The sequence below is a fragment of the Ambystoma mexicanum genome, chromosome 7q (genome assembly GCF_040938575.1).
Source record: "Ambystoma mexicanum isolate Mex_15411 chromosome 7q, UKY_AmexF1_1, whole genome shotgun sequence".
NCBI classification, from domain to species: domain Eukaryota; kingdom Metazoa; phylum Chordata; class Amphibia; order Caudata; family Ambystomatidae; genus Ambystoma; species Ambystoma mexicanum.
This window is the reverse complement of record NC_090941.1, coordinates 1,062,950,666-1,063,239,023: the sequence shown is the minus strand read 5'-3', so window position 1 is coordinate 1,063,239,023 and position 288,358 is coordinate 1,062,950,666. Positions and strand designations below refer to the sequence as shown.

The window sequence follows — 288,358 nt, the reverse complement described above, 5'->3', positions numbered from 1 at the left end:
TCCCCTTTCCTCCCTTTGCCCCTTCAGATAATCCAGAATAGGGCTGCAAGACTTCTCCTTGGTCTCAAGCCCAGGGACCGTATTACTCCAGCCCTAAGATCTCTCCACTGGCTCCCAGTGTCCACAAGGATCAAATCCAAGACCCTCTGCATCATCCACAAGGCTTGCTGGACCCTGGGATCTCCAATGTCCTCTGTCTAAATTCTCCCCTGCTAGAGCCCTGTGCTCCTCCAACTCTAACTCTCTGATGGGCAAACACTTCTCCAAGCAGAGAGCGGGGGGCAGTTCTCTCTCCTCAGCTGGTGCCTCTCTTTGGAACAGCCTCCCTGCCCCTCTCAGACTTGAACCGGAACTCCTTAAGTTTCCGGAAAGTCCTCAAAACTCTGCCTTTGTCTGCCTCTTTCCCCCTTTCCCTTCCCTGCGAACCCCCCCCCCCACTGCCACTGAGACTGGCAGTCTGGACCTTTATGAATCTTAACGTTTACCAGGACCCCACCCAGTCGACAACAGTCGACACCAGCATCCTCTTCCCCCAGTACTGCCCTTGTGGGCCCCTACCTGGCAGCTTACATCCCACCCTTGGGATTTCGCCGCCCTAGCACTCAGCCAGTGTCCTCCTTCCCTGGCGTCCCTCTGCACTTCCCTCCCAGGCTCTCACCAGCACTTGCCCATACCTTGCTCCCTCCCACCCCCACTCCCATCCCTACCTCTTGCACTTCTCTTCACTGCACTTGCACGTCCGAATGTCACAAGGCCTAGTAGGACCACGATTGTATATTTACTGTTTTTTGCCACCCCACTTTGTCTTGTGACGCCTGGAAACACCATTTTGTTGTATAGGCATCTAACAAATGATCAATAAATAAATAAATATGAGGAAATATCACCATATATAGTCATGGCCTGGGCCTACCTGGGAATGTGAGGGCTGCAGTTCATTTCGAGTGCATCTATGGTGCGAGTCATAGCATGCTTATATTTTACTCTTTCCACTACCAGGCACGTGCCTGTCTAGCACATGTAGCTTCATGCCATGAAACAGGTGGCAGAGTTTGGCATAGCAGTATTTTATACGATTTTGTATACAGGAGGCAGCGCTTTACAAACCAGTCATCTCTGACATACTCACACAAGAGATGGGATGTACATAACAGTATTTGATATGAATCTTGAGGCAGGACAATGGATTGATAAGCCATCACTCTATGGGAGGCTCCACGCAGAGGATGCAATGTATAGGGGTTGTCCAAGTCCAGGCCTCGAGGGCCAGAAGCATGTCCGATTTCCAGGATGTTCCCTGATTAATATTCATGAGGTAAATGTGCATACACTGATTCATATATAAATGTATGCAAATGTGTTCTCATGAATACCCATGAGGCATATCCGGAAAAGCCACCAGGGTTCTGGCTCTCGAGGCCTGGCGGTGGACCTAGAACATAGTGAGTCTAGAGCAATACCCAGGCAGATATCCAGGCAGCCTCCTCCCTCAGGGAAAATGGAGGCCCTGATCTTCAAAGCACGCTTCCCTAGCATCTTTTACCCAGGCTATACACCCTTCTCTTGCACCCCTCTGCATTGTTACTACCTTCCCCTCTATTGTACAGTGCTCAGCTGGGTTCACACCATAGAAAATCCCATGCATACATTCAGGAGATTGCATGTTTATAACAAGATTATTTGTGATTTTATGCACAGGTGGTGTGATGTCACATACTAGCATTCTATAGGATTCCCCATACTAAAGTTGGGATTTGTATACCACTACTCTATGGAATTCCCCACCTATGAAATGGTATTTATTTTAGTTTTCTATGGCATTCTCGCTGCAGGAGTTAGATATATGTGTGTTACCGTTTTCTAGAGGGGGTTTCCTTAAAGGAGATGGTATGTGTGTGCAAGTGCACTATGAGATTCTCCATACAGGACATAGTAGATTTATTCACCAGTCATTTGTGAGACTCCCCACACAGGAAATGGGATTTTTGCACCAGTTTTCGAGGGAATTCCCATAAAGGAGATGTGGTTTATGTACCAGTCCCTAATGGGGTTTTCCATACAGACATGGGAAATATATGCACCAGTTTACCATGGCATTCTCAAAAGAGGAGACTGCATTTATTTGCCACAATTCTATGGGGTTCTTCATGGGGGACATGGGGTTTGTATTCATGTATAGTATTCTATATGGGTCTTCATGGAGGGATGGTATTTGTCTTCCAGTATTCTATAGGGGTCTTCAGGATGGAGATGGGGTTTGTGTTCCAGTGTTCTATAGGGGTCTTCATGGGGGAGATGACATTTGTGTTCGTGTTCTATAGGGGTCTTCATGAGGGTGATGGCTTTGGAGATGCAGTATTCTATAGGGGTCTTCACCTAGGAGTTGGGGGTTGTCTTCCAGTATTCCATATGGGTCTTCATGGCAAGGATGGGGGTTGTGTTCTAGTGTTCTTTGGGGGTCTTCATGGGAGAGATTATATTTGTGTATGAGTATAGAGTTCTAAAGGGGTTGCAGCATCTGGGAGTTGGGGTGCCTTCCAGTATTCTATATGGGACTTCATGTGGAGATGGGATGTGTGTTCCAGTATAGTATTCTATATGGGTCTTCATAGAGAGATGGGATTTGTCTTCGAGTATTCTACAGGGAGTCTTCATGCGGGAGTTGGGGTTTGTCTTGCAGTATTCTATAGGGGGCAGTCTTCATGGGGAGATATGGTTTGTGTTGCAGTGTTCTTTAGGGGTCTTCATGGGAGATATTATATTTGTGTTCCAGTATAGAGTTCTAAAGGGGTCTTCATGAGGGTGATTGGATTTGAGTTGCAGTTTTTTGAAGGGGTCTTCATCTGGGAGTTGGGGCTTCTCTTCCAGTATTCTTTATGCGTCTTCATGGGGTAGATGGCATTTGTCTTCCAGTATTCTATATGGGGCTTCATGTGGAGATGGCATGTGTGTTCCAGTATAGTATTCTGTATGGGTCTTCGTGGAGAGATGGGATTTGTCTTCCAGTATTCTATAGGGAGTATTCATGGGGCAGTTGGGGTTTGACTTCCAGTATTCTATAGAGGGGTCTTCCTGGGGAGATATGGTTTTTGTTGCAGTGTTCTTTAGGGGTCTTCATGGGAGGGATTCTATTTGTGTTCCAGTATAGAGTTCTAGAGGAGTCTTCATGGGGGTGATGGGATTTGTGTTGCAGTATTCTAAAGGGGTCTTCATCTGGGAGCTAGGGTTTGTGTTCCACTATTCTATAGAGTTCTTCAATGGGGAGATAGGATATGTGCTCTGGCATGCTATAGGGCTCTTCATGGGAGAGGTGGGATTTATGCCAGTTTCATGTCAGCTTGTGTTTGGTTGCGATATATATCCATATAATACTGTTAAATAAAAGGAGGGACCAATACTAGTTTCCTTTGGGATTCTCCATATATAAGATTCTCCCTATGAGATTCTTAATAAAGTTGGTTCGATTTATGTACCAGCATTCTATGGGATTCCCCATATTTATTTATTTATTTGTTATTTGTAATGCACACTATACAGCACAAAATGTGTTTCAATGCACATCGAGCCAAAAAGGGGTGGGGAGGTAAAACGATATAAAACAAAAACAATATGTTCTTAACAAGGTCTTGAAACCTTCGGAACGTGCAAGTGCTATAGCTTGAGAGCAGAGGAGAGGAGAGGAGGAGAGGAAGAGATAGAGAGAGAGAGAGAGAGAGAGAGAGACAGACAGACAGACAGACAGACAGAGAGACCTCCAGGAGGAGATGGGACGTATGCACTGGTATTCTATAGGGTTCTCTATAGGGGAGATGGGATTTGTGTACCAGTATTGTGTAGTTTAGTATAGAGGAGATTGAGTTTGTGCACCATTTTCTGTAGGGTTCCCTATAGAGGAGATGGCATTTGTGTACCAGTATTGTGTAGTTTAGTATAGAGGAGATGGGGTTTCTGCACCATATTATACAGGGTTCTCTATAGAAGAGATGGCATTTGTGAACCAGTATTGTGTAGTTTAGTATAGAGGAGATGGGGTTTGTGCACCGTATTCTATAGGGTTCTCTATAGAGAAGATGGCATTTGTGTACCAGTATTGTGTAGTTTAGTCTAGAGGAGATCAAATTTGTGCACCATTTTCTGTAGGGTTCTCTATAGAGGAGATGGCATTTATGTATGAATATTGCGTAGTTTAGTAGAGAGGATATGGGGTTTGTGTACTGTATTATACAGGGTTCTCTATGGAAGAGATGGCATTTGTGAAACAGTATTGTGTAGTTTAGTATAGAGGAGATGGAGTTTGTGCACCATTTTCTGTAGGGTTCTCTATAGAGGAGATGGCATTTGTGTACCAATATTGTGTAGTTTAGTAGAGAGGAGATGGGGTTTGTTCACCATATTCTATAGGGTTCTCTATAGAGGAGATGTCATTTGTGTACCAGTATTGTGTAGTTTAGTAGAGAGGAGATGAGGTTTGTGCACCGTATTCTATAGGATTCTCTATAGGGGAGATGGCATTTGTGTACCAGTATTATGTAGTTTAGTATAGAGGAGATGTGGTTTGTGCACCATATTCTATAGGGCTCTCTATGGGGGAGATGGCACCTGTGTACCAGTATTGTGTAGTTTACTATAGAGGAGATGGGGTTTGTGCACCGTATTCTATAGGGTTATCTATAGGGTAGATAGCATTTGTGTACCAGTATTGTGTACTTTACTATAGAGGAGATGGGGTTTGTGCACTGTATTATACAGGGTTCTCTATAGAAGAGATGGCATTTTTGTACCAGTATTGTGTAGTTTAGTATAGAGGAGATAGAGTTTGTGCACCATTTTCTGTAGGTTTCCCTATAGAGGAGATGGCATTTGTGTAGCAGTATTGTGTAGTTTAGTATAGAGGAGATGGAGTTTGTGCACCATTTTCTGTAGGGTTTCTATAGAGGAGATGGCATGTGTGTACCAGTATTGTGTAGTGTAGTATAGAGGAGGTGGGGTTTGTGCACCGTATTATACAGGGTTCTCTATAGAAGAGATGGCATTTGTGAACCAGTATTGTAGATCGAGTTTGTGCACCATTTTCTGTAGGGTTCTCTATAGGGGCGATGGCATTTGTTTACCAGTATTGTGTAGTTTAGTATAGAGGAAATGTAGTTTGTGCACCAGTTTCTGTAGGGTTCTCTATAGAGGAGATGGCATTTGTGTACCAGTATTGTGTAGTTTAGTATAGAGGAGATAGAGTTTGTGCACCATTTTCTGTAGGTTTCTCTATGGAGGATATGGCATTTGTGTAGCAGTATTGTGTAGTTTAGTATAGAGGAGATGGAGTTTGTGCACCATTTTCTGTAGGGTTCTCTATAGAGGAGATGGCATGTGTGTACCAGTATTGTGTAGTGTAGTATAGAGGAGGTGGGGTTTGTGCACCGTATTATACAGGGTTCTCTATAGAGGATATGGCATTTCTGAACCAGTATTGTAGATAGAGTTTGTGCACCATTTTCTGTAGGGTTCTCTATAGAGGCGATGACATTTGTTTACCAATATTGTGTAGTTTAGTATAGAGGAAATGTAGTTTGTGCACCAGTTTCTGTAGGGTTCTCTATAGAGGAGATGGCATTTGTGTACCAGTATTGTGTAGTTTAGTAGAGAGGAGATGGGGTTTGTGCACCATATTCTATAGGGCTCTGTATGGGGGAGATGGCATGTGTGTACCAGTATTGTGTAGTTTAGTATAGAGGAGATGGGGTTTGTGCACCATATCCTATAGGGTTCTCTATAGGGGAGATAGCATTTGTGTACCAGTATTGTGTAGTTTAGTATAGAGGAAATGGGGTTTGTGTACCATATTATAAAGGGTTCTCTATAGAAGAGATGGCATTTGTGAACCAGTATTGTGTAGTTTAGTATAGAGGAGATGGAGTTTGTGCACCATTTTCTGTATGGTTCTCTATAGAGAAGATGGCATTTGTGTACCCGTATTGTGTAGTTTAGTATAGAGGAGATGGGGTTTGCGCACGGTATTATACAGGGTTCTCTATAGAAGAGATGGCATTTGTGAACCAGTATTGTGTAATTTAGTATAGAGGAGATGGAGTTTGTGCACCATTTTCTGTATGGTTGTAATACATTCAAGACTAACCTGTTTTGTGCAACAATTAACGAGGCACTTGGGGAGTCCCCTGAGGACCCTGACACCTCTCCTCCCCTTAAAAAGGAAAGAAGGGGTGATGTGAGGGATCCCAGGGAAGCCCTCCTGGGGAATAAAACCCTGCAGGAATGGATGTGTAGCTGGATGGATCATTTCTTCCCTTGTATGCCGTTCATCAATACGGGAAGGAACTCCCAGGTTCTAGTCGCGGGATCCCGAAAACGTCAGTACTCTAAATAAACAAACAGGATATGAGCCGAGGGACAGACAAGTAGGTAGATCTGAAGAAAACAAGAGGTGGAGAAGTACCCTGTGAGTCGGAAGGAAGAGCCTAACAAAGGTTCTTGAAGAGTCTTGGATGACGGCCGTAAATGGCAGGATAAAGGCACAAGGCTGAGGGAAGGAATAGAAGGAAATGGTTATTAGAAGCAAGGATGTAGGTAACATGCACCCTAGCTGCGAACTCACGTAGCGTCTGGGGAGAGAAGCGACGCGCTGAGCTTTGGATCTGCTGGGCCATATCCGGAATCCCCGGAACAACGTGATGACGTTGGAGGACGTCTGACTTCCAAACACGGAAACGCTGCACTGCTACCCCGAGTAAGAGGAGCCATGTTGGAAGAAGGAGAAATAGATAATGCTCGCAACCTGCAGCGTTGACACAGAGAGCGGCGGCGCCAACAAGCCATGACAATGGTTCTCTATAGAGAAGATGGCATTTGTGTAGCCGTATTGCGTAGTTTAGTAGAGAGGAGATGGGGTTTGTGCACTGTATTCTATAGGGTTCTCTATAGAGGAGATGGCATTTGTTTACCAGTATTGTGTAGTTTAGTATAGAGGAGATGGGGTTTGTGCACGGTATTATACAGGGTTCTCTATAGAAGAGATGGCATTTGTGAACCAGTATTGTGTAGTTTAGTATAGAGGAGATGGAGTTTGTGTACCATTTTCTGTAGGGTTCTCTATAGAGGAAATGGCATTTATGTACCAGTATTGTGTAGTTTAGTATAGAGGAGATGGAGACTGTGCACCATTTTTTGTAGGGTTCTCTATAGAGGAGACGGCATTTGTGTACCAATATTGTGTAGTTTAGTATAGAGGAGATGGAGTTTGTGCACCATTTTCTGTAGGGTTCTCTATAGAGAAGATGGCATTTGTGTACCCGTATTGTGTAGTTTAGTATAGAGGAGATGGGGTTTGTGCACTGTATTATACAGGGTTCTCTATAGAGGAGATGGCATTTGTGTACCAGTATTGTGTAGTTTAGTATAGAGGAGATGGGGTTTGTGTACCGTATTATACAGGGTTCACTATAGAGGAGATGGCATGTGTGTACCAGTATTGTGTAGTTTAGTATAGAGGAGATGGAGTTTGTGCACCATTTTCTGTAGGGTTCTCTATAGAGAAAATGGCATTTGTGTACCCATCTTGTGTAGTTTAGTAGAGAGGAGATGGGGGTTTGTGCACCATATTCTAAATGGTTCTCTATAGAGAAGATGGCATTTGTGTACCAGTATTGTGTAGTTTAGTATAGAGGAGATGGAGTTTGTGCACCATTTTCTGTAGGGTTCTCTATAGAGGAGATGGCATTTGTGTACCAATATTGTGTAGTTTAGTAGAGAGAAGATGGGGTTTGTGTACCATATTATACAGGGTTCTCTATAAAAGAGATGGCATTTGTGAACCAGTATTGTGGATTTTAGTATGGAGGAGATGGGGTTTGTGCACCGTTTTATACAGGATTTCTCTATAGAGGAGATGTTATTAATGTACCAGTATTGTGTAGTTTAGTATAGAGGAGATGGAGTTTGTGCACCATTTTCTGTAGGGTTCTCTATAGAGAAAATGGCATTTGTGTACCCATCTTGTGTAGTTTAGTAGAGAGGAGATGGGGGTTTGTGCACCATATTCTATAGGGTTCTCTATAGAGAAGATGGCATTTGTGTACCAGTATTGTGTAGTTTAGTATAGAGGAGATGGAGTTTGTGCACCATTTTCTGTAGGGTTATCTATAGAGAAGATGGCATTTGTGTACCCGTATTGTGTAGTTTAGTATAGAGGAGATGGGGTTTGTGCACTGCATTATACAGGGTTCTCTATAGAGGAGATGGCATTTGTGTACCAGTATTGTGTAGTTTAGTATAGAGGAGATGGGGTTTGTGCACCATATTATACATGGTTCTTTATAGAAGAGATGGCATTTGTGTACCAATATTGTGTAGTTTAGTAGAGAGGAGATGGGGTGTGTGCACCATATTCTATAGGGGTCTCTATAGAGGAGATGTCATTTGTGTACCAGTATTGTGTAGTTTAGTAGAGAGGAGATGGAGTTTGTGCACCATTTTCTGTAGGGTTCTCTATAGAGGAGATGGCATTTGTGTACCAATATTGTGTAGTTTAGTAGAGAGGAGATGGGGTTTGTGCACCATATTCTATAGGGGTCTCTATAGAGGAGATGTCATTTGTGTACCAGTATTGTGTAGTTTAGTAGAGAGGAGATGAGGTTTGTGCACCATTTTCTGTAGGGTTCTCTATAGAGAAAATGGCATTTGTGTACCCATCTTGTGTAGTTTAGTAGAGAGGAGATGGGGGTTTGTGCACCATATTCTATAGGGTTCTCTATAGAGAAGATGGCATTTGTGTACCAGTATTGTGTAGTTTAGTATAGAGGAGATGGGGTTTGTGTACCGTATTATACAGGGTTCACTATAGAGGAGATGGCATTTGTGTACCAGTATTGTGTAGTTTAGTATAGAGGAGATGGAGTTTGTGCACCATTTTCTGTAGGGTTCTCTATAGAGAAAATGGCATTTGTGTACCCATCTTGTGTAGTTTAGTAGAGAGGAGATGGGGGTTTGTGCACCATATTCTATAGGGTTCTCTATAGAGAAGTAGGCATTTGTGTACCAGTATTGTGTAGTTTAGTATAGAGGAGATGGAGTTTGTGCACCATTTTCTGTAGGGCTCTCTATAGAGGAGATGGCATTTGTGTACCAATATTGTGTAGTTTAGTAGAGAGGAGATGGGGTTTGTGTACCATATTATACAGGGTTCTCTATAAAAGAGATGGCATTTGTGAACCAGTATTGTGGAGTTTAGTATGGAGGAGATGGGGTTTGTGCACCGTATTATACAGGGTTCTCTATAGAGGAGATGGCATTTGTGTACCAGTATTGTGTAGTTTAGTATAGAGGAGATGGGGTTTGTGTAGCGTATTATACAGGGTTCTCTATAGAGGAGATGGCATTTGTGTACCATTATTGTGTAGTTTAGTATAGAGGAGATGGGGTTTGTGCACCGTATTATACAAGGTTCTCTTTAGAGGAGATGGCATTTGTGTACCAGTATTGTGTAGTTTAGGATAGAAGAGATGGAGTTTGTGTACTGTATTATACAGGGTTCTCTATAGGGGAGATGCCATTTGTGTACCAGTATTGTGTAGTTTAGTATAGAGGAGATGGGGTTTGTGCACTGTATTATACAGGGTTCTCTACAGAGGAGATGGCATTTATGTAGCAGTATTGTGTAGTTTAGTATAGAGTAGAAGGAGTTTGTGCACCATTTTCTCTTGGATTCGCTATAGAAGAGATGGCATTTGTGTACCAGTATTGTGTAGTTTAGACTAGAGGAGATCGAATTTGTGCACCATTTTCTGTAGGGTTCTCTATAGAGGAGATGGCATTTGTGTACCAATATTGTGTAGTTTAGTAGAGAGGAGATGGGGGTTGTGTACCGTATTATACAGGGTTCTCTATGGAAGAGATGGCATTTGTGAAACAGTATTGTGTAGTTTAGTATAGAGGAGATGGAGTTTGTGCACCATTTTCTGTAGGGTTCTCTAGAGGAAATGGCATTTGTGTACTAGTAATGTGTAGTTTAGTATAGAGGGGATGGAGTGTGTGCACCATTTTCTGTAGTGTTCTCTATAGAGAAGATGGCATTTGTGTACCCGTATTGTGTAGTTTAGTAGAGAGGAGATGGGGTTTGTGCACCATATTATACAGGGTTATCTATAGAAGAGATGGCATTTGTGTACCAGTATTTTGTAGTTTAGTATAGAGGAGATGGAGTTTGTGCACCATTTTCTGTAGGGTTCTCTATAGAGGAGATGGCATTTGTGTACCAATATTGTGTAGTTTAGTAGAGAGGAGATGGGGTGTGTGCACCATATTCTATAGGGGTCTCTATAGAGAAGATGTCATTTGTGTACCAGTATTGTGTAGTTTAGTAGAGAGGAGATGGAGTTTGTGCACCATTTTCTGTAGGGTTCTCTATAGAGGAGATGGCATTTGTGTACCAATATTGTGTAGTTTAGTAGAGAGGAGATGGGGTTTGTGCACCATATTCTATAGGGGTCTCTATAGAGGAGATGTCATTTGTGTACCAGTATTGTGTAGTTTAGTAGAGAGGAGATGAGGTTTGTGCACCCTGTTCTATAGGATTCTCTATAGGGGAGATGGCATTTGTGTACCAGTATTATGTAGTTTAGTATAGAGGAGATGTGGTTTGTGCACCGTATTCTATAGGGCTCTCTATGGGGGGGATGGCACGTGTGTACCAGTATTGTGTAGTTTAGTATAGAGGAGATGGGGTTTGTGCACCATATTATATAGGGTTATCTATAGGGGAGATAGCATTTGTGTACCAGTATTGTGTAGTTTAGTATAGAGGAGATGGGGTTTGTGCACCGAATTATACAGGGTTCTCTATAGAAGAGATGGCATTTGTGTACCAGTATTGTGTAGTTTAGCATAGAGGAGATGGAGTTTGTGCACCATTTTCTGTAGGTTTCTCTATAGAGGAGATGGCATTTGTGTACCAGTATTGTGTAGTTTAGTATAGAGGAGATGGAGTTTGTGCACCATTTTCTGTAGGGTTCTCTATAGAGGAGATGGCATTTGTGTACCAGTATTGTGTAGTTAAGTATAGAGGAGGTGGGGTTTGTGCACCGTATTATACAGGGTTCTCTATAGAAGAGATGGCATTTGTGAACGAGTATTGTAGATAGAGTTTGTGCACCATTTTCTGTAGGGTTCTCTATAGAGGAGGTGGCATTTGTGTACCAGTATTGTGTAGTTTAGTAGAGAGGAGATGGGGTTTGTGCACCGTATTCTATAGGATTCACTATAGGGGATAAAGGATTTGTGTACCAGTATTGTGTAGTTTAGTATAGAGGAGATGGGGTTTCTGCACCGTATCCTATATGATTATCTATAGGGGAGATAGCATTTGTGTACCAGTATTATGTAGTTTATTATAGAGGAGATGGGGTTAGTGCACCATTTTCTGTAGGGTTCTCTATAGAGAAGAAGGCATTTGTGTACCCGTATTGTGTAGTTTAGTAGAGAGGAGATGGGGTTTGTGCACCATATTCTATAGGGTTCTCTATAGATTAGATGGAATTTGTGTACCAGTATTGTGTAGTTTAGTATAGAGGAGATGGAGTTGTGCATCATTTCTGTAGGGTTCTCCATAGAGAAGATGGCATTTGTGTACCAGTATTGTGTAGTTTAGTAGAGAGGAGATGGGGTTTGTGCACCCTATTCTATAGGATTCTCTATAGGGGAGATGGGATTTGTGTACCAGTATTGTGTAGTTTGGTATAGAGGAGATGGGGTTTGTGCACCATGTTCTATAGGGCTCTCTATAGGGGAGATGGCACGTGTGTACCAGTATTGTGTAGTTTAGTGTAGAGGAGATGGGGGTTGTGCACCGTTTTCTAGGGTTATCTATAGGGGAGATGGCATTTGTGTACCAGTATTGTGTAGTTTAGTATAGAGGAGATGGAGTTTGTGCATCATTTTGTGTATGGTTCTCTATAGAGGAGATGGCATTTATGGACCAGTATTGTTTAGTTTAGGATAGAGGAGATGGGGTTTGTGCACCTTATTATACAGGGTTCTCTACAGAAGAGATGGCATTTGTGAACCAGTATTGTGTAGTTTAGTATAGAGGAGATGTAGTTGAGTACCATTTTCTGTAGGGTTCTCTATAGAGGAGATGGCATTTGTGTACCAGTATTGTGTAGTTTAGTAGAGCGGAGATGGGGTTTGTGCACCGTATTATATAGGGTTCTCTATAGAGGAGATGGCAGTTGTGTACCAGTGTTGTGTAGTTTAGTACAGAGAAGATGGGGTTTGTGCACTGTATTATATAGGGCTCTCTAAGGGAGAGATGGCACGTGTGTACCAGTATTGTGTAGTTTAGTATAGAGGAGATGGGGTTTTTGCACCATGTTCTATAGGGTTCTCTATAGGGGTGATGGCATTTGTGAACCAGTATTGTGTCGTTTAGTATAGAGGAGATGGGTTTTGTGCACTGTAGTCTATAGGGTTCTCTATAGGGATGATGGCATTTGTGAAACAGTATTGTGTTGTTTAGTATAGAGGAGATGGGCTTTGTGTACCATATTCTATAGGGCTGTCTATGGGGGAGATGGCACTTGTGTACCAGTATTGTGTAGTTTAGTATAGAGGAGATGGAGTTTGTGCACCATTTTCTGTAGGGTTCTCTATGGAGGAGATGGCATTTGTGTACAAGTATTGTGTAGTTTAGTATAGAGGAGATGGGCCCTCATTACGACCCTGGCGCTAAGTGAAAAACGATGGCGGTAAATGGTTACCGCCATCGTTTTCCGCTAGGTCCAATCATGACCCGTGACCGTTAACTACGATGCCATTAGCAGCATCGTAGTTAACGCTGCCGCTAACTGCGCCAATGGCGCGCGCACGCGACCTCCCACACCGTACTTAGCGCCATGGCGTAAAGGTACGCGAATGCCGACCCAAGCGGACATGCACCTAACGCCATCACCCAGCCCGTTAAGTACCTTACCGCCATGGTGCTAATTACGCCATCGCGAACCAACCGTAAAGGGCCTTGTGCAGTGAATCCAGCTGCCACAGGCGCACAGAATCAGCACAGGTGGAGGCAATACAGAGTCAGGAAGTACAAAAAGAGCACACCCAACCCCTTCCCAGACCCAGTCACACTCCACAATGATTCCAATAGGACTAGCAATGTTGGGGCTGGAGGACCCGATAGCAATGCAAGTGCTACAACTTCAACTACAACAACAACAACAATAGGCTGCACAGAGGAGACGCAGGAGGAGAAGGAGGGCAAGGCAGGGCCAGCAAGCCCCACCAGCACAGCCAGTGGCACCACGCAGGCAGCCCACAATCCCACGCTACAGAGCCAGTCCATTCAACCTCACCGCTGAGCAGATCCACACCCTGTACCGTTTGGACCGGGACACCATCAACACCATCGTATACATGATACACAAACAGCATGATAGAAACACCAACCGCCATCCCACCCCTACTGAATACCCCACCTGGCTGTGAGTAGCAGAGACAACGGAGCCAGATCATACCCTAAAGCAGCACAAACCTCAGCTGACACCACTAAACCTAATGCCCGATGTATGCAGCCCCACCACGTGAATGAAGGTGTGCCCCAACATTGACACAACCATCTGCAAGTGCATTGTACCAATTCACACCACATTGACCTCAACGAAATGCACCTACATGCACGTCACCAGACACCATCCACTGAAAGGCCTGTCCCCATAACTGCGCACGAATGAGGCACATGACGGACAGAAACATCAACACACCATCACACAGACAGCAAGGCCCACAAAATGTCCCTATCAACATCAGTATTGCTCACTGGGGTCATGATGATGCTGACAGCAATGTTGCAATGATGTGAGCGTTGACCTCACAGGACACGTGCCAGGCCACCAAAACAAACGGCATGAACGAACACAGTGGATGGACACTCACAAGGCACTTGACCCCCCTGCATACATTGGTTGATGGCATGCACCACATTCCATAGGAGCCATGAGCATATACTGGTCGCATAGTGTGAATCAATTAGTGCATTCAAAAGAGATCCGAAGTAACAGTTGGATGCAAGCCATGGTGGCACGTCATGTTTTGAAATAGACGTCATGACTGACACATACATTCTCGCCCACATACAGGTGATGCAGGCTATCCCCTGAAGAGGTGGCTCCTTACACCAGTCCGGAACCCACAGAACCAGCACGAGGAGGACTCCAACCGTGCACATACACGTACCCGTGTGGTGATTGAGCAGGCTTTTGGCCTATTGAAGGCACGGTTTCGCTGCCTCAGCAGGTCTGGTGGGGCACTCCTGTACCGCCATGAGAAGATGGCAAAGATCGTCATGGCATGTGTCATGCTACACAATATGTGCGGCAGACGCAATGTGCCCCTGCCCCCTGATGCTGAACTGCAACCACCTGTCGATGAGGATGATGAAGGTGGGGATTCGGCAGCACCTCATGGAGGCGGCGATGCACAGGAGGGGCGTGAAATGCGTAGTACTCTGATCAACCAATTATTCTAGCACACACGAATGGGGGGTGTCACCTGGAGATGACGATTGTGGCACTGTGTGCGTCTGTTATATGGACACTGGGGACTGTTTACCAATAAATCACACATACGCAATGAGCAATGTCCACACATCTGATTTGTGCAAATATGAAAAGTGTATTGTGAAAGTGATTTTGTTGAACACACCCACTCCCCCCTCCCCCCTGAACTCCCCAACACGCCCACTCCCCCCTCCCCCCTGAACTCCCCAACACACCCACTCCCCCCTCCCCCCTGAACTCCCCAACACACCCACTCCCCCCTCCCCCCTGAACTCCCCAACACACCCACTCCCCCCTCCACCCTCCCCCCTGGAATCCCTACAAAGGTGTGAGTAAGTCTGTGCAGCAGTGTCTGATGTAGGATTTCTCCACTGTCCGGCCACTATTGGCAGCCCCCTCCCCTGGCCCCCAGGGCACCCCTGCCTGTGCTGCGCAGGTTCCTCCCCGATCGGCGGATGGGGCTGCTTGGTGTCGAGCTGGCAGCCAAGGAGGTTCCTGCCTGCTCATTTGGACGCATGTCCCGAATTCTCTGCACAAGTTCAGTGATGACGTGCCGCACAGCGGCGAGTTCTGCGCAGATGTCCTTTGTGGAGGACTCTATAGCAGCCTTCACTGTCTCCGCACATTTCTCCATTGCTGCCGTTGACCCCCCACATTCTGCAACATGCTCATTGAGGAGCGAGGATAGTTGCTGCTGCCGGGTGACGATCTCCTCCAGGCTTAGTTGTTCTTTCTGGCCCATAGCTAATGGCAGTGGTATTCCCATTGGGCTGCTCACCTCCTGCAGCGGGGATGGAGAGCCTGGCCAATCGTCATCCTCTGACTGCCCCTGTGTAGCACCCGCATGCGGGCTGCTTAGGGACAGGTAGGGGGAATGAGGGTGGGCAGTGGGGCTTCCGACATCAAACTCCTCAATGATCCCTGCTTCGCTATCGGAGGAGGCTGCGATGGCAGCAGTTTCCCCAATAGTGCTGCTTGCAGCAGAGCCTGTCCCTTCTGTGGGCACGATTTGGGTAATGTCTGCTGCTGCTGCTGCTTCTGTGCTGCCTGCTGGGGTGGCTGTCAGTGCCCTGTCCTGTTTTCCTGGCATGGATTTTGGCTGCTGTGGGGTTTTCCTCGGGACGGCAGAGGTGGAGGGTTGTGGTGTTGGCACAGTTGTCCTGGCCCTCTTGGTGGGTGTGGAGGCAGTGGTGTCCTCATCCTCAAGGTCGGAATTTGAGCCTGTGGTGGAGCAAAGGAGGGAAAGTGTTATTGATGGGTCTGTGGACATTGGGCGGGCATTGTGACGACTGACATCTTATCAGTTAGTACATGCGGCACATTTGAGGCGGGGGAAAACAGGTTGTCTCCCTTTTGTGTGGAAGTAGCATGGAGGTATGTGGGTGCCTGCAGTTAGGGTGTGCATACTGCATGTGTACAGGGTGGAGATCGGATGTATCTGTGGGCAGTCTCCTGCTGATGTGTTGCATTTACACTATGGGGCAACATTGTACTTCACATGAATGGACTTTGGTGAATTTTGCATGGCTTGATTTGAGCCACCTACCTGCATCGCCTGATGTCGGGGCTCCTCTCTCCATTCCTCCTACTCCTTCTATGCTCTCCATTCCGATGGTGGAGGCACAGATTTCCTCCCATGGCTGCAATTTGATAGGGGACTCCGATCCTCCCCCAGTTGCCGTGGCCAGGTTTCTGTTTGCCGATAGTATGCTCCTGACTCTGAGCCGGAGATCGTCCCACCGCTTGCGGCACTGTCTCACATTGCGGGGTGTTGTTCCCACGGCACTAACCCGCTGAGCTACCAGTGCCCATATGGCCTTCTTCTTGGCTATGGCCGGTCTGGTCATTTGGTTGGAGAATACCACTGCGGCGTTCTCCTGGAGGGTCTCCGCAAGCATGGTGAGCTCCTCTCTGGTGAAGCGGTCTTGCCGCTGGCGGTCACAGGCTTTCTTAACCACTTTAGGCATTTTCTTGCAGGAAGAAGGTTGATGATGGTATTTGCCGGGTCCCAGGCTCGGATGTCCAGTGGTTGCGGAGGATGGCAATGGATTGTGTTTTTAAAGATGGCCGCCGTGCTCTTTCCCGTTCCGCCGCGGTGACGCTACTTCCGGTTCCGCTTATCTACGGTCACCGCAATTTACGGTCACCGCTAATTGCGGTGACCGCTAACTACGGTCACCGCTATGAACGGTGGTCGGGGTGGCAGTGGTGCACCTTGCGCGGCATACGATGCCGGTAGGTGCCGTTTTGGGGGCATTAACGCCATGGCGCAGTTTACATTACCGCCATGGCATAATACTCGTGCGCGATGGGTCGTAATATGGCGCTCTTATCGCCATCGGACCATGGCGTTAACGCTCATTACGCCATGGCGGTAATTTCGATTACTTACCGCCTGGGTCGTAATGAGGGCCATGGAGTTTGTGCACCATTTTCTGTAGGGTTCTCCATAGAGGAGATGGCATTTGTGTACAAGTATTGTGTAGTTTAGTATAGAGGAGATGGGGTTTGTGCACCATATTATAAAGGGTTCTCTATAGAGGAGATGGCATGTGTGTACCAGTTTTGTGTAGTTTAGTATAGAGGAGATGGAGAGTGTGCACCGTATTATACAGGCTTCTCTATAGAAGAGATGGTATTTGTTAACCAGTATTGTGTAGTTTATTATAGAGGAGATGGAGTTTGTGCACCATTTTCTGTAGGGGTCTCTATAGAGGAAATGGCATTTGTGTACCAGTATTGTGTAGTTTAGTATAGAGGGGGTGGAGAGTGTGCACCATTTTCTGTAGGGTTCTCTATAGAGGAGATGGCATTTGTCTACCAATATTGTGTAGTTTAGTATAGAGGAGATGGAGTTTGTGCACCATTTTATGTAGGGTTCTCTAGAGAGAAGATGGCATTTGTGTACCCTTATTGTGTAGTTTAGAATAGAGGAGATGGGGTTTGTGCACTGTATTATACAGGGTTCTCTATAGAGGAGATGGCATTTGTGTACCAGTATTGTCTAGTTTAGTATAGAGGAGATGGGGTTTGTGTACCGTATTATACAGGGTTCACTATAGAGGAGATGGCATTTGTGTACCAGTATTGTGTAGTTTAGTATAGAGGAGATGGAGTTTGTGGACCATTTTCTGTAGGGTTCTCTATAGAGGAGATGGCATTTGTGTACCAATATTGTGGAGTTTAGTATGGAGGAGATGGGGTTTGTGCACCGTATTATACAGGGTTCTCTATAGAGGAGATGTTATTAATGTACCAGTATTGTGTAGTTTAGTATAGAGGAGATGGGGTTTGTGTACCGTATTATACAGGGTTCTCTATAGAGGAGATGGCATTTGTGTACCGGTATTGTGTAGTTTAGTATAGAGGAGATGGGGTTTGTGCACCGTATTATACAGGGTTCTCTATAGAGGAGATGGCATTTGTGTACCAGTATTGTGTATTTTAGTATAGAAGAGATGGAGTTTGTGTACCGTATTATACAGGGTTCTCTATAGAGGAGATGGCATTTGTGTACCAGTATTGTGTAGTTTAGTATAGAGGAGATGGGGTTTGTGCACTGTATTATACAGGGTTCTCTATAGAGAAGATGGCATTTGTGTACCCGTGCTGTGTAGTTTAGTAGAGAGGAGATGGGGTTTGTGCACCATATTATACAGGGTTCTCTATAGAGGAGATGGAATTTGTGTACAAGTATTGTGTACTTTAGTATAGAGGAGATGGGGTTTGTGTACCATATTATACAGGGTTCTCTATAAAAGAGATGGCATTTGTGAACCAGTATTGTGGAGTTTAGTATGGAGGATTTGGGGTTTGTGCACCGTATTATACGGGGTTCTCTATAGAGGAGATGGCATTTGTGTACAAGTATTGTGTAGTTTAGTATAGAGGAGATGGGGTTTGTGTACCGTATTATACGGGGTTCTCTATAGAGGAGATGGCATTTGTGTACCAGTTTTGTGTAGTTTAGTATAGAGGAGATGGAGAGTGTGCACCGTATTATACAGGCTTCTCTATAGAAGAGATGGTATTTGTTAACCAGTATTGTGTAGTTTATTATAGAGGAGATGGAGTTTGTGCACCATTTTCTGTAGGGGTCTCTATAGAGGAAATGGCATTTGTGTACCAGTATTGTGTAGTTTAGTATAGAGGGGATGGAGAGTGTGCACCATTTTATGTAGGGTTCTCTATAGAGAAGATGGCATTTGTGTACCCTTATTGTGTAGTTTAGAATAGAGGAGATGGGGTTTGTGCACTGTATTATACAGGGTTCTCTATAGAGGAGATGGCATTTGTGTACCAGTATTGTCTAGTTTAGTATAGAGGAGATGGGGTTTGTGTACCGTATTATACAGGGTTCACTATAGAGGAGATGGCATTTGTGTACCAGTATTGTGTAGTTTAGTATAGAGGAGATGGAGTTTGTGGACCATTTTCTGTAGGGTTCTCTATAGAGGAGATGGCATTTGTGTACCAATATTGTGGAGTTTAGTATGGAGGAGATGGGGTTTGTGCACCGTATTATACAGGGTTCTCTATAGAGGAGATGTTATTAATGTACCAGTATTGTGTAGTTTAGTATAGAGGAGATGGGGTCTGTGTACCGTATTATACAGGGTTCTCTATAGAGGAGATGGCATTTGTGTACCGGTATTGTGTAGTTTAGTATAGAGGAGATGGGGTTTGTGCACCGTATTATACAGGGTTCTCTATAGAGGAGATGGCAATTGTGTACCAGTATTGTGTATTTTAGTATGGAAGAGATGGAGTTTGTGTACCGTATTATACAGGGTTCTCTATAGAGGAGATGGCATTTGTGTACCAGTATTGTGTAGTTTAGTATAGAGGAGATGGGGTGTGTGCACTGTATTATACAGGGTTCTCTATAGAGAAGATGGCATTTGTGTACCCGTGCTGTGTAGTTTAGTAGAGAGGAGATGGGGTTTGTGCACCATATTATACAGGGTTCTCTATAGAGGAGATGGCATTTGTGTACAAGTATTGTGTACTTTAGTATAGAGGAGATGGGGTTTGTGTACCATATTATACAGGGTTCTCTATAAAAGAGATGGCATTTGTGAACCAGTATTGTGGAGTTTAGTATGGAGGAGATGGGGTTTGTGCACCGTATTATACGGGGTTCTCTATAGAGGAGATGGCATTTGTGTACAAGTATTGTGTAGTTTAGTATAGAGGAGATGGGGTTTGTGTACCGTATTATACAGGGTTCTCTATAGAGGAGATGGCATTTGTGTACCAGTATGGTGTAGTTTAGTATAGAGGAGATGGGGTTTGTGCACCGTATTATACAGGGTTCTCTATAGAGGAGATGGCATTTGTGTACCAGTATTGTGTAGTTTAATATAGAGGAGATGGGGTTTGTGCACTGTATTATACAGGGTTCTCTACAGAGGAGATGACATTTGTGTAGCAGTATTGTGTAGTTTAGTATAGAGGAGAAGGAGTGTGTGCACGATTTTCTGGAGGGTTCTCTATAGAGGAGATGGCATTTGTGTACCCGTATTGTGTAGTTTAGTATAGAGGATATGGGGTTTGTGCACCGTATTATACAGGGTTCTCTATAGAAGAGATGCAGTTGTGTACCAGTATTGTGTAGTTTAGTCTAGAGGAGATCGAATTTGTGCACCATTTTCTGTAGGGTTCTCTATAGATGAGATGGCATTTGTGTACCAATATTGTGTAGTTTAGTAGAGAGGATATGGGGGTTGTGTACCATTTTCTGTAGGGTTCTCTATAGAGGAGATGGCATTTGTGTACAAGTATTGTGTACTTTAGTATAGAGGAGATGGAGTTTGTGCACCATTTTCTGTAGGGTTCTATATAGAGGAGATGGCATTTGTGTACCAGTGTTGTGTAGTTTAGTATAGAGGGGATGGAGTGTGTGCACCATTTTCTGTAGCGTTCTCTATAGAGAAGATGGCATTTGTGTACCCGTATTGTGTAGTTTAGTAGAGGAGATGGGGTTTGTGCACCATATTATATAGGGTTCGCTATAGAGGAGATGGCATTTGTGTACAAGTATTGTGTACTTTAGTATAGAGGAGATGGAGTTTGTGCACCATTTTCTGTAGGGTTCTATATAGAGGAGATGGCATTTGTGTACCAGTATTGTGTAGTTTAGTATAGAGGAGATGGGGTTTGTGCACCATATTATACAGGGTTCTCTATAGAAGAGATGGCATTTGTTTACCAGTATTGTATAGTTTAGTATAGAGGAGATGGAGTTATTGCTCCATTTTCTGTAGGGTTCTCTATAGAGGAGATGGCATTTGTGTACCAATATTGTGTAGTTTAGTATAGAGGAGATGGGGCTTGTGCACCATTTTCTGTAGCGTTCTCTATAGAGAAGATGGCATTTGTGTACCCGTGCTTTGTAGTTTAGTAGAGAGGAGATGGGGTTTGTGCACCATATTATACAGGGTTCTCTATAGATGAGATGGCATTTGTGTACAAGTATTGTGTACTTTAGTATAGAGGAGATGGAGTTTGTGCACCATTTTCTGTAGGGTTCTATATAGAGGAGATCGCATTTGTGTACCAGTGTTGTGTAATTTAGTATAGAGGAGATGGAGTTTGTGCACCATTTTCTGTAGGGTTCTCTATAGAGGAGATGGCATTTGTGTACCAGTGTTGTGTAGTTTAGTATAGAGGAGATTGGGTTTGTGCACCATATTATACAGGGTTCTCTATAGAAGAGATGGCATTTGTGTACCAGTATTGTGTAGTTTAGCATAGAGGAGATGGAGTTTGTGCACCATTTTCTGTAGGTTTCTCTATAGAGGAGATGACATTTGTGTACCAGTATTGTGTAGTTTAGTATAGAGGAGATGGAGTTTGTGCACCATTTTCTGTAGAGTTCTCTATAGAGGAGATGGCATTTGTGTACCAGTATTGTGTAGTTTAGTATAGAGGAGGTGGGGGTTGTGCACCGTATTATACAGGGTTCTCTATAGAAGAGATGGCATTTGTGAACCAGTATTGTAGGTAGAGTTTGTGCACCATTTTCTGTAGGGTTCTCTATAGAGGAGGTGGCATTTGTGTACCAGTATTGTGTAGTTTAGTATAGAGGAGATGGGGTTTGTGTACCGTATTATACAGGGTTCTCTATAGAGGAGATGGCATTTGTGTACCGGTATTGTGTAGTTTAGTATAGAGGAGATGGGGTTTGTGCAGCGTATTATACAGGGTTCTCTATAGAGGAGATGGCATTTGTGTACCAGTATTGTGTATTTTAGTATAGAAGAGATGGAGTTTGTGTACCGTATTATACAGGGTTCTCTATAGAGGAGATGGCATTTGTGTACCAGTATTGTGTAGTTTAGTATAGAGGAGATGGGGTTTGTGCACTGTATTATACAGGGTTCTCTATAGAGGAGATGGCATTTGTGTACAAGTATTGTGTACTTTAGTATAGAGGAGATGGGGTTTGTGTACCATATTATACAGGGTTCTCTATAAAAGAGATGGCATTTGTGAACCAGTATTGTGGAGTTTAGTATGGAGGAGATGGGGTTTGTGCACCGTATTATACGGGGTTCTCTATAGAGGAGATGGCATTTGTGTACGTACAAGTATTGTGTAGTTTAGTATAGAGGAGATGGGGTTTGTGTACCGTATTATACAGGGTTCTCTATAGAGGAGATGGCATTTGTGTACCAGTATGGTGTAGTTTAGTATAGAGGAGATGGGGTTTGTGCACCGTATTATGCAGGGTTCTCTATAGAGGAGATGGCTTTTGTGTACCAGTATTGTGTAGTTTAGTATAGAGGAGATGGGGTTTGTGCACTGTATTATACAGGGTTCTCTACAGAGGAGATGACATTTGTGTAGCAGTATTGTGTAGTTTAGTATAGAGGAGAAGGAGTTTGTGCACCATTTTCTGGAGGGTTCTCTATAGAGGAGATGGCATTTGTGTACCCGTATTGTGTAGTTTAGTATAGAGGATATGGGGTTTGTGCACCGTATTATACAGGGTTCTCTATAGAAGAGATGGCAGTTGTGTACAAGTATTGTGTACTTTAGTATAGAGGGGATGGAGTGTGTGCACCATTTTCTGTAGCGTTCTCTATAGAGAAGATGGCATTTGTGTACCCGTATTGTGTAGTTTAGTAGAGAGGAGATGGGGTTTGTGCACCATATTATATAGGGTTCGCTATAGAGGAGATGGCATTTGTGTACAAGTATTGTGTACTTTAGTATAGAGGAGATGGAGTTTGTGCACCATTTTCTGTATGGTTCTATATAGAGGAGATGGCATTTGTGTACCACTGTTGTGTAGTTTAGTATAGAGGAGATGGAGTTTTTGCTCCATTTTCTGTAGGGTTCTCTATAGAGGAGATGGCATTTGTGTACCAATATTGTGTAGTTTAGTATAGAGGAGATTGGGTTTGTGCACCATTTTCTGTAGCGTTCTCTATAGAGAAGATGGCATTTGTGTACCCGTGCTTTGTAGTTTAGTAGAGAGGAGATGGGGTTTGTGCACCATATTATACAGGGTTCTCTATAGATGAGATGGCATTTGTGTACAAGTATTGTGTACTTTAGTATAGAGGAGATGGAGTTTGTGCACCATTTTCTGTAGGGTTCTATATAGAGGAGATCGCATTTGTGTACCAGTGTTGTGTAATTTAGTATAGAGGAGATGGAGTTTGTGCACCATTTTCTGTAGGGTTCTCTATAGAGGAGATGGCATTTGTGTACCAGTGTTGTGTAGTTTAGTATAGAGGAGATGGGGTTTGTGCACCATATTATACAGGGTTCTCTATAGAAGAGATGGCATTTGTGTACCAGTATTGTGTAGTTTAGCATAGAGGAGATGGAGTTTGTGCACCATTTTCTGTAGGTTTCTCTATAGAGGAGATGACATTTGTGTACCAGTATTGTGTAGTTTAGTATAGAGGAGATGGAGTTTGTGCACCATTTTCTGTAGGGTTCTCTATAGAGGAGATGGCATTTGTGTACCAGTATTGTGTAGTTTAGTATAGAGGAGGTGGGGGTTGTGCACCGTATTATACAGGGTTCTCTATAGAAGAGATGGCATTTGTGAACCAGTATTGTAGATAGAGTTTGTGCACCATTTTCTGTAGGGTTCTCTATAGAGGAGGTGGCATTTGTGTACCAGTATTGTGTAGTTTAGTATAGAGGAGATGGAGTTTGTGCACCATTTTCTGTAGGGTTCTCTATAGAGGAGATGGCATTTGTGTACCAGTGTTGTGTAGTTTAGTATAGAGGAGATGGGGTTTGTGCACCATATTATACAGGGTTCTCTATAGAAGAGATGGCATTTGTGTACCAGTATTGTGTAGTTTAGCATAGAGGAGATGGAGTTTGTGCACCATTTTCTGTAGGTTTCTCTATAGAGGAGATGACATTTGTGTACCAGTATTGTGTAGTTTAGTATAGAGGAGGTGGGGGTTGTGCACCGTATTATACAGGGTTCTCTATTGAAGAGATGGCATTTGTGAACCAGTATTGTAGGTAGAGTTTGTGCACCATTTTCTGTAGGGTTCTCTATAGAGGAGGTGGCATTTGTGTACCAGTATTGTGTAGTTTAGTATAGAGGAGATGGGGTTTGTGTACCGTATTATACAGGGTTCTCTATAGAGGAGATGGCATTGGTGTACCGGTATTGTGTAGTTTAGTATAGAGGAGATGGGGTTTGTGCAGCGTATTATACAGGGTTCTCTATAGAGGAGATGGCATTTGTGTACCAGTATTGTGTATTTTAGTATAGAAGAGATGGAGTTTGTGTACCGTATTATACAGGGTTCTCTATAGAGGAGATGGCATTTGTGTACCAGTATTGTGTAGTTTAGTATAGAGGAGATGGGGTTTGTGCACTGTATTATACAGGGTTCTCTATAGAGGAGATGGCATTTGTGTACAAGTATTGTGTACTTTAGTATAGAGGAGATGGGGTTTGTGTACCATATTATACAGGGTTCTCTATAAAAGAGATGGCATTTGTGAACCAGTATTGTGGAGTTTAGTATGGAGGAGATGGGGTTTGTGCACCGTATTATACGGGGTTCTCTATAGAGGAGATGGCATTTGTGTACGTACAAGTATTGTGTAGTTTAGTATAGAGGAGATGGGGTTTGTGTACCGTATTATACAGGGTTCTCTATAGAGGAGATGGCATTTGTGTACCAGTATGGTGTAGTTTAGTATAGAGGAGATGGGGTTTGTGCACCGTATTATGCAGGGTTCTCTATAGAGGAGATGGCTTTTGTGTACCAGTATTGTGTAGTTTAGTATAGAGGAGATGGGGTTTGTGCACTGTATTATACAGGGTTCTCTACAGAGGAGATGACATTTGTGTAGCAGTATTGTGTAGTTTAGTATAGAGGAGAAGGAGTTTGTGCACCATTTTCTGGAGGGTTCTCTATAGAGGAGATGGCATTTGTGTACCCGTATTGTGTAGTTTAGTATAGAGGATATGGGGTTTGTGCACCGTATTATACAGGGTTCTCTATAGAAGAGATGGCAGTTGTGTACAAGTATTGTGTACTTTAGTATAGAGGGGATGGAGTGTGTGCACCATTTTCTGTAGCGTTCTCTATAGAGAAGATGGCATTTGTGTACCCGTATTGTGTAGTTTAGTAGAGAGGAGATGGGGTTTGTGCACCATATTATATAGGGTTCGCTATAGAGGAGATGGCATTTGTGTACAAGTATTGTGTACTTTAGTATAGAGGAGATGGAGTTTGTGCACCATTTTCTGGAGGGTTCTATATAGAGGAGATGGCATTTGTGTACCACTGTTGTGTAGTTTAGTATAGAGGAGATGGAGTTTTTGCTCCATTTTCTGTAGGGTTCTCTATAGAGGAGATGGCATTTGTGTACCAATATTGTGTAGTTTAGTATAGAGGAGATTGGGTTTGTGCACCATTTTCTGTAGCGTTCTCTATAGAGAAGATGGCATTTGTGTACCCGTGCTTTGTAGTTTAGTAGAGAGGAGATGGGGTTTGTGCACCATATTATACAGGGTTCTCTATAGATGAGATGGCATTTGTGTACAAGTATTGTGTACTTTAGTATAGAGGAGATGGAGTTTGTGCACCATTTTCTGTAGGGTTCTATATAGAGGAGATCGCATTTGTGTACCAGTGTTGTGTAATTTAGTATAGAGGAGATGGAGTTTGTGCACCATTTTCTGTAGGGTTCTCTATAGAGGAGATGGCATTTGTGTACCAGTGTTGTGTAGTTTAGTATAGAGGAGATGGGGTTTGTGCACCATATTATACAGGGTTCTCTATAGAAGAGATGGCATTTGTGTACCAGTATTGTGTAGTTTAGCATAGAGGAGATGGAGTTTGTGCACCATTTTCTGTAGGTTTCTCTATAGAGGAGATGACATTTGTGTACCAGTATTGTGTAGTTTAGTATAGAGGAGATGGAGTTTGTGCACCATTTTCTGTAGGGTTCTCTATAAAGGAGATGGCATTTGTGTACCAGTATTGTGTAGTTTAGTATAGAGGAGGTGGGGGTTGTGCACCGTATTATACAGGGTTCTCTATAGAAGAGATGGCATTTGTGAACCAGTATTGTAGATAGAGTTTGTGCACCATTTTCTGTAGGGTTCTCTATAGAGGAGGTGGCATTTGTGTACCAGTATTGTGTAGTTTAGTATAGAGGAGATGGAGTTTGTGCACCATTTTCTGTAGGGTTCTCTATAGAGGAGATGGCATTTGTGTACCAGTGTTGTGTAGTTTAGTATAGAGGAGATGGGGTTTGTGCACCATATTATACAGGGTTCTCTATAGAAGAGATGGCATTTGTGTACCAGTATTGTGTAGTTTAGCATAGAGGAGATGGAGTTTGTGCACCATTTTCTGTAGGTTTCTCTATAGAGGAGATGACATTTGTGTACCAGTATTGTGTAGTTTAGTATAGAGGAGGTGGGGGTTGTGCACCGTATTATACAGGGTTCTCTATTGAAGAGATGGCATTTGTGAACCAGTATTGTAGGTAGAGTTTGTGCACCATTTTCTGTAGGGTTCTCTATAGAGGAGGTGGCATTTGTGTACCAGTATTGTGTAGTTTAGTATAGAGGAGATGGGGTTTGTGTACCGTATTATACAGGGTTCTCTATAGAGGAGATGGCATTGGTGTACCGGTATTGTGTAGTTTAGTATAGAGGAGATGGGGTTTGTGCAGCGTATTATACAGGGTTCTCTATAGAGGAGATGGCATTTGTGTACCAGTATTGTGTATTTTAGTATAGAAGAGATGGAGTTTGTGTACCGTATTATACAGGGTTCTCTATAGAGGAGATGGCATTTGTGTACCAGTATTGTGTAGTTTAGTATAGAGGAGATGGGGTTTGTGCACTGTATTATACAGGGTTCTCTATAGAGGAGATGGCATTTGTGTACAAGTATTGTGTACTTTAGTATAGAGGAGATGGGGTTTGTGTACCATATTATACAGGGTTCTCTATAAAAGAGATGGCATTTGTGAACCAGTATTGTGGAGTTTAGTATGGAGGAGATGGGGTTTGTGCACCGTATTATACGGGGTTCTCTATAGAGGAGATGGCATTTGTGTACGTACAAGTATTGTGTAGTTTAGTATAGAGGAGATGGGGTTTGTGTACCGTATTATACAGGGTTCTCTATAGAGGAGATGGCATTTGTGTACCAGTATGGTGTAGTTTAGTATAGAGGAGATGGGGTTTGTGCACCGTATTATGCAGGGTTCTCTATAGAGGAGATGGCTTTTGTGTACCAGTATTGTGTAGTTTAGTATAGAGGAGATGGGGTTTGTGCACTGTATTATACAGGGTTCTCTACAGAGGAGATGACATTTGTGTAGCAGTATTGTGTAGTTTAGTATAGAGGAGAAGGAGTTTGTGCACCATTTTCTGGAGGGTTCTCTATAGAGGAGATGGCATTTGTGTACCCGTATTGTGTAGTTTAGTATAGAGGATATGGGGTTTGTGCACCGTATTATACAGGGTTCTCTATAGAAGAGATGGCAGTTGTGTACAAGTATTGTGTACTTTAGTATAGAGGGGATGGAGTGTGTGCACCATTTTCTGTAGCGTTCTCTATAGAGAAGATGGCATTTGTGTACCCGTATTGTGTAGTTTAGTAGAGAGGAGATGGGGTTTGTGCACCATATTATATAGGGTTCGCTATAGAGGAGATGGCATTTGTGTACAAGTATTGTGTACTTTAGTATAGAGGAGATGGAGTTTGTGCACCATTTTCTTTAGGGTTCTATATAGAGGAGATGGCATTTGTGTACCACTGTTGTGTAGTTTAGTATAGAGGAGATGGAGTTTTTGCTCCATTTTCTGTAGGGTTCTCTATAGAGGAGATGGCATTTGTGTACCAATATTGTGTAGTTTAGTATAGAGGAGATTGGGTTTGTGCACCATTTTCTGTAGCGTTCTCTATAGAGAAGATGGCATTTGTGTACCCGTGCTTTGTAGTTTAGTAGAGAGGAGATGGGGTTTGTGCACCATATTATACAGGGTTCTCTATAGATGAGATGGCATTTGTGTACAAGTATTGTGTACTTTAGTATAGAGGAGATGGAGTTTGTGCACCATTTTCTGTAGGGTTCTATATAGAGGAGATCGCATTTGTGTACCAGTGTTGTGTAATTTAGTATAGAGGAGATGGAGTTTGTGCACCATTTTCTGTAGGGTTCTCTATAGAGGAGATGGCATTTGTGTACCAGTGTTGTGTAGTTTAGTATAGAGGAGATGGGGTTTGTGCACCATATTATACAGGGTTCTCTATAGAAGAGATGGCATTTGTGTACCAGTATTGTGTAGTTTAGCATAGAGGAGATGGAGTTTGTGCACCATTTTCTGTAGGTTTCTCTATAGAGGAGATGACATTTGTGTACCAGTATTGTGTAGTTTAGTATAGAGGAGATGGAGTTTGTGCACCATTTTCTGTAGGGTTCTCTATAGAGGAGATGGCATTTGTGTACCAGTATTGTGTAGTTTAGTATAGAGGAGGTGGGGGTTGTGCACCGTATTATACAGGGTTCTCTATAGAAGAGATGGCATTTGTGAACCAGTATTGTAGATAGAGTTTGTGCACCATTTTCTGTAGGGTTCTCTATAGAGGAGGTGGCATTTGTGTACCAGTATTGTGTAGTTTAGTATAGAGGAGATGGAGTTTGTGCACCATTTTCTGTAGGGTTCTCTATAGAGGAGATGGCATTTGTGTACCAGTGTTGTGTAGTTTAGTATAGAGGAGATGGGGTTTGTGCACCATATTATACAGGGTTCTCTATAGAAGAGATGGCATTTGTGTACCAGTATTGTGTAGTTTAGCATAGAGGAGATGGAGTTTGTGCACCATTTTCTGTAGGTTTCTCTATAGAGGAGATGACATTTGTGTAGCAGTATTGTGTAGTTTAGTATAGAGGAGAAGGAGTTTGTGCACCATTTTCTGGAGGGTTCTCTATAGAGGAGATGGCATTTGTGTACCCGTATTGTGTAGTTTAGTATAGAGGATATGGGGTTTGTGCACTGTATTATACAGGGTTCTCTATAGAAGAGATGGCAGTTGTGTACCAGTATTGTGTAGTTTAGTCTAGAGGAGATCGAATTTGTGCACCATTTTCTGTAGGGTTCTCTATAGATGAGATGGCATTTGTGTACCAAAATTGTGTAGTTTAGTAGAGAGGAGATGGGGGTTGTGTACCATATTATATAGGGTTCGCTATAGAGGAGATGGCATTTGTGTACAAGTATTGTGTACTTTAGTATAGAGGGGATGGAGTGTGTGCACCATTTTCTGTAGCGTTCTCTATAGAGAAGATGGCATTTGTGTACCCGTATTGTGTAGTTTAGTAGAGAGGAGATGGGGTTAGTGCACCATATTATATAGGGTTCGCTGTAGAGGAGATGGCATGTGTGTACAAGTATTGTGTACTTTAGTATAGAGGAGATGGAGTTTGTGCACCATTTTCTGTAGGGTTCTATATAGAGGAGATGGCATTTGTGTACCAGTGTTGTGTAGTTTAGTATAGAGGAGATGGTGTTTTTGCTCCATTTTCTGTAGGGTTCTCTATAGAGGAGATGGCATTTGTGTACCAATATTGTGTAGTTTAGTATAGAGGAGATGGGGTTTGTGCACCATTTTCTGTAGCGTTCTCTATAGAGAAGATGGCATTTGTGTACCCGTGCTTTGTAGTTTAGTAGAGAGGAGATGGGGTTTGTGCACCATATTATACAGGGTTCTCTATAGATGAGATGGCATTTGTGTACAAGTATTGTGTACTTTAGTATAGAGGAGATGGAGTTTGTGCACCATTTTCTGTAGGGTTCTATATAGAGGAGATCGCATTTGTGTACCAGTGTTGTGTAATTTAGTATAGAGGAGATGGAGTTTGTGCACCATTTTCTGTAGGGTTCTCTATAGAGGAGATGGCATTTGTGTACCAGTGTTGTGTAGTTTAGTTTAGAGGAGATGGAGTTTGTGCACCGTATCATACAGGCTTCTCTATAGAAGAGATGGTATTTGTTAACCAGTATTGTGTAGTTTAGTATAGAGGAAATGGAGTTTGTGCACCATTTTCTGTAGGGTTCTCTATAGAGAAGGTGGCATTTGTGTACCCGTATTGTGTAGTTTATTAGAGAGGAGATGGGGTTTGTGCACCATATTGTATAGGGTTCTCTATAGATAAGATGGAATTTGTGTACCAGTATTGTGTAGTTTAGTATAGAGGAGATGGAGTTGTGCACCATTTTCTGTAGGGTTCTCTATAGAGAAGATGGCATTTGTGTACCAGTATTGTGTAGTTTAGTAGAGAGGAGATGGGGTTTGTGCACCCTATTCTATAGGATTCTCTATAGGGGAGATGGGATTTGTGTACCAGTATTGTGTAGTTTAGTATAAAGGAGATGGAGTTTGTGCATCATTTTGTGTATGGCTCTCTATAGAGGAGATGGCATTTGTGGACTAGTATTGTTTAGTGTAGTATAGAGGAAATGGGGTTTGTGCACCTTATTATACAGGGTTCTCTACAGAAGAGATGGCATTTGTGAACCAGTATTGTGTAGTTTAGTATAGAGGAGATGTAGTTGTGCACCATATTCTGTAGGGTGCTCTATAGAAGAGATGGCATTTGTGTACCAGTATTTTGTAGTTTAGTATAGAGACGATGGGGTTTGTGCACTGTATTATATAGGGCTTTCTATGGGATAGATGGCACGTGTTTACCAGTATTGTGTAGTTTAGTATAGAGGAGATGGGTTTTTGCACCATGTTCTATAGGGTTCTCTATAGGGGTGATGGCAGTTGTGAACCAGTATTGTGTTGTTTAGTATAGAGGAGATGGGGTTTGTGCACTGTATTCTATAGGGTTTTCTATAGGGATGATGGCATTTGTGAACCAGTATTGTGTTGTTTAGTATAGAGGAGATGGGCTTTGTGTACCATATTCTATAGGGCTGTCTATGGGGGTGATGGCACTTGTGTACCAGTATTGTGTAGTTTAGTATAGAGGAGATGGAGTTTGTGCACCATTTTCTGTAGGGTTCTCTATGGAGGAGATGGCATTTGTGTACAAGTATTGTGTAGTTTAGTATAGAGGAGATGGAGTTTGTGCACCATTTTCTGTAGGGTTCTCTATAGATGAGATGGCATTTGTGTACAAGTATTGTGTAGTTTAGTATAGAGGAGATGGGGTTTGTGCACCGTATTATGCAGGGTTCTCTATAGAGGAGATGGCATGTGTGTACCAGTTTTGTGTAGTTTAGTATAGAGGAGATGGAGTTTGTGCACCGTATCATACAGGCTTCTCTATAGAAGAGATGGTATTTGTTAACCAGTATTGTGTAGTTTATTATAGAGGAGATGGGGGTTGTGTACCATATTATATAGGGTTCGCTATAGAGGAGATGGCATTTGTGTACAAGTATTGTGTACTTTAGTATAGAGGGGATGGAGTGTGTGCACCATTTTCTGTAGCGTTCTCTATAGAGAAGATGGCATTTGTGTACCCGTATTGTGTAGTTTAGTAGAGAGGAGATGGGGTTAGTGCACCATATTATATAGGGTTCGCTGTAGAGGAGATGGCATGTGTGTACAAGTATTGTGTACTTTAGTATAGAGGAGATGGAGTTTGTGCACCATTTTCTGTAGGGTTCTATATAGAGGAGATGGCATTTGTGTACCAGTGTTGTGTAGTTTAGTATAGAGGAGATGGTGTTTTTGCTCCATTTTCTGTAGGGTTCTCTATAGAGGAGATGGCATTTGTGTACCAATATTGTGTAGTTTAGTATAGAGGAGATGGGGTTTGTGCACCATTTTCTGTAGCGTTCTCTATAGAGAAGATGGCATTTGTGTACCCGTGCTTTGTAGTTTAGTAGAGAGGAGATGGGGTTTGTGCACCATATTATACAGGGTTCTCTATAGATGAGATGGCATTTGTGTACAAGTATTGTGTACTTTAGTATAGAGGAGATGGAGTTTGTGCACCATTTTCTGTAGGGTTCTATATAGAGGAGATCGCATTTGTGTACCAGTGTTGTGTAATTTAGTATAGAGGAGATGGAGTTTGTGCACCATTTTCTGTAGGGTTCTCTATAGAGGAGATGGCATTTGTGTACCAGTGTTGTGTAGTTTAGTTTAGAGGAGATGGAGTTTGTGCACCGTATCATACAGGCTTCTCTATAGAAGAGATGGTATTTGTTAACCAGTATTGTGTAGTTTAGTATAGAGGAAATGGAGTTTGTGCACCATTTTCTGTAGGGTTCTCTATAGAGAAGGTGGCATTTGTGTACCCGTATTGTGTAGTTTATTAGAGAGGAGATGGGGTTTGTGCACCATATTGTATAGGGTTCTCTATAGATAAGATGGAATTTGTGTACCAGTATTGTGTAGTTTAGTATAGAGGAGATGGAGTTGTGCACCATTTTCTGTAGGGTTCTCTATAGAGAAGATGGCATTTGTGTACCAGTATTGTGTAGTTTAGTAGAGAGGAGATGGGGTTTGTGCACCCTATTCTATAGGATTCTCTATAGGGGAGATGGGATTTGTGTACCAGTATTGTGTAGTTTAGTATAAAGGAGATGGAGTTTGTGCATCATTTTGTGTATGGCTCTCTATAGAGGAGATGGCATTTGTGGACTAGTATTGTTTAGTGTAGTATAGAGGAAATGGGGTTTGTGCACCTTATTATACAGGGTTCTCTACAGAAGAGATGGCATTTGTGAACCAGTATTGTGTAGTTTAGTATAGAGGAGATGTAGTTGTGCACCATATTCTGTAGGGTGCTCTATAGAAGAGATGGCATTTGTGTACCAGTATTTTGTAGTTTAGTATAGAGACGATGGGGTTTGTGCACTGTATTATATAGGGCTTTCTATGGGATAGATGGCACGTGTTTACCAGTATTGTGTAGTTTAGTATAGAGGAGATGGGTTTTTGCACCATGTTCTATAGGGTTCTCTATAGGGGTGATGGCAGTTGTGAACCAGTATTGTGTTGTTTAGTATAGAGGAGATGGGGTTTGTGCACTGTATTCTATAGGGTTTTCTATAGGGATGATGGCATTTGTGAACCAGTATTGTGTTGTTTAGTATAGAGGAGATGGGCTTTGTGTACCATATTCTATAGGGCTGTCTATGGGGGTGATGGCACTTGTGTACCAGTATTGTGTAGTTTAGTATAGAGGAGATGGAGTTTGTGCACCATTTTCTGTAGGGTTCTCTATGGAGGAGATGGCATTTGTGTACAAGTATTGTGTAGTTTAGTATAGAGGAGATGGAGTTTGTGCACCATTTTCTGTAGGGTTCTCTATAGATGAGATGGCATTTGTGTACAAGTATTGTGTAGTTTAGTATAGAGGAGATGGGGTTTGTGCACCGTATTATGCAGGGTTCTCTATAGAGGAGATGGCATGTGTGTACCAGTTTTGTGTAGTTTAGTATAGAGGAGATGGAGTTTGTGCACCGTATCATACAGGCTTCTCTATAGAAGAGATGGTATTTGTTAACCAGTATTGTGTAGTTTATTATAGAGGAGATGGAGTTTGTGCACCATTTTCTGCAGGGTTCTCTATAGAGGAAATGGCATTTGTCTACCAGTATTGTGTAGTTTAGTATAGAGGAGATGGAGAGTGTGCACCATTTTCTGTAGGGTTCTCTATAGAGGAGATTTCATTTGTGTACCAATATTGTGTAGTTTAGTATAGAGGAGATGGAGTTTGTGCACTGTATTATACAGGGTTCTCTATAGAGGAGATGGCATTTGTGTACCAGTATTGTGTAGTTTAGTATAGAGGAGATGGGGTTTGTGTACCGTATTATACAGGGTTCACTATAGAGGAGATGGCATTTGTGTACCAGTATTGTGTAGTTTAGTATAGAGGAGATGGAGTTTGTGCACCATTTTCTGTAGGGTTCTCTATAGAGGAGATGGCATTTGTGTACCAATATTGTGTAGTTTAGTAGAGAGGAGATGGGGTTTGTGTACCATATTATACAGGGTTCTCTATAAAAGAGATGGCATTTGTGAACCAGTATTGTGGAGTTTAGTATGGAGGAGATGGGGTTTGTGCACCTTATTATACAGGGTTCTCTATAGAGGAGATGTTATTAATGTACCAGTATTGTGTAGTTTAGTATAGAGGAGATGGGGTTTGTGTACCGTATTATACAGGGTTCTCTATAGAGGAGATGGCATTTGTGTACCAGTATTGTGTAGTTTAGTATAGAGGAGATGGGGTTTGTGCACCGTATTATACAGGGTTCTCTATAGAGGAGATGGCATTTGTGTACAAGTATTGTGTACTTTAGTATAGAGGAGATGGGGTTTGTGTACTATATTATACAGGGTTCTCTATAGAGGAGATGGCATTTGTGAACCAGTATTGTGGAGTTTAGTATAGAGGAGATTGGGTTTGTGTACCGTATTGTACAGGGTTCTCTTTAGAGGAGATGGCATTTGTGTACCAGTATTGTGTAGTTAAGTCTAGAGGAGATTGAATTTGTGAACCATTTTCTGTAGGGTTCTCTATAGAGGAGATGGCATTTGTGTACCAATATTGTGTAGTTTAGTACAGAGGAGATGGGGGTTGTGTACCGTATTATACAGGGTTCTCTATGGAAGAGATAGAATTTGTGAACCAGTATTGTGTAGTTTAGTATAGAGGAGATTGAGTTTGTGCACCATTTTCTGTAGGGTTCTCTATAGAGAAGATGGCATTTGTGTACCCGTATTGTGTAGTTTAGTAGAGAGGAGATGGGGTTTGTGCACCATTTTCTGTAGGGTTCTCTATAGAGGAGATGGTATTTGTGTACCAATATTGTGTAGTTTAGTATAGAGGAGATGGGGTTTGTGCACCATTTTCTGTAGCGTTCGCTATAGAGAAGATGGCATTTGTGTACCCGTGCTTTGTAGTTTAGTAGAGAGGAGATGGGGCTTGTGCACCATATTATACAGGGTTCTCTATAGAGGAGATGGCATTTGTGTACAAGTATTGTGTACTTTAGTATAGAGGAGATGGAGTTTGTGCACCATTTTCTGTAGGGTTCTATATAGAGGAGATGGCATTTGTGTACCAGTGTTGTGTAGTTTAGTATAGAGGAGATGGGGTTTGTGCACCATATTATACAGGGTTCTCTATAGAAGAGATGGCATTTTTGTACCAGTATTGCGTAGTTTAGTATAGAGGAGATGGAGTTTGTGCACCATTTTCTGTAGGGTTCTCTATAGAGGAGATGACATTTGTGTACCAATATTGTGTAGTTTAGTAGAGAGGAGATGGGGTTTGTGCACCATATTCTATAGGGTTCCCTATAGAGGAGATGTCATTTGTGTACCAGTATTGTGTAGTTTAGTAGAGAGGAGATGAGGTTTGTGCAGCGTATTCTATAGGATTCTCTATAGAAGAGATGGCATTTGTGTACCAGTATTGTGTAGTTTAGTATAGAGGAGATGGAGTTTGTGCACCATTTTCTGTAGGGTTCTCTATAGAGGAGATGGCATTTGTGTACCAGTATTGTGTAGTTTAGTATAGAGGAGGTGGGGTTTGTGCACCGTATTATACAGGGTTCTCTATAGAAGAGATGGCATTTGTGATCCAGTATTGTAGATAGAGTTTGTGCACCATTTTCTGTAGGGTTCTCTATAGAGGAGGTGGCATTTGTGTACCAGTATTGCGTAGTTTAGTAGAGAGGAGATGGGGTTTGTGCACCGTATTCTATAGGATTCACTATAGGGGATAAGAGATTTGTGTACCAGTATTGTGTCATTTAGTATCGAGGAGATGGGGTTTGTGCACTGTTTTCTATAGGGTTCTCTATAGGTATGATGGCATTTGTGAACTAGTATTGTGTCGTTTAGTATAGAGGAGATGGGCTTTGTGTACCGTATTCTATAGGGCTGTCTATGGGGGAGATGGCACTTGTGTACCAGTATTGTGTAGTTTAGTATAGAGGAGATGGGGTTTGTGCACCGTATTCTATAGGGTTATCTATAGAAGAGATGGCATTTGTGAACCAGTATTGTGTAGTTTAGTATAGAGGAGATGGAGTTTGTGCACCATTTTCTGTAGGGTTCTCTATAGAGATGGCAAGTATTGTGTAGTTTACTATAGAGGAGATGGGGTTTGTGCACCGTATTATACAGGGTTCTCTATAGAGGAGATGGCATGTGTGTACCAGTTTTGTGTAGTTTAGTATAGAGGAGATGGAGTTTGTGCACCGTATTATACAGGGTTCTCTATAGAAGAGATGGTATTATGTTAACCAGTATTGTGTAGTTTAGTATAGAGGAGATGGAGTTTGTGCACCATTTTCTGTAGGGTTCTCTATAGAGAAGATGGCATTTGTGTACCCATATTGTGTAGTTTATTAGAGAGGAGATGGGGTTTGTGCACCATATTCTATAGGGTCTCTATAGATAAGATGGAATTTGTGTACCAGTATTGTGTAGTTTAGTATAGAGGAGATGGAGTTGTGCACCATTTTCTGTAGGGTTCTCTGTAGAGAAGATGGCATTTGTGTACCAGTATTGTGTAGTTTAGTAGAGAGGAGATGGGGTTTGTGCACCATATTCTATAGGATTCTCTATAGGGGAGATGGGATTTGTGTACCAGTATTGTGTAGTTTAGTATAGAGGAGATGGGGTTTGTGCACCATGTTCTATAGGGCTCTCTATGGGGGAGATGGCACGTGTGTACCTGTATTGTGTAGTTTAGTATAGAGGAGATGGGGGTTGTGCACCGTTCTATAGGGTTATCTAAAGGGGAGATGGCATTTGTGTACCAGTATTGTGTAGTTTAGTATAGAGGAGATGGAGTTTGTGCATCATTTTGTGTATGGTTCTCTATAGAGGAGATGGCATTTGTGGACCAGTATTGTTTAGTTTAGTATAGAGGAGATGGGGTTTGTGCACCTTATTATACAGGGTTCTCTAAAGAAGAGATGGCATTTGTGAACCAGTATTGTGTAGTTTAGTATAGAGGAGATGTAGTTGTGCACCATTTTCTGTAGGGTTCTCTATAGAGGAGATGGCATTTGTGTACCAGTATTGTGTAGTTTAGTAGAGAGGAGATAGGGTTTGTGCACCGTATTCTATAGGGTTCTCTATAGAGGAGATGGCAGTTGTGTACCAGTGTTGTGTAGTTTAGTATAGAGGAGATGGGGTTTGTGCACTGTGTTATATAGGGCTCTCTATGGGGGAGATGGCACATGTGTACCAGTATTGTGTAGTTTAGTATAGAGCAGATGGGGTTTTTGCACCATGTTCTATAGGGTTCTCTATAGGGGTGATGGCATTTGTGAACCAGTAGTGTGTCGTTTAGTATAGAGGAGATGGGGTTTGTGCAATGTATTCTATAGGGTTCTCTATAGGGATGATGGCATTTTTGAACCACTATTGTGTCGTTTAGTATAGAGGAGATGGGCATTGTGTACCGTATTCTATAGGGCTTTCTATGGGGTAAATGGCACTTCTGTACCAGTATTGTGTGGTTTAGTATAGAGGAGATGGGGTTTGTGCACCGTATTCTTTAGGGTTCTCTATAGAGGAGATGGCATGTGTGCACCAGTTTTGTGTAGTTTAGTATAGAGGAGATGGAGTTGTGCACCATTTTCTGTAGGGTTCTCTATAGAGAAGATGGCATTTGTGCACCCGTATTGTGTAGTTTAGTAGAGAGGAGATGGGGTTTGTGCACCGTATTCTATAGGGTTCTCTATAGGGGAGATGGTATTTGTGTACAAGTATTGTGTAGTTTAGTATAGAGGAGATGGGGTTTGTGCACCGTATTATACAGGGTTCTCTATAGAAGATATGGCATTTGGGAACCAGTATTGTGTAGTTTAGTATAGAGGAGATGGAGTTTGTGCACCATTTTCTGTAGGGTTCTCTATAGAGAAGATGGCATTTGTGTATCCGTATTGTGTAGTTTAGTAGAGAGGAGATGGGGTTTGTGCACCGTATTCTATAGTTTTCTCTTTAGAGAAGATGGCATTTGTGTACCAGTATTTTGTAGTTTAGTATAGAGGAGATGGAGTTTGTGCACCATTTTCTGTAGGGTTCTCTATAGGGGAGATGGCATTTGTGTACCAGTATTGTGTAGTTTGGTTTAGAGCAGCTGGGGTTTGTGTACTCTATTCTATACGGTTCTCTATAGGGGAGATGGCATTTGTGTACCAGTAGTGTAGGAAGTTCCTCATCCAGGAGACAGGGTATTAGATACACATATTCTTGTCCTGCAAACTACAATGATTTTCTATACATAGGTTTTGCGAGTTTCATTTTCCACTCTGCGGATTCACAAACTGCATTCCACAGAGCTGATAATGGGCACCCTACCGGCAGGGTGTGTGCCCCCATCAACGAGGTAGCAGCACCCAAGGTTCCATTCTTATGCCCAACAGGTGTACTGCAGGATTTAAGTAAAAGGGAAATGTCTTGAAATCTCCGGATCTATGGCACTTAATGGGAGCATTGACTGCACCTTCAGGTAACCAGAGCAGGGCATTGTCCGAGTACACTGGATTTGACTTTTGCTTCACAGCCACCCAGCAGAAGATACCCATTTGAGGCATGACTGGATTGGAATCAGATCACCCAATTTACATATCTGATCAGAACAGGGGAAATGTCGCCTTCTGTGTGTACATTCCCACACAATCCCGAGGCGGGCGGCACAGCAGTGTCAATAATTCACTTCCCCTCCATACCATGAGCAAATACCAGGCGTAAATACATGACTTCAACTCTAGCCTTCTCATAGTCACCAGGAATAACCGGTAGAGCCGGGTGACGCGCCGGTGCCAAAGGGCTTGGCGACTCGGTCCAACTCACCACAGACTGGCAACTTTCCAGTGTGTGTGGGAAGAGCATGTGCGCCAGTCAAGCATAAGGCACACTGTTTTAGAATTTTTGTTCTTTATGGGTTTTTTAGATGGAGAAATTCTGTCTCCAAGGTGCTTTACAATACTTGGCCAGTGGAAGGCACATGAAATACAATGCAAATTGATGAAGGCGAAAGTGGCCAGATTAGGGAGCAATACACACTAACAGATTATATACAATGTACATTAGGGCACTAACAGTGCGAGTGTATATAGTAGTCATTAACGTACAGGGAGGTTGCTCATCAGGGCCATGCCACTGTAGGTCTCCGGTGCTCCTGCGGGAGACAGTGGGCGATTCTTTTGGCAGATCTTAAAGCTCGAAGCAGTGGTTACGTTTTTAGGGTCTGGTGGCAGCGCGTCCAGTGGCACGGAGCCATGAGGGATAAGGAGCGTAAGAGGGTAGAAGCGAGGGCTGGTGAGGAACGGAGGTGTAGCGGGTAATAGAGCTTCTAGGTGGGGCTGAGAGCAACCCAGGGATAGAAGTCTAGACTAGTAGAAGGACATTAGGGATGGAATGGCGTTGCACTGACACTCGGCCAATCGGGAGGCCACAAGTGGAGGTGGGGGGGAGCAAGGGAGGTTGCAATGTGTGCAGGTGGAAAAGTTGGGTACTTGTCTCAGAAGGATAGTTCTGGGGCAACGTGCACGGCTTGGAAGCAAGACAATAGAAACTAACACGGGTTCGATCCACGGGTCTGCGCTTAGAAACCTCTGGGTATTAAGCGCATTATAAATAAGCAATTACAATGACTTTGTAACAAGTGGTAAATGCGGAGTTCCCCAAGGAGGCTGGAACAGTCGTCAAACCTGCTATGGACCAGAGAAAAAATCAAGAACTTACCAGAGTGAAAGGTGAGGAAGCGAAGAATTCTGTGGATGTTAGTAGGTTTACTTAAGTGCCAAGGACGAGTATGCTCATCCTTTAGGCATAGACTTGAATAATAGCCTGGCACTTAAGGGGTTAATCTCACTGCCTTGCTGGCCAACTGGAGTTTAAGGACGCCATCAAAGAAACCAAGGGTTGCAAGCCATAGTTGAAGATCAGCAGGTGGAAATGAAAGAGGAACCCACATGCTGCAGACATGGCAGTAGCAGGGGAGGATGGAATCAGGGTTATTTCGCAGGGTTATTAATGGCAGCAGTTGTTTTTTTCATGGCGCATAGGATGGCAGCCACCTTGAAGCGGGCTCGGAATGTCCCAGAGGCTAACAAACATTTGACAAATGTGGACAATTAAAGTGCAGGTTTTCTGGGCTAGGGCCTTTATGATCTGTGCAAATGCTGCCGATTCTGCCAGAAAATGTGGGGGCAGCACGGTGGGAGTGACGAAATAAGGTTGGTTTAGTAGTAGAATTTACTGGGATGAGATTCTAGTCAAGCAATAAGGTTGGTCAAGTAATATGTTGATAGTCGAGCAAAGATAAGGTCTGTCTATTAATACTATTTACTGGGATGAGAGTCTAGCGAAGCGATAAGGTGGCGGTAGTAATATGTTGTACCAGGATGAGAATCAAGTGAACAGATAAGGTTTGTATAATAACATGATTTACTGGTATGAGAGTCTAGCAAAGCGATAAGGTGGCGGTAGTAATATGTTGTACCAGGATGAGAATCAAGTGAACAGATAGGGTTTGTATAATAACATGATTTACTGGGATGAGAGTCTAGCGAAGTGATAAGGTTGCTGTAGTAATTTGCTTCAATGGGATGAGAGTCAAGTGAAAAGATAAGGTTGGTGTAGTAGTACAATTCGGTGGAGTCCTGAGCTATCACAAGAACATGAAGAGATGTCTTACGGGTGACAAAGACAGTGGCACAGCGATATATCTGCCAGCGACGGAACTGAAGGAGCATGACTATCCTCAGCTGTCAGATGAGTGGGCAAATCCAAGTTTGGGAGGTGATTCTAGGGGGAGTGAGGTAGTGTGCAGGATAGTGGTGTACAAAGGGAGCGGCAAGTGCCGAAATACCTTTTGCAAAGACCCCTTTGATGAGATGCAATGGAACGCTTAGAAAAGATACTCTGTACATAAGCACGTATGGATGGGCATTCCAAATACAGGCGGCCTTATATTAGTACAATGTACCAGGGGCTGATACAATAACCGGATATAGTGAGGGGGCAATGGAAATGGGAGGGAACAGCACAGAAATGGCACAATAACAATATACAGTGAGCAGAATTAAGAAGATGTATTACATACATATAGTAAATATTACGGCGCCTGGTGGGGTGCTGATATACCCAGGTGGGTGCACATATAAATATCAAAAAATCAGGATGAGAGATCCTACAAGCAGCTGCGTGGTTCTGGACATATACATTTATTTCAAAAACACAGAATTTTTGGATGAATTCTCCATTATTTTACAGTACTTTCGATAAACCTGAAAGTAAGTGACAACGGACAAGTGTGATTATACACAGTGGAAATACAAGGTAAGTATCCACCTCTATAATGTAGAGGTAAAGACTCCACATAAGGGCACAGTCACATATGATATGAGGAGAGACATACAGTTGAACACGGTGCATTCATCCAAAAATTCTGTGTTTTTGAAATAAATGTATATGTTCAGAACCACGCAGCTGCTTGTAGGATCTCTCATCTTCATTTTTTGATATTTATATTATATACATATAGTACAGGATTACTTGCCCAGTTTCTCTTTCTTCTGACAGCTCCTAAATCTCTATGTGCACAGTCTCCTTTTCACTCCTTTGCCGTACTGGCTTCCAAGTATTGGAATTCTCTACCTCTTGCTATCAATTCATTTCCTCCCATTTCCAGTTTCCGCTCTACCTTAAAAACGTATATGCTCTCTTCCGGTGTCCAGTCATATTTTCGAATACAATATTTTCGAAAGTCAAAATGTCGAAAATATTTATTCGAAAATAAAAATGGCGAATTACAAAAATGTCGATTTTTTTTCGATTTTTTTTCGAATTAATGTTTAAATAAATAATTAATTAATAATAGTTTATTAAACATAATTTTTTTAAATAATTAAAGGTATATCCATGGTGGGTGGGGGGATGGGGAGGAGGGGGGGGTTGGGGTAGGGGTTTGGGATGGGTTTTTTTAATAATTAATTATTTAATTAATGTTTTATTAAATATTTTTTTAAAAAAATTAAAGGTATATCCATGGGGGGTGTTGGGGGGGATGGGGAGGAGGGGGGGGTTGGTGTAGGGGTTTGGGATGGGGGGTTGGGGGGGACCCCCCCATAAAAAAACATTAGTATTTGTGACATTTTACTTTTTTTTTTCGACATTTTATTTTCGAATTAATGACTTTTTCTATTATATGTATGTGTTTGACATTTTTGAATTCGACATTTTTTTTTCGAGATTTTTGTAATTCGAAATTATGTTTTCGAAATTATGACTATAAACCCTCTCTTCCTAAGTCCTTTTCTTTTTTGGTGATTCATTTTTCATCCTTATTGATTGTGCCACATTATTTAGTCCAGCGCTTTGGCTGAAGCTCTCTAGAAATTCAATAAAATACAAATAAATTGTCATATGTCATGTTACGTTAGGTACATTTCTATAGTGCACGGTCACCTGAAGGTGTCATGGCGCTGAAGAGGGAGACCACATTCAGCCAAATAGTCAAGATCTCATGAAGTATACCTAGAAGAGCAGGCCTATAGTGTAGGCAGAGGCATTATGAAAAATACTTGTGCACATGTATGGTGGCATGGCATTCATTTAATTTTTTCAGGTATTTACCCGAAAGAAACAATTGTAAATTGCATTGATTTTGACACAATATTTCTCAAAAAGTGTGCGCAAAATGCACCATTAAAACCCATCATTTCAAAAAATATTCTTAGGGGAAATTCATACCCAAGCAACCTTGCATTGTTTAGTGCTTGGTTGCATGCACAAATCCGGGGCAAATATGAATGAAACCCCACTGAAACGAATCACTAACCGCTAATGATGTTTAGCCCTTTACAAGTATTCACCCCAAACTACCTGGAACCAAAAACTGCCTTTGCTACTGCCTCGCTTGGCGGGATCTGCTGCAAGATCCTGTGTCTCGCATACACATTTCTGGGCAAAGCAGCCCCCGCTTACTTCGAAGAAAAACATCAAACCACACTGCCCAGAAAGATTCCTATGCTGACATAACACCAACAGATGGCTCATCCCCCAAACCGGAAGTAAAAGCCATGGGGACAGTCGTTTCACAACCATTGCACCACGCCGCCTCCCTGATTAGCAGAAACACACAGTTGCTTACTATTTAGTGCCCGGCTAAAAAGCACGCCAATGAAATCTGGATATAGGTGGCACCTAAACACACTTCTGGAGCACTGAGAAGCAATTGTGGATGCCATATAAATCCAGCAAACATAAACCTATTGTTCTAGATATAGAAGATGTACCATGCAACAGAGCGTTCACACTAAAGCACTGGGGCCATGCGGCAGCTGGGGGAACACGGGGATGCTGCACCCCTCGCTTATCACGGTGCTCCTTCAGTAATGCAGGACGCCTCCTTGCTCAAGCTGCATAGGACCATGGAGGAGGCCTGCCCTCCGAAGCGCTTTCTGTTCAACAATGCCAACCCTTACCAATAAAGTGCTGTATTTCTGGATTCTTTCCAGAATAAAAGCATCAATTTAATTTTATTGGATGTAAAGAGGGATTTGCTTCTAGCTGTATTTGAAGTATCCTATTTGAAGCTTCTATTTGAATTTGTACTTGCATTTGAAAAGCCCTTCTAGTGCCAAGGGCAACTTGTTGCTGTTACATGCGATAATTTAATGGAAGTGTCAAGGATGTCCACTTACAGCTTTTGTCCTTCTGCAGTTCACACCACCATTTGATGGCACCTCGTAAATGGGTACAATAAATGACTCTACCAAACTATTTGGGACACACTACAGTGAGAACCAGCATCTTGCTGATTTTCTTTTCTAGCTTTTAGCCTGTTTATCCGATTGTTGGTCACCACTGGCCTATTACTTACATGTTAACACCCCTTGATGTGGCACCAAAGTCCAATGGGAAGATGTGTCTTTGCCTGGATTTTAGATGGCTCAGTTGAAGTGTTATTGCAGCTCATCTACCATTACCCAAGTTAGGTGGGTTGTTATCACTTGCAGGCTACAGTGGTTTTTGCTAAAGTGCCTTAAATCCATTAATCATCAAAGCAAACATTAACCCAAATGTCTATGTAATTGACTGCATTCACATCAGTCGTACAGTTCAAAATTAAAAGAATGCCATTGGTACTAGTGTCCACTTTATATGTTTTTTCCAGAATTAAATATTGTGTTATGTTATCAAGACAGTATGATAATATGTGGCAAATGTATAACTAAGCATAATTTAAGCCTTAATAAAAAGTTGAGTTAACTGTAATGTAAATTTGGCTTCATTAAGGAAGGCATTTTGGGATATGAATTGTCATGTTAAGGGGTAAAGCCAAAGGATGATCAAATCAATTGAGACACTGAAGAGACCCCGGAACAGAGAATGTAGGCCTTATAGAACTGTATTCAAAGTGTGTTTTTTTGAGAAGACAAGAATGATGAGGAGACTAAACAGAAGAGTCATCAATTTTGATTGGTACATTAACTTAAAATAAGAATGTGAGGAGATCAAGAAAGAATTGGTGAATTTTCCAGTCTTGTTGAGATTTTGCAAACGATGTGAAAGTTTGTTTACACTGAGTTTGGATTAGGAGCTATCTTCGTCCAGGTACAGGATGGTGAGGAAAGAACAGTAGCTTTTGCTTTCAGGACCTGAAGGGGGGGTTGATGAGCTGTATTTCATCAAGGAAATTGTTGGGATGTGTGTTGGATATTACATTCTTTTAAATGATTCCTTCGGTCCTAGAGTTACTTTGAGGACAGATCATAAACCCCTACTGGTTTTTTAATGTGCTGCAAATCTCCAGTGACTGAATTTTCATTTGGAACATGTTTTTGGAAACAAACACTGCTGTAGGAAATGCTGTTTCTAGGAAAACCGCGTGTGATAGGGAATGGTGGAATAGGGATTCCTGAGATGCTGCACAGTTGTTTGAAATTTCGATGAGTGTGAAGAGGGATGGGTGGGAAAGTAAAATGAAGAAGGATGCTGACTGTAAGATGGTAAGCAACTGTGTGACAAGACACTGGGAAATATTAAAATAGAGGGAGTTAAGGAGAGCACTACGTATAAATAAGAGACTCATTGGGCAAGAGGGAAAAAGCCTAAAACTTAAATATGGGCAATGGTTGAGGGTCCATAAATATGGGATGCTATCAAAAGATGCTAGCAATATGTTAGCCCTCTTTGAAACATGAGATGTGACTTTATTTGGCCAGTGGTCAATAATACTACTTCCCCGCCCTCTTATTCCCACATCAACCCTATTGGAGAACAAGGTTCGGTTGATCACTTCGGTACAGTCTACAAGGAGGTTATTAGCAAGGACAAACAGCCTTGAAAGCCACAAATTACATCACCTCAACATATGCCCGAGTCTTAGGCAGAATCTATTGTGGTCCCCATTCACAAAAAGGGACCAAGACTGATTCCAGCTAACGATAAACCCATTGCTCTAATAGATATCCCAGCCAAGATGTTTGCCTCTCTAGTTTTGATCGCTCTGACTTGTTGGGCTAAGAGTGGGGGTAGGCTAGATCCATTACAGACTGGGTTTTGAAATGTGTGGGATTGATGAAGAAGGAGGCCACGGAGAGGTCAAGAACAGTATGTACAGCATTTATTGACTTTTTCAGGCCTTCGATAGGGTGGATAGCCACCTTTATGGAATAAGCTATAGTGGTGTGGCTGTCCGGAAGATAATTGTGGCCATCCACTCAAGTAGATTGATTCGGGTGAGACTCAACCGTCAGGGCAGGCTATCAAGTGCAATTAAGACCTCGCAGGGCCTTAAGCAAGGCTTCGTTTTGGCCCCTTTAGTTTTGAGTTTGTTCGTATCAGATATCAGTGAAATTTTGGGGAACACTGGAGCTTCTCCACATGCCTTACAAATTCTCGGTTAGACTATGTTTTGTACGCTGATGATTTAGCCTTGTTTGACTACACACCTAAAGGGCTATAACATAAACTGGATAGACGGGAATAAATTAACAATTAACACGTTCAAATCCAAGATTCTTCTTTTAAGGCTGGGAATGAAGCAGAAATACAAAAACTTCCACTGGTTTCTGAATGGTACAGCCTTGGAGATAGTACCTAGTTTTGTGTACTTGGGAATTCGCTTGTTTGAGCTCCATAAGAATATTGAGTTGCAGAGCCAATATCGATCTACGGTGATAATGCTGGCCGCTCATGCGTCTGCAGCAAACTGTAGGTTTGGTCACTTCTCTGTGATACCACTGCTCAATTTCTATAAAGCAAAGGTGCTGCCAATGATAACTTATGGGGGAGAAAATTTGGGACTGTCACTTCATCTGGACTGGGATGCCCTGGAGGGGCTGTTCTGGAGAAAGGTGTTCAAATTACCCAATGGAGTGCCCGGGCAGTAATTTGCTATGAATTGGGCCTGTCCTTCATCACATTTTACATACTTTGGAAAAATCTCTCCCTACTGAGGAGTCTTTGGTGTGCTGAGGAGGGATTAATCTGGTGGGAATTGAAGCTTTTACTGGAAAAGAAATCTTGGGCCTCCTTAAACAAATGGGTGAACCAATGTGATACCATTTGTAAAGATGTTTGTATCTCCAGAGAGTTGATAAGGTAGCACCTTGTTAAAGTGAAAACAAATCACTGAGAAATTGACTGGATTTACACCATCAAGAAAGTGAGAACTTACCGTTCATATTTAGACCTGTTAATTGATGCTAGGCCAGCGGGTGTTTATCTCATTTATGTGAACAGGTCCCTGAGTGGCTTTTGGCGTGCCCAGGTAATGAGGCTGGGGTTGAACTCATTGCATATTGATTAAATATTGGGTGCCAGGGTTAAGACACCCAGGGAACAGAGATCAATCAGGTTCTGCCTCATGCCTGGGGAGGTGGAAACCTTACGCCACCTTATATTACACTGTCAGGCCTTGAAGGGCAACCGTCTTCATTACTTTGGTCACTTGTTGGAACAGTATCCGTCAACTTCTGTTGAAGGTGTGGCAATTTATTATAATTTCCTATGGTCAGAATCACTGGATGACCGCTTCAATACACTTTTTGCGAGATATTTTAGTCTTATGACAATTATGACTTCATCATGAATAGATGTTTTCATGAGCTTATGTCATCCTGTCTAAAGGCTGAATTTGAATGCTTTTAATCTTTTTCTCTTTATGATTTTTGAAAATATAATTGATTGCTGAATTGTGTTAAAGGTTGTTTTAACCAAAGAACAATAAATACAAATAAAAAAAACATATTAATCAACAAGTGCCTCGGTGAAAGTCCGAGAGGATTCAAAAGAGTCAAGGATTGTGGAATGCAAATTCTGCAGGGGAAAGTCGATTGGCGCCACGTGTGTGCGGAGCTGTGAGAAGATTGTATATTTGGCACATGGAGGGCACTTCGGGATGTCAAAGGCGAAATGAACAGTGGGATAAGGTTACTGGTGCTCATGGAAGGATGGGATGATTTAGAACATACATGATAAAGGATTGTTTAGAGGGACGGAGGTGTTGAATATGAGGACAAGCCCCCAAATGAATTATCCATTGCTAAGATTACCATTGTAGACATTGCTCTTGATATATTGGGGCTTTCTAAATATGTCAGGTGCTCAATTGTCTGTAAATCAAGGTGGCCTGAAGCTAAGGTCCTCAGAGACATATCGACGAGAGCTGTTGAGACATTTTTGGCAGAACTGTTTTGGAGGGTGGTGTTTCCCGCCAAGATTGTGACAGATACTGAAGTATGTATGCAGACGTGTGGGAGCTCCTCTACCAAGAATGAACTCGGCCAAATAACTTGTTCTATGGGTAGGTTGCCACTCGGGAGGGTCTACAACCACGTTTTAGCCCACAGTACCTTTCACAGTGGAGAAATATCCATTTGCATATCAGTTGGTCCCATCCACTTGGGCAGTCCAGCACCAAAATGCTATGGCAATTCCCCTCTGAACAAGACTACCAACAGCAACCCCAGACATGTTTTCTGGCCTTGTTGGGCCTCCTCATTGCGGTGAAGCTGTGCCTCTCTAAGCACAGTGAGCCAGGGGTCCACATCTGGATTACCCCGGATAACCTAAGGTGAAAAGTCTTTAAACATTTATACAAATGTAAGTGTGACAATTACACCATGCACCTCTCCCTCTTGAATTAAACACTATTAGGAGTTGACATGTGTTGATTCAGAGGAGCCTAATAAGACCAGACCAGTTAACCTTAATACACTCCAAGGTTCGAATAGACACATTCCCATGTTCCTCTCACATGGAGAATAACACAAAGTGATAATCGTAAGTCTGACCCTCAGTCAATACATCTCATGAGAACACATTGGTAATAGCCTTGCACCTTGAGGTGTTGCTTATACACCTGTGGAGTTGTCCCCGTGCCAACACGTGTTTCAACCTCTGTTGCGACCTTCCTGATGGCTGGGCTTTTTCAATGACTTCAAACTATTAAAGAATTAGCTGTTGCCAATATTGGTTGTGTAGATTCATCTTCAAAACATAATGATCTGAAATGCTAGCAGAGAAAATGCACTGATAAGCAACACAAAATGGGATTCATACAGGAAAAGGCTATGTACAATATCATCAGTGAAGTGTCAAATCAAGTAATACAATTGTTTCAAGTAGATCCTATATCCATGCTAATTAAATGACTGGTTCTGCTTAGTCAGTCAAATAATGTGTAGCCATCACCATTATTAAGAGATGAGAACTGCCACTCCATGATGTTAGTTAATATTTGGTAGTCTGTCTAGTTTCTAATCTAAAGAATTGCCCCATTTTTGTGTTATTAGTTTTGATGGAAAAAGAAAATAAACATAGAACCCGGGTGGTATTCCAATTTTATGATAAACTCACTTAATTCCAAATTTGTTTCCCATGTATTCTCTTAGCTAGTTTAAAACAGCATTCAAATAAGGGTCTTTGGTTCTACAAATAAGGACACATATTCAACTAATTGGTCTGCTAGAGTGAAATAGCATACCTTTAAAATGAATACACTATTAAACAGTCAACCCCTCACCTGTTTAGGGCAGAGGTGTAATGCCTTTGATTCAATCTGTCCTCATTGTATTGGTAGAAATGTCAGCACATATGATTCGATGCAGTCTATCTCATTAGGTGTGTAGGGTTTTCCACAGATAAGAGTCAAACTCCTCTTTATATGGATTTGCTGTAGATAAAAATGTGTATGTGTCAATATATATAACCCCCAGTTAAGGTGGGAATAATGATTATGTATCCCAAAATATGGTAATGATAATACATTGTGCTTACCCTTACTGGAAGGTCAGAGGTATATTGTCTTCAATTCAGTCTGTCCTCATTGGATATGTGGACATTTCAGCAGGTAGCCTGGCTCAAGTCTATCTTCATTTGGTTAGGAGTATCAACAGTTGGGATAAAAACTCCTCTTTATGAGGTTATAAAGAATGTCTGGGAGCCCCCCTACCAAGAATGAGCATGGCCAAATAAACTGTTCTATGGAGAGGTACAACTATGGGGGGTGGGTCTACAACTGCATTCTGAAGTATTGTTGTCCTCCAACAAAATGTAACTTTGTTACTGAACAATGGGATAACATGTTGCAGAACAGTTCTTTACCATCCAGATTCTTCGTATGTTTTGAAACATTCGATTGGGCTATTATGGATAGTACTGGGATGTCTGTTAGTGTGGAAAGAAATTGGGAAGAGCAACTGTAAAGTGATCAATGGCTTATAGATTAGCCACAAACATGGTTACTAAAATGAGCCAATTGAAAATGATGGGAAGGCGGAAGCTAAATACTAAACTGGATTCCGGTTGGCTGAAACGACTATGCTAAATTGAATGGAACGAAGGGGCAATTTCAGTGTAGGATGTAAGAGATAAATTACAGTGATAAGTGTAAAGGGATTTAGATAGTAAATGTATCCCACTTACCTTATATTTGACAGTAGATTGTTATATACGAAACAATAGAAATGTTATTGACATAAAAAACATGTACAAAGTGACGGATCAATTCCTGTAATAGATAAACGGTTTACATGACCCCTGCAAGGGTTACCTAGAAATTGTCAAAAATGTGACACTAGTTGGCATGTGAATTGTGGACTATAACTGGGGTAAACGCACAGTTGTGTGATTATAACTGTTGCAGAAATTAAAATAAGCTTAATAAACAATACCTAAAAATTGGCAGTGGAGACCTGGGAATAAAATTGCATATAATAACATTTGAAGCTCGCCTCGGATAATACTAGTTTAAGAAGAAAGACAAGCAATTAAGATATTGGAACAAACCATTGTAAGATGGTAAGCAAATTTTGCTTTTAAACAATGAAAAATAGTTTTCTTACTTTAACCTTGAGACAGCAATAGTCCGGACCCATCTTTTAGTTGCATAAAAGACAAGTCGGAACAAGACGTTCAAATAAGTCGAAACATATACAACTAAGACAACAGAGAGTAAAAGAAAACCTATTTTACATCTCACTAGTTCAAAACTAAGTATATTACATGTACTATCTAATTTGCATATTACTTACAGATTCAGGCAGATTGCAGTGGCCAGATGTACAGCAGCCTAGAAAATAAGTACCAGGAAGGATATTCAAAAAAAGTACAATAGGAGTGAAACTAAATGAGTAAGTACAGATCAGTATTCATTGCTTCTAAGGTGATGCAGTGCCGCTGTGCACAAATATATAGGACGATGCATATTTATAATTCATTAGGGATGGAAGAAGTACCCTGAAGAAATATAAAGTACACATACATTTTGACATTTACAAATGAGCTGAAGCAAATAGAATGAGTTAATTGAATATTACCCTCGCAAAGACATTTGATCACATAAATACATATGATTACTGCAACACAACTTTACCATCCTTACTATATATTCTTTTAATGTTACAGATTTTAATATTGTTTAAAATAGACTAGAGAGCTGTACTTCAGAGCTGTGACCAATAAGGAAAAAGAGATTGTAAAATAGGACAGCATCCTGAAAAATGTTCAATTCTTAAAGGAAAGACAAGAAACATGTTGATGATATACTGGTGCAACAACGAAGCACAGCTTGAGAACTGTTACAGTATCATAATAAAAACAGTGTCATAGGAAGTAGAGGAATCATTAATTCAATGTTTGATGGGCATACAGATAATGAAGCCCTAAAATATGATCAGAATAACATGTTTGGAAAAATGAAGTATATTGACGCACCCACCTTCACAGGAATGCTTTTCTGTAAATCACGTTGGAGCTCATCTTCGAGTCTCCCGTAATTTGGCTGCAGGGACCTGTTGTAGGTAAATTTTCACATACAAAGGTTCCCCCACCAAATTATCCTTATTTGCATGCAGAGTGCAAGGGGGATGGGGTAAAAGGCGGCGTACATGTTTATATGTCACCCCTTTTGCACTTTGCCTTGCAAATTGAGTAAACGCTGCCTACCATGTACGCACGGTAGGCAGCGTTTACAATGGATCCCTATGGGGTCTGCTTGCTTTTTGCTGGTAAAAAAAACATTGCTCGCCATAGAAATCCCCTGCATTTGTGCCAGCATGAAAATATATGCAGTGCAAATTCTAGAGTATCTGAATGATGGAGAGGAAGGAGGCAGTGGAAACATAACTTACTGTCCGCCCCTCCTCTCCGCCATACAAATCAAAGACATTTAGCCGTAATGAAAATGACATGCAGCTTTTACGCATGTCATTTCCGTTACGGCATGCACAAAATGAGCTCCTATGTGTTGATAGGCTATCCTTGTCAGTGATATATTATATGGGAACCAGCAAGAAGCAGAAAATATCTTTATATTTGTATTAATATATTCCTTAAATAGAAGGATAGTTTGAGTCTGATGTCAAATCAATTATTTCACAACAGACAAAAGTAGAGAAGCCCCTCAACGCTCAGTCCAGAGAAAATGCAACCCACTAGGGGAAAAGGGCCAGGACACCTCTTGCAAGGAGAACAAGGTTTATTAACATAAGTACGTGATAGCAAAGAACTCTGCTGCCACCGAGCGCTCTGACAAAATCAACATGGGCAATAGCTTATAAAGGAAAACAGCGTCACAACTAATGTACATCACATAGGTTACAAATCCACATAGCTGGTTGGTGCCGCCCTACACATGGGCGGCCTGCTGCATAGGGGATACCAGGTCATTGGTCCCAGCTTCTCCTGTCTGTCCTCTTCCATGTGGGGTTCTTCTTAGCATGTCATCGGGTGCACAGATCTTAAATGGCAATTAAAAGTACAAATCATAGCTTGGCCTAAAGGGCACCTGGTACTGCAGACATGGGCTCAGAGGCTGCTTTTCGAGGTCAAACTATCTTACAAACTCCAGCTCAATCCCAGACGCATCAGCACCGTTCCAGTTCTTACCACCCCGGCTTAAATTTGTCACTTTCCCTCCTTGGCGCCTCGCAGCCCAAATCACAGGGGCCTAGGGTATTTTGCTATGATCTCGTTGATAGATTGCTGATCTAACAGCTTTATGGTCGGGTGGTCTGGGACTGACCTGCTCTCTGGAATGTTGGGGTCTTGGGACAGGGGCATCTGGACACTATAGCTTGGGGTTTTGGCTGAGGGAGGTCAGAGGCTTTTTCCCTCCTTCTCGTGAGATAGCTGCTTGAAGGGAGCATTCTTTCTGAGTTACACGTGCTGTTAGTATGAGACAATGAGGGGTTTATTAAAGTCTTTGGTTTTGGCCTTCCCCAATGCTGCCCAAGCTGCAACCAGCTCCTGCATTCACACACATATTTCTGTGTTTCGCACCTGGGCCTACTGCCCTGGCTGCAGCGCAGCGCCAGGCCTTGATTTCAAGATGGCTGCTGTGTTCTAAAATGGCATTTCATTTTCTAGTGCAATCTACACCCAGTCACATTATAATCTACCTACAATGCAGCTTCTATTGTCACCTGTGTACTCCCTACAGCCTTCCCTAGCACCTACAACACACTATTAGGCCTCTGCTGCAGTTGTTCGGAACCTCTTGGGGGCCTGGGACGATCACCCCCGCTTCCCAACACAAAGAAGGATATTAATTATAGTCTCAGTTGCTAAGGAACAATAATCAGCAAGGAACATTGTCATATTTACTGGTTCAGAAAAACTATTTCGTGAGAGTAACATTTTGAGCACTTTACTTAAATTTAGGTGGATAGAATTAAGAATTAAATCATGTTCGGGGTAGTTCCATAACTCAGTTAATTCAGATAAGTCTTGTGCTGCTGTATTGCTTCTTAAGCAATGGAGTAGGGATGAGTATATGCACTGGCTGAGCGGAGGGTCTTTGCGTAAAATAATCCAGGAGGTATTTAGCGGCCTTGTCTCCGTAGTCTCCACGGGCGATGACAATGGTCTTAAAATTAACTCTTAGTGGTCATGAAAAGCAGTGAAGGTTTCTTTCAGGCTTTACATGTGTTGTTGAATTTGCCCCAGGAACAGGATCAGACCGACAGCTCTCTTCGGGCTCTTGCAGTTTTTGGTAGACCCTTATGCATTCTATTACACTAATCCAGTTAGGTTGTAGTAGTGATTGGGTTGTTTTGAGCTTGCGTCGGTTGTCTAAAAATGGTTAGAACCTTTTCAAGTGCATATCATTAATGTCGCTTGCTGGTCAATGAAGTGATATGGGTGCTGAAGGAGAGGTCTGATTAAAATATTACTCAAATATGTTTCCATTTATTCATGTGAGCTGGTGGTGGGCCAAGGGAGACAGGACAGCTGCGCAGTAGTTGGGAAAGATGGAGCATGCCGCAAAGAAGGATCTCTGTTTGGGTGCCATCCGCCCAGATGCTGCTGCCAATCACTCACTTGTGAGTGGTTTCTAGGCACACTGATAAATTATGTTTTTTGTGAATAACTTATCCAACTTTGTCTGTAGTTGAGAATCCTCTGCATACAGTTGACAATCCTGGTTGAAGGAATAAAGCAGGGTAGGCACAGGTCTTATAAAGCCATTGGACAGCTATGGGGATAAAGGCGAGCCTTGGGTGACACAACGTGGTCGTGGCAAGAAGCCTTCCCCCCAGAAATGATGATATCCAATTCAGGCCAGTACCCTGAATGCCCACGTCTCATTGAAGGTGGGTCGATAGGATGGCATGGTCCATTGGTTCATAGCCCGCTGAAAAGTCTACTAACGTATATCGTGTCAGGCTGTTGGCATTCTACAATTTTTTTCCCGATGTCCAAAAGGTTAGATGTTGTCCTTAATGGTTGGAAAACAGACTGCCCCGCAAGAGGAAGCGGCCTTCACTATGATTACGTACTCGTAATGTGACTATGCATTCTTTGGTCTTGGCGTCAAAATGGAGGCTGGCATTTGGTCAGTTGACGACAAGTCAGCGATGTCTGCATTATTTTAATGGGGTGCCATGAGGGACCATTTGAGGACTGGAGAGAGGAAGCCTCATCTGAAGGAAGATTTGCATAAGGAGGGGCCGCCGAGGGGAGTGTCGAGGTGTGCTCTTTCATTAGGTTAGAAGGGATGATCAGTCTGAGTTTAGGAGGAATTCATGCTAAGTACTAATGTATTGGGAGAGGGTTCTGGTGTAGGAGGTGAGCAGTTTTGCCTTGCCTTTTGAGCTCAGGCAATTTGACATTTGCAATAAGCGACAAGCTGGACATTCCCAATGAATTAGACATTCCTAGTGAGCATTGCATTACCAGTAGGTTACAGTGTGATATTTCCATCATGTGTCTAACTTGACACTCTCAGTGAGCCTTCAGTTTGATGTTGCCAGTAAGCTTTGTGTTCCCAGTAAATTCTAGTCTGTCATTCTCAGTCCATTCCTGTTTGACATTCCCAGTAAATCCAAAGTGTGATATTCCCACTAAGATTTATTAATCCCAGTATGCAGCCAGGTTTACATTCCCAGTGAGCTTCCAGTTTGACGTAAGCGTGGTGTACCCAATAACTTCTTGTCTGGCATTCCCAGTAAACTCCCACTTTTACATTCGTAGTAAGCTAGGCATTCTCTGCCCATTCCTGTTTGACATTCCCAGTAAGTCCAAAGTTTGGCATTCCCAGTAAATGTTATTAGCCCCAGTATGGACCCAGGTTGACATTCCCAGTGAGTTCCCGGTTTGATGTTCCCAGTAAGCTTTGTCTTCCCAGTAAATTCTAGTCTGTCATTCTCAGTCCATTCCTGTTTGACATTCCCAGTAAATCTAAAGTGTGACATTCCCACTAAGTGCTATTAATCCCAGTATGCACCCAGGTTGACATTCCCAGTGAGCTCCCAGTTTAACGTAAGCTTGGTGTACCCAATAACTTATTGTCTGGCATTCCCAGTAAACTCCCACTTTTACATTCCCAGTAAGCTAGGCATTCTCTGGCCATTACTGTTTGACATTCAAAGTAAGTCCAAATTTGACTTTCCCAGTAAACGTTATTAACCCCAGTATGGACCCAGGTTGACATTCCCAGTGAGCTCCCAGTTTGATGTTCCCAGTAAGCTTGGTGTTCCCAGTAAATTCTAGTCTGACATTCCCATGAAACTCCCAGTTTTACATGCCCAGTAAACTAGGCAGTCTCAGTCCCTTCCTGTTTGACATACCCAGTATGTCCAAAGTTTGACATTCCCATAAATCCCAGTATGCGCCCCGGTTGATATTCCCAGAGAGATCCCAAATTACCCATTCCCAGTATCCTTTGCCGGAAAAGCCCACGTCAGTTGCAGATATCACGGTGAAGAAGCTGCTGCTGTTGGAGATTGCGCGGCTATAACTCAAATGACACGCCCTTCATATTGCGCGGGGCCTGATTCACAGACGCGTTTAGAATGGCACAATCCCATAGGAAAACGTCCTGTGAATCAGACACGGTGCAATCAGTGCCTGGGGCTCCTCACAGCTGCAGAGCCAGGGCTGATTGCGTAACCACGACCCTTCAAAGTGGCAACAGATTGTTGTTGGTGTCTAAAACATGCAAGACTGCGTCTCGAAGTACTGCATAAGCACAGGCATGTTCTCTGTTTATGTGGCCGACAGAAGACGTGTGAGGCCCCATTTCAAAAGGATGTTTGGGGGCCTCCTTGTCTATATAGGTGGGAAGGAAAACCTGTCTGCTAATGTGAACAACAAAAGTGCATTGGTTTGGTGTGGGTGAAGAGTTTCAAATGCATAAGGGCAGTGGAGAAAGGATCACTTCATTTTTGGAGCACACACACTTTCTGGTGCCCAGGGCTCATGTCTGTTTACACTATATATCATAAGGAATGGGAAGAGTGAATGTGCAACATTGTAAAAGCGCATCCTTTGGGGGGAGTCAGCTGAGGGGTGCGTAGATTGTAATGAAGAATTGTGTTTCCTAGAGCAAACTGCAACAGGTGATTGCCCTGGTGTTATCATTCATATTATGTAACACCCATTGGAGAGAGCTAGGGTGTGATTGGCAGCAGTATATGCTCCAAACCAGGGACAAGAGAGGTTCATAGGGGAAGCGCTGGATAGAATACAGGAGCGGGAGGCGGATCTAAACATCATCGGAGGAGACCTCAACACCTGGGCACATGAAACCTGGGATAGGAAGACAAGGGAGGGAAACACAGAGAAGGGGGCGGTTAAATGGGGACACCCGGGCCGGGAAATGGATCGGCAAAGTTTATTGGATGTATGGAAGCTAAAGCACCCGAGAGAGGAGGTTGGGGAATACCTAAGGGGGATGCACATGACTAAATTCACACTCCCAGAGATAGAACAGCTAGATGGCCCAATCACAGCTGAAGAGGTCCAGGATGCAATATCATGCCTCCCGAACGGGAAGGCCCCAGGGAAAGATGGCTACACTATAGGGTTTTAAAAGAAACAAGCGGGAGTCCTGACACAACACATGGTGAAGTTATTCAATCACATCCTGGACACGGGGAAAGCCCCTGCAATATTTAGCAAGGCCTTCATTTCGGTCATTCCAAAAGAGGTGGGAGACCCGTCCCACTGTTCCTCGTACCGGCCAATCTCACTCCTAAACGTAGATGAGACAATATTCACGCAAATCCTGGTGACGAGACTTGAAGAGAAGTTGCCCCATATAATACATCTGGACCAAATGGGGTTTATAGTCAGCAGACAAGGACCAGACGCAATTAGGAAGACACTTGAACTAATGAAACATATTGGGGAGCGTCCTGGGGAACAAGCGCAGCTAATTTTAGATGCCCAAAAAGCATTTGACAGGGTGGAGTGGGGCTTCCTCTTTGCAGTGTTGCGCAAAATATGTGTAGGAGTCAGAATGTGCAGGTCAATCAGGGCGATCTACTCGGAGACGACAGCCAGAGTCGTGGTCAACGGGACTAAATCGCGTGAGTTCTATCTGACAAGAGGGACTAGGCAGGGGAGTCCCCTCTCGCTTGTATTGTTCGCTTTGGCAATGGAGCACTTGGGGAAAGGATAAGGGAGGATGACCGGATAAACCTCTCGGACACGGGGGAGTCATTGCAGAGGGCACTCAGGGTCATAAGGGAATGCGAGAAAGTGTCAGGTTTTGAGGTAAATTTTGATAAGTAAATCCTCCTCCCTCTAGGAGAAGGTACTGAAGAACAGCTATGGGGATGGTCTGACCTGGGGATACCGGTGGAAAGAGACAGCATACAGTACCTAGGGGTGCGAATACCGAGGGAACTATGTAAACTATACGAATGCAACTTCTCCCGACTCCTGCACAAGCTATCGGAAGATCCAGAGACATGGTCGAAACTGACGATCTCCTGGCTGGGGCTGTTAAATGCACTGAAAATGGTATTTCTCCCCAGAGTGTTATATTTATACTAGGCACTTCCAATAGAAATCCCAGAGGTACACTTCGCAGAATTAAAAAAGAAAATACTAAAATTCCTGTGGCAGGGGAAAAGGCAAAGGGTAGCCTACATGCTACTGATCCAACCCAAAGAGAAGGGAGGGGTGGGATTGCCAGAGATGAGAACATATTTTAGGGCAGCTCAATTGAGAGCTCTGGTTTCCCATTTGCGCATGGATAAGGATAAGAGGACTTTCTTTTCCGTCCGGTCACACTAGGGGATATAGTATGATATGATAGGTGATTCATAATGCGCTTAATACCCAGAGGTTTCTAAGCGTGGACCCGGTGATCGAACCTGTGGTTCTCCGTGTCGTCTTGCTTCCAAGGCAAGCACGTTGCCCCCTGAGCTATCCTCCCAGGGGAAAGGCTCTGGGTTCCGGTTAAAGCAATACCAGGTAGGGTCCACTCACATAAGATTCTGGGCCCACTATGGAGATTGTGGAAGGTCAGAAAGGAGATGCAAGGGGTTACAACGTGGCCTCCGCCACTGAGCCATATATGCGCCCCCCCCCTTATATGGGAAAACATACCAGACCATGGTAGGTTGCAGGACTGGTTTGATGCGGGGTTGGAGAGAGTGGGACAGGTCCTAAAGAAGGACACATTCATAGAAATTGCAGACCTTGAAGTGGCCGTCGGGATAGGGAACCTCTCAGTCTTTAAGTATTTGCAACTGAGGGGAGTATTAATGTCCGAAGCATGGAAGATGGAACTCCAGAGGGATTTGACACACACAGAGAGAGTATTGGACACAGCGAGAGGCACTAGGAATGTACCAAGCGTTGCTGGAAGCTAGAGGGGAGGACGTGACCTCACTCAAGATAAGATGGGATAGGGACCTTGGGGAGGGAGATGGACACAGAACATTGGAAAAAGCTATGTCTAAACACCCATCGTACATCAGTGGCTTGTCAATATAAACTGCACGGGCTAAAGCTGTTGTATAGATGGCAGTGGGACCCGGCAAGATTAGGGAAAATGTTCCTGGGGGCGGACCCCCACTGCTGGAGAAAATGCAAACAAATAGCCGACTATTGGCATATGTGGTGGAACTGTGAGGAGGTGCAACAATTCTGGAAGGAGGTGGATAAAGGGCTTGGAAGGAGTGGAAAGAAGTAGGGATCCATTGCTGGTTCTATTTGGGATGGAAACATCTGAAGATGAGTGAGTGAGACTCCTGCACATGCTGCACTATCTTTTACTAGCAGCTAGGGCATGCCTGGCAGGGGGATGGAAAAGGGAGAGGCTCCCAAGTGAGAAACAATGGGCATCTGAGGCATTGGACCTGTACAGGATGGAGGAACTAACCAAGGAAATACACAACCAAGCTCCGACAAGAGCCATAGAATGGGCAACTTTCTTGGCAAAATATGATCCGGAAAACCCACAGGAGGTTGAAGTGGGGGAAGAGGCAGAGGAGGTGATGGGCTAAGGGGAGGAGGGAGCAACTGGCCTACCTCCCCCACAGACGAAAGAAAGAGGGTATCACAGGAGAGACAAAGGTGGATAAGGGGGAGATAACGCCAACTAAGATCGTAGTGTCACCCCAAGATCCAAAGACTGCAGGATGCACCCAAAAAGGACAGGACCTAATGATCTGGGGAGGATCAAGGGTGCGATTGCCCTGGAGCCACCAGAGAACAGTTGGGGTTAGGGAGGGTAAAGGGGGGTTTAAACGGTTTGTTGGATGGGGGGAATGCTGAAAACATGTTTGGTATCTTATAATGTGGTAATGCCCACAGGAAATCTGTGTTGGATTGTAATTGCATACACACCAATAAAAGTGAATTTGGAAAAAAAAGGAAAATGGTGATAGGCCCCCACGCTGGACCTAGATGGGCTGCTCTTATGTGTGCGTATGTCTTTTTGGGTTGGTGTGTACTTTGAGCTCCCCAGCTACCAATGACACTTGGATCACTGGCAAGGCCATGGTTAAGGTAAATAAAAGAGGTCATTTATGGATACCCGCTGATACTCCTGGCAATCTGTTTGATACCCCTGGCACTGCCTCTGTGACCTCTTCCCTACTGGCCCTCTCACTTAGATGCAATACACTGTTGGTCTAAAATAAGTATGGTTCCATTCAACTTTTCAAATTGATGACTGCGTGTACAGCGGGAGCCACCGCCACATGGATTGCCTGAAGGAGTGTATGCTTTGTCTATTTGCACAAGGAAACTAAACATTTTCCACACAGCGGGAGCCACCGCCACATGGATTGCCTGAAGGAGTGTATGCTTTGTCTATTTGCACAAGGAAACTAAACATTTTCCACAGCGGCACTTGCCATGTGGCATTTCCACGATTATCATTATTTAAGGAGCTGTATTCCTATGTGTACAGAGTGTGTGCATATGTGTATGTGTGCGTGCGCGTGTGTATGTGTGTGTGTGTGCGCGCATACGTGTGTGTGCGTGTGACATTTATGCAGTCTAAAGTGTGGTATGTCTTATGTCTGGACATAACGGTTACTGCTAAATGTGACGCGCAGCGTGCGCGTTACTATCATCATTAACCAATGTATTTGCTGGTTGTGTGTCAGCATAGGATTAGAATGCCAGATAAGGCAAGCTCAAAAAGAAATTCTGTATGATAAAAATACAGAGGAGTGCGCAGGATACCTTTTGAGCTACCCATCTTTTATGTATACAAATGTCTTACACGTGACACTTTCTCAGTAATCACTTAGGAATTTAGCTTCTATATGCAGTATGTAGAAAGGGGTGGGATTAGCTCAGTGTGTTGGGTTTTACTCAAGCACCCCATCCAAATAAATCATACTGGATTCTGTACCCATTAGGTCACGACAAAGATTTAATTTACATATTCAGATTGATTTAGTGTTTGGTGCTATGCATATCCCCTTTATTAAAAACAAAAGACTGCTTCTGTACATGAAAGAATCATTGTCCCAGCAATTATTTCCCTTATTGATTCTGCACAACAAAAATATCTATACACTACAAAAAAAAACTTTGTTGAGGGGACTTTATGCTTAAGTTGCACTACGAAAAACCTGTGCACTTCACTAAAAACATTTTTTCGCCCTCCCCATTATGGTTCAAATTAAAACCGAAAACCCCCTGAAATTCGCCAGCTATGACAGACTGAGCCCCCATACTTGCCATCACCACTGTGCATTGATAACACTAACACCCAGAACATGAAAGATGTAATCTCAAATGTCACTGACGACATCCCTGACGACATCACATGTTAAGCCCCTTTGTTTTCGTTTCCTGCCATGTATATATATATGTACATTCAGTAAAAAAACTTTGTTAAAGGGATGTTATACTTCACAGTGAAACCATAAAACACTGCACATTCCCCCATTACGGAAATCTAGACACACGCGAACGGCTCTAAACATATATACTTTTCTCTTTTACTTTTTGTTTCCGTTCGTTGTTTTACTGCATTAATGCAGTGTAACTGAAGCAGATAACAAGTCGCCAAATTGAAATACTTGATTCAGAACACTTCTGTCGTCTGGATTAACACACTCCACAGCGAGCAATACATTATGAATGACGGACTAAATTTGTTCCCATAACACTATACTGCCAAATAGCAGTTTAAACTACATAAAACCGAGCAGCTGCATGAACACTGCCTAAAACTTTTTTGGTGAAACATCAGTATATTTGAATGAAACAAATTCAATTGATGTTTTGACTGTTCACCATTGGTTACATTATTGTCAGTCATACTGGACTAATTTCAGTTATATCTGTTTACGCCCTGAAGCCGGCCCAGATAGGGTTGAAACACGTGTTGGCGGGGCGTTTTTTATGGAACATTAAAAATTACTGTTGTAAAGCAAACATTTGTTAATTCGGACTACTTTTTAGGTTGGAATCTAGTGAACTTCACTTATGCGCAATTAATTTTCTAATCAGCCTCAGTTAAACACCAGTTGGAAGCGCAAATAGTGAGGTGATTCTTAAATGTCCTATTATAAAGGAGTGTTGGCGGCCCTCTATTGAGTGGGCCATATACCCTGTTCTATGGAATTTCTTCCACTCAGGAGGGCCTGCAACCATGTTTTAGCTCACTGCCCCTTGCTCACTATGTCTTAGAGAGGCACACCTTACTGATGAGACCCGACTAGGCCGAAACACGTATCTGGGGTTGCTGTTGGTGCTCTTGTTCAGAGTAGAATTGCCATAGCATTTCGGGGCAGGACTGTCCTTGTGGGTGGGACAAAGAATGATATGAAAATGGATATTTCTCCTCTATGAATTGTACAGTGAGCTAAAAGCTGGTTGTAGACCCTCCTGAGTAAGCACCTTCCCATAGAACAGGATATTTGGACGTATTTGTTCTCAGTAGAGGGGCTACCAGAACATTTTCTGCATTTTCAAGAACTTTGGGTTTCACTCCAAGTTACCCAGGTTAATCCACACGTGGACCCCTTGCTCACTGTGCTTAGAGAGGCACAGCTTCACCTCACTGATGAGGACTGACTAGGCCAAAACACATGTCTGGGGTGGCTGTTGATGCTCTTGTTCAGAGTAGAATTGCCATAGCATTTCGGGGCAGGACTGTCCTTGTGGGTGGGACAAAGAGTGATATGCAAATGGATATTTCTCCTCTATGAATTGTACAGTGAGCTAAAAGCTGGTTGTAGACCCTCCCGAGTGAGCACCTTCCCATAGAACAGGATATTTGGACGTGTTTGTTCTCAGTAGAGGGGCTACCACAACATTTTCTGCATTTTCAGGAACTTTGGGTTTCACTCTAAGTTACCCAGGGTAATCCACACGTGGACCCCTTGCTCACTGTGCTTAGAGAGGCACAGCTTCACCTCACTGATGAGGACTGACTAGGCCAAAACACATGTCTGGGGTTGCTGATTGTACTCTTGTTCAGAGGAGATTTGCCTGGCATTTCGGTGCTGGACTGCTCCTGTGGGTGGGACCAGACTGATATGCAAATGGGTATTTCTCCTCTGTGAAAGGTACAGTGAGCTAAATCCTCATTGTAGACCCTCTCGAGTGGGCACCTTCCCATGGAACAGGTTATTTGTCCGTGTTTGTTCTCAGCAGAGTGGCTTCCAGACCTTTTTCTGAGTATTCAATACTATGTACATTTTAAACAATTACATTTTTTCAGATGTATTCTGAGGTTTCACGTTGGTGGTTTTGTACACATTAACAGGGTAATTCATAGAATTTCGGAGAAAAGTGTTGCAAGCGGCTGGCGCAGAGTGTCCGCGTGCGATTGTCTGCGCCAGGCACGTGCGCTAAAACCGATTTCCGCGCACAGCGTATTCATGGATTTCAGGCTCCCAAACCAGCCGTGGCGCAGAGTATCGCAGCGACCCTGCAGCAGCGCCAGTAACGCCCCCAAGAACGCCCTCGCGCAAGGAAAAGCCATCAAAATCGCTAAATCATCGCAAAGGACTGCGCTAACCATGGACCAGTTTACAGGGCTGCCAAACAAGGAACGCAAAGCGGGTAACGTGCATATCAGGGGTACGCGTGAAGTTATACACGCGATTAGCCAGGGTGCCAGGGTACGTGTATTTCAGGGGTGCGCGGGAAGTTCAACACGCGATAGTCCAGGGAACGTGTATTACAGGGGTACGCGGGAAGTTCAACACGCGATAGTCCAGGGAACGTGTATTACAGGGGTACGCGGGAAGTTCAACACGCGATAGTCCAGGGAACGTGAATTACAGGGGTACGCGGGAAGTTCAACACGCGATTGTCCAGGGAACGTGTATCACAGGGGTACGCGGGAAGTTCAACACGCGATTGTCCAGGGAACGTGTATTACAGGGGTACGCGGGAAGTCTTACATGCGATTAGCCAGGGCACGTGTAATACAGGGGTACGCGGGAATTATCACACGCGATTTGGCAGGGTACGTGAATTACAGGGGTGCGTGGGAATTATCACATGCCAATTTGCTGGGTACGTGTATTACAGGGGTGCGTGGGAATTATCACACGCGATTAGGCTGGGTGGGTCCTCACAGGTGTTCCCTGTACACCCTCCACGGCCCCTGCAGGCAGCCCACAAAACAGGGGACTACCCTGCACACCTGCTCATGTCCCCCTGCACCCCCACCCCCCAGCCACCAGGGGCACCCACCACCAGGCCCCCACCCATGTCTCCTACCACCCCCACCCCCCAGCAGTGCAGGGGCAGCCTCCACCAGGCCCCCACTCATGCCCGACTCATGTCTCCCACCACCCCCACCCCCCAGCACTGTGGGGCACCTGCCAGCAGGCCCCAACCCATGTCACCCACCACCCCCACCCCCCAGCAGTGCAGGGGCATCCTCCACCAGGCCCACACTCATGTCCCCTATCACCCCCACCCCCCCCCGCCACCAGGGGCACCCTCCACCAGGCCCCCACTCATGTCTCCCAGCGTGCTACGTGTATTTCAGGGGTGCGCGGGAAGTCCCACTCGCGAATAGCCTGGGCGCGTGTATTTCAGGGGTGCGCGGGAAGTTCCACACGCGAATAGCCTGGGCGCATGTATTTCAGGGGTGCGCGGGAAGTTTTACACGCGACTTCAGCAGGGTACGTGTATTTCAGGGGTGCGTGGGAATTCTCACACGCGATTTGGCTTGGTACGTGTATTACAGGGGTGCGTGGGAAGTTACACACGCGATTAGGCTGGGTGGGTCCTCACAGGTGTTCCCTGTACACCCTCCACGGCCCCTGCAGGCAGCCCACAAAACAGGGGACTACCCTGCACACCTGCTCATGTCACCCACCAGCCCCACCCCCCACCATCCAGGGGCACCCTCCACCAGGCCCCCACCCATGTCTCCCACCACCCCCACCCCCCCAGTCACCAGGGGCAGCCTCCACCAGGCCCCCACTCATGTCTCCCACCACCCCCACCCCCCCAGTCACCAGGGGCAGCCCCCACCAGGCCCCCACTCATGTCTCCCACCACCCCCACCCCCCAGCCACCAGGGGCACCCACCACCAGGCCCGCACCCATGTCTCCCACCACCCCACCCCCCAGCAGTGCAGGGGCAGCCTCCACCAGGCCCCCACCCATGTCTCCCACCACCCCCACCCCCCAGCAGTGCAGGGGCACCCACCACCAGGCCCCCACTCATGTCCCCTATCACCCCCACCCCCCCAGTCACCAGGGGCAGCCCCCACCAGGCCCCCACTCATTTCTCCCACCACCCCCACCCCCCAGCCACCAGGGGCACCCACCACCAGGCCCGCACCCATGTCTCCCACCACCCCACCCCCCAGCAGTGCAGGGGCAGCCTCCACCAGGCCCCCACCCATGTCTCCCACCACCCCCACCCCCCAGCAGTGCAGGGGCACCCACCACCAGGCCCCCACTCATGTCCCCTATCACCCCCACCCCCCAGCAGTGCAGGGGCAGCCTCCACCAGGCCCCCACTCATGTCCCCTATCACCCCCACCCCCCCAGTCACCAGGGGCAGCCCCCACCAGGCCCCCACTCATTTCTCCCACCACCCCCACCCCCCAGCCACCCGGGGCACCCTCCACCAGGCCCCCACCCATGTCTCCCACCACCCCCACCCCGAGGCAGTGCAGGGGCACCCACCACCAGGCCCGCACCCATGTCTCCCACCACCCCACCCCCCAGCAGTGCAGGGGCAGCCTCCACCAGGCCCGCACCCATGTCTCCCACCACCCCCACCCCCCAGCAGTGCAGGGGCACCCACCACCAGGCCCGCACCCATGTCTCCCACCACCCCATCCCCCAGCAGTGCAGGGGCAGCCTCCACCAGGCCCCCACCCATGTCTCCCACCACCCCCACCCCCCAGCAGTGCAGGGGCACCCACCACCATACACCCCACCAACCTGGATGACTCCGTGCCATCTTCCCTCGTTGGGCCCTGTGGGGTCCCAGCTGCCTCTTCTGCTGCTGAGGAGTCCAACTCCGACCTCCGCCTCTTGGACCTCCCCTTGCCAGCTGCGGCCTGGGACGCGGCACCAGACTCCTCACTCCCCGACGAGATCACAGGGAGGGGATCTGGCCCTTGCGTCTCCGGCTGGTGGTGCGACCCCTGCCGCTGTGCTCCACAGCACCTGCTCCGTCCTTTTCATCAGTTGACGATGCAGGCAGGGAGAAAGAAAACACAGGCATCAGGGCACTGTAAAATGGACTCATACACACATGACAGTTATACATGAGTGGCATAGGTAAACCTCAGACATGGCATCACAATCCCCAACACACATGTAATTTCAACTTGCACACATGAGCCATACCACAGCCATGATGCAACAGCCAGCACCATCCATTCACATACAACAGCATGTGCAGCCAAAGGTCATCCACACATCACATGCAACATAGGGAGTACACTACACATGCACACACAACACCAAACCTGCATGCATGTGTACACCTCCGCCAACTGTCGCAGTGTCTCCATCGACATCCATATCACACCTGACAATCATTCCTCCACATCCTGTGCCATGCAAGCCCACACACACAAGCACCATCCATGTGTCACACATGAGACCCCTCGCATGTGTCACCCTCACAGCCCTGTACACCCCCCCTACTTGGCCACATAAAAATACATGTTCAACCTGCACACTCCTGGCACACCACCACACGCACAACTTACTATCAGTATGCATGTACACTTACCGCTCGACTCCAGACGGGTCTGCTTCTCAAGGACATGGATGTGGAGCGCAGGGGATATGCGTTCCAGGACCCTCATCTGATCTTCCGACAAGTGGCCCCGCCCGCCCCTTAGCATCTGCTGCCATCATGAGGCGCCGGGCCTTGTTGAGGGTGCTGGACCTGAAGTCCTCCCAGCGCTTCCTGACACATTAGTAGTCGCGGACTGCCACCTCCTCCGCGTTGATGGCAGTCACGACGTCCATCGGCGCGCAACCTTCCGAAGAGGGCTTCATACTGCCCCACGACATGCTCCACCAGGACAACAACTTCCCTGGCACTGAAGCTGGTGCCCCTCTGCCTCCTTGGCCGGGGGTTGCCACTGGTGCCAGATGTCGTAGTGCCCGACATGGCAACCCCAGAGGCAGGAGTGTGTGGGCAACTGGGTCCTGGTGCTGGCCTGTGGGGTGACAGTCGGGAGCCTTTGGTTCCAGCAGGGGTGGTCACAGCAACAGCACCCCTGGCTGATGTGCAGGCAGCAAATGGCAGGGCACGTGGCCAGCAGGCAGTCAGGCAGCAGCAGATGGCAGGTGGGAGCGTGCTCAGGGCTCTGGGGGGACGTAGAGCCACATGGGTGCAGTCGATGGCACCTAGCACTTTGGGGAATCGTGCCACGCCGTAAAAATCCTGGCCCGCAGCATGCCTTTCTGCAGGTGTTCTGGGCAGGTATATGTGCCTGCGGACTGATGGGCGTGCAGTGATGATGTCCAAGACCTGGTGTAGGCAGCGTGACTGGGTGGCCTGTGACACCCCACCCACTATGGCACTTGTCCGCTGAAATGATCCAGTGGCTAAGAAGTGCAGTACATTGAGGACCTTCTCCAGGGGGCTGAGTGCTTGGGAGCACAGGGTGGGTGATGTGAGGTCATCCTCCCACTCACTCACCAGGTCCAGTATAATGTGTGGTGGAAACCTGTACCTTCCATACACCTGGTCATCAGGCATCCCGAACAGGCTGGTTCTGGGTGTGAATATTCTGGCCCTGACTCTCCTCCTCCTCCTCCTTTGGTAGCCCACTGCCACTGCTGCTAGGAACGGTATGTTCATCCTGGCATCTGGCTTGTCATTTGATAAGTGCGCAAATTAATGCTTTGCGCGTGACCCGCACACCCCTGGAATCTCGTTCCCAGTCCAATAGCGTGTGGAAATTCACACGCACCACGGGATACAGGTGCGCTGACGTACTTGCGTGTGTAAGTGCCCGCGCACCCCTGAAATACACGTACATAGGCCAATCGCGTGTAAGCGCACTTTTGTCCAATTACACGCGATGACACTCGGACGTGCAGTATTTTCACGTGTGCTCCGTCATCACGTGCTGAGTGGGGAACACCCGTGCGGGTCACGTCACAGACGCGCTTACGCGCTGAGGGACTCTGGTCCAATAGAATCGCGTATGCGTGCTGACGCGCTTACGCGCTAAGGGCCTTTCCTCGGATTTCACGCTGACGTGCAGGATTTTCACGTGCCAAATCACTCCGTATCAAGCTGGCCACCCGAAAACACACGGAAGACCACGCTCCTGCCCAGAAGGCCGAGTTACTGCCCCCCAGTGCCCCGAGCAGCCTCCCACGTGCCATCTGCTGCTGCCTGCCTGCCTGCCTGCCTGCTGCCACCGTGCCCTGCCATTTGGTGCCTGCACATCAGCCATCTGCAGGGGTCCAGTTGCTGTGTCCACCCCTGCTGGAACTGAAGACTCCCAACTGGGATTACATCGCTCCACAGCCCAGCCCCAGGACCCAGTTGCCCACCCACACCTGCCTCTGGGGTTGCCATGTCGGGCACTTCCACATCTGGCACCAGTGGCAACCCCAGGCCAGAGGGGCAGAGGGGCACCAGCTTCACTGCCACCGAAGTTGGTGTCCTGGTGGAGCATGTCTTGGGGCAGTATGATGCCCTCTTTGGATCGTCCCGCGCCAGCAAGGAAGGACGGGAGAGGATCTGGGCCGACTGTGTGGTTGCCATCAACGCGGAGGGGGTGGCAACCCGCAACGTCCAGAAGATCAAGAAGCGCTGGGAGGACTTGAGGTCCAGGACCCTTGTGAAGGCCCGGCGCCTCGTGGAGGGGGGCCGGGGCCACATGAGTTCCATCCAGAAGAGGGTCCTGGAACGCGTACGCCCAGCGCTCCACGCCCAGATCCTTGAGAGGGAGGCCCGTCTGGAGTTGAGCGGTAAGTGTCCAAGCATTACTGTGTGAGACAGGGCATGTTGTGGTGTGCTGGTTCTATGATACTTGCCTGTATGTGTGCCATAGGCCATGTATGCATGTATGTGTGCAGGGACATCATGGTAATGCATGTGCGACCAGTGATGTGTGACCCACGTGGTTGTTGCATGTGTCCAAATGCGGCATGGGGAGCCCTATGCAGATTTTGAACATGAGAGCATGCCAGTCTCTGTACCTGGACATGGGTGGGGGTGAGGGATGGGTGCTGATGCCAGGTACATATATGGTAGCCATGTCTGTGTGCCTGACCTGCGTGTCTGTGACTTGTGCATGCCATGGATGCATGACACATGTGTGTGACAATGCACAGATTCAGTGAAGCAGCCAACTTACCCTTGTTTTGGCTGTGTTTGGTGTGTTTGGGGCCAGATGGATGTGACTGAGGTGAAGTGTGTGCATGTGATATGCATGAGCCATGATGCATGTGAGTTGCATATCATTGAATGTTTCAAGAGTCCATTGGACATGCATGGAAATATCCATGGCATGCAGCATGCCTGTTACTGTGTGTGTTTTGCCTGGACTGACCCATGTGTTGTGGAGGGACATGATGGAAGTGTACTTTGACAGTGGTGCTCATCTGCTATTGCTTCCTGTCTAGGGGACCATTGTGCAGTACCCTGATGCTTGTGTTCTTTGTCTCCCTCTACGCAGCGGCTAGTGAAGAAGAGGGCGGAGACGGCGCTGTGGAGCAAGGCGGCGGGGATGCACCCACGGCTGCAGCGGAAGGGGTGGGTGAGCCCCCACAGGGGCCTGCTACGGCGGGAGACGGTGAGGAGCCATCCAGGTTGGTGGTTTGCACAGAGGAGGAGGAGGCCGCCACTGGGGCACACATGGGGCCTGGTGGGGGCATCCCTGCTGGTGCAAGTGGTGCAGTCCAGGGCCAGGGGCAGGAGGCAACACAGGTCACCGTGGAGGGGCCTGTGCATGTCGCTGTCCCTGACCCTGTGAGTGCACCACCATGCACCAGCAGGGATGCCCCGTCCCAGGCCCGTCCGCAGGTAGTGGGGATGTCCATGTCACCTGACTCCCCTCCACCTGCGGACGTGGGAACCCCTGGCTGTGTGGAGAAGGTCCTGATTGGGGTCGCGATGCGCACGGCTGTGATTCGTGATGCCGTGCGTGCTTCCCGGGAGGAGCACGCACGTCATCACGAAGTGCACCGTGCCGACGTGGCCCAATTGGGATCGGCCATGTTCGGGGGTTTCCTGCATGTGTTGGCCAATGTGGCGGCCCTCTCCTCCTCTGTGCAGGCTATCCACCAGTCGTTCTCCTTGCCGTCTTCCGGGCCAGATGCCACCAGGGCCCCCTGTGGACCTGCCCCGACCAATGCAGCCAGCTCGGTGGGGATCCCATCCCTGCCACAGTTGGGAGTCGGAGGTCCAGCAGGGGTGGACAACACTGCAACTGGACCCCAGCAGATGGAAGATGTGACAGCATCATCAGGCAGGGCACGTGCACGACGGCGTCAGTGGTTTCCATCAGCCTGGATGCCGTCGTGCTGGCAGAGGCAGTGGCGTCGGAGGCAGCAGCGGGCTCGACGTGGGAGGCATAATGGCTCGGGGCCATCAAGATCAGAGGGGCAGCCATCGGCCGGAGGGCAGGGCAACCCTGGGATGGTGGTGTCTTCCGTGTGGGAGGAGTTGGTCCAGCGGATAGGTGCGGAGCGGCAGCGGGCGGAAGAGGAGCGGCTCGCCATGGTCAGGGCGGAGTTCTCCATGCGTCGGGCATTGAGGCGGGCTGAGTGCCTCGAGGAAGCTCGCAGGGAGTTTGAGCTGAACATGGGGTTATCCCTGCGAGACCTCGGGGCCAGGACAGAGTCCCGCCTCCAGGACATCGACATGGAGTTCGATGATGCCCTGGCCAGCAACATCAACAAGTGAGCCGCAGGACTTGCCCGCTGCCTTTGTATATAGGTATTTAGTTAGTTAGTGTTAGGTTTCCTTTATTATGTTTTATTATTTTGGACCGCTCGGACAATGGCCACTTTTTTGTATATATTTTTTAGATTAGGTAGTAGTAGGTTTCATTTATGGTGTTGGGCTCATGGACCCTGGAACATTCCTGTATATAGTTTGCTTTTTGTAGATACTTCTTTTTCATTTCTTATTGTGTTCACCATGAGGAAATGGTTTTTCCTTTTTTTTCATACTACATGATATTGCTTTGGACGACATTTATTTTTTTTATTCCTTTGTTTTTTTGATTATGACTTTTGTTCTCGGACATGGACCATTAATTTGCTTATCCACATAGTTGTATGTTTGATTTGTTTACTTATTTTGAATCTATAATACATTTTTTATTTTTACTTTCACTTGTGTTATTTTCTCATTGGTTTCATACATGTCATGATATGTGTTTTGACATTCACTTGCACCCATTGTGTATGTGTGTGTGTCGGGCATGTGTCCATTTACATTGTTGCCATTGGGGTTGTATCATGTAATTGCATTCACTATGTGGGTGGATGCTATCCTTGCCTGGGTGTTTGTGCTGGGTATGCTGCCCATTACTGCCATGATTGTGTATCGTCAGGACCTGGGGCCAGGGGGACATGTGTGGGTGCCTGGTGGAGGTTGCCCCTGCACTGCTGGGGGGTGGGGGTGGTGGGTGACATGAGTGTGGGCCTGGTGGAGGGTGCCCCTGGTTGCTGGGGGGTGGGGGTGATAGGGGACATGAGTGGGGGCCTGGTGGAGGCTGCCCCTGCACTGCTGGGGTGTGGGGGTGGTGGGAGACATGAGTGGGGGCCTGGTGGAGGGTGCCCCTGCACTGCTGGGGTGTGGGGGTGGTGGGAGACATGAGTGGGGCCCTGGTGGAGGGTGACCCTGGTGGCTGGGGGGTGGGGGTGGTGGGTGACATGAGTGGGGGCCTGGTGGAGGGTGACCCTGGTGGCTGGGGGGTGGGGGTGGTGGGTGACATGAGTGGGGGCCTGGTGGAGGGTGCCCCTGGTGGCTGGGGGTGTGGGGGTGGTGGGTGACATGAGTGGGGGCCTGGTGGAGGGTGCCCCTGGTGGCTGGGGGTGTGGGGGTGGTGGTAGACATGAGTGGGGCCTGGTGGAGGGTGCCCCTGCACTGCTGGGGTGTGGGGGTGGTGGGAGACATGAGTGGGGGCCTGGTGGAGGGTGCCCCTGCACTGCTGGGGTGTGGGGGTGGTGGGAGACATGAGTGGGGCCCTGGTGGAGGGTGACCCTGGTGGCTGGGGGTGTGGGGGTGGTGGGTGACATGAGTGGGGGCCTGGTGGAGGGTGCCCCTGTTGGCTGGGGGTGTGGGGGTGGTGGTAGACATGAGTGGGGCCTGGTGGAGGGTGCCCCTGCACTGCTGGGGTGTGGGGGTGGTGGGAGACATGAGTGGGGGCCTGGTGGAGGCTGCCCCTGCACTGCTGGGGTGTGGGGGTGGTGGGAGACATGAGTGGGGCCTGGTGGAGGGTGCCCCTGCACTGCTGGGGTGTGGGGGTGGTGGGAGACATGAGTGGGGCCCTGGTGGAGGGTGACCCTGGTGGCTGGGGGGTGGGGGTGGTGGTAGACATGAGTGGGGCCTAGTGGAGGGTGCCCCTGCACTGCTGGGGTGTGGGGGTGGTGGGAGACATGAGTGGGGCCCTGGTGGAGGGTGACCCTGGTGGCTGGGGGGTGGGGGTGGTGGGTGACATGAGTGGGGGCCTGGTGGAGGGTGCCCCTGCACTGCTGGGGTGTGGGGGTGGTGGGAGACATGAGTGGGGGCCTGGTGGAGGGTGCCCCTGCACTGCTGGGGTGTGGGGGTGGTGGGAGACATGAGTGGGGCCCTGGTGGAGGGTGACCCTGGTGGCTGGGGGTGTGGGGGTGGTGGGTGACATGAGTGGGGGCCTGGTGGAGGGTGCCCCTGTTGGCTGGGGGTGTGGGGGTGGTGGTAGACATGAGTGGGGCCTGGTGGAGGGTGCCCCTGCACTGCTGGGGTGTGGGGGTGGTGGGAGACATGAGTGGGGGCCTGGTGGAGGCTGCCCCTGCACTGCTGGGGTGTGGGGGTGGTGGGAGACATGAGTGGGGGCCTGGTGGAGGGTGCCCCTGCACCGCTGGGGTGTGGGGGTGGTGGGAGACATGAGTGGGGGCCTGGTGGAGGGTGCCCCTGCACCGCTGGGGTGTGGGGGTGGTGGGAGACATGAGTGGGGGCCTGGTGGAGGGTGCCCCTGCACTGCTGGGGTGTGGGGGTGGTGGGAGACATGAGTGGGGCCCTGGTGGAGGGTGACCCTGGTGGCTGGGGGGTGGGGGTGGTGGGTGACATGAGTGGGGGCCTGGTGGAGGGTGCCCCTGGTGGCTGGGGGATGGGGGTGATAGGGGACATGGGTGGGGGCCTGGTGGAGGGTGACCCTGGTGGCTGGGGGGTGGGGGTGGTGGGAGACATGAGTTGGACATGGGTGGGGGCCTACTGGCAGGTGCCCCACAGTGCTGGGGGGTGGGGGTGTTGGGAGACATGAGTTGGACATGGGTGGGGGCCTGCTGGCAGGTGCCCCACAGTGCTGGGGGGTGGGGGTGGTGGGGGACATGAGTTGGACATGGGTGGGGGCCTGCTGGCAGGTGCCCCACAGTGCTGGGGGGTGGGGGTGCAAGGGGACATGTGTTGGTGTTCATTAGTTCAAGGAGACATGTGCCTTTGCTGGGGGCATGCCCATGTTGGGTGGGCTGCCTGCGGGACATGACCAGGGATGCAGGGTAGTCCCCTGTGGTGTGGGCTGCCTGCAGGGGCCGTGGAGGGTGTACAGGGTACACCTGGGAGGACCCACACTGTCAAATCACATGTGGGACTCCCCGGCACCCCTGAAATACACGTACCGTGCAGAAATCGCGTGTAAAACTTCCCGCGCACCCCTGAAATACACGCGCCCAGGCTATTCGCGTGTAAAACTTCCCGCGCACCCCTGAAATACACGCGCCCAGGCTATTCGCGTGTGGAACTTCCCGCGCACCCCTGAAATACACGCGCCCAGGCTATTCGCGTGTAAAACTTCCCGCGCACCCCTGAAATACACGCGCCCAGGCTATTCGCGTGTGGAACTTCCCGCGCACCCCTGAAATACACGCGCCCAGGCTATTCGCGTGTGGAACTCCCCGCGCACCCCTGAAATACACGCGCCCAGGCTATTCGCGTGTGGAACTTCCCGCGCACCCCTGAAATACACGCGCCCAGGCTATTCGCGTGTGGAACTTCCCGCGCACCCCTCAAATTCACGCGCCCAGGCTATTTGCGTGTGGAACTTCCCGCGCACCCCTGAAATACACGCGCCCAGGCTATTCGCGTGTGGAACTCCCCGCGCACCCCTGAAATACACGCGCCCAGGCTATTCGCGTGTGGAACTTCCCGCGCACCCCTCAAATTCACGCGCCCAGGCTATTCGCGTGTGGAACTTCCCGCGCACCCCTGAAATACACGCGCCCAGGCTATTCGCGTGTGGAACTTCCCGCGCACCCCTGAAATACACGCGCCCAGGCTATTCGCGTGTGGAACTTCCCGCGCACCCCTCAAATTCACGCGCCCAGGCTATTCGCGTGTGGAACTTCCCGCGAACCCCTGTAATACACGTAGCCCGCTCCCCCAGGCCCGATCACGTGTGAAACTTCACGCGAACCCCTGAAATACACGTAGCACGCTCCCCCAGGCCCGATCGCGTGAGGAACTTCACGCGAACCCCTGTAATACACGTAGCCCGCTCCCCCAGGCCCGATCGCGTGTGGAACTTCACGCGAACCCCTGAAATACACGTAGCCCGCTCCCCCATGCCCGATCGCGTGAGGAACTTCACGCGAACCCCTGTAATACACGTAGCCCGCTCCCCCAGGCCCGATCGCGTGAGGAACTTCACGCGAACCCCTGTAATACACGTAGCCCGCTCCCCCAGGCCCGATCGCGTGAGGAACTTCACGCGAACCCCTGTAATACACGTAGCCCGCTCCCCCAGGCCCGATCGCGTGAATAACTTCACGCGAACCCCTGTGATGCAAGTACCCTGCAAATCGCGTGTGACACTTCCCGCGCACCCCGGTATACATGCACACGTATTTTTTGTCAGCGGGTGTCCGTGTTTGTGGGTACCCCTTTGCACGTCATTTTTCCTGGAGGGCCACAGTATGGGACATTCATCATGGCAGTATATAGGTGCTATTTGTTGGCGCACCTTTTGGCGCACATTTCTTACAGCCGCAGAGACGCTAACGCCTCCTTTCTTGTGGCGGTCGTGTTTGTGCCTGTGCGCTGGTTTGAGCGTGCGCTTTTTTCCCCTATTCTATTCCATGAATACGTGTTGTAGGCGAGCGTGTGGGCGTTCCGCGCACTTGTGCCCTGTACTTCCCCCGTGACGCCCACGTTTTGGCAAGTTGTTCCCCATTCCGAGTGTTACGCCCGTGTTCCGCCTACTTTTATTGCATGCGCCGCGCTATGTGCGAATTTCGCTGTGGCCTGTGCGATTTTCGCTGTGACCTGGCGCACGCTGTTAGATGGCCTGTGCGCCAACGTGCGCCAACGTGCGCCGCGCACTTTTTTATCGCACATCCGCTGGTTTTCTCGCGCACGGCCTTCCATGAATCGACGTGCGCTGCTTTTCGTGCGATTTTCGCACTTGCACTGCGATTTTCGCTATTCCACTGCGATTCGCACGTTTTTGCCCACTTGCGCCGCGCTAATTATTCCATGAATCGGCCTCTTAGTATCAAATGACATTTTAGTTATTGAGGCAACCCTCTTTTTATTCATGAAGGAAGGCAATGCAGAAATCTTAGAATATTGATATGAAATTTAAGATAGGACACCGATATGGTTCACTGGGCAATTTGAAAACAGTGAAACAAGCACAAAGCCTGGCTTCGCAAATTGACCAACATGTGCGATCCTGAGCAGATGACTGCCTCACAGAAGTTACGTTCCTTTCAAACTGAGATCACCAAAAGTAATTCAGTTTAGTTTGCCCTACAAAAAAACAACCTGAATGATGTATCTAGCATCCTGGGGACCAATTCCATTGGTGACGGTGTGCGGTACAAATACCATTAACATTAACATCTTAGGCTTTACATGGCATACAATGACGATACTTGGGCGATTCAGACTGCATCTTCCACATGCCAACTATAAATGTCGTATGAGGCTTGACCTGGTATAGGATGGCACTATTAGGATTTATGGGGTTGCATTTTACAGCAGTGTCCGATATGTAAGGTTATATTTAGCACATTATTGCTAAACATGTAAAATAGCAATGCTGGCCTAAGAAAACACTACTCGTGGCTTTTGATGGTTCTTCTGGGTGTGGTGCCGGCATATCAGAAATGCACCCATGACATATTGAAAAACAAAGCTTGATGGCTGGAAGGTTTAGAATGAATTTCAACCTCTGGCACAGCTCTGGGCACTCTCCAACCCTTTGTTCTTCAGCCCACCAAGCCATTACAGAAGGGGGAAAGACCATGTGCAAATCAGGCTTGATTCCACCCTACGATGCTTGTGGTCTCGTGCAGAAGGGATGTGACCAAGCAGTTCGTGCTGGACTGCCCCTTTTGGGGTAGGACCAAGCCTGATTTGCATATGGTCTTTACCCTTCTGTAATGGCTTGGCAGGCGAAGAACGATGGTCTGGACGGTGCCCAGAGCAATGCCATTGGTTAAGATTAATTCTAAATCTTTCAGCCATCACCTCTTTTGTTTTGCTTAGCCACCCAGAGTGGGACGGGTATGCCCAGAGGTGCCCAGATGTGAGTCCCATGCCTGCCAGACCTAGAGACCTAAGTTACTCCTCGCTATTCCTCGAAATTACCTATTGAAGGTCAGAAATAGACAATTTGCGAGAATCATCACTGCAGTGGTTTAACACACTACCTTGTCATGAATATGTTGACGCATGGTTAGGGATACCAATGGAGGAAAGATTGTGTAGACATTGTCGTAGGGAAGTTGAAACTTCGAGACATCTGTTAACCGAGTGTCAAGATCTACAAAAGTATTATAACAAAGGATATAAGGACCTCGTGTGTGACTTAGCTATGAATATGTCTGACCAATTCTGGTCACAGATTTATGCAACAGACCCATTGGTGTATATTGGAGCAGCATTTTATATTTGGAAGAGAGTTATGGACAAATCATTTAGCATGTCATAGAGGGATATATGTATGATTTTATGTAATAAGGTTAAATGAAATGTAATCACTAGGCCATTTGTAAGTTGTTATGACTTGATTTGAATTTAATTGTTTTTTAACTGCGTTGAAGAACTATTGTGATAATTATAATAATTTGTTTTTAGTGTATAAGGTTTTCATTGACCAAATTGCACTTTAAATTTAATTTAAAAAATATCTTAAAAGACTCCTCACTGATGAGGCCCAACGAGGCCGAAACATGTCCAGGGATGCTTTTAGTCTTGTGCAGAAGGGATGTGACCAAGTAGTTCAGGCTTGACTGCCCCTTTTGGGGTGGGACCAAGCCGAATTTGCATATGGTCTTTCCCCTTCCAAAATAGCTTGGCAGGTGAAGAACGATGGTCTGGAGCATGGGTGCACAACATACGGCCCGCGGGCCAGTTGCGGCCCGCCATGCCCTTTTGACTGGCCCGCGAGGCACAAAGACTTTCCGAATGGAGGGCGGCCGCCCTCCATTAGGAAAGTCTTTGTTGTCTTCCGGGCCGGTGAAAACACTGGCCCTCATTGGCTCAGCACACACACACGCATCACGTCGCTCCTGCGAGCCACGTAATGCGTGTGTGCTGCACCAATGGAGGGCCAGCACTACGGCTGGCCCTCCGGAAGGCATTTCAGCCTTGGACCACGCCAGCCGTAGTACGAGTCCAGCGTTCCTGCTTACCTGCCTGCCTTCCAGCACGTCTCCGGTAAGTGGTCTGTTTGTGTTTGTGTGTCGGGTTTGTTTTGCTTTATGTTTGTGTGTATGAATGTTTGTGTTTGAATGTATTTTGAGTGTATGTTGAGATGCGGGGGTGGGGGGTGTGTCGGATGTGTATGAATGTTTGTGTTTGAATGTATTTTGAGTGTATGTTGAGATGCGGGGGTGGGGGGTGTGTCGGATGTGTATGAATGTTTGTGTTTGAATGTATTTTGAGTGTATGTTGAGATGCGGGGGTGGGGGGGGTGTCGGATGTGTATAAACTTTTGTGTTTGAATGTATTTTGAGTGTATGTTGAGATATGGGGGGGTGTCGGATGTGTATGAATGTTTGTGTTTGAATGTATTTTGAGTGTTTGTTGAGATGCGGGGGTGGGGGGGTGTGTCGGATGTGTATGAATTTTTGTGTTTGAATGTATTTTGAGTGTATGTTGAGATGCGGGGGTGGGGGGGTGTCGGATGTGTATGAATGTTTGTGTTTGAATGTATTTTGAGTGCATGTTGAGATGCGGGGTGTGGGGGTGTGTCGGATGTGTATGAATGTTTGTGTTTGAATGTATTTTGAGTGTATGTTGAGATGCGGGGGTGGGGGGTGTGTCGGATGTGTATGAATGTTTGTATTTGAATGTATTTTGAGTGTATGTTGAGATGCGGGGGTGGTGGGGTGTGTCGGATGTGTATGAATGTTTGTGTTTGAATGTATTTTGAGTGTATGTTGAGATGCGGGGGTGGGGGGTGTTTCGGATGTGTATGAATGTTTGTGTTTGAATGTATTTTGAGTGTATGATGCTGCGGGGGTGGGGGTGTGTGTCGGATGTGTATGAATGTTTGTGTTTGAATGTATTTTGTGTGTATGTTGAGATGCGGGGGTCGGGGGGGGTCGGATGTGTATGAATGTTTTGATTTGAATGTTTTTTGTGTGTTGAGTTGGGGGGTGGGGGTTCGGGTCTGTATGGGTGCTTGTTTGAGAGTTTGCTGAGTTGGGGCGGGTGGGGGGTTCGGGTCTGTATGGGTGCATGCTTGAGTGTGTGTGTGCTGAGTTGGGGTTGGGGGTTTGGAGGGGGGGTGGGGGGTTCGGGTCTGTATGGGTGCATGTTTGTGTGTGTGCTGAGTTGGGGGGTGGGGGTTCGGGTCTGTATGGGTGCATGTTTGTGTGTGTGCTGAGTTGGGGGGGTGGGGGGTTCGGGTCTGTATGGGTGCATGCTTGAATGTGTGTGTGTGTGTGCTGAGTTGGGGGTGGGGGGTTGGGGTCTGTATGGGTGCATGTTTGTGTGTGTGTTGATTTGGGGGGTGGGGGGTTCAGGTCTGTATGGGTGCATGCTTGAGTGTGTTTGGGGCATAGTGTTTGGTTGGGGGGTAGGGGGGTGAGGGGGCCATGGGGCATAGTGTTTGGTTGGGGGTGAGGGGGCCATGGGGCATAGTGTTTGGTTGGCGGTGAGGGACAGGGGGCATAGTGTTTGGTTGGGGGTGAGGGACAGGGGGCATAGTGTTTGGTTGGAGGTGGGAGCCATGGGGCATAGTGTTTGGTTGGGGGTTAGGGGGGTGAGGGGGCCATGGGGCATAGTGTTTGTTTGGGGTTGGGAGCCATGGGGCATAGTGTTTGGTTGGCAGTGAGGGACAGGGGGCATAGTGTTTGGTTGGGGGTGAGGGGCCATGGGGCATAGTGTTTGGTTGGCAGTGAGGGATGGCAGTGAGGGACAGGGGGCATAGTGTTTGGTTGGGGGTTAGGGAGCCATGGGGCATAGTGGCTGGTTGGGGGTGAGGGGGCCATGGGGCATAGTGTTTGGTTGGGGGTAGGGGGCCATGGGGCATAGTGTTTGGTTGGGCGTGAGGGGCCCATGGGGCATAGTGTTTGGTTGGGGGTGAGGGGCCCATGGGGCATAGTGTTTGGTTGGGGGTGAGGGGGCCATGGGGCATAGTGTTTGGTTGGGGATGGGAGCCATGGGGCACAGTGTTTGGTTGGGTGTGAGGGGACCATGGGGCATAGTGTTTGGTTGGGGATGGGAGCCATGGGGCATAGTGTTGCACTCCAAGAGTGAACTCAATAATAAAGCTAAAACAGGCACAGTTAGGAGATGTACATCCTTTGCTTTTTTGAGGAAACCTGACTCAACGAAGGCCATACTCCTCTTGGGTAACCCAAACAGCAAACTATAGCAGTCCAAAATAACGGAATGTCCAATCAAGGGTCAATAAAATATATATAATTTAATTAAACAGACGATATACAATAACTAAATCGAAATAAATGATAGCAATGGAAAATGTGTAGTACAAAATGTAAGTTTGAAATGCAATAAAAATCGTTACCCCTTAAAAACATATCTTTTTCCATGTGTTTAATACAAATTGGGGGTTGAAAAAGCCTCCTGACATGTCCCGCCTACCGCACCGCCCACTTTTACTTTTCGGCCCACTATAGCCCTCATGTAAGGTACTTTCGGCCCTCTGTCAAAATCAGTTGTGCACCCCTGGTCTGGAGGGTTGCCCAGAGCAATGTCAGAGGTTAAGATGAATTATAAACCTTCCAGCCATCACCTCTTTTGTTTTCCCATGACATATTGAGGTAGAACCATAGTCAACATATGGTTGGAAACTAAAATATCCACCTGTGTGTTTTAGAACTAGTTTTAGCATTCGCTTTTATCAAAATTCTTTTTAGGTTTGTGATGTCAATTCCTGGGATGTCATTCGAGAGAAAAGTCATGCGTCATCACATCTTGTAATGTTCTGCGGTCAAAGGTTAATTGATGTCACTGGGTATGTGATGTCACCTTCGCCACATCTGGCATTTTGGTAAACGGCTGTCACTGGTCAAGGTGCAATAGGAAGACGGCAAGCAGCAGCACGTGGCAGGGAACGAGGGGATTTGCTGTCTGCAGCCAGCATGCCAGTGCCATGGACACCAGTCGCCCATGGATGCAGACGCTGTCGCGGGCTGTGGGGGAGTCTTCCCCCCATCGCCTGGAAGCAACGTTGCCTCCGCCTGTCTCTCCCCATCCATCCCCGCCTCCACCCACACCGCCATGCTGCCCAGAACCAGGTGGAAGGAAGTTGCTTGCTCTGCACGCCTTATGTTGGTCAAGTGACAGGCAGCACTGCAGTGCTGCCACACAATCCAACATGAAATTAAGAGAGACCCTGAGCTGGGGTGCCACCCTGGTGGAATGCAGGGGTGGGGGAGGGGGGCGTGCACTTGGAGAGCGAGCCTGGGCGTGGGTGTGTACACCTGGCAGAGGAAGCTTGCTGGTTGTCTGTAGTAACCACGGGGAGGCAACATCCTGGACGAGACAGGCACAGGTGTAAACAGAAACCGTGGCACTGTCCCTCGCGGTGCTCCTGTGTGGAGGGGAAGAGGGCAGGAGCTGGTAGACTCAGAGTGGCCGAGAGGTGGAGGGGGTGGCGCAAGGGCATCGCCCCCGCTCACCCGGGCTGAGGAGCAGCTGGCAGGTGCATTCACCACGCCGCTATGCGCCAAACCCTGCAGACTGCTGCCCTTGATGCGAACAGGTAAGGAGGTCCTTTCCTAGTTAGCGAGTAGTCGAAATATGCAGCACCTTCCCTTAAGCTGAATGCCCCCCTCGGCTCTCCCTGGTTCAACCGAGCGCCCCCCTTTTAGGATAGCTCTTCATACCGTCGCTCAGCCGGTTTCTAAGCACACCCAGTGGTATATTGGCGAAGGAACTGGTGGCACAGGGATACACGGCGATTCACCCAAGATCACGCGATTTGTGGGGAAGCCAGGATTACAAGGTGTCCTTCCCAGCAAATTAGCCACTGGGGCGTAACTCCTGCAGAGAATTGGGTGTGCCAGGCAGCAAGCAACCCACTACTGCCTCGTAGAGATAGGAGTCAGTGCCCGTCGCCATGGAGGTACCGAGCGTGCATTCTTAATGATAACAAGCGGGTATGCAGCTCTCGCGGGTATGCTGCGTTGTACTGTTGTAAAAAAACAAATAAAAAAAAATACAGGTGTTGCTGATACTCCGGGGGTGTTACTCACCTGGTGGAACTACTCCGACGAGACCTGGAAAGCGTAGTCATACATTACACGGGATATCAGCAGCAGGTGCAATAACCCACTGAGCTATGCTACTGGCAGAAGAGCAGGTCTTGCATAACCTGGTCTCCATGGCTGAGGAGGTAATCCAGATGTTTGAGGCGGAGGAGTGGTTGGAGTAATGGCAAGGCCCTTTTAGACGCAGCTGCAGATGTGAGTTTCCAAAGGGGCAGACGCTTCCTGTCAGGACATGTGAAAGGAAGTGTTGACATGTCGTGACAGAGGATTCTCATTTTTGCGCACCTCTTCTCTGGAATGATATCTCACTGTATTATCAGTGTAAAAGTCACCAGCAATGTCAATACCGGCTCTATTATTCCTTTCTGTCAATATTTGGATAACTGCCTGCCGAATGCACGCCTCCGGGAGACGTGGCCCCGACTTAAGGGCGCACAGGAATGTTTGCAAACGTGTCCTGCAAAAAACACCAGACTGGTGCTTGACAATACATTCGGACGTCTGGTCCGCCTGGACTGATTTGACTGATAACTTATAGTGTGGCAGCCATCTAGGCTTCCAAAATTCGGACACTAGTTCACAATCTCCAAGCGCCAGAAAACCTTTAACGGAGTGCACGCCAGCTCCCAACCACACACGGGCATAACATCACTCTCGGGTAGTGGTCTTCAAACTGTGGGGCTGGCACGGATGTCCGGGGGAGGGGAGCAGAGGATATGCCTTTGGGGTAAATGGACTGCCCTCCTGAACATTTTTAAGAGAACATAAGAGTGAGGTTTGGCCAGCAGTGCCCCTAGCCAACGGGCCAATGCTGAGCCAATGTTTCAAACTTAGTTGGTGCCTATGGGGTTCAGAAGAGTTTTACTATACTGGTGAACAACACTACCCCTACCGCTGCCACCCTCCCCCATCGCAGCTCGAAGCACCCGCAAAATATCCAAAACCTGATTACTGCCTCTTCTAGACAAACCAGCACCTTCTCTAAGACCATCTATAAGACCATCGCCAAGACCATCTCTAAAACCATCTCTAAGACCATCTCTAAGACCCTCTCTAAGACCCTCTCTAAGACCCAGACTCCCTCTGAGACCTTTACAACCAACCCCTGTTGCAGGCGATTGGCACGGTTGCTCCTCTCACCCTGCGCAAGGCCAAACCAGCTTCGCACTGTAACACCTGGTTCTCCTCCCAACTGAAAGCCCTCCGACTACTGAAGCGTGAGGCTGAAACCAAATGGGTGAGTGGCCCATTAGAAGTCAACAAAGCTGGCTTCTCAGCCACAGTTAGAGCCTACAAAAAAGAGATACTGCTCGAATAAAGCTCCAGCTACAATAACAGCCTTACAAATGCTAAATCCAGCGCCCGTGAGCGCTTCGCAATCTTGCGCGAGCTTGAATCTCCCACATCGCCCCCAATAACGTGCACCAAGGATAGCACCTGGCTTTCCAACATTCAAAATGCCTTACTAGGGAAAATAACTTTGCTCCAAAAAAGATCCTGACTAAAGTAAACTCCCTGAAAGCGGCCAGCCTAGTCTCAGCGGATCGTGAGCCCAGGACTGCGAGCCTAACTTCGCGCCTCTTTCATTTCAAACCAGTTTCAGAAACAAAGGTCCCATAAAGGATCAAAGGCCTCAAACCTTCCCGCTACCAAGGGGACACTTGCCCAGCTACAGTCATTAAAGACTGCACTGAGTCCCTCACACCCTTCATCACCACACTCATTAAAGCCTCCTTTTCTGCCTGCTCACTGCCCTCCAGCCTGAAGGATGCCTGGGTCCTTCCGCTGCTAAAGAAAACAACGCTAGACCCGTATATCCTCCACACTACAGACCCATCACCACTGTCTCCTTCGTCCTCAAGATCCTGGACGGTGCAGCATACCTACAGATCCAGGCGTTCTTGGAATCTAACAACCTGTTAGGGCTGCGCCAATCTGGCTTCCGACCCGGCCACGGCATGGAAACTGTCTTACTAGATCTAAAAAACGAAATGGATACAATCGAAGACTCTGGTAAGGTAGCCCTTCTCCTCCTGCTTGACCTGTTGGCCGCCTTTGATTTGGTGGATCACAAAATCCTCTGCCAACATCTTACCTCACCAGCTTACTTCTACCCTGAATCCATTTATTGGATTTCCTCCTTCATGTCGGACAGAACCACCATGAGGGTTTTCTCAGACACAGCAGCATCAGCTGCCCCCCGCTTCCCTGTCACCTGTGGCGTCCAACAAGGTTCATGCGTCTCCCCCACGCTTTATAATTTCTTCACTAAGCCCCTATTTGATTTGCTGGACGCATCAAGCATATCTTATACAAACTACGCTGACAACAGACAGATCCTTCTCTCTCTTACTGCAACCTACTCCTCTGACTTAATCCTCCTACAAACAATCTCCCAAAACACTCAAGCCTGGATGGCTTCCCACCTTCTTTGCTTAAACGATGATAAGACAGATATCCTTCTGGTTGGTGCATACAACTCACTCAGCAAACTAGACCCAACTTACAAATCATTCTGTATCGAAGGCAATACCATCCCAGTCTCCAAATCTGTTAATCCCAGGGCTTTGCCTGGACTCCACCTCGTCACTTACTAGGTAGGTCAATGCTATTGCATCGTCAGCAGCACACACCTCCAAGCTGAGTAATGCCTGCAGACCATTTCTCTCTACCGACAGCTGTATGACCCGAACCCGCTCACTTATCAGCTCCAGATTGGACTATTGTAACGCCTTATTTGCAGGATCCCCTTCACAGATCATTAAGAAACTACAGATCATCCAAAACAATCAACAGGAGCTGCATGAAACATCTCAAGTGTGATCACACTGCCATTGCCAAAAAGAGTGTGCACTGGCTACCAATTTGAGAAGAAATTATCTTCAAAACCCTGGCCATTACGCTCAAATGTCTGTTGAACATCGCCCCCCGATACCTGTCCCAAAAACAAAAAAAGCTAAATCAGCTAGACTTACCTGCTCCTTCTACTCCCACCAATTCATCATCCCAAGCTTTAGCCGGAAGAGATCCGGAGGTCTGAGCTTCCCGGTTATCGCCCCCAAGAATTGGAACTCTACCTCTAGCCCCAAGGTCAGATCTTTCCTACTTGTCGTTCAGGAAACATTGCAAGACTCTTCTTTTTCCCCCCAGAGGGCGACTTGACTAAGTACACTGCCAGACGGCCATGGAATAAATTTGTAATGCTGGACTTCATGATGGACTGAAATGTGATTATGCTTAATTAGGTTGTAATCAGCGCTTAATGAATGCAAAAATAAAATAAATAAATAAAACACAGGGGCACCAACTGTCAACCATTGGTCCCTGCCGTGTTAGCAAATGCTACCAGTAATAACCCCAGGGGCAGGAATTGGCAAGTGGCCGCTGCAGAGAGTGCAGCAAGAATCCCACAGCTTGGTGCATCCTCCAGGTGCCACACACACATGGCATGGAATCAGGCCATCGGCTGTGGGTACTGTGTGCAGGAGCGGTGTACATGGAGCAAAGCCCAAGGTCATAGGCGCAAGACTTGCTGCCCGTGGTGGAAGGACAGAGCCCGTGGGTTTTGTGATGAGAGGAAGTCTTTCACCGTGCCTGGCCATTGGCATTGAGCAGCACCCAGAGGGAGCTGCTTTTACCGGGCTAATGCACTCAGTTCATGCCGAGTAGATTGCTCTCATAGGGCGTAGTCCCGGCCAATGGCAAAACCCTCTGGGTACGGGGCAATGGGGGCAGCCTTATTGATTGGGTCATTAGTGACGCCACAAGTGATGTCATGAGCATTGCATGGTAGGGGCAAGATATGGTTATGTTGGTAAGAGGTAAAGTTTTGGTTAAGATGCTCAACCCGTAGGAAGAGCCCTTTTTGGGAAGTTTATAACTTTGGCGCCGTTTGACGAATCCTCACTAAACTTTGCAAAAAACGTACATGGCCACCATCACATGATTATGTAAAGTTTTGCAATCCTTATAGATATAACGGAAAGATTAAGCAAAACCTGCATGGGGAGCATCAGCAAGGACCTGAAAGCATACGTTTGAAAATCTGTCCCGTGTTTTACTTTTACGAAAGTGTCAAAATGTAAGTACAAAAAATAGTAATATGACTTTGGTGCCAGGGTTGTGGGCCTGGACTTCGGCAAGGACAAGTATCTGCTGTGATTTGCTTATTGGGGCGTGCAGCATGTCCCATGGACTTCGGAGACTGGCCATGGCGGCAAGCCATGAGCACTAGCCATTGGTCACATTATGAGGGTGTAGTCAACACTGAACTAGGATGCAGGGTAGGTGCAGTTGATAACAGGGTGGTTTGGTAGGGCTGAGGTCATGGTCGAGTATCCCCAGCATGCGCTGCTGATAACCACACTCATCAGTATGCGTTGCAAAAAACATCTTTGTTAAATGAGGTTTATAGTTTTTTCATATATGTTAAAAGAGGAATTATTAATAACGTGTGTATAGTGATGTAACATCATGAAACATTTTCACTAATAAAAACTATGAAATTCACTGAAAAAACCTTGTTTAAGGGACCTTATTGTTAAGTTGCACTAATAAAAACCTATCAAATTCAGTGAAAAAACTTTGTTATATGGGCATTATGGTTACGTTGCAGTAGCAAAAACCTATGAAACTCAGTGAAACACTTTGTTAAAGGGATGTTTGGTTATTAGTAAAATCAGAAAACCGAAGAAATTAGCCTGTTGTAGTAAACTATGGCCATCATTATAACACCAGCGCTAAACCATGGCGCTATTTGCACCATGGTTGGTGCCGGTGTTGTAACGGGTCCGCCATGGTTCAATGGGGAATTACCACCCCATTCCAAGGTTGGCGGGGCGGTAATTCCCCATTGAACCATGGCCCTTCCCTATTCCCATTTTCGCCCCATAGGGCTCTATGGGAATGGGGAAGGCGCTAAGTACGGTACTGCAAATTGCGGTACCGTACTTAGCACCAAGGTCCCTTTGCAGGTCCCTACTTTAACGGCTGGTATAGACCAGCCGTTAAGGTCGGGTCCCGCAAAGGGATCTTGTAGTAAGGCGCTAAGTGTTTAAAGGCGTCGCAGCCTTTTACGGCGCCGTTAAACACTTAGCGCCAGGGTCCTAATGAGGCCCATTGAAACCATAACTCGTGCCACTGACATGCACTGCTAAGACTACCAACCAGGACATCAAAGATGATATCACAAATGACATCATCGATGGCATCACTGATTGCATCACATATGATATAACTACTGTGTAACAATGCAAAGGAAACGTCTGTATAAGGGGTACCACTTACACTGGCATTTACAACATATCAAAGGTGATTAGTCGCCTTGTAATAAAACTACTCCATGTCACATAAAAGGTGCTTATTGGAAAATAAACTTTGTACTGAAGTTTGTTTGTGAATACAGCAATCAATTAATACATAAAGAGTAACAATGAATGCAGTATGGATCACAGAACTAAAGTATTCTTAAGATGGTATGTTTAGGTAGCACAATGATAAGTCGAATCATATCAGATTCGTGAGAAATGTATTGTCTGCATGGGACTTGCTTCTTGTTCTATGTATGTGCATTATGACCTATTGGTAAACCACAGAGAAAAGAACTTCAGAATATAGCACACGGTCAACTGTACATGCACAGTACCTTTACAGTATGTGTATCATGGTTTCAATGTAATATAACCACATGAAGCCCTCAGCTTAAAATTAATACTGCCACTGAATAAAAACAACCACCCCAAATATGTGATGTCATCAATGTCATTTGTGAAGTCATCTTTGATGTCCTGGGTGTTAGTGTTAGCAGGGCATGGCGGTAGTGTGAGTTATGGTCAGGAAAGAGTACCAAAGGAAACCTAAAAAATTATTTGCTAATAATGTTTGAGTCAGACAATGGGCCTCATTACGACCCAGGCGCTAATGGGTTAACGGCGCCGTAAAAGGCTGCGGCGCCGTTGACCTATTAGCGCCTAATTACGAGGTCCCTTTGCAGGACCCGACCTTAACAGCTGGTTTTACCAGCCGTTAAAGTAGGGACCCGCAAAGGCACCTTGGTGCTAAGTACGGTGCCGCAATTTGCGCCACCGTACTTAGCGCCTTCCCCATTCCCATTGAGCCCTATGGGGCAAAAATGGGAATGGGGAAGGGCCATGGCGGCATGGGGAATTACCGCCCCGCCAACCTCGGAATGGGGTGGTAATTCCCCATTCCGCCATGGCGGACACCGGGATGGACCATGGTGCTAACAGCACCATGGTCCTCCGCCTGGGTCGTAATGAGGCCCATTGGATTTGGCAGAAATTTTGCAAAAAAAGTTTGCCACCTCTCCCCCAGCCCCCCCAGACTGGACTGTTTGGGAAAGATTTGTTAGAAAATTCAAAGGTTATTAAGAAAACAATAAAAAAGCACTTTCAGCCTAGTCCCCATTCATTTCCCCATAGACAGAAAGGTCAATTTCTGTCAGTCCAAACTGCGAAAACCACTGAACGGATTTGGACCAGGTCCGAAACAACTTGGGCACAAAGCATTGACTTGCGATCCTTTTGTGGTTTGAGGCTATTCTGACCAGATATTTTTTAAATATTTGACAGAGAAGAGAGTGCCCCCCTTTTTCCTGAAAGAATACAGATATCTTCCATGGTGCCTCGCAGCAGAGAGGCTTTCAGAAATGAAAAAGCTGTCATCTTTTGTATTGCCAATGCAAGAGATAGCCGCAGCTTACCGACGAATATCAGAAAACGAAAAGCAGAAACATGGCATTTGGAGGCGGAAAAACTGTGAAATGGCATCAGTCTAGGAGGGGAGGGGAACCATGTGAAAGTAAAGTTCTGCTTATTCTTTAGCTTTTTTTCCCCGAATGTCAACAAGTTCATTATAATCTTCAATATACCTTCTTGTGAACTTGGAGTAATAAAGTTCCATACTTTTATACAGGTCAGGATACCCTTCCACAAGTGCCACATAGTTCCAGGGCAGCACGTCTCAGGGTGCACTTCTCCAAGTTCAATATTAAAGGATGACACAAAAAGAAGTATCTTGAAGCTTTGTTCTTTAGACTGTGTTTCAACAATTCTTTACAGTTCAGGGTTCTCGTCACCAAACCTGGTATGCACCAATGATAGTTTTACTTTTTAACACAACAGCAAACTCCCTTGTTGGCATATAGGGTTCTCTGGTCTTGGCATAGTTGTTAGACCACATGATCCACCCATTACAGTTCATGCAGCCAAGAACTTCCAATTCTCCTTGAGTACTTCAATATTCAACCAAACAAGTGGTTTCTCAACTATGACTCCAACTTTGCACTCAGAGGGTCTCATTACGACCTCAGGGGTGAACGTCGCCGTAAAAGGTGTCGGCGCTGTTAAACCCTTAACGCCTGATTACGAGGTCCCTTTGCGGGTTGCACTTTAAAGCCTGCTTTTAGCAGGCGTTAAAAAACCAACCCGCAAAGGGACCTAGGAGCTAATTACGGCACCGTAATTTACGGTGCCGTAATTAGCGCCTTCCCCATTCCCATTGAGCCCTATGGGGCAAAAATGGGAATGGGGAAGGGCCATGGTGGCATGGGGAATTACCGCCCCGCCAACCTCGGAATGGGGTGGTAATTCCCCATTCCGCCATGGCGGACACCGGCATGGACCATGGTGCTAATAGCACCAGGGTCCTCCGCCTGGGTCGTAATGAGGCCCAGAGTCTTTTATTCAATGTAGTTTACCATTTGCTTTCAGTTCATTGTTTAATATTAGTAGTTGTGCTGTTTCAGATAACTCAAAACCAATAGTCTTTGTCTTTCCTTTCACTTTGATATTCAATAGGTGCAAGATTTGCTAATTTCATTCAGTTTGGTATTCAATAAGTGAAACTTTGCCAGTTTCATTCAATTTGGTATTCAATAAGGGCAACTTTGCATGTTTCATTCAGTTCAGTTTTTAGTAAGACTAATGTGAAGGAACTTTTGGGTCGATATCACTTTATGCCTCCACGACCTGGTTAATTGAAAAAATGTGCGCTGTCGCATTGGTGTGTCATAGAACGGAGACTTTGAGTTCCTCGACTCCGTATTTTAAACTAAAAAAACAAGCTGCTGTGACTGCACATTATTACTGCGCCAGAAGAAAATAAGGCTGAATCCAGGTAGGGTTATGTGATAGGAAGGTTTAATTAAATTGATTTGAGAAAGGCACCTTGCCGAAACACATGTAACCTATAGAGCAATTTAATTAAACCTTCCTATCACATAACCCTACCTGGATTCAGCATTATTTTCCTCTGGCGCAGTAATATGGTGCAGTCACAGCAGCTTGTTTTTTCAGTTTTCAATAAGGGCAACTTTGCCTGTTTCATTTAATTCGGTATTCAATAAGGGCACCTTTGCTGGTTTTGTTCAATTCAGTATTCAATAATGGCAACTTTGCCGGTTTTGTTCAATTCGGTATTCGATAAGGGCAACTTTGCTGGTTTCATTTAATTCAGTATTCAATAAGGTCAACTTTGCTGGTTTTCAGGGACCACTATTCTATTCACGGTCCCTAGGAGCGATCAGGGGATTCTTATGTCTCCGACACTTACCCGGCAGCTCCTCTTTGTGTGGCTTTTCCCCAGGCGGGAAAGAGTGTTCGATGGGTGCTTCGTCCAGCACACAACGGCTCTCGTGCGCATTTCTGCCTCTGCTTCCCGACAGCATCTGCTGCCTGCCTTCCCCTCCGAGGGATCTCCTTCCTGCAGAGTCCCACCAGCAGGACTCCCAGAATCTTGATAGGCGTCCCAGCGTCTTGGCTTCTCGCACAGCTCCTTCCTCTGTGTCTTCCTGTTGCCATTTCTCTTTGTGCCTCTGCAATCCACCTCTTATACACATGTGGTCCTTTAATGAGCTGCAGGTGTCTTTCATTAATTAAGGCTGCCTGGCTCTGATTATAAGGACATGTCTGACCTTCATTCATCTTCTTCGTCCCAGTACCAGAGTGGTGAGAGTAAGTGGTGTCTATTACTCTCAGTTGATTCTTCTTTGTCTTAGTGCTAGAGTGAGGATGGTATGTAACATTCATAGCCTCCAGTTGTTTCTTCCTCCGTCCAGTTATGGAGTGAGGAAAGTGCGTAATGTTCCCAACACTTATTTGTTCCTTCCTCATCTCAATATCGGCAGATACCCCAAGAGGGTAATAAGGGGGAACTGCCTTATAATGAACCAAAAAGGTCAGGAAAATGTTAGGCGGGTTGTCACGAGGATAAGGGGGTACTGTGTTTTGTCCCAAGATAGCTCATTTCTAATTATTCTTCTCTTTCTAATATGTTGGGGTGTATAATATCTCCTGCTCTTCTCATGGACAAGGGAGCATGGGGAACAATATCCCATAACTACCTCTGGGATAGAGGTTCCTTCCTGAAAGGACAATGTGGAAAACTGCATCCTCCCTCGCTTGTCCACTCCCAGGGTTGGGATCCAAAAACGATGGCCCTTTTTCTTGCCACCTGCAAAGAAGATTCAAGGGGAGTAGATATGAGGATGCGCTCAGGTTTCTCATAGAGGCCCAAAAGCAAAGCGAAGAAAAAGATAAAGTGAAAAGTGAACCGTAAATAGAGCGGGACTAGAGAAGTACGGAAGGGCCAAGGAAAGGAAGACAAAAGGCACTAGCGTCTTACCCTGTGAACACTGAGGGTTGCAACCCGCCAAGCTGCGTATAGACAGAAACCATAAATGACGCACTGTGCTGTGTTTGAGAAAACTAGACCTGTACACCTAGTTCGCTGATGCAACGTAATGGCATACAAGCACGGATCCTTCTCCACTCCCACCATAACAACCATTTTCCCTGAGAAGAAGCACGTACTTTTCGGCAACAAGGACTACTGGTTACTTACCTGCTGCATCCCGAACGCTTCTTGAGAGCGAACCCGCATCGGACCGCTCTTCGCTTCCTGGAGGAGGCGGAGCTACGGACGATCACGTGATCTCTCACGTGACCTTGCCAACTCCATTTACAGCCGGCAGAAACGGCCGAGCGGTGCGAGTGCTTCCCTGAGAAGAAGCACGTACTTTTCGGCAACAAGGACTACTGGTTACTTACCTGCTGCATCCCGAACGCTTCTTGAGAGCGAACCCGCATCGGACCGCTCTTCGCTTCCTGGAGGAGGCGGAGCTACGGACGATCACGTGATCTCTCACGTGACCTTGCCAACTCCATTTACAGCCGGCAGAACCACCCTTGCGGCGTAAGCCCTGGTGGCAGAAGGGCTGGTGCTGTTAGGCTGTTCGGCGTGGACGGCTGTCTGCTGAACGAAATATTGTGCTCTCATCCTAATTTACTTTTCTGCTTCCACTCCGCTCACCGATAAAAAGGTCTTGCCGGCGTGGTTTTCGGCGACGAATCCAGCTTGCATTAGTTCGCAACCGGGAGCCCTCGAGCTACTGCTACGTAATCCTAGCATCGATGACGTTAACACCAGAAGGGCCCCAGACTCGGAAGAAAACGCTTCAACACCGACGAATGCTCAACCCTTGGACTGCGATGAAAGCAGCACCCGGAACAAAGGTAAGCAAACCTGCTGCACGAGCTTTGCTCGCATCGCTCACCTTACCTACAGCCTTACCGATAGCCCTATCAAATGATCACTCCGATCACTCAGAGCAGCCCCTCATCCATCATCATCCTAATTTACGTTCTGAAGCCCTGAGCCATGATCATCCAATCGAAGCACCTACACTTTTCCGCTTCAGTTCTAATGATTACATACCGCCTACAACGTCAGCGACAGCTTTGGTCGCACACTCACTTGTAGATCAAAATCACCAGGAAAATCTTGGGGGATCTGTACCACTTTTGAGCAGGGAATTGCTAGACACCTCCAATGACGACGCTCCTGAACCTCAAGCGATCACAGTCCCTCTCTCTATCTCTGTCAATCCTTCGATGACTTTCAAATTATGTAATAATGCTGAAGAAGTCCCAGTAGCGCAGACTGCCAGCTCGCTTGCTGCTGCGTCAACGGGCCTCCTGTTGAGAGCTACTACGGCAGCTGCTTCTCTGGACATAACACATGATATCACGATCCACCCGGGCCCTTCAGTGCCTGATGATCAGGCTACCCAACCTAGACCACCAGTCCAATCTTTGTGCCATATTAACCACGTTGCCTCTTCCCTGGTGATAAGCGACGACGAACTGTTAAATCTGCCAAATGATGAGGAATTGGAGTGTGCTTTTAACTGTGCACAAATAGTACCATCTCCACAGCTGAAATCAACTTCAAAGGTTCCTCAAAAAATTTTATTACCAAACCTACATCCTTTAGGACCTACGTCCTGTCACATATCCTCTACTCTTCCGCCTGTCCTGGCAGCAATGACCGCGGAACGGCCACCAGAATACAATCATGTAGGCCCTCAAAGCGAACGAACCACCGAAAAAATTCACGGTCCATCAATGTGCCTAAGAGGACGACCAGTAATAGAGTGTGCCAACAATCCCGTCCCAAACTACACACCTGAGCACTCGGACAACGGCAACCGCAGCAGCTATGCGTGTCAAGCACCAGAGGAAACAGCAGCTACAAGAGCCCTGAGCCGTCACTCCTCAAAATTGCCCGAGACATCAGCTCTAAATAAGCAATCCGATCTGGATTCCAGTTCTTTTGCAAGGGCTAGACGCTTACAAAGAATAGCAGAGCTAAAGTGAAATCTTCAAAATGTCCCAAAAGCTCAAGACCACCAATTGGCCCAAGAAAGCTCCCCGTTTTCTTTAAACAAGTCCCCTCATGGTGAATTTCCGCCGTCCAATCTACCACGAACCCTGTCGCCTATCAAATCCAAGTTTCATTTGGACTGCTCAATCCCATCTTCAAATGAACAAGACGTAATATCTGCTAATTTTTTCCAGGCAAATGTTTCAACCGAAGTTATCACGCAAATTCATAATAATGTTCTCGCGACATCTGCAGTCGCTTTGGCACCCTTTACTAAACTTTACGAAGCTCTACAAACTCAAATATCTGATCAAGGAGCAATAATGCTGACTCTGGCTCAGAAAATAGACAAAATTGATCTCTTCACAGATTTTCTGCAAAAACAAATTGAAAAAATGCTGACCAGGCAACTAGATGGCAAGAACGTTTAGGCGATTTGGCCGCAAGACACCACTGTCAAAACGATACACTAACAGAAGGTCTGCTAGACGCCGTAAAATGGATGAGGAAAAATGCTAATCCTAATACTCAAAAATATGCGGCGCCATCAATCACAAAAAGTAATTCAGCAGCTCCAACCAGAAACGAGCAAGTGCCAAACGAGACATATCTTGCAGCATTCAATGTCCGGTCCTCTGCAAACCCTGATACTAGCGTTCCAGCTCCTATCCATGTGATCCAATCTGATTCTGAGATCCCATGCGACTCTTTAAGACACACGGACACTGCTGTTCCTTTAGAAAAGGGTGCCCTCCTTTTGTCTGAGAAATCTGCGGAAGCACTTGGTCAAACAAGTATGCAACCAACCACTTTTAATATATTTAGTGGCCCAGTCAAAACTTTTGCAATATCTAAAATGACCAAGAAGGGTCCTAACATTGTCCAAAAGAAACTTTCCGACACCTGCCACAATGCATTGCCACAAAAAAGCATACGTCAGAAAGTAAAAAAATTCATAAGAATCCTAACTACCCCAAAGAAAACTGGTCTGTTTGAGAGAACATTGGAACAATCAAAAGCGAGCTTATTACAAACTCAAAGGTCTCCCCAACCGAAAGGCCAGAATAAAGGTATGTCTAAACAATCGGCAAAACGTCGACGCATAGACTCTGACATCCAAAATCTGTCTAGCTCGGCGGAAGTAGGCTCTGTTGACCTATGTAATCTATCCACATACTCAATTGGAAGCGAAACACACAATGCGTCTTCCCTTGAAGCCACCCCAATGAACGTGTTTGATAAACTTGCAGAAAAGTCAATCCCGCTGAATGAAAATCTCCCCAAACGACGCTCTTGCGAAGCTTCAACAATCAAAAACACAACCATCGCAAAGGTCTCACTCTCACCTGTCAACTCAAAACTAAACCCTAAGCTAACTCTGAATCAGAAGAAAACTGAAGTCCATCTTCGCACTAGAGCACATGGCGATACTATCTCAGAACTTGAAACAACTTCATGGAAACTACGACTTCAGAACATACATGCAGATGAACACGATTTAAATTTAAACAGATCAAATGTTCTAAAATTATTCGCCTGTGTCCCTCAACTTCGGACAATTACGACCGACGACATAAAAATCGTTGAGTATGCAACAGAAAAATCTACAGACCAAGTGCTGCTACATATAACTTCACGTGCTGTGAAAAACATTTTATTACAAGCAGTCGAAGAGCTGCTCGTCTTCGGCTTTGATATCACCTTAGAACCTGATTTGTCAAACCAAAAAGGAATTATGACCAGGAAGATAAATACAAATAATTCCGAAGGCACGAATTGCCGGACGTCCTTACGGAAATCTTTAGTATACCCACAAAAATCACGAAACGACTTGGACCGCTTAGTCGGAAGAGATGGAGGCAGACCCGCAGCGAACAGAAGAACCGACCAACACCATTAACAATGAGTGACTAGGAAGAACCTTACTTTGATGTCCTGGAACACCCGTGGCTTCATGCATCTGTTTGACAATTTCACAGAACCTTGCGATGATGTCTTCATAATCTGCCTCCAAGAAACATGGCTTCGTGAAGTGCCCACCCGAGATGGATACAGTATCTTCCTAAATCCGGCCAAAAAAAAACACAAAGGTCGTCCCTATTCAGGTTTACTAACCATGGTGAAAATTTATAACTGGATGACCCCCATTGTTGTAGTCAACCCGAATCCATTTGTGCAGTGCACGATTATCCGAATTGACATGACGAACCTCAAGACACACAGTCACCTACTTGTAATTAATTGTTACTGGAATCCAGCAATGATCCACACCCTCGATTTCATCGATAAGGTAACAACTTTAATTGATGACGCCTTCATCAAGTATACCAACTTAGCAGTGATTGTTTGTGGCGATCTGAACTGCAGTTGGTTTCGATTCAATCCTCAGACAATGGAAAACAAGCAGATCCCGGAGTCTGAGGTCCCTCAACGAGGCCAATCTTGGTCTCGAGCCCTTGCATCACGTAATTGTCAGATGGTAAATGGCAATACTAAAGGTGACCAACCCTGCAAGACAACCTGGAAGCGACTACAATGCAGAAATACCTTAGACTATATCTGGACCTCTCGAAATTTGTTTGAAAGGGTCGTGTCACTAGAGGTCGTTCAGAAGGCCGAAAGTGATCATGACATGCTATGCCTATCACTAGATCACGAAATCCATCCGCAGCCTGAGACTTACGACATACCGCTATCAATAAATGCTGCTGGAAATAGGCTTAAAACCAATGGCCCGCAAATCCTGAAACTAGCATTAAATCTTGCTGACTCAAATGATGTTGAATACGTTCCTTTGCTCGCGGCATTCTTGCCAAAATATGTAAATTCAAGAATATATGGCCATAGCCCAAAACATCTATTCAGCAATGAAATCGCTGCAGCAAAAAAAGAACTGAGGAAAGATTTACGCTTGATAAGAAAATCCCAACATGATCAAAAAACCATACAAAAAGACTTAAAAGATCGACGTCGGGCATACAGAAACTGGCTCAAATCTCACTCGATGAAAATTGAACAAGACCGAGCTGAAACAATGCTCAAGTTAATAATCACCAAAAACACGCGTGAAATATGGGCTCTATTAAATAGAGGAATTTCAAAAACAATCCCAAACATCTCAAACGAAATTTCGAGCGCGAATTGGGTCGAATACTTTACAAAGGCATATGAACAGCAGTGCCAAGACCCACAAGCTCCTTCGTTCATTTCCTCTGGAGCTTGGGATATAACTCCGTCCCAAGAAGATTTAGTACTGGCAATTCAAAAACTCAAGAATTCAAGAGCAGCCGGTCCAGACCAAATCTCGAATATCACGTTAAAAAAACACAAGCATCATTGGGCCAAATTTATGGAAAATCTGTTTTTTCAAATTTCGACGTCAAGACAAATACCTGCTTCATGGTCCAAAGCTATAGTGGTACCAATCTATAAGAAGGGTAGTCGAGACGATCCTTCTAACTATCGGCCAATTGCCTTGCTGGACACGATGGGAAAAATATTTGGATCATTTCTCCGACTAAAGCTGACAGCATGGGCGGCCAAGAAAAATCAAACAGACTGCCGACAAACAGGTTTTGTCGAACAAGTAGGTGTTTACGCAAACCTAACTCTACTAACTATTCTAAAATTAGAAGCCCTAAAAGCAAAGAATAAAATCTTTTTCGCATTTGTCGATCTTAGACAAGCATTCGATGCAATAAATCGAGACAAACTCTGGTCTAAATTACGAGCGTGGAACTGTCCAATGTCAATTTTGGAGCCCCTTATAGCTCTGCATACTAACACCACAATACAAGTGAAAGTGAATTCACAAGGAGAACTGACGGAGCCAATCCCAACGTATAAAGGCGTAAAGCAAGGATGTTCACTTGCTGCTGAATTATTCAAACTATTCATTTCGGATTTACCGAATTGGCTGGATTCTGCGCACTGCTTCCCCCCAAAGATAAATGGAACTCCGATCAAATACCTTGTATATGCCGATGATATCGTGCTAATTGATCAAACGCAAATTGGACTGCAACACCTATTGATCTCCTTAAACGAATATCTAATAGCTAACGACTTACAACTAAATACAGGAAAAACGAAGATCATGTGTATTGGAAAAAGCGCATCAAGAAAAGACCAAAATTTCAAATGGGCTATTGGAAAAGAAATTCTAAGCAGCGTAACTGCAATCCGATACCTGGGCATCATGGTTAACAACTCTCTCTGCGAAGCTGCATGGTCATTTGACCTGTTGGAAAAAGCAACGAAATTAGGTCTACAAGGAGCGAAAATCAATAAAGACTTTGGAAAATTTTCAATAACGCCTTTAATTTCATTTTATCCCCAGAAGTTCATCCCCACCATAACTTTTGGTGGAGCGACTGGGTGGAATCTTGACCACTCCCTGTGGCAGAAACTTGAAGGGAGGTTTTGGAGACGAGCATTAGGACTTCCCAAATATATCTCAATGGCGGCTCTGAGATATGAACTGACCCAGAACTCAATTTATATGACAGTACTATGGCAATCCCTATCGCTGCTGAGGAAAATGATGCTTGGATCACAAATCCCAGCATATGAAATTTTCGTAAATGAAAAAGAAAACTCACAGTCGAGCTTACTCCAAACATGGAAGTCCAAAATAAAAACCATTATGGATGCCGCCAATATATCTACCAACGAGTTGATTGATCGTCCACAGTACGCAAAAAAAAAACTTGAGTCCTGGGATTGGATAACATCATACGAACGCCGAGCAATGCTTAAATCCACTTTCTCAGACTCGACGAGTATGCTGAAACTACACTCCTTACCGAAATATCTCACAACTTGCCCCTCACGCCACCACAGGACCCAATTCCTGAAATTCAGATTGAATGCCCTGAATACTAGAGAATCATTATGGCAACGTCGATCCAAAACCATTTCTTCAAACAAATGCAGATTTTGCAACTCAGGAGAAGTGGAGACACTAAAACACTTAATAACAGCTTGCCCTCAGCTTATCATTCCCAGAGAGCTACACTTGCTCTCTTATAAACCCATCCTATATGATGCGGATGAATGGTGGGATACAATCTTGGCTGGGAGAAATATTAAGCTCACCTGCAATATAATCAACTTCTTAGATGCGATACTGCGCACAGACCAAACTTGAAGAAGCGAACCAAGACTTGATTCATGTGCGAGGATCGATAGATAATACATAAAGATCTAGCTCGGAAGAGAACACTCTAACTAACTGTTTGAGTTTGCGCCATGTAACAAAAGTTTGATATTTATATTGAACTGCAGTCTTACAATAAAATAATAAAAAAAAAAAAATAACAACCATTTGTGGGTCATGACAGTTATATCCAGACATTCATTATATTTACATTGGCCATCTTCCACTAGGCTCTGGGACTACACCATTATATAATGCAATTTAGGATTAAGCCTGTCCACACCTAAAGGTAGATCTTAGCTGATGGAGCTGTGATACTCCATCAGTCCGCTGGCAGGAATGCACGCGTCACATTGCACTGCCATGTTGCAAAACTACAAGGCAACTGCTGGGGGTCATCAGTAGACAGGCCCGGCTGAGTTGCATGCTTGCACTATTTTATCTATACCCTGGAGCATTATGAAAAGTGGGTGCTTAACAGACCTCTCTTTCAGAGGCAGATGTACCTTTATCATTGTATTGATACAAATCAAAATAACTTAAGGCTTTTCCATCCTCATAGATGGCATTTTGTCACACTTGGCGTTTAGTAGCTCTCGAGCCTCCAGAGACGGTCCGCCTATTCGCCAAATAAAAAGGAGAACCGAAAACAATTGCCTTATACGCTAAAGAGCGAAGGTTAAACTAGATCTGCTAGTATACACCATATTTAATAGAACTGTCCATCTTCATTTTGCAATTGATATTCATTTGTCCTTTATTTTGCTTAAGCATTTTATGACAATCTTTCTGGGATAGAGTCATTGAGACCCTCGTCACGTGTGATTTTTTTTTAAAACGTATTTTATTGGCATTTATTTAAGTACATAATAACCATCAAACGGTAGCATAACAAACGAACAACAACTAATTAACTACCACAGTCTTCATAGCTCAACATATTGTTCTTAATTGTGATGAGGGGGAGGGGGACCGGTGGTCGGTGTACCCAAGGTCACGGGGGTTGAGTTTCCGGGTTGTCCATTCTTGGGGGTAAACCCCAGGCAAGACTCTGGTAGGGGTGAGAACTCAGGGGAGTTTGTGATCCGAAGCATATTGGATGTCGCGCAACAGGGCCCTCCATGATTCTAGGGTGTCATTGGAGTTATCGTCGCTTGAGTTGATTCCATCTTGCCAGGCTCTGGTCTCTGCCTCTGTCCACTTTTCCAGGTCCTTAAGCCAATGTCCATGCCTCGGGCCCCCTGGTGATTTCCATGCCATAGCTATGGACCTTTTTGCGAGGATGCAGGCTAGGTCCATTAGTTTGACCAGGTGTTTGTATTTGCTGAGTCTGGGATGGGCTCCCGGGAAGCATTGCTTTGGGTTCCATTCATATCTTGTGAGTCCCGCTTTGGTGCAGGTGCTTTCTACCATGGACCAGAATTTCGCCGTTTTGGTGCAGGTCCAGAACATGTGGATCATGTCCGCATTGTCATTTCCGCACCAGGGACAGTTCGGAGATGCTTGCTTGTCAATGGTAGCAACTCTTAGTGGGGTCATGTATGTTCTGTATAGCACATTTAGTTGAACTTGTTTGAATCTAATGTTCCTCGACACCTCTTTGGGGTATAGTAATATTCGCTCCCATTCGCTTTCAGATAGTGTGATCCCCAATTCGGTTTCCCATTTTTGTCTCAGGGATGCGCTTTTTGGATTGGATCTATCATTCAGTTTGATGTATAAGCGGGAGACCGGCTTCCAACCATCTGCTATGTCGTACATTTCCTGGAGGTGGGGGTTCCTCTGGCCAGACAGGCCATTGTGCCCTAGCTGTCCTCTTGAGGAGGTGGTACCACAGGAATTGGGTGTTCGAGATGCCTTCATTAGCTTGTAGCGATTCAAATTCTCTGAACATGCCGTCTTCAAACAGGTCTCCCCATGTGTAGATTCCGACTATCTCCCATTTCCTGGCTGTCGCTAGGTCCGCCTGAGTTTTGCATACATCCGCCAGAATGGGGGTGTTGGGATTGTGGGGATGTTTTAATTGTCGAAGGAAGCCAGTTCTGGCCCATATCTGCCTGCCCAGGGTGACAATCATGGGAACTTCAGATGTTTGTTTCGTCGGACTCCAAAGCATTTCTTTGGGGAATAGCTTGGAGGTCGCATGTCGCAGGAGCCCCACTTCAGCTGACGGGTCATCGAAGAGCCATTTCATCATGTGGCTGAGCTGTGCAGCTAGATAGTACCTTTGCAGATCGGGTAGTTGTATCCCTCCTTCATTGTACGGGAGCATAAGTGTAGGTAAAGAGAGCTTGTGTCTGGATGACCCCCATATGAAGTCCTTGATTAGAGAGTCCAGTTTTTTGAAAAAGGGAGGTCTGATGTAGAAGCAGACGTTTGTGAAGTGAAATAAAAAACGGGGGAGAACTATCATCTTGACTATTGCTGCTCTGCCCATCACTGCCAGTGGTAGCTTCGACCAAAAGTTCATGGATTTGCGGAGGGCACCCACTGCTTTTTCAGTGTTGTGTTCATGCGTGAGTGCAGGGGTATGACACACATCGACTCCTAGGTACTTAAACTTCTCTAATTGCCATTGTATCCCGACGTCTGGTAGATCGGACTTATCCAGACCCCTGAGTCTGGCCAGTGGAAAAGCACACGACTTTAGCTTGCTAAATGTTATCCCAGAGTATCGGGCATAGTTGTCTAGGATGTCCAACGCGACTTGTGCATTGAGCTGAGGGTTATTTAAATACAGGAGGACATCGTCCGCGTACATGGATATTATGGAATGGTCACTGCCCAGCTCAATGCCCATGTCAAAGTGTTGTTTCCTGAAATAGGCGGCCACTGGCTCCAGGCCCAGTATGTATAACATCGGGGACAGCGGGCATCCTTGCCTCGTGCCCCGCTGTATTGCCCAGGCCTTGGACACCGTCCCTCCAGTCTTCACTCTCGCTGCTGGTGAATTATACAGTACCTTGACCCATTTTACAAAGCCCTCGCCAAAGCCGACTTCCCTTAGTACTTCGATCAGCCACTCCCAATAGATGGAATCGAAGGCTTTTATGGCGTCTAGCGATAGCACCGCTAGGTCTTCCTCTCGGTCATAGGTCTCTGCCATGATGTGCTGGAGCCTCCTCAGGTTTGCGGTAGTATTGCGTCCTGGGACAAAACCATTCTGGTCCTCGTGAATCAGGGTTCCTACCACCCTCGCTTGCCTCTTAGCCAGTATTGTGGTCAGGATCTTGCAGTCATAGTTCAGCATGGCGATTGGGCGGTATGATTCACAGTTGTCGACAGGTTTGTTGGGTTTAAGTATAGGGATGATGATTGTTTCTTTCATGGAGTTGGGTAGGATTCCGTTTTCGTATGCCTCCATATACACCTTGTGGAGTATCGGGATGAGGGTCGCTTCATACGCTTTATAGAATTCTGGCGGAAGCCCATCACTCCCGGGGGTCTTGCAGGTGGCTAGCGATCTAATCGCCTTGGTCACGTCTTCTGGAGTGATTTCCGCGTCCAGTAGCTCACTTTGGGCCTCCGTCAGTCTTGGGAGCTCAATCTCTGCCAGTGTAGCCCTTATGTCCTCCACTGGTATTTTGGTGTCGTGGGCATACAGTTTGGAGTAGAAGGCCGCAAACGCAGAGTTAATATCTTGTTGCGTCCTGTGGGTTGTCCCCCTTTTATCTGTTATTTCGGTTGGGAGGTGTCTTGGGAACTCGTGTTTACACAGCCAGGCCAACATTCTACCAGGTTTATCTGCTTCTTTGTGCGTCCTGGCTATGTAGGTCGTGTAGTCAAATTTAGACAGTCTATTCCAGGCCAAAAGGCATTCCTCCCAGGTGCCCTTCAGTTCTGTTTCAGCATCCGGCGTGATGTCGATTTCGGATTCCAGGTGTGTAATCTTAATCTCCAGATCCTCCAGTTCCGACTTCAGATGCCTGTGGATGCCACCAGCTCCAGATATGACTTCTCCCCGTGTCACAACCTTCATGGCCTCCCATAGTGTGCTCCAACTTGACACTGAGCCTGTGTTAATGTCTAGGTATTCCTCGAGTTTAGCACCAAGTTCCTCCTTAAATGCTTGGTCTGTGAGTGCTGCCGGTGGCATTCTCCATAGCGGGATTGGCGGTCTGGGTCCTCTAGGAGCCCATTGCATAATCAGCGGAGAGTGATCGGATATGGTTCTGCCTAGATACATTGTGGAGTCTACTTGTTGAGCCAGCTCACGATCTATGAACAAATAGTCTATCCTCGTATGGACCTTGTGCGGGGCTAAGTAATAAGAATAGCTCCTCTTGGTGCGATGTTGTTCCCTCCGGATGTCCACTAGGTCGAGTTGCTCTATTGTGGTGTTTAGCACGTTAGATGCAGGGCTATTTAAAAGACGGAGGGGCTCTGATCTGTCCATAGCTCCGTTCCTGATGCAATTGAAGTCACCACCCCATATGAACGCACTCTCTCTGCGAAGAATCATTTTAGCACTAAGCATTTCGAGGTGTGAGGGTATTCCATGTTGTGGTAAGTATGAGTTCATCAGGCAGACTGGCGTGGATTCGATAGTTCCCCATAGTATTAGATATCTGCCCTCTTTGTCGGCTTCATAGTCCAGTAGCTGGAAGGGCACTGTCGGGTTCACCCACGTGAACACTCCTCTAGCAAATTTGGAGTATGGCGCCCCTCGTCCGATCCCACCCCATCTTTCGGATAATTTGGCTGTGGATTCTTCCATGAGATGGGTCTCTTGAAGCATCACTATCGATACGTTTTTCCTGCGCAGGTATGAGTGGATCCCATTCCTTCTCAGGTACGTGCCCATACCCCTCACATTCCACGTCATCACCTTAAGTTGGAGTGCCATTGAGTTGGTGTCTTGGTTTCATCTTTCCGGTCGCCTCAGATTTCATGGGGCGGCCCCTTCTCCGGGTGATGAGGCTCTCCTCCTGGGTTCCAGTGTTTTCTCATCCTCGGCCCCCAAGGACCACTGGTCTCTTGCTTCCCCTTTCTTGATATTTCGAGGACTGTGGTGTGAACAAAATGATTAACAAAACTGGAACTGGTGCGCCCAGCAATGACAAGTTCCTGCTGGTGCTCAGGCGCTCTCATACCGTCAGGACCCATCCGGGTGTCAGGCACGAGGGAGGTCGGTCAGGCAACTAGCCTGTCCTGAACTGTTCGTGGGGGTAGGGCTCTGTGCCTGGCGTGGGCCGAGCGAGGGCCGCATCTATGTAGCTGACTGTTGGGTGATTTTACATTCTCTTTGGTCATTTGCCTTGCGTCTGAGTTAGCTTTATGAGTCATGGATCCATCCATGTCTCAGGCGCAGGGGATTCTTCAGTTTTCCGTGGGTTGAGGATCCTTATCTGCAGCTAGATTGTTGTCTTCCAGCCACATGTTGGCAGCTGCTGGGGATTCCAGGAAAATCGCCCTCCCCTTGTGGATCACTTTCAGTCTGGAGGGGTATGATAGCATGTACTTCAGGTTCAGTTGCCTGAGCCGGGCTTTAATCGGCACAAATGAGTTCCTCTCTCGTTGGACCTTCGGGGTGTAATCGGGGTAGATCGTTATCCTGGAGCTCCCACGTTCAATGGGGCCCTCTTCTCTCGAGTGCCGGAGGATGGTCTCTCTATCCTGGAAGTTGAGTACTTTAGCGATTATAGGGCGAGGATGTTAGCCCGGTGGGGGTCTCTTCTGAAGTGATCTATGCGCCCTTTCAATCGAGAATCCTTGCGTTAGTCTTCCAGCACCCACCTCCTGTTGTATCAGGGATTCTATATAGGTTGTCGGATTCGAGCCCTCGCTTCCTTCCGGGACCCCAAGTATTCTGATGTTGGCGTGTCTGGCCTGGCCCTCAGCCTCCTCAGCTCTGGCCTCAAGTATGAACACCTTTCGTTCCAGGTCCATCACCTTAGCTTTCAGCTCCGCTGTGTCGTCTGACGTTGCTTTTATGGTTGTTTCGGCAGTGGTCACTCTTTCTGTTAAGTTGCGGGCATCCTGGAGCATGAGTTGTAGCTCAGATTTGAACTCCCCGATTCTGGAATCTATAAATGTGCGCAGTGATGCAATTGCCTCCAGTACCTTGGCTTGATTCTCGGGGGAGTCCGCCGGTTTTGCTTGGGGAGGTTCGGGGGTGGAAGTGCGTGGCTGTGGAGGAGTTTTCGCTTTAGCAGATACATACGTGTCCATGGTGCTTGTTTTCGTCTTATTCCTGGCCGCCATGATGAGGGACGTTCAGAGACGCCACTCGGTTATGTGTGGGTAGATAATAGTGGACGTTGCCTCTTCAGCAATGCTCTCACCGGCCCGTTGATTTTAGTGTGCGGGCTGGGGGAGCTTATGGTTCCGGGGGTGGGGTGGTCAGCTTGCAGCGTGTGGGGACTGTTTTTCGCGGGTCTCCGGGGATCAACAGGGAGGCAGCGGGTGGGGGCCCCTCTGTAAAGGCTGCATCGGCCTGTTGGGGGTCAGTGTTCAAATTCTCTGCGGGGCATACAACAGCACGCCGATGGTGCGGTGTTGTGGTCCCCTATGCTGGGGGTGTTCGATTGGTTTATGCCCTCACCCAGTGCTCTCCTCACCTCCACCTTCTTTTGCTGTCGATGGTGGGCTCCCCGCACCAGGGGGTCAGCGTGTCCACTCACGGTGTCTCTCCGGTTCTCACTCCTCGGCCGCTACGGATGGCGGAGCCCAGGGCCCAGGCCCAGTCCCCCCGGGCGGGAGCGCCCGCTTGTCTCCCCGGTCTGCCGCTGCAGCAACAGTAGATCGGACCCGGGTGGAGGGGTGGGCTCCTCCTTCTTTTTTCAGTCGTGGCAGCAGCTTGTGGGTCGGTTTCGCTGCGAAGGCGGTTAGCGTTTTCCTCCGGCGCCGGCTTCAGAAGATGGCCGCCATCTTGGGTCCCGCCAGCAGTGGACCTTTGCAGGGGAAAATCTGTGGGGGGACCTTTGCAGGGGAAAACCTGTGGGTCTGGAGGTCCAAACCCAGGAGAAAACCACAGGATCGTGTCCGGGGCCGGTTCTCCTTCCCTCGGAACCGGTTCTTTCTGTCTCAGATGTAATTTCCAGCAGGTAAAAGGATCGAGATACGGCGTCTCGGCCGGAGCACGGCGACTCAGCTTCCACTCGCCATGAGCTCCAGGCCACGCCCCCCTCGTCACGTGTGATGACCCATTCCTGCATAGCACGCCTCTGGTACAATACGTTCTCTCCTGTACAGTGTGCATGCATGATCCGCGTGTACACAACCAATCCCTCCCCGCCTCCACTGATTCAGAGTGGACGCACTTACCTCTCAGCATCTCTCCTCGTAGGCAACCTTGATAGTCATCTGCTGGACTGTCTCCAGTCTACCTTGCCCACTCTTGAGTGTAGCCTCCAGAGCAACCTGCACTGCAATGGGTGAGCCTATGCATCGCTGCACACTGTGCTTTTCCAGTTGGATTAGTCCAAGGCTAGCCCTCTTGCACCTCCATCCCCACACATGTTTCAAAGTATGCATTGAATGCCGTTTCAATTCAATGTATTTTGGATTATTAGCCTGGAAACAACAAGTGGATTTCTCTCGAGGATTGGACTTGGAGATCCCTGGTTTAATCTCTTCCTAGCATCGCAAACATTCCTGGCTTCGCTGCTTTGCCTAGTCACGCGTTTAGGAATCTTTGAAGGCATTACTATAGTTCAGGCATCCTTAGATCCTATTAAGTGTCCTACAAGCCCGCCATCTTGTACTGCTTCCATGGGCTCTCCATACTAAAGATGGCGTCCAGCCAGACTTCCCACCTCCTTGACTACACTGTGGGTCAGATTCTGATAATGGTCGTTCAACTCTCATTGCAAATTGTGTGGTACTGTATGATTGCCCCGTGGCACAAAGAAAGGCAACCCGCAGTCTTTCCAGAAGATGGACAGATGTGTGAAGACGATACTACTGCAGTACATATTATTACAAACGACAACAACGTCAACTTCCAATACTATTCATACTATCCTGGTGTCTGAATTCCCACACACCAGCAAAGACATCCCAAGTTGCATCGATCTCATCACTTTAATGACATGTTTAAGTTAAGAACACAATTCAAACAAGTCCTGTGTACAGTACAAAAATGAAGGAAAAAGACAAGTTAATCTTCATGGATGAAAATGTGTGTCATTAGATAAAACGCGTATCTACTACAACAGCCAATCGGAGGGGCTGGAAACCCCCACCTTGATGATTGCGTCAGCGAGGAAACGAAAGCCCATTCATAATGTCCTCATGCCAGGTGGTGATTTGATTCCTTGATCCTTGTTGCGATGGCACGAGATCTCTCTGAGCAGAGAATAAACACTGTAAGTAATTCAAGTAATAGTTGCCAGCATGGTCCATCCAATCTGGAGGTGCTTATCAATTCTTTTTTGTGTGTTTGCATCCTGGGACTCAGAGTTTTGTAATGGGAAGCTGCACTACAAATCCCAGAATGCACCTAGCACCTAGAGTTTGGAATGGATCACGCCGGCGATTAGGTATTTCCACACAGGTTTGTGGGAAGGGTACTTTCCTGTAGTTTGTTTTAGCAGGAGATTGAACCATTTTAAAGATTGCAAGGAATTCCTGTCCTTTGAATCTGTGGTGTAGACTTCCTTTCCACAAACCTCTTGCACCGGTGTTGATGGCACATGCCTGTACCCTACCAACTTCCTGTGCCGCCCTTGTTTACTCCCAGGCGTTGCAATGCACCTGGACAATGGCTCTATAGGCATCTTTTATAAGGAATTTGCACTACCATTGTGGTCTCGGGAGGATAGCTCACGGGTAACGTGCTCGCCTTGGAAGCAAGATGACACAGAGCAACACAGGTTCTAGCCCCGGGTCCGTGCTTAGAAACCTGTGGGCATTAAGCGAATTATAAATAACATATCATATCATATCATAAAAAAAGGTGAAATTTATGAGTGCACCTTTTACGATACACAGCATCTCCAGTATTTGCAGTAGTGCTATTTATGGCCAGAGCGAGCAGATTAAGAGGGTCTCTGGTGGCGGAAAAGAGAAGTAGGATTCAATGCTCCGATCCGTGTCAGGCGAGATGTTCTTTGAAGAGTCGGGTCCTCAAGAGCTTCTTGAAGTGGAGAAGATGCGGGAGGAAAAAAGGACACTGTGAGCATCCTGTAGCGGAACCTAAATGCAGAGCTCTCCCAGACTTAAACCCGATAAGAGCACAGTGCTGTGTGTGGATCAACTAAAACATGGGCTCGAATATTTCAGAAGGAAGCACTGCCATATAATGAGTTCCGAATCAAGTAGGCTCTTCTATGATATGATAATGCGCCTGTACGCAAGTGTTTCTTTGCGCGACAAGTCAAGGAAGGGTAAGACAGACGGAGGACAAAACAACGATCTTACTAGGCCTTGTGTCATTCAGATCACGCAAGGGTGAGGGATAGGGGGAGAAGTGCCATGGGTGGGGGGGTGCAAAGGAACCTGTACGTGATGCCAGGGATGTGGTTTATAAGTGCAGAGAGCCTGGGGACTGTAGGGGTGCAGATACAGTCCCTAAGTGGTTGGGAGGCCCGGAGGCAGTGCAAGAGCAACTGGTCACGCAGGACGCTGGTGGCCAGGTAACCAGTATACGCAGCAGACAGGGACATCAGCAAGGAAGAGAGAAAGCGGAAGTGAAAAAGAAGGTCTTGACTTGCTACGGGAACCTTAGGCGGTCCCGCTCAAGTTTGAGAGAGGCAGGGAGGCTGTTCCAGAGGGAGGCCCCAGGTGAGGACAGAGATCTACCCCCACCCTCTGCCTGGAGAAGCGGCTGACCCTCAGAGAGTTGGAACGGGATGAGCAGAGGGCTTGAGAAGGAAGATGCTTAGGAAGAGAAAGTTGGATGTAGTGTGGTGCCCGTGCCGCAGAAAGCCTTGTGGATGATGCAGAGGGTCTTGAACTTGGTCCTTGCAGCCACAGGGAGCCAGTGGAAAGATTTCAGGGCTGCAGAGATACGATCCGTGGGCTTGATGCCAAGGACAAGTTTTGCAGTCCTGTTCTGGATTAGTTGTAAAGGGCGAAGAGTAGAGGCAGGCTGATTTAGAAAGAGGCTGTTACAATAGTCCAGCCTAGAGAGGACCAGGGCTCTGGACACGCTGAGCCTCTGGGGAAAGTGAGGAAAGGAAGAATTCCTCTGAGAAGGTGCAGCTGGTAGTGTGATTTCTTACAGACGTCAAAGATGTGAGGAGAGAAGGGGAGGGAGGAATCGAAGATGACACCAAGGTTCTTAGCCTCACAGGAAGGTGCGGGTAGAGAGCCCAGGGTGTGCGGCCAGAGTGAGAGAGGGAAGGCAGGAGCAGGTGTCTCAATGAGGAGGATCTCAGTCTTACGGGCATTAAGGCAGAGATTTCTGGAGGCACACCATTCCTGAATTGCGGACAAACAGTCGGATATGAGAGAAGTAGCAGAAGAGGCTGAGGGGAGCCGGAAAGAGAGCTGGGTGTTATCCACCTAGCACTGAAAGTTAGAACAGAAGGTAGAGACGTGGCGGGCCAGATGCGCCAGGTAGTGGTTAAAGAGCCAGTGAGAGAGGTTAGACCCCTGGGGAACACCACATGCAGAGAAAGAGATAGAACAGAGGAAAGACCCAAGTTGGACCTGGGAGGGTCGATCTGATAGAAAGGAGGTCAACCAGATGAGGGCCTGACCAGAGATCCCCAGGTTGTCATGGAGACGATTGAGCATGATGACGTTGTTGACTGTGTCAAAAGCAGAGAATAGATCAAGGAGAATGTGGACAGAAGGAAGGTTAGAGTCTAGATTAGAGGGCAAGTCTTCACAGGTGTTCAGGAGAGCAGTTTCCGTGCTTCTGGCTGCTCTGAAGCCAGACTGGTGGTCATGGAGCCAACCAACAGATTCAGTATGTAGATTAAGCTGGGAGATAGCCAGCTTTTCCAGGAGTTTGCTTAGAAAAGTAGTGATGGAGATCAGGTGATTATTTGTCAGAGAGGAAGGATTGGCAGAGGGCCTCTTAAGGAGGGGGTGCACAAGGTAGTGCTTAAGTGGGAGGGGAAGGTTCCAGTGGCAAAAGAGTGATTGCAGAAATCGGCCAAGGCTGGGGCAAGGGTGTGGAGCTGGTCCTTAATGGTTCTGGAGAAGCAGGAAAGCACCTGCTTTGACGAGACTTTCATAGATCGGACTTGTCTAGAAACATCGTCGGGATTGAACAGGAAGAAGGAGGAGAAAGGAAGAGGAGATACGGCCAGAGAGGGGCCTGGAATGGTATAGGCAGAGGAAGATGAGGTAGAGGAAGAGGAGAGAGTAGACAGGATGTCCTGAGTTTAAGTGGTGAAATGAGATGCCAGAGCCGTGAAAAGGGTCTGGGAGGGAACAGGAGTGGTGGAGACTGCAGCAGGATTGGACATCTCCTTGCAGATTTGGAAAAGTTCGGCTGAGTTGTTAGAGGCCGCCGAGACGCGGGATTGTATGTAGGCTCTCTTCTTAGAAAGGACAGAGAGTCTGTATTGGCTTTGGAGCAGGCGGTTATATGGCTCAAAACTGTTGCATTATAGATTGATAACTAGACGAATAGCCCCACAGTGATAACCTGGAATAAATGAGGCCGTCTTCATTCTCCGTCCACTGAATTACAATGGGCCTGGAGAAGGCAGGGTACAGAATATTATGCAGACCTCTGCAGCCGAAACCTGGTTGGCAGTATAACAAATTGTCTCAGTATAACCAGCCACCAACCAACTGTGTCCATGACTACTCTAATAAGACTTGTTCTTATAAAAATGGATTTAAAATTAAGAACAATAAATATATATATATGTGTGTGAGCGCACACACACACACACACACACACACACACACTACATTTATGTTCATTATATTATATTCTCTACAAAATAGGTACTTTATTTTGTTTGTGGTAATGTGATTGTATAATACATTTTTGTTTATTGTCACAGCATGTTTAATTTAGATAAGGGGGCTAGTTGTCATGCCACTTTTGGGGAGACCGGGGTCCGTTGCACCCGCTCCCTCTCCCACCTCCTGGCGGATCTACCCGCGCTTTCGCGCATGGGCGTTCGCCGGGGGGAGAGGTGCTGGGGCCGGTGCTAGAGGGCTGCGGCGCATGCGCGGGAAACCACTGTCTCGGTTCCGCGCATGCGCTGTAGATTGGGCCTCCGCGCTGGGAAGGGCTTGCCTTCCAAGCCTCGTTCTGGGTCCGCCGGCGCTCGGAGACAAAACGGCTTGCGTTTCAGGCCTCGCGAGTGCCGGCGGCCCATAAGAGTAACCACGAGCAGTAGCAATTTGCGTCTCAACGCGGTTGCTATGGTCGTGTTGCTCGCTCCTGCTTCTTGTGGTTCCTGTTCCCTGTGCCTGGTCTTGCTTCAGCTCCAGCCTTCTCTTTGGTTCCCCTGCCTTGCTGGTCCCCAGCCTGCCTGGTTCCCAGTCTCCTGTTACCTGCTTGGGTTCTCCTTGGCCCCTGTCTGCTCTATGAGCCTCCCTGGGGTCCAGTTCCCTGTCCCCTTCTTTTCCCTGGGGATCCCTGCTCCTTGTCCTGGGTTCTCCCTGGGTCTTTCTGGGCTTAGCCTCTCCTCCAGCTTTCCTGGGGCCCTCGTTCACTGTCCTTGGATTTACCTTAGGGATCCCAACTCTTGGTGGACTCCCCTCCCAATCTGGTTTCCTCTTCCTGTCTGGACCTGCCTGGTGCCTCATCCTTTGGACCTACTGTACCTCGAGCAGATCAGTCATCCCAGACCAGTTACGTGAAGCTGCTTGAACTTGTCTCCCTGTGGACTGGGTGCCTTACCTGGTATTCATCTGAGAGGTTCCTGGACTATCTTGCTTCATCACCGGATCACGTACCTTTGGAATAGACTCTTTTGGACTTCACCCGTATCCAGTAACTTTCCATCAGACTGTGGCCTCTCCTGCCTGTGCTTGCACAGTCCCTTCGTCACGTTAATCAGGAGAGTGCCTTCCATGACGCTGGGAGTTGGTCCATTCACCACCCTGTGTCATTAGGGTGGTGGAGAGGCTGGTTCCCCGAGTCACATGCTCGTCATTTCACTGGAAGCAGCCTGGCGGTCCCAACTAGATACACTGTCAAGAAAACAGGTAGACAGTTCTCACGCACTTCTCTGCTTGACAGATTGAGACGCCTGCCTTCAGACCCAGAGATGGAGGATTCGCAAGAGATGCGGAACGAATTACAAGCACTCAGGGCGGAGATGACCGCCTTACGCCAGGAAAATCAGACGCTACGCCAAATGATGACCCAAGGGGCTATGAGTACCTCGCAGGTTGAAGGATCCTTGGCACATACAACACCAATCAAGTTCGATGGAGATCCACGTCGAGTGGCTGAATTTTGTAACCACTGTCGAATCCATTTCCTTTTCAGGTCGACACATTTCAACAACGATAAAGCCAAGATTGGCTACATCTTGGGGAATTTAACCGGGAATGCTCTGGCCTGGGCGACTCCGTTTGTAGTAACAAACAGTCCGATTCTGAATGACTTTGCAGCCTTTGAAAAAGCATTCCTCGAGGTTTTCCAGACGCCAAACCTGGCCTCAGCTGCACAGAATCAACTGATGGATTTAAAACAGGGGAGTGCCGACATGATAACATACATCAGTCGCTTCCGCCTATTGGCAACCGATTCCCAATGGCCTGAAATCACACAAAAAACTCTGTTTCGTCGTGGGCTGAGAGAGGAGTACAAGGATGAGCTACTCCACATTCCTGAACCAGAGTCTCTTCAACATCTAATCGATCAGGTGCTCCGAATTGATCAGAGACTGGCAGAACGAAAGGCCGAGAGACGTCGGCTTGAGAGAAGTTCTCCCAGAACGACCAGTTTACCTGCCGGATCGTTTGGTTCTACCGAGTCTGGGCCAGAGCCAATGCAATTGGGTGCCATGAGGGGTCCGTTATCTGAGGAAGAGAGAAGACGGAGAAGAACGTTTCGGTTATGTCTCTATTGTGGAGCTGCCGGGCATTATCTGGGTACGTGCCCCTTACGACCTCAGAAGAAGAAAGCGGGAAACTAGAGGACCTGTCGCGTATTGGGAAGGCAGCGACAGGTCCCATTTCCTCCTCAGACCTTTCCCCGTTTTGCTCAGAACTTAACCCCATGAAACCCGCAGTGTTACAGACTTTGAAGATTCAGATCAAGTTGCCTGACAGAACCCTGGAAGTATTTGGCCTGTTGGATAGCGGGGCTTCCGGCAATTACATTGATGAGACTTTTGCTTCTGTAAACCGGATTCCACTCCTGCCCAGACCCACTGCTCTGCCCGTGGAAGTCATCGACGGAACCCCTTTGTCTTCCGGACCCGTCCGTCAATGTACAGTGGGCCTACTTCTTCAGATTGCCAACCATTTTGAAAATCTCGCTTTGGATGTCATCAAGTCCCCTACCTACAAGGTGGTTTTGGGGTTACCCTGGCTGCAACATCATAATCCGGCAATTGATTGGAGAACGCACACTTTGACCTTCTCCTCCGCAGTTTGTGCCCAGAAGTGCGGTTTGTCCGCTCCGATCCGAGCTTCTTCGACCCCCTTGGAATCTATTGGCAAAGGGGTCAGTGTGTGTTCCACCTCTCAAGTTCCACTGGTATATGCTGATTTTGGACAAGTGTTTTCTGAACCAGGCGATATACCTCTACCACCACATCGCTTGTTTGATTGTTCAATCGAGTTGTTACCGGACTGTGTGATTCCTCATGGGAAACTGTAAGCTTTGACACGGGACGAGAGACAAGTGCTTCAAGACTACTTGTCGGATTGTTTACAGAAAGGATACATAGTTCCGTCCAAGTCGCCCGCAGGGTTTCCCCTGTTTTTTGTGAAGAAGAAAGAGGGCACTTTGAGACCTTGTGTGGACTATCGACAACTAAACGACATAACTATCAAAGACCGGTACCCACTTCCATTGATTCGCAGTATCCTGGAAACACTACACACAGCCCGGATCTTTACCAAACTAGACTTACGTGGAGCCTATCATCTTGTGCGCATCAAGAGTGGAAATGAATTGAAAACGGCATTTAAGACACCTTTTGGGCATTTCGAGTATAGAGTCATGCCATTCGGTCTGTGTAACGCCCCAGCCATCTTTCAACGGTTCATGGACAACATCTTTGGTGATCTTATTGGCTTGTCAGTCTGGGTATACCTGGACGATATCCTGTTTTTTTCCAGAACCATCGAAGAACATGTGGGACATGTACGTGAGGTCCTTCGCCGTCTGTCTCTCAATCATTTATTTGCAAAGGAGGAGAAATGCTGCTTTCACCAGCCCAGTATAGAATTCTTGGGGTTTGTGATCAATCAGGAAGGGCTACCCGGCTTGTGATCGTACTTGGGAACCACGTCGGCATGTGCATGCTCCCCGCTTGGTTCGCGAGTTCTATGATAGATTTCCTTGGAAGTCTGGGGTCCCGGGCCTTTCTGGGAGGGGGCATAGTGTCACGCCACTTTTGGGGAGACCGGGGTCCGTTGCACCCGCTCCCTCTCCCACCTCCTGGTGGATCTACCCGCGTTTTCGCGCTTGGGCGTTCGCCGGGGGGAGATGTGCTGGGGCCGGTGCTAGAGGGCTGCGGCGCATGCGCGGGAAACCACTGTCTCGGTTCCGCGCATGTGCCGTAGATTGGGCCTCTGCGCTGGGAAGGGCTTGCCTTCCAAGCCTCGTTCTGGGTCCGCCGGCGCTCGGAGACGAAACGGCTTGCGTTTCAGGCCTCGCGAGTGCCGGCGGCCCATAAGAGGAACCACGAGCAGTACCAATTCGCGTCTCAACGCGGTTGCTGCGGTCGTGTTGCTCGCTCCTGCTTCTTGTGGTTCCTGTTCCCTGTGCCTGGTCTTGCTTCAGCTCCAGCCTTCTCTTTGGTTCCCCTGCCTTGCTGGTCCCCAGCCTGCCTGGTTCCCAGTCTCCTGTTGCCTGCTTGGGTTCTCCTTGGCCCCTGTTTGCTCTATGAGCCTCCCTGGGGTCCAGTTCCCTGTCCCCTTCTTTTCCCTGGGGATCCCTGCTCCTTGTCCTGGGTTCTCCCTGGGTCTTTCTGGGCTTAGCCTCTCCTCCAGCTTTCCTGGGGCCCTCGTTCACTGTCCTTGGATTTACCTTAGGGATCCCAACTCTTGGTGGACTCCCCTCCCAATCTGGTTCCCTCTTCCTGTCTGGACCTGCCTGGTGCCTCATCCTTTGGACCTACTGTACCTCGAGCAGATCAGTCACCCCAGACCAGTTACGTGAAGCTGTTTGAACCTGTCTCTCTGTGGACTGGGGCCCTTTCCTAGTATTCATCTGAGAGGTTCCTGGACTATCTTGCTTCATCACCGGATCACGTACCTTTTGAATAGACTCTTTTGGACTTCACCCGTATCCAGTAACTTTCCATCAGACTGTGGCCTCTCCTGCCTGTGCTTGCACAGTCCCTTCGTCACGTTAATCAGGAGAGTGCCTTCCGTGACGCTGGGAGTTGGTCCATTCACCACCCTGTGTCATTAGGGTGGTGGAGAGGCTGGTTCCCCGAGTCACATGCTCGTCATTTCACTGGAAGCAGCCTGGCGGTCCCAACTAGATCCACTGTCAGGAAAACAGGTACACAGTTCTCACGCACTTCTCTGCTTGACACTAGTGGTGAATTTCTGTATGTTTAATCGTCGATTTCTTTGAAAAGTTTCAATTTGATAAATCAACTACAAAGACTTTTAATTCTAGTCTACAAAAAATGAATGCTGAGAATGTCTGAATTAATGCAACATTTTCAATTAATATGATTAAATCGATATAAGGCATTGAAATGTATAGCGCCACCTTGGGAACATTCTATGCATAGTGCAGGGGTGAGTGGGCCAGTCTGATCTGCATTGGTAACTTGTTCTAGAGGCAGCCATTTTCGGACTGGCCTATAGGGCAATATGGCAATGCCCGAACCAAAAACACAAAATGCTAGTGTGGGCCAGTTTTTTGGGTCAAACTGGGAATCTTTTTTGGTTTGATAGTTCCTTCACCATGCGGCTAGTAGTTTTGACCAGTGTGCATCACATTTTCTCAAAAACCATCCCCTTGGGTACTACTCAAACAGTCTGTCACAAAAGGAATGAATTGCTATTTACAACTGTGGGCCAATTTTTCATTGGTGCATGAGACAATTTTATGCCCCAGTCCGACCCTGGAGGCAGCACACACAGCAAGAAAAAGTGGTTTCCTAGTTTACCCCTATCTTGTTTTCTTTCTTGACAGTGCATTCTAAGGAGACATGTGATGCACAGGGAATGTATGTTGGTGGTTCCTGAAGTTCTATTTCCCATGCAAATTCCCATAAACATTGTTTTTGCTCTCAACTAAAGAAACAAGCATTGACAATGCCAGCAGTTTGGGCTTTTGGTGGAAGCAGGTGCAAAATGGTGGGAGTCCCTGGGTATCTAATATCAGTGCCTGGAAAAAAACCTCTGCACAAGCCAGAAATGTTGGCTTTGCCAATGCTTGTTTTAAACTGAACTTCAGTGGCTTTGCCAATGCTTATTTTTAACAGGTCTTCGGTGAAGGACACGCAGAGTGCTTATAGATCGAGTGGCTGAAGGCAAACCTGCTAAGACATTTCTATTACCCCAGTAGTATGTTTACAACTCCAATTAATTCATTAACTCTCAGAAAACTGCTTTGAACAAGCACTTTGAATGCAGAGCATGATGGTAAGGCTTGATTAAAGCGAGCTCAAAGAGTTCCCATGAGGAGGTGTTTTAGGCGAGCAGAGACAGGAATGGGCGGGAGTGACCATAGGGATTAGCATGGCCATGGGCAGGCAATGGGTGGGCAAATAACCAAACAAAACCTACAGTGTCCCTCCTCATATGCCATTCCTCCACATCTGTACTCCAATGCAATAGTTTCGGCTCACAACCAATAGCCTAAACTAAAAATGGCTAAACGCATTTATAAGAGAAACGCATGAGAAGCAGGACGCTTTTATGTAAATACTTCATGATGGGTTCATGGTCCCGGACCGTAGGGGCAGCTCTGGACTACATTTTTGCAACCCATGAGAAGAGTAGTAATATTGAAACATTGAAAAAGGTCAATTTTAGGAGGCTAAGAAATTTAGTACCTGTGGATGGAATTGCATACGTCTGACCAGAATACATAAAGAGCCCATTTTAAATATTTGGGGGGACGTTTCATGAGGGGGGGTGTCCTAAAAAATCCTTTTAAAATGTGCATGCCATGGCCGGAACTGCAAACAACGTTCCGAACAACAAGGTAGGCCACTCTAATCTTTGTGCAGTGGTTTTGTGGCCTTCCGTCCGAGGGAAGAGGTTAAGTTATAGAGAAAGTCAATATAAGCATTTTCCATTGGGAAGTCCTGTGGAATCATAGTGCAGATAGATTTCAAACGAGGATAAGAGGGCAGGTAGGTTCCCGGCGCCCAGATTATGACAGAAGGGCATTCCGCAGGCACTGGGGCAGGGCTGGTGCAAGGAATTTTGCCACCCCAGGCAAACTGAGCCCCCCACTCCAGATACCAGATACTAACCGTTCTTAACCAACCATCCTAATTTTGTTGCTGATTGTCGCAAACCCATTACCCCCACCTAACACATGCTCACGTCTTCTGCTGTGGATGGATCCCATTGCACTTTCCTCCCCCTCATGTCCACTCACAGTGTTAGGTTTCAGAAGTGAAATCAAAGACTCTGGGCCTCATTAAAAGTCTGGCGGTAACCGTGCCAGTAAAACTGGCAGGTTGCCGACGGACTTGCACATTTTACTGGTGCCTGGCTTGCCAGACACACTGGGAGATTACAACCCCGGCGTTGCGGGAAGTCAGGCGCTGGTAATTGTTAAACCCCATTCCCATAGGACTCAATGGGAATGGGGACCACGGAAGCACTGGCAACGTTAATAACAGTGTTGGTGCTTGCGTGTAACTCTGCGGGTGGGTGCCGTCCCGCCCGCCAGGTCTGACCCTGGAGGGCAGGATGGCACCCTCCCGCAGACTCGCAGTGTGCCGGTCCGATAACAACAGTGCCGGCAGGTTTACCAGCACCGTTACTACCAAACCAAAAGACTTGCAATGAGGCCCTCTGTGTTTCATAAATACAGGTTTATTAAACAAGTCAATAATACTATAACAGCAATATCCACCACCAAACATAACAAAACATTTGGTTGGATTTTCTGGGAAACAATATACAATATAGAAGGTTATGGAAACAACTTTAGAGGAGAAATGACCACAGGAAGGTATACATCTACAAATGTTAAAATAGGTTGTTCAAAACATTAAGAATGCATCTGTGTAACTCTACCAAGTACCGTGTCAAAAACGAGGAAGGACACATGCTGACAATTAAGATTTGAGAAGTAGACAAAACTTAATGAAACAAAACTTACTTCCACTTTTCAAAAACAATGACCTCTCAATTTTTATTTTAAAAAGTCATGTAAAAGCATGCTCCCAGGTTAAAGGGCTGAAGACAGCTGTTGGAACTTGCCAGCTTCACTCTCATTGAACTTCACTCCTCCCACCAACCACACCACCCACATCTTTGTGTTCACGAGGTGAGAACTTCCCCAGAGGAAGGGCTGACCTCTAGGCCAGAATGCAAAATAAAAATCAACAAACGAATGTGGGGCAGCTCAAAACAGCTCGAAACAGCAGCTCCAGGTGCCCTGCCTGATTTGGCATCACACCACCAAAACAAAAGAAACAAGCATTGGCAATGCCAACAGTTTGGGCCTTTTTGTAAGCATGGGATAGGCATTTGCCAGGCACTGACATCGTGGTATTAACTGTCCATTGATGGTAGTAGGTGCAAAATGGTGCGAGTACCTGGGCATATAACTGCAGTGCCTGGGAAATGCATGCCTAATACCTATACACAAGTCAAAACTGTTGGCTTTGCCAGGGGTTGTTTTTAACAGGACTTCAGTGTAGGACAGCATAGTGCTAATAAATCGAGACGCTGTAGGCAGGCCTGGCAAGACATTTGTATTGTATAGGTAGCGCATGTACAGCTCAAATTAAGTGAATAACTCTCAGAACACTGCTTTAAAAAAATATTGGCAGGAACTACAAGTGCAAAGTTGTATGGTAAGGATTGAGTAAAGCAAGCTCAAAGACATCCCAGGAGTGGATGCGTTTTGGTCAAATAGTGTGTGGGAATGGTCATAGTGTCAAGGATTAGCATGGCCTTGTGTAGTCAGTGGGTGGGCCAATAAGCAAACAACATCGATAAACTGTGTGTCCCTCCTCATACTCCCCACTCAGATTATAAATGGTGCTTTCCAGAACAAAAAATAAATGCTCTCATGATTCATCACTTGACCTGCGTGAAGTCCAGGACTGGCATCAATACCATCACACAGGACTGCCTCCTTTATCTGTGGATTCAATTATAATTGTGTCACCACCCACGTCACAATTCAAAGCTATTACTGACCAAATGCGCAGCAGATCTTGATTCCAACCTTGAGAGTCATTTTGCCCAAGGCCTTTTTGTTTAGTAGAACGTGGCTCAACTCAGTTACATTTATTTACAAAAAAAGGAGACGTTCTGCTTGACAAAAATGAAATGGGGATAGGGCGGAATTATTTATTGCCCTCAGTTCATAAAGTGGTGAGCGACCTGCGGAGCCACGGACACCCATTTCAAATGTGACGATAGGGACAAGGGTATGACACGCAGCTGGGGGCAAGGGGCGGGTTGTCTGTCTCACCTGATTAATCTGCTTTCTCCATGTTCAGCATCTACACTGGCGCTTTCTCCACGACGTGGTCCCGTCCCTTTGAATATTGTTGGATGCCTGGTACTTACTTCTGAGGCAGACGAGACCGGCGGTCCATCCCTGACTAACGACGCACAGAAGGCAGAGCAAGAGCGGCACGTGCGGTGCTTGCTCTGTAAGGCGCAGTTGCCAGCGCCGCCACAGCCATGATGCCACTCACGAGCATGACCCAGGCCTGACCCCAACCTTCACGGTGCCTCCTGGTCTCTCTGCTTCTGCTGCTGCCACCAGCACCAGCCTGCAGACAAAGTACAGGGGACCGGGCCCGTGCTATCACAGGCAAGGTAAGGCAGTATACCTGAAACGTAGTGTGTGGAGTTAAAGCAGCATTTTGCCGCTCTAACATTTTGCACATATAGGCAAGCGCACATCCTTGCCTAGTGATAGCACCGGCTCTGCACTGGGGGTGTGGTTGCTCTCTCAGGGCACGGCCGCAGGCAATTGTAAAGGTTCAGTGGCCATCTCCATTAGGCAATGCAGACATGTTCACTATGACCAGGACTTCGGGCACTGCAAAAATACACTTGGCACAGTTCCATGAATCACGGGTTGTGTCGGCCGTGCAAAGTCACTTTTCACCAGTGCAAAGTCACTTTCAACCGTGCAAAAAGTGTAATGAATTGGCCCCTTAGCCTTATCACAGTCTACAGCACTTCGTTTCAGCACTAGCTTTCAATAGTAACAAACCTACATCAATGCTGGAGTTAATGGCCTTCAGGAAAGCACTGAAAACAAGTATCTTTCAATAAGCAATCGACTAGGTTTTGAGTGAGCAATCTGATGTCCCGTCTAAATTTGTATGTCTCTGTCTAAATGTACGCGCCCTGATGCGCTTGGGCTTCAGCGCAATATAAATAAATAAATAAATAAAATAAAATAAATAAATAGTTGTGCCGTGGGGCAACAAGCTTTAATTTGTAGTGCGATCGACTTTTTTTTATGTTAGGGAAAGATTTCCTTCGGCATTCCCAACGCTTGTAGATTTTCTTTTCCTACGTTTGCAGTGAGTGCTTGTATCACAGCGTGGACTTCACCATTGGCAAGCAACTAAACTGGTCCTATCCGAACAGTCATGTCACATTTAGTGAAGATTCATGACCTCACACATGTGGGAAAAGGTAGTTGGAAAAGGGTGGTTTTGGCGTAGGGCTTTCCATATAGTCACGCAAAAAAATAAGCATTGCAACAGTTTGGGCTTTTGTGTAGGCATGGGAACAGGCACTGCCGTACTGCCATTAACTGTCCGATAATGGTAGCAGGTGCAAAATGGTGCGAGTGCCTGAGTATCTAACAGCTGTGTCTGGCAAATGCCTAATACATATACACAAGCCAAAAATGTGCCAATGCTTGTTTCAAAAAGGCCTTCATTGAAGGGCATGCATCGTGCTTATAAATTGAGTGGCAGAAGGCAGACCTGGTTTAGCCATTTTTATTACACCAGTTGCGCGTTCACAGCTACAATTAAGACATTAACTCAGAAGATTGCTTCGAAAAACACTGGCAGGCACTTCAAGGGCAAAGGTCGATGGTAAGATTCGATTAAAGCGAGCTGAAAGAGTTCCCATGAGGAGGAGGTTTGGGTTCTGAGGGGCAGGTACTGGATGGCAATGATCATAGGGATTAGCTTGGCCATTGGCAGTCAATGGGTGGGCACATAACCAAACAACACCTACAAACTGTGTGTCCCTCCTCATATGCTATTTCTCCCTATCTGTACTGTAATGCAATAGTTTCAGCGTATAGGTGGCACTGCAGGGCGAGCAAGAACTGTTGATGAGTGGAGTAATGTAGATGTTAAAGAGTAACGGTGAAAGCGATGAGCCCTGTGGGACTCCACATGTTGTTTTCTGAGGTGCTGATTTGAATGGCTCAAGCCAGATTGTTTCTGTTCTTTCTGTCAGGAAGGATTTTAACCGGAGGAGAGCAGTATTGCTGATCCCAATATTTTCTAGTCTTTTGATGAGAATATCATGCTTGATTGCGTCGGAGGTTGCTGAGAGATCGAGTCGTATTATTACAGAGTTAGTGCACTTTCCATTCTTCTCATGGGTCTGAAGCCTACTTGTGCCTGATCCAGAAGCTGGACGTTTTCCACGTATTCCAAGATTTTCTCATAGACATAGCTTTCTAGTAGCTTTGCCGGGTATGATATGTTTGAGATTGGTTGGTACTTGGTAAGGCCTTCCACGTTTCCCGAGGTATCTTTAATGAGTGCTTTGATGTAGGCCAATTTGAAGGCTTGTGGCACTGATTCTGTTGCTAGTGAGAGGTTGAGGTAGTATTCTGCCGGTGTTCGCTGGGCGAGGATGGCTTTGTAGACATATGGTGTGCAGGGATCTGCTGGGGAATCAGCGCTGTTGCTTCTGCTCACCAGGTTGCTGAATGCATCTGTTGAGATAGGCAGGAAGAGGGTTAGTCTGGTCATTGGCTCCAGTGTTGGCTGGTTGAGGTGGTCTGTGGGACTTTTTGGCTTGCTTTGTATGATTAGCTGAATGCTAGTGATTCTGTTCTTACAGTGGTCGGCGAGGTCGTCGCATAGTTTCTGTGTAGGGATCAGTGTGTTGTTGCAGATAAATGGTTTCTCATCTCGTTTATGATCTTGAACATTTCTTTATGGGTGTTGCCTGCTTTTGAGATCCGTTCTTTGTAGTATGTCTTTTTGGCTTTGAGCAGTGGGCTTTGTATAGTCGAATCTGTCTTTGGTATGCAGTTTTGTTGTGTTGGTCGTAGTTTTTTCTCCATTCTTTTTCTAGTTGAAGTTTTTTTGTTTTCAGTGCTTTGAGATAGGTCGTAAGCCATCTTGCCATTGTCTTCTTTTGTGATGGGTAGAAAGGTTTTTCCAGTGCAATGTCATCGATTGTTTTTGTGATCCATTTCAGGATTTCATCTGTCCTTTCTTCTATGCTGGTTGCGTTTAGGTCAGTAAGTAATGGTTTCAAGGCTCCCAGTTTCATATTTAGGTCTACACTGTTGATGGTTCTCCAATTTCATTTCCGGGTTGGTGGGTTGTTAGGGAGGCTGTCAGGCATCCTTGATGGTGGTTGGATCATGAAGGGTATAATGAGGTGGTCGCTCAACAGGATTTGTATTGGGGGAGCAGTTGTGACCAGGTTTTTGTTGCCGAAGATTTCATCTAGTGTGTGGCCTGCTGTGTGGGCTGCTCCTTTCACCATTTGTCTTAGATGCATTGTTGCTAGTGGGTTGGTTAGTGTACTGGGTGAGTTGATATTCTTTTCTTTTAACCAGATGTTGAAGTCTCCAAAAATGATCAGGTGGTCGTGCCTGATGGCCAAGTTGGTGACGGCTTCTACAAAGGTGTCTACGAATGTAGGGTCATAGGTTGGTGGCCTGTAGACGAGTACAAGCGTTATATTGGTGCGAGGGTCTGAGGTTTGTGTATAATTAGTGATTCACAGTTTCTGATGTTTAATGGTTGGCCTGTTGATATTATTAGGTAGTCCTTCTATGCTATGGCGAGTCCTCCTCCTCTTTTTCCTTGTCTGTTGGCTTGCTTGAGATTGAAGTTGTTGGGTATACAGTCATGCACTATTACCTTATAGTTTTGGGCTACCAGGATTTGGTGATGAATTGGATGTCTAGCCCTCCATCACACAGCAGATTGTAGATGTCTGCAGTGTGTTTGGACATGGATCTGGCATTGGCTAGGTTGCAGTGTATATTTCTGATTTATGTGGTCTGTTTGGTATTGGGCTGCGTATTGTAGTGGCCATGTTGGTGTTGTTCATTATTACTGGTTGATGGCATGTTTGGGTCTGTGGGGGCTGATTCTTCATTGAGTAGTTCAGACAGATTCCATTTTGGGTCGATGTCTTCTTCGTCTTCGTCTCTCTGTCGATGATGATGGTGTCTTTGGTCGTGCCAGTTTCTGGTGATGTCATGATCTCTGCTTCCAAAGGGTCAGGACTTACCCAACTCCCTTGGAAGCAGACCCATAACCCCGGTTCCGGGTGCCGGCCAGTCCCAATTGGGACCTTTTGGACCCTGTCCTGGCGCCAGTGGCACCAGGCTCATAAATATGCCCAGTCCCAGCGCTGGAAGCGCCGGGCTCATAATGCTTGGGTGGACTTACCTGCAGCAGACCATGCTGCTTACTTACCTGCCAGTTGAGCCCCTGATCCTCTTCTGTTTGGGACTACTTTTCCTGTTGGGTGGGGCAGGAGCCACTCCCTAGGTTCAGAACACTGGAACTCTTCTGGAAAGCAGGAACTATTTTCTTACCTAGGCGAGGCCGTGGAAGGAGACACCTAAGCACTACAGGAGGCTATTTAAACCACACCCGATGGATGAATCTTGCTTTGCGTTATTCTACATTCTCTGCAGCAGAACGCTCACCGTGTCTTCTGATCCTGTGCCTAAGGGAACAAAGGCTTTCCATCCTGGAATCCAGTCTTCAGCAGCACCTATAAAGACAAAGAAAGAACAGGTTAGCACTACAGTCTTCAGTGGCAGCGCATCTCTTACCTGGTCCAGCGGCTGTCACCAACGCCTCGCGCTGCATTCCGGCATCTGAAAGACAAAAGCTTACCGGCTCTTCGCACGCTCCGGAGGCCTTCAACGCTGCATCCCGCATCTGAAAGACAAAAGAAGGTGCGTTTAGAGACATTGGGCAACTTTACTACTCACGTGCCATCACTCCTTCCCACGCCGAAATCAGCAGGTACCCCAGCACCCTTCAGCTTCTCTAAAGCTCCGAACTTGTACCTGCAAGGTAAAAGAGACAGTTAGTGCGCATCGTAAAGCAGGCAACAAGCGCTCACTTACGTGCTTCCAAGCGCTTCTATTCCTCACGCGGGTTCGATCCTCAACTCTCTTCGGCCCACCATCCGCCATCGCCGGAACCCTGCAAAACAAGAGGTATCATTACAAAAGAACTTTACATAAGTCAAAAGCCATACTCACGTGCTCCTCGGCACCGCTCCACAGCAGCCACGCCTTACGCACTTAAAGACTTTTAAGACATTTGAAGTGCCCAGAACTTACCGTTCGTGCAGTAAACGACGGACAGCAGTCCTCTGAGGTCAAGAGGCCTGCACCCTTATCCAGTGAAGAAACTGGTTACAGCACCCTGCCCCCGAGGCAGATGGAGAGCTCGGCGTTCACCTACCTAAGGTGAGATCGTTAACCTTTGGGGTCCTACAGAAGAAGAGAAAGGGAAGAGGAGAGAGGCACCCAATAACCCCAGTTCATTAATCCCATATTTTCTATCTGCAGACATCTTACTCTCCGAGTCAGACACACAGTGCACAGAGGTCCAGCCCGAGGAACCAACCGTGTTTTACACATCACCTTTGAAGACACGGCATTCACCCAGTCAAGACCGGTCCTCTGCGGGAATCAGGTGAGCGTTACAGGTGATGAATGGCATGGTGGTGTTGCTTCTTTCTTGTTGGTTACTCTATGTTTCATGTCTTTCTCCTTTGTGTTCTTTTATACTGTTAATGTGCTTGGGGTTCTTTGGCATCATTGGCTGGCTAAGTAGTTGGTGGGTTAAGTGTTAGGTGGAGTGATTTTGGTCTTGTTTCAGCTAATGGGCTTATTTCTGTTGGGCGAGCTGCTTGATCCCTAGGTGTGTGTCTATTTTCAGATGTGGGATAGTTCCATTTAGTTTGCTCTCTTTTGATTGTTCCTTGTTCATATGTCTTTCCTGGTGCGTGGCATATTGTACTGGGTTCTGGTTTGATAAGTCTATTATTCTAGGCAGGGGGCTTGTCACAGGTTGGACAATTATGCACACCAGGCTATCCTTTGGGTTGTAAAACCACCAGTATGGGGCTCCCCATCACGAAGGTCTTCCTGCGGTGATCTGTTGTGGCCTGTGGTTATATCTTCCCTTGTGGGGTGTCTACCTTTGTGGATTCTGACAGTTTTGTAGTTGGATTTGTATAGGATTCACAGTTGCAACCGCCTCCCCGTGGTGCCCTTTTGTTTGATCATCCCTTGTGGCGACCTGTATTTTTGTAGTTATTGTTGTGTCAGGTTCACAGTGGGGAAAGCCTCGCTGTGGTTTGATTTCCCCTTGTGGGTTCCTGTGTGGTTCTATCCCTTTGCAGGCTTATGTATTAGTATTGGGTTCAGCAGTAGCAAATGCCTCTATGTGGTGTCCTGTTGTTAGCTCTTACTTTGTGGGGTCCTGTGTGGCTGTCTCTCCTTGTGGGGTCCCGCAGTTTTTGTTGTGTCCAGTTCACAGAGGTGGTGGCCTTCCTGTGGTGATCTGTGGTTTTGTAGTTGTGGTTGTATCGGTTTCACAAAGGTGAGGCCCTTCCTTCCTTTTGGTGACCTGTGGTGTCCTGTTGATTGGATCTTCCCTTTTGAGGTTCTGTGTGGTTGCCTCTTTTAACAGGGTTCTTACAGGTTTGCCCTTGTATCGGGTTCCACCGTGGTGAAAGCATCCATGTAGTAACCTGTGGTTATGTCTTCCCTTGTAGGTCCTGTGTGCCTGTCTCTCCTTATGGGGTCACGCAGATTTTAGTTGTGTTCGGTTCACAGTGGTGGTGGCCTTCCGTGGTGTCCCGGTTCTTGATAGTGACTAGGTGTTACCAATCTGACATCCATGTTGTTCTGTTGGAGGAGACGCTGCAGGACGAAATACACTTCAGTGCGATGTAGCCCACTGCTACTAGAGTCAGCGGTATCTTACCATAGACAGCTTTAAGGGGTTGGTCTGAAGTTCACGTGGGTTCACCAGTGGCTATACTCTAGTGGTTCTCTTGGCTTCACCTAAGGATGTATTATAATAGTCTAGCTACTGTGGGGGCTGTAATGTGAATACACATGGGTTCTCCAGTGCCTATACTCCAATAGTTCTCATAGCTTCAGCAGTAGCTATTTGGTAAAGTTCAGATGAGTTCTACAGTGGTTGAACTCTAGCAGTTCTCATAGGTTCATCCATGGCTATACTCTAGTAATTCTCCTAGATTAAACAGTGGCTACACTATAATAATGTATCTAGGTTCAACAGTGGCTATTTTGTAACTCACATGGATTCACTGGCAGCTATATTTTGGGAATTCACCTGGATTCAACCAATAATGCCAATAATCCACCTAGATTCACCAGTGCTTATGTTGTAAAGGTTCACCTAGATTCAGCAAACTCCAATATTCACCCAGATTCAACCGCGGAAACGTTTTAGACATTTGCATGGGTTCAGACAGTGGTTATAGTGTGACATTCACTTGGAGTCACCAGTGATAATATTCCAATATTTCACCTTGCTTCAATAGTGGCTATATTGTAAGAGTTCACCTAGATTTAACAGTTGCCGTATTGTAAAGTTCACATGCTCAACAGGGGCTATATTGGAATTCAACAGAGGTTTGACGTGGCTACGCTCTGATGTTTCAGCAGTGGGTATATTGTATGATTCACATGAGTTTACCAGTGTATGTGTTGTGCAAATTGATCTAGATTCGGCACCGGCTTTGTTCAAATAATTCCCCTAGACTCAACAGTGTTGGCCACTTCAGACCACAGTGGTATTCAACACATTGGCCAAATGGCCAACAGCACAGTTCAACACAGTGGCATCCTTAGTGCAAAGTGGGGTGTAACATAGTGGCTAACCAAAGAGCTCAACACAATGGCCAATCAAAGAGTGCAGCAAAGTACAACACAACACAACACAATGGCAACCACAGTGCAAAGCGGGGGTTCAGCACAGTGGCCAACTAGAGAACGCAGCACAGCTCAACACGATGGCCAATCAAAGAGCGCAGCAGAGTACAACACAATGGCAACCACAGTGCAAATCGGAGTTCAGCACAGTGGCCAACTAGAGCACGCAGCACAGTTTAATACGATGGCCAGCCAAAGAGCGCAGTCCAGTTCAACACAATGGCTAACTAATGAGCGCAGCACAGTTTAATACAATTACCAACAGTAGAGCGCAGCACAGTTGTAAACAATGGCTAACTATAGAGCACAGGACAGTTCAGTTCAATACAATTGCCAATCAAGAGCTCAGGACAGTTCTACACAATGGCTAACTATAGAGCACAGCACAGTTCCATACAATTGCCAACCAGAGAGCGCAGCACAGTTCTACACAATGGGCCTCATTCCGAGTGTGGCGGTCCGGAAACAAGGGTGCTGGTAAGCTCACTGGCACCCTTGTTTCCAAACCACCACACTACGAGTCTGCCTGCAGGGGCCGTTGCGCCCGCAGCGTCAGACCTACCATGCGCAACTACCCTTGCAGGCAGACTTTTCACGGAACCACTGGCACCGTTAGCAACGGTGCTGGTGCTTCCAAGTTACTATGGGACTCCACGGGAATGGGTCTTACCGAATCCCCCCCCTGACTTCCCGCTACGCTAGGACTTGTAATGTCCTGGTGGTACTGGGAAGTCAGGCAGCAGATTCAGTGTTTTGAGATTGGCGGCAACCCGCAGGTAGCACCGGTGGGTTACTGCCAACCTCGTAATGAGGGCCAATGGCTAACTATAGAGTGCAGCACAGTTCAATACAATTGAAACAACCGCATAGTCTAATAAACCATGAGTAAGGCCTTTTTATAAACAGTGTATACACTGTGAACTGAATCACACCTAGGGACTCCCAATGTTGACCGATAAGGTACAACGAGATGAAATAACTTGACCAGGATAGCACACTTTGGTTTAAGGCAATTTAGGTCACCTCTAGGTGGCAAACTGTTAAATGTTGGTTTTCAGCCGCTTATACAAAGTAAATATATATGTATGTATTTAAAAAAAAACACATAATACACCACCCGACCCTATATAAATGCTCACAGCAACACCTTAAGCAAGAAAAGGTTGAACCTTTATTTTCCTAATTCTGCATGGAAGAAGGAAAGTTCCAGCATGCAAAATAATTTCACCCTAGAAAATCTCCTCGAGCTTTTTCCACTTTACTTTTGAGACAAAATAAATTGTATGGCTGCATCACCTGCAACTTCCAACTTGTTTTTGTGCTGAATGTGAAAAAACTTACATTTGAATTTCCACAAAAAAACAACCCACCTTTTGCATTCCTAAATAGCAGACCTCATTTACACCAAGTGAGACCTTGGACAAGATGGCCGCCTTTTTTGTTACTTGGTTGAGTTTACCATTCTTGGAAGAAGGCACAGGTTGTGTAGGTATGTATGGGAGCTCAGTTGGAAATGTGACCATCGCAGTCCCAAACACCTAAATCTGCCTAATGTCCTTGACAGCAGATGGAACGCCTTCGTTGGACATGCTTCATTCGGCTGCCGACTAAGGCATTTCTGCCAAAGGTTCTGCAGTAATGGTTAGCGGGTCACAGGGAATTGGGCAGACTATTGGTCAGTACCATGGGCGTAATTTTAGAGGGGACAGGGGTGATTGTCCCCCCCAACTTTCATGGCACACCATTTAGTCCCCATTCGTTTGACAGGGGCACCTTTTCTTCAGATGCCATGTCCCCCCCAACATTTTCAGCAAAGTTACTCCACTGGTCAGTACCATTTCTTCTCACGTGTCTCTCTCTCTCTCTCAAGAATCCATGTTGGGGGGTGAGGCGGGAGCTGATTGATGTGGGGGCAGTTAGGACCAGGGGGTCTCACATATGTGCAGATCTGTACCCATGTCCCACAGTGAAGAGTTAAACCCAACTCTGGAACTCACTACCCCTGGCACTACCATTGGAAATTAATCTACCCGCCTAGTCGTAAAAAAATGTAAATATCTATGCTATTCGAATAGACCATCCCCACCTGCACACCCTAGGTTGTCCTGTGCTTTATGTTTTATCTTGTGTCTCTTTGTCGCGTCCTGACGCCTGTCGGATTTCCGACGCGTAACAAATACATAAATACAATTATATAAATAACAGCCATTTGGTTCAATGAAAGTGAGGAGTGCAAAGAACGGTGTCTGCATGCCTGGGTTTCATCTGGCCACCCTAGTAATATCCAGAATGGTTTACCCGGTGGTCAGTCATAATTTCGACAGTAAAAATGTCGACAGTCAAAATTTCGAAAAATAAATGTCGAAAAAAATAATGTCGACAAACAATAATGTCGACATTTTTTCAATATTTTTTCGAAATTTTCTATTTATTGTATAAATAAATAAATAAATATATAACTAAAATGTGTTGAGTATGAGGGGTGAGAGGGTGGTGGGGGGTGTGGGGGGGTGGCAAGGGGTGTTGGGTGAGGGGAGTTGGGGGGACACCCCCATAGTAAATGATACTCTTTTTATTTATTTAATTATTGAATAAATAAATAAATATATAATTACTATGTGTTGAGAATGAGGGGTGAGAGGGTGGTGGGGGAGGGTGTGGGGGGTGGCAGGGGGGTGTTGGGTGAGGTGTTGATAGTTCTAATTGACATTATTGTTTTCTACATTTTTTTTTCGACATTTTTGTTTGTCAACATTTTTTTTCGACATTATGACTATAAACCGGTTTACCCAACAAGATCCGCTTACAACTTATCATCCCTGAGACTGTGAGGGCCTGCTTCAACCACCCTCTTTCACTTTGGTGGCCCCGGAGATTCCATGGTGAGGCGCATGGCCTTGCCCATGTAGGGTTTCCAGGCGAGTCCATGTCATCTGAACATCACATTTCCGGTTGTGAATCTGACGTTTAAAATGCATTGGTGTTAGCTGCTTCAGTCCAGTTTTCTCACTTGAAGTTAACAGACGGATACTCCCAGAATGCATCTCTTTGTAGAAGGCAAGGGTCACACTTCATCTGGACCTGTGATATTCAAACACTTTTATGCTGAAACCCCTCTTGAGTAAAAATATTGTTGCCAGACCCCAGATGCCATATTTTCTTATATTTTCTATTAAAAGCAGTCACCGTATTTTCTTTTTTTAAGAGCCTCGCGCCCCTTCTGCCTTCCCCCCTCGGACTACCTTCGGTCCCACCTGTGGTGTATCCATAATGGGCCCAGTCACTTGGACGAGGGGAAACGTCACGTGATGTGGGCACGCAATAAAGTTACCCAGGAACTACGGCAGTCCGAGGCTGGAAGCCAGACGAGTTGGTCGCTGTCACTTATTGGGCGAGCTGTATGCTTGAGGCCTGTGCGGGCCTACGAATGCAACGTGTGCCTTGCCCCCGATCCAGGCACACTCATTGAGACAGCACACTGGCGACAAAGACGATCGATCCGCGTGTGCTTGACAGAGAAAATAAATATACACTGCTTCATAATTTGCTGCCCATTTCCAACGGCAAATTTACAAAGATTTTAAGTGATAACGGAAAGCTCAGCCCACAAATCTCTCAGCACTGGGCACCCCATACAGCATGAACACAGTTGCCTTAACCACAGTACTGAACATGGCTCAAAACAGACAGCAAGCATGTCAAGCCCAAAGGCCAGCCCATCCAGAGCGGGGGGGGGGGGTACTGCAGATAGGAGGAGTAACATATTCCATCTAGATAACCAGGAGACTTCACAGACAACCCTTATGCACCCGTTAGACCCCTACACCACAGGTGCAGCACGCCGGTGGGGCGTATGGCTGCAGCAATTTGAATTACATCTAGAAGCAAGTGACGTTATTGAAGATAAGTGAAGACACACACACTTCCTACTGAATATTGGTGCTGCAACACTGCGTTTGTTCAATACCCTTCCCAACAACGGAGCAGCAGAGGACCATAACGCAGCCAAAGTGGTGCTCACTAACAAGTTTAAGCCAGAACTCAACCCCGACTACAAAAGGTTCCACTTCTGTGTGACCCGCCAAAGGGAACAGGAGACAATCAATGATTTCCATGCAAGGCTGAGGGAGCTAGCAGTGGGGTGTGAATTTCCAGACGAGGAATTTGCAATCCGCCTGCAAATCATAAATGGCCTCTCGTCCAAAAAGCTGCAGAGAGCCATTTTATCAGAGAAAATGTTTCCACTGACCCGCAGTGTGGAACAACATGAAGCAGAAACAGAAGAGCACGTATGTTACGTTGTCGCATGCGCACGGCCACGAGCACTCACGCTACAGGAGACAGCGGACGAAACGAAGGTGGATGCATGCATGCTGAGAACCATCCAAGCGGTCCAAAGAGGAGACTGGAAGAATTACCTGGCGACAGTGGCCCAGCGCACACCAACTGCCCAGGAAAAACTACAAGCCCTGTTTGGGATTCGCCACAAACTCACACTGTTGGGGGAAGGCTTGCTGCTGAAGGGTCACAGGATCATCCTACCAAGCACACTGGAAGGAAGAGCATTGAAGCTAGTGCATGGAGGCCACCAGGGCATTGTGAACACTCAGTCTTACCTAAAATCCAGAATGGGGATGCCGCAAATGCACCAACATGTGATAGAGCTAATCGAATCATGTGCAGCATGCCAGTCGGCAAAAAGGCTGGGCCCACCTGAACCCATCATCAGCACTCCGCAAAGTCACACCAGGTGAGAGGCAGTAAGCATGGACTTGTGCACCATTGCTGGAGAGGGGTATCTCCTAGTTGATGAATTCAGCCGCTACCCAGAGGTAGAACATCTGGTGTCTACAAGCGCAGAGTCGGTGATGACTGCACTCAAAAACATATTTGCAGTGCATGGAATACCCACCAAACTGAAGAGTGACAACGGCCCACCGTTCACGAGTCAAGACCTAAAATCAATTCCTCCAAGACCTCAGCATCAAACACAAGAAGATCACCCCATACTGGCCGCAGGCCAATGGCGACGCAGAACGGTTCATGGGGTCTCTGAACAAGGTCATACGGATTGCCAAAGTACAACACCAACCTTGGCTCACAGCGGTGTACCAATTCCTGCGACCCATCGGCAAACACCCCACGTGTCAACAGGAGTGAGCCCAGCAGCTCTCATGTTCAGAGTGCCGATCCAAACAGAACTCCCTGTGCACCCGAGCTGGGTGAGCCCTGATCCCGACATGCCCTTAATCGAAGAAAGACGAGTAAGGAGCAATGATCAAGAGAGCCAAGCACGCCATGCTTGACACAGGGAACTTCAACTGGGAGAAACAGTGCTGGTGAAGAACAGAGCACCCCAAAAGAAAATTACAATGAACTATGAGTCACACTCGTTGATAGTACAAGGCACAAACCACAGTATGATAACCGCAACACGAGGAACTGAAGTGGTGACACGGAACGTGTCTCATTTCCAGAAAGTCCCAGAAACGATGTGGAGGGAACAACCGGAACACCAACCAAGTAACGCAAGCTCTCCACCATGGCAAGAAACACCAGAACAGACAGAGGACGATTCTGCACCATACATAGCGAATGAACAATTCCCCCAGCAAGATACAACACCTCCAAGCCCCCACAGGGCGTCAGAGCCACAAAGGGCCCACCCGCGATACCAACTGAGGGAAATACAAAAGCCATCATCCTGTCTCTATGGATACGTGCTACAGGGGGTGTACCACCGGAGAAGGGAAGCGGAAGACCAGCCGTAACAGACTATCCGTTACCTGAAAGTTATACGTAAGATATAGCGTTTAGCATTCTAAGTTTGGGAGGAGTGTGGTGTATCCATAAGGGGCCCAGTCACGTGGACGAGGGGAAACCCGAGGCACGTGACGTGCGCGGGTAATAAAGTTATCCAGGAACTACGGCACTCCGAGGCTGGAAGCCAGACGAGTTGGTCGCTGTCACTTATTGTGCATGCTGTATGCTTGAGGCCTGTGCAGGCCTACGTATGTAACGTGTGCCTTGCCCCCAATCTGGGGCCCACTCATTGAGACAGAACACCACCAATGGGAGCCAGCCCCACAGTTTGAAGACCACTGCCTAGACTGTCCTGAATTCTAAATATGTTCTAGGAGAGGAAGTCATATAATTCAGAGCTAAAAATATGCACGTCAGTTCGAGTTTTTGGAAGCCAACATACTCCCATGCTTAAAATGTTGGGACTAAAGGAGTCAATTGTAAGATCAAAAAGATAGCTACAATTATTCTACATTAATGTCAATCCTGAGAAGAAGAGGAAGTCAATGAAAATTAACCATACCATCAGAACCCTCAAGCTTCCCCAGTTCCATGCGTGAGAAAGTCATGCAGTGATATTTTTCTCTTGGAAATCTAGGACTCTATATATGGAAGCGTTTTACTTCTTGGCTCCTGTTTTCTGAAACCAGTGTGGCTTTTTCTGGACTTAAACATTGTCAAAAGGCTTAAAGCATAAAGCATGCCTGATTTCACCCCCACCCACCCTCCTCTCCACCCAAGTGTTTATCCTCGCCATCAGAAGCACGTGTGGTGTTTGATCTCGGATGAAAAGCCTGTTTGGCCGCCACACCCGCTTAATTAAGGCCTGGATGTGCATGGGCACAATTCCCCACGGTAGCTGCCAAGGGTAGTGACGCTTCCGAGTATCAGCTTCGGGGACCGCTTACATCCGCTGGGAGCAGGCACCGCGGCCTGTGTGTCACAGGAACGTCCCGTGTCATTGTGTCAGTCCATTAAATCATGAACATATTCCAAACTGAATATTGTTTACAATTTTAATAAGTCGATTTTTTTTGTAAAAGAGTATTCCTGTCAATCCAAGAGGTCTCATATTTCCAGTGGCCGTACGTGGGAAGGCCAACCAGCTTTTTTTTTTGCTTGGAATTTTGGAAATTGTAGTTTTCCTAAATTAAGAATGGGGAGGGAAAAAACTACAAGTCCCAGAATACAAAGTTAAAACAGGCCTCAAAGGCTTGAAACATGCTCAAGTTTCCTGAGGCCTTTTGTGGGGCAGGCAGTGGTCACACAGCCGCCCTCGCCAGTGCTGGGGGGGGGGGAGGGGCAGCACCCTTGTGAATTGCTGGGATCACCGAGACTTACTGTTGCTTAAGAGCAGGACCCTGGTGGCCGCGAGGACACAGGCTTGGGTGCCGGGGTCACCGTGGATGCCGGGAGCAGGCGGGTGGCCTGGGTGGACTCAGGGCACCAGGCTGATCCGGGGACCCAGACCAGCAGGACCGTGTTCACACGGTGTGGGTCCACCGGCCAGGGCTGCAAGACCGTGATTACACGTGTGGGCATGGCGGCCCGGAAATGAGAGCCAGACACATGACTTGCCTGATGAGAAGCAAAGTACCAGTGATCTATTTGCAAGCTGTGGAAGGACTGGATTTGGGAACATCCTCTGTGGAGGCAGGACAGCCTCAAATCCAAGACCGAACGTTGTCTGAATGCGGGCATATGCTTCAAGGTTTGCAGAAATGTTTCTGTGAGGGTGAGTGTCGTGACAAGTGAAATGAGCGCCACGCCTCGTGTGCATTACCTGCTCAGGAAGGTTTCAGCATAAGTCACCACCACAGCCATATTTGCCAAATACGGAAATCTGTGCTCATGCTTACACTCCCAAAATGCTCTTTGATTTTAAGCAACGTTGGTGATAGTTGTCCTCTTCCACTTTGTAACAGGTGATTTATTTATAGAATTAGGGTGGTTTGCTCACTGGGGCGCATTTTAAAAGCCACTGGTAGGTAAAATAAGTTTAGAAACGGTGTGTAAAAGGTTTACACTAATCTTTACATTTGTTTTACCACTCTAGGGTTTTTTAGAAATCTTTTGCAGGGCGATTATTTATTTATTTGCATTTTTTAAAGCGCTCACACAGCCCGGGGCATCAAGGCGCTGGACCCAGGGATCGAACCTGTGTTGCTTCCTGTTGTCTTGTTTCCAAGGCGAGCACGTTGCTGCTGAGGCATCCTCCCGGGACGGGATGAGGAGAAATAGGTTTCTTCCTTCCTTATTGCCGCTCTGCACGCAAAACCAAGTAACCTTGTGACTACATGAGATTTTCATGCATGTGTAAAACTAACAAATTCATGTGGAATTCCAACTCCATTTAGCACCTACTCAAAGCAGTCCATTTTAAATCTGTCTTCAAAACAAAATGTTCAGGTGTTTTCCCATTTTTTACAAAAAAAAAGACTAAAATGAAGGCCTGAAGGTGTTTGTGTGTGCATTTACTCTTTCCTTTCGCACTCGTTTTGTGAATGTGGAAAAGTGCATGCAGGGGTCTCACCAGCACGCAACGCCAACTCGCGGTGAGCTTAGGAGGTGCGGCCACACAAGGGCAGAAAATAAAGGGCGCCTTGCCTCCAGTTTACATGAGTCTGAGCTTGAGGCTCCAGCTCAGTGTCATGTAAACTTAATTTTCAGTCTTGCCCAGCGCCTATTAAAGAATCATGCAGCACCAGGCGCGGCCCATACACCGAACAACAGAACTGAGCCCCCTGCTGTTCTGCATTTGTGGTGGGTTGGAGCTGCATCCCAGGCAGCCAGCAGCCACAGCCCCTCGACTCAGGCCACCCCTGATTAGTGCTGTCAGAATGTTGGGGAGGAGGCGCACCCACACATCTTGCACAGGCCGCTGGCAGACCTGGGGCCGGCGCTGCCAGCATGTAACTGCTAATGTTGATGGTCTCCAGCAAGCAATTAGCACCATTAACAAAACGAGCATGACTGATTGAATTGTTTATATACTGAGCGAGAGGGTGTTCTATTTACAGACAGTGATTAAGTCACAACTGACCCAGAGAGATGTATTTACAATGTGCAGATTGTATCCAAACCAGTCCACCCAAGACCATGGGCCTCATTACGACCCTGGCGGTAAGGGGTTTACGCCAGCGTTAGCTGCGCCGACCCCTTACCGCCAATTACGAGGTCCCTTAGCGCCATGGCGCTTTTAACACCTGCTTTTAGCAGGTGTTAAAAACCATGGCGCTAAGTGACCATGGAGTTAATTACGCCACCGTAATTTACGGTGGCGTAATTAACGCCTTCCCCACTCCCATTATGCCCTATGGGGCAAAAATGGGAATGGGGATTGGGGACTTACCGCCCCCGCCAACCTCGGAATGGGGCGGTAAGTCCGCCAACCACCATGGCGTAAACGTAGTTTACGCCATGGTGGTAAAGTCACGGCCCAGGCGGTAACTTACCGCCTGGGTCGTAATGAGGCCCCATGTCTCTCTTAGAGCGGATAACTCCCTCCAGGGAAGCCCTTCAAGGTTGTAACAAGTAACCAACGCGTTTCGGATCAAAGATCCATCTTCAGGGTAGGGGCTTCTCTGCTCCTATACACGGTGAGCTACGAAAAGTAGCAATTTCCTTAATTCTGATCCTGTGGGAATTCAAACGAACATTCATTGTAATAAGTGTTTAAATAGAGAGAGGCTAATAGTAGGGTAAGGGCAGGCTAATGGTACTAACCTATCCCAGCAGGCTGGTAAGGTCCAGAAAATGACCTATCAATGGAACAAGAGAGAGGAAAAAATAGCCAAGGTAAGCGTTTTTAGTAATAAAAAAACGACTCACTCAGAAGTAGCAAAATGTAATGGGAAGTGACATCCCTGCACTCACCCAGTCTTCTGGTGAAGATCACTGGAGACTGGGATGCGGCCTTGCACAGTACGGCAGAAACCCTAAAGTAAATACGTGATGCTCATATTTAGGGACATGAGGCAACCTCATGAAGAATCACAAAACATTAAACATTAATCTCCATTCAATCTAATGCATTTAAAATCGGGCGGCGGACAGTAGTCCATAGAATGCTCGATCGTGAAATCTAGAGCCTCACAAGCAACGTATATCTCTAATAAGGGCGGTGCACATGGAGAAAGCGCGTGCACAGCCCCATCAGTCTTGATTCCCAAAGGGGACTGAACAAGGACTCACCGAGTTGTGGAGTTTCTCCTCCCGTGCCGACTGCTAGACTGAAAGCAGCGCGGCTACGGGTAGCGTCCTAAGTTGACCTGGCAACCCCGCGCATGCGCACTGGGGCGGCCGGGCGGAAGCCATCTTGGTGTGGGCCTGCGGCCGTAACATAGGTTGTCATGGGGATTAAGAATGTGTGGGAACATCCAATCTGTTAACAATCTCGATGAGCTCAACTAGTGGAGATAATGACCTAGTATACTGTGTGTATATTAATAGAAGGAATGCAAAGTGACAGATGCGCGTGGGGGCACAACGGCAGTTCAAGGGAATCCGCGGGGTGCCCTCCGATCCAAGATCAACCTCTGATCCAAGAAACACCCACTTACGTGAAAGACACAATGCACTTACTGCAGAAATTAAACAGCGTGCAGTTTGTACAAGAAAGAGATCTACTGTTCACTATGGATGTCACGTCGCTATATACGAACATAGCCCACGAAGCCGGCTTGGAAGCAATAGAATGGCTCATATTGAGATAAAACAAATGCCAAGGAGACAGACTCTTTGTCCTCACTTTATTGAAGGTCGTACTAAGAAACAACTTCTTCAAATTTCAGGACCGATTTTTTTTTTTGTCCAAATCTCTGGCACAAGTTTGGGGGAGGCCATGGCCCCTTGCTATGCAAATGCATTTATGTACTATTTAGAGCATGAACATGTGCTTACCTCACCAAGATGGACGAAACACCTGTCACCATACGTCAGATATGTAGAGGACATGTTTGGCATTTGGACAGGCCCACACAACGAACTAGAGAACTTCTTTCGGATGATGAATGAGATGAGTCCCCGAATCAAATTCACTACTGAGACAAGCAGTACGATAATCCACTTCTTGGATGTGGAAGTTTATGCAGCTGGGGCTAAACTTGAAACTAGGATCTATACCAAACAGATGGATACAAATAGCCTGCTATTAGCAATGAGCTTCCACCCAAAACAAACAGTCGATAGTGTACCACTCAGTCAATTTCTAAGGTACAGAAGAAACATCTCAGAGATCACTGAATATGAACGCCAGTCGTCCCTATAGGAGACTAAATTTGCAGCAAGGGGTTATGATCCAACCTTGATTACCAACGTAGCAGGAAAAGTCAGAAACATAAATCGAGAGACCCTGCTTGTACCTAAACCACCGAAGTCTGGGGAACAACTAGTGTATGTTACCACATACTCAGTACAAAGTATGAGAATCAAGAGGGCAATAAAAAAACATTGGCCAATGCTACAGTTGGACCCACAATTACAACACTTGTTCCCTGATCTTCCGACGTTTGCATACAGAAACAGCAAATCTCTATGTAAGAGCCTAGTGAAGGCCGAGATTCCATCCCCAGTGACATTAACTCAATTTAAGGGCACGCTCCCGTACCACAACTGCCAACATTGCAGTAATATCATTGGGGCAACTTCATCTCGCATCCCCATTCAGGGAAACCTGTACTACTAAAACACTCTTGTACCTGTGATGCCCAGAATGTAATATACGCTTTGAAATGCCCATGTGGACTTTACTAAGTTGGCATGAAAACTAGGAAGGCGAAAACGAGATGGACTGAGCACAAGTCCAATATTCGGACAAAAAATCAGGAATCACCGGTTGCAGTCCACTTTGTAGAAGCACGGCACACCGTTGCACAGTTAAAATGTGTCATCTTAGATCAGGTAACGGCAGGAAGCAGAGGGGGCGATGTACAATGTAAATTGTCACAGCGGGAGATCCTATGGATCGAACTTTTGGACTCATTAAGCCCTCGAGGCATGAACACTGAGTTTGACCTAATGTGTTTTGTGTGACTTTGGAATATATACCACATGATTCAAATTATGCTTCTGACTGCACCAATGTTAATCATAACCGTGTGAACTGTTGCTCCGTGAATTTGAGAATCTGAGGGTTCGAATTTCGACTTGACCTTGCTCAATGCCTGATTAATGTTACACTGTGCTTAAGATATGGCCTTGTCTAGTTATGTTACTTGGCAAGACGCCAGGTCACTAGCCAGGTGGAATCAATGCAGGGTAAAATAATTCGTCATGTATGTACCTTGTGATCTGTAATTGATTGTATACCAATGAAGTGACACATGCAACCAATATAGCAGCACTGCACATCTTTGTGATATGGCCTGTGCGCAACCCTCCAGAAGCCCTTATGAGTGAATACATAATTGATGCGTCGTGGGGGCACCCCGCAGATTCCCTTGAACCGCGGTTGTGCCCCCACGCGCATCTGTCACTTTCCATTCCTTCTATTAATATACACACAGTATACTAGGTCATTATCCCCACTAGTTGAGCTCATCGAGATTGTTAACAGATTGAATGTTCCCACGCATTCTTAATCCCCATGACAACCTATGTTACGGCCGTAGGCCCACACCAAGATGGCTTCCGCCCGGCTGCCCCAGTGCGCATGCGCGGGGTTGCCAGGTCAACTTAGGACACTACCCGTAGCCGCGCTGCTTTCAGTCTAGCAGTCGGTGCGGGAGGAGAAACTCCACAACTCAGTGAGTCCTTGTTCAGTCCCCTTTGGGAATCAAGACTGATGGGGCTGTGCACGCGCTTTCTCCATGTGCGCCGCCCTTATGAGAGATATACGTTGCTTGTGAGGCTCTAGATTTCACAATCGAGCGTTCTATGAACTACTGTCCGCCGCCCGATTTTAAATGCATTAGATTGAATGGAGATTAATGTTTAATGTTTTGTGATTCTTCATGAGGTTGCCTCATGTCCCTAAATATGAGTATCACGTATTTACTTTAGGGTTTCTGCCGTACTGTGCGTGGCCGCATCCCAGTCTCCAGTGATCTTCACCAGAAGACTGGGTGAGTGCAGGGATGTCACTTCCCATTACATTTTGCTACTTCTGAGTGAGTAGTTTTTTACATTACTAAAAACACTTACCTTGGCTATTTTTTCCTCTCTTGTTCCATTGATAGGTCATTTTCTGGACCTTACCAGCCTGCTGGGATAGGTTAGTACCATTAGCCTCCCCTTACCCTACTATTAGCCTCTCTCTATTTAAACACTTATTACAATGAATGTTCGTTTGAATTCCCACAGGATCAGAATTAAGGAAATTGCTACTTTTCGTAGCTCACCGTGTATAGGAGCAGAGAAGCCCCTACCCTGAAGATGGATCTTTGATCCGAAACGCGTTGGTTACTTGTTACAACCTTGAAGGGTTTCCCTGGAGGGAGTTATCCGCTCTAAGAGACAATTGTATTCCTATGTTCACTTCTTGTTTGATGTTTTGATATTTTGTTACAAAAAGAAGAATCATGTTGATATCTGCTATCTGTTGTTTATTATATTAATCTTGTTTAAAATTAGAGAATTAAAGGGAAGAGATTCTCCAACATTTGTGTTGGGGACTGGTTCTATTGAATGAGATACACTGTTCAGTAAAGCTTATAAAATAACCTTTGATATTCAGCAAGAATTTGAATGAATGTACAAATACAAATTTAAGCCTTTATAGGCTAAAGCCTTATTCAAACATTCACGAATCAACATTGGGTCCTGTACCCAATCAGGAGTGCATTTGGGCCTACTGGGTAGTAATACACAGTTCTGTTTCTTGACAATTTTTCGTCCCAAGTGGCCTTGTGACTTCAGCCCGCCTGCACCTGAAACAACAACTAGAGATTCATTTAATTTCAAGAGACTGATATCTGGAAATTTGTTATATATTGTAGATAAATTAATAACTGGCTGTGCACCCCTGCACCCCTATGTTAGGACTGTCCTGTTGTTGTCAACTCCTGGCAGTGCTGCCCTTTTTCACAGTAGCTGAGCTGCACCAATGTCATGCAGACTGAGTGGAGCAGTGTGAGGGCATGGCCCAGCACAAGCACCCAGCATTGCCACCTTATAATTCATTGTTATTCATGAAAATGGATACATACCACTGTCCTGCCTGCCAGAGTCATCAGGTTCATTAATGACAGTGCCAGTCCAGGGTGCATAGACACTGGCCACACTGTTGTTGCTTGTTCTGTAATTAACGGACAGCTAAAATGATACATTTGCCAAAATAAACACATCATAATACCTTATGAGCTCAACTCGCGAAGAAGACTAATCTTGACCCAGAAGATTGTGCTACCGACCATCAATACCCGGCACAGAGAATCCACAGAATATACTGCATGTGGGTTGGCTCGTTTCCGGGTCTTACGTGCATTCAGTGCTGGGTACACTTTTTCTCTTTTTTTTCCAAGGCGACCTTGGAAAGGGAGATGGGACCACGCGTAGCCCCTGCTCCCTTTTCCAAGGTTGCCTTTTTTATTTTTATTTTTCTCCCATTCATTAGTACGGAGCAAGTTGGCCCAAAATGGCGCCCTGTTGCTCTGTATTAATGAAGCGGTATGCGCATTCTAGTGTTCCTAGAACTAACACATACTGCGACAAAACCTTTTCAAACAGCAAAAGAAATGCTGCTTGAAAGGATTTCGTCAGCCATTAGTGTTCCGGAGCTGCAAACTCGGGAAAACTAGATTCCAGAGCCTGCAGATGCCGGAATATTAATGGCAATAAGCCCTTTGAGGGTGGGCCAATACCGCCCACGGTAATTCCCCCGAGCTCTTCGTAAACTATGTTCCCCGGGGGCATTAACTTGGGCAGTATTGGCCCGCCGTCTCTGGGCTTATTGCCACAATAACAAACGATCCCTGTCTGTTATAAACTTTGGATCGGGTGGTAACCTCCCATCTTCAAACATATCTTGACCATTTTTCTCTTTGAGGAGACTGTCCCCCTTGTTTCTACGCTAGGTCAAAGATGTAAGATTTGATTAAAGACCTACATCTGTCACCTAGTCCAGTGCGTGGCACTCACCACAGCAGCTTGACCATCATATGCATTGACATGCATGATGGCCCAGACTGGCGTGGGAGTCTGTGACACAGCATCTACTTCTTTAAGGAGCTAGTGTGGGTCTCATTGTGGGGCTCCATCATTTTATGTTATGCCATTGACCCACTCCCCCCCAGATCTTGGGAAAATATCGACCCCCAAGTGCATTCCCCCGTTTGGAGCCATCTAGATCCCAAATGCGGTTGAGTCCCCAATAATCAAGTCTTGCGTATATGTCCCCAAAAACATAACAGCAACGAATACCCAACACTAGATGTATTCTGACATTTCTTCCGATTGGATGTCTATGAAAGATAGACCGAATACACCCAAAATGCCCTTCCTCCCATGAATGAGAGTGATCTCGATTCACGACAACTTCACAGGAATAGTCTTTTATTGAGTGTCCCTTTCAGTGATAACGCAAACACAACTATAGTTGTATTAGGCATCTTCTCATCTTCAGAGAGAGGTCCTCATAATGAACCAACCTGCATCGGTTCTTCAGCACCCAAGGTCACTGTAGTCTTGAACAAATGCACAACATGTGTCAGTCCTTGTGTTCATCTCAGAGGAAATCTGTTATTGGTAGAAATGGTCAAGAGATGATGGCTCCACTGCCTGGATTAGCAGATAAAGGAGAGACCTGAGGACTTTCCAGGTCTAATAAATGTTGCAGTCGAGTATATTCCAGTGAGTGGATGTCAGACCACCAGGTGTTAGACTGCATAGCTTGAAACCACGTTCGAGAGGTTCCATGTAATAATGTCCCCGCAAAAATGTCTCCTGACCAAAATGTCGCTGTTATTTGCGGAGACATTATTACATTGAACATGCAGGGTACACCCCCGCAACCCCTGAATTAAATTTTTTACAAGGGGAGCAGGGGACATCCCCGCAACACGTCCCCATACATAATGTCACCATATATAATGTCGCCAATGGCTTTTCCCAGCCATTGTTCCCTGATACCGTTTGAGAAGGAGCAGATACTAGATCCGGAATGCAGCAGAATTCTGAAGCAGTTTTAGGGGCTTTAAAGTGCCAGAGTCCGAGCAGGGTACCACGGTGTTACCTTATTCCAACCGAGACTGAATAAGTAATAAACTGCGGAAATGCGAGCTGGCGGGATGAGGTAGGGGGTGAATTGTCTTAGGAGACACAAGTAAAAATGGCAGAAAGAGGGGACCTGATTCATATGCGGAACTAGAGTAAGATGGGCATCAAAGTGGTAGCCCCTGTTTTTGACAACAGCTGGAGTTTGCGTCATAATTGAGCCTAAGAGATGTCAGCCACATCCAGGCAGAAGTGGCAGAGAGCCAATTTTGAAAATGTGCAGGCGTAAAACTCAGGTAGATGTGGAATGGGTGTCATCAGCAGTGTAGAAAGAGGCAACACTGGTTGAGAACAGAGAAAGGGGTTTGTGGATACAAAGATTATAAAGAAGAAGGTAAAGGGAAAGACGTTATGAAATAACACAGGCAAGGGGACGAGAATAAGACAAAATGGGGGGATTGGGGTAAAGAGCATGATGCAAGAGGTGAACACAAAGGCACCCTTGTTTGAAGCGCACTCAGCTGTGGATTCAAAGCCCTGAATGGCTTATGTCATGAGAAGGAGGGTAAGATGGAGACTGAGGAACATTATGAAGGTCATGGACTAGTTTCGGGTATCCCACTGTAGGCGGAGGCGGTATCATTACTCGTGATAAGTGCCCTTTGGACGTACGTAATCTACAACTCTGATTTCGGCATTGAATATTTATTTATCATGAGCTTTTCTTAAGGCCTAAAGAAAAATATGATCTGGCCATTAATGGCTATTGAATGCGGCGTAGGGCGTGTTATCTGGATGTACGTCAAAAGAACATCCCAAAAGATCGAATTACAAAATTACGGAGCCCATTTGCCTGCCTTTTTTAATTCGATCTTTGGGGATTTTGCCAGTTTGTCCCCCGCACTGCCTTTAATGTATGCAGGGGTCACCCCCGCAACCCATAATACCGAACTGGGGAAGCTGCGGACACCCCCGCAACCCCTGCTCAGTATTATGGGCTTCGATCTAATCTATGCTGAGTGTACACTAAACATGCATTCGTCATTTTAGATTCAATCTTTTCGTCCATTTCCGTGTTATCTCAGAATGATACTCTGTCGCCTTGTAATGTTCACCTAAAGCAGCAGCCGTACTATTGTCTCTCACAACTGTATTACTGTCGGCGTGCACTGTCGGTACCGAGAAGGGAGAGCTGTACGGTTACAAAGTGGGTTCTGCCTGCGCTCCTCAGCACCTGGATTTCTATTCCTGATCAGCCCCAAGTTCCAGGGCTCAAGTCGAGGGTACACGCGGGTGGACAGTGTCCAACCACTTTTTTATGAGGGCGGACGTCATGCTCCTCAGATTTTTAGAGGCTGTGTGTAAAATTTAAAATGTTGACTGTCTTTTTTGAACTTAGGGATTTTTGTCATCCTCGGGACTTCGGTTGACCGGTTTGCAGGTCTGCCAGTACACCAAAGGAGAACTGGCAAGCAACTAAAGATGAAATATCACATTTAGAGACTGTACATTCCAGAGAAAACATTGTTCTTGATTCTTCGAGTTTAACACATGCACACCTCTTAGCATTTTACAAACACTATGAGAAGAAAATAGCTTCTATTGTTTTTTTGTGTGTTGATTTTATGAAAGGCAAATGCCATTCGTCCTTTACAATTTTTATGATTATGCAAAGCCAATTGAATTTTTTGTATTTGTATTTTATTAGGTTTTATACAGCGCTTTACACCAAAGCTGTTTACAAGGACAAAAAGAATACATTACAGTTTCATATTTCACCTTGACATGCTAACTTCGGGTGACATCACATCTCATTGCATATGTTAACGAGTGCCCCCACTTTTTTTTTAGGACTTGACCTCTGGCTCCAAAAGGGATTACCTAAACTGGCTCATTAGCCAAAGTTTAGGTTGCAAAAGTGAAACGACCCGAAAGGAGACTGCAAAGTGCTGACCTTCCCATGGCCGCCTCTATATGTTTCCTAAGGTCGACTTACAAAAGCTCACCCTTCTGAACGTCGACCTTTTGTAAATATTCTTGGTACTGATTACATTTGGTTTTCTAACGGGGGATATACCCCTTCATTATATCTTCCTAACTGCCCCTCCTTTACCCACCTTTTCTCTCTTGGGTAACTTTGTTTTTTTTAATGTGTGCCCTCTTCATGACTGTTTATCTTACCCCTTTGCCTTCTACTTACCCCTTTACATTTTAAGTCGACCTTTGAACCTTAACCTTAGTCTTGCCAAGTCGACCATTGGGCTGCTCATTTCAGACTGTCTGCCTTTGAGATGGTGACCTTTGAACTTGATAGCCCCAAGTTCCTTGGCCACATTGTCCACCAAAGGTGGCAGGGAAGTCATTTGGGGTTCGACAAGGGTTGCAGCTGTGGCCCCTGATACCCCGAATTTAAAAAAGTATTTTTTTTTCTTAATGGAAGCTCCTGAGCTGTGGCCAGCGCCATGTGGCTCTTTGTTTCTGACGTGGCTGGCTTTTTGGTCAAGCCTCTTAAAGAAACAGTGGGATCCACAAGTGTAACACTTGGAGCAGTGACCCTAAATAAGAAAGAGTAGGAATAACACATAATTTGTCTTTCCAGAATTCTACACAATAATTGCTAGACTCAATAAAGGTTTATTTCAGGCACACTTCAGGGGGTGAGTCACTGATTTAGTTTGTTCTTTAACACCTCAAATTCACAATGCAGCCCAAAAATTCAAAAAGTCATTTAGAGTAGAATAAGCATCCATTTCGGACTATGTATTTTGCCTTTCACAAGTTGGAGTAACAGCATGTTTGTTCTGCCGTTGTCTCTGTTACGATCATCACAAGACATTCTCGGTCACTTGACAAAATCCTTGTGCCTAAAAGCTTGTGTACAGTGTAGAATTGTTTGACCATAGCACATCAAGTGGCCCTTGATTTCATTTTGCCACACCTAATGTGTCTATCTTTCCTATCTCCATGGCATGCTGATCAGGATGTCAGTTTGCATGTATGAGGTAATGAGTGCCCAGAGTATGGGGTGCCATGTGAGTGCACTGCTGTTCCTGGGCTACTCTAAATTCTTTAATACACAATTATGAACCCTCCCAATGATATGTATTTTGCCAAACTCTGAAGCCTGAAAATTAGATCCATGCGGGCTTCACATGTGGCCAACCTTGCACCAGACCTGCAGATGAACTGGCCTGCTGTTAAATCTCAGTTAGCAGTTTAATGGTATCCACTACAGAGTGTAATTTGCTGTCTGACTTTGAGAACATTCAGACATGTAATTGCTCATTTTAGTATGGACAGTGAGATTGTTATAGCTGGTAAGTTAGCTCAGTGGGATGAGCGCTCAGATCCCGGCAATGCCAACTCAGCCTTTCATCCTTCTGCAGTTGATAAATGAGTACCAACACGGGTTCGGTGATATTGTATGTATACGGGTTGATAAATGAGTAGCAACACGGGTTGGGTGATATTGTATGTATATGTGTTCTATATAAAGCGCTTAAGCATAATTGCTATATAATAACACATAATTATACTTTGGCCTTGGCCGTCTGCTTGCATTCACAGTAATCTGGTGATATGGTCCTATACACACTGATATTAACGATACATATGGTGACCCATTCTTATATGAAATGCATATCACATTACAGTGATATTGTACCCATATGTTTCGTAGTGTACTGAGAAACAATGCTATTTGGTGCCACTTCATGTTTTTTCTCATGTGGTGAAAGGTCGTGTTGCATGGCTTCCCGTGATGTCACTTTGGGGTGAGGTCAAAGGACATCACTTCCTGCGAGTCATCAGAGGTCAAGGGTTGTGTGATGTCACTTCCGCTACCTCTCGTATTTTGGTGAAATAACATCCCTGACAGCTGGTGAGATGGAGTGGGATTTAATGTTAAGCCATGTTAAAAGTTTATTTTACTGCACCAATATAAACCTTCCTGTTTGCATAAACTCTCTCCTTAGGCGCACTTCCTCCAGACTTGAAACAGCGCTTAGATGCCTTGGCCGTTAGCACTACACAAGCAACCATAGGCATAGAGATAGACCAATCATCACAGCAGTGGTATAACACGCTGAAGCTTGTGCCCCCAACAGGTGTAGCCAGACCACCAGAGGTAGCCACACACTAGTCTGCGGACGAATGTTAAGATAGTGACTCCTGTCTGCTCTAATCATTCTCGAGATCTGAGAACAAGAGATAGGTCTATTACATTTCCCTGTGGTCAGCTTTCCACTTCTATCAATGCAGTGTCAGCATCATATGGCGGGGCACTATCAAGGGTGTTTGGAAGGCCCAACCGGCATGACCTGCTCCTGGCGATCGTTGCAGCAGCGGGGGACGCAAGGATATGCAGGGTCATTGTTGGGGCTAAAGGAAGGCCGGGTCCTGTGAGGTCGTGGGTGCTGGGGAAGGGATCAGCGGCATGACCTGTTCCTGGCTCGTGGCCTCAAGGATAGGAAGGGTCATTGTTGGAGGCTGCGGGGAGACCGTACCCTGTGATTTAATGGGTGCTGGGGAAGGGATCAGCGGCATGACATGCTCCTGGCTCGTGGGCTCAAGGATATGCAGGGTCATTGTTGGGGCTAAAGGAAGGCCGGGTCCTGTGAGGTCGTGGGTGCTGGGGAAGGGATCAGCGGCATGACCTGCTCCTGGCTCGTGGCTTCAAGGATAGGAAGGGTCATTGTTGGAGGCTGCGGGGAGACCGTACCCTGTGATTTAAAGGTATCAGGTAATATTATCCCCTTAGGCGCACTCCCTCCAGACTTGAAACAGCGCTTAGATGCCTTGGCCGTTAGCACTACACAAGCAACCATAGGCATAGAGATAGACCAATCATCACAGCAGTGGTATAACACGCTGAAGCTTGTGCCCCCAACAGGTGTAGCCAGACCACCAGAGGTAGCCACACACTAGTCTGCGGAGGAATGGTAAGACAGTGACCCCTGTCTGCTCTAATCATTCTCGAGATCTGAGAACAAGAGATAGGTCTATTACATTTCCCTGTGGTCAGCTTGCCACTTCTATCAGTGCGGTGTCAGCATCATATGGCGGGGCACTAGCAAGGGTGTTTGGAAGGCCCAACCGGCATGACCTGCTCCTGGCTCGTGGCCTCAAGGATAGGCAGGGACATTGTTGGGGGCTGCGGGGAGGCCGTACCCTATGATTTAACGGGTGCTGGGGAAGGGCACAGCGGCATGACGTGCTACTGGCTCGTGGCCTCAAGGATAGGCAGGGTCATTGTTGGGGGCTCCAGGGAGGCTGCACCCTCTGATTTAAAGGGTGCTGGGGATGGGCCCAGTGGCATGACCTTCTCCTGACGCGTGGCCTCAAGGATACGCAGGGTTATTCTTGGGGCTTTGTAAAAGCCACTGTGGCAGCGGCCCTTTCCGCACCATTCTTCTTCCCCAGGCAGGAGTTCACTATATACTGAAGCAGCAGCGGTCTTCACAGCGCCACTCCTCTCTCCCGCCGGAGGCAGGAGCTGTTCAGAAGGCACTGTTGGGAGTCCCTGGTGACTCCCACTCATAATGCGCGTAAGCGCCCAGCACCCACAGACTCACACGGACACGTCTGCTCTGCTTGGGCTTCCCGGTCGCACTGCCGCGGCCGGGAACGCCCCCTTTATTTATGATGCACGCGGCAGCGTGCCACGTCACGCCGCCGCATGCGCGTATCTTAAAGGGGCAGCGCCACACTCCTCCTTTTCCATGAGGACAAACAACAACACTTTACTAATCAACATCACAAATCACAACAACATCTCAACCTAAACTTCAAAATCCCCCAAACACCCCTTTATTCACAACCTCCCTGGATCCCCTTAATTAACACTATAGGCCCACGGGCCAATCATGAAACATGTCCCAAAACGTAACCGCTGAGGTAAGCAGGTTTCCCTCGCCCAGCTGTGGAGGCATGGGGGGTAGTGCGATACACCCACAGGAATTGGTAAAGGGCCCTCTGCAGGCACTGTCCCTGGCCCTGGGCTATCCCGAAGGTCTTGTTTAGTGTCCTCATCAGCCTCACAGCCTCGCCATTTGCCCTCGGCCAGAGGGGGGATCTTCCTGTGCTGTACCCCATACCCCTCCATCAGTTCCAAGAACCACTCGCTTTGGAACGGCGCCCCGTTGTCAGAGCACAGGGTATGTGGGAATCCGTGGGCCGCAAACACCTTCTCAATGGCCACCACCACATGCTCAAAGGCCACCGAGTCCACAAACTCTACCTCTGGGTAACGCGAGTATTCATCCACGACTATCAGGAAGTGAGTACCGAGCGTAGTAGATCCAAAGTCTGCGTGTACCACTTCCCAGGGCCACGTACCCGGAGGCATCACCTCTATGGCCGGTTCTCTTTGCAGAGGACGCCGCCTGACACCAGACACAGGCAGCCACAAAGTCATCCACTTTCTGCTCCATCTCCGGGAACCACACCTTTAATCTTAGCCGGGCCCTGGTCTTCGCAGCGCTCTGGTGTCCATGGTGGGCCAGAGTGATCACTTCCTTGACTTTTGACTGGGGCACGACTATCCGGTCACTTCTGAGCAGAAGGCCGGAGGCCGAGAATGACAACTCCTCCCTCACCTTCCACAGCTGTCCCAGCCCAGTCTTGGCCTCTTGGGTGCGCCCGGCCAGGGTTTCCAGCACCGACTTCCAGGAGCCCTGCTGCATGGAATGTTTTAGTATCTGGAAGCACTCATCTCCCGCTGCTGCTGCCTCCAGGTCTTCGAGGGGCATGGCATTGGGGGTAGCCGCCTCCACCACCATGTGAACATGATCGTCCACCTCCTCGGCACATGTGTCTTGCTCCTCCCCTCCATTCACGCATGGATGCCTGGACAGATAGTCCGCTGCATTGTTCACCCCCGGCCGATACACAAAAGTGACCCCGTATTCCAGGAGGGCAAGCATCCACCGCTCTATGCTCGCCGTTGCTTTGGATGAGGACCCTGCAAGAATGGGAAGCAGGGGTTTGTGGTTCGTCACGACAGTCACCGGGCGGCCCAGGACATAGAGCCTGAAGTGCCTGCAGCCCCAGAGCACCGCCAGAGCCTCAAGTTCAATTTGTGTGTACCGCTGCTCGGTATAGGACAGCACCTTACTGGCGTAGGCCACCGGGCGGACACCACCATCCCGATCTACTTGTGTCAGTACGGCCCCCAGGCTACAAGGGCTGGCATCCACAATGACTTCAGATGACAGGGCAGGATCGAAAAACACCATGGTATCTTCAGCCGTGAGTGCATTCTTGATGTCATCAAAAGCCGCCTGCTCGAGAGGGCCTCAATGCCAGGTGGTTTCCTTCGTCGTAAGGGCCCTCAGAGGTTCAGGTCTTGAGGCCAGGTTCTGGATGAAACGCCCACAGTAGGTAACCATGCCAAGAAATCTCCTCACATCCGACACCAACTCGGGTGGTGGTGCCTTCTTAATGTCCTGGACCTTCCTTGGATCTGGCGACACACCTCCCTCTTTAAAAACAAAAACAAAGAACTCAATGGATGGGTGTAGAAATTTACATTTCTCCCTGTGGAGGGTGAGGCCAAGCGATTGCAGTCTGTCAAAAGTCCTTGCCAGCCTGCGCAGGTGGTCCACCTCAGTTCTGGAAAACACTAGGATATCATCGCTAATGTTTAATACGCCCTCCAGGTCAGCGAGGGCACCCCGGATAATATTCTGAAATACCTCCGCTGTCGATGACACGCCAAAACTGAGTCTCTTATAGCGGTAGAGTCCGCGGTGGGTGGTGAACATAGTAATGTATCTTGACTCTGGGTGTAGGACCACCTGATGGTAGCTAGCCCTAAGGTCCAGTTTGGAGAAAAACTGAGCGCCCTGCACTTCTGCAATAATGTCATCAATCGTTGGAGTCAGATGTCTCTCCCGTTTAATGGCCTTATTGGGTAGCCTCATGTCAATGCAAAAGCGGACAGAGTCAGGTTGCTTGGGCTTTCTTGCCACAACGATTGGGGACACCCACGGAGTCGGACCCTCCTCCTTCTCGATGCTGTCTAAGTTTACGAGATTGTCCAAAACTTTGTCCACCTGCTCTCGAAGATGAAAAGGCACTCTCCGATGTTTCAGGGCTATGGGCTGCACCGATTCATCTATGTGCAGCCTCACCGGGTCACCAGCCATCTGTCCAATTCCATTGAACAGAGCGGAATATTTGTCCAGGAGGTCATTGATCTCTTCGAGATACACCGAGTATGCAAAGCTGACAATGCCGAGGGCCACTGCTGCAGCGCAACTCAGTAGAGTGTTCGTGCTCACCAGCGTAACATAGAAGCGTGCAGTGATCTGTGAGCCATCATGCTCCACTTTTGCTACGAAAGCACCGTCCAGCGGGATGGGTTCCAACCCTCCAAAGGCAAAGATGCGGGCCTTTGGGCTGACCAGCTTGGGAGGCGTGTCCATTGCATCATAATGCCCACGCGGACCATCATATTGACCGATGCACCCGTATCCACAAGGACTGGGACCGGTGACTTGTTCACCTTCACCACACACCTTGGCTGGTGTCTGTTCTTCGATTTGATTGCCCTCCACACTCAACGCGAAGAAGATGTTCTCTTCCTCTTCTTCCTCTTCTTCTTCCACTGGGGTACCCTCCTCGCCCTGGTCGACTTCGGCCACGTTCGGTGGGCGGTTCTGACTAAGGAACCCGGACCGAACCGGGCCTCTGGGCACCATCACAGGCAGAGCTGCCTTACACAACCAGGAATAGTGATCTGCCAGACCACACCTTCCACAAGTTCTTCCAGCTGCAGGACACTCAGCAGGGTTGGGTAAGTCATACTCACACTTCTGGCACGACTCACTAGCTCTTCCACCTCTGTCACAGAGGCCAGATCCAGTTCTTCTGACACCTCTTCCACCCCGCCACATGGCACACACCTCCTCAATCTTCGCCGGCCGTGCTCCAGCCTCCATCCTGGACGCCCGGGCTTCCAACACCTCATGGCAGCGTCCAAGCTCGAGGATTCGAGCCAGCGTGGTGTCTGGTTCCCTCAGCATCTGCCGTCTCAATTTACCTGAGGAACATGCCTGAATGAGCATAGTTCGTATCATATCCTCCGCATCTCCCTAGGCACATGCTATTGATAGGCATCTGAGGCAGCCATAAAAGGTGTCCAAGGTCTCATCCTCCTTCTGCCTTGCCGACAACATCACAAACCTCTCATAGTCCGCATTGGCGAGGGGCAGAAAATGAGCCTGGAGGGCAGTCTTTGCAGCCGCATGGGAGCCATTAGCTGTTTGAAGCGACTCGAAGATTTCCTGGACCGCAGGTCCTGCCGCGTACAGCATGGTGGCAAGCTTGCTGTCATCGTCCGTTTCCATTGTGGCCCTGAAATACATATCTAGACGGTCCACCCACCTCTTCCATCTGGGCCCCAGGCTGAATGGTGGGCCTGAGACATCGAACTCTGGAATGGGCTGTAGGGCTGCTGGGGCCCGCGCTTGCGCCATGGCTGGAGGTGACGGTTGTACAACTGGCTGTTTCGCTGGTGGAGCTTGAGGCAATGGAGCCTGAGGCAATGGCGGGGCCTGAGGCTGCACCGGAAGGGTTCTATGTGATTTCGCCGACCTATTTTTGGTCGTGGTGCTTTTCATCGCCGACCCTTTCATCGCCAACATTTATTTTTTTTTAAAAATATATTTATGAGGGGGCTGTGCCCCCCCAAATCCGCCCTTACTTAAATAATCATACCCCAACCCGCACAAACACCCCCCCTAAAAAAATGTTTTAAAATAAAAATGTTGGCGATGAAAGGGTCGGCGATGAAAAGTACCACGACCAAAAATAGGTCGGCGAAAATGCGTGTATACCCAACGGAAGTTGGGGCTGGAGGCTGCTGAGGGTTCATGGGCTGCCCACTGTCCTTGTCAGCAGGCACGTTCATGGGTTAGAGCGCACAGGCACCCCCAGCATGGATCTTGGGGGCCGCAACTCACTCCCACCACCATAGTGCTGTCCGCTCCGGGGAACCAACTATCACCAGTCTCGACACACAGGAAATGCAGAATCCAAACCTGGTGGTGATGATGAAGATGACGATGATAATGATGATGGTAGGAACTTCACACCCACAGAGTGTCCCATACACAGACACAGCAGCAAGGTATGATGATGAAGAGGATGATGAAGATGGAAATCCTCAGCTGCAGCAGTGCTCTGTTCAGGCACAGATGCCCCAAAAATTGAGCCAGGGAGGTTTAGGGCAAAGCAGGCCTAGTCATCTCACTGTTTCTTCTCCTCGCCTTCACTCGATGTAGTAGGCCCAGAAATCCAAAAAAATCCAAAATATGGGCATGGATGTGCAGGTATAACTGCCTGCGTTCAGTTTTTCCAAAAATTAGGCATGGATGCCTCTCACAGACTCAACCGGATCTCTGCGAGTTTCCACTGCCTGAATTCAAAATGGCCACCTGCCGCATGGTTTCTGCACGGCCTATGGCGTGAAACGAAGACTTCAAAAGATCTCCGTTCCGGGATCAAAAATTGAAGATACTTACACCGCCGGGCCCAGGCATTGCACCAACCTCATCGCCACTGTTGGGAGTCCCTGGTGACCCCCACTCGTGATGCCCGTAAGCCCCCAGCACCCACAGACTCACACGGACACATCTGCTCTGCTCGGGCTTCCCGGTCTCACTGCTGCGGCCGGGAAAGCCCTCTTTATTTATGATGCATGCGGCGGCGTGCAACATCATGCCACCGCGTGCGCGTCCCTTAAAGGGGCAGCGCCACAGGCACTGCAGTGGCGGCCCTTGCCATGTCGTTCTTCTCCCCCAATCAGGAGCTAGTCCTTTTTTGATTTTTCCTCTGGCCACACACGTCCCGGGCTTTCTGGTGGCGTGTGCGGTATCAACCTCCTTCCTGCCCACACTGGGGACTCCGGCACAGGCACCCGTGCACCACGGGACTGAGTCAACTGTGCCGACGGTGATCAGAGTGGATCTGACAAAGTTTGCGAGAGCTCCAAATGGCAGGTGCTCCCAACAGCGAGCTCCTGCACTGCCGGATTACATGCAGGTCATCAGGCAGGTTCCTTTGTCACCAGTTATTATGGGGCCAGGTAGCACCGGCACCCCTCTTGCATTCACACAAACATTGTGATGCAGGTGCCAGTGAGTTGGTGAGATAACTGAAACACGGGCCGCCGCACGCCCCTTTTATTAACATAACACACGTGATCACAGCCGTCCCCCTGGGTGACGTGTAGTGATCACTTTGACCATGAACATGTGACTACCTGCAGTCTGGTGGTCACAGAGATGTTAGGGGGCCCCGGTGCAGCAGATTTTCATGCGTCTTAATATATACGACTGCTAGAGCTTGGCTCTCTACGCAGTGGGCTCTTGGCGCTCCTGACTTTTCATTTCCTTAATCGCCATGTCACTCAAAAAGCAAAACATGACAGAGGAGCTCTGCATTAGATTACTATGTTGGGCCTTTTGTAAAAGGTTCAGTTGGTGGTAATTTTAAGGGATTATGGAGTCTCTGACGTTTTAGGGCACAGCTATGTTGGATCACTCTAATTCTGTGCTGTTTAGGGTTTTCACCAATGGACCCCTGCCAGAGAAGGGCCTTCTTTGCTTGCTGATTGTAACCAAGTCAAGACTATTACTAGGAGTGTGGTGTCCTGGAGAGAGAATAATGTTAGCATTGCTTTTCTAAAGTTTGCAAAACAGCAAACATAGAAATAGACAGGATAAGAATGGCCGGGCTGTTTCATGATTTATTTAGTTTCATTTTATCTAAGCAATCAGCACGCATTTGGGGTGGCTTCACTGGACTGTAAGGGCCTGGAGCCCAAGTTATAGTCCCGAGCAAAGAGAGGGCCTTAACACAGGGACCCGGCACCCTGAGGCCAACCCTGGGGGTGCTAAGAGCAATGTATTTGTGAGAAACAATTAGGTGCGGCAAGCATGAGACCCGTTGTTTCTTACGAACACATCTTCACCTCAACATGGCCGCCATGCAAATGGAGGGTGGGGATCCGTATGGAGCCCCTCTTTCAAATCCATAGCAGGCAAGAGCATGAGGTAAGGAGCGGAGAGCCGCAGAGGCTCCAGTACCATGGCAGTAGCAGGCGAGTGGGGCTCAGGGAGGGCCAGGAGGTGTGGGGACAGACTTTGGCATGAGGCGGAAGGGGAAATGTCCAGTGGTTGCGTCAAGCACTTGCTCTGAATCCAGGCTTGGATTGTGTGATTCAGCTCAGGTTTGGAGCAACCTGATTGGCTGATGCACCCGCCCAGGTTGCTAATGGTCATTTATATTGTGCTTAATGTAGACTTCTCCAGCTTCTTTACAGCATTGTCTTGCCCCCAGGATGAGCGAGTTACTCCTGAGCTATCCTCTTCCCCTTTGACACCCTGAGGGCCTTCGCAGGGGATTGAACGGGAACATCCGTCCTGGGAACACAGGTAGAACACCTGTTCATCTGTGTAATAGCAGGACAAGGAAAAGCAGGCCATTTCTGAGGGAGACCCAGGAATGTGAAACACACAGAAATGCAGCTTCATCAGGAATACAGCAGTGGAAACTTCGTGTGCCAGACTGGATCTGCCATTCCTTCACTAACATGTATCGGCTGCCCATATATCCTTCTAGTAATAGCCAAATCATTGTATTCTTTTATTGTATCCCTTTCTTTTACAGTGCTCTGTTGCTTCTCAGCTAGTGTTGTGCTATATTAAACCCGATAAGTACTGTATAGTGTACGCATGCGTACAATAGTCACAGATTGAGGTCGCGACAAGCCACCCCACAATAAACAAATTGCAACATCTATATTTACACCCACACCAGTGGGTTGTGTGACCGCGACAGCAGGGTAAGGAGTTTTGATGACATAAATGTGACAAAGAGAGAAGAGAGTGTCGATTCCTTCTCTGAGGGTTAGGGGTGGAGTGGTTTTTGAGGTTCCATTTACCAAGCATGGGGGTGATGCAGCCAGGACACATGCAGGCAACCTGGAAAGTATTGATGCTGTCCCTTGCGGATATTCTGGTTGACCAGTTGCCAGGGATAGAAGTGAGCGGGAACGGTCCGGAGCAGTGTTCCACTACTTTTATTTTTTTCTGTTTACCATTCATCTACATTTTACAACCATATTTACCATTCTATACATAGGATTTGTCCATTCATGTCCCTGTGTAAGTGTAAAGTTGTAATAGGTGTCTTAGTTACTAGTCACTTAGACTATTGCAATGCCCCGGCCGCAACACCTTGTCACATGTAGCACTATGCTTCCGCCTACCCTCTTCCCTGTCCAGACCACAGTGCCACTACTTTTTTTGGTACACATTTACCACTGCCAGTTACTAATCACCCTGTTTCAGCAATACCAGCACCTACTGTTCTAGCCCCCTTCTCATCTCACCAGTTTCCTAGTCACCACTACAGTCACACGCCTTGTTGCCCCAGGAAGGGCAAATGAGCACACTGGACTAGCCTCTGTGCTGAGGCGTTGCTCCGGGGATAGCTAGAAATATCTATTTACTTATTTACAAGCTATTATAAGTTTGCCAGTCCGGAAACAAGGGTGCCGGTAAGCTCACCGGCACCCTTGTTTCTGTACCGGCATACTACGAGAATGCCTGCCGGAGGGGGCATGTCCAGCGGGCGCAGCATGCAGACGTGATCCGTGTGAGCTCCCGGGCCGCCAGCAGAATCCTCCAAAATCCTGAAGAAAACGGAGGCGAACAATCACAGCGATTAAAAGCAGACATTCGCCGCTACAATAGACTGAAACTGGGAAGCATTCCGCTGAACAGATATCGAGAAATCTGTGGAGAAAGAATTTCGCGACCAGCACTGAAGTGAATCCAAGATGGCCGCTATGCGCCAAATCAGAGGAGCGGTTGCAACGAACTAGCACTCCCGGAGAAGAACGAATCCGGAGCGCTGGGAAACCTGGTGAAGCTGGAGGCGTCCCGCATCGCCACTCCTGAAGCGACCGAAAGACGCCCGGAATGAGTGTCCCTCGTAAACAGAACAGGGCGGACAATGGAGCCCGATACGGGGCTAGGCGGCCTGTGGTGGAGGCGAGCAGCTGCAACCTGATCCCCTGCTCAGCGACTGGCGCCTGGAGAGAACGACGGCACCCGGAACACAGCCTCCCGCTCCAAACCGCGGCTTGCGGGCGCTCCATACAACGTTGATTGCCCGCTGACATCCTCATAATCAAGCTGGTAAGGAGTGGGGGCGGGCGGATGAAAAGGGCAGGGCACCCCTCCCTCCCCAACACAAACTAAAATACTGGCCATACAAGAGCTGGGACAGATAGGAGTGCAGAAGGGAGATCCTGAATTAAGGGATAAAAGCTATTAGAAAGCAAACCACACGAAGCGCCGCCAGCACAGCGAGAAGAAACGCGGGGGTAAGGGCCCCAATAAAACTAAGAGGGCAGGGGAGGTCATACAAGCCCATACAAGCCGCAGGAGGGAAAATTAGGGAGGAGACTCCCCCAACCAATTCAAGCAAACAGGACTTCCCCGGGCTCAGCCTCCAAGTGGAACTCGAACTGCGACAACCCCTATAACCAGGGGGGGGAAGAAGGAAGACTAAACCCATGAGCCAACTCAGTAGCCGGCGGCACACAAGGAGAGTCCCCACATAGATAACAAAGAGCCCCACAGGAGCGCAACACGCTTTGGTTACTAACTCTCACACAAACACGAGTGCCACTGCGCAGGCTACCCCGCAAGCTGACTCGAAACACTAAAGCCTGCACCGTAGGCTGCAAAAGCAAGCCAACAGTCGACAACTGCGATGGGCAAAGATAGAGCGACAACAAAAAAAGGGACCAATCAGAGCACGATGGAGCAATTCACAACCACCGCCATGCTTCCACCAACAGAAGCGGGCAGATCTGAAGATGCACAAAATCCTGAAGAAAATCTGTCCCTAAGGGATGTGATGAACGCCATCTCCAACTCACGCACCTCTATGGAGGTCAAAATGGACTGCATTTCCACAGAAGTGTCCCTAATACGCCACGATCTTCAAAAGCTCTCATCCCGCACTGGAGAGGCGGAGACCCGTATATCGGTTGCAGAAGACGAACTGAGAGGCATGGGTCAGCAAATGAATAGAGCACTGGAACGCATAAAGGTACTGGAAAGTAGGGTGGAAGAAGGTGAAGGCAGGTCAAGGCGAAACAACATCTGCATACTTGGCCTGCCCGAAAAGGCTGAGGGAGAGAGCATGGAACTCTTCCTAGAACAATGGATTGCCCATCTGTTTGAACCCAAGACTTTGTCGAAACTGTTCTCGATAGAAAGAGCACATCGAGTCCCGACGGGCAGGCCGATACCTGGTGGGCAACCGTGAAGAGTAGTAGCGAAGATCCTTAACTACAGAGATTGCGATGCAGTGCTGCAGATGGCCAGGGCAAAAGGTGACATAACATACAACGGCTCCAAGATCGGCTTCTTCCCAGACTTCACTAGGGAAGTGCAGAAAATGAGACATACCTTTGACCCCCTCAAAAAACGCCTTCAAACACTGAATGTGAAATATGGTCTCCTGTTCCCAGCTCAGCTGAAGATATACCACAATGGCATGACAATACACTTTACTGACCCTAAAGAGGCATGGACCTCGGCAGAGAGAAATCTGACAGGAGACGGGAATCCACGCAAACACCAAGAGGGGAGAAGAAACAGGTCACGGCTAAACGAACCACCAGAAAGGCACCCCATCAAGAAATGGATGCGATACCACAGAGAGAAGACGAATGACTGTGACGGCGAATGAAAGAGGAAAACAGATATGGCATGAAATCAAACGAACTTTGCTTGACACATATTGCAACCGGAAAATGAATGCTGGCGGCCCACAGACGGCACAACACCCCCCCCCCCACAGCAGCAAGTGCGCACCGAGGTATTTCCAATACCAAAGACAGCTACGCACTTGCATTTAGTTTGATTGGTTAATTGTTTTGTTCAATGGGCGACAGATGCTTCAGTTGGGGGTGGAGTATGGGGAGGGGGAGTTGGGAGTTACACAGGTATTCGCTAATCAAATGGCTCAGCAAAGCTGCAACAATCACAGCATGCATGAATATCGCAAGGGAAGGACACTCGCACATAATGGCCACATCAAGAAATAATACCAAAAAGTTAGCCTTTATGACATGGAATGTGAACGGCCTGGGAAACAGCATAAAACGAAGGCTAGTGATGCAATACATAAAGCGACAAGACCCAGATATAGTAATGCTAACTGAAACACATCTGGCGGGCACAAACTGCCAATTCTTCAAGAGAATCATGTATAGGACAGCAATTCACGCAGGGTTCTCCATGGGCTCGAGAGGTGTGCTAATACTGATAAATAAAAGGACCCCGATCGACATAACTAAAATAATCCAAGACCCTGGAGGCAGATTTGTTTTCATACAAGGCACACTATGGAACCAAACCATAGCTATACTGGCAGTCTATTCACCCCCGACACTCATGACAGCTTTAATCGAGGAGATTACACCGATAATAGTAAATCATCCAACGGATACTTTGGTAATAGGCAGAGACTTCAATGAGGTAATGAACATCAGTGAGGACCGCACGCATACAAGGGGTAGAAACCCGGCACTACCAACAAAGCTTGCTACCTTCACGGCGGCACTGGGCCTAAGGGATGCATGGAGAGACCTTCACTGAGAGGAGAGGCAATTCTCTTTCCACTCGGGCGCACATGCGTCAATGTCCAGACTGGACTATTTTTTCCTCCCTGGCGAAAGCATACTTAAAGTAATAGAGGCGACACTACAACCCTGAGGGATCTCAGATCACTCCCCACTCACGATGCTGCTTGAGACAGAGAGACCACAGCCGCCACCGAGGTGGAGAATGAATGGCTACTACCTGGGATTCCCGTAACTAACAGAAAAAAGTCAGGAAGCAACTGCATCATACTTTGAGCTGAACTAGGACTCAGTGGAAGACGCGGGGGTAATATGGGAAGCATACAAGGCAACCCTGAGGGGTGAAATCCTGAGCTGGACAGCAGCACACAAAAATACGCGCCAGCACGAAGTGGAAGCTGCAGAAGCAGAGGTGAAACGGGCTGAGGCAAATTTCATAAGCACAGGAGCAGCAGGAGACAACACAATTTTGCAAGTGGCGCAAAAGAAGCTACAGAATGTGGCGCTAACGTGCGCAAAATATGCCCACAGAACCATACGCGCCAAAATATACGAAACGGGAGATAAGGCCAGCAAGATACTTGCATGGCTGGAAAGGAGAGAAGAGGGCCACCTACAAGTACGCCGGATAAAAACCACAAACACTGAATGGGCCACAACGGACCCAGATATTGCAGAAGCCTTTGCAACCTATTACGAAAACCTATATGCCCCGCCGATGACCCCTACGGATCCCAGCATACTGGATACATTGACCATTCCGACATTAAATGAAGCACAGAGGTTGGCACTCGAAGCTGAAATAACAGAGGAAGAACTGACGACTGCCATCTCCCAGCTCCAAAATGGGGAAACCCCGGGACCCAACGGCTTTCCTGTGGAAATCTGGAAGAAAATTGGCACCGCAGAAGTGGCACCACACATGCTAAAATGTTCTTGCATGCAAAGGAAAAGGGTATACTCCCGGCGGACTTAAGAAAGGCCAGTATAGTGGTGATACATAAGAAAGGCAAACCTCCGGATGCATGTAGCTCCTACCGACCAATCTCACTCATAAACACTGAAGCCAAAGTACTGGCGAAAATACTAGCCAACAGACTACAGACAGTGATAACATGCTTGGTCCATCCGGACCAATGCGGCTTCATGCCACAGAGATCCACACGAATGAATATTCATAGACTACAAACTGCCATCGAAAGATCACCAGCTCTACAAGACAAACTGGCGCTCCTCACTATTGACTTTGAGAAAGCCTTTGATTCCGTTCACTCGGAGGCCCTGTGGATCATAATGGCTAAAATGGGATTCGGAGCTCAATTCACAAACTGGGTTAAACTCCTATACAAAGCCCCAACAGCAGAAATCAGAGTAAATGGGTGGTCCTCGAGAAGCATAAAACTTGGTGAAGGCACCAGACAGGGATGCCCCCTATCGGCGATGTTATTCGCACTGGCGATTGAACCACTAGCGATAATGCTCAGAGAATCCCAGGAATGGAAAGGTTTCCAGTGGGCACAGGACTGGGAAGACAAGGTTTCCCTATACGCCGATGATCTTCTAGTCTACCTGAGTGACCCAGCTCTCTCTTGCCCCATCGTCACAAATATGTTAACCACCTATGGGATCTTCAGTGGGCTAAGGGTAAACAATGATAAATCCTGGCTATTCCCGATCAAGGGACTCGATCCGACAACTCTAAATAACTGCCCGTACAAAACAAAAAGAGAGCAGTTCCGATACCTCGGGATAAAGATCACGACAGATCTAACACTATATACAGAAAATAACCTACACCCAATAAGAGATAGATTTGTGAATGATGTGAGGCACTGGATGACTCTTCCACTCACACTGCTGGGAAGAGCTGCTCTATTCAAGATGCTCGCCCTCCCCCGGTTCATATACATCCTGCAGAACGCTCCGATATACATACCGAAAATAGAATTTCGCAAAATAGATGAGACGCTTAGGAAACTGTTGTGGGGAGGAGGGCACCCTCGTATCTCACTGAAAACCCTACAGCGATCAGTATGGGAAGGAGGAATTGGACTCCCACACCTACAAACTTATTATTGGGCAGCCCAGATGCCAGTAGTGAATGACATCCTACACAACGACACAAGCCTACCGCACAACAGAGCAGATACGCAGGCGGAGCAAGGGATCACCCCGATGGAAAACCTCTATCAAAAAAGAACACGGCAGAACACATCCACAATGGCCGCTCAGAGGACACAGATCTGGACGGACGCACACAAACACCTGGGATGGGAAGGGAAGGTCACAATGAAACAGCCCCTGTGGCATAATAAGCATCTTCCAGAGCTCAGAGGTATCCCCAAGTGGTCGGCCTGGGGTGAAGCTGGGATCCAGAGACTAGAGGACATGGTAACGGAAGGTGAAATAAAATCTTTCCAAGCTTTAAAAGACGAATTCAATCTCCCTGATTCAGAATACTTCCACTACAGGCAAATGAGACACGCCCTTATCGCAAGTGAGATTGACCTCCCTAATGTACCAGAGTGTACTCCGATCGAGAGGAACATAGTGATGGAGCAAATTGATCACAAAATAACATCTACAATGTACAATGCAATCAACTCATTCGCTACAATGGAACTCACAGAACTTAAAGAGAAATGGGAGAGAGATGTGGGACCAATTCAATCAGAGGACTGGACTAATGCCCTCATATACCCCAAAGAGACAGCAATCGCTGCCAGAATCAGGCTGATCCAGCTAAAAATCTTGCACAGAATATATTATCCCAGAGAGGCTTTGCATCAATGGGGAACGGCGACTGATCCCAACTGTCTACGATGCCATCGAACGAGAGGGACCTTCTTCCATATCCTGTGGGAATGTCCACAAATACAAGACTACTGGCAAAAATGCTGCGACAGGCTATCATAGGTGGTTGGCCGCGAGATACCGATGGACCCCAAACTCCTGATACTAGGGATCGATGCAGAGATAGAGCTATCTCGATACGAAAAACTCATGTTTGCAACATCCACTGGACTTGCAAAGAGGAACCTAGCCCAATTATGGGGCTCAGCCTCACCCCCACAATATGAGAAATGGGTAACGGATGTGGACATGTGCGTACCGATGGAAACGAGAGTGTACACCACAAGAGGATGCCCAGAGAAAGCAGCCAAGATATGGCAAAGATGGGAAGACACTTGAAGGCATGAAAAAAGGAGCGTAGAATCTGATGAACTGCCAGAATAGAACTCATGCATGCCATCGAGATGATCCTAAAAGCCACTGAGCATAACAGATCTACAGTATAAAAGGAAAGGAGAAAGAATTCAAGCTTTGTGAAGAAGTGAATACCTGTGTGTTTAATGTATTGACCAAGTGTTAATTAGTCGATGTTATGTTTGTTTGTACCTATAAAACAATAAAAAATGTATATAAAAAAAAAGAGAGAATGCCTGCCGTAGCCGATGTGCCCGGCAGGTCTAACTCGGCCAGGCGCAGTTACCACAGTAGGCAGACCCGTCATGAAAGCACCAGCACCATTTCTAACGGTGCCGGTGCTCCAGTGTCCCCACTCCCAGGTATGGGAATGGGATTAACAATTTACTGGCGCCTGACTTCCTGCCCGCCGGACTTGGAGTGAGCTATTCAACCCAGAGGTGAAAAGCCTAGAAGAGAGGCACTGCAACAATACAGCTCACAGATAAAAAGTAAACAAACAGACACTCAAACGCTGAGAACAGATCATAATAGAAAAGTAGAAAGGGACGTAGGAAAGCCCCTACCAAGTGCTCCCGAGGAGAAGGCCTGGAAAGAGGTTACAAATAACTATGTGAGTAGCAAGAAAGGTTATTGTAAAAGATATTTGAAAAAATGGACCAGAGGAAGCACAAGAAAGAAAAGTGATCTGGGGCAGCTACAAGAGCTGTTTCTCAGAGAGGGGGCATAATTCAAGACTATTGAATGATCTGGAGTGGAGACCAAGAGAAGACAAATGATTCCCTTGGTTTCTTTAAGTTAGTTAACATTAGTGGCAGGGCCAATAGGGTGGTGTGGGCGGAGGGGACATTTCATTTTCTTTTGACTTTATGACAAAGGACAAAGGACAAGCACCTTTTGTTGTTTTAGACAGGTAGGGTATTCCTTTTAGTGATAGAGAACGTTAGGCTTCTACTTATAATTTAATTAAAAACATGAATCATGTCTTACGCATGTCTGACTCCTTCTTCGACCCACTACACCATGGTAGTTCCATTATGGTAGTGCGTGTCAAATGCCTATCCAATGCCTGCACAAAAGTCAACATTGTTGGCTTTGCCAGTGCTTGGCTAACTAATAATTGAATTCCGATAAATGTTGTAGTCAAAGTCATTTACTTACATAATTTAATCATGGAAGTGTTTTCACTTCTAAAAACATGAAATGCCTTCTACATATTTAGACTTGGAATTTGATTAATTCCTCTCCCACAATTGAACAGTGAGTAAAGAATTGATTGTGAGGATATGTTTTATTATTAGGATTAATATGGTGCACTATTGCCATTTGCACAGCGTCCAGGTGCACTGGCAGATCTGAAAGAGAATGAGTGGAGTTTATAAGTGGGAGTTAGATGGAGAATACAAGTTTGCTTTTCTCTTGTATTGATGAGTGAAGACCGGAAGTGCCTTGAGCTTTGCGCGCAGAGGAGTTTTGCGTTATCTTGTGTGAGGAGCATCAAGGTGTATGTGTCCAGAAGGGAGATTGTGTATGCCCATGGTGCTAGAATGCTGAGGCTGAGGCTGTGGTGTGCAAGTTGGTTGTAGAGGTGTAATTTTATTTGCTGCCTGTTGGAGGGCTGTTATGAGGTCATGTGTGAGTGGCTTGGTTGGTTTGTGTGAAGGATGTTAGAGCGCAAAGCCTTAGTAGTTAGTGAGTAGGGTTAGCAGGAAAGTTGCAGTAGGACATTAGAAAGTGGATTTTGTTTTATTGTCCATATTGCATGGTTGCCTTTGCCACATAAACAACTTGAGGTGAGGCACGTGGATGGAGGCCCATGTGTGGATTGGGGCAGAGATAGGTTTCCACACGCTGTGGTACAGCGGACATATGGTCTTCTGTGGGGCATCTGGGTGAAAGAGTCACACTGTGTGTGTATTGTGTGGAGTGAAGGGGAGTTCAAGGGGCATTCCCTAGATGATTGATTGAGGCTGTTAATGTGGTAGTCCAGCATATCAAGCTATATGTTGTTAGTGTAGTTTGTTCTTGGTAATACTAGAGACATGATGGCAGCAAGGTGAGGAATGCCATTATGCATCTGACTGAGCAACGTTAGTAGAAGCATTTATTTACAAAGGCGTTGATTGAGGATTCTAAGTGAAGTCCATTGTCCACAAGGATCTGAAGGTTCTCGATTATTTTTTAGGTTTCTAAGCAGGTACCCATCACTTTAGGCCAAGGTGGTGGTGCTTCTCGTGTGGCATTGGGTGAAGCTATCATGATTTCTCTTTCTGATTCTAACCATGAAAACCCTGGTTTTGGAATTCATTTTGAGTTTTTGTGTATTTTGAAAACCGGCCTTAGTCCTTGATAAACACAGAAGTGTTCATTAGACTTTTCAGCATTTATAGGCGAATGAACACTAGTCCTGCAAATTCCAGTTTTCAAGGAAGCTGATACTTGCAAGAACATACATTTTAGGTGACCCAAAGTTCACAGCTTTGGTTCACAGCACAGAAAATCTAAATGAGATATATGTTTTATCCATATAACTAAAATGTCCTATTTCAAATGTTTGTTGCTAATGATGACAATCTGACATACATGTGTTAAGTTTATAAATATAGAAAACCTCTCATGTGATTTGAAATTATCATTCTTTTCAACACGTCGTGGTAGAATATTTAAATACAAGACACACAGTTTATTATATTCCCTTTCCATGAGGCAGCAATAAACACAAAAGCTCCTTTGTGTTAGTTTCATTCATTTATTTTATAGATGTCCAGGAAGGGTGATGGTCAAAATCTCCTGGGAGCCTGCTTTGTTGTTTCTTTCACTAGTTTGTTGAAGTTTACTTCTATTCTTGGCTTGAAATAATTGAGAGATTGGTTTGTGATTGTTTTGCGTTTCATCATTTCCATCAATTTGTGCTACATGTATGGCTTGCTGAATGATTTTCACATTGTTTTAGAAGTGGCCAGTAATATCATTGAACACTTGTCAAGGAGGTAGGCTTTCTTATACGGGCAGCTGGGACGTAAATGATTCCCCTGAATATGGGTGAGCGACAGAGCATAGCAAGGGAGCTTTACCAGCACCAAATAACATGCCACAGTACGAAAATTAGTCCAGACTGGACCCACCAATGTGGGCCAGTACCACATAGGAACACTCATCATGCTGCCTTCACCCTTGATGGCCAGTCAAAAAAAGCCATGCTAGAGTGAAGAAAGGGCTTCGTGGCTCCTGTTGCATATATGGAGCCAAAGTGCTTTCATTATGATGCCCCTAGGGCTCTGGACGTGAAGGAAGGTGCAAGGGTGGTCCTCATACATTTAGGCCTGCAGTACCCCAGCACCCCGAAAGAGCCATGCTAGGTTGGGGAAGCAAAACGGCCCATCCTTGCATGGATTATTGGGCATGCACTGGGTACTACTGAACTGTCAAAGGGAGACATCATTTCCTTTTGTCAGTTCAGTTAAAGCCAGCCCAGGAGCACTCCCCCAGCTGCTTGCTGCAGCTGGGGCATAGCTCAATCTCTTCACTGGGCTGTCTTGGCTCATCTTTAATGGGGGGCTGGTCGGCGCCCAGTGGACGAGCCACGCCTGCTTCTCATTTCCCTGAGGATTTTGAGAATATATTTTGCTGGGTGAGGTGCTTTTCTGATGGTTCTGTTTATTTCCTTGGCTTTTAATATTTCTGCTTTGTAGTATCGAAATTGTCACTGATGTGCTGCCCTAACTTGATGGTTGCAGTGTTTCCTCACTGCAATATTTTCTCTAAAAGGATGCTACGCATCAATGGTGTAAAGCTGTCCAGTGCCTCCGATATTGAGTTCTGGTGCATCCTTACCTTGTCCTTAGGGAACAAGCGCTCTGATTGTGGAGGGTTTGGTTTGGTGTCTTCTGTTTGTGTTTCAAGTTCCTGCGGGTTGAGTGTTTGTTAGCTTCTCCTGGAGATGAGGGCTTGTCCATTGTGAGTTGGCGTGTTGATAACAAACGGTATTGTGAGGTGGTCAGTCCATAGAACATGGATAGAAAGGGTTGTAGATTTGCAATTGACATTCTGTCCATCATGTCCTTGTAGAGTACTAAAATTCAAGTCTCACAGTTTATTTATATTCCCCTTTCACATGGCAGCATAAATACAGACGCTCCTTTGCATTAGCTAACTTCCTTTCAGTAAAGCATTGGATCTTGTTATGTTTAACATTAAATACATGATATTTCAGTGTAAAGCCATTCTGAGTTTACATTAATTTATAGAGCGCATTAAATTTACTCATATATTAGATAAGAGCAGTGTTAGCATAATCGTTCCCAGTCATATTGAAAATGCGTTGTGTGTCATTTGCGTACTTGTAGCAGGTGAGTGCTTTTTTATGAGCCTTTTGATAATCTTTGCAATTATTGAAAAGGAGAGGTGATATGCCCAGTCCTTGAGGGACCCCACATGTTATTTTGCATGAGTTTGATCTGAAAGGGGGAAAGCCAGGTGATTTCTATTCTTTCTGTGAGGAAATACCTCATCTACACCAGTGTTGTGGTTTGTTGGCCCACTTAATCCAGTCTCCTTACTAATGCTCTGCAGGTGATGGTGTCAGAAGTCACTACGTGACATAAGTATGAGGGGTGAAATTATATCAGATTCTGCAATAATTTTCAGGTCATCCCCTGGTTTTGGGCGTTTCTTTATCTGGGTGAGTTGCTGTTCTGATACGCTGTTTCTTGGCCTTTAATATTGATGATTTTCAGTGTTTAATCTGTCGCTGATATCCTATCCTGCTCGTTGCAGTGCTCCCTCCAAGCTAGTTCTAGTTTCTGGTTTCTTTTCCTCAGGGTTCGTAACTGGGGTTAAGCCACCTGCCTGCTCTCCTTTTTCTAAAATGGCGATACTTATCAATGGTCCCTCTGATATCCAGTTCTGGTACATATTTAATTTTTCATTAAGGAATGAGAGGTCTGATTCTCGAGGCTACGGCTTAGTGCCTTTTTTTGCGTGTCTCAAGTTCCTGCGGGTTGAGTGGTTTTTATGCTTCTCTTGGAGATTAGGGATTGCCCTTTATGAGTTGGGACTGCTACCTGCGAGTTGGGGTGTTGAGAACAAAAGGTATTGTGACTTAGTCTATCCATAGTCGTTAGGAAGGACTGTAGACACCAGAACTCTTTGCTCAAATTTGCATCGAGTGTTTGACCAACAGAGTCTGTTGCCCCGTTAACCTTTCCGTTCAGGGGAGGGTAGCCGTGTAGAAGCTCAGAAATTTACGGAAGGCTTAATTTTCTTTTTTTTCAACCATGTTATTGAAATCTTCAAGAGTAATTAGGTGCTGACGAGGCGTTGGCTGCTGTCCCTGAGAAAATGTCGGCGGTGGTGGGACTGTAGGGCTGTAGTCTGTATGTGAGCAGAAAGGAAAGCTTAGTTTGGTGGCTGGGATTAAGTTGGCTGAGTAGTGCTTTGCAGTTTGGGATGCCAATAGGGGCGTTGTTGTAATTCTGGGGTCTTCTTTGTGTGCCATGGCTACATAGCTGTCAACATGACCCGTTCCAATCTATAGGTGCTAATCCAGTCCTGGTGTGTTCTTTGCATTCTGGGACGTGTAGTTCGAGTTTTACTAAAACTAAAAGCCTGAGAATGCAGAGAAAAAATCCTGGACTGGATAAGCACCCACAGATTGAAATGGGTCATGTTGGCAAGTATGTGGCTACCCCATCTCGTTCACCTATTCATTTGGCCTGGGAGAGCTTGAAATTGTTGGGGGGTGGTTTTGTGAGCCGTCGCCTTGTATTCATCTGCTGTTTCCTAGATTAAAAGGATGTCTGTGCCTCTAGATTGAAAGGATGTATGTGCCTCTAAACTGAAGGGATGTCTGTGCCTCTAGATTAAAAGGATGTCTGTGCCTCTAGATTAAAAGGATGTCTGTACCTCCTTCACCTAGGCTCTTATCTCAGGAGGATAGCTCAGGGGCAACGTGGTCGCCTTGGAAGCAAGACCACATGGAGCAACACAGGTTCGATCCCCAGGTCTGTGCTTAGGAACCTCTGGGTATTAAGCGCATTATAAATAACCTATTTATTTGTTTTATTTATTTATAAAGCGCGGACCAGGCCCAAGCGCAACCGGGCGCATATCTTGGCAGAAAATTACAAGTATAACATATCATCACAACCTATCATATCATATTGTGGATCTATGTTCTGTACTTGGACGAGGAATGATCAAGTTGCACTTTGTTTGATGTTATTCCTCTGGATCTCATTGTGATATTGTTTGTAGCCCTCTGTTTGTCATATCCTGGGTGTTGGTCGGATCCAGATAGGGTTCCTCGTTAAATAGTTAGGTTACATGCTGGACTGCTGTGTTCATTTGCTTTAGGGTTGTTTGACAAAACCTGTCTTGTTGATTGTTGGGAATTCCACCTGTTTACGATGGAGGATGTGTTGAGGTTGATGGTTTCGTTTAGCGCTGCGCGATCATTGTGCAGGGAGAAATCATCTATCCCTTTGCAATAAGAGTGACCGTTCCAAGATGGCTACTTGCACGTCTTGGCAGCATTCTGGATTCCGCGTGACCCGTTCATCACCTGCTGTTGGTTCGTCTTCTGTCTTTCCATGGGTGAGTCATTCTGCAATGAATGGCTAATGATAAAAGGACTGAATAAATATGCTTACCTGGGGAAGAGTACTTAGCCAATCAGGAGGCTGGAACAGTGGGCAAGAATACACATTTTCCGCCCGCTGCGTCCAGTCACCCGAGGCTCTTCTGGGTGGCGCTATTTTTTGGGGGAGGCAACAGGGAGCCTCTCCTTGTTGTCTTCTCCAAACCCCCAAAATAATCCTTACCCCTTCTCCAATCCTTACTCCCCGTCTCCGCAGCTCTTGGCACTCCTCCTTTCTGCCGGCCGCCGCCATAGAAATGGAAAAGGGGCTTAGTCCCTTTTCTCTATGGTGGCGGGCACCTTTTTTTCATATGTTCTTTCCCTGCTTAAGTGACGCCAATCACCTGAGGGAAAAAGTACTACATCTGCACCCCGGATAAACCCTGTGGTGCGAATGGCTTTCACCCCTGCTGTGGGGGTCAGACATGGCCTTTAATGGCCCACAACCTTCGCCGGGGCGCTTGCATCCTGGGCTTGGGCTGGCATACCGATAAAGGCCATGTCTGGCCCCCCACCCCCACAGCGGGGGTGAAAGTCATAAGACTGAATAAGTTGAGCGGAGGTTTTGGGGGAATATTTTTTATCCTGGGGCTGTCCACAACTTACTGTTGGAAGTTGTGCTTTGGGTGCCAATTGCCTCAGAAACCAGTGGAGGTTAGGATGGTCTTGCAGTGGTTAGTTGCGTGAAAACCCCAACTGGGCTAAACCAGGAGACCACTGGTAGCGTGAATTTTGCGATTAGTCTGACAGCACAAGACCAAACTAGCTGTGTGAGAAAACCTTGCAAAGCAAAGAGTGCAGCGGTTAATCTTCAGAACGCCAACGCTTTCCGGCATCACAGGCTCTTATTATAGTCTCCTTTCTATTGCTACCGGAAGCCGAATATCAAACTGGGACAAAACAAGAAGCTATGTCACTGCAGGTGAGCACGAATGGGCCAATCACAGACAGCAAAAAGTCCTGGCATTTCATGAATAAAAACTATTTGCTGAAACTATCTCTTCCTCACTGTCGGTCCCACCCACACCCCACAAAGCTTCTACAGAATCTTTCTTGTCCAACTCACTCCTGCCCTCGCCCCTCACAGTCTGTCCTAGCCATGGGCAACACACAGCCACTCTTTGACCATCTATTTCCCCCACTCCATCCCAGGTGCCTACTCTCTGCATTTACCACCCACAATGGCCTTGTCTTGTCACCGTTCCTATAGCCACGGGTCTTGTTTCTGCGCTTTATAACTAATAAATAAATAAAATAAGCATGCCTACTATTTATTCTGGCTGGATATGAGTGCTCGTGGGTTTCCTGGGCACCATAAGGCGCCGCCCGCTCAATGGGTACACAAGGGATACAGAACATACAGACATTTTATTTTCCAGTTTACTACTCCCAAAATATTCTTTCCCCAAACTCAAGTCAATTGAGGTTTTTACAAAGATCTCTCTGATTTCTCGCCTAAAATTCCAATTTTCGAATTGGGATCATAGTGGATAGCTTGGCGCAAGCCTGTGCAGCAACAATACTCTTAGACATTGTGTGGAGCGAGAGATGGAATACCAGAACCAGAAAAAGTATTTGCATGTGTATGGCTACATCATTTTGGTTATAGATGGAGCTTTAGCACCACATAGTGAGGCCATACAATTTTGGTTCAAAGATAGCGCTGCAGTGACGTAGGGTGGCTTCATATTTTTTGGCCATGATTTTAGAGCGCGCCAAGCCCATGGGCATCTGGACGCTATGCTTACAGTTCCAAAAAAAAGTACATTGATTTTCATAAATTGTGTTCTAGGGAAATGGCATCGAACAGAAAGTGTGCACCCTGGAAGCAGGCGGAACCAGGAGGCATTTGGGACTGGGGATTGGAGTGATGCCACATTCCCCAGCTCTGGTGGTGCTCCTGACAGTGTGCACCCTGAAAGCAGGCGGAACCAGGAGGCAGTTGGGGCTGGGAAGTGCAGTGATGCCACATTCCCCTCCTGTGGTGGTGCTCCAGACAGTGTGCACCCTGAAAGCAGGTGGAAGCGGGAGGCAGTTGGGGCTGGGGAGTGCAGTGATGCCACATTCCCCTCCTGTGGTGGTGCTCCTGAAAGTGTGCACCCTGAAAGCAGGTGGAACCAGGAGGCAGTTGGGGCTGGGGAGTACAGTGATGCCACATTCCCCTCCTGTGGTGGTGCTCCAGACAGTGTGCACCCTGAAAGCTGGTGGAACCAGGAGGCAGATGGGGCTGGGGAGTGCAGTGATGCCACATTCCCCTCCTGTGGTGGTGCTCCTGACAGTGTGCACCCTAAAAGCAGATGGAATCAGGGGGCAGTTGGGACTGGGGACTGCCATGATGCCACATTCCCCACCTCTGGTGGCGCACCTGACAGTGCGCACCCTGAAAGCAGGCGGAACCAGGAGGCATTTGGGACTGGGGATTGGAGTGATGCCACATTCCCCAGCTCTGGTGGTGCTCCTGACAGTGTGCACCCTGAAAGCAGGCGGAACCAGGAGGCAGTTGGGGCTGGGAAGTGCATTGATGCCACATTCCCCTCATGTGGTGGTGCTCCAGACAGTGTGCACCCTGAAAGCTGGTGGAACCAAGAGGCAGATGGGGCTGGGAAGTGCAGTGATGCCACATTCCCCTCCTGTGGTGGTGCTCCTGACAGTGTGCACCCTAAAAGCAGGTGGAATCAGGGGGCAGTTGGGGCTGGGGAGTGCAGTGATGCCACATTCCCCTCTTGTGGTGGTGCTCCTGACAGTGTGCACCCTGAAAGCAGGTGGAACCAGGAGGCAGTTGGGGCTGGGGAGTGCAGCGATGCCACATTCCCCTCCTGTGGTGGTGCTCATGACAGTGTGCACCCTAAAAGCAGATGGAATCAGGGGGCAGTTGGGGCTGGGGACTTCAGTGATGCCACATTCCCCACCTCTGGTGGCGCACCTGACAGTGCGCACCCTGAAAGCAGGAGGAACCAGGAGGCATTTGGGACTGGGGATTGAAGTGATGCCATATTCCCCACCTCTGGAGGCGAACCTGACAGTGTGCACCCTGAAAGCAGGCAGAACCAGGAGACAGTTGGGGCTGGGGTGTGCACTGATGACGCATTCCCCTCCTGTGCTGGTGCTCCTGAAAGTGCACACCCTGAAAGCAGGCGGAACCAGGAGGCATTTGGGACTGGGGATTGGAGGAACCAGGAGGCATTTGGGACTGGGGATTGGAGTGATGCCACATTCCCCAGCTCTGGTGGTGCTCCTGACAGTGTGCACCCTGAAATCAGGCGGATCCAGGAGGCAGTTGGGGCTGGGGAGTGCAGTGATGCCACATTCCCCTCCTGTGGTGGTGCTCCAGACAGTGTGCACCCTGAAAGCTGGTGGAACCAGGAGGCAGATGGGGATGGGGAGTTCAGTGATGCCACATTTCCCTCCTGTGTTGGTGCTCCTGACAGTGTACACCCTAAAAGCAGGTGGAACCAGGAGGCAGTTGGGGCTGGGAAGTGCAGTGATGCCACATTCCCCTCCTGTGGTGGTGCTCCAGACAGTGTGCAGCCTGAAAGCTGGTGGAACCAGGAGGCCGATGGGGATGGGGAGTTCAGTGATGCCACATTTCCCTCCTGTGGTGGTGCTCCTGACAGTGTACACCCTAAAAGCAGGTGGAACCAGGAGGCAGTTGGGGCTGGGAAGTGCAGTGATGCCACATTCCCCTCCTGTGGTGGTGCTCCAGACAGTGTGCAGCCTGAAAGCTGGTGTAACCAGGAGGCAGATGGGGCTGGGGAATGCAGTGATGCCCCATTCCCCTCCTGTGGTGGTGCTCCTGACTGTGTGCACCCTAAAAGCAGGTGGAATCAGGGGGTAGTTGGGGCTGGGGAGTGCAGTAATGCCACATCACCCTCCTGTGGTGGTGCTCCTGACAGTGTGCACCCTGAAAGCAGGTGGAACCAGGAGGCAGTTGGGGTTGGGGAGTGCAGTGATGTCACATTCCCCTCCTGTGGTGGTGCTCCTGACAGTGCGCACCCTGAAAGCAGGCGGAACCAGGAGGCATTTGGGACTGGGGATTGGAGTGATGCCACATTCCCCACCTCTGGAGGCGGACCTGACAGTGTGCACCCTGAAAGCAGGTGGTACCGGGAGGCAGTTGGGGATGGGGAGTGCAGTGATGCCGCATTCCCCTCCTGTGGTGGTGCTCCAGACAGTGTGCACCCTGAAAGCTGGTGGAACCAGCAGGCAGATGTGGCTGGGGAGTGCAGTGATGCCACATTCCCTTCTTGTGGTGATGCTCCTGACAGTGTGCACCCTAAAAACAGGTGGAATCAGGGGGCAGTTGGGGCTGGGGACTACAGTGATGCCGCATTCCCCTCCTGTGGTGGTGCTCCTGACAGTGCACATCCTGAAAGCAGGCGGAACCAGGAGGCATTTGGGACTGGGGATTGGAGTGATGCCACATTCCCCACCTCTGGAGGCAAACCTGACAATGTGCACCCTGAAAGCAGGCAGAACCAGGAGGCAGTTGGAGCTGGGGTGTGCACTGATGCCACATTCCCCTCCTGTGGTGGTGCTCCTGACAGTGAACACCCTGAAAGCAGCCAGAACCAGGAGGCATTTGGGACAGGGGATTGGAGTGATGCCACATTCCCCAGCTCTGGTGGTGCTCCTGACAGTGTGCACCCTGAAACCAGGCGGATCCAGGAGGCAGTTGGGGCTGGGGAGTGCAGTGATGCCACATTCCCCTCCTGTGGTGGTGCTCCAGACAGTGTGCACCCTGAAAGCTGGTGGAACCAGGAGGCAGATGGGGCTGGGGAGTGCAGTGATGCCACATTCCGCTCCTGTGGTGGTGCTCCTGACAGTGTACACCCTAAAAGCAGGTGGAATCAGGGGGCAGTTGGGGCTGGGGACTGCAGTGATACCACATTCCCCACCTCTGGTGGCGCACCTAACAGTGCGCACCCTGAAAGCAGGTGGAACCAGGAGGCAGTTGGGGCTGGGGAGTGCAGTGATCTGATGCCACATTCCCCACCCCTTGTGGCGCACCTGACAGTGTGCACCCTGAAAGCAGGTGGAACCAGGAGGCAGTTGGGGCTGGAGAGTGCAGTGATGGCGCATTCCCCTCCAGTGGTGGTGCTCCTTCAGCCGTGCAGGCAGCTTGCCTAGTTTCCCTACGCAGGGCTTAAGAGGAGGTCTGCGCACATGAACGCGTTCTCTTTAGCAATGCGCCAATTGTTGCTTTTGTCAATTCTTGCTTGACATTTTTCACACTATGTCTACTTCTAAAGACATGTTGCTTCCTGGCACACTTATTAGGAAACATATTACAGAAACCTAGAAATCGTTTTTTACACTTCAACACTGTGCCACTTTAGTCCGTTGCATGATTTTATTTTTTAGAAAGCAACTTTTGTCCATGATCCGGCTACTGTCCATCTCAAAAACCCTTGGGGTTTCCAGGGCGGTTATACTTCCGGGTTGAGATTTCCGATCAGCCTGGCGTGCCGCGTCAGACTCCCAGGTGGTGCCTAAAGAAGAGTTTGTAGTGTTGACAAACAGCAAAGGCGCAGATAGAAGATACGGCTGTCGCTCTACGCGACCTCCAACTCTGTCTTTGCTCTTCCAATCCTATCGTCCCCTTTTTGTCAGGACCCCTGGGTCGAATGGGGGGTCAGAGGCCTCCACAAACGGCTGTAACCAAGGAAACTGAGAAGAGTGATAGTTTAGCATATAGCGGACCAAGGTCACTACTGTCGCAGCAGTAAGGCAGTGGGCAGGATGGTGTAACAAGAGTGCACAATACAAATACCAATAACAGGCATCCAGTTAAGCTTTTACTTTTTGCGCATTGTGAGCTTTCGGATAGGTGAGAGGATACACAGTTATTTGGTTCTGTGCTTCCTCAATCTTCGCGCCTGTGTCCCTACCTTGCATCCTACCATGCTGTTTACCTTAGGGTGTTCATGTTTTGTGTACACGCATTCTATAACTCTGACGAATAGCCCATACTTGGGGGCTATACAGGGGCTATACAAATGCTCATGACATTATATTACATTGCAAGTATCCAATCAGCTGCAGTGCTTGTTTAATTGGTTTTGTGCTATGCATCCTATCCAGTGGTTTCTTGCTGTTTATCTTTTGGCGTGGATGTCTATAATCAGCTGCAGTGTTTGTTTAATTGGTTTTGTGCTATGCATCCTATCCAGCGGTTTCTTCCTATTTACCTTTTCGTGTGCATGTCTATAATCAGCTGGGTTTATTTAATTGATTTTGTGCTATGCATCCTGTCCAGCGGTTTCTTGCTATTTACCTTTTCGTCTGCATGTCTATAATCAGCTGGGTTTATTTAATTGGTATTGTGCTATGCATCCTATCTGTCGGATATTTAACGTGGTGAATGGCCGGTTTATGAGATGAGCGGGATATTGTTCTGTCATGGGGTACCTTGAGTTGTGTTTGGCGATGCCTAGACTTCTTGCTTAATCCCAGGAGCGCTATGCAATTGATTGAGAGATTTGTGTACGTTTTGTTTGGTTTCTTAGAGTGCACGTATCATCGAAGTGCATCATGGCAATATTGAAGGACAGTTTAGCTGCGGATGTTGTATTATTGCCTCAAGCACCAGGTCTTCAGTTCCGCATGGAAGGATGGCAGGTTGCTTTCCAGGCATCACTCCAGTAGTAACTTATTCCAGTTTATGGCTGCCTCAGGCTTTAGGCACAGTTGTCTATAGATCTGCATACAGCAACTGGCCAGCGTGACACTTTTAAAAGGCTTGATGAATGACACAAGTAACTCCCTCTGTATAGGTGTTTCCCGACGGGTCGTTTGAATGATCCCGTCCCTGAACAAATGACATCTCTGTCTTAAAACGTTGATACAACTTTACAGAGATAGGAGAATATCTTAGGGGCAAAATGCTCGCCTTGGAAGCAAGACGACAAGGATCAACACAGGTTCGATCCCCGGGTCCGCGCTTAGAAACCTCTGGATATTAAGCGCGTTATAAATAACCTATCATATCATATCATATAGCCCTACTGCCAGTTCAAGATTTATGAATTCTTGGTACGTTAAGCAGATACTGAGACCGAGATATTATTAGCGCTATAATCTTATTGACCATAAATTGAGCTTTTTTTGTTTTTTCTAACCGAAGATGGTCCTTGATGGAGTTTACTCAGTTGTCACCAGTCGCAGTCTGGTGAGAATAACTGACACACGTTTTGTTGGTGGAAAGTCTACTTGGGGGATGTTAACTGAGGCAGACCCTTGCTGCGTGCTGCTGTCGGTCTAGTTGGGTAAGCCTTAGCAAGGATTGTTTCTTGGCACATGTATAATGAGGTACTAGAGACTCGGGAGTATAGGAGGCTTTATATTTAAAGTCTTCAAAGTCACACGGCAACCCTAATGCCTGAGGGTTTAGGCGCTTTATAAATGTAATAAATAAATAAATAAACAGCATGCTAGATCACCCCCAGGTCTTGGCTGGCTGGCCAACAACCGTCTGCAGCATCCCACTGTACACGCATTCTAAGTGACATCATAGCGCACTCTCTACCTCCCACAAATCAAGTCTTTTATCCTTGGATACGACATGCCTTCTCTGCTTGAACGAGATTGGCAAAAAATGTGAGGGTGGCATTTGGAACCTTAGCCACTCTACCCTTTCTTCTGCACTTAGCTGTTCTCCATTTCACTGTGCGCTTTCCAACCTTCATGCCCTTTAATGGATTTCTTTTCTCCTCCTCAACACCTAGAAGGTTGAGACTCTAATGGATGAGTGAGTGAAATGCATTGCTTTAATGCTGGTCTAAAGAACAGAAGGAGAGTCAAAAAAGCTACCCCAGGTCAACCGTATATAGTAGGTAGGTCTAGGTTAGCAGGAAACTAGTGTATTGAGGGTCACATATAGTTGCAAAATTCAAGATCAGTTTTATTTAAGAAAACACAAGAAACAAACAATTTTAGAAGAATTGTATATAAGCTTCATTTGGCTTATAATAAACTGAGAAAGAAGTAAAAAGTAAAAAACTGTTGTTAACATCACAGTTGAATTAGGTGAGGGTTAGTAGCATAAGTGTATTGTATTTGTTCCAAATACTACTGTCCGACTTAGTAGTATGATATTACAGTCGACATATTTGTTATGCAGGTGTTTCTGGTTCGGGGGAAGTTAAACTTCACCGGGTAGAAGATGAGCTCAGTTGAAATTCTGGTCTCCATGGCTTCCTTCTCATCCTCAACGTCCACTCTAGCGTCGAATATGGCCCTGTCTACCCTCTCCACTGCCCGTTTGCTTTGGGGCGATACACGGATATTTTTCTATGCACAATCCCATGCTCCCTCAATAACCTCTCAAAGTTGTCACTGTCAAATTGTCTGCTAACAAGTTAGCCCACAGGCTCTCCCATCCAAACACCCCTTTAAGAAACACAATCACACTTTAAGAGTTCAGAGAGGAATTGCCATAGCATTTCGGTGCTGGACTGCCCATGTGGGTGGGAAAAAGACTGATATGCAAATGGATATTTCCCATCTGTGAAAGGTACAGTGAGCAAAATGCGTGTGCTGCAAACTCTAATTTCAAAACAGGTTATCATGCCATGTTCCTTCTGGAGAGGAGCGCCTGCTACCTTTATTGAAGTATTTGCAAGGAACTTGGGGTTGGTCACCCTAAGTTACCTGGAGGCAACCAGACGTGGTCTCCCTGCTCACTGTGCTCAGAGAGGCTCAGCTTCACCTCACTGATGAGGCCCAACAAGGCTGAAACACGTGTATGGGGTTGCTGTTGGTACTCTTGTTCAGAGAGGAATTGCCATAGCATTTCAGTGCTGGACTAACCATGTGGGCGGGACAAAGACTGATATGCAAATGGATATTTCCCATCTGTGAAAGGTACAGTGAGCAAAAAGTGTGTGCTGCAAACTCTCATTTCAGAACAGGTTATCATGCCATGTTCCTTCTGGAGAGGAGCGCCTGCTACCTTTATTAACACACTTTAAGAGTACCTTGACTTCCACCCATTTTGAGTATATGATATGATAGGTTATTTATAATGCCAGAGGTTTCTAAGCATGGACCTGGGGATTGAACCTGTGGTGCTCTGTGTCATCGTCGTCTTGCTTTCAAGGCGAGGAAGTTGCCCCTGAGCTATCCTCCCGAGCCCGAGTAGCAATCCACAAGATACTCCACAAAGCAACCAAGCGTGTGAGCCAACCAAACAGGATTTGGTATATCTGGGCTTCCACCCTAAGCTACTAAAATGCAGCTATCTGCTCTTCCTGGTTTTGCTTGCTTAGATGGGAGCCTGTTGCAACATCTGGTTCTTGGCACCCAACCTGTAGATGCACTGTCCAAGTTGATGGCTTCTCTACTTGCTGCTTGTTGGTGAGCACTGTCCGATTGAACACGCAGTACCATGTGTGCTTATTCCCCACTTCTGGGTACATTGAAGCTCTTAGTGTTGCAGCAGGCTGGTTCATGTTGTTTGTTTTGTTGTTGGGGTGGCCAAGTGGGGAGCTTTCATCCTATGCACGCCTTTGTGTACTTTTGTTGCTGATCCAGCCAAGGAAGTAGAAACAAGACCTTTCATGCTTGTTCTCAACATTTGCATTTCTATTTCCATGGGGATGAGATGGGACATCCCGCCCACCCCCTTTTCTTCCTGCACGTATCAGACATACTATGTCTGCTGCCCTAAACCCAGCACTTGCCACTTGCTGGCTGCACTACCACTGTTTGTTGCCTTTATTATTTATGTATTTATTATTATTTATCTGTTTGCACCTTTGATCCACACTTTCCACTTCTCCCCCCCTTCCATTCACTGTTCCCATCCCCCTCTCCCATGCACTTGTGCTTTCTCAATGTCACTGGGCCTAGTAAGATCGTTGTTTTGTTCTCCCCTGTTCCCCGCCCTTGCCTTGTCGCGCTCTGAAACATTTGTGTACGAGCGCGATATAAATAAAATATCAATATCATTTGACCTGTTGGGGAAATATCCAAAAAGACAGATGTTTCTTAGCTGCACATTGAAGTGTATTGTTGCCCATCCAATTGTAGAAGCTGTACCAAGAATGCCTGCTTTCCTGTTTCTCGTTCTATTGCTTTCCTTGATTTACTAGGCACAGCTGGTACCTCTAATTCCTGTCCAGTATGTCTGTTGTTTGGGCCCATGTATGTTATCAGGTAGCATAAGCTGTACCATGCATATTTCTCATGTTAACAGTACCAATATATCTTGCTTTACTCCGATTGGCCAATACTGCTGGCTCCTGTCCTGTGGGTGGTCTGTCTGGTCTAGGGAGACTTACCTAGTGAATTTGGTGTAGTTTTGATGGCAACAGGTCTATTCATGCAGAGTTCTCGTAAGTATTGGCCTCACGTAAAGGAGCCCACAATGGCATCGTTTTTGGTATTCAACTAAAATACTGTATTTAAAATGACAAAAATCTCATATATCAAAATACCGAATTAGGGGAGCAGGAGTTGCGGGGGGTCCCCCGCTGCCCTAATTCGGTATTTTGGTCTGCGGGTGTCACAGGGGTGTCCCCCGCATACACAACATGTGTTGTGTGGGACAACCCCACCCCCAAAAGTAAAAACATTCAAACGTATTGCTTTCGTGATTTTGTAGTTCGAGATCTTGGTTTTCGTTATATTAACATACATCCATAGTTTTCCTATGGTCTGGTAAAGAGCCAGGGTTTGAGAAATTTCGGAAAGGTAAATTTGTCTTTCTGTTTCCAGAGTCTGGGCAAGACATTCCGAATCTACTTGCCATAAAGGTAAAAAAAGGCCCCCCACTAGAGCCTAGTTTTTTCCTGTAGTACCAACAGACCCTCACCAAGGCTGCCTCACTGGTTTATAGTGTCTTTCCCAGGACATAAGAGGTGAATTCCTTGAAGGTTACTTTTGGGCCCCTACTGTGGACACCCAGTGGGGAATGTAGAGGGTTTTGTATTGTAACCTGCGTTTGATAGGTGGTCCATGAAGGGTTAAGAGAAGCAATGTGATGTGTTCCAATCAGAAGGTATTTGAGAAGGCTTGTTTAGAGGCTTTTGATATAGTCCAATCTGGATACTACACGTTTGATGACTACAAGGATTCTGTGTGGAAATGGCAAATAAGCCACGATGCATCAGATAGGTGTTAGGTAGAAGAAACAGTTTCGGACCAAGGAACGGGAGTCGTCCATAGTCATGCCAAGAGTGTAAGGTCTCGTTGGGCTGAGGGGACACTAACATCAGAAGGACTATAATGCAATTACATTGGTCCCAATCCCATAAACAGAAATGTTTAGGATTTACAAGCAACTGAGATCTTCTTCCGAATGTGTATCCTTTCCAATAGCACCAAGCTTTTTCAGACACTGGGCCTCATTACGAGTCCGGCGGTAGCCGTGCCCGAAAAACCGGCAGGCTGCCGCAGGACCGGTAATACCATTCCACCTCCTTGATTGCCGGAATCACCGGGGCATTACAACCCCAGTAACCCGGTACTTCTGGAGTTGGAATTTTGTAAATCCCCATTCCCATGGAGTCCTGTAGGACTCCATGGGGATGGGGACCATGGAAACACCGGTTCCGTCTATGACAGAGCCGGTGTTTCCATGTCCGCCTGCAGGTGGCTGGTGTTATTTCTGCCAGGTCAGACATGGCGGGAGTGACACCTCCTGCCTGGAGGACTCGGAATCAGCCGGTCTGGAAACAACGGTGGCGGCGGATTTACCGCCACTGTTGTTTCTGGACTGGCTGACTCATAATGAGGCCCACTGTCTGGTCTCTCTCCCTGGAAAACATTTATACCATCATTATACCATCAATCAGACAATCTCTAGTCTACCAAGTTCCTCAGCCCCCTTTGTCCCAGATTGAAGACTCATGGTATCTTCTGCACTTTTTCTCCAATCTTTCCAATCAGAGCCGATTTCTCTGGAAAGCCTTTTTGGAATAAGTAGAACCGTACCTGGCCAAGACCAAGGATCATATTCCTACCCGTGTTCGTGCCCTATTTACCTTGGTGAACAGTTCCATGGAATCCGGCTTCTACCCCTGAGAGCTCACGAAAACCTGTATATTGCCTCTCTTAAAAAAAAGTCTGCCGTCCCCAGTATCCCTTCTAATTAAAGCCCCATTGCCAACACAACCTTTATTAGCAAAATCTGTTTAAAATTGGCTACTTGTCAATTATGGAATTTATCTGAGACTCTTGGCTGACTGCATGATCACTAATCAGGCTTTAGACGAACCAGAAGCACCAAATCTGCGCTTCTTTTCATAAAGGGCGAAAATTCTGTCATAACATGACACCAATTGCCTTCGATCTCCTTGAGATCTGTGTGTCATTGAACACTGTCAACCACACAACTCCCATTTCTCAAACCTATATACACAACACTCACACTCCTTTAAATCTTTAGGAATATACACCCACCCACCATCACATCCCTGATTGCCTGCTATGGATTAATGATTGGATGATAGTTAATAACCTCTGCCTGAATGCCTTCAAGACGGAGATCTTCTATTTTGGCAACACCTTACCTTCACTTGGTCTCTCTCCCTAGGTCCCTAGCAAACCCTGTTGCTTCTGCAAAACACCTTGGTATTGTCTTTGACAATCTACCGTCCTTTGTCTTCTATATTCATGGATTCACTAAGGAACCTCACTTCCAGCTGCATGTTCCGAGACGCATTCTTCCACCCCTCAACATGCCTCGGGAAGTCCAAGTAACTTCTTTGATTGTGCTCTCACACACCGTGGGTATTTTAAAGGTCTCATGTTGGACCCTCCTAATAACTTTAGACATCAATTACAATTGATTGAGAATGCAAGCAGCAAGACTCACCCAGGGCCTCAGACCTAAAGATCCCATCACACCTGCTCATCTATCCCTTCCTTGGATCCCTGTCCGAGGGTGCATCGACTTTAAAAACCTATGCCCTATTCACTTACTGGAATAAGGCTACAGGGTATCCCAGTGAGAAAAGATAAAAAAAATACCTCCTAACGAGACATTTGAGATCCTTAAATTCTAAAACACCAGATGGATTTGGAGGTATATGTCTTCACATCTGCGGGATCTTGCCTTTGGAACAGTTTACCAGTGGCCACCAGAGAAGTTGATAGCCACATCCAAATCCGTAAAATACTGACAACCTTCCTGTTAAAAAAATCCTATGAACTTGACTGATCATACATGTTTATGTGGGCTTTTGGCTGGTGTAGATGCCTCTGAACTGGTTTATGGTCATTGCATCGAATTCCTTGCATCGACATGCATTTGCATCGAATTTTTTCCATCTAAATAATTAGCATTGAATGCATATCTTTTTCGTTCGTTTTTTTGGGGGGAGGGTTTTCGTTCATTTTTTTGGGGGGAGGGTCCCCCACCCGGCAACCCCTGTTTTTTACCCTTTACAGTGCACCTAAACAAAAATTAACCCTTTAACCCGCAAAAATATGCATTTGATGGATATTATTTTGATGGAAACCTTTCAATGGAATGGCATTAGATGCAATGGCATTAGATGCAATGAGCAGATACCCTCTGAACTGCCTCCTTTCTCCATTTTTCCACTCACTACTCTTTTTTTGTTTACTCGTTTCTGGTTTGCCACTTTTGATTTACTGGTCCTGGTAGACGCTTCGCCCTACTCTAATTCTTCCACGCACTTGTGAGGTTGTTGTTTTACACTTGATGTACTAAGCTCTTCTCCCTAGCCCCTCACTCTGGACTTTACCGATCTGATTGCTCCCGATGCCTGAGAAAGTATTGAATTCCCATTCCCTCTCCCTTTGATCAGGGGGTGCTACAAAACAGCACTGCCTGTGATTGCCACCTTATACAAACCCAACAGATAAATAAATGCATGAATTTGCAAAAACAAAACCCATCAAGGTATAGTTCTGCATTGCATCCCTCCATGCTGGGAATGACTCTGTAGTTTCTCGCGACTTCCAAATCCAAACACGGGCGACATTCCTCCAGCATAATAATCATGTTACTTTCATTGTGAATTTGGTGCCCTGAAGATGTTAGGTTCTTCCCATACTAAACTGAGGCAATGTAAACAAAAGCTTTGTGTAGAGATCAGCAAAGGTAACACAGGCTTTCCACTGTGGCCGACTGTGCTATTAGACACAAAAAGGTTCAAGCGGAAACATTGGTCTAAGATCGAGGGTTGTCCAGCTCCAGAACTCGAGGGCTGGGATCCTGACAGGTTTTCAGGATATCCCTCATTAATATTCATGAGGAACATTTAGAATCATTGTATGCAAATGTATTCGATGAATATTAATGAGGGGTATCCTGAAAACCCAACATGATTGGACAACCCTGCGGGTCCTCGTTATGGCAGCCACAGAACATATAACAACTCCTTATGCAGTCCATCTGCCTCACCAGCTGCCATGTCCTTGGAGTGTTGGCTGAAGATCAATGCATATAATGCAGGTCTAATGATATCTGGTTCTGCTTTTCCATTGAGAATAACTAGGGTAAAATGATGCTTACCTTCAAGGAGGGGATCCAGCGCCCCTCTCCTATTGCTGAATCAGGATTTAATGTTTTATAGTGTATTGCATAGTGTGAGACCTAAGGTCATTGACACAGGTCCATCATATATACCAAAAGTCTTGGACTTCAGATTTGTCCTCTACCCAACATTGAGGTTTCAGCCAGTGTAGGATCTGGGTACGCAAATGTCCTCACAGCCTTCAAGAGTCACCCAGGTCTATTTTAAGGTAGTGGCAATCATCCGTAAGGTTCAGCAGGGGTTGGCTTGGTTGTTTGTTTGTTTTGCTTGTATTGCGCTTCACGCCAAAGCGCTTTACAATAGCTAATGAGATTGTGCATACAGTGATATGATGACATAACTTTACAAATGAAAAGCGAAAGCCAGAAAAAGAATAGGAGAAGCCCGAATAGGAAGAAACAGAATGATGAGCCAGAGAAACTGAATAAATGAAGGTCCAGCAATAATGTGCACATGTAGAAAAAAGCCAAGCCAGCCCGTCCCCCAAGCTATAATAGCAGCCGGGGAGGAAGGTCAAATCTAAAATACAACAAGTCAATGAGCCCTTTGAGGAGTTACCAAATAGAGGAACTGCGGCTGTTCTTTGATGTAGGTGTACATCTTTTGATGTAGATGTAGATCCTGGACCCCAATTGGGATTCCTCACTCACCACAATTCTTCTGCCTTTGCCTCAATAGCACACCCCTCAGGTCTGGCAAAAAAGCAGCTGGCACCGCACAAATGGAAGACATCCTCAGGGCCAGGGGAAAAGGCAATCCCTTACCAAACTGTTAGGTAGGACTCCCAGGTATGTTATGGCATGCTGGGGGTCCGTGGACTCGGAGAGCCTAACACCCTCCCCAGAATAAACAGAAGACTCAGTCAGACAGCAAGTACAAACTGCGGTTTATTGCAAATAAAACCAACAGGGATCAGTATACGAACACAACAAGTCAGGTACAGCTCGAGGCTCTCTGGCACACAGGCCGGTTTTCTAGCATTGCTACGTCATCACTCGGGCCCTTCCCCTAAAAACCTATCACCATTGGTGATTTGCCACTGAGAGTTCCTACCACCTATAGTGGAACCTATAGGTGTTCTTCTACGGGTCCTTGCCTGTCAGGTGGCTGGCCTGTCCCATCCCCAAGAACAAACTATTACATTGTTACAGAGAAGTGGGATTACCATTGGTTCATGCCCTTTGCCATCCGCCCCTGTAATACTAAACTATGGTTGATTAGAGCTGCTCCCCCCAGACCTGGGACGCGATCGAGTTCTCAGCTTGCTGCGCACCTCTTCAAGGTGATGTGAACGATTATGTGTCTGTATTGTAACTTGTGTACACCACCTTTGCCTATAAGGATATTCTCCTTGCGTTTGCAACACTTGTTGCGGTCTGCATCTAGTTTGCTAAGACTGGCTCCTCTTTCTCACCGTGGATGACTGTCCATTGTCTTGCTTGGCTGCACCACGTGTTTAGAGACCACAAATTTGAGCTCTGTAGCTCACAATTATGAGGATTTATTCTGCTTCTCTGCAGCTGGTCCCTTGTCATCCAGGGATTGGAATTTGTGCTCATATCTCTGACCTTGGCTGTTTTGTTTAGTTTAGTTTATTATTTGATAATGCGCTCCAAACCCAGGGGTAGCCGGGCGCAGCCGTTGCAAGAATACTTAAGCTTAGGTTACATACAGAGGATACATACAGAAGATACATTACATGTGTTATTAACATATTCACAATACATATATACAAGAGATACAAGATGTGGGTACCTCCCATCACACGGGGCATGAGATAGTCTATAGTCTATAGTCCAGGTAATTATATGCAATGATCCGGGCCTAGAGCAGGGGATCAGTTTGTTGGTCGTCATTGGTCCAGAGCCAGCTTTTCACATTACATCTGAATCTAGAGTAGGGTAGATTAGCTCTCAATGCAATAGGGAGTGCATTGCAGGCACGGGCAGCTCTAACAGGAAAGCTTGCTCCACCCGCTTTTGTTAGTCTGAATCTGGGAGTTTCAAGTAGGAAGTGGTTAGAAGCTCTAGTGTGGTGACTTGAGGATTTTCTGCTCAGTCTAGCTGAGATGTATGGGGGCGCAGTATTGATCAGTCCTTTATGGGTGAGAGACAGCGTCTTGAGGAGAACTCTGTCACTAATTTTTAACCAATGATGGTCTGTCCTGATGTTGGATATGTGCGCTCTACCGGGTATGTCCAAGGCTGCTCTAAGAGCATTATTCTGCAGTATTTTAATTTTGTTTATGACAGTTTTACTGGCGCCCGCATATAGGGCGTTGCAGTAGTCCAATTTAGACATTACTAGGGCGTTGGCTAGCGTGATAAAATTGGTTTTGGAGAGGTAGGGTCTGCAGGCCCTGATTAATTTGCAGGTGTAAGCTGTGGGGGAAGCCAAGGAGTTGACCTGTTTTTTGAGAGATAATGTGGAGTTGAGGTAGAAACCTAGTGTTTTTACCTCAGTTGCCACTTTAATTATATTGCCATCTATGTTGAAGGCGAGATAACTAGGGCTGAGTTTTTTTAGGTTAGAGTCGGAACCCAGGATCAGTGTGATGCTGGAAATGCATCAGAGGGACAGGGCCTCTGAATCCTTGTCCTTTACTGCTTTTTATCGTGTGATCTGTCATGTTTTCTGCCCAGGAGTGCATGTGGGACTCCTGGCAGTGCAGCTCTCTCTTTTGGTTTGGTGAACAGACCCATGGGATACCCTTATGGCACCCATGGGTAGGGGTACAACCCTGTGCCCCTAGTGTATGTTTTAGGGCACCTGTGGGTGGCCCACAGAGCAGGGTATGGCTGGTGGCAGCTCCATGCTGAATTTGACAGGTGCACTGGGTGTCCTCCATTTTGGAATACCCAGGCCCTGCCATGGGGATCAGTTGATTCCTGATAGGAAACAAGATGGCCCCTGTGGCCTCTTGCTTTCTATTGCCTGTTACCTTGTTTTCCCAATGTCCTGGGAAGCCCTGACTCTGTCCCTTCCCCCTGACTGGCTGTTGGGTGGAAGTTCTATATATGGTGTTGTTGTGAAGGTCCAGCTAGACTGACTGGAGCCTTCCCAGTGACTGTATGTTGTGGGTACCTCCTGTGGGTGGGACCTGGGTGAATGGAGTGTGTGACCAATATACACTCCTTGTTGTGGTTGTCTGGTTTCTGGCATGAGAGACAAAGACTGAGACAGCCCTGCCCGAAACTAGCCTGAATGCAGTGTGTAGTGTTGAATGGCTGGGTACTTGTCCCAATCCACATTCCTTGTTGTGAGTGTCTGAAAGGGAGGAGTGTGGCCTGAATGCACTGTGTGCCTGATTGGCTGACTGACTGCATGAATGCCGTCTGTCTGATTGGCTGCTGAGTGTGTGCCAGCAGTGTGGATGAGAGACAGAATAGTATATCTGGGGACCTCTCACCACTGGTAGGGGGGTTCAGGGAACGTTCAGAAGCGTTCAGAAGCGTTCTGGGGCTGAGTCTCCACTCTAAGAGTAACTGGGACTGCTGATCCTCGACGTCCAGTTGGAAGAAGAAGACTTGCTGTGGCATTTGCTTCGACCGATCCGAAGGCTGCCGAAATCGTCAAAGACTGACCCGAGAGAGGACCTGGTAAGGCGCCCTCTTCCCGTGCTCCGAGGGACCATCGAGCACCGCTCCATCTTCGCCGAAGCGCCCTGGAAGACAGACCCTCGAAAGGCTGCCGACCCGAGACGGGACCGCCGAGGAGATCGAAGTGAAGCACCCGGACATCGCCGCCGTCGAAGTCCATTGCCGTCGACCAGGGTTTGCAGGTTTGTGTAACCGCTGGAGGCCCGTCGAAGTTGTGTTGCCCAGCCGTGGGAACCACTTGACGCTGTGCCGCCGACGACCGGAGCCGTCCGCTCCTTTGCCTAAGAACATTCGAATCGAAGGACTCCCTCGTCCGCACCGTCGACCGCTTTATCCTGCCGGAGAAAGTCGAGGACGACCAAAGCGCCGAGGAGAAACCTGCCGGTGGGTTTCCCGCCACCCGAAGACCACAAAGACCCGAACGACTCGACGCCCTTGCTGGGCCTCCGTCTCCACAATCTTTGCGGTCCAGAACTATTGTCACCGAGGAGCCCCGCACGCCTCTGCCTTGCAGGACGCCGACGCTCCGACGCCGACGAGCACCGCTCGGACGAAGCTGCCGCCTCATCGACGCCGTTCTACCTTGTTTGTCGACGGACGTTCGACGCCCCGTGTCTCCCGCTTGAAAGGGAAGGCATTCAAGAAGGGCCGTCCATTCCCCGTCGCCGAACACCGAGTTCCTCGACGCTTCTCGACGCCTCTCGACGATCCGTGACTCCCGCTTGAAAGGGGGTCGCTCAAGAAGGATCTGTCGACGCCTCTTCGAAGAACTCGACTCCACCAGGTACATTGGTGGGGTAAAAACATTATAGGAGGGAATAAGACTTGCAGAACAATATATGGACTGGGCTTGTGCTATATCTTTATTTTACAGGTTGCCCAGGTGGGGGGGATCTCCACCCAGAACTGTCTAGTGGTAGGGGCCAGTATTCTGCCTATTGCTCAACCATCTTATTTTCTCTCCTCTCTCTATTGTTGGTTTCACTCTATTTTATCTGCATGACATTGTTACAGTATTGTTGATGCACTTTAATAAGATCTAATACAAAGGGTGGTACCACTTTAGAATTGTATATATTTGCCATTGTTGATTTTCCTGAGTACAAAGTGAGTTATTATGATAAGTGTACATAACCTTGAACATTGATTATATAAAGACTGTGTTCTAACCAATACAGTGTGTGGACATTCCTTTGTGGGGGCTTGGGGGTACACTGTACTTAAGAACCAGCCTGCATCACCTCCTGAGAAGCTAGGCCTTGATTGCTCGCCCATTGCTACCGTACTAGAGAATCTTGGCTGGGGTCCTCTGTGCCTCTCTTCTACCATATAGAGAGCAGAAGTACAGACACCCCCCACCGGTCTTTCTTTACAGCTGGTGGCAGCGGTGGGATGCTTATGGTTTTAAGAATCAGTGTATAACCGTGCCACTTACAAAGGATATCCGCACTTTATTAAATTAAGGTTTAGTTGTGTACAAGATAACTGCATTACAAACAATGGAGTCTATTGCAAATGGCAAATTGACTCGGATGAGCTTGGAGGCTTCTCCAGAGTGCTTGTGAAGCCAGGGAGTTAGAGTTTGTGGATAAGTCTAGGGCTGAGCTGATAGCTGCCCTGGTGGACTACCAGACTGATGGTGAAACTCTTGATGAGGGGGGGAATGCAACCAATGAGGACTCTGCCCCTGGGGTTTCTGCTGAATCTGTTTCTGGGAATGCCGCCATTCCTGCTGCCTCTGTTCCAAACCCCAGCAATTCCTTGGAGCTTGAGTTATTAAGGATGAAATTGGCCTTTGAATACCGCAAGTTGGAAATAGATGCTGAACTTAAGAAAGAGGAGTTGGCTCAACAAGTGGAGCTCAAGAATAAGGACCTTGAACTCAAGAGCCAGGACACTGAATGTCAGAGAATCCAGCTAGAGAAAGCTAGAGTGGAGACTTCAGTTAAAACCAGTGAGAGTGTCAGGTCCCCAGCCACCAAGTTTATGAAAGATTTGGTTGGTGTATTTGTGGAGGGTTCAGATATCCTCCAATGGATTGAAGCGTTTGAAATGGCTTGTGCGATTCATGATGTTGATAAAAGAGATTGGGCTAAGTGTTTGTTAAGCAGAGTGCCTCAAACTGGATATGACTGTATTCTGAAGCTGAGTGTGGAAGAAAGGGGTCAGTATGAGTGTATGAAGTCTGCTTTGATTGCCAAGTTTGGCAAGACACCTACCCAATACCTTAGAAGGTTCAGGGATTTTAAGAAAAGAGAGAATGTGTCTTGGGTTGACTGGGTGAGTGCTGCGCACATGAACATGATGGGGTGGATCGATGGATACAAGGTTAAGACTTTTGTTGAATTGTCCCACCTCTTGTTTTTTGAGCATTTTTCTGAAGCCTGTTCACCAGAGCTGCGTCAGTATGTGGCTGACCAGAACATTTTGGACCCCTTTAAGCTGGCTAGGTTGGCTGACAAGTGGGTCTCCCACCGGGTGTCCCCTAAGGACTCCAGTGGGAAGGACAAGGACAAAGAAAAGGGGGCCTCTCAGAAAGCTGAGGAGTCCCACAAGCAGTCACAGTCGGGTAAACCTAAACCTTCCTCTCCCAAGACCCAAAAATCTAGTGGGGATAAGTCATCTGTGGGTGGGAATAAGAGTAGTGGTCCACCTGCTGCAAAGCAGGCTCCCGGTAGTTCCAGTACCGTACCCCGCACTCCTGGCGCTTGTTGGGACTGTGGGGCTCTGGATCACAAAAGGGGTGGCTCCAAGTGTAAAGGTAAGGCACTTGGAGTACAGGCTGTCAGCCTGACCTACCCTTACCCCGTGTCTGAGGTGGAGGCCACTGTCCTCCCCTCCTCTACCGGGATCACCTTTGGTGTTCCAGTAGGAATTTCCTTAGTGTCCCTTGGGGCCTGGGACCAGTATGCAGAAGTACTGGCGACTATCCCACAGAACACCCGTAGGTTTTTGAGAAGTGTCCTCTTGAATGGCCAGCCTTCTACTGGTTTGAGAGACACTGGGGCAAGTATGACAGTGGTGGACAGGGCCCTGCTCAAGCCAGAGGACTATGAAGGTGCTCCTCTGCAAACCACCAGGTTAGCTGGTGGGCCTCCCAAATTATCACCTGTAGCCTTAGTCACACTCATGATTGGAGACAAGACAGCAAAGCTTCCTGTCCTGGTTCAGGACAATGTCCCTGCTAACATTCTGTTAGGAAATGATCTAGTAGAGTTGGGGTTGATCTCGAATGGTCTTCCCATGACTGCTGCTGCAGTCACTAGGTCACAGGTGACACCGGGTCTGGCTGTGGGTCAGGTACCTGAGCCAAAGGCGAGGCCGAAGTCAAGAAGAAGGAAGACCAAGAAGGCCACCTCTGTGGAGGGAACACCTTCTCTTCCTGCTGTTCCGACAGCACCCATTGGGATCCATGCTCCGGACGGGCTGGGTCCAGTGAAAACCCAAACTCAACTCCTGTGGGAGAAGAGACAGAAGACTGTCCTGTGGGAGAGGTTCTCAACCCGGAGGATCATCCCGACCTTCAATGCTTGTTAGCTGAAGGGGGACCCTCCCGGGCAGACTTCTGTAAGGGACAGAGAGAGTGCCACTCTCTCGAGGGACTGAGGAAACAGGCCCTGTCCCAGGCACAAGGAGAAGTGCCTAGGACATTCCGGATTTATTGGGAGGGTGAGCTCCTTGTTAGTGAGCCCACTAAGCCTGAACCTGGTGCCCTCAAGAGGTTGGTGGTACCCCAGGTTTACAGGCCCTTCCTACTGCAGTTGGCGCATGAGGTGCCCTTGGCTGGTCATCTTGGGACCAAGAAGACTAAGCAGAGGCTCTCTGCCCATTTCTACTGGCCACGGATGGGAGTAGAGGTGGAGTCCCACTGCAGGGCCTGCCCAACTTGTCAGTTGTCTGGCAAGACTGGAGGCAGGGTCATTGCCCCACTGCAGCCATTGCCAGTGGTTGGCACACCATTTTAGAGGGTGGGAATCGACATCGTCGGTCCCCTTGACCCTCCCACTTCAGGTGGACATCGGTTCATCCTGGTCTTGGTAGATCATGCCACCAGGTACCCTGAGGCAATACCCCTTCGTACTGTTACTGCCAAGGTGGTTGCCAGGGCTCTCCTGGGCATTTTCACCCGTGTTGGATTCCCCAAGGAGGTTGTCTCTGACAGAGGATCCAACTTCATGTCTAGTTACATGAAAACATGTGGAAAGAGTGCCGGGTAACCTACTAGTTCTCCACCTCTTGGTCTGGTTGAGAGATTTAATAAAACTCTCAAGGGCATGCTAGGGGCTTTGGAAGAACCCCTAAGGAGGAAATGGGATCTCCTCCTGCCATGCCTGCTGTTTGCTTACAGAGAGGTACCTCAAGAGGGTGTTGGTTTCAGCCCCTTTGAGTTACTCTTTGGACATCCCGTGAGGGGGCCCCTCGCCTTGATCAGAGAAGGCTTGGAAGCCACCCCTCCAGGTCCCGCCAAGCAAGTGGGGGACTATGTGTTAGGCCTCAGACGGAGGATGACACAGATGATGGGTCAGGCAACAGCAAATCTCAAGGCCAGCCAGGAATTGAATAAGTACTGGCATGACCTCAAAGCCTCGCAAGTGGATTGGACTCCGGGACAGGAAATCCTTGTGATGGAGCCTACCAAGCCTAGAGCTCTGGCAGACAAGTGGACTGGACCCTTCAGGATCATCTCCAAGATGGGCGAAGTCAATTATCTGGTTGACATGGGAGCCTCTGGGGTAGCCCCTCAGATATTCCATGTCAACAGGCTCAAGCCTTTCCACCGGCGAGCAGAAATCTCATGTCTCTTGCTAGCTTCAGGGCAAGAAGAGGATGAGAGTGAGCCCCTTCCTGATTTGCTCATAGCAACCCTCAGGATGGCTCAGTGGAGGGAGTACATCTCTCTCCGGATTTGACAACAGAGCAACAGAGGGCCTGCAGGGCTTTGCTCCAACAGTATGCCTCTCTGTTTTCAAGCTGTAAAGAAAGACCGGTGGGGGGGGTCTGTACTTCTGCTCTCTATATTGTAGAAGAGAGGCACAGAGGACCCCAGCCAAGATTCTCTAGTACGGTAGCAATGGACAAGCAATCAAGGCCTAGCTTCTCAGGAGGTGATGCAGGCTGGTTCTTAAGTACAGTGTACCCCAAGCCCCCACAAAGGAATGTCCACACACTGTATTGGTTAGAACACAGTCTTTATATAATCACTGTTCAAGGTTATGTACACTTATCATAATAACTCACTTTGTACTCAGGAAAATCAACAATGGCAAATATATACAATTCTAAAGTGGTACCACCCTTTGTATTAGATCTTATTAAAGTGCATCAACAATACTGTAACAATGTCACACAGATCAAATAGAGTGAAACCAACAATAGAGAGAGGAGAGAAAATAAGATGGTTGAGCAATAGACAGAATACTGGCCCCTACCACTAGACACAGTTCTGGGTGGAGATCCCCCCACCTGGGCAACCTGTAAAATAAAGATATAGCACAAGCCCAGTCCATATATTGTTCTGCAAGTCTTATTCCCTCCTATAATGTTTTTACCCCCCCAATGTACCTGGTGGAGTCGAGTTCTTCGAAGAGGCGTCGACAGATCCTTCTTGAGCGACCCCCTTTCAAGCGGTAGTCACGGGTCGTTGAGAGGCGTCGAGGAACTCGGTGTTCGGCGACGGGGAATCGACGGCCCTTCTTGAATGCCTTCCCTTTCAAGCGGGAGACACGGGGCGTCGAACGTCCGTCGACAAACAAGGTAGAACGGCGTCGATGAGGCGGCAGCTTCGTCCGAGCGGTGCTCGTCGGCGTCGGAGCATCGGCGTCCTGCAAGGCAGAGGCGTGCGGGGCACCTCGGTGACAATAGTTCTGGACCGCAAAGATTGTGGAGACGGAGGCCCAGCAAGGGCGTCGAGTCGTTCGGGTCTTTGTGGTCTTCGGGTGGCGGGAAACCCACCGGCAGGTTTCTCCTCGGCGCGTTGGTTGTCCTCGACTTTCTCCGGCAGGATAAAGCGGTCGGCGGTGCGGACGAGGGAGTCCTTCGATTCGAATGTTCTTAGGCAAAGGAGCGGACGGCTCCGGTCGTCGGCGGCACGGCGTCAAGTGGTTCCCACGGCTGGGCAACACAACTTTGACGGGCCTCCAGCGGTTACACAAACCTGCGAACCCTGGTCGATGGCAATGGACTTCGACGGCGGCGATGTCCGGGTGCTTCACTTCGATCTCCTCGGCGGTCCCGTCTCGGGTCGGCAGCCTTTCGAGGGTCTGTCTTCCAGGGCGCTTCGGCGAAGATGGAGCGGTGCTCGATGGTCCCTCGGAGCACGGGAAGAGGGCGCCTTACCAGGTCCTCTCTCGGGTCAGTCTTCGACGATTTCGGCAGCCTTCGGATCGGTCGAAGCAAATGCCACAGCAAGTCTTCTTCTTCCAGCTGGACATCGAGGATCAGCAGTTCCAGTTACTCTTAGAGTGGAGACTCAGCCCCACAACGCTTCTGAACGCTTCTGAACGTTCCCTGAACCCCCCAACCAGTGGTGAGAGGTCCCCAGATATACTATTCTGTCTCTCATCCACACTGCTGGCACACACTCAGCAGCCAATCAGACAGAAGGGCATTCATGCAGTCAGTCAGCCAATCAGGCACACAGTGCATTCAGGCCACACTCCTCCCTTTCAGACACTCACAACAAGGAATGTGGATTGGGACAAGTACCCAGCCATTCACCACTACACACTGCATTCAGGCTAGTTTCGGGCAGGGCTGTCTCAGTCTTTGTCTCTCATGCCAGAAACCAGACAACCACAACAAGGAGTGTATATTGGTCACACACTCCATTCACCCAGGTCCCACCCACAGGAGGTACCCACAACATACAGTCACTGGGAAGGCTCCAGTCAGTCTAGCTGGGCCTTCACAACAACACCATATATGGAACTTCCACCCAACAGCCAGTCAGGGGGAAGGGACAGAGTCAGGGCTTCCCAGGACTTTGGGAAAACAAGGTAACAGGCAATAGAAAGCAAGAGGCCACAGGGGCCATCTTGTTTCCTATCAGGAATCAACTGATCCCCATGGCAGGGCCTGGGTATTCCAAAATGGAGGACACCCAGAGCACCTGTCAAATTCACCATGGAGCTGCCACCAGCCCATACCCTGCTCTGTGGGCCACCCACAGGTGCCCAAAAACATACACTAGGGGCACAGGGTTGTACCCCTACCCATGGTGCCATAAGGGTATCCCATGGGTCTGTTCACCAAACCAAAAGAGAGAGCTGCACTGCCAGGAGTCCCACTTGGACTCCTGGGCAGAAAACATGACAGATCACACGATAAAAAGCAGTAAAGGACAAGGATTCAGAGGCCCTGTCCCTCTGATGCATTTCCAGCATCACAATCAGTATCTCTGTTTTGTCGTCATTCGGGCAGAGGCCGTGAGAGGCCATCCATGCCTGAATGAGGAGGTAAATCTTGTTTACTAAAGCTGTGTCTTCGACATAATTGCCAGATAGTGGTATGAGGATCTGCGTAGCGTCTGCATAATTAGTATAAATTACCCCCATTCTGTCAAGTTTGTCGAAGAGTGGCTTAGTGAAGATGTTGTACATTGTGGGGGAGACACATGAACCTTGTGGGATGCCACAGGTGATTTGTATTGAGTCCGCTGAAGCTAAGGGGGTGAACACTCTCATCGTACGGTTGGCTAGGAAGGACTGTACCCAGGCTATAGCTTCGCTTGAGAAATAGGCGGCAGACGCTAGGTGGTTGCATAACACTGCATGGTCCAGCAGGCCAAAGGCCGCCGATAAGTCAAGGAGGAGCAGCATAGCCGTTTTACCTTTATCCTTCAACTCGTCGATTTGTGTCTTAAGGTCAATTAAGGCTGTTTCAGTACCATGTAATAGTCTGAATCCAGATTGACGTGATCCTAGTAGTTGGTTTGTCTCCAGATAGTTTTGGATCTGGAGGTAGGCTACTCTGTCTATCATTTTAAGGAGAAATGGGACCGTAGTAATGGGCCTATATTTGGTAGGGATAGCTGGGTCGAGGGTCTGTTTTTTAAGGAGAGGCAGTACCCAAGATTCTTTGAGGTTTGTGGGTACAGTGCTGGATCTAAAGGAGGCATTGATTAATTTAGAGATGAAGGGTGCTAAGTCTCTAGCTGCGTCCTTAATAACTTGGGCTGGGCAGCTGTCACGTTGGCAGTTGGATGGTTTCAGGGATGATATCACCTTTTCAGTTTTCAATATGGATATGTTGGTAAATCTGAATGGTTTGCAGTTGCTCTGTGTAACTATTCTAGGTGTCTCTGTCAAATGGGTAGTATGGGTTCCAGTAGAACTCAAGGACGCTTTCTTCTTAGCAATTTTGGATTGTAGGGTTGTGATTTTGTTAGCTAAGGCATTTTGGATGATGGTGCACCATTGTTTGTCCTTGGGGACATTGTCTGTAGGGGCAATCGGGTTTTCCATTTCCCGGAGGATGGAAAAGAGTTCTTTGGAGTTAGAGTTAGCTTTACTAATTCTCTCATGGTTCTTTTTTGGTTTGGATTATTTCCTTCTTATATTTTTTAGCAAGGTTGTCCAGTAAAGTTTTATTCTCAACTGAAGGTGTATGCCTCCAGATAGCTTGGAGTTTGCGCTTTTGGATTCTCAGTTCTTTTAGATGAGGGGTGAACCATGAGTTGAGATGAGATTCTCGTTTACTTTTACGTAGTTTGATAGGGGCAATTATGTCCAAGGCTCTGGACATAGTGTCATTGAATGTCTCAACTAGCGTATTAGGGTCAGAATTAATAGCGCTAGCAGTGAGAGCTGGTAGGAAGAGTGGGAGTAGTTTTTCAGCCGAAATTTCTTTTTTTACTTCTGGTTGGCATAGGTGGTGCAATTTCTGGATTATCTAGGCCTGTAACACGCTGCTTGCTCTCTGTGCAGCCATTAGTCAGCTCAGCTTGTCTCCGGCTCAGTGGCTTTAGGCCTGCTGTAATTTTCCTAAACCTTATAATGCGGCTTCTACATTGTTAATGTTATAGTACGTTCCCTATGATGTGGCATTTATAATGCACCTGTACACAAATGTTTCTATGGGTTAGCTATACGTGGTTTGATCAGGTTCCATATGTACTTCTGTATGTCCACGTGAACATTAGCTCCAAGCATCAGTAAGCTTGCTCAGGATGTCTTGTGCCTTGTGGTTCTGCGTTACTGCATTTGGCTAATACCAGAATAATAAAAGGATTGACAGTATGTATGTGTATCTGTCCTCTAGCTATAGAACTGTGCACTCATGTTCTTCACGGATATGAGTGTGTTTATGTGGTGCAGTGCGGACTGCACATGTGCTTCATGTCTAACGCTGCTATGTCGTGGTGTGACTAATGACGTCAGCAACATGGCTTCTTGGTGCTTAGTCGAGGCTGTCCATATAAGTGTCTCGGTCCACGATCACTTGCTCTCCTCCAATTCTCCAACACACAGGAAGACTTGCATCATATCCGGTCTGTAGGGCTGCCTGAGAGGATATCTTTCAATGTACTTGTCGATCATTTGCTCACTCTAGATCTGTCCAGCATAAGATGATAGGCAGCGAGGGTTTCTAGCTCTTCGTCTTGGGGGCGCGGAGGGGTGGTCTCGGGACTCCCGCTTCAGAAACAACTGTGTTTCTTCGTCACCCACTCCCAACGGCTCCCGAGCTGCCAGGCCACCCAACTACTGGCCAGCCACCACCACACTTCCCCCACTCCTGCTCTGAATGATGAATGGTGCTGGGCATGGCAGGGCCTCCCAGGGGAGCAGGTGGGACACACCAGCAGGGGTGACCCTTGCTCCTCTCAGGCAAATGTTAAAAGCTTCAGCCTTCCATCAAACACGGCCACTATGTGGACCCCTTCCAAATTTGGGATTCCACGCAATGCCGGCTTCTGAGTCTGCTTGTGATGACCCGTGGATGGTGCCTGAGCACAGAGATTTGGGTGTCACTGCAGCTGTCAAGGGGGCAGCTGTGGCCTCTGAACCTGCTCTGTGCCACTGGTAGAGCAGGTGCTGTGAATCAGGATACTGACACAGCAAGGCACAAGTACACACGAACACAAGTACAAGTACAAGTACACACAATGCTTATGGCATGGAGTTTGTGGAAGGGGAATCTGATTAGCAGGTTTCCCTTTCAGAGGTGGAATAGCCTGCATCCTTTTATTATTTAATACAAATTAAAAATAAAAGGGCTTTCATTCCCTTGCCAGATGGCAATTCATCACACACTCCCCTCTCCAGTTGTAAGTTAGGCGTAAATCAGATGTACTCCTAGTGAACTCCTTGTTAACCAGGTGTTGCGTGTTCGCCTGTGAACATCTGCATATCCACTGTTCTGCATATGCCTTTAAGGGGAGTTGGTCTTGTGGTTGGGGCTGTGTAGGTTACAGAGGATTCTTTTTAATTGCACCTTACAGTGTTTTTTGGAGAGCTTGGCCATTAAGCAAATTTGATGTGTTGCCTCGGAGCAACAAAGGCACCAATGCAAAATGCAAGAGGCAGGGATGAGTCATGGGTGCCAAAGAGCTGTGCCTGCTATTGCGAAACGGCAAGCAAGCTTCGCTTCTGTTGCCCAAAGCTAAGATTTCATTGTGGATGGCAGAGTGTGGCACGCCTCCTTAACACCCAAGCAATCACGTGCACCCACAAACAAGAAGTGAGTCAAGTCTTTCTTGCTTCAAAACATTATATATGCAAAAAAGGGGCAATTAAGAGTTCCCAGGCATGGGTGCTCGCTAGTGAGTACGTCAAAGTGGGGAATATTCGGTTGTAATGGTGTAATGAGGGTGAGTTGCGAAATACAGGCCCACACGCAGCAATTATTAAAGGCAGTGAGGTACGTTGCCAAGTCAGAGTTCAGAGTTAATCACGAGAGGAATAAAGGAACCCTGGAGAATATTGATTCGCTCCAGAGGGCCAGGTCTTTACACTGCTCATTTTATGTTGTCCTCTGAGGCAATCGACAGGTGTTTCGATGCTTGCCAACATTCTGTGATCAGAAAGATGTAGGATTTTTCAAGTTTCCAAAATAGTACTTCGCAGAACAATGAAAATACAAAACATACATTGTTGGCACCACTGGAGCATTCTGAAATACACAACCCATCTTACCATCAAAAAGCACAACATGGAAAGATGTTCAAATGTTTAAAATGTATAATTGGGAATGGTAAGTTAACACCAAATTCAATTACCTAACTTCACAGAATGTAATCACACAGAGCTGAACAACATGGAGACTGATACCCTCCTCAGTCTGATAGGCCGATGCTGTGTGCTGGTGGTACGCTCTGCTACTTGCCTTCACTGGTGGTTCCCCTAAGGGTTGTCCTGGCCAGAGTGCAGAGCAGAGTCATGTAGCTGTCAGGTCAGAGTTCATCACTCAAAGTGATCACCTACCAGCCCACTGTACAGACAGACTAACTAATATGTTGCATGCTTTATCATGGGCCGGTCTCAAGCAGCTTGCCTTAGAGTCACGTAAATTACCCGTCACTGTAAAAAGCAGTAGGATCTGGCACCAAAATCCGTAGGCAGTAGGACTGCTTAAAAAGTAGTAGCCTACTGCCTAAATCAGTAGGGTTGGCAAGTATGTGTTTCAACAGCAGACAAGTAACATTTGAAACCGGGCGTGGTTGTGTGGTCTCTTTAAGAGGCCAGAGTGTGCATATGTCAGTGCGTTGTGACAACAAAAGGTTGTCACGCTAGGCACTTTGGCAGTGCACGAGCGGAGCCCGTAACAAGTAGACCTGCCTCTGGGTGTTCTGTGCGTGCCTGGGGCCTAGCGGTGACCGTGAGGGGAGCGTGCCACTCTAGGCACGCAACTGGCGCCATTGCTGGACAATGGCATTTTGGGACTAAATAAAACGATCCTATCTTCTGCAACGTGGATCGTTAAAGTACGAGAAACTAGAGGGAATAAGGGCCCTCCATGTTTGACGTGTTTGTACACTTGATGTATATTCAATTAGTACTCGGTGAGAGGGTGGTGGCATCCTCCCAGCCAATGAGGAGGCTCGGAGCGGGGGCTTTACCAGAAGGTAAAGCCACCGCTCCGCGGAAAGCCTCTGCTCCGATCCTCCTCGGTGCAAGTGTCCGCAATCTTCCTAAGCCCAGTTTTCTGTAACTATGGCCCTTGGTCATTACCTAGCCTGGCAATGCCACCCTTGCCCATGCAATGTTGCTTAATTAATAACCTAACACAAAGAGAATCCCTGTGTGCTTATAAGACCAGGTTGCAGGATTTGAACAATAAATATATAAGTATAATAAATTGAAAATGCATAGCAGATGCAGAGTGTAGATAGAAATGTAATTTAGAGAAACAAGATATCTGTTATAACATAGTTTTTTGACATTGCAGAAAATAGTGCATATATTCCATGCATTGCAGAGAATCGGACATAGTTTATCTTCATTGCCAAGAGCAGTACAAAGCTTCCCTGTGTTGCAGAGCAGTACATAGCTTCTCTGCATTGCCATCAGCTGTATATAGCTTCCCTGTGTTGCAGACAATAGTACAAAGCTTCTCTGCATTTCAGAGAGCAGAATATAGGTTCCTTGCATTGCAGAGAGCAGTATATAGCTTCTCGGCATTGCAGACTGCAGTACGTACATTCCCTGTGTTGCAGAGAACAATGCATATCTTCTCGGAATTGCAGAACACAGTGCATAACTTATTGGCATTACAGAGAGCTGTGTCTAGTTAATTTTCGTTGCAGAGCGTAGTGCACAGATACCCTGCATACCAGAAGATACCTATTGAAGGCAAGTCCCTGAACACTCACACCAGAGAGAATCCAACCCCGTAGGGAAGAAAGGCCCAAGTCGATATTGTACGGATAACCAGTTTTAATCTCAGATGCAGATGAGAGCAACAGCAAACAACTTTGCTGCTAAAATGCCATTTATGTATCTTCCAGAATAAAGAGCTTTTTGATTTACAGAAAAGGAGGGTGGTGCCAGGTATGTTCAGATTTGCAGCCGCCCATGCAGAGGGTGGCATATGTGGTGCAAACATTTCTCCCATTGCTGTTCCTTGTAATTTCTAGTGCAGTGGTTAATTAAAAATAAATATGTCATTGTATTATGAAAAGCAAATATTTTCAATAATCACTTAATTTTGTTGTTGAAAGAAGCCCAATCTTCTTCTGAGTTAAAAAGAGATGTGACTTAAAGTGACACTAGCATGTAGTTATATCCATCAAATGTTGTCAAGATGTCAAAGTACATTGCATGCGTCTTTGATGTAAGCTGGTAATGCATGGACTAAGGGATGAAGGATCCCGTCAATGAATTAAGACATTGGTTCCATACGAGAGCAAATGACTGATATCATAGGCCCGCAAGGTGGAAAGCCTGTTGGGAGGGAGTAGATCTTTGGAAGAAGATATAATGTTGAAAAGACGTTTTGTGTTTTCATGAGATATCTTGAGTCCTTGCTAATAAGTATCCCCAAATCTCTCCCATTGTCGATCATAATGTACCACTGCTTGGAACTAGTGGTCTAGGGTTATAGTTAAGTTATTGATAATAATCCTGATCTGAAGGTTGCCTAATGGCTTCATTGATGTAATCATCGGGACTCATATTCACAGGGTTCCGGCCATTATCTGCCTCTTTGATTATGATTGAAGGGTCATTTCCCAAGTTAGATAGTGCTTTGCATGCTTCCTTGATACAGCTGTGATGCTCATGTTTGTGGTTTATTTCAAATCCTTTAGAGGAATTTTTGGTTTCAATATCACCTTGTTGTAGCACTTGCATGAACTCCACTTTGTTATCTCTCTTGCACATGGTGACAGCATAGTTGTTGATATCCTACAAGGCAACTGGTTTGGTAAGGTCTGGTCTTGTTCTTCTCTGATGTTCATTAGCATTACAGAGATCTTGCACATCCCTGATGACCAGATTGCACAGGGCTGTTTGATCATTCAGGTGCAGGTTGGAAATATTTTCAAACTGATAGCTGCAGAAATCTCATCAGGCCGTCTAAACAGTCTCACAAAATGGTCTCAATCACAGACGGCAAAATTAAAAGAAATAGCCTGCACTGAAGCAGACCTGGCAGAAAATCCCCAAAAAGTAAAAACTAAAATGGAGCTTTTGGATTGGATAACTACAGTTGACAAGGCCCATTCAAACAAACTAACCACACATCTGCCACCAACCTCAAACCGTCTCAAGACTCCTCTACCATACTGTCGGCTATTCCCGGATAAGAAACTAATGAGAACCTTTTTGAGAGCCTGTTTCAATTTATTACCGACACAAGAAATTCTCTGCATTAGACTACAGTCGACTGCCAATGAATGCAGACTATGCCAATCGGCAGCAGAACCTGAAAATCTAAAACATCTGATACTTCACTGCAAAGCCCTCAGCAAAGAAAGAAGCGTTTACCTTACATTTCTTGGGATGACAGACTCAGTTCTCGACGAGGACGTTTGATGGAATAGACTGATGTCTGGGGAAAAACCAAAATGGATGATTGCAACGACAAAACTTTTGACAGCCTTTTTTGATAAAATAAAAGCGACAGAAATTTAGAGACGCGAATAAAGTAATCAGTAGGAAATAACAATGAAGGCCAGAAACAGTACTTTTACCAATTAAAGAACTTCAAGAATTTGGCAGAATACGAAGGAGCTAAAGCGTCTTTGTAAAAATCACAAGTTGATTATACACAAAAAAATATATATATATATTTTCTTCACTTAAGACTGAGACTTCTTTTCTATTGTCTTAGAAAAAGGTTGCCTTGCCAAAGATATGGAAGATCTGGCAGACAGACCGACACTGCCTCTCTTAGAACACTCAGTTCAGCTTGCTTACATTATTCACTTAATATTCCTTTTACATGTATGACATTAAATTGCACTTCACTGAATTATGCATCCATCTCACTACTAATTACAACAGTTACCCTAAGGAAACCAGAACATGAACTAGATAGACATCCATTTATGAGCAAAGTAAAGTAAGAAACATGATCACCATTACACACATTCTTCCATTTGAAAAGCACCTTACTCCTCCCCACAATATATGCAGAAATACCACACCACCACCATGGTGGGGACAACCGATGAGGACACTAAACAGCAGTGCACCACCTGCACGACACAACAGACACCCTCTACACTCACTGCACCAGGCAACTAGCTAGACACACCTCAAAGTTGCACCTTGATCTCACGCCCATGAATGCCAAGTGTGTCACATCTGCTCAAAGGCAAGCAGCCACCTTCAACATAGCAAACCACCAGGAACTGGAACAATCCAGCTACATCATGAGAGGCACATGGCTCAGACAGGCCCAACCACCTGTGGACCACTCAAACAGACACCGGCCGCAACATAGAAAGCCAAAGAGATCCATCCTCTCACCCATGATTTTTAACCTCTACATGGAGCCCGTAGGATCCGTCGTCTCCAGCCACAACACCCACATCCACCAATACGCAGACAGCACACAACTCTATTATCCATCGAAGACATCCACCAACACAAGGCCTGCCTCTGCCTGACCCAGGCCTGTATGTCAAGCACTTACCTCAAACTGAACCTTGCCCAGATGGAAGTTCCTTTTCTCACAGGCCACACCAAGTACTCCCACATCCAGGCCTGGCTGTCCCTTTTGCAGCTGGTACCTGGCTCCAAGTTTTTTGGATTTCCCATAGACACTCACCTGACATTCAAAATACACATTGTGACAAAACCTCAGATGGCATGGTACCAACTGTTCCTTCTGCAGCCCTACCTATCAGACACAAGCTTTGGAAAGACTGTTCAGGCGCTGGTCCGATCTCACCTGGGCAGTGAAAACTATGAACAAACCGGCCTATCCCCAGCACCTATGAGATACATAGAGTAGAGTGCAATTCCCCTCAAATTCTGCGGTATTGTGAAACAAGGGTCCAACGGAGGACGCTCTATGCTGCGTACATCAGTGACAATCCGAGTGCAGGGTGGATAAGCCCTGTGCACTCATACGCAATCCGGCTGGCTGGCAGTGAGTGGATTCATAGTGACACTGCTTGCAAAGGAGACTTTTCTAAAGAGGGATCATATGCGCTGATGTGTGCCCGTTAACTCGTTGTAGAGTGCGTGTTAGAGAAGTGTTGGAATGATTCCAGGTTCACGCAGAGCAGCCAGTGTTGTGTGTCAGGGAAGTCTTAGAACGCTTCCAGGTTCGCGCAAAGCAGCCAATGTTGTGGAAACAATGGGATAGGTGGAAATATTGACAGTTTGTGAGGAACACTTCCCAACACAGAGTCATGCAGCACGTATAATTGGTGTGTAGGTGCAAACGTGCTGATGTGAGATATGGCGAATATACCAGCTCCTGTTTGCTTCATGGCTACTCCAGCTGAGCCCAGAGTAAGGTGGGCTGAATGGAGGGAAGGTTTTATGAAGTATGCCTTGTCCATGTTTGGAGCTAACTACTCCAATGAAAGCAAGGAGGTGCTTCTGTTTAATTGCTTGGGTCCTTCCAGGCAAGACATATTGAAGAAACTGCCCGAACCTGTTGGTCTTGAAGGGGCAGGAGCATATGAAATAACTCTGGCTGAGCTAGACAAACATTTTGAGGTAGAGGAGAACATCATTCTAGAGCGATACAAATTCACCACCAGGGAGCAAAAGGACGGCGAAAGCATTCAGGATTTTATAACAACATTGAGGGGATTAGCGGTCCAGTGTCAATTCACTCACTGTCGTGAAGAGCACTTAAGGGACCAGCTCATGATTAAATGTAGTAATAATAAAATTAGAGAGGAGATGTGGAGAGAACGCAATCTCACCCTGCCCAGGGCAATAGAAATTGCTAAAAATGTTGTGCACACAGAGAAATGTATTAAGACTGTTCAACATGACAGAGGAGGAGGCCATGAGAGTCGTAAAGTAAGCTTGGAAGAGGGTGCCATACATAGAGTTTCAAGACAAACGCAAAGACAGCCCACTGAGCTCACCAATGGAGTGGTGAGGAGAATGGGCAGGGAAAACTCGAGTGAAGTTAAGCCTGGATACAACAGGAATGTGGGGCGGCAGTGGAGTTTGGCCAGAGATTCCAGGGGAGGATCTGTGAGAAGATGTTTCAGATGTGGAAGTGCATCGCAAATGGCTTATGACAAAAAGTGTACTGCTGTTCACATTGTGTGTTGGGACTGCGGCAGAAAGGGGCATATTGCTGATGTTGCAGTAATTTTACTTTTGGAGGGCGAGTCCAAGAAGTTAGGTGGTGATGATGGTGAAGATGAGCATGTGACTGCGGGTAGAGAAGTGGTGAATTCAATTTATGCAGTCTTGGGGAAGGTGAGGAAACCTAAGACGTATGCAATTATATCGATTCGAGGTATTCTTGTGTCAATGCTGATTGATATTTGAGGAGCTGATTGTTCGCTCATTAGTGTGGAAACGTGGAGAGACAAGTTTAACTGCTATACACTGTGGGAGGCAAGTGTCAAGGCAAATGTGTATGGTGGCGTGCCTATTGAGATTATGGGGAGTTTTGAAGCTGAAGTACAATTTAAAGGGGGCAAACTGTCGTCTTAGAGTGACCAGTCAGAGTTGGAAATCAAGTTGGATCCCAGTCATTCTGAACAGATTGAAGTGGTGGAGGATGCAGATGTGAAGACTGAGGCCAATTGTGTTAAGGCAGTAGGAGATGTGCAACAGTTATTTTCTGACAAACTGGGTTGCTTGAAGGGTTGTGTACATAGAATCAGACTGAAGAAGGGTGCAGTGCCCAAATTATCGATGCTACGCACTGTGCCATTAGCCTTGTGCAAAGAGGTGGAGGCGGAACTAACGAGGATGGAGAATGAGGGGATCATATAAAGAGTGCAATCATCGGAGTGGGTGAGTCCCATAGTGGTTGTTAGGAAGCCAAGCGGTTCAATAACATTATGTATAGATTTGCAACACCGAAACAGCATGGTGATACCAGATAGGTTTTAATTACCCAGGATAGATGATTTGCTGGTAGAGGTAGCAAATAGATTTACGTAAAGAATCTAGAGATTTGATGGCGTTCATTACTCCAATAGGTTTATGAGATGTAAAAGGATGTCGTTTGGTTTAGTGTCTGCATCCAGTGTCTCTCAGAGTGTGATGTACAAGTTGTTAGAGAGAGAGACAGAGGTACTTTGTTATCAGGATGACGAATTGATCTGTGGAGATGATGAACGTGAGCATGATGAAATATTGAAGAGAGTTCTAGGAATATTGGGGGAAGTTGATTTGACTATAGCTAAAGAGAAATGTACTTTTAAAGCAGACAAGGTGGTGTACTTGGGTCATGAGATCTCAGGTGATGGTGTGAAGCCTAAGGAGGATGCTGTCGAGGCTGTAAGTAAGAGTGATGTTTTGTCATTCTTAGGTTTGGTTGAATTTTATGGTAAATTCATCAGAAGTTTATTGGACAGGACAAGAAACATCAGAAATTTAACTAGGAAAGGTGTGGTGTTTGATTGGAATGAGGAATGTGTGAGGGAATTTAATGACATCAAACAGGCTGTGGTGAATGCTCCCGTTTTACATAGTTTTGTAGAGATGAAGAACACTGTTATTTGTGCATGCAAGTAATTATGGTTTGGGTGGTGTGCTCATGCAGGCATGTGGCTCAAAATTATATACCGTAGCTTTTGCTTCAAGAACACTTAAGGGGGCTTAGCGTAAATACTCTGCAGTAGAGAAGTAGGCATTAGCATGTGTCTGGGGTGTGGAGAAATGTTAAAGATATTTGTGGGGAAGAGAGTTTAACATCTGTACGGCTCACAAGCCGTTGGTCAGTATATTTTCAAAAGGTGGTCTAGCAGGTGTCTCCAGGCGCATTATGAAGTGGATGAGCAGATTACAGAATCTACAGTTTGTCATGATGCACATACAAGGAGAGAGCAATGTGATTGCAGATGCATTGTCGAGGTCGGTCAAGCAAACTATAGAAGGTGAGGAAGAGATTGTACATGAAGATGAGGATTCAGGGGAAATATTTCAGATACATACCAGTTTGAAGAAGTCGGACCGGGACCTAGCATGTATGCAAGACATGTTGTATCAGGATGTGATGTCAGTTATAACTGGAGCGGCTGGTTCGGGGAGAGTGAAAAAGATGGAGGGTTTTGAAAAGGTGAAAAATGAATTGGCCGTCAGGGGCGATTATCTATATAGAGGACACAAACTTGTAGTTCCAGAGTTGATGAGAAATGATGTGGGAAATCTGGCACATGTGGGTTATTTGGGTCTGGCAAGGACCAAAGGACTGGTGAGGGCTGATTTCTGGTGGCTGGGAGTGGACAAGGATGTGGAGGAGCAGGTGAAGGAGTGTGTGGAGTGTATTGAAGGAGATAAAGGGCTTAGAGTACAAAAAACACCCATGATTGTGAGGAAGAGTCCAAGGGTACCTTCGGATGAGGTAGCCATAGATTTGCTAGGTTCTTTCAATATTAGAGGATCGAGTTATTCTTATCTGTTGGTGGTAATGGACTTAGTGTCTAAATGGCCGAAGGTGTGTGTCCTTAAAGACATCACCAGCAGTAGTATCATACGTTTCTTGGAACACTTATTCTGGAGAGAGGGGTTTCCGAGGAAATGTCTGTCTGATAATGGATCCCAGTTGGTGTCCAAGGAGTTTAGAGATTTTCTACAGAGATATGGAGTTGAACAAATCATCCCCAAGGAAATGGGTGTGTGAAGCAGTTCAATAGAAATTTGATAGAAGCTATCAGGATTGTTGTGGCAACCGGAGGTGATTGGGTACGAACAGTGATGGAAAGAACTTTTCATTATAGGTTGGCGCCATGGAGTGTCACGGGTGTGTCACCTTTTGAAGTTTTGCATGGTAGGAAACCTAATTCTTATTTTTGCCCAGGCTGGATAGAGAGATTGCGTTGTATGGAGGTGGATGTTGGGAAGGTAAGAGAAAGGTTGTCGGTCAGTGGGTGGCGGTCCAAAGTGCGATATGATGAAAAAATTGCTGCCGAGATTTAGAGGTAAAACCAGATGTTTTGATTAAAGTAAAGCTTCACACCAAGGTCAAGAAAGGTTGTTCATTATATTCCGAACCCAAGCAAGTTATTAAAGATTTGGGTTTGTCCATTTTGGTTAAGGGTGGTGCTGTGTGGAACAAAGAGAGAGTTGCGGTGTTAAAGAGGTAGAATGCGTTGTGTGAGGTGTGTGTGAGAAGGAAGGGAGGTGTTAGAGGTTGGAGTTTATTATATATTATATCTCAATGTCATATTTATATGTTATTGTATTCTAGGGTGAGTGTGCTAGCCACTCACAATGGCTCTGATTGTCATAACAAGCCACTGGCACCATGTCTGGAATGTGGAGTTTCAGGTACAGAATAAGGGGATTGCCCCAAAATGTGTACAGCTATGATGGGGATCTATAATATACAAACAAGAGATCCAAAAGCTGTAATACAATGAGTTAATAGGCTACGGTCTAATTTTCATACTTAATGATCTTGGTATCAAAGATATCCAAAAATTCTTCCTTGAAAAACCAAAAGATAATCTAAGAAAATAGAAGAAGATAGAGCTAATGTTATAAATAATTTCAGTTGTTTATTGAAAAGAGGACAAGAATTTTTAAAAAATCATATTTGCGAGTTGCCGTTCAATTTTGGTGAAAAAGTGCATATAAAAAATTGGAACACAAAGATTGAACAATTAATGAAACACAAACAGGATATAAAATACATATAAGCAGAGGTATAAATTAACAGGTCTTCCAGGATTGAACAATAAATAAAACACAAACAAAATGTAAAAAAAAAAAATACATTAGTGCAAAAGTGTACATTTACTTTACAGGTCTGCCTACGTAAGCTCTTCACATTTGTTAATGTCAGAAGAACGGTCTCAAAATGATGTTGCTTCCGGAAGGTTAGGATTTCAACAAAGAAAGACCTGATTACGTTTCGGCGGGCCACCTGTAACGCTGTTGATGTCAAAAAACGCCTTCCTTGGGGCAAAATAAGAAGTAATAATCCCTGCAGGGAAGCAGACAAACAAAGATACTGAATATCCTATAAAATAGGCTTCCTATACACTTCTATATAGATTGAATGTGGAGTTTCAGCACCCCTGGGACTGCAAATTCCACGGGTCAGTTGAGAAATTAGCCCTGCCTGGGGGTCGCTACTTTTGTTAACTCAATAAAGAGTTACTTTTCACTTCATGCAGCGTGGACTCTTAATTATTCCCCATAACAATTAGTTTGTGTCAAATCAATTTCAATTGATACATCTAAATGATTGAATACATTTTAATGTGATTGGAAATGGTTTGAGATTCCTTTAAAATTAAAATTCCACATTGATCTGTACCTTAAGTGAAAACCCAAATAAGACCTAGAGTGTTGGAACCCTGAGGTTCTTTTGGCTTTGGACCTGGACATTTTGGAGCGGTCGGCATTTGCCGTCTTGGGCTGCATCTACGCCTACAGCTTCACCGTGATCATGAACTGCTCCTCATCAGTGGCAAGCCAATCACAGAGTAGAAAGAGAACAGAGGACATGTTCTGTGTGATGGCATCCCACAGAAACCAATCTACAACCTTCATTAAATGCAAATGTCTCGAGGGGATAGCTCAGGGGCAACGTGCTCACCTTGGAAGCAAGACGACGCGGAGCACCACATGTTCGATCCCTGGGTCCACGCTTAGAAACCTTTGGGTATTAAGCGAGCTATAAATAACCTATCATATAATAAATAAACCTGGCGCAAGATTAGTAGATGGAAGGAGAAGGTTGTTGAATAACGTCCCCTCGTCTGAGCACCGGGTGACGGCTTAGACAGCAAAGATGCTTATCGAATGTGTGTCATAACTGCATACTGCAGAGGTTTCCAAGTCTGGTCCTGGACAGATCCATCTCCATTCGACTACTTGCTGCAGAACCACTGGCTGCGGAAATATCTTGCCTTTAGATGTACATTATACAAGCATGTATTTTGAGTGGCTATGTGTAAAACGTGGAATGGATTTCCCTCTTGAGGACCCCTGGAATACTGTATCGCTTCATCACACTCCGCACAGAAGGATTGGTGTTGATGGCTAGTGGTGGAACCACTTGGCTTCATAGTTAATCAATTTGATATGTTCTGGTTAATAGCCACTGGAACCTATGGGGTTAATTCACCTTTAATTCATTACATTCTTCATGGCGGTGTGTTTCAGGTGCTTCTCGCAATTCATTCATTTATTTATTTATTTTGTCATTTGTATATCGCGCATAGCCCAGAGGCATCTAGGGGCTTTTTTACTTAAGAAGGTCGGTTGCAGTAGTTGCTTGCAGAGGTAAAAGGTTACAGACATTACAATCTACCAATTTTGTGCCCACACCACTTTCCACTGCTCTTGGGCATGCTGCCAAGGCAGAGTGACTTATTAATCGTGATCCATCGTCTGATTCTGTACTTGAAAAGTGACATGGTCACCAGAAGCGAAGTTCGCAATTGGATATCCACTTGCCCCCAAAAAAAGTAAGCAACAGGAAAAAGAGGCCAGCTTATGAATCTATTTGACATGTGCAGGTGTACACAGAGCAGCATAGCTGGGGCATAGTGGCCCGCACAAGCGCAGACAGACTCGAGAATGGGAAGGTGAGGCAGGATCTGGACAGCCTGACCTGCTTGCCGGCCATCTGCTTTTCACACATACACTTGATTCACAGTGGGGCTCCTCGCTGCACACATTCAGAGCCGCAACTCCCGTTCCCGTGCGCCGGGCGCAAGTGCATTCCAAGTGACAAATGGCAGGTGCTTTGAAATGTGTGAAAATGAAAGGCAACAGGCCCAGGGGGGTGTGCCAAGCACAGAAGGGTCTTTTCAATCCTTCTGTGCGTTAGGTTTTCCATCAGTACAACAGTGATATGAAGCACCAATGTCCCACTTGCATTGGTATCCTGAGCACAGAGATTTAAAGTTTTTTCCTTTTATTTGATTTTTTTACATTTCACAAGGTCGAGCTGTTCATGGTAAAATGGATGTTGGCCTCCACGTGTGTGCTGGGAGCTCGTGATACATGGTGCTGCACGCTTGAAAGGTATGCAATTGAAACGACTGCAATTGTTCGCTCTCCCCTCTTGCGTCTCCACTCTTTTTTACGACTTACTCTCTGTTCTCTCCTCCTCTCCCTTCTCCCTTTTCCTATCTCCTCCCCTTACTTTCTTCTATTGTCCCAGGACCTAATACGATAGCAACCTCGTCTGTCTCCTCCCCTCTCTCCTTACTGTTTCCCCACACGCCCTCCAGCACTATCTGAAATGTCGTCAGGCCTAGTAAGATAGTCGCTTGTTTTGTTCCTCCCATCCCTTTCTGCACACCTCTCCCTCACCTTTTGTTTTTCTCTGGCTCTACCAGAAATGTTGTCTTGCCTAGTACAGTATTCGCCTGTCTGTTTCCATTTCTTTCTCACTCGCCCCCTCCCTTCCTTATCTATGTCTTAGCTCTTGCACTATCTGAAATGTCGTCAGGCCTAGTACAGTAGTCGCCTGTCTGTTTCTATTTCCTTCCCACTCTCTCCCTCCCTTCCATATCTATGTCTTAGCTCTTGCACTATCTGAAATGTCGGCAGGCCGAGTACGATAGTTAATTTCACATCCTTACTGTTCATGGCCTGTAAGAATGACATTGTATTTTCCCTTGTTCCCTTCCTTGCCTTGAAGCGCTTTGAAACACATTGTGTATAGGCACTATATAAATAAACTATCATATCATATCATGTATTCAAGGGGGCTGTCCAGTGCATCATTTCAGAAATGTGCAGGTCACCTTTGTGAATAAAGTGACTTGTGCTTTTATCTAAATCACATTTGTGAAAAGGGTGTTTTTTTTTGGCACCAGCGTGATTCTCTACGATTTGGTCCCGTGTTCAGGCAGATTCTCCTTTGAATTAAGAGGACACTTTCTCTCTCTCTCTCTGGGATGTGCTTGCTGTGAACAGTCTCCGTCGGTGTTCTACCCAGAGCCCTCTTCTCACTGAACACTCGCATGGTTTAAGACAATGTCAAGCTTTTCTGTATAAAAAATTCCCTCTCCCGCTGCAATGCTTTCTGGCTGCGTTCAGATGTCTTTACACCATCAAGCCATGGCACCTGGTTACCGTACCACTTTCAGGCCACATTTCATTGATGAGGTGTGGATTTCGAGCAAGGGATGGGCAATTTGCACCAATATTTGCACCAACTAAAAAGTGCACAATATGGATCTTGCACTCATCAGTCAGCTCAGATGCTGTTTCTGCCCTGGTCAGACAGAGTAAATGCCAGCTCTGAAATGCCCATCAGCTGGGCAAAACTGGCCATCAATTGGCTACATTTTCGGTCACTGTTGTACCACGTGACCCGGGCCAATACAAGAGCAAGAACTCCAGCGTTCTGAAGAGTTGGAGGAAGGTTCTATGTTCTTACATCGCCAGGATTTTTTTCGCGGAGTTTTTTCCCGAAAATGTTCGGCCGCAAAAAAAATCTCATCAATTCTTTTTCTTTTTATTTTTGGGGGGGTCCCCCGGTCCTCCCCTAAACTCCCCTTCACTATGTTGTAGTCCCTATACCCCACGCCCCCTTATATGCCCTTAACCACCCACCCCCTATATTTTTCGATGAGTTTTTCGGCCGAAAGTTTTCGGCAAAAAACGCCGCGAAAACAAGACCTGGGGACGTAAAGACCACAGGGAACTCTGGAGGTTTCCCGGTAGGCCTCGCATCATGAGCCTCTTTTGTGAGGTTATCTGTTTTATTTCCAAATGTTATTCTGGAAAAGGGGGCTGGGCTTGCAGAACATGTGTAACATGCAGCCACTTGTGTTTCCCAGTCCACTCCCGCTGGGGCCGGATACCTTGGGTGGGTGGCTGCTTGTACCTGTGTGCCCCGTTACCTGGCACGTTCCAGACCTGCAGATCCGCCTGCCCTACTTTCCAGCCCCCTCCCCCCGCCCCCACCTGTGCCCATCACAGCTGGCACTGCACACACCATTTTCCAAGAGCTCATCTAAAATTAATCAGGGACAGAAAATAAGCGTGGATCCGGTGTCACTTCCATGGCAACTCGAAGGGCGGCTGATCTCCGCTCTCTGCAGGCCAGGCCCTCTCCCTCCAGCAGCCTCTCTCTCCTCTGCTGCTGTCTCAGACACCCTGTCCCCCCTCCCTGCACCTGGCTCGGCCCCCCTGTGTCTCACGCGCGGCCCCTGCACAATGATCCGATTCTTTCATTGTCTTTATTGGCCTAGAACCCAATCCCAGAGACATTGCCAATGTGAACACATTGGGCTTGATTCATGGCGTTTTCTCCAGCGGAAAGACGTTTGCATCAGAAAACAGCCGAGTATTTGGCACGATTCACAAAAGTAAATAGAAGTGTTTTTAATAATTGTAATGAGTTATTTATAACGCGCTTAATACCCAGAGGTTTCTATGCGTGGACCCGGGGATCGAACATGTCTTGCTCCCATCATCTTGTTTCGGAGACGAGCGCATTGCCCCTGAGCTATCTTCCCAAGCAATGATATCACAATTGTATATAGCACTTAATGCCAGATTCTTTCTACTCATAAGTGCTGTAATAGTGTGTGTTATTGGCTACTTTAAAAGTACTTAAATCACCGACCTCTGAAGGAATAAGTGCTCAGTTCACCCTAGAACCGTTCCTATAGATTGCAGACAGATCGCTGAAGCAAGAGCTAAACCTGCTGAGCTAGCACGCTGGTGGGCGGTACATGTGAATAATGCAGAAAACAGTTGCATACAACACCCTCAAATAATGCAGTGATGGGAGTTGAATTGTAGATATACTGATTGCCTCACTGCATTGCGCCCACCCTCAAGGAACTGCATCACCTGCCAGGAATTCAGAACCAAGGCACCCTCCTACCTGGCTCAAAACAAATAAGCCATCCCCTCCTGAAAGATTAAACGCCTCAGGGCTGTGAGAGAAGACCAGGTGCACTGTCCTATGTAATTCTAACACATTTTATTATTTATTTAGAAAAATATGTTATTATAGAAAAATATATTTGGTTTTAATATGTCTGCGCCCATACCCTAACCACATACAGTACTTATGATGTCCACTAAAGAATATTGAAAACCAACATCACCACACAGTGTGTTTTAGCAATGGTACAATTCAAAATGAACATTTAAACCATGTAAAAACAATTCTGATTACTCTACAGATTTCTTCCAAGCAACCAACATAACCCAACTAGTTTCGGCTCTCTATATTTTAAAGCCTTCTTCAGGGGTATTGCAATCAGCAGAAAACAGTGACGCATCTAATTTTTCGAGAGGGGATGGATTTTTTGTTTTATAACCCAGATTGCACCCGGTATAATCCCCCTTACAGGTTCCTCTTATAAGTGTTTGAAGTGAAAACTTGCCCTACCATGCAGGCCGGCATGAAATGAGAAGCATGGACATCGGCAGGCTGGTGTGACGAGGTTCTCAATAAGTCACGTGATGACGTAAATAAGCGCTCCGTTATTATTAGTAAACGCCATACCAGAAAGGGCAGTCTGAGTTCCCAGTCCAGGGCTGGTACAGCCACTCTTTCCCTCACCCTTGAAGGGAGCTTCCGCCTCCCTATTCTTAAAATGTCTGACACGAGTTACTACAGCCAGGTGGGGGAAGGGACGGGCAGAAAGGTTTTTGCCTTATCTCCCTAACTCCCTCAGGGACTTCCTAGGTGACCTAAACCAGGGTAGTCTGATTGCCCTGTCATACCCTTCCTCCTGTAATGTCGCAAAGCCATGGCGATGGTCACTTGACAGGGGCAACCCGGCAGGAAGGCACAGGGTGAAGGGAAGGAGGAAAGGGAGGAGTTTGTTTTTTGTTATTTATATAGCGCTACAAACCCTCAGTTATCTGAGGGCTGCCACTGTGTGTGGTGCTCATTTATCGACCTCGGAAGGATGAAAGGCTGAGTTTGGCCCTGCCGGGTTTCGCACCTGCATCGGCAGGCTCTCTACTGATGTCAAAGCAAGCGCTCTACTCACTGTGCTATCTGACCGGCTGGGAGAGTGCAACCATGGAAGAATAAAGACGTGTCTCCTTAACTTGATGTGTGCGCGCCTTCAGTATATGGTGGGCACCGTGTGGGCTAGTGTCTTCCTGGAACTGGGCCGACCCAAGCTCAAGGATATTATGGCTCCCATGGCAATCTTTCACACTCTATCCTGACACTCCACCCCACCCCCTTCCTGGTCTTCTCGCTCCTCTCACGTCTTCTGTCTCCGCTCTACGCCCCATCCTGTCCCTACTCCCTTCTAGCGCTGCCTCTAACCCACTTCCTCCTAACTCCGCCTCTCACGCCTCTTGTCCCCACTCCCCTCTAGCTCTCCTGATCCTACTCCTTTCTCTCGCTCTCTCTTTCACTCTCTTCCGTTCTCTCTCTCGCTCTTTCTCACACTTACAGCCAAACATAAAACACAATCTGTCATAGTCTTTAAAAGCCAATACCCTACCTTCTCTCTCTCCAAAAACACCAAAGTCTCCTCTATGTCCTCCTCCACCTCCTGCACACGCCTCTCTGTCCTCTCTGGGCTATTGGTCCTCCATCACCTCCTCCAACATGACCTGATCACCTTTCACTGCAGCCCAACTCTCCAGGCTATTTATAGCCCCCCCTTCTTGTCTAGCCTGACGGTATCAATTTTTGCAAATGATCTTAGTTGATCTTAGCCCCTCACCATTTAATCACTTTCAGGAGTCAAGGCCATTCAACAGACACCATGGAAGACTGGCACATCCCATTTAGTCTCAAATCAGGCGAACACGCTCCCTAGTCCTCTTCTTATGCACTCATTACCTGAATATCGTAAAGCTCTACTCTAGACCATCATCTTTCATTCCCAATAGGACCCCCTTCAACAAAATGAGACGATTCCTCCATGTCATGGGTAATTCTGTAGGACGCGTGTATATGCACCCTTTCTTGCAATGGACACTGAGAAGGCTGCTAATGAAGGATGGGAAGGTAATGCGCTCTACACCATTACAATAATGCGACACAATAATGTAGGTAGATTTAATTGAGTTATGAACTGCCGACACGTGTTTCGACACACAGGTCGTCCTCAAGGCGCGCACAAAGGTAATCAGACACGTGTTTCGACACACAGGTCGTCCTCAAGGCTGAATGATCAAAGCAAGTCACTAATTCAGAACAAAAAATCAAATGGTGACATGTTACATTGAGAATGAATCACAAACAATGCATAATCGAATTGACATCATGAAGAAATTCAAAATGGCATAAGTCAAAAGATACATAACAGTTCCAGTTGCACATAGGTAAATATGGAACATAAAGCAATCAAAATGAAATAAATCAAAATAATAAATAAAAGAATCATCGCATACCACATGCCTTCACCAAAGCCAAACCTGTTGACTGAATGTTTGCCCATTTCACTTTTTTTTCCTTTTTTCAAATTATTTTTATTTCTTGTTACTTCAACCGCCTGTGCAACTCTTGCCCCTTCCTCTCAACCTGGCATGTGGTATGCGATGATTCTTTTATTTATTATTTTGATTTATTTCATTTTGATTGCTTTATGTTCCACATTTTTTGTTCTAAATTTGTGACTTGCTTTGATCATTCAGCCTTGAGGACGACCTGTGTGTCGAAACACGTGTCTGATTACCTTTGTGCGCACCTTGAGGACGACCTGTGTGTCGAAACACGTGTCGGCAGTTCATAACTCAATTAAATCTACCTACATTATTGTGTCGCATTATTGTAATGGTGTAGAGCGCATTACCTTCCCATCCTTCATTAGCATATTTCATTAGTACCAACCAGGTGGATTGGTTGGCGGGACTAGAGTGATTGCTGCCTGCACCCATTCTATACATATCTTTCTCTAGCTCACTCAATTTGAATTTAATCAGTGATCACTAGCGCACGGATAACTTGCTTCGAATCCACCTTCCAATCGACGCTGAGAAGACGTTTGGCTGTTGGGTGGGGCTTTATGGTTGAGAAAACGGTGGGTTCGGCTAAGCTAGTTCAAGAATGATTTTTATTGAACTATGAAACACCTAAAGTGATGGTGGGACTCGACAGCCCCTTCTCAGATATTTTCAGTCTTGGTTGAGGCAGAAATCAGGGATATCCACTCTGCCCGACTTTGGGGCTTTTATGAGGAGGCAAGTGGACATTTGAGGTATCCACCAGTGGAGCGAGACACACAAGTTATATATTTTTGCAGATTATGTCATTGTGTTTGCGGCAGAGGTTGAATGGGAAAAGCAGATTCACATCCCCTTAAACTGGACCAAGAAATCCCTGAATTTCCTAAGTGTGTTTCTATCCCTTGTCATCCCATATTCCTGCAAAGCATTTTTCCACATCTCTTTAAACTCATTATGCAGGTCATGAGCAAGTGACCCTGAACGGGTAGCATTGACATTGTTAAGATATGATATGATATGGTATTTATAACGTGCCCATACACAAGTGCTTCAAGGCGCAAAGAGGAACCAATACTCCATTGAATAAAATTGTTGGACAGGTGGCAGTACTCTATACCTCTAGGATGTTTTCTGCATTCGGCCCCTGGTGTTGGAGAGGCTGTGGTGTAGTTGGTGCATCCTGGCGTATGTGGTGGGGGTGTAGTAAGGTCTACCTTTTCTGAAGTGATGTTCTACCGTGGAGGGTAGTTGGTTTCATCTTGGAGGGGAAGGACCTCATTGTGGTACCCCACATGATGCACAGTCTCTTTATGAGCACATGTTTAGTGAGAACATGGAAGTGGGTTTACCTGCCCACTTAGGAGGAATGTTACTGAGAGCAAAAGATGTGCATGAAATGGAAAATGTAACACATATGTCGAATAAATCACAATTTAATGTAGAGGTGGAATGGCAACTGTTTGAGTCAACGTATATCACGCGTATGACACGCAGATCTACCTCGAGATATCCTCCATCACAGACATCCACAGGCTCGGGCCCGCCTCACATGGACCCAGTCCTGGATATCCAGTGCTTACCTGAAGCTCAACCCCTCCAAGACTGAAGTCCTACTGTTGACCAACAACAGCGAAAACACCCAGACATCCAGACCTCTCTGCTATGAACCTCAAAAGCGTAACACCCCAACTGCCCACCTGCGCTAAGTCCCTTGCGATCGACATCGACAGACAACTCACCTTCAAACAGCACATAGTAAGGAAGACCCCAACAGCTTAGTGCCAACTTTCCCTGCTGCAGAAAACCAAGCCCTTCATCTCAGAAAACCACTTCAGATCCGTTGTCCAAGCCTTGGTCCTCTCCCACCTGGATGGTGGCAATACCATTTTGGAAGGTCTTCCAGTGACTACCCTGTCACCCCTGAGATGTGACCTGCTTGCTGCAGGATGACTCTTCAGAAATGACTTCACAAATCTGACCACATCACCCTGACCCTCATCGAACTGCACTGGCTCCCGCTGTAAGCGCCCGTATCCTCTTCAAATGTTGTTGCATCATCTGTTAGGCTGTCTCCCGGAAGTCCCCAAGCTACCTCACTGAGAAACCCAGCATCCCCTTAGGTCTGAGATCCACCAGAAGTAAGGACATGTGCAGATGGAAGCTACACCAGTGCAGGAAGGAAAGAACCAGAAGACAGGCCTTCTCTGCCTTCTCCTCAAGGTTCTGGAACCACCTCAACATCAACATTATACTTTCCCCCACGTTTCTTCAGTTCAGGATAGAGCTTGAGGCGTTCCTCTTCTAGGTCCCCAAACCTTCCACACCTCAGCCTACCTGAGAGGGGGTGATCTGCTCCTCACTGATTCCTCCCCAGGCTGCTTGTGGATCCCTGGCTGCCAATGTCATGCCCTCTCCTGTTGCTAACTCCCGCAGTCCTCTTTCTCTGATTCCCTCGCTGTTATTCCCCCTATGATTATAAAGCGCTCCGTTGATTCCCGAAGCTCGATCCGCGCTCCATGCATACCCTAATAAGAATAATAATAATAATAATAATAATGGTATCACACCATCTAACTGGATATTAATGAGCAGTATAAAATAGAACCCAACCCTGGATATGGTTGGTATCTGGTGGGCGGGGGTTGAGAAAGTGTGTCAGAAGGGACACTGAAACGCTCCCATAGGTTTTTGTCAGAAAGTTGAGTTGGGGGGGGGGGATATTAAGATGAATTGGATGAAGTATATTTTTTCTGAACGTCCTTTGCTTTGGAGTTTAAGGATTAAAGGAAGGGCACCCGGTGAGAAGGAGTAGGCATAGCTTGATTCAATGATAAATGGCTTTGTAGACTGCAAGTCTGTGTGTCTTTGCGTCTTGGTGGAGTAGCAGTGATATGTTTACCTGGCTGACATGTTGTGTAAAAGAAAGTTGAAAATAACAGAAAGCTTGCCAATCATTCTGCTTGGTTTATAGTCTTTCCATCGAATCTTTTCCATCAAATCTTTGTTTTCTTTTTAATTGGTTTATAGTCTTTCCATCGAATATTTTCCATCAAATCTTTGTTTTCTTTTTAATTGGGGGGTCCCTCCAAACCCCTGGTTTTTCGCTCTTTTAAAAACCCATTCCCAAATATATATATATATATATATATATATATATATATATATATTTAATTGGGGGGTCCACCCACAAACCCCCGTTGTCCGAATTTAACCATTTAACCCTTTAACCCTTTATCCCACCCAAATACACATACATACATTTTCGATGGAAAAATATTCATTGAAAGATTTTTTCGATGGAAAAATGTTTCAATGAATATTTTTCGATGGAAAATCTTTCAATGCAAAGACTGGATACCATCCTGCTTTAACATCATATGCAGCACCATCTGTGAAGGTTGACTTTCTTCATTGACTGGGTATTTTCATTTTGTGATGTTGTAACTGAGTAACCTGACTGGTTATTGCATTGAACTGGTCCATTCTAGAAACATGGTGAAACGTGACTCACTATAATTATTAGGTATTGTAAAGCATTAACACTCAGTATTACTTGTCTTGTAACTAACACCAAGTACTGTACCGCATTGAACTGTATATAATACTCACGCTATTTTGTAACCCTTGCAACTCGCGATGCCTGTTGTCTGCCAAGAAAACCGCCTAGATGCCTTCTGGCATGGTGCGCTAAATAAATTGCTAAATAAATATATAAATGGCTAAATACATAAATGTGAAACTTCAATAAACTTTAATTGGAAAAAGAAGCAATGTCCAATCTTGGCTTTCGTATGTTTTCCATGCTCTCCCTGTACCAATAACCAGATTGGAGCTGGAAATCGTGCGTGAGCCCCTTCAACAGTTAAGATGTCGAGGATGCAAACCCAGAATCCAGAGGAGGATATTGTTTATATCAAGGGACACTTGTGTGAGTGGAGGGGGATATGGTTGCTCTGATCTCATGGGGTATTACTGCGCTGCCCAATAAGGGGTACCGGTGAATGGATGTAAGTGCAGTCCAAGAAATCCTGGTCATTTAAGGAGCGAGAGGTTGCTGTGTCTCAATTTTCGGAAGCCGATGTGGCTTACCCGAGCTCATCTATCGCATCCTGTTGATATCAATCAGATTACCAGGTTAACGTTAGAGTTCTGTGATGGGAGTGCTCGAATGTGGCAGTGACCTCCCCTTCGTGCACCCCAACTTTCACGCCAGTTCTTGAAGGGAAGTCCTCCATCAAAAGATGGCCGACAGGCGGCTCAATCATAACAAAACTTTTTCAGGGGGAAGGCACTATGAGACATGTTCCCCAATAGGAACTAACAGTAAATGATTGACTCCACTTGAAGCGCGGGGCCGTGCACTGGGAGAATAGGAAGTGTGGCAGCAGGGCCCTTAACTCTTTTAAACACATATTGTAAGGTGCACAATCCAAGGAGTGACCAATATCAGCCCTAAGTAAAGAGGTGGTAACACAACGCTACTTGCGTATGCAGAAACGGCAGCCTGGGACACGGACTCGGGAGCCTCTTTCGAGGACTCCTCCCAGGCCTTGATTTGGAGAGTGGCGTGCAGCTAAAGCCTCAATTGGTGTTCATGCTCTCCATGTGCAGCTCAAGGTGTTACATCTTTGGTATCAACCAACCTTCTCACTGGCCCTGTGGAAGTGGTTTTGCCCGGAGAATCTTAGAGATCATTATTATTATTATAATTATTATGGCACGTATCGAGCGCTGGTCTAGTTCAGGACAAACAGAGCACTCAACAAGTCATAGAGAGACAGGAAAGTAGATGTAAGAGATCAAAACAATGGAGCAGGGAGCTAACAATGGGGGGTGGGGGGAACGGGTAATTTGACAGCAAGGGACCTACAAGCAATCAGGGAAGCAATCAGGGAAGGCAACAGGGAGCAGCAGATCACCCAGTTTCAGGTTATGTACGAAGTTCTGGGTGTGTGAACCTAGTTGTTAGGGAGGAGCCATTCCGCGAAGAGGCGGCTTCTGAGCTCGTTCCAGAAATCTAGAATCGAGAGGGTGAGTCTGGTGTTGACAGGGAGGAGGTTCCAGAGTCTTAGAGGGTGGACAAAGATCTTTCGATCTGCACAGGCAGAGTTCAAGTCTGCACATGCCCTTGCTTCTGGTGAATCGTAGGTGTCTGGACACGCTGAGTTTCTCAGCAAACTAGCGTGGGAACTTGAGGGTGACAGCCTTGTAGAAGATGCAGCAGGATTTGAAGGTGGTACAGGCTTTGCAGTGAGAGCCAGTGCAGTTCGATTATTACTTTTGAGACTGAATTATGAGTCGTTAGATCTCAATAAAACCTTGTTGAATTAAAAAAGAGGGAACAGGTCAACAGTAAAAATGAAATGAGTTCCTTTCCATCCAATTACACCAGAGATCAACCAAGACAGGTACATCCAATCTGGGCATTGATGTGAAACTACTTTCCACACAAAGGTTCTTTGGAACATCCTCCTATTCAAAGAAATAACTAATTGGTGACACACTTCTAGTACCCCCAAAGAACATCCTAGACCAAGGACCTGCACCATTTGGCTCTCCAGATGTTATGGACAACAGCTTCCACCATCCCTAGCCTGCAAATCCTATATTAGGGGATCATGGGAGTTGTAGTGCAAAATATCTGCCACAAGTTGCAGACCATTTTACAAAACAAAAGGTTATAATGGATAAAATACTCCCCAGTGCTCAGATTAGCACTAGCTACTATTACTGTTTCTCCTTCCCCGCCCTTGTCAAAACGAAAGGCTGTTCTTAAACATTAGCTGAGCAAGCAAAGGGTTTACAGAATGCCTCCCAGACCTGTAAAATGTTTAAATTAGATAATGCATTTATGCTGATTTGAAAATGTGAAACGCATGCTTAAAGCTTCTTTTGAACTGCCTTTTTAGTAAGTGCGATGCAAGGAAGCATTTATTAAGAACATATTTTATAATTTAACAAGTGCCAGGCCATTATGCAAGTCTATGCAAAAAGGATGAGCATACTCGTCCTTGGCACTTAATGGGTGCCTGGATTTTCTTTTCTTTTGTTTTAAAACCCCCATGGTCTCAGCCGACTCCCAGGCGGCGCTGCCTCCACTCTGGCCTCTCCTCCACCTGCCGGCTTCGGGCTGACGTCTGGTTAAAAATAAAGTTGCCTGTGACTGTTGTCGGTGGATCACTCGGCTCGCGCATCGATGAACGCAGCTAGCTGCGATAATTTGTGTGAATTGCAGGACACAATGATCATCGATACTTCAAATGCACCTTGCGGCCCCGGGTTCCTCCCAGGGCTAAACGTTTTAGTAACTACTAATACATGCTAATGAATAAACAGTTAACATTTTATAAGCTTAAAGAATAAATGAAAGGCTTGTAGGTTAGACATGTTTCTCACCTGCTTGGGAACTGTTATTTAAACATTCTACCTGCTTGCTAGGGGGCTTGATAATGTTAAGCAAGCATTTCTCATTGCCTAGGGCAGTTTGCTGAAGAAAAGATAGCTAAGGCCCAGTGTCCACAGTAGCCTGGCCTACTAGGCCCTAGTTACGGGGAGCCTGTAGTGTCCATACAGGCCCCCTTTAGTTTCTCCCCAACGCTCTGCTGTTCCACTCCTATCCAGAGGTCTTAGCAACACATTTGCCAGGAGGATCTGCGCCCATGATGGCGCTGCTCACCAAGCGGCCAATCTGTTGTGCAACCTGCCCATAGGTCGACCATCTCTATTCTAGTCCACAAAATGATCAAAACCTGGCTCTTTGATACATTTGACTGAGTTCCATGTAGCAACTGAATGCTTGTATGTAACCAGAAGCCTAAGATTGTAACAAGTCAAGCTTTTAAATAACCAAGGCTGTGATACCCCTGGGTTTGGGCGTCTAGCAAATACAATAAATAAATAAATTGTCTGAGGCTAAAACAAGACTATGTTGATGGGAGTGCATGCTTGGAAAGCCGCGTTGCTTCATGGAATATTCTCCACTTGACACCTTTTCCACAGCATGAGGAATAGAGTGATGGCTCGCCCCAGGTGGACCTCACACACTGCCTGGCAAGGGGGGGGGTCAACCGTCTTTCCCTATGGCTGGTTCCAGGGAACACATTGCATTATGGGATTAACTGGGCTGTTTTCCCATTTGCAACTAATAGCCTGTCAGCCACATCTCCCATGCCCTCCCTTGCCTTCTGAAATGAACCCTTTCGCTGATCCCTTTGGGGAGGAAGGATAGCTATGGAGCAACGCGCTGTCTTGGAAGCAAGACAACGCGGCGCAACACAGGTTCGAGACCCGATCCTGCACTTAGAAACCACTCACTGGTATCAAGCGTGTTGCAAATGAACACTAAAACAACTAAATCATCTCAGACCCAGATAGCTTCCATGTTGTGTACATGGCATGGACATTTTGGAATTTGAATGTGCCTCCTATTGCCATTGTTCTGGCTAGTGCGCTGCATGAGTCACATGATTAGACTAATGGATTTGTCTGAAGTGTCCTGCCTTTATATCCACTTAGTGCCACAGCCATTAAATAGCATGTTTTCTAGTGCCAAGTTCGGTTTCAGATCTCCGAACTATAGCCTACATATTTTTGAGACATTTGATGCCAGCGGAAGGAAGCCTGCTCTTTCACATGTTCTTTCACTGCCATTACTTTCTTCAGCACCTCAAGGCGTGCACCTTACTTTTTAAAAGGGAGGCTGCAGTTAGTTCATGGATCATATGCTAATATGGGTAATATCACACTTGTATCTAGCTCACACTGGCCATGGGTTGCTTCAGTAGCCTATCGTCATGGCGGAATGCACTCCAATGTTGTGTGCCTATGTCCCCTGTGTGAGGTCAGAGTAGGGAGTTGAGACACTGGGGTGCCAGGGGAGGCACCCCCTGATTTCTGGAGGTGGTGAATTGGGGATCCAGCAGAGCCTCTGTCCCCTCCTTCCCGCATTACCTGGGCCTCCCCATGCCGATACTATTCCCTGTCCTGGAGAAGCAATGCTCTATGACCTGCACAGTGCTCTGTTGCTCCCGAGCTATATTCAAACTATAAGCATATGTAATAACAATATTCATAATAATAATAATACACAATAACACAATCTCTGTAACTCAATGATGTATGTGACCAAGACAACCAACCCTCTTATGTAACCAGCGCCCAAATGCCTCTGGGGTTCGGTGCACTATGCAAATGACAAAATAAATAAATAAAATACTAGATGGTGAGAGAAAGCCATTGTCGTTCACGCCATGAGCAGACCTCCTAAAACGGGCTTTTGGGATATGCAGTCCACAAACATACTCCTGGGAATGGCGACATTATTGCGAGTCGGGACTGCTTGCTTCCCAGCAGTAGCACGGAGGCATTCCCAAAAGCTGGAAGAGCAAAGGCAAGAACCACCAGGCATTCAGGTACAAAGATCCCACTCGTATAGACAGACACAGTCATATCCACACACACTTCCCAAGTACATTCAACAGGTCAGGAAGGAGCCATGACTTCATGTGGGCCTGGGACTCCAAGGTCCGAGAGTGCTCTCGCGGGACTGCTAGCTCACCCGCAGTGGAATTGAGGCATCCACATGATCCATGATGAAACACGCTGGGCTTCTGTCAACAGCTACCTGGTTTATGAACAGACAGAGACAAGCATCAGGCATTCAGTTAGAAAGCTCCCAAACCTGTACACAGAAAGATACAGTTGGTTTCATGCATTCTTCCCAAGTAGATTAACAGGGCAGGCAGTAGCCATGACACCTTTTCAGGACTTAAAATGGCAGGAAAATGGGCTAAACCTGTGCAAAGCTCCTGACACCCGGAGTTAAGAGGGCTTACTCACAGAGGAATTAGGTGGGCACAAGGAGAAGGGCCATTTACGGGCAAGGAAACTCAAGAAGAAACCGAAGAGCCAGTCCGAGTGCTTATTTCCCAGTGCCCCTACTACTCAGATCCTAAAAGATATCCAGTTTTCACCAGCTTTGAATGGGGGAAGGACGGTGTTCCTGAGAGCAGGCGTTGTAGAGGAGAGCATAAGGTTGGAGGACGTTGGAGGTCCAGAGGAGATACCGCAGGAGGCTGGAGGTGTTGAGCAGGGTCAGGAGGAGATTGGAGGATGACATCAGGGTAGGATTTCAGTTGCAGTAGGGACAGAGGAAGAGAAGGAGAACAATAGTTAAAGGGAAACATTGGAAAGACACAGACCGAGCTGGTGAGCGATATCAGGAAGAGTCTGGAAAAAGCCAACTCCTCCCAGGAGGTGACTTGAGTTGGTCCAACAAATCCCAGAGATGGCCAACTTCTCCCATCTAGTGACAGATGCTGGCCCATCAAGCCCAGAGACGATTAATCCCCTCCCAGGTGGAAACGCGTGTTTGCCCACAGACTAAGAACACCTACCACAGAAGGGTTCCCATGAGGATAAAACGAACCCTGACTTTGGAACATTTCCTTTGGTCAAAGAACCTGGTCTTAGAAACGCTGTCTCCTAAGTAGAGACGGAGAAAGACACGGACCCCCGGTACGTTGTGACTCTCATCTGTCCTCACATTATCTGTATTTAGACATACCACTATGAGGTTATGGTTTCCTCCCCTTTCGCTCCCAATGCATCTTCATCCAACCTTCAACCCCCTGCCAGATGTAATAAAGTGTTCAACTTCCAGGGCCTGTTTGTATTCACTCTGCCTGTAGCAGTAGGGACAGGATAGGGTGTTAACTTTAGCAGCAGTAACACTTCATTCAGCTTTCTCCATTAAGATACAAATACAACGGACATTATGCAATAACATGCAGCCATACATTACACTTCCGACGTAAACGCACAACCAATTAAAATATACAAGCGACTGGATTTCTAGTAATGAATTAAAATGTCCGCCCATGCGCTCAAAAGTGGCGTTAAATATATTCACATACGTCGGAAACAAAGAAGCCTTCTGTACAAGACAGGATAAACTGCATTACCTACAAGGTATTTCTAACATCATTATGGATAAAATGGCGACCCACCCACTGCCTATTTAAAACCAATAAGAGCTTGCATGTTAGCAGAAAGTGGGGCTCAACAGTCCCACTGTCACAAGGGCGATAATTATTCTTATATAATGGGTTGTCCAACTCCGGGTCTTGAGGGCCGGAATCCTGAAGGGTTTTCAGATTATGCTTCATTAATATTCATAAGGAAAACTGTGCATACATTTAGATTCATTGTATGCAAATGTGGCTCATGAATATTCAAGAGGGCTATCCTGAAAACCCAACATGGATCAGGCCCTCGAGGCCTGGAGCGGTAAGATGTTTAGTCTAACCCTCAACTTATTGCACCTGCTATAACTCCAGGTTTCCCATCCTATCCTAACTCACTATGGGATCGGCGATTACGGCTGAATGCAGAGCACCGCATAGCCATGGATGTTCCAGGGAACGGCCCCTCCCAAAAGATCGTCCAAGAAAGACGCAGGATACTACAAAAACTACAACTATTCTCTGAAAATGAAGGCGTCTGTAACTGTTACACTGGCATCCACTGCATACCGAATGTACATATCAGTGACGCATGCTGGGGGCAAGTACCCACTAAATAATGCCACCCACTTATAAGCACGGTAAGACTAGGGGACTCATTACACGGTAGGTGGTAAACCATGGCGCTATTAGCGCCATGGTTCATGCCGGTAATTTACCGGTACCGCCTTGGAGGAAAGGGGAATTACCGCCCTATTCCAAGGTTGGGAAGGCGGCAATTCCTCCTTCCTCCATCGCCCTTCCCCATTCCCATTTTTGCCCCATAGGGCATAATGGGAATGGGGGAGGCGCTAATTACGGTACCGCAAATTGCGGTACCGTAATTAGCACCCCGGTCTCTTTGCGCGTTCATTTTTTAATGCCTGCTAAAAGCAGGCGTTAATGTACCAACCCGCAAAGGGACCTCGTAGTAAGGCGGTAAGGGTTTACCGGTACCGGTAAAATACCAGTACCGGTAAACCCTTACCGCTTACCGTGTAATGAGGCCCTAGGTATTTTAATCAACCAACACAATGATACTCAATTTATCAACCTCGTAAAATGACGGGCAGAGTTGGGCCTGCCAGCATCTTGACGGTTACGTGTCTTTATATCGAAATCCGATTTAGTGAATCCACATATCTCGAGTATTTTATAACAAAAACCTTTATAGTGAATGCATTTTTTGGGAGTTGAGGGGTCCCCCCACAACCCACTGTTTACCCCCCTAAAAAAGTACCCCAAACGTTTCCCGAAAAAAAATTAACCCTTTTACCCCCACCCCAAAATGAATTTGCTATAACGGTTTTCGTTATAAAATACTCGACATATGAGCATTCACTATAACGTATTCGATATAAAGACGGTATACCCATCTTGACCTGAGACCGCAGGTCACATACGGACTCCTAAACGGGGCTCTGAACCGGCTAAACTATCTAAACGGCATATCTGGTTTTCTCTGAGTCTGTGCCATGGATATAGTGGTGAGTCAGTGTTCAGCCATGGAGGTGCCGGCACAGATACAAAGTCGTTTTTTTAACCCGCTTAAAAACACAATATAAACTAATCTTTATGACAGCTATGTAGTCCAGGGGTCGGCAACCTTCCCCTACACAGACCTTTTCGACTTCAACTCCCATCAGCCCTTGCCATCATTTTCAATTGAGCAGGATCATGGAAGTCGATGGGAGAACAAAAAGTAAATAACCTTTCAAGGTGGAATCGAAGGTCCTCACTAGCAACTCTGTTTTTGATCCCGGGGAAGGGGCAGGAAACTGGGATAAGACTATGGTCTGGAGTCAGTGGGCCTCATTACAATCTTGGCGGAATGGGTTAACGGGTGCCGCTAATGGATGCAGACTCGTTAAACCCATTCCGCCTGATTACGAGGTCCCCTCGCAATAAACAACAGCTTATAATGATAGCCAGGGATTTAGAATTTGGCCAGGCCATGAATACCATTACAAACATGTGCCCACCGAGATTTCTAGCTTCTGCTTGCTGTTCTGTTTCTGCACCAGTTTGCTCAATTCGTTCTCCGGCTCACAGGTTTATAATGGCAATGGTTAGACTAAACATATTACCGCTCCAGGCCTCGAGGGCCTGATCCATGTTGGGTTTTTAGGATAGCCCTCATTAATATTCATGAGCCACATTTGCATACAATGATTCTAAATGTATGTACAGTTTTCCTCATGAATATTAATGGGGCATAATCTGAAAACCCTTCAGGATTCCAGCCCTCAAGACCCGTAGTTGGACAACCCATTATATAAGAATAATTATCGCCCTTGTGACAGTGGGACTGTTGAGCCCCACTTTCTACTAACATGCAAGCTCTTATTGGTTTTAAGTAGGCAGTGGGTGGGTCGCCATTTCGTCCATAACGATGTTAGAAATACCTTGTAGGCAATGCAGTTTATCCTGTCTTGTACAGAAGGCTTCTTTGTTTCCGACGTATGTGAATATATTTAACGGCACTTTTGAGCGCATGGGCAGACATTTTGATTCATTATTAGAAATCCAGTCGCTTGTATATTTTAATTGGTTGTGCGTTTACGGGGCTTACCTTCACATCGGAAGTGTAATGTATGGCTGCATGTTATTGCATAATGTCCTTTGTATTTGTATCTTAATGGAGAAAGCTGAATGAAGTGTTACTGCTGCTAAAGTTAACACCCTATCCTGTCCCTACTGCTACAGGCAGAGTGAATACAAACAAGCCCTGGAGGATAATTTTAAGGTGGAACACTTTCTTATAGCAGGCTTCGTTATCGGGTCCCGCGAGGGGACCAGGGAGCTAACAACGGGCCGGTCGTAATCGGCCCGTTGTTAGGTCCCTGCACCCATTCCAATTGAGCCTTATGGGGGCTCGAATGGGAATGAGCAAGGTCCGGGCCTGGGTTCCCTGAGGGAGGAATTACCGGGCCCTCCAAACTCGGAATGGCCCGGTAATTCCCCATTCAGGGAGGCCGGACCCGGTTTTGGAGGCAGCCATGCCGCCAATAGCGGCATGGCTACCGCCAAAGCCGCAATGAGGCCCAGTGTCTCCACCCAGCTATCAGTCGCTCACCCGCGTCAGAAGGGAATTTTTAATCTACGAACTGATCTGACAAGGCAGAACTGCAGACCCTCCTCTCGCCGCGTGCAAAGCTGCCACCGCCCCTCTGCATCTCCCTTAAACGATTTAAGATTCAAAACAACCACAGTGGCTATGCAGGGGCTGATATTACATAAAAAGTTTGGAAGATTTTCTTATGAACCATTACTGGTTATTTACTATAACGTATGGAGTGCAAGGAAAATTATTTTTGCAGAGGTTTGATTGGAATAAATTGGAGGGCCAATTTTGGAAGAAGGTTTTAGGACTCCCATGTGTGTGTCCCGATGCTAATCATACGATACGAGTTGGGTCTGCTTTCTTTGTCGGTGATGTTAATGTTAAAGGACGTTTATACCGTGCACTATCACCACCGGAGTGGTCCCATGGCGCTCTGATGGATCTGAAAGCTAAGGGGGTGGGATGGGTTAGTAGAGTATAGTAGGAAAAGTTAGAGCGGGAGTTGTGCTATCCTGTTGACAGCTTTAGTTCGGTTAACACTGTTCACTGAGTATGGGTGTGACTTTCGGATCGATAGACTCCCATGTGCTGTTGTGCAAGACTATGTGTGATTTGTCTTGTTGTTGCAGTGTAGTTAAGTGTGTATGGAATGCTGTGCAGAGATGTGGTTCTGTTTGTTTATTGTTTTATAGGTGTATGCAGAGAATTGAGATTTTCAGCGGATGTGGTTATTGGGCTTTTCTTGACTTGTTGCTTTGGCCTTCAGTGTTAGATGTCTCTGCCCACGCTATGTACTTCGGCGTTCTATGGCGTGTCACCACCGGGTTCTGTGCATAATGGTGGCATGACTCTGTGACTGTCTAGTGGTCTATGGGCCGTAGGGTGGATTTGCTTGAGGTGTTCGCTCTTAGGTCGTTAAAGTGGTGGATTCCAGGGTGGGATCCCCTCCCTCTGCTCTTTATGCTTTCCCTGGCCTCCTGGGCTCTAGTTGTGTGTTGTTTCTCCCTCGTCTGCAACCATTGTGTCTGACCCTGTGGGGAGCTTAACGTGGGGGAAAGGCTTGGGGGTGGGTACATCATGTGCGTGTGTTGAGACGCGTTCTATTTCCAGTCATGTCTTTATTTTCTATTCGCTTCCATTTGGTTCAAGTGGTCCTTCGTACTGCGTATTCCTTTCGGGAGGGTGTTAAAAGTATTTGCTGCCATGTGGGAGAGTGAGGATCCTCCAAGTTTTTTTCTTGTGTGTGGTTTTGGTTCCAGGCAAATGTGGTTGCTTGATCTGAGTGCTCTTGTCGGTAGGTAAACAGTCATTTTCTTTTGTAGGAATTCTGCTCCTTGGCCATGGTGATGGTAAAATGGAAGTTTTTATCTTTATTTAAATAAATTCTGATTGGTCAATCAGATTCTATTCTTCCCTTGTTAAGACCTTTACTAAAGGCCCATCAAGTATGGCTGATGTCAGGATGGAAGGTGAAATACCTCAACTGGTTAAATGCTGCAAGTATATCGCTTGAAACTCTAATTTGAAAGCCTGATAGTGCACAAAAGAACCTCTGGCGATTCGACTGGTGCACGACAATTGAAGAATGTCATAAATATAAAATCTTTCAGAATTATGCTTGTATATCTCGAGCATTTAATTATTTGCCAAAGTATTTAATGGGCTTTCCATCTGATAAAATTAGAAGAGGCTTTTTAAAACTTTGGTTAAACTTGTGGTTAACAAGGGAGATATGTGGCACTAGACTAGAGTAAAAGGAACAGGGCAATCAAAGACCGGTCGTTTTTGTGCAATGGAGAAGGAACCACTAAGACATTCAATCATAATTTGCTCGAAACTGAATGCACCAAGGCATTTGAAAAACATTTTGAGAATTTTGAGAAAAATTATCAGAGGAGAAGGACTGGGCAATGATTTTTAGTGGGGAACATGCCCCATTGTTTTTTAAAATTTTTAAAAGCAATTGATATAGGGAACATTTAAATGAAATTATTCTATTAATTTGATAAGCAACTAAGGTTGGACTATGGCTTAAGATTTGTAAAGGGATACATTAATCACATGAATTCCACTATGATGATTTTTTCAGTCTTGCCCATTATTGTGAGATAAGAACATTTACGGGTAGTTGACAAATTCAGCACTTGCCTGAATTCTGTGATCTGGCAAAAGAGCCTGCCACAATGCTACCATTTGCATGAATTGGAGAAGTGCTGAAATAGCAGTACATTACATTTTTTGATAAAGTGGAAAATCGCGGATGCTGGATTCTTTTAAAAACTCTAACGCATTGGTTGAAATCCTCCTCAGATTGCTTTGGCACGCGCCTTCCCAAAAGAAACGTACCTACTGCTACGCACCAGATTGCAGAGCACTGGTGGATATAGCATGCAGCGTCAGCCTTCACGCTGAATATCCCAATCAGTTTCATACTTCCTGATTTGCTGGACAGTTTTTACGAGATAGCTACTTATACGAAATAATGAAAATAAGAGGTTTTCTTAATATAACTGTGAATGTATATGTTTTTCCTTTTCTGTATGAAAGGTAAATAAACCAGCCAAAAGAATCTTGGAACACATTTCTGTGCTCATGAACATCACCACCCAACTAACTCTCACCAGTAGCTCTGGTCTATTGGCCCTCAAGCACAAGTAGCTCTTCCTAACGTAAAGGTTGGAGACCCCTGGTCTGGAACAACAGTATAAAATACTGTTGCTACTTATCGTAAAACAAAAGAGCTGATGGCTGGAAGGATTAGAATTCAACCCAACCTCTGGCAATTGCTCTGGGAAACCCTCCAGACCATCGTTCTTCACCTGCCAAGCCATTACAAAAGGGGAAAGACCATACGAAAATCAGGCTTCGTCCCACCCCAAAAGGGGCAGTGCAGCATGTAAGGTCCTACCTCACCTGTGATATAAACAAAAATATTGAAAAATAAACAAACATTTCCCATTTCAGTAATCTATCAGATGTAAGGCCTCAATTGCAGAGTATATGAGATTGCAAGGTGCTTGAAAGCAGTGGTTCAGACTGCCATCGGCCAGCCATGCCCCTATAACTGCTAGGCTAAGGTAAATTGAGCACTTTGCCCAGCTTAGCAGGATGCTCAGTTTACATTTCTTTCTGTCTTCATATCACAGTCAGGAAAAGTAAAATCCTCTTGCAGGGCAGGTCTATGTTTCCACTGGGTCCTCGTCCAGTAGTGTTCATTTAACGCTCCCTACAGGCCCAACCTCTCTCCAAGCAGGTCAGGCCTAGCAATGTGCTCCCGACTCTTGCCGAACCAAATGTTTTCACATGCTTGAGATCATTGTCATTGGTAATAAATGGGTCTGAGTCTGGGGTTGGGTGTAGCAGTTGTGAAATCAAAAACATGTGTTTTGGCAAAACCAAATCATTTCATTGTTTATCTTTGTTTTATAGATTTGATGGACATGAGATTTAACCTTCTGCGATGAGACAAGACGCAAGCCATCTGGTCAAAGCAACAATCAACTAAAACAGAAGCACAAGCATGACGTTGGAGGATTTCCCAGCGTTGTTGGGAAGCCTTAGCAGGACCTGCCAGGAGCTTGAGGAAATCAAGCAGGAGCAGGCCAAAGACTACAAGAGAATCTCCAGGTCCTTTGAGCAGGCCCTTCTGGCCATTCTGCGCCAGGAGCAGAGTATAATGAAGCAGGTGGAGCAAGAACATGGGCAGCTGAGGGCAAAACTCACCTCCCTCCAGAGAGTCAACGAGCAGGCTCTACAGGAATGCGTCTGCGAAATCAATAGAATGGTCCAACAAATTGCCAAGGTTTCGGCTCAACTTCAGTCCTTCAACGGCTCCAAAGGCAACACAGCCACCATGAAGGATCTTCAGGTGAACATTGCTGAGATATTTGCCAGGAAGAAGAGCATTATCATCCGGCTGAAAAAGGTAGAGTTCTCCCCCTGCCAGCTCCAGATCCCTGCCCTTGGCGAGGTTCACTATGAAGAGCAGACGTTTGGGTTTTCCATTCCATATCTTGAGGCAAGAGGGTCTAAGTCTGCTAATAGGACAGCATCAACGAATACGCCACTGTTGAGTGAGGAACCGCCGCCCTGGGACATAACGTCTTCGGATTCTGGGTCGACAGACAATGGTGGTATTTCCAATTCAAAAAAGGGCAGTATAGGTGGAGACACTGACAGTCGTGAAAATGGAAGGAAGACGAGTAGGCAAGACTTCATCCAGAAAAGGCCAAGCCGAGAGAGTATTAGTGACACAAGCGAGGAGACTGTTGTAATATCCCCCAGAACCAGCCTCTCCTCTGATACTGAAACAAAGGCTCTGAGTCCAAGGACTGTGAACAAAATCCGGATTTCTGACACTGAAAGTAGTTCTTCAACTCCTAATTCAGAAGAAAATGTGGCAAATTCCAATGGAGGGTCCACAGATTCCAAAGAAGAAAGAACTATAGGCAAACGGGGTCCTTCATTTCCCCAGCATCTGAGTGAACAGTCACTTTTAGGGGAGACATTTCAAAGCGCCACACGGGCTGGTTCATCGCACTTGCCCCGTGGTAAATCTCATACGTTGGGAGGAAATGTTCAAGGAAGAAAGTCCACAGTGCGGATGGAATCACAGCACCCACACTGCACCCAAACTGTGTCATCTAACGCAAAACTTCACACCCTGGACAATACATGGAAAAATGCCTCTATTGATTCTAATCACATCCACATGAAAAAAAACACAAACGGATCAGGGGTATCCAGCCCGAATACAAATGACCTTCAGTCCTCAAACACCCTTGAAGGAAAACCATTGTTGTGTCTGGAAAAAGATCATGTCTACCCTGTCAACTATTCAAAAGCATCAAAGACAGATAATGAACTGCATTCTATTGACCTGACAGAACCCAGAGATGGGGAGATCACTGCAAACATTGCAAAGCTCAAAGCTCAAAACCACTGCGTGCAACCCCTTTCCATCACCACAGAGAAACAAGATGGCAAAAGCCTTCACGGGATGTCACCAAGTCTAGCCCTGGTATTGAACCAAGATTCAGTGTTCAGGGCAACAACAGCATTTGTGTATGAAGATGATTCTGATAACTCAGACGATGGACCTGATGGGAAAAGGGTTAACGATGGGGAGAAAGACCCAAAGGCCTGTAGAGTTGTTGCCATACGGGCCAGTCGAGTGCCATCAGCCAAAAAAATTGGTAGCTTGGAGCAGCTGTCAAAATGGAATTCCATGGAGCTAGTCAGCAATGTGGAAATAGCATCTCCAGTAGAGACCCCTACCTATGATTTGACAGAAAGTCCAACTCGACTGTCGGATCCGATTCCTTTCCAGCCCAACCTGTATGGTCAATGTTGTGCAGATCCATCGACACAGAAGAAAATGGCTCTTGGTCCACAGCCCACTGATCAGCTAAAATCATTTGAGATTTTCAGTTCGCCGACTGGTGACCAAAACTCTATTCTAACAGAAAGGTCACCCTCTCCGACAGAGAGCATGAAGTCTTCATACACTTTTATCATTGAATCGCCCAGAAATGACAGTTCCCGGACAAGTGGATTTGGCACGTCAGAGAGGAAACGCTTACCTCCAACACCCAATCAATCAGCAAGGAGAGGGCGTCCAGTTATTTCCTCTTTCATAGAACCTAAAAAGGACAAGACACCTCCACAAAGCTCTAGAAAAAAGCAGCTGGACAGAACTCTGTCAGAGGGGTCAAACATTCAACGCTCCGGTGCTCCTCTGGTTAGTAATAAAAAGGATCAGTTTGCAAATTTCAACCGAGTTTCCGGGAGCAAAGCACAGGATCACAACCCTCAATGCACACCCAGAAAGCCCGTCGGGAGATCCACCTCTATGCCTGTCATAGATAATATCCCTAAGTCACGGAGCGGATCTTCAAATGCTGTTGGCTCGCAGTTCATGAATGACAGGAGAGACTCTGCCGCTAGCAGTGTGAGTAGTAAGTCAAATCTCAGGCCCTCCTCCAAATCAACTCCTCCCAGAGCTGTAAAATCTGCAATTAGCAGGGGCAAAGCCTCTCAGTACGGGAAGGGGAAAAACCAGTCTTCCGAAAGCGGCCAGCAGCACCTCCAAAGGACTAGAGGCCTAAGCAAAAGTGAATCCAACCTCATAGGTCACCCAATAGAAGAGGACAAAGGCCCCTACACGAACAAGCTGATTGGACAATTTAGCAAGTTTGGTTCTGGCCGTGGAGAGTTAAACCTTCCTCATGGCATACACACAACACTTATGGGTGCCCTGTATGTGGTGGATTACGGCAACAGGAGAGTGCAGGTGATGGACTGCAAAGGGTGTATCCTGCAGCAAATTACACTGGAAGCCAAGAACTACTTTGATATTGCAGTGAATAACAAAGGCCTGGTGGCGCTGACCAACTCATCAGACAAGACCGTTGAAGTCTACAGCAAGCACGGCAAACTCTTGCAGGTCTTCTCGAAGAACCTGAACACGCCGCGTGGAATCGCCTCCAATTTCCGAGATGAGTTTGTTATTGCGGACATGAAACTGGGCACTCTTTCTGCTCTGACCTTAGACCTGAACAGCGGTAGGCCGACAGAAAGTACGATTGTGCCAGGGTTCAACAAACCCTACCTAGTTGGTGCCAACAGCCAAGGGTTGGTGGCCGTTTCCGAGAGAGGCTTTGACGGGGGATGCTGCGTGAAAGTCTTAAATGATGACTGGCAGGTGGTAAGGGTTCTGGGGCTGAAAGGTGGGCCGGGTCCTGTGTTGTTTAACCCCTGGGGGGTGTGCGTAGATAATGAAGGGGACATTCTGGTGGCAGACTGGGGGCAGACACATTCCGTTATACATTATCCCACAAAGGGGTCTCCTAGGGCTGTGGTGAGTGATGGGCTGAGCAGCCCCAGAGGGCTAGCAGTGTTGCAGGACCATTACCTGGTAGCAGTGGACAGTATGCACAACTGCATCAAGATCTTCCAGTATAAATGAAACCTATAGAGACAGCCCAGAAGAGACTTTCCACCCGACTCCAAGATTATTTCAGAATTCTTCCTGTAATAATTATTAGAACATTATTAGAAATCAATTATGTGTGTGAATGAGTGTTCTTTTAATGTGTATTTATTCACTTACAAGATATGGAGTACAGTACATGGAATTCCTGATTAATTGTAGACCAAACAAGATTTCCAATATTCAAGTTGAGGAATATTTGTTTACAAGGTGTTGGATAAAAATGGTTTCTTACATGTTGACTAGTATTAGACCCATCATTTGCTGGCATGCTGCTGGAAATTGGGCATTATTTGAATCAGTTCAGGGCATACCTGGGAAATAATCCCAGTAGCTCATATGTGTTATTTTTTTGTTAGTGTGACAAAGCGTTATCCAAAATCTGAACCATGGATGTGTGTCCTCACCGTGGCACACGGATAAAGTGTTTTGGAAGACCCTGAAAACTCCTCTCTTCTGAGCTGCCTCTTGAACAACACTTGCTTTTCATATCGGACACAAGTCGGTTCAAGCAGGATTGGCGGAGATCACTGCTTAAACTGGCCATTTCATTATGCCCATCCAGATCCCGATATGTGCCCATCCTGTGTTGTACAGCTTCTATGTACTTCCAGTTATTGAACGGCGAAGTGAAAGACCAGCACTGGGAGACGGTGTCCCTCTTGACATGAAGTCATCTTAGAATCCTAGGTTTGCTCCACTCATAAGCGGTAGGCCAATGGATTTCACGCACAAAACATACCTGGTGTAAGTTATTGCCTGATTAGGTGAAAACCAATGCAAGGGCATACATACGAAAAAGGGCCAGATCTATTAGCACAAAACGTACCTAACCAGGTGACGACCAATGTCAGATAATATTACAGGGCCTGCAGTAGCATCCCTGTAGTTATGGTTAAGTTGATCAACCCTTAGGAAGAGCAGTTTTTATACAGCTTATAACTTTGGGGCCGTTCAACGAATTTGCACTAATCGTTGGAAAAAAAGTATATGGCCACCTCTGAATGATTTTGCAAAGTTTTGTGTGGTTTCGTCAAGGGGGGCAAAGTTATAGTGGGTGTCCTAAAACATTTGGAATCTGGATAGACATGAATGGAAAAAAGATGTGCTTGCGGCTACAGCCCAAATCGCTGGACGGATTTAAACCAAACTTGCCTGAAGAGCAGTGGCCTGGTCCCAGAAGCGGGCTTTTGCAAATTTGGTGTTAATCCGTCCAGTAGATTTTTTTTAAAATGCCTAAAATGTAAGTCAGACAAATTTGTGATATCTCTGACCCGTCCCCCAACTCACGTCCTGGTTCGGTGTCCGCGGGGCATCTCTGGGCCTGTTCGCGAACATCATACGTGCCCACTGATTGGTCAATTAAAAAACGTGAGGTGCATCAAAACTTTTTAAATGGACACCATGTTGGATTTGCAAACTGCACCCGTAGTCCACGGACATTGCGGTAAAAACATATTAATGGAACAATGTCTGGGGAGGCGAGGGGTGATGAGGATTGGATGGGATATGTCCAGAAAAAGACAAAAATCTGAAGTTTTTTCTTCTCCAAATTCAGCGAACATCTCCGATGTTCGGGGTCATTTCTGAGATGTCCCCAAACTTGGCAAATGCTGGAGGACATACATGCATATTTCTGCATTATGGGGTCAGTGAACAGCATTTTTTGGATGGCTTATAACTTGGGCACCACTCCATGAAACTGTATGAAATTCTGCAATATAATCTTAGACCCAACTTCAAATGGTTTTGCAAAGTTTGGTTTAATTAGACGGGGGGCCCAACATGCTTGAACGGCTTATGATTTTGGTGCCATTTGACGAATCTGCACAAGTTTGCAAAAAGAATTTAGACCCAACATTGAATGTATTTACAAAGTTTGAATGGATTTTGTCAAGTGGCGGCTTAGTTATATCACAATTATTTGGGCCTACATTTTGACACTTTTCACAAAAATAAAACACAGATGGATTTGCAGCAAATTTGTGCGAGAAGCATTGGCAAGGACCCAAAAGCATGGCTTTGCAAAATGTTTCCGACTTTTATTTTTTGAAAAGTGTCACAATGTACGTCCAAAAAATAATGGTATACCTTTGGGGACTGAGGTGTAGCCTGTGGCCAATGTCCCTGACAATTTGGCAACTGGCCATGGCCACCAGGGACTGGCAATGGGGTTATGGTTATGACTGGTGACCAGTTTTGTGATGAAGTTTTTGAAACCAGGATAAGTATGAATGGGAAAGTGAGGAGTGCGCGATGAATGGGAAAGTGAGGAGTGCGCGATGAATGGGAAAGTGAGGAGTGCGCGATGAATGGGAAAGTGAGGAGTGCGCAAGGACTTGAAAGCATGCTTTTGCAAATCTGTCCTGTGTTTTATTTTTTCCAAAGTTTCAAAATGCAAGTACAAAAATGGTGTCATAACTTTGGTGCCTGGGCAATGGACCTGGCCCTCGTCAAGGATAAATATCTAATCTGATTTGCTTATTGGGCCATGCGGCATGGCTGAAGCCCATGCCCCATGGATTGTGGAGACTGCCCATGGCTGCAGGCCATGAGCACTGGCCATTGGTCACATTATGGGGGTATAGTGGACACTGGACTAGGATGCAGGCTAGGTGGTTTGGTGGGCCTGGGGTCACGGTCGAGCCTCATGCTCTAGGCAATTCAACCATGACTTGAATCCCCAGCATGCGCTGCTGAAAACAACATCAGTATGTACTGCAAAAAATATATTTTTAAAGAAAGTTTATAGTTCTTTCATATATGTTAAAAGAGGAATTATTAAAACCTATATACATTGTTGTAACATCATGACACATTTTCATGGATAAAAACCTATGACATTCACTGAAAAAACCTTGTTAAAAGGACATTATGGTTAAGTTGCACTAATAAAAACCTATGAAATTCAGTGAAAAAACTTTGTTAAAGGGAAGTTATTTTTCAATTGTACTAATAAAAACCTATGAAAGTCATTGAAGAAATTTGTTAAAGGGATGTTATGGTTGCAAGGTAAAATTGAAAAACGAAGACATTTGCCAGTTATGTATGGTAAGCTATGCAACCATAACTCGTGCCACAACCGTGCATTGCTAAGACTAACACCCAGGACATCAAAGATGACATCACAAATGGCATAATTTATGAATTCACTGATGGCATCACATATGACATCAATTCTGATTAAAGGTCCGTACAAGAGGGTCTGTTTAGAATTTTGCTTGCAATATATGAAGGGTGGTCATGAGACCTCTCTTGAACTACTCCATGTATTAAAAAATGTACTTATTGAAATCGAAACATTCTATTAAAGTGCTGTTGTTAATGCAGTAATGTAATAATACATACACATAGGCAATGGTTGCAGCATGGACTAATGAAGTAGAGTATTTTATTCCTGGTAATATTGGCCAGAAGAATCCTAAATCCAAGACTATCAGAATCTTACAATACAAAGAATCACATGTGTTAGTACAAAAAAACCATATGGAGCGCATCAATGCACACAAATCTCACTCCAAATATAGCAGCATTTCGGCCAATCTAGGAAATTTCAAGTGAAAACTGTGCCATTCCCCACCTTCTAGCAACATTCTTAACACTTCTTTCAAGTTTCTACACCGTTTTTTGTTTGCCGATGTTTGCGAACGTCTGACGTCATTGCGGACTTCCCAGACAGTGTCACGTGACCATGTGCGCACGCGCAATGTGATGCTGTGTCCACGAACGGGTCTGTGCTTCGTGAACATTTTGAAACTGCATTTTCAGCCAATCTAGGAAGTTTCAAGCTGTAAGTTTCCCCTTTATATACAGACAATAGGTGTGCCCCGGAGTTCATGCGTGAGCAGGGGCAAATAGCATGTTTTAAACCAAAAACCAAAAGTGGTACCCACGCTAATGACAGTCCTAATTCCTGTCAGTTATTTCGGTTGAATCTCCATATTAGTACAAGGTATACGCTTTCAAAAGAAAGTCACATGAACAAAACCCAAAGAAAAGAGGACCTAAGAGTACAAACAGTAAATTTAATATTCAAAACACATATTGTTGTTCAAATAACATTCTTACATGAGTTAAGGAAAAATTAACAAAACAAGAAAAAGACATAAAACATAGCATTCATCATATATACATAAGTACACCAAGAGTGGTATACTCATCAAGGAGCAGTTTGGATAGTTTTCAATAAACTTAATTTGATGAAAATATCCTCCCAGGAAACTGATTGTTCCTGTGGACTAAGTATTACCAGGGTGTATAAAAAATTACCCTGGTAGGTAGAGAAGAAATCATTCAGTCAACTTGATTTATATGATTGTCTGCCATATGGTTACCTGCCAACGTGTCTGAGGTATCAAAAATGTGTTCCCGGGGTATTTCCAAAAGAGAGGAGAACAAAACACATGGATAACACGTTTCGGCGTGCCAAACAAGCATCAGTAGTTGGAGCCTTCCTCAGGGCAGGGATAATGTGGTGTAGTAGTTTCTCCCTAAAGGGGGCAGAGAAGGGTAAGACATAGTTGATATAAAAGATACTCAAAGGACATATTGAGTGGGATATTAAAATCTGTTGATCACTGTCACACAGACACGGATCACTCACCCTGGATGAGCAGGGGGAATCCGTGACGCTACTGTCCCGGTGTATTAAGGATTCTTACAGTACTTCTGGGTTCAGCCAGATGGGGTAGACCTAGGCCAACGTTCCAGCTTGCTGTGCAGGGAGTCCAGCAGCTGTGGGGGCAAGCACAAGAGGGAGCAGGCCTCACAACCCTGTAGACAAGCATCAGTAAGTATAGTTGTGCACAGACCAGACGTCAGGGTGCCCGGTGGGTATAGGTTCAGAAGTAGCCAAAGTCGGTAGAGAAAAGGTTAGTAAGAAAGAATGGGATGAGTCTGGGAGTCAGCAGACACAGAACCTGGTAGTTGATCCAAGCACCGCAGGCAAAAAGCAGAGAGAGGTTGAGAACTGGTGAAGTTAAAATGGCACGTGTGGCGAACACCAGTAGTGGGAGCGCTAACATTCGCTGAATGGACTGGTGAGGGTAAAGATGACGCATGTAGTGGACACTAGTAGTGGAAATGCGAAAGAAGGGGTGTAAAAAAACGGAGGAATTACCTGTATTCACAGTGCCAGATGGTGCTGGAGTGAAAACGGCTTGAATATAGCTGAGGCAGTCCAGGGTGGACTGGAAGCCGGACCAAATCCTGTGGCACAGATAATGCTGTGGGGGAAAAAAAACACACAGACGCCCCAAGGGTAGATTACAAAAAGGACGAGGTGCACACATTTGTGGTGGTGGAAGGAACCACCTACAACAAAGCACCACAGAGCACATGGTCGCATCATGTAGAAATACAGAAAGGACGACATGTGCGCAAAAATGTGGTGAAGACTACACCAACGTTAAAGGCAGCCCCAGAGAGTGCCTAGAGACTGGGGGCCCTAAATCATGGGTAGTTGGCATGGATGCCAATTGGTCCACTTACCTGTTCTTACTCATGACGGCGGTCGTTCAGCAGGACGGCTTACTGGAGCCGGAGCATGCAGAAAAGGAAAATTTGCCATGTCATGTTAAAACGAGCGCCGCAGAAGAAACCTTTGCGCGACGAGCAGTTGGGGCTAATGAAAGCCGGCTCGCCAGTTAAGAGAAGGTTGTCATGGCAACCCAATCCCAGGCGAGCTGAACAGGGGTGTGTATGGCGCAAAACACACAACGTTCGCCAGATAGGAGCGTGTCAGAGGCGAGGGAGCCAATGGCACGAGAGGCGGGGCAACTGCCTCAAAAAGTAAACAAAGCCCGAGTAAATACATGGGCCGTGCTGGTGCTGTAGAAAACAGCAGCGCAGTGTTGTGTGGAACAAATCAAAGGGGCTCCACATCTCTCAGTGGGGGTAGTGGCAGGTCCCGGAGCACCATAATATGGATGCAGATCCCTTGCGGGCCCCAGAGAAATGTGGCACGAGAGGCGGGGCACCTAACTCAATAAACAAACAAAGCCTGAGTAGATGCACGGGCCATGCTGGTGCTGTGGGAAACAGCAGCGCAATGTGTGTGTGGAACAAATCAAAGGGGCACCACACCCCTCAGTAGGGGTAGTGGCAGGTCCCGGAGCACTATAGTATGGATGTAGGTCCCTTGTGGGCCCCGGAGCAGCGTGGTGTGTGGTGAACAAATCCATGGGGTGGCCAGATCCTCAGTGAGGGTAGTGGCAAGGGCAGGGGCACAGAGCTGATGAAGGACCAAGAAGATGAGGTCGCGGGGGGGTGGTGGTCATGGCCACCAAGCCTCAAAAAAAAGAAGAAAAGAGAGACAGAGAGATGCCATACATGCAAAGCACGTTAGTGCAATGAGGCAGCTCGAGAGGCAGAGAGGGATTGCCTTCATGGAAAAAGACTGGCCGTGCTGAAGCAGAAATGGGCAGCAGGGCAGGGTGCCAGAGGCAGGGAGCCGACAAAAAACACCAGGCAGGTCAGGTGGATGATGGAGGCTGGTCCAAAAGACAGGTGGCAAAGTTAGAAAAACTTGCACATGCCAGCTGTACGGGGGCCCAAGGGAGTCATAGTGGAGGTATGAATTCCTCATTGAGGCCGTTAGGGAAAGAGTCAAGCCGGTGGATCCAACAGGCTTCTTTGGATAGACTTGAAAGGGCATTGGATGAGTGGACAACTATGTCTACAATCCACCAAGTGATGTAGTCAACAGAATGGTGGAATTCTACAAAGTGGCTTACGAGTGGTGCACTCATGATCTTACAACGAATTCTGGAACGATGTTCACAGATCCTGATGTGGGCTGCGTGCATCATTTGGCCCACGTATCTGAGGCCACAAGGGCACTCAATGACGTACACCACTTGTTTGATTTTGCAATTCGTAAGGTTACGGAGGGTCCAAGGTCTTCCATTAACCACAAATTCCTTGGTATTTTTTGTAAATTTGCAAACTGTGCAGTTACCACAGGCAAAGTGGCCCACAGTACTCCTCAGATTCCATAGTCCCACTCTGCTGGTTTGACAAATCTTGAGTGAACGAGATGGTCCCTTAAATTCTTGCCACGTTTGTATGCAAATCTGAGAACAGGCTCATCCTGGAGGCAAAGGCGGGTCAGGGGCCAATATTTAGAAATTCATTTACTTTTTTTTAGAGTAGGTCCCGTGTTTAATGACACAGGTGGTCCTAGTGCAAGAATCGGGAGTTTTAATTTCAGGTGTCAGTAGAGCCTCCCTGTTGTAGAATCTGGCACGTTTTTTAGATTTAGAAATGATATGGCGTGGGTAGCCTCTCTCGGTCAATCTGCTGTCTAGGTCTTGAGCATGTTGGTAAAAATCATCAATGTCGGTGCAGTTCCGCCTCATTCTATGAAACTGGCCAAACGGGAGGTTCTCTCTAAGGTGTCTCGGGTGGTCACTAGAAAAATGGAGAAGAGTATTTTTATCACTTGGCTTGCGGAAGAGGTTGCACTTTATTCTTCCTTCTTTGTGTTTTATTTCCAAATCCAGGAAGTTAAACATGGTCTCGCTGGATTCCATTGTGAATTGAATATCGGTATTTACACTATTCAACCAAACTAGGAAATTATCAAGAGTGTCTTTAGAGCCCTCCCAAATGAAGAGAATATCATCGATATACCTCTTCCATTGGTATATCTGACTTTGGAATGGGTTGTTTTCAGTGAAAATGTTTGTCTCCTCGAACTCTGACATGTAAAGGAAAGCTAGACTTGGAGCAAAGGTCACGCCCATAGCTGTCCCTTTTGCCTGGAGGTAGAACTGACCATCAAAGTCAAAGTAATTTTTGCTGAGCGCCAGCGATAGTAGCTCAACAATGAAAGGGACGGGGACTCTGCTGTGTAGGTCATATTTAATGAGCTGTCTCCTCATACATTCAATAGCCTCAACCTGCGGTATGCTACTATACAGAGATTGATTTCCATTGTTAATAAGAATATGTAATGTCGGATCAAAGGATAGGTCTTCGAAGGTTTGAATGGTATGGGTAGTGTCACGTAAATATGTGGGGGTCAGGACACTGATGGGTTTCAAGAAGAAATCTATGAATTTACAAACTGGTTCAAGGATCGAGCCACATCCAGACACGATTGGCCGTCCTTGTGAATTAACACTATTCTTGTCAATCTTGGGGAGGGCATAGATGGTGGGTACCCTCCCTTGGTTGTTAGTTAGGAATTCGAGTTCTTTTTGGGAGATCCAGTCTCTCTCCCTGGCATAGTTGGCAATCTCAGAAATCTCATTAAAGATGTTTTTGGTCGGGTCTTGTCTAATTTTCATGTAGCTTATGCCATCAGCTAAGAGGTCGTTCACCATGGATAGATATTGGGTTGATGTCATCAGGACAATGCCGCCACCTTTGTTCACTGGTTTAAAAACCAATGAGCGATTTTTAGATAGTTCAATAATGGCTTGGTTTTCGTCTCTTGAGAGGTTGTGATGATAGTTGTTTTTTTCTTTTTTAAGGGAATGTAGATCTTTAAGAACACATTTCTCAAAAATGATAATTTCAGGGGGTATCTGATGGTCCTGGGGGCAGAAAGAAGAGGGTACGTGTAGCCCTGAATCGGGGTCCATGTCCGCATAGTCATGATCCTCAAAGAAGGTTTTTAATCGCACAGTGCAGAAAAATTTCTGCACCTCCATTTCGGTGTTAAACCAATCGGTTTGATGTGTGGGGACATAAGAAAGGCCTTTCGAGATGGCTGATGTTTGTATTTTGGAGATGGTGAATTTGGCCAGATTGAAAATGGGTATGGGTTGTTCCTCTACCTGGTGCGCCTCCTGCGGCCTCAGGGGTTGCGCATCATTGGTGGAAATTGATTGTACCACGGGGGTCCCCAACCGGGTAGCCCCATCATCCCGCCTTCCCCTAAAAAAGGGTGTGGTGGTGGTTGTGGGTAGTTGCCGAAGGGGCGTGGTTGATATTGACGACTCTGGTCGTCTGAAGCACTGCTGCTGGAGTTCGAAAAAGAAACCCATTTCTTCCTATATCTGCCTTGGTTCTGTGAGGGTTGTTGGGTTTTTGCTGTTTCTCGAGCTTGATCAGTGGTGTACGGAAAGATTAGATCGAGGTTGAATTCCTTGGCACCTTTACTCAATTTTTTGGTTTTTTTGGTGACAGTTACAGTTTTAAAGTCTGCAAAGAGTTTATAAGTTGCTAAAAGTTGTTCTCGAGCATCAGCAAGTGCCGAATTATTGAGAAAACTTAGTTCCTCCTTATCTAAATTCTTTTGGATTTCTTTATTGATGCGCTGTGCTGTAGAGATAGTGAGGACCATGAGGTCACGGCTACCCTTCCACAGCTCCTAGACCCATTCTTACTCCTTTTCCATCTGCAATCCAGGAGAGAGAACGTGCTTGGAAGAGAATTGGTACACCTTTTATTTAACTTCAAAAATGGCATCAGCCATGGTCATGCCTCCTCCCCAGGGGCCATCACCCCAGCAGCTGGAGGACCTGGATAGGGGAAAGGCGCAATGGTGCAGAGGAGGATCAATAGGACCAGGGAAATGAGATGGAGCAAATGCCTACCTCCAGCACCCAGAGATTATCAAGGGTGATCCAGTTCTTTAAGACCGTACGAGGGGTACCAAAGGCTTGGCCTAGCCATGTTGAGTGCATTGAGTGTGGAATCATACTCACCTGTGGACAACACAAGCAGTACTCTTTTGGTACCACCTGAAACCACCTGGGCTCTCTGAGAAAGGTTGTTCTGTTCTTTCTCATGGAGTACTAGGCTGTCTTCCTCTACCTCATCTTCCTCAACCACTCCTGCCACCACACAGGATACTCCTGTGGGGCAAAGGATCCCACCAGCTGCCTGAAAGACCACAAAAGAAGCTGTTGATCCATATATTTCCAAAACAACAGTCCTCTGTATATACTGTGACACACCACTCTGCAGGGGGAGCAGTTTCAAAGTGCTTTCGAGACTGCGATAAAGGAGCATGGGACACACTGCCACCTACCTTAGAATTAAGGCTTACCCAATATCTTCCCCTGTCCACCTGCCCCTCCATATCTGTGGTTGGTGCCCCTTCCCTACTAATCTTATAGCCTGCATCTGCTTTACAGTTTTAAATAAAGTAGTTAGACTCAATAAGATTCCCCAGCATTTCCATTAGCATTTTGCACTATGCTAATGGAAATAATGGACAATTGTATACTAGAGAAAAAGAAAAAAAGGTAAAGAGTTTTTTTTTTTTCTGTCACAGATACTTTTCTCTAGCATACAATAAGGACCATAATCCATGGTCCTTCACAACTATCCGCGGTCTCCACAGTCCCCTTTCCATGCCAGTCATCGTTGAAACACCCAAATGGCACGTGCAGGCCATCGCACAGGACAGCCCTTTAACCCTTTTTACTTTTATTTTTATAACACTCCCTCATGCCTCCTTTTGAACAGTCACAAATCCATCCGCTTATCACATGAAGAAACTCTACATGTAATCCTGTCAACATATTAAACTTCCACACACCAACTGCCACTTAACAATTTTCTAGAAATCCTTTGCATCTGCATTTCTCTTACGCATACAAAGTATTTACAGTGCTGCTATAATTTTGTATGGATTTCTTAACTTTCAACAAAATGCTCCAAATAAAAACATTTTTAAATGCACAGCATTTTCATTTTTTCTTTTCATATAAATGTCATACTTTCCATCCTTTCTCATTACATTCCTTATAGTGCCACCATTCTCCACCGCCTCACACATACATGTATACTGACAATACTTCTCCTCACATAAAAAGTATTGTTCTTTTCCAAGCCCTACTATAACACACCATACGCAGCTCCAACTACAAGCTACAATCCCACAGTACTAGGCCACAGTTTCCATAGTCTTTAAAAACACTGCAACAAATTACAAATACAGCATTCACGCTCTTTCTACAATTTCATTTCTTCACTCTTCTGTACATCTATCACTAACACACATTAGCACGCATACACACACTTCCTCGCCCCTTTTCAATTACACCAACACAACCCTCACACATATGCATTAAATCACACCATTACAACAACCACTGTTTTCCTCAAAACATCACCATGTTCCTACTCATTCTATTATGCCTCTATCTATCTATCTATCTATCTATCTATCTATCTATCTATCTATCTATCTATCTATCTATCTATTCAACTTGTTGTATTGCGCCTTACACCCATAGGCCTCAAAGCGCTCACAAGACATTAACAACAAAAAACAACAACAATCATAACAGAAGGGAAGGATCAAGGCGGGTTGAAAGATGGAATCTAGCCCGGTCCTAAGTCAAACAGGTGCGTCTTCAGTTGTGTTTTGAATTTGGCTGTTGACTCGCAGCTCTTAAGAGCACGAGGAAGTTGGTTCCAAAGGTTCGGGTCCCAAGCATGAAAGTTTGAGCCACCAAATTTCTTCAACAGGACTCGACTTTGCTGTAGAAGGATGTCTTTATTGGAATGAAGAGTTCTACGGAAGGGAACTCTAGAGATTCTAGATGAAAGAAAACTAGGAGCTTTGCCTGTCAAGCAATTATGGACTATCATGGTGCCATTGAATCTGATTCTTTGGCTAACAGGTAGCTAGTGTAATTTCCTGCGCGCTTGTGGTGACATGAGTGCATTGACCAATGCCGCAGATGGCCCGGACCGCTCCATTTCGGATCACTTTTAGACTTGTTACATTTGTCTGAGAGGATCCAATAAGGAGACTATTGCAATAGTGCAGCTTGGTATTAATAATAGCAGCCGCTATCGTAGCCCTATTGGTCTCGGAAAGATATGGCCGAAATTGCCACAGTAGATGTATGTAGTAAGAACAGGAGGATTTGAGGTGAAGAACGTGTTTCTTAAAAGAAAGGATCAAAATAGACCCCCAATATCTTCACATAGTCAGAGACCTTAATTTCATTGCCTGCAATCACAAAGCTGCTGTAGGAAGGACCAAGACGTTAGAGTTTTGTCTGTGTGCCCAGGATGAGTAGTTCCATTTTCTTATTATTCAAGGTCAGAAAACTTCCGGCCATCCAGGATTGTATAGTGTTGAAGATGGTATTTATCATTTCAAGATCCTTACTGTAGAGGCCTGTGAGTTCAATCACAATCTGGATGTCATCTGCGTAATTAGCGAACCATACACCCAGAGAGGAGAGCAGGTCACATAGGGATTTTATGTAGATGTTAAACAATAGCAGTGACAAACAGGATCCCTGTCGATCCCTGCAGGTCAGGACTGGATTTTGAGAATGTGCATTGTCGTTAGTTACATAGACAGTACGAGGACCAAGGAACGATCTGAGCCAGTTCGCTGCGGAGATTGAACACCCGCCCACTTGGACTAATCTGTCTGTCAAGATGACGTGATCAACAAGATCAAAAGCAGCAGACAGATCCAAAAGAAGCAACAGGGCCTGGCTGCCCTTATCAATGATCTTGATAAAGTTGGACTTGAGATCTAAAAGCGCAGTTTTGGTTTTGTGATTCACACGGAAAGCGGACTGGCCAGTGGCAAGGATGTTATTTTGCTGCACAAAAACTCGCCCTTACTCACTAAAACCAGTAGTGCTCAACACATTCTACTATCAATACTTTATTACCCTTTCCGCAGCACATAAACATAGTTATTTTATACATCAAACATATTGTTTCTGCAATACTGTTTGTAAAATCTAATATACTTAGAATACGCCAATGGATATCTAACTACTTTAAGAATACCCTTAATTACAGCACACTTGAAACAAACGTCCTATCACTTTTAAACTCACATAATACATCCATGCTACCACACATATATATTATGTAACATATATATTCTTTAAAACTATGTAAATGGCAAAAAGCTGTATGTAAATACTGTCTTTTTTTCTTAATCCACTGTTGATTTTTTCCCCCAAACATTATTTCATGTTAATACAACAATAGTGTACCACTCACTAATGTTGTACCAAATATAACACATACAATGTGATATTTATGAAGGTAAAAAAAGTAAACCTATATGTTCAATCATATGGAATTAAAAGTTTTAAGCTATCTTGTTAAACAAATTATACCGTTGTTTTCCCCAGTAAAAGAACCAGAGATTCACAAATAAACAAATACATATTACAAAAGCACTATCCTCAATTGTACTACGATCATAAATACAATTTACACTTCAATCACCATATTACAAACACTGCATACTCTGCCTATAGTACCTGTAATTTCTATTGCAAAAGCACGCTTTCAAAACGAAATACACCGCTCCTTGTGCAAATTTGGGAAAAATACATACAGTGGTTTGCACTGTAGGGGCAAGCAAAATGTTTTTTCCATTATCTCAATTATGATTTCTAAATTCTTGGGACCCCCCTTTAACTTTGCCGTCGCTAAACAAAACTGCACCAAACTTCGCAAAACCGTTCAGAGGTGGCCAAATACTTTATGTTGCAAAGTTTGGTAAGGATTCGACACATGGCGCCATAGTTATAAGCCACCCAAAACATGCTCTTTCTATGAGGACCAGTCTCTCTCGGTCTTGGACCAGCCGCGGCTGGCCATCATTATTAAAACTATTGTAAAATAATTGAATTGCAAAATATAATACTGGATAGCATTTTAACTAAAAGGTTATGTTTCAATATGAAGTAATATGACATATACCTCTATTCCATGCTTTTGCTAAAACATAAGGTGTTTCTGCATATTAGTTACGCAGACTTGTGATAAATTGCCTTCTTATTGCTATAACACAGTTCTTTACCAAGCTTTTGATTGAAATTATGTGACGTCAAAACTCTGATGCTTGGCTGTGCTTTCCATGCTTTACTCTTTTCCTATATCCTTTATTCTAATTGAATGTTTGTTTTTACAAAAAAGTTACAAGAAAAAGCCACTTAAGAAATAAAATAAGGCTACCTTCAAAAAACCAGATATTGTTAATGGTTGTTTTCTCATCCCATGCTCGGGATCTCTGTACCTCTGCATGGGATCTTCAGGAAGGTTGATTCATTTGCTGCCTTAAATTGTGCGCAGCACACAGAACTCAGGGAGGACAGGACCACCCAATGTGTACACACTTTCTATGAGTTGAGCAACTTAACCATAACTCCACGGCTGATCTTGTCTTGAAAATTGGATGAACTTATAAATAACCTTAAGAAACTTCTAAATTAAGTTAAAAATCATGTTATTACAAATATTGATTATTACTGTCATACTTGCACCTGTCCCCTTTGCTCCCGATCATCACCCCAATCAAATTCACAAAATATAAATGAAAGACCTTTTGAAAAAACGTCTCTTTCTCCTTCCCCCGATGACTTTCTAGAAATTCCAAAATCTCCAATTTATGTTTCCCATTCCGATACCCCAACCCTCTCACAAATATTTTGTATACTATAAATATGTTGTATATTATATTGTGATAAATTCCTTTAAAAACAAAAAATAAACCTATTAATAATCTGCAGACCATACGACTGTTCGGGGTCTCTGTTTACAAAAGGGGCACCCGCAGACATCGCGCTGTGTCCAGACATGTCCGGTCTGGCATGACACACTTTTACTTAGTCTGAGGACAGAGTGCCTGTTTGCAGACAACCATGCGCATACATCTGGCATCTCCTGCTGGAGGGGTGTCCGCAGACCCCGCCGCCACTGAGGACTTGTCCGGATGTCATCATGTGACCCTGCCCATGTGGCATGACGGCGTGTCTGCAGACAGTGTCTGTCCCCGCAGACAGTTTAAAACTGCATTTCTGGCCAATCTAGGGTATTTGAAGTTGAAAGTCTACCCTTCCAGAGCTCACAGGCCCATTCTTAGTTGATCTGGCAACTTTTCTTAACTTTCCAAAGCCTATTTTTTACTCGGTAGTTTGCAGACAGTCATGCAGTCCATGGTCTGTTCCTTTGAAGGGACCCACCCATTACTTTCAGTCATTCTCAATCTGGCTATCAGGAGAGCACCTTCTTATATTAATCGTATTTCTCATCACAATGGCATCTGTTATGTCCATCCCCCTTCACAGGGGCCACCACACCACAACCACCAACTTGAGGGCCTAGATAGGGGAACAGGTGCGATGAGGCATAGGAGGATAACCAGGAACAAGAGGAGGAGGTAGAGGTTTTTTGCCGCTGTTGGGGGTGTACCAAAAGTTGGGGCTGCTCAGGGGAAATGCATTAAGTGTATGGTCATACACAGTAATAGGAAACCTGGGTAGTACTCTTTTGGAACCACCTCCATTTGCCACCACACTTGATCCAATTATCCGGGTGCTCTGAGAAAGGCTGTTCCTTTCTCAGAGAGAAGCAGGTTAACATCCTCTACCCTATCTTCCTCAACCACTCCTGCCACCACACAGGGTAATCCTCTGGGGCAGATGATCCCGCCAGCTTCCTCGCAGAACATACAGGACGCTGTCCATCCTTACCTTTTGAGGATCACATTCTTCTGTTTGTACTGCAACACACCGCTTTGCAGGGGGGAGCAGTTCTGGAGTGCTCTCGAGGCTTTGGTCAAGGAGCATGAGAAACACTGCCCCTACCTTAGATTTAAGGTCCACCCAACATCTTCCCCTGTCCACCTGCCCCTCCGTATCTGGGGTTGGTGCCCCTTTCCCCCAATCCTCCCTTCTCTCCCTCACCTTGCCTCCTCGCCACTCCTACAAAAAAAACAAAATCCCCCAAAAATATAAAAGCCAGAAAGACAAAAAAAGGTTCCTTTAGGAGCCACATTTCACAGTTAAAAAATAGAAGAAAAAGAATATCACAGGACCCTTTTCAGACTGCATAGTCCGCAGACAGTACGATAGTCTGTGGACACCTTGAAAATTCCGGCCATGGGATGTGGGAATTAAAATCAATTAACCTGTTTTTCGTTTAAAAAATGGTGGCTCTTAAAAGAACCTTTTTTTAAAAAAATAAATGTTGGGCGTTTCATATACTGAACTAACAAATGTTCTACTGAACTTAATTATTTTATTTTTTCTAACTTTCACAAAAACTGCTTCTTATTTTTTTCCTGTTTTTCATTTTTATTTACTACAACTACTAACACCTCCATCAAGAAATACTGTGAAACTGTCCAAGATTTCTATTTCCGCATTCAACAACATCTGCATCCAACAGGACATAATACAGTTATGCTTATATTTTTGTAAGTATTTTTTTAACACTTTTACAAACTTATATATATATATGTATATATATATATATATATATATGTAGAAAAGGACTGGAAACCAATCCGAATTACATCGGCACTCCGGCTGTGATAAAAGCGAAAGACTGGATATCTCCAACAAATCCACACACAGGCTTGTGTACCGTGCAGTCAAAGTGTCCTTTATTATTTGAAATACATGGACAAAGGAGGCAGCAACGGTCTTGGATGCAAGAAAGGAACGACGCGTTTCACCCTACTCGGGCTTCGTCTGGTATGTGACACAGAGAGAGGACTGTAGTGTTATAGAAAAAAGTGTATAAGTCCTTTTTCAATGTTTTGCACTTAAGTAAAGTAACAAGTGGTAGACAAGAATGCAGCCATGTTGGAACTTGCATGACCACCCATTTCAGTGCATTCATGAGAGACACAGTGTTTTTTTTTACTATAGGCACTATAGTAATTCGAAACGCTTTTGTCATATCAAACCAATTATCCCATGTGGGTTGGGGATGGACAATTTGCCCGAAATTACTGGTATAAAATGATGTATTTTCATCCTAGTGTTCGCCAATGCCAACGAAATTAAGAGAAACGATTGTACATCGTCTTCTATTGTACTAGGTTTGTTTAATTCAGCCCTAGAGGGCCGACACAGTGTCTCAGCATGAACTGAAATGTGGTGTCAAAAAAGTTTACAAAATACATGTTGCAGACATCAAAATTGAAATATGCAGATGTTTCATAGGTAATAAAGTGCTGTGTGCTATGTAAACATTAAAGAACTATTAATTGACAAAGTGCTGAGTGCTATCAATAAAGTGCATAATATAAAGTGCATATTGCAAAATCACAAGTAGTTGGTAATTTGACCTAGGGGCTGTATGTAACCCTTGCGGGTGCCTCTATGGTATGTTCTATCCTACTCAGATCGCATCAACTCCACAGAAATTCGTTGAGAAACGCTGAAAAGCGCTAAAAAATGCCAAAAAGCGCAGAAGGGGATAAGGAAGGGGGGGGGAAGAGGGGCATAAAACTGTCATTAATATATATCAAAAGTATCAGAAATATTAAAAATATTTATACTAAAGCACATAAATTGATGTAATACAGCACAAATGGGCAGTATGTTACCCTCGCGGGCGCCCATGTGCTGTGACTTGAGGCTGTATGTAACCCTTGCGGGCGCCTCTATGGTGTGTTTCTGTCATACACCGGTCGATTCCGCTGTACATAAATATACTAAGGAAAACATGAAGTCCATAATATATATTGTGAATATTCATAATAAAACACACAGGTTGGTCTGATACAGACACAAAGGCAGTATGTTACCCTTGCGGGCGCCTATATATTGTAACTGTGCTAACCTGTATATTTGGCAATGTGGTAAAAGGTAATTAATGCAAATGAAAGAATAAATGTTACCTTTTCAAATTGTTATAAGAGCATATTTTGAAAGAAGTTAAAGTGCTTGATGTTGTGTGTTAAAATCACACCTTATAATTCAAGTACAAACAATATAAAATATAATAAAATCCACAATGAATGAATATATCATTTGATGAAAAAATGGAACCTACAACTAGAGATTAAGGTGCATTGTACTAGATGTCACATTCATGTGTCAGTGTTTTATGCCTAAAGTTTTTAGTGGATATGGAACATAATATTTTTAACATTCAAATTATTGCCCTCTCCCATACTTCAATCCCATCGTTACATTTAAAGCAGTCCTGCAATTGATACACGTTGTTTTGGGGAGACTTGCGATGCGATTGACAACTGAATGATAAATGCACTTTACATATTGATAAAAACAGCACTCAATGAAACTAAAGATAAAACATCCTCTCCCTTGGCTAAATTACTAATTTAAAATGGTTTGTGATATAAAAAAACACACAATAAAAGTAAAAAGTGCTTGCAGGGAAAACCGCATAAGGATGCACCGGCGTCCAAATCAACCTTAGTTTCCTAAAAAACGTATTTCATTGTGCATACACACCAAAAATACAAAATATACAAAAATGCGGAGTATTTGGAAAAGTTGGGAAAGGCTCAGGTCTATCAATGATTGGAATTTTGGAGTCTTGGAATGTTTAAGATCCCAAAAATGCATATAATTCTTTGTCACGATTGTGACCTCCAGGATACTTGATATTAAAATCTACTATATATCTGGATTCCATTTGTCTGAGTATTCGCAGTCTATCCCCTCCTCTTGGGTGAATTTTTACTGAGTCAATAATGAAATACTTAAAAGAACTGATATCATTTTGATGTACCTCTTCATAGTGTTTGGCAAGTGGGTAGGACATATCATGATTTTTAATTGCACATAGATGTTACAATATTCTTAGCCTGGCTTCCAATTTGGTGCTACCTACATACCATAAATTGCAGGAACAAGTAATCATATAGATAAATTGTGTAAAGCATCTCAGATCTTGTTTGATTTTGACTTCTTTCTTCGTTCGAGGATGTGAGAACATTTTCATGTTTATTCCATGACGACATGCTTTACATTTAGCACAGGTAAAAAAAACAGATATTTCGGTAGGTAGCCAGGTGTTAGTACTTTGTTTAGGTGATTGGAACATACTAGGTGATAGTTTACTTTGTATAGAAGGTGGTTTTCTATAAGTCACAGTGGCATGTGTTGGCAAGTGGGGACTGATGTCCTGATCTCGTTTCAGAAGATGCCAATGTTTCTTTAAGATCTGTTGAGTTTCCTTTGCTCCAGAATTGAATGTGGTGATAAATCTAAGTGAGCAATCTTCATACGGTTGATCCTTTGTTGGATCTTTGGTTCTTTTAGCCAGAATCATCTCTCGGGTTTTTTTGCAGGTTTGGTCGTAGGCTTTGTTTATAACTGTTTTCTTGTAGCCTCGGATTGAGAATCTAGCCGCAGTTTTTTTGGCATTTATTTCCCATATTTCATTCTCGCTACAGTTTCTTTTTACCCGTAAGAACTCTCCGTATGGAATACTGTCTTTGAGACATTGTGGGTGCGCACTGGTTGCATGTAATAATGTGTTAGTACTCGTTTCTTTTCTGTGCAGTTCTGTGCTTATGCTGTTTCCAATGGCTTTCACCTTGATGTCTAAGTAAACTTATTTCTGTTTTGCTGTGATGTTCCGTAAATTGTAAATTCTGCTGGTTTTGATTCTGAATGTGAAAAAAAGTTATCCATTCAGTGTTCGTCCCACTCCAAATAATAAATAAGTCATCAATGTATCTTTGCCACATAATTACTTTATCTGTGTGTTCTTTGTAGTTGTCATTATGGAAAAGATCTTCTTCCCATGCATCCATGTATAGATTAGCAAAGGTAGGAGCCACTCCTGTGCCCATTGCCGTGCCACACATTTGATTATAATATTTAGAATCAAACATAAAAGTGTTGTGTGTTAAAATGAAAGAAAGCATGTCTAAGAGCACAATGGAGTGTTCTCTAAAACTCAACGGTCTGGTTGACAGGAATCTTTTGACTGCTTGCAAACCTTTTGAATGAGTAATGCATGTATAAAGGGAAACAACATATAACGTGACCAAAAGAAAGTTGGATTGCCAAGGAATGTGTGCAATCTGATTAAAAAATGCTGTGGTATCTTTTGTATACAAAGGTAAAGTTTCCACAAAGGGGAACAAAAAGTTGTCGACAAATTTAGAGGTATTTTCAAATAGAGAGTCTATGGATGCCACGATGGGTCTTCCCGGTGGTCTAATCATGGATTTATGAATTTTCGGTATAAAGTGTATGATTGGAGTTTCGGGATGGTTTTTGGTTAGATATTGTTTCTCTTTAGTGGTAATGAGTTCCAAACTTAACCATCGGTCCAACATGGTGTCATATTGTACTTTATACTCTGGGTAGGAGTTACAGGGCAGTTTAACATAATTACTAGTATCATTTAACTGCCGAGCTGCTTCTGTCTGATAGTCCTTGGTATTAAGAACTACCACATTTCCATCTTTGTCCGAGGATCTGATAATGATCAATGTGTACGCTTGTAAATTTTCCATCGCTGTGTGTTGCAATCTCGTCATATTCTGGACTGTGCTTTGTCTGATCGTCATTTTTTTGAGATCATCTATGACAAGATCTTCAAATAGATCTATCATAGGACAAAACACATTGGAGGGATTGAATTTGGACTTGTTTTTCATGCCACTGGGAGCTGCCATGCAGGTATCTATTTCTGTTGGTAATTCGATTTGCCACTCATCTTGTACTGCGTGTTGAGGAATCTGAATAATCTCCTTCTCTCCCAAGTTTACAAGGTCTCTTAAGGCCGGTATGTCACTGATGTTTAGATGTGAAGGAATTATGTTCGGTCCAGGCATTGACACGTTGTTCAAATTGGCATGAAATTTAGTCAATCTTAGTTTGCGGATAAAGCAGTATAGATCAATTCTTGCTTGGGAGTAATCGAAGTTAGCTGTGGGGCAAAAAGTCAGACCTTTTCCTAGTACTTCATGTTCGTGTTGAGTTAGGGGTCTGTCTGATAAGTTAATTACTTGCATTGTATCCTTTACTGAATATTCTTCTGGGTTTTGCCAGAGCGTGTCAGACGGCCTGTCGATTGCTCTCCTTTTTTTCCTCTTTCCCCAGCGCCCACTTGTTGGCCTCCTTTTGCTGACGATTTTTGTTTGTATTTCGCACTTGTGTTGTTTTTCCCACTTGGTGTAAAAGTCTCATTTCCTCTAAAAAATTTAACCTAATAGGGGTGTCCTCACTGCTTGAGTTTGAGACATCTGTGTAAGTGCTAGCGTCCTCTTCGACTTCTGATTCTATCGGACTTGCATTTTCATCATTGACCTCTGCCTTTTTTTGAATGATTTTGCGAACATTATCATATTTTCTTGCAAATGTATAAATACGACCTATGGCATAATCTTCCTTGTCTCTTAAAAACTTTCTTTGCTTACGTTCCTTTATTTCTTCTTCATATTTGCTGATATTGGTTTGCATTTGGGTCTTTATTTTGCTTGCTGCTTCAGCATCTGGACCATTGTATACGTCCTGCTCAAGTATTTCAATCTCCTTGAGCGCTTTGGTTCTGTCACTTTTAGCATATTTATCCAATATTGTCAACATTTTAAAAGAACATTCACTGGTGGCTTCCCCCCATTCATTTAGCATTGCCGGATCCGGGTCTTCATATGTTGGTATGGTAAAAATTCTAAGGCCTCTGGGTATTCTCCGATTGTCCAGGTAATTTTGTAAGGGCTTGATTTCCCACCATTTGTTCGTTTCCTTTTTATGTAATTTTTCCAATTTTAACATCTTCTGTTGTATCGTTTTCATTTGTGGTGGCATTGCTTTCTCAGCCTGTTTTGGTAGTGATTGCAAGGTTTCATTAAATAAAATGGACGCCTCTGCATCTCTGCTGCCTTCCTTGTCTGCCATTGTAGTGTAGTAATGCGTTTGATTTACTGAATAAACAAACACATGCACATTGCTGCTGTGGATAGAATTAACGTCTTTCTTCCTTTTTACATTTAAATGGGACTAAAAAGTCAATAGTCTTTTTATTTTCTATCCCGTGGTGTAAAAAGAATGTTGCCACGTGTGTAGAAAACTCTGAATATACGGCGTGTTGATGCCGTTCTGTGTTTAAAATAGAAAGGATACAAACGATCGATGTTCTAAACACTGATAAAAAGTGTCAGGAAAACAGCTGCCTTACCTGTGTTGTCCGGGTCCTCCGACTCGTGTAGCACAGAAGGCTGCTGACCTCTGACCACAGTGGAAATCCTTCACACAGAAGCTTTCAGAGTTAATGCTGCATTTACAAGCAGGGCTGCGTTCACTTGAAGTTTACAACTTCCAAAAGAGTGTCTGGCTGGGTCGTGTCGCGCTCCTGCTGCAGCTTGTAGAATGGAGATTCAGTTGATTCAGTTGATAAAGTCCACACGGGTGCTCGATGATAAACACGGCCAGACCGCTATATAGTTGCTGCCCCTTACCCGGTAATAAGCTTAATAAGAATATTCTCTTTTTTAACCACTCTATCAAATGCCATGTACTACAGCATTTTTAAACGCACAGCTTTTTCCATATTTTATTCCAAATAATTGTCATACTTTGCAACCTGCTCACACGTATGTGTATACTACCAAAGTACCTATATACAGCACTTCACTGTACATATAAAGTACTGTTCTTTTCCAACCACTACTATGAGACAACAAACACTGCTCCTACTACAATCTGCCACTGCATTACAACTTGGCCACAGTTTACCTTTTCTTGAAAAATAGTACACCACAAACACAGCATTTATCCAACTAAGTATATCCTATTTTTATCTTCTCAAAGAAACAAATACATATTCCATAAACACTATTCTCAATTGTACGACAATCATAAATACTGTATAGACTTCAATTTTATCATTCCACCATATTACAAATATTATAAATACTGTACACTCCCCCTACAGTAATTACTATATACATATTATTATAATGTGTGTGGCCAGTAACAAGATTCTTGGAGTCACAACCACCACAATAGAATTAAACCACATAACAACTGTGTACAATACACCTTCAAATAACAAGACTCACCCTGAAGTTACTCCCAATGACGTCCGCGGACAGTAAAACTGACCACGGACTCAGCGGACCCTGCACTGCTTTTTTCACCTATAAAAACTGTTCCCTCTCAACTTTTTTCCACTTTCCCACTCTTTCCAGGCCCTCTTTCGGCCCAAAAATAACCCCAAATGTAATTATCAGACTTTTCTGTAACTGCGCTGTCTGCAGACAACAGCATTTGTCCAGGGATCCAATATGCCAACCGTTTCAAAAAGTATGTGCGCACCTGCACGTTTTTGAACATCTAAAAAGCGTGCATCTTTGACTCCGAATCAGGAAATGAGTCTGCGGACTGGACCCAGATATCACTAATACTCTGGTCTTTTTTTTTAAACTACTGGATGGATTTACACCAAATTTGCAAAAGCATGCTTTTGGGACCAAGCCTCCACTCCTCGCACAAGTTTGGGGAAAATCCGTACAGCGGTTTGGGCTGTAGACATGAGCACATTTATTTTTCATTGCATCTATGAGGATTTAAAAACTTTTCAGAGCCCCCCTATAACTTTGCGCCCCAAACGAAACAGCACCAAACTTAGCAAAATCCTTCTGAGTTGGCCATATACTTTTATTTGCAAAGTTTGGTGGAGATTCATTGAACAGCACCAAAGTTATAAGCTGCCCGAAAAGTGCTCTTTCTATGAGTTGAGCAACTTAACCATAACTACAGGGCCGCGCTTGGAGGAGAACACCACCTAGACTGTGGAAGGTACATTAAGCTAGGAACCAGAATGCGCTCCACAAATCCCCCAACCCCAGTGTTAGAAAATATTTGGGAACTCCGGACTCCAGAGGGGTTCCAGAAGGGCAGCGCCGGGGTGACACATGCCGCACTCTGGAGAGCCACACTGCTGGTTTTCCACCCTCCACCACTGTGGGTTTACACTGTGTAATTGGAGGGAGAGTTGGTTCCAGGCTACCTTCATTCACTATAGTGACCAGAATCCCCTGATGCCATACTTGGTACTAACCAGCAACACCTGTATAGACTGCCTCCCTGAAGATGCAAGAGGCATGAAAGCGCCCTTGGAGGAGAACACAATCTGGACTGTGGAAGGTACATTAAGCTGGGAAACAGAGTGCGCCCCTTGAGCCCCCAAGTGTGGGAATATATATAGCTACTCAGATCATAGGGAATACTTTCTATGGCACGTGAACCCATTCCCACAGCCTAAGACAAGAGATGGCTTATGATGGATGGATCATGGTGTTCGCCAGAAAAACAGCACTCCATGTAGTAATGCAAGGGCACCGCTCAACCCCATTAGCAACAGTTTTGTAATTTCAGTAGTCCCACAAACCACGCTCTGTGCATTTGGCACAGACACAGTTCATGTACCCCCTCCCCCTTACACTCCAATTCAAACTGCGGTCCAGAGAAAGGGTACGGAAAAAGGACGTGGGTAGCAGATACATGAAGAAATAACGCCTCATCAGTTTGGTTTCTGGGATAGGAAGAGAAGAATACGAAGGTTTGTGCTAAAGCCACACTTGCAATGCAACTGGTCTGTAGCTGTACACATAATGAAGGGATAGCTAGGGGTTGACGGACAGACAATGAATCTGGCTTTCAATAATTGTTCTCATTCATTCAAGAATCATTTGTGCAAGAATTCTGATTTGTCTCCCTCCACTACCATTTTTTTCTTCTTATCCAAGTGTAATGCACGGTTGCAGATGCTTAAACGTTACCATTACATTGTTTTTACTTTCCAGAAATTCCATTGGCCAGCTGTTCTTTTAACCGGAGAGGGTTGGAACGGTAAGGGCTCTTTTCTCTTAATCCATTTCATCTGTTTTATCAGACAAACATAATAAACGAGACACTATAAATCAAAAAGATGACATTTTTTTACCAACTGCAACGATTCCAAGGAGATTGTCACCTCTCCCCAAGGAGGTGCTACCTCCTTTGTGACACGGGAGGTGAAGCTGCTATGCTTAACACCCTCTGGGGGACAGGGTAAGCAGCATCCCTCTTTCGGTGACTCACCGTTAGAGGATAGAGACTTCAACAGGGGCATACGTCAGTGTGTCCTGCAGGCACTAACACCTTTGTACGGTATGTAGGGGTTGGATTTGGCGATGACCATGCACACCGTTTACTAATGGCTGACTTGGCTTCTGACCTCAGATATGCCCAATCTCCTGTGAAGACTAAGGGGAGACGAGTGAACCAGCCCACTGGAGGAGAGACCCTGGAACAGCCAATCATTCAGGAGGTGGAGCAGGCCTTGATCACTGAGCCAAAGATGCCAAAGGAAGTGTGGTCAGAGAGAGAGAAAGAACTCCAGTATAGATAGGCGGCACCACAACACCAACCAGGAGGGTGCAGCGAGGGATAGCTCATGGCTGGCCGGAGCAGACCCAAGAAGCTGCAAGAATGGGGGAGACAAGCCTCAAGAGAAAATGTCTCAAAATCGGCTCTGCACTGACTGAGCTACGAGAACAAAGGGACAAAGTCCAGGAAGGCTGATGTGGAGCAGAGCTGAAAAGTCGCATAATCGACTGCACGTTCAGAGGAGAGCCAATTAGACTCAACGACTCTCCCGAGGGGCACCACTCGAGGCATTCAAGGATCCAGTGGCTCATCTAAAGGGAGAGGCGTGCGAGAGCGAGAAAAAGAAGAAGCCGGAACGGATGAGAATACAGAGCGGATGAGACTACAGAGCGGATGAGTATACAGAGCGGATGAGTGCGTAGGCAGACAGGAGTACATGCGCGGGGTAGATAGGAGAGCATGCGCGGGGAAGACAGGAGCGCATGCGTATGGAATACATGAGTGCATGCGTGGGGCACACTGGAGAATGAGAAATAGACTAGAGCACGCAAGGTGGACTAGAGTGCGTGAGTGTGTCGAGCAGACAGGAGAGTGTAGGGCAATCTTGAACGCCTGAAATGAATAATAATGCATAGAATGGACCTGATCGCATAGAATTGCATGACGTACATAATATTCTTTGGAATGCAGGTAACATTTGAAAGAGCACATATCATACCACACCCCACGCTTACTCTCTTCTTTACACCACCACTCAACTAGAACACAGAGATACTATGACACCATTCGGTATAACTGATCTCATATCAACATATCCCGCTCACTCCCTATCACTCTAAGTAAACACTGCTGGTTTCACCCCCCCAGCCAGGCGTTCTCCTCAGGCCTAACACAGCCACACTCGGTCTGGATAAATCCTGCCAGAGCAAACACATACTCCTGATCTCTCAACCACCACACCTACCGCTAAGAAGCAGCTACCACACGAATTCCGCACCAGCTGCACACATACCTGGTGCGCACACGCACCTTTGGACTCTCTCTACTCTCTCTACTGACCCGAACTTCGGTTCCCAAGGGCGTTCAACTTACCAGCGCCTTCAGACCATACCAATGGTATATAAGGCGCTATATAAATACAAAATAACATAACATAACATACCACATAACAGGAGAGTTAGAAGGGAAAGAGCCCCAGAGGCTGAACAAGCCACACAGTGGGGAGTGAGAGTAAGAAGATCCTCAGAGTGGGAAGAGTGTGAGAACACCCCAGAGCGGGGAGTGGAGACTAAGAGAACCCCAGAGTGGGGAGGATGAAAGAATCAAAGAATCGCAGAGGGGAGAAAGACTGAAAGAATCCCAGAGTGGGGAGGATGAAATAACCAAATAATCGCAGAGGGGAGAAAGACTGAAAGAATCCCAGAGTGGGGAGGATGAAATGACCAAAGAATCGCAGAGGGGAGAAAGACTGATAGAATCCCAGAGTAGGGAGGAGGGAAAAACCAAAGAATCGCAGAGGGGAGAAAGACTGAAAGAATCCCAGCGTGGGAAGTGGAGGAGAGAGACCTGGACTGAGACACCTGGATCACCTTCCAGCACACTAAGAACAGTCTTTCTTGAACTTGAACTATGGGCAAAGGGCTTCACCAAAAAGGGAAATGATTGGGGTCAAAAGCCTGTGTGGCAACTGGTTTCCCCTGTGGAGCCCATATTTCTCCTGCACTGCGGCTCTGCATTGGCTCCCAGTTGCTAAGAGGGTGACGCTTAAGTTTGTGTGCAATGTGCATCAGGCTTTCTATGGAAAAGTCCCTGAATACTAGAGAAGTTTGCTCCCTACGTTCCAAGCTGTCCTTCATTCCATGAATGCCCATCTTGTCAAAGTCCCTCGGTTCCATCAGTCTTGGGTTGGTGAAACGTGCCTTTGCAATTGCTGCTGCAAAGCTGTGGAATGACCTGCCACTCTCGCTCAAGAGCATTGAAAATCATTATCAGTTACAACGCCTGCTGAAAAATGCCCTGTTTTAAATGTTTCTTTCTCCTGAGCCCTGGCAATCGTGCACTCTATAAATAATGTAACATAACATTAAAAAAAAGGCCAGCAGCCATCACTTCCAGAGTTCAACAAAGTATTTCTTTGTTTTGTTTGTGGTTTTCTTTCAGAAGATAGGGAAAGTGGTTAAGTTACAGTAGGATTTCGGACATTGTGGCATTGCGAGGAACCAGGAATGAGACGTGGTCACAGAGGACTCATGGTATTGGTTAAATAATTGTATTAAACAATACAGGGGTTGAGAAATGCCTCACCGGCCCTAATCTAGGAGGTATTTCCCTACCTCAACCAAAACTAAGACTCTGTCCTGTGTCAAGACATCCAAAGCAAAAATGTCATGTGGCCGAAATCCGATCCTAGCCCTCGCATTCTAAACATAACTCTAAGGTGCTAAGGGTATTGCCTCTGGCTTGAAGTGCATAAATGTTCAAGTAAAAAAAATATATAATCCAACACAAGTTCCAAATGGATAATGCTCACAGTTCCTGGGAATGGCTCCCTTCCCCAGGTTTCTCTCCACCAAAAACAAAAGTTTCAAAGAATAAGCAAGTTCTTTAAGGCCCCAAGAGGGTGTCTCTCTCCTCTTGGTATTACAATGCACTCCAGGAGAAATAACTCCATTCCCCAAGTCTCTTTCACAAACACTGTAAATCAAAACCCCAAGGGTATGACTTTTCCTTTGGATTCTCTTTTCAAAGTAACAGAATTTTGGGTGCGGGTCCCAGACTCACAAGACACCTGGTATACTCTCCTGCCAGGCTCTCTCTTGTAATTCCTGTATTTCTTGCATTCGCACAGTTCCAATATTGTGTATTCACAAAAACACTGGGTCTCAAACCCAATTTCATGTTCTTCCTTTGTTAAATGTCCAAACACCTGGTATACCCCACTGCGAGGTTGTCTCTTTATTCTAGTATTTCTCATACTCAAACAGTTCCAATATTCAATATTACTTTTGTCAAAGTGTTGGGTCTCAAACCCACTTTCATTCACTTTCTCTGTTTTATGTCCCAGTGACACTACCTCCTTGCTTGAGGTCATTCGACTCATGTACCTGGACGTGGTGGAACCTCCGAAGCACCCCAGGGACCCAGCTTCCCTTTTCCAGGGCTCACTGGCTGGTCTCTCGCGGCAAACACACAGATGTGCCCCGGCTTCCCGCCTCCACTTTACAGGATTCTGGCTTCATCTGGCGGCTTACACATCCTTTGTGGCTCCTGCCTCACTCTTGAGCGCCTCTCTGTGTTCGGGCAGATTAGGCACTGCTCCTCAGTTCCTGTGGTCACCAGGAACTGAGGAGCAGTCCTCTTCTCCTTTTGCTGCGATCCCAGAACGACAAACCAGCTCCTGCTGTCCTTCTTCTCTCGCTGTCGCCCGCTGGTCTCTGGGCTTCTCAGGTCAGCATTCCCCGCCAGTAACCAGCCGGTTGCAACTCTCAGTTACCTTCAGATGTTCGAACTTTAAACTCCTGCTTCCAAGAAGGGAGTTGCTTGGAGCCAATCGGCTTCTTCCAAACACTAGACTGCACCTTTTCATTCTGCTATGTATTCAGCATTACTCGGCCACTCTTCTTCACCTCAGTCTTTATTATTCCGTTGGTTTCAGAATAGTGAGGGATACGATCAGCTGGCTTTAATGATTGGAGGAGGTGATCACAATATGACCTTTAAAGACATGAGGGATGGAAAGAGTATCACTAAAAGGGAAAGGGGGATACCATGTCTTGTCTGATGATGCCAGGCTCCCCCACTGAGGGACGCCTACCCACACATGATCCTGCCTCAAATAGCCACCCCCAGGGTCAGGATCAGGTAGTGTCTGATGTCCCCTGACCACATGAGGAGAGGCTTCCCCCGGGGTAGGAGTGCTGACATCATCGGATTCATCACATGCTCTTCCCCTAACTCTCTAACTTCCAGCCAAGGGTTCCCCCCATTGCTCCGAGTAGGAGTTTTGGAACATTGAGACCCCTCCTTACATTGAGCTTCCCAATTCCTAAAGGGACCATCAGGTTGATACTACCTTTCTTACCACGAATCAAATAGGGAATAAGAAAGGGAAGAGTTGCTGACATTCTCTATGGTGTCCTTTTTTTCAAAAATACAAGGTGGTGGTTCTCCCACCTGTGGGTTAGATGGTTCTTTTGGATCAGGATTGGGGCGTGGGATCTATCCCTGTGAGTTCTTGTTTTCATTTGCACTACTTTTGAGACGCATTGGTCAAACTGAGGAATGTCACTTCCTATAACAATGCGGCTGGTAAGTTCAGAATTACTGCCATTATAAGATGTAATTCTTTTCCCAAGATGGTGATGGGGATTTGGGGATTTGTGCTTGTGGTGTCTCTCAATGTGACCATGGAAACAACCTACTCTGTCTTCTCCAATCTTTTTCTATCCCGGGGAAGTAATTCTGCACACCCCTTACTCCCAGTGTCTAATTGGGCACAGATACTCTTCCCATCCAGGATAGCAGGAACTCTATAGATGATTTTGCCTCTGGTGTATTGAAAGGTGTGGAGCTTTGTCCTGATTTTATTTCTTTTTCCTTTAGGGAGATGGCTCTCCAGGTTCTCTTCCAAATCTGCCAATATCTCACTAGGTTGGACGTAGAGGATACTCTTATAAGGGGGTTCACCCCTCGCTTCCATACTTTGCCCATTCTGAGAGGGTTCTTTTAATGATGGTGTGGTGTGGAGATCAATCCTATTCAAGGGACAATGCCTTGCTGGATGACCATACTCTCCACAAGAGAAACATACATAACTTCTGATCTGATGTATAAGATGGGGTTACAATAGGTAGTATATCTCCGTTTTCACTATCTATCACCATAACGTCAAAACCTGGTCCATTATCTTTAGGTCTATCAGGTGTCTCTGGTCCCTGTAAGCCAGTGAGTGGTGTCTGTGGGTTAGATCGCTCCTGCTCCTCCTGGTCTAAAAGGCAATGCCCTAGAGGGAATGCACATTTTTCCCATGAGGAATCTGATTTGTCTCTTGTAGGAGATGAGGAGCTAGAGGATGGTATCTCTTCATCTTCTTCTCCTACTGTGAGAGCTTCTGGATCTCTTTTACTGGATTCTTTGGAGTTCCCTAGTTTTCTGGTTTTATAGGGGGATGTTAACAGGGCAAATAGTTCTTCTTCCTTGTGTCTTTTTTTGGGCCCGGGATTATATATGGGTTCCCTAATGGAGGACATTGAGACTCCTAACTCACAGCTTTGCATTCAGAGGGGCATGAAAGATATTAGGGAACTAGGAAGGTTTTTATTCTCCACAAGGACCCACTCTCCGCCTGACCACAACCCCAGTTAGGGCCAGACTCAGCATCCCCTTCTGAATGATCAAACTAAAATGTCTAGTGTCCTACTCTACCAGATCGACCACCAGTGTGATCTCCTTCTTTTGTTTCTCCCTTGGTCTCATTGGAGGGAGGTTCCCATAAGGCTTCATACACAAGCTTCCCACCAACTCGCTCTTTCTGATCTTGACTGGAGTTGAAGAAAAATTCAAAAGTACACATTTCAATTCGTATCCACAGGAGAGGAGGGGTAATATTTTGTAACTCCTTTCTTTTAGGAGGCATAAATGAGATTGCCCAGCCAGTGGGGACATCCATCTGTAACCCTAACAAGAATATGGTTTTATCTCTTCCCGGCACCAGGGGCTAAATAGATGGTTGGTATTCCTTTCAACAATTTTCCTCACAGAAAGAATGGCCTGTGAGGTTAATGGCTGAAATATCACAACCATTCCAGGGCTTGGATGAGTTAGGGGTCCAGGGCTTCCCACCGGACTATGGGCCTCATTCCGAGTACGGCGCTAACCAATGGCGCTATTAACGCCTTGGTTGACGCCGTACCCGGACCGGCAGCGCCTTGGTGGATGGCGGAATTACCGCCCCATTCCAAGGTTGGCGGGGCGGTAATTCCCCAATCCCCATTTACCCTTCCCCATTCCCATTCTTGCCCCATAGGGCATAATGGGAGTGGGGAAGGCGTTAATTACGCCACCGTAAATTACGGTGGCGTAATTAACATCAAGGTCCCTTAGCGCCATGGTTTTTAACACCTGCTAAAAGCAGGTGTTAAAACCTCCATGGCGCAAAGGGAACTCGGAGTATGGCGGTAAGGGATTACCGCCACCGCTCTCGTTAGCGGTGGCCGCTATCCCTTACCGCCATACTCGGAATGAGGCCCTATGACCTGATGGCCTTGACCCAACGAAGTGGGATTGATTTGTCTCTGTCTTTTTAGTACATGACTCACTGGTGGAAAAAATGTTTGTCCAATGTTTTCCAGAGGTAACGGTCTGGCAACTAGAAATCACATTATCTAGCTTGTTCCTCATGTGGAATTTCCAGTTTGTGCCAACAGGGCCTGATCCCACTCTGACACCATACCAGGAAAGAGATGCAGACACAGAAGCCTCAAGGTATTGGTTAAAGACTTTTGTTAAACAATAAAGGGGTTGGAGAATGCCTCACTGTACCTAATCTAGGAGATATTTCCCTACCTCACCCAAAACTAAGGGTCTGTCCTGGGCCAAGATGTCCAAAGCAAATGTGTCCTGTGTCCGAAATCCTACCCTAGCCCTAAAGCTAACTCTAAGGTGCTAAGGGTATTGGCTATGGCTTGAAAATATAATCCAACACAAGTTCCAAATGAATAATGTTCACCATTCCTGGTAATGGCTCCCTTCCCCCCCAAGTTTCTCTCCTCCAAAAACAAAAGTTCCAAAGAATAAGCACGTTCTTTAAGGTCCCAAGAGGATGTCTCTTTCCTCTTGGTATTACAATTCACTCGAGGGGAAATAACTCTCTTCCCCAAGTCTCTTCCACAAAAACTGCAATTCAAAACCCCAAGGGTATGGGATTCTCTATACAAAGTAACACAATTTTGGGTGTGGGTCCCATACTTGTAAGATACATAGTATACTCTCCTGCAAGGTTCTCTCCTGCAAGGTTCTCTCAAATTGTACACAATTTGGTTGCCTATCGCAGACTAGCCAGACACCTGGTTTACTGTCCTGCCAGGCTCTCTCTTATAATTCCAGTATTTCTTGCATTGACACAGTTTCAATATTTTGTATCGTTTTCACCAGAGCACCGGGTCTCAACCCCAATTTAATTTTCTTCCTTTGTTAAATGTCCAAGCACCTGGTAAACCCACCTGCCAGGTTCTCTCTTTATTCTGGTATTTCTCGTACTCACGCAGTTCCAATATTCAATATTACTTTAGTCAAAGAGTTGGGTCTCGAACCCTCTTTCATTCACTTTCTCTTTTTTATGTCTCAGTGACACAACCTCCTTGCTCGGGGTCACCTGACTCATGTACCTGAACTTGGTGCAGCTTCCGAAGGGCCCCGGTGACCCAGATTACCTTCCCAGGGTTCACCAGCTTTCTCTGGCATTCTTGAGGGCTCTCGCGGCAAACACACAGAATTGCCCTGGCATCCCACCTCCACTTCAAAGGCTTACCGGCATCGTATGGCAGCTTACACATCCTTCCTGGCTCTTGCCTCACTCATGAGTCCTTCTCCATGTTCGGGCATTGTAGGCACAGCTTCTCAGTTCCTGTGGTCGCCAGGAAGGATCCTCTTCTCCTACAATCCCAGAACGGCAAACCAGCTCCTGCAGTCCTTCTTCTCTCGCTGTCTCCCTACTGGTCTGTGGGCTTCTCAGGTCGGCTTCCCTGGTAGTAACTAGCAGGTTGCAACTCTCCATTACATTTAGCTGTTCCACCTTTAAACTCCTGCTTCCAGCCGATTGGCTTGTTCCAACACTAGACTGCTCCTTCTGATTCTGCTGAGTATTCAGCATTACTATGCCCCTCTTCCTCGTCTCAGTCTTTATTATTCTGTTGGGTGCAGAATGGTGAGGGACACTATCAGTAGGCTTTAAGGATTGGAGGGGGTGATCACAATATGCCATTAAGACATGAGGAATGGAAAGGGTATACCTAAAAGGGAAAGGAGATATCATGTTTCATCTATTGATGCCAGGCTCCCCCCTGAAGGCTGTCTCTTCTCATGTGATCCTCCCTCAAATAGCCTCCCCAGGGTCAGGTTAAGGTAGCGGCTGCTGTCCCCTGGCCACATGAGGAGAGGCTAGCTCTGGGAAAAGAGTGAGGACATCATCGGATTCACCACAGCATCCTGATGAGCACTTGTTTGACTTTCTTTTGTTATAGAATAGGACTTGTGCCTGTACCTTTAGGGAAAGATTATTTGGAGTTGACAAAAATAAAACCCTTGACGCAATGTCTGGTTGTCCGAGTCCTGATTCTGGCCTGACAAATTTGTCAGAAGTGGGATCCATACAACTTGATACAGGGTTCACCCCCATGTTAGTGAAAAGACTTGGCCCTAAAGGCAGATTTCCTGAAGTGGCTACACCGGAGCCCATAGGGTTTGACCTCTTAGCCTGGTAGAGGTAGAAATACCAGCTCAGGAAAGGCGATTAATCTCTACTGGCCTGGTAATCTCTCCACCGAAAGGGACTTATATTTCTGTGATAGCTATTTCAGGGTTGGCTTGGAAATACTCCCTGGACATATCAAAAGGGGATATTAACCCAGATTATAGGGTGGGAGTGGAGCTAGTGTTACACAGTGCTGGCTCCCAGAGCTATAACATAAACCCTAGAGACCCCATAGTTAGGGTATGCTAGGGCAGGCCCTGACTCCTCACCTACAGAAAGCAAAATATCTGTCTACCAAAGAGAGGGGTAACCTAGGCTTTGGAAAGGCTAATAGGAACTTAACCATTCCACCAAGCAGATCTGGAGGATACCATTAGCCTACACGATGTGGCGTTCGACCAGAGAAATGATCAGAACCTGGCCGAAGTGTTTAACTGTGCTATACCTGAAGATCAAGGGGCGGAGTAGAAGGCACCCTTCTTTTTTTACCAAAAAAGGCCTTTTATATTGAGGATATATGAGGGAGGAGCAGACAAGAAAGAGGCAAATGGTGATCCTATGGAGTCACCATAAAATTGGAATGGGGTTGGCCCACTCTCATCTAACTGATGGGCATCAGGGGATAGCGAAAATCAAGATCAGGTCCTTGACAAATTTTATTAGCCCAGAGTTTACGCAGACGTCAAGACTTAAGTGGTGCAGTTTGAAATTTGCCAAAAGACTGCAAATGCTCCAAGCCCCCTTGCAGCCCCTCCCCATTCAATGATTGTGATGGATATTGTTCTAGATATGCTGTGGCAAATTTTGGATGTGAGAGAAGATGCTCATATCTCAGGCTGCTGCCAAACCTATGTCCTGACTTGAAAGTGGTGAGAGGGAAAGTCAGTAGTCACCTGTCCAGGGCTCTGGAACACAAAAAAGGAAAGGGCACTATAACTAAAAGGCACTTACTCGCTCTTTTTCTGTGGGTGACCAGGTTTTAGTGCTATAGCCACCTCTCAAAATAAGATGGCGTCTAGGTGGTATGGACCATATAAGATCTTTGAATGTAATGGTCCCCTTAAAGACTTGATCTAACAGCCCAACCAAGGGCAAAAAGTGCAGAATTTTCATGTCAACCTGTTGAAACACTGGAAAACTGTCCCAGTAGATCAGAACACTGTAACATAGCTATGCTCCTAGTTAATTAAGGGAAAGATCATAGCTTAATTCTCAATAACCTTATTTCCTGGTCTTCCCTGATTGTTCTAGTGGCAAAACCAGATGACACATGGTGATTCTGCAAAGATTTCGGAAAACTAAATTCGATCTTGGATTTCAATATCTATCCTATGCCAAGAATCAACGAGTTGATAGAACGCCTGGGGAATGCCCAGTTTATCTTCACCTTGGACTTTACCAAAGGTAAATTGGCAAACTCCCTTGAACCCAGCAGACACAGAAAAGACAACCTTCATCACCCCTTATGGTTTGTACCACTTTACAGTACTCCCATTTAGGCTGCATGGAGCCCCTGCCACATTCCAAAGGCTAATGAATAGAATTTTAAGGCCGTCCTTTGCCGGAGCCTACTTAGATGATATAGTAATCCATAATTTGAGTTGTTAGGAACATCTACACTACATATACGAGTTTACTAGGACTTTCAAAAGCATAGGACTCAAGGCTAACCCAAAAATTGAATTTTGCCCAAAGTTCTGTAAAATCTCTAGGGTGATTGGTGGGCAATGGGTGCAAGCCCAAAGTGAAAAAGTAGAAGCCGATGTCCTGACAACCACCAAAATGACCAAGAGGGAGCTTAAAGCCTTCCTAGGGCTAGCCAGTTATTGTCAGCGGTTTATCCCAAACCTTTCTACCCTGGCTGCCAGTCTTACAGACAAGCTGGAAAACGTGGAGCCAAACAAACTTGTCTGGACTTGGGACTACAGAAAAGCCTGTATGCTCATACTGCAGTAAACCAAAAGATTAGAGCTATGAAGTCCTCTTTTTTAGGGGGCTGTGTGGCAAAGGACAAATTGTAAACGTATATATAGAAAAAGCCACAAAAACAGCTACCCACCTCCACACGTACTTGGTGTGTCTAGTTGCAAAACGTGCTATCTTTCATATCAAACAATTTATGCAGACAGAAAAAATAGAGATATACATATTTTAATTTATAGATACAAAACACTCAAAATGTTTAAAAAAGACAAAAAATGCATTCTTTACATATCACATCACATAAAAGAACATTCAGTGAAAACCATTTCTTTGAACTGAACAAAACCATTGTGTTTTAACGATGTCGTGAGGTTAGTAAGTGTGTGAAATGAACATATTCCTGTTTTATATATCCTCAACTCGTAATGAACTTGTCCTTGACTTTGTCGACACAAAGAAATGTGTTTCTGGGTCCTGACAACAATGATTGAAAAACAGTCTATAGCCAAATGAATGAATGCGCTGTAAGACGTGTGTTGGACCCATCTTCAGGACGTTGTTTGATGACACCAGAAAGGGGGTATTGAAAGGTGGCTCATTAGTTGATGGCCTTCACTTATGACAATCTGTTTATTTCTTAAAAGACGTGTGTGGCCGAATGAGATTGGGGGCGATTGCCGATTGCTCAAATTGTGGATCCTCACAGTCGTTACTTGCAGGAAGCACACAACATTTGATGTTGAGCATTCAGAGACGATTCCAGCAGCCACCTGGCAAGGAGAGCGCCAAGCACGCGCATTCCAAAACCACCAATGACAGGGAGCTGCGCTTTCGCAGCCAATCCACACATCAAACCATCTCACCATGCTGTGATTGGTGACGACTGTGAGGATCCACAGTTTGGGCAATCGGCAATCGCCCCCAATCTCCTTCGGCCACACACGTCTGTTAAGAAATAAACAGATTGTCATGAGTGAAGGCCATCAACTAATGAGCCACCTTTCGATACCCACTTTCTGGTGTCATCAAACAACGTCCTGAAGACGGGTCCAACACACGTTTTACAGCGCATTAATTTGGCTATAGACTGTTTTTCAATCATTGTTGTTAGGACCCAGAAGCACACATTTCTTTGTGTCGACAAAGTCAAGGACAAGTTCATTACGAGTTGAGGATATATAAAACAGGAATATGTTCATTTCACACCCTTACTAACCTCACAACATCGTTAAAACATGATGGTTGTGTTCAGTTCAAAGAAATGGTTTTCACTGAATGTTCTTTTATGTGATGTGATATGTAAAGAATGCATTTTTTGTCTTTAAAATTTTTTTTGAGTGTTTTGTATCTATAAATTAAAATATGAATATCTCTATTTTTTCTGTCTGCATAAATTGTTTGATATGAAAGATAGCACGTTTTGCAACTAGACACACCTAGTAGTGTGTAGGCGGGTAGCTGTTTTTGTGGCTTTTTCTATATATATGCTCATACTGCAGACAGATGCCTCCAAGGTAGGGCTAGGGGCTGTCCTGTCCCAGTTGCATGATAATCAAGAACATTCTGTATTGTACACTAGTCAGAAATTATTTCCCATAGAACAAAATTACACAACTGTGGCATTGAAGGCCCTGGCCATCAAATGAGCCATGACCAGTTTAAGATACTACTTGAATGGTAGGATGTTCAGGCTTATTACAGACCACTCTCCCCTTACCTAGATGTCCCTACATAAAGACACCAATGCTCGGGTAATTAGGTAGTTTCTAGGCATTAAGCCTTTTTGTTTCACAGTCGAGCATCGGAAAAGCAAAGATCAACAACCCATAGGCTATCTCAGCCGCTACCCTGGTAACCAGCAATAGGAGAGCCTAAATCCAATGGTGGGGGTATGTGATGATTCCAAAGAGATGGTCACCTGTCGCCAAAGGTGAGCTACCCCCTTTGGGACTAGGAAGGTGAGCCTGCTTCACTTAACACCCACTAAGGGACATGGTAATCAGGATCTCTCTGGAAGTCACTCCTGCTTAGAGGATGGGGTCCCCAACAGCGGTATAAGTCAGTATCCCTACAGACACTAACACCTTTGTATGGAATGTAAGGGTTGGATTTGGCGATGACCATATACACCATTTATTAATAGCTGGCTTGGCTTGTGACCTTAGCTATGCCCAATCACTTGTGAAGACTAAGGAGAGACAAGTGAACCAGCCCACTGGGTGAGCGTCCCAGGAACAGCCAATCACAGAGGAGGCTGAGCAGGCCCCGTGGAGCTTCACCGTGCCAAAGATGCCAAAGGATGTGTGGCCGGAGAAGAAGAAAGAATGCCAGTGTCCGCGGGCAGCAGTGACGTCATTCAGAGGTCGTGAGGTCGTTAGGGGTCGCACCTCTGAGGTCTCCCTTGCTACCCCTGAGGTCTCCCTTGCTACCCCTGTGGTCTCCTTTGGTAACCCTAAAAAAACGTGGTTTTTCTTTTTTAATAAATTGAGGCTCCTGGTCTGTGGCCAGCAGCATGTGGTTTGTGTTTCTGGAGTAGCTGACTTTCTGATAGCTTTAGCCATTAAGATAACTCAGTGGGTTGAGCAATTGCTGCTGCAATGTGTGTGTGTGAACTGCACATTGCAGGTTCGTATCCAGGCAGGGTCAACAAAGCCTTTCATCCTGCTGAGGTTGATAAATGAGTACCAACATAGGTTGGGTAATATTGTATGCATATTTGTTCTATATGAAGCGCTTAAGCGTAAGTGCTAAATAATAACACATCATTATCGTTTGGCCTTGGACGTCAGCTTGCATTCACAGTCATTTGGTAATATGGGCCCATACGTGCTGATATTAATGATACATATGTTGATCCATTCTTGTACAGTGATATCGTAACCATATTTTTCGTAGTGTACTTAGAAACAATGCTATGTGATGCTACCTTCTGTTTTGTCAAGGGGTGAAATGTGGTGTTCCATCGCTTCCTGTGATTTCACTTTGGGGTGGGGTCAAATTACATCACTTACTGTGATGTCATCAGGGGAAAAGGGTTGTGCGATGTCACTTCCGCTACCCATGGCAATTTGGTTAAATGACGTCCCTGGTGGGCAGCCAGGGGTGGATTGGCCTATTGAGAACTCTGGAGATTTCCCGGTAGGCCTCTGCACCCTGGGCCTCTTTTGTGTGATATTTCCAAATTATCCCATAGGAAACGGGTTGGGATTGCTGAAAATGTGTAAAATGGGGCCACTTTGAAAATTATTTCCAGGGCCTCTTTTGGTTCCCAGTCCAGCCCTGCGGGCAGCACTGTGACGCGCACCAGTAGGGTCCAGGGAAGCGCAGCTAACGGCTGGCTGGAGCAGCCCCAAGAAGCTGCAAGAACGAGGAAGAAGAGCCTCGGAAGTCCGAAGTGGAGTTCAGCCAAAATGTTGTGTAAGCGACTTCACACTGAAGGAAAACGTCCTGAAAGGGCGACACAGAGCCCAGCTGAAGGGTCAGAGACGAGACTCTGTGGTGAGAGTAGAGCCAATCAGACTCAACGCCCCTCCCAAGGAGCACCGCTCGAGGCAGTGAAATACACAGTGGATCAACTGGCAAGGGAGGCGGGCGAAAGAGAGAAAAAGGACAATTATGCCCGAGAACATGGGAGTGAGAAGGGAAAGAGCCCCGGAGCAAGCCCTAGAGTGGGGAGTGAGAGTAAGAAGAACCCCAGGCTGGGGAGAGCCTGAGACCACCCCAGAGTGGGGAGTGAGAAGAAGAAGTCTTTCTTTCTTTTGTTTGTTTTTTTATTTAGAAGATGGGGAAAGTGGTTAGGATAGAGGAGGATTCCGAACAGGGGGCTTGCTTTTAACGCCAATGAGCACCCTTTTGACTTCCTTTTGTTATAGAATAAGGCTTGTAGATTTAGGGTAAGATTATTTTGAGTTGACAAAAATAAAACCCTTGAAACAGTGGGCCTCATTCCGACTTCGGCAGTAGCCGTGTCGGAGTCATGGATTTACCGGCACCCGGCAATGGGGATCTACAGGAGCAGTCCATCCCTGGTGCACCCAGTAATTCCCCTTTGTCGGGTGCCGGTAATAATGACTCCCCATTCCCATTTGAGCCCCATAAGGCGCAATGGGAATGGGGAGGCCGGATGCACCGGCACCATTCGTGAATGGTGCCGGTGCATCAGACGAGGTCTGCTCGCGGGTGCCGGTCCGCCCACCAGGTCAGACCTGGCAGGCTGAAAGGCACCCGCGAGCAGAACTCGGGTACCGTTGTTACCGGATTGGCAAACTTATAATGAGGCCCAATGTCTGCTCACCCAAGTCCTGATTCTGACCAACCACGTAATACACCTTATTGGTTCTTTTCACATGTGACTGTGAGTCTCCTCTCCCAGCAATTTCCCTGCTAAGATAAGCGTCTTACCTTATACAGGGCCTGAAGGATAGCTCGGGGGCAATGCCTTTGTGCTGGAAGCAAGACAGCGCAGAACCACACAGTTTTGAATCCCAGTCCCACGGCTTAGAAAGTGGTCTCCGGTTGAAGCATTTTATAAAAGGTTCATTATGTAATATAGTGGGTCCAGGGGTTATCACTGAGGAACTCGCTTACAGATCCTGCTCGTCAATGGACCAATGTCTGACGGCACACATTTGTCACCAGAAATCCTTTCGAACGTGCTGATTCAGGAATGAGGTAGCATTGGTAATGACATGCATCGACAGACCACGTTTCCATGAACAAATCCAAACCGAACATGCCCATCCCAAATCACAGCAGTTCATATACACCTTAGAACATATTGAAACCAATGAGACGGGCGTAGACTGAAGCACTTAGCAGATCATCCCTAAGGTTTACACTTTCAGCTTCCTGTTTATCACAAGAACCTGAGAAGAGGAACCCTAACTCTTTTACTTCTCCTGGTCCTGTGGAGTGCAGCCCACATGCCATTCCACAGCTGTGTCTTATTATAAAAGATTTACTGGAGCTTATCTATTACCAAGTCAAAACAGTGCCATCTGGGATTCAACCAGTTCAATTATAATGGTTAAGGTTTAGAAGAACAACCTAACCATGCAAGGCGTGAGTAATAGGAAACAAGCATGTTCTCGCTTATGAGTGCCAAGAGGAAACACATATATGTGTGCAAGCATTTCACAGTTTTAAAAAGGAGCATCTAACCAGGCCGGAGCAACTGCTAACTACTATAGCATCATTCACATGGTCTGACTACTGCATTCCTTCATTCCTGATCAGATCATGCCACCTTATATTGTACATTCTCTTTCTTCTTCCACCACACACCCTAAATCCAGTTACATAAGCACTTTTAGTACTCAGACTCTATGGATACATGAGAGCTAGCTTTGGCATGTCATGCTCTGCATGGGTGGTTCAGCACTAGTTTGCTGGAGGGTCTGCATGGAGTACTTACCATAAGTGAGTGTATCTTAATATATAGGTCCAATGAGGCTGGATTGCAACCATCTGGACAAGTGCTCACATGACTCCAGGAACAAGAGATTTGACTCTAAATAAAGATACATGCAAATTCCTGAAATCAAAGTCAGAATTCTTTGGGCACATCTTTCAAGATGAAGGCTGCTCCGCAGATCCACTCAAAGTAAAAGGCATTCATGTAGTTCCTGCCCCAGAAACCCAACTGGAGGCCAGATGCTTTCTGAGGATGGTGACCCAAATGTTCACAAGGAAAGATTCCACGTGGGACCGGATCCCCCATGAAAAATACATTCATTTGATCAGATCATGAATACGCTATTGTCAACAGTGGAACTCCAGGTGGATGCAAGTCCTATTCACCTGGGGCGGTACTCACGCAAAGAGATCATGTCAGAGAGATTGCCAAACAGTTGTCATGGTCTCTGCTTCCAAAAGGTCAGAGTTTTCCCAACTCCCTTGGAAGCAGATCCATAACCCAGGTTCCGAGTGCCAACCAGTCCCAATTGGGACCTTTTGGACCCAGTCCTGGCGCCAATGGCACCAGGCTCATAAATATGCCCAGTCCCAGCGCTGGAAGCGCCGGGCTCATAATGCTTGGGTGGACTTACCTGCAGCAGACCATGCTGCTTACTTGCCTGCCAGTTGAGTCTCTGATCCTCTTCTATTTGGAACTACTTTTCCTGTTGGGTGGGGCTGGAGCCACTCCCTAGATTCAGAACACTGGAACTCTTCTGGAAGGCAGGAACTCTTTTCTTACCAGGAACTCTTTTCTTACTTAGGCGTGGCTGTGGAAGGAGACATCTAAACACTACAGGAGGCTATTTAAACCACATCCGGTGGATGAATCTTGCTTTACGTTATTCTGCACCCTCTGCAGCAGAACGCTCATCGTGTCTTCTGCATCCGGTCCTGGGCCTAAGGAAAAAGGCTTACCATCCTGAATCCAGTCTTCAGCAACTCCTATAAAGACAAGAAAGAACAGGTTAGCATTCCGGCATCTGAAAGGCAAAGGCTTACCTACTCTTCGTGCGCTCCGGAGGTCTTCACACTGCATTCCGGCATCTGAAAGGCAAAGGCTTACCTACTCTTCGTGCGCTCCGGAGGTCTTCACACTGCATTCCGGCATCTGAAAGACAAAAGCTTACCAACTCTTCGCACGCTCCGGAGGCCGTCGGCGCTGCATCCCGCATCTGAAAGACAAAACAAGGTGCGTTTAAAGACATTGGGGAACTTTAATACTCACGTGCCATTACTCCTTTCCACATCTAACCCAGTGGGTATCCCGGCACCCTGCAGCCGCTCCGAACTTGTACCTGCAAAATAAAAGACAGTTAGAGCGCATCGTGAAGCTGGCAACAAGCGCTTACTTACGTGCTTCCAGGCGCTTCTATTCATCACACGGGCTCCATCTTCAACTCACTTCAGCCCGTCATCCGCCATCGCCGGAACCCTGCAAACAAGAGACATCATTATTAAAGACTTTAAAGACATTTGAGTTACTCGAAACTTACCGTTCGTGCAGTAAACGACGGACAGCAGTCCTCTGAAGTCAAGAGGCCTGCGCTACCTATCCAGTGAAGAAACTGGTTACAGCACCCTGCCCCGAGGCAGATGGAGAGCTCGGCATTCACTTACCTAAGACATCTTCTCTGCACGTCAGGCATACAGGGCACAGAGGTCCAGCCCAAAGAGCCAACCGGGTGCTGCACATCACCTTTGAAGATACGGTAGTCGCCCAGTCAAGACCGGCGCCTCTGCGAGAATCAGGTGAGCGTTACAACAGTGCACCCGTTACTCCCATATCACTCGTAAAGCACATGCAGGAGTATGGGGATGCCGTCATTCTCACACATACTTACCTGGCAAACCGGTGTCAGGAATCACTGACCACAAACATTTGTTCCCATTATGTCAGGAACAGCACTGCATTCTCCAGCCGGGATAATAAGATGGCTCCTACAACTTCAGGAGTATATCATCAAGATGACGCACAAGCCTGGTTGGGATAATTCAGTAGACTAATCATCTCGTCACCCAAACACGAGGGGTCATCGATGGGACACAGAGGAAGGGGAAGCCAGAGGCCATATTATATGATGATAGAGGCAGCTACCTTGAATCCAACTACATTACAAGAATTTAAAAGAGGCCTCTGTGGTTGATGAATATTTCCAATTAACAATGGAAGCCATCTGGAACGGAAAATGGAAAACCTCAACTGACAGCTTTGACAGAGGCACAGGGTCGGCAAAAGAAATAGTGTAAGGTTTGTGTGGGTTAGACACAAGTTGTCCACAACACAAGAAAGACTGTTACTTCGAGACAGACGAATAGTGCAAGTTGACGAATGTATGCAATCAATGCATGTGGTGCCACGCCATGACTCTTGTTAGAGCACCTCCTGTGTCATCGCAGGCTAGAGGTGACCAGCGTTGGTTACACCTAAGCGTCCATTTTGGTCCTACAAGTGGTCTTGATACCCAGAGGCTGAGTTTGTCTTGTCATATCTACCACTGCCAGGGATCTCGTCCACAGCTTGGTATACCTGATTAGATAAAAAGTGATAATGGGGCCTCCATGTAAAGGGAGGGAACTGCAAGAGTTCTTTATGGAATGTGGGTTTCGGCAAAGCCATATCGCACCGGTTTGGCCAAGGGCAAAAGGAGAAGTAAAAAGGTTGATGCGCACATTATACTAATGGTTTAAAATAGCAGAGGTCCAAGGAGAAAAGCTGCAAAAAATCCTACACCTATTTCTTAGTGTGTTCTCTACAGCCCCTTATGTATTCAGTGGAGTGGCTCCAGCCAAAGCACTCTTGGGGAGCTGGATTTATTTATTTACATTTATTTATTTTTATTTTTATAAAGCGCCACAGGCTCATAGGCCTCAGAGCGCACAGAGAACATGACATGACAAGACAAACAACAAAGAGCATGGGAAAGAAATTCATAAACAGGGCAGGCAACAGTACAAAAGGACTACATTAGTCCGGACTAAGGTTAAAGAGATGAGTCTTGATTGCTTTCTTGAAAGGGATGAGGTTGCTAGCTAGCTGTATAGAGGCAGGAAGAGAATTCCACAGAAGAGGTGCCTGAATGTCAAATTTGGTCCCTCCCATGCGCGCCAGTTTGAATCTTGGTTGGAAAAAGGTAGGTGTCATAGAGGAACGAAGGTTCCTAGTACTGGGATTAGACTTTGCACGATCTAACAAATAAAATGGGCAAGAATGAGAGTGACATTTAAAGGCCAGTGTCAACATTGTGTGGGTCATCCTATGTTTAATAGGAAGCCAACGCAATGCTTTTCTGACGACGGAAATATGTGCGCGTCGGCAGAGACCCAAAGTCGCTCGGATCGCATTATTTTGGGTGACTTGCAGGGCCTGACTGTTGAGCGCTGCAGTATCTGCATCAAAGACATAGCTCCATCTCACTCAACACAAACATGTCCAGCAATAGACAATCGTCAGTTGTCTGAAAGTTTGGCGACAGCGAATGAAAAAGGAAGTAGCCGAAGAAGGATGACCAAACAGGACATACAAGTGGGAGATTTGATGAAGAATAGAAACCCCAATAGTAAGCTGAGCCTGCCATTGAAGCATGTACCATGGTTGGTAACACATGTGGACGGGGCCATGATCCCGGCAGTTTATTTGTCTCACAAAGCCACCCATAACTCTTTCTTCTTTAAAAAGGTGAACTCTTCAGCCATTCAGGAAGGACTCGGGAGAGAATCAAAACCAGAAAAGAGTTTGGACTGGAGATCCGAATCGATGCATATGATGGAGTGGGCTTGCAAAATAAATCTGATAATGAAACTACAGTGGCAGGTGACCACTCACACTATAGGCCCAGGATGGCTTACCTACCATGGCCGCTGTGTCCGGCAGGCAAACCGGTAGTGTGCCGGTAGGCTTAACGGCACCGTTGTTTCCAGACCAGCACACTTGTAATGAGGCCCACTCTATGTAGCGTGTTTATCCAGTGTGTTTATTGCTCTGAGCCCAGGTAGTTGACGCACACAATTACCTCTGACCTGGGTGCGGGGCAAGTATCATTGACGGCACCACTCCCCTACCAGCTTTTGGTGCGGGGTGAAGTGGATAGCTCCTGAAAGAGCCCCAAGGTTTCCAAATGATTCATCGGTAAGCAAGCCCATGGGTGGTGTTTTCAGTAGAGGGTTCTAAATGTTTCCTCAAGTAAGTGCAAGCGACTGAACATAGCGAGGGAGTCTCCAAAAGCTGACAGGGATTTGTTTGTTTTTTTAGCCCCCAAGAGGTTTTTTAAAATAATGTGCTGAAATCAGGCATTTTGCGCACTATTTTTGAAAAACCCGAGGTCAAAAGTGATACAATTTACACTTGGCTCTCTAGGGTAAAACATGAAAATAATCAAGTAAATGCCATGTCATCAACAGCGCACTACATTGGAGCACTTTATACCATGTTCATAAGGCTGCAGCCGCTACCTATCTATGCCAGTAATGATCCGTGGAACTCGCTTGCAAGAGGCTGCTGCCACAACCTATCTATGCCAGTAATGATCCGTGGAAATCGCTTGCAAGAGGCTGCTGCCACAACCTATCTATGCCAGTAATGATCCGTGGAACTCGCTTGCAAGAGGCTGCTGCCACAACCTATCTATGCCAGTAATGATCCGTGGAACTAGCTTGCAAGAGGCTGCTGCCACAACCTATCTGTGCCAGTAATGATCCGTGGAACTCGCTTGCAAGAGGCTGCTGCCACAACCTATCTGTGCCAGTAATGATCCGTGGAACTCGGTTGCAAGAGGCTGCTGCCACAACCTATCTATGCCAGTAATGATCCGTGGAAATCGCTTGCAAGAGGCTGCTGCCACAACCTATCGATGCCAGTAATGATCCGTGGAAATCGCTTGCAAGAGGCTGCTGCCACAACCTATCTATGCCAGTGATGATCCGTGGAAATCGCTTGCAAGAGGCTGCTGCCACAACCTATCTATGCCAGTAATGATCCGTGGAAATCACTTGCAAGAGGCTGCTGCCACAACCTATCTATGCCAGTAATGGTCATTTTAAATTACATGCATGAAGTGATTCAGCCTTCATGCATAGGATTAGAAGTGACCATTACTGTCATGGATGGGTTGTGGCAGCAGCTTCATGCATGTGGTTTAAAATGACCTATCTATGCCAGTAATGGTCACTTCAGCAGTCTACCAGTTGTATGGTTGGTCATATAAATCTATTGCAGAGATGCTATACATTCACAAACACACATTTCCACACACACTCTTAATATAAGCATGCATACATAACTACATACATACACACACAACTAGTCACTCAACTAGTCCTGCACACACACAATGCATTAAATTCAAACACACATACATACACAGTCATACATACATTCATAACAATACACACATACATTCATTATAATAGATCCATTACAATACATACATTCATCACAATACATGCATTCATTACAATACATGATACATACATTGCATGATGCATACATACATTACATGATGCATAAACACAAAACAATAAAACAAACTATTGTGAAGGCATCACGAAGCAAGGCACAGAGAACAGATTCAGAATTTAAAATAAAACACTTTATTAACATAAATGTCAGGATGGAAAAAGGCCTAACTAGCCCTATGCTAAGGTGGGATTTCCCTACCTACATGAAACTAAGTAAAATCAGAGTTCAATTTAAGAATCTGTCTCTATCCAAAACCTATACCTCCCCCCTCACGACTAAATCTATACATTGTGTAGGGATGTCAGCAACCAAATGAAACAGTGTCCAAAATAATGTTCTGAGCTTCTTCCAGCTTGCAGCTTCCTTTCAGCTTCCCTCCCTAAGTATAAAACAGTTCCAACAAAAGTCTGAAAATTACCTTTCTTAAGTTCAGGATGAAACAGTTTTAACCAATTCTCGTGGTTCCCTTCCCCAAGTTCCAAGTAACACAGTTCCAACACAAAATAATCTTGAGACTTCGACCTCAAGTTACTAAATGTTTCTTCAAGTCTCAGGGATCCCTTCTCCAGGACTTATTTCCAGTATCACAAAAATATCCTTTATCTTCTTAGGGTTCTTTGCCACACTTGTGCCCTCATTTTATGGTTGGTTTTCATGTGAATATCTTGACTGTGTTAGAATAAACTTCAGGGTTCCAGTTAATTCTGCTTTCAATGTATATTTATGTTATATGTCATTTTCACACAATTTGGTATTCAATATGCCTCACTTTGGTTCAATGTTAAAGTTCCATTCAAAGTAGAATTCAGCATACATTGTTTTACTTGGATTTAAAGTTGTGTTCATTTTAGAATTCAGCATACATTGTTTTACTTGGATTTAAAGTTGTGTTCATTTTAGAATTCAGCATACAATGTTTTCACTTGAATTTAAAGTTATGTTCATTTTAGTATTCAGCAAATATGGTTTTAATTGAATTTAAAGTTCCGTTCATTTTAGAATTCAATATGTAACAGTGCTGCTTATTTGTAAAGTTTTGATTTAGTTCGGTATTCCATAGACATGGGTTGTACTCGTTAAAGTTTTTATTCCGTTCGGTATTCAGTTGACATGGGTTGTACTCGTTAAAGTTTTTATTCTGTTCGGTATTCAGTTGACATGGGTTGTACTCGTTAAAGTTTTTATTCTGTTCGGTATTCAGTAGACATGGGTTGTACTCGTAACACACTTTCAATTCAACCCACTGTTTAATATTCCTTTTGTTTACTTTAAACGAAATGCCCAATACTCAGAGACTTTCGAAAACATGTTTCCTTAAACATGTGACCACTCCGATACAAAGCATAGTTGGTATTCGAAGAGTTGACAATGGTTTAAACCGAGACCTTCTAGAACACGTTTCCTTAATATGAGAAACCAGAAGGTTTGGAGACAGTTCCTGGGTGTGGACCAGTGTGGGGAATCACCTGGGTGAGGGGTCTTCGGGGAGTAGGAGTGGGACACTGGATGGTGAGACGCGGTATCCCCTTCCCTGTAACACCTTAACCCCATCCTACCAGGTAGGATACTTAAGAACTCACCCCTGTCAGGCTGAGAGGTCCTGTGTCCGCGGAAGCTGCTGAACCCCCGACAATCCCCCTGAAATGTAATTCTCAGAACTAGGTTTCAATTCAGCTCTGCAAACTACACCCCAGAGGGAAAGGGGGAAGTGGATAACAAAACAACACCAGGCTGACTGCGTCAAGGCTAACCAAAGCTGAACCTGCAGAGGATATAAGAAAAGCAGATACAAATCCTTTTATTACTTACTCAACCTTAAGAGTGGAAAGACTTTAAATCCTTAACTAATAATTAAGAATCATACCTGGTTCTTCTCTTGAAATTTCTTAGAGAAGCTTATAAAGAAGCTGAAAATCTCTCTTACTTGAGACTCTTAAAATTCACAGCAACTTCTTAATTAGAGCAAACCTGGAAGGTTTTGCTCTTTGCCTTTTTTCCAAAAATTCACTAGTTGTCCAGTTAAATAGTCTTTATCTTTTCTTTCTTTTTCTTTCAAACTTTTCTTTTGTTTTCAAACTTTTTACAATTCAATAAAGTTTGTGAATTCTTGAAGAAACACGTGCAAAACACACACGCGGATAATCTCAATTCAGAAGATTTGTACGTTTAAAACTTTCTGCGTTGAAGAACACGCGCACTGTAAGGAAAGTCCACGCGCAAAAAAAACACACGCACTTGTAAAAACACGCGAAGCAAAATTCACGCGCAAACGGAATCACACGCAGATAACACATGCACTTGTAAACTCCCCGCTGATGAATTTCCGCGCCTATTCACACGCACCTTATAACCCACGCACAAAAGAGTTCACACGCGGTCGAGTACACGCGTTAAAACACACGCGCAGGAAACCACACGCGCAATTGAGTTCTCGCGCTGAAACACACGCGCTTGAAAACACACGCGCTATAGAGTTCTCACGCGGCAAACAGATCCTCGCGCTGGGAAGCACACGCGCTAAGAAAACACACGCGCTATAGAGTTCTCACGCGGCAAACAGATCCTCGCGCTTGGATGCACACGCGCTAAGAAAACACACGCGCTATAGAGTTCTCACGCTGCAAACAGATCCTCGCGCTTGGAAGCACACGCGCTAAGAAAACACACGCGCTATAGAGTTCTCACGCGGCAAACAGATCCTCGCGCCTGGAAGCACATGCGCTAAGAAAACACACACGCTATAGAGTTCTCACGCGAAAGCCGATTCTCGCGCTAGGAATTACACGCGCTGGAAAACACACGCGCTATAGAGTTCTAACGCGGCGAGCCGATTCTCGCGCTACGAATCACACGCGCTGAAAAACACTCGCTCGCACAAAAGTTCAAAAATATAAATTCAAAGGTTACATTTTACGAGTTCTCACTTAAATGTCATTAAGATAAACAGAGCTGCAGTTTAAAACAAAGTCACTTATCTCCAGCACAATTTCTTAAAGATCTTCAGAGTTTCCTGTCTTCAAAACGAATTCCTGACAGCTTCTCCTGAAACCCCCAAGAAAGTAGCCGCTCAACTGCTAACGCCTGAAGGATAAAATCCACCAGGCCCAAGTCTAAAGCAGGAGCAGCCACTAAACACGTCCTCTCAGCTGGGGTTTAGATGATGAAAGGCAAGGAGTGACAGTTTAGAATGTTAATTGTTGTTCAGCAGTGTTTTCCAACCAATCAGAGCTGTCATTGTGAAACTCCATTTTGCCTTGGGTCAGAACCAGGATTCTGAATCAGGAAGTTAAGGCCAAACCAACTACAATAGAAAACTTCCCACCCACACAAGGCTAATCTAAAAAGGATAATAAAAGAGAAATAATGGGAAAGAAACTTGAATAAGGGAAAATAGTCAGAATAGGGGAAGGAAACCTGACAACCCCCTCCCCTTTCACAACATGAACACTTTCGCAGAGACAGCCTGCTATGAGAGAAAACGGAATAAGACCCGAGCCGTACACCTGACGTGTCCCAATACAATGGTCAGGCAGGGTCAGGCAAGTACTGACCACCGCACACACCTGACATCTATTACACTTCCCCACAGGGATAAAAGGCGGAGCACGAGAGCACACTCTGAGCGAGGCAAAGCACACAAGGAAACAGCAGTTCCAAGAGGGCAGTTTAACACAATGAGAAAGATGGAGAAACCGAAGGGAATCACAAGGAGGGAAGGGCCGTTGACCTTTTTCGACAAGGAGCCATTACTTTCATAAAGCCTTGAGAATAGAAAGCGTAAGAACAGGAAACCAGGATGGAGAATCCTGCATTGTGTGTCGGAGGTACCCAGGGCCCTCCGCATCAATAATTAAGGTGGGGAGAATCTCCAGCCACTGTGGTACTATCCTTGGCTCCAAGAACAAAGCAACTTCAGTGAAAGCAACACAGCCAGTGAGCTCACAGATGTCACTCAATGACATCACCATATGGTGACCAGCAGAACAACTCTCACAGTCCTCATACAAAACCATCTATGCAACTGCAGCTTGAACTGGTTTTTATTGGTTGGAAGTAACACGAGCTCCAGCAGAACAGTGCCAAGGTCAGGCATTACATTCTAACTTCTTTGATTGTCTCTCTTCATCCCTCGCCCCCTTGCACCTGCTCTGTTCACATCTTCCTTCTTGTATCGCGCCAATTCTGCTCAAAATAAATTCTCACAGCCCCATGCTGGAACGTGAATTCACTATTTATCATTTAATGTTGGCATCCTAATCTTTGCTGGAGTTTCTGGGTGTCTAGCACAAGTGGCTCTGCAGTATGGCATCAGGTTTTATATTGACCTTCAATGTACAGTGTGCAAACATAAAACGAAGCCTGCAGCCTTTCAATATGGGCTGGCCTTTCCCCAATTGTGGCCTACAAAAACATGACTGCCCTGTTATTCACATATTGCTCATAAAAAGGCCCACAACTCTTACCTAACAAACCCAACCTTATATTCTGCCAACCCCCATCTCTCTATCCCCTACATAGGAGGTAAAACATGTGTCCTGTGACAACAACTCTATTGTGTGTGTGCTTCTCTCTGCACAGCGCCCTACACATGACTCTTATGTCACTGCATCACTTACCTGGCTAATACATGCGTACCTCCCCTTTTGTGGGCTCAAGATTACCTCTCTTCAGACTTCCTCTCCTGGACTGGTGGGGCTAACCACTATCAAGAAAAGCTGAATTTGGAGCTGTCCCTTGAAGAGCTGCAACCGTCCTGGCTGCAATTCCCCAAGATCTGTGCCAGTCTGCTGTGCATCGTCTCCTGAAGCGCAGTTTCAGCTTCAACTTTGTGGGTATCCTGCTGGATCTCCAGTGACTCTTTCCCACTCTTAGACGCCTCCCCTTGCAAGTCGGGGACAGAGAAACGGAGAGAAGTCTGCTGTGCACCAACCGCTGCTGAACCAAAGCCTGTGTCGCGTCCTAACGAGCCAGTATTGTGAAGATCATTTGCTGGTTGTCCCATCCAAAGAAGCTGACTGTCTGCTCCTGCCAGAAGTTCTTTCTTTAGCGTCCAGGTCACGAATCTGAACAGGAGCTTCGGTTGCCTCACCTGGGGACCCGCTGGTGGCACTGTCTTCTTTCTTCAAGAAAAGGTACTGTGCTGCACGTAGGTACTTACCTGGGTGCTTGCTGAGTTGAATCAGGCTCATCCTGAGCTTTCAGAGACACATTGGGGTGGACAACCCAACTGTGGTCTCCAAGGATTAAGGACAGAACTGGTCCTTTGGTCTTTCAGAGATTTACCTGATCTCCCTGAACCACTTTTTAACTAAACATTATACTTACCTGCAACACAAAAGAAACCTGCTATTTTTGACAACTTTGACTACTTCTGCCTTCCTTTGTTTTGTTGTCCATGGGCCCTGGTTCCCCGGGGCGTCCTATGACTCTGAGACTCTTATCCCCAGATAGGGTTAGACGTCTTAAAGTATAGGCTGCTTAAACTTTACTACTTACCAGTATCTGTGCTGGGTTCCTAAATGTTGGTTAAAAGAATTGATTTACTACTCTGACTACTTACCTGTATTCATTTAAAGGTACTATTGCCTTGAGTAATGCTTAAAAGTCTCACTATATAAATGTGGATAGGTTTACTTACTTGTGATTATATTATTGTGTTAGATACCTAAGAATTTAAAATAAATAACATATTTTTTAATACTGCAGTGTGTAAGGGTCTTCTTGACTATAGGTGTGCCCTGAGTTCTGAGTACTTGCCTACAGTCCTTGTCCCTCCTAGACTGAGCCTGGTTGCTCAGCCATTGCTACCCAACCTTTTGGGCAGTTCCGGCCAAATCTAACAATTGGAACCCTGTACATCCAAGAGTGAGTCTTCTCTAGTCCTACCATAGGGTGACTTTTGCAAAACGTCTAACAGTTATCTCCTCAATGCCTTCGAACACTGGTTCCTCCACATGAGCCCCTTGGTGACAAAAAAGGGTTTAGAGCTCTTCAGTGGGCATCTAGTGTTTAAGCTCCCTGCTGGCTGGCATCTAGTGATAATCGGCGGCTATTAATCTCATCTTTGTCACCAATGTAAAGTGTGCAACCCACGGGTGCCTCAGACGGTTTTAG

At 46.2% G+C, this 288,358-nt stretch overlaps 1 protein-coding gene and 1 non-coding gene across 2 annotated transcripts; both read left to right on the top strand.

Annotated features, from left to right (window-relative positions):
* Window positions 1–80,915: 80,915 nt before the first annotated feature.
* On the top strand, window positions 80,916–236,133 carry LOC138528619 (serine-rich adhesin for platelets-like). The gene is made up of 2 exons (XM_069640426.1): window positions 80,916–81,093; window positions 232,332–236,133. Exon 2 carries the CDS (start codon window positions 232,423–232,425, stop codon window positions 235,867–235,869), a length of 3,447 nt encoding a protein of 1,148 aa, XP_069496527.1. The 5' UTR covers window positions 80,916–81,093; window positions 232,332–232,422; the 3' UTR covers window positions 235,870–236,133.
* LOC138529132 (5.8S ribosomal RNA) lies at window positions 221,999–222,147 on the top strand. The gene has a single exon (XR_011284478.1). It is a non-coding gene; the product is annotated as a 5.8S ribosomal RNA (ribosomal RNA).
* Window positions 236,134–288,358: the final 52,225 nt, after the last annotated feature.

Coding starts and splice junctions, on each gene's coding strand:
- LOC138528619 (XM_069640426.1), top strand. CDS start 232,423: ATGACGTTGGAGGATTTCCCAGCGTTGTTGGGAAGCCTTAGCAGGACC.